Source organism: Zootoca vivipara, chromosome 6 (genome assembly GCF_965207765.1).
Source record: "Zootoca vivipara chromosome 6, rZooViv2.hap1.1, whole genome shotgun sequence".
In the NCBI taxonomy this organism is placed as follows: Eukaryota; Metazoa; Chordata; class Lepidosauria; order Squamata; family Lacertidae; genus Zootoca; species Zootoca vivipara.
In genome coordinates, this window is record NC_142589.1 from 75,747,896 (window position 1) to 75,996,171 (window position 248,276).

The 248,276-nt window shown below is 47.9% G+C and overlaps 10 protein-coding genes and 1 non-coding gene across 21 annotated transcripts; 8 read left to right on the forward strand and 3 right to left on the reverse strand.

Annotated features, from left to right (window-relative positions):
- The first annotated feature begins 21,865 nt into the window (after positions 1-21,865).
- On the forward strand, positions 21,866-105,972 carry NECTIN2 (nectin cell adhesion molecule 2). Of its 3 annotated transcripts, XM_035117521.3 has the most exons (9): positions 21,866-22,155; positions 66,882-67,235; positions 70,507-70,800; positions 72,029-72,146; positions 75,276-75,424; positions 98,241-98,385; positions 99,239-99,302; positions 100,901-101,005; positions 103,079-105,972. In XM_035117521.3, exons 1-9 carry the CDS (start codon positions 22,098-22,100, stop codon positions 103,271-103,273), a joined length of 1,482 nt encoding a protein of 493 aa, XP_034973412.3. In that variant the 5' UTR covers positions 21,866-22,097; the 3' UTR covers positions 103,274-105,972. The 3 variants fall into 3 exon arrangements, with proteins under 3 accessions (XP_034973412.3, XP_034973415.3, XP_034973414.3); XM_035117524.3 differs by lacking the exon at positions 100,901-101,005; XM_035117523.3 differs by lacking the exons at positions 98,241-98,385; positions 99,239-99,302; positions 100,901-101,005; positions 103,079-105,972 and adding an exon at positions 76,591-78,283.
- Positions 88,312-88,439, forward strand: LOC118088034 (U6atac minor spliceosomal RNA). The gene has a single exon (XR_004692899.1). It is a non-coding gene; the product is annotated as a U6atac minor spliceosomal RNA (small nuclear RNA).
- Positions 105,973-106,854: 882 nt separating the features above from the next.
- Positions 106,855-119,822, forward strand: TOMM40 (translocase of outer mitochondrial membrane 40). 2 transcript variants are annotated; one of them, XM_088672665.1, is made up of 10 exons: positions 106,855-107,023; positions 108,882-109,095; positions 111,991-112,058; positions 112,795-112,887; positions 113,857-113,958; positions 114,633-114,738; positions 114,875-114,997; positions 116,924-117,000; positions 117,118-117,220; positions 118,349-119,822. In XM_088672665.1, the coding sequence occupies exons 2-10, from the start codon at positions 108,891-108,893 to the stop codon at positions 118,486-118,488; spliced, it is 1,017 nt and encodes a 338-aa protein (XP_088528791.1). In that variant the 5' UTR covers positions 106,855-107,023; positions 108,882-108,890; the 3' UTR covers positions 118,489-119,822. The 2 variants fall into 2 exon arrangements, with proteins under 2 accessions (XP_088528791.1, XP_034976365.1); XM_035120474.3 differs by lacking the exon at positions 106,855-107,023 and adding an exon at positions 107,838-107,891.
- A 3,128-nt stretch (positions 119,823-122,950) lies between these two features.
- Positions 122,951-130,240, forward strand: LOC118087949 (uncharacterized). Its single transcript, XM_035121035.3, has 4 exons — positions 122,951-122,984; positions 124,539-124,604; positions 126,897-126,990; positions 129,577-130,240. The coding sequence occupies exons 2-4, from the start codon at positions 124,562-124,564 to the stop codon at positions 130,046-130,048; spliced, it is 609 nt and encodes a 202-aa protein (XP_034976926.2). The 5' UTR covers positions 122,951-122,984; positions 124,539-124,561; the 3' UTR covers positions 130,049-130,240.
- Positions 130,241-130,596: 356 nt separating this feature from the next.
- Positions 130,597-159,299, reverse strand: LOC118087708 (uncharacterized). Of its 5 annotated transcripts, none has more exons than XM_035120636.3 (3): positions 148,959-149,056; positions 135,590-135,737; positions 130,597-132,058 (listed from the first exon to the last, which is right to left on the reverse strand). In XM_035120636.3, the coding sequence occupies exons 1-3, from the start codon at positions 148,999-149,001 to the stop codon at positions 131,554-131,556; spliced, it is 696 nt and encodes a 231-aa protein (XP_034976527.3). In that variant the 5' UTR covers positions 149,002-149,056; the 3' UTR covers positions 130,597-131,553. The 5 variants fall into 5 exon arrangements, with proteins under 5 accessions (XP_034976527.3, XP_034976526.3, XP_060131573.2 ...); XM_035120635.3 differs by lacking the exon at positions 148,959-149,056 and adding an exon at positions 140,690-141,185 and having other exon boundaries at positions 130,607-132,058; XM_060275590.2 differs by lacking the exons at positions 130,597-132,058; positions 135,590-135,737; positions 148,959-149,056 and adding exons at positions 145,662-146,389; positions 146,664-146,811; positions 159,142-159,293.
- Positions 159,300-163,172: 3,873 nt separating this feature from the next.
- Positions 163,173-168,287, reverse strand: LOC118087276 (uncharacterized). Its single transcript, XM_035119786.3, has 3 exons — positions 167,864-168,287; positions 165,906-166,053; positions 163,173-164,080 (listed from the first exon to the last, which is right to left on the reverse strand). Exons 1-3 carry the CDS (start codon positions 167,904-167,906, stop codon positions 163,513-163,515), a joined length of 759 nt encoding a protein of 252 aa, XP_034975677.1. The 5' UTR covers positions 167,907-168,287; the 3' UTR covers positions 163,173-163,512.
- Positions 168,288-187,908: 19,621 nt separating this feature from the next.
- APOE (apolipoprotein E) lies at positions 187,909-194,600 on the forward strand. 3 transcript variants are annotated; one of them, XM_035120486.3, is made up of 4 exons: positions 187,909-188,002; positions 188,334-188,399; positions 190,531-190,681; positions 193,566-194,600. In XM_035120486.3, the coding sequence occupies exons 2-4, from the start codon at positions 188,357-188,359 to the stop codon at positions 194,179-194,181; spliced, it is 810 nt and encodes a 269-aa protein (XP_034976377.1). In that variant the 5' UTR covers positions 187,909-188,002; positions 188,334-188,356; the 3' UTR covers positions 194,182-194,600. The 3 variants fall into 3 exon arrangements, with proteins under 3 accessions (XP_034976377.1, XP_034976376.1, XP_088528792.1); XM_035120485.3 differs by having other exon boundaries at positions 187,909-187,947; XM_088672666.1 differs by having other exon boundaries at positions 187,909-187,937.
- A 13,388-nt stretch (positions 194,601-207,988) lies between these two features.
- APOC1 (apolipoprotein C1) lies at positions 207,989-214,557 on the forward strand. 2 transcript variants are annotated; one of them, XM_035120733.3, is made up of 4 exons: positions 207,989-208,021; positions 210,266-210,343; positions 213,154-213,304; positions 214,227-214,557. In XM_035120733.3, the coding sequence occupies exons 2-4, from the start codon at positions 210,289-210,291 to the stop codon at positions 214,300-214,302; spliced, it is 282 nt and encodes a 93-aa protein (XP_034976624.1). In that variant the 5' UTR covers positions 207,989-208,021; positions 210,266-210,288; the 3' UTR covers positions 214,303-214,557. The 2 variants fall into 2 exon arrangements, with proteins under 2 accessions (XP_034976624.1, XP_088528793.1); XM_088672667.1 differs by lacking the exon at positions 207,989-208,021 and adding an exon at positions 209,348-209,501.
- Positions 214,558-221,839: 7,282 nt separating this feature from the next.
- On the forward strand, positions 221,840-228,630 carry LOC118087923 (apolipoprotein C-II). The gene is made up of 5 exons (XM_035120998.3): positions 221,840-221,960; positions 222,474-222,527; positions 225,159-225,225; positions 227,629-227,785; positions 228,406-228,630. Exons 3-5 carry the CDS (start codon positions 225,174-225,176, stop codon positions 228,494-228,496), a joined length of 300 nt encoding a protein of 99 aa, XP_034976889.1. The 5' UTR covers positions 221,840-221,960; positions 222,474-222,527; positions 225,159-225,173; the 3' UTR covers positions 228,497-228,630.
- A 5,879-nt stretch (positions 228,631-234,509) lies between these two features.
- On the forward strand, positions 234,510-240,738 carry LOC118087306 (trypsin-like). The gene is made up of 5 exons (XM_035119846.2): positions 234,510-234,655; positions 235,919-236,102; positions 237,362-237,621; positions 237,787-237,923; positions 240,213-240,738. Exons 1-5 carry the CDS (start codon positions 234,586-234,588, stop codon positions 240,360-240,362), a joined length of 801 nt encoding a protein of 266 aa, XP_034975737.1. The 5' UTR covers positions 234,510-234,585; the 3' UTR covers positions 240,363-240,738.
- Positions 240,739-242,075: 1,337 nt separating this feature from the next.
- On the reverse strand, positions 242,076-245,131 carry LOC118087305 (C-X-C chemokine receptor type 3-2-like). Its single transcript, XM_035119845.3, has 2 exons — positions 244,956-245,131; positions 242,076-243,688 (listed from the first exon to the last, which is right to left on the reverse strand). The coding sequence occupies exons 1-2, from the start codon at positions 244,992-244,994 to the stop codon at positions 242,651-242,653; spliced, it is 1,077 nt and encodes a 358-aa protein (XP_034975736.1). The 5' UTR covers positions 244,995-245,131; the 3' UTR covers positions 242,076-242,650.
- Between the last annotated feature and the right edge of the window lie 3,145 nt (positions 245,132-248,276).

Sequence of the window (248,276 nt, forward strand, 5' to 3'; positions counted from 1 at the left end):
CCAGCCGGATGCTTGTGCATGAGACCCCCCCCCCCATCTCTGGTTTCTAGGGACACGGGTGGCACTGTGGTCTAAACCACTGAGCCTCTTGGGCTTGCTGATCGGAAAGTCGGCGGTTCGAATCCCCGCAACGGGATGAGCTCCCGTTGCTCTGTCCTAGCTCCTGCCAACCTAGCAGTTTGAAAGCACACCAGTGCAAATATATAAATAGGTACCGCGGCGGTGGGAAGGTAAACAGCGTTTCCGTGTGCTCTGGTTTCCATCACGGTGTCCCGTTGCGCCAGAAGCGGCCTAGTCCTGCTGGCCACATGACACGGAAAGCTGTCTGTGGACAAACTCCCTCGGCCTGAAAGCGAGATGAGCGCCACAACCCCATAGTTGCCTTTGACTGGACTTAACCGTCCAGGAGTCCTTTACCTTTACCTGCGGTTTCTAGTGTTGGGCATTCAGAAGCATTGCTGCCTCCAACTTAATCTCAGGGTTGTGGGTTCGAGTCCCACACTGGGCATAAAGATTCCTGCACTGCACGGGGTTGAACTAGATGACCCTCATGGTCCCTTCCAGCTCTATGATTCTATGATAAAGCCATCCTGGCTAGTAGCCATTAATAGCCGCCTCCTCCATGAATCTGTCCAGTCTTCTTTTGTAAGCATCCCCGCCTCCTGTGGCAGAGACTTCTGTAGTTTAACTTTGCACCACATGAAGATGTCCTGGGGGAGGGTGGTAGCTGTATTCTGGGTCAAATGAACTCATCCCCCAGCCTGCAAGGCATCCAAATTAGGGGGTTTGGGGTCTTTTACTCTTATTTGTAAACGCCTCTCCTGTCATAATACATTCTGCAGGAGAGGGCATCCTGCAGAGACTTTCCTGCTAGGAGGTCAGTTCCAAATGCTGTCAGAGTTGGGCTCATAGCATGGCGGCTCCCTGCCATTATATCTCAGACAGGCAACTTATCTGATTATTTTTCCTGGCACTTGCTAAAGACGTACCTCTTAAGCTTTCTAAATGGAGATCTTTATCTCGGTGTCTGGGTTGGGTCCGAATGGATTTATTTGTGCTCCTGCTGCTGCTTTTAAAGTGTGTGTGTGTGTGTGTGTATAATATATTTTTGTAGGTGCAATTTGTTTCAAATGTTTTTAATATGTAGTTGTTGTTTTTTATGTTGTAAAGCACCTCAGGGTGCCTTCTGGGAAACGAGTCACAAATCACCTAAACAAATGATTGACTGACTGATGATGATGATGATTGCATTGATCACCTGTCCTTCACCATAAGGTTCCAGGCTGAGTTACAGCATTAAAGGCAGCGTATGAATGAAACACAGCAGTAAAAACAACTTAAAAGCGAATTGCAGTTGCAACTGGAGTGGTTCCTAAAAATATCTCTCTCTAGGGTCAAAGGTCAGAGGGGAAAAAGAGAGAGGTCTATCTTCAGCATATGAAAGCAGGATAATGTTGTTGCCAGATGCACCTCTGTGAGGTGGGAGATGCACAATTTGGGGGCTGCCAGAGAAAATGCCTTCTCCTGGGCTGCCCCCACCCCCTACCCAAGCTTCTGAGAGCACTGAAACTACTCACAAATAGGGCCCCTCTTCTGATCTTAACACCTGAGAAGGTCTGTAGAGAAGGGGGCGGCCTCTCCGATACAGAAATAAATCCTCGTTGATTAATTGGCGGTGGCTAATTGAGAGTTAAGGTCACCCTTGTTTATTTTCTGAGGCTATTTTTGGGACTGTCGTGCATCCCCTCTGCAAATTGCAGCCAGAGAACTGGAGAGCAAGGACAGGAAAATTCCACGCATCCCGTTTCTATGACCAAACACCCCTGGAGGGGGCCTGAAGAGCTGAGGTGGGGGGGGGGGCGATCAGCAGCAGCCCTCATTCCTGGGATAGCTCAGTCGAAGCTGGGATAACTTACTCTGTAGAGCATGAGACTCTTAATCTCAGGGTTCGAGACCCACCTTGGGCAAAAGGTTCCTGTACAGTGGTACCTTGGGTTACAAACGCTTCAGGTTACAAACTCCACTAACCCAGAAATTAGTACCTCAGGTTAAGTACTTTGCTTCAGGATGAGAACAGAAATCGTGCTCCGGCGGCAAGGCGGCAGCAGGAGGCCCCATTAGTTAAAGTGGTGCTTCAGGTTAAGAACAGTTTCAGGTTAGGAACGGACCCATAGCTGCCAAGTTTTCACTTTTCTCGCGAGGAAGCCTATTCAGCATAAGGGAAAATCCCTGTAAAAAAGGGATAACTTGGCAGCTATGAACGGACCTCCGGAACGAATTAAGTTCTTAACTAGAGGTACCACTGTATTGCAGGGGGTTAGACTAGAATCTACAGTATAATTATATGATTCCCTGCGAGGGGCACTGAGACCTTTACTAAAACACAGAATGTAAAGAAAAAAGCACTTTTCGGATGAGGAAGCATACAGTTTAGTTTAGAATCAGTGGAGACAACGTACTTCGGTTTTTTTTCCTGCAGCCCCCCTCCCCAATTTGTATAACTCTCCCCCTATGGAAATGAGGTTGCCCCCCTCCCTGACAATGTTCAGACAAGAGCTTAAGACACATCTGTTCACACAACTATCTGGGGGACATCAGTGACTTAACAAGGCAATTTTGGATGCTGCTGCCGAATTGTTTTGAATTGCGCTTACCGGTTTAACGGGATTTTAATGACATTGAAAATGGAGAGTGTTATGGGTTTATTATTATTATTATTATATAGAGGGAAGTGAGGGGCAGATGGGGCTCATCCACCTGGGAAGATAGCCCATCTAGGAGAAGGAAAACTCTGATCCTAAACCTGCCTTGCAGGATATCTTCTGGAAAAGAAAAGGCTAAAAAATCCTTCCTTAAGACGGTTGGGTGGCTCCTTGTACGCCTCCTTCCGGCAACTCCTGCAGCCAAGCTGGCGCTAAATGCCTTGCTCTGCTTTTCTTTGGATCAGCAAGGCTAAAGGGGGGGGGGTCTTGTCGTCTGGGCAGCTCAGGACCTCCACACACTCTGCCCAGACTTGCACCCAGGGGAGGTCACTTCAGTGCTGCTAGTGCAGTGGTTTGCCTTCACCCCTGGAGGCGCACTCCATTGTCTCTCGAAATGCCAACCACCAACAACAAAATGTTCACTGCCTGGGATTGTGTGGGACGAGGGGCAGTTTATAAATGTAAATGATAATAAATAAATCTGCAAGTAAGTCCTACTGAACATATATCATATCACATATCATATTTAATCGTATTAAGTATACAGTACCTGCTTTCCTTGGCCAGATTTCAAAAAGCTTTAATTTTTACTCTTAAGAATTTGAGAAGAGTCTGTTGGATCCGGCAAATGGCCATCCCTGCCACTCCTGTGGCAGTGAGTTCCATAGTTTAACTATGCCCAAAACACACACACACACACACACAGAGAGAGAGAGAGAGAGAGAGAGAGAGAGAGAGAGAGAGAGAGAGAGAGAGAGAGAGAGAGCCCTTCATGGACTATTTTCAGATTCCTGAGACAGAAAATGCACAGAAGCTGCTGGCAACGAAACCTGCCGTTTCAAAACAAAACCTCGGGCCTGTGCCAAAATATTTGGAAAAGGCTGATAACTCCACATGGAAACAGAAGCTAACGTAGGACAAAAATGGGCTGCTTGAAAGAGAAGCAAAACAAGGGAAAACTCAGCCGCTGGAAAGGGGGAAAGCTACTGCAGGGAGAGAGCATGCTATCGTTTTCCTCTGATGCAACTTGAGTTTTGCAAGTTTGTGATCTATGCTCAAATGTATTTTGGAATCAAGAAAATTTGCAGCAGACTTCAGCTGATTAAAACCCACCCAAAGGATTTGTTTTCTGGGGCTGGCTTGTGTGTTGCTTTTGTTTTTTTGCCAGGAATGGGCAAAAAAAAATGAAGCTGCTGGATTCATTCAGGTGATATCAATTTTCTGTATACAAAGCAGCTTTCCCAAAGTGCTCCAGTGTCCCAGTCTGGGAGTTACCTGCTTAACAATGTCTGGAGTTCGCTGAGTGAAGGATTGTGGGGTTGGGGGTTGCAAAGTTAGACTCTTTTGCAAAAGGGGGTCCTCAAAAGAGCCCCTCAAAACTGGCACGAGACATCATTGCGCTATTTTGCAATTGCCACTCCAATGGCAGCTGTGCATTTTATGTTTTGCATACTTAAATGAATGGATGCCCGTGGAAATTGGGCAGCCATTACCTGAAACCCGATGCTCCCAAAAAGAGATTATTGGTGCTGGATGTGCTCGGAGTGGCTGCATGTGCAGTGCTGCCAGCTCCAGATTTCTGAATCTGAGGCGCAATTTGCTTTCTGATAATCTCTCCCCCCCCCCTTGCCACTTTTTATCACTCGGCTCCTTGTGCTTCTGACTGTAATATAAGCTTATATCATCAGATTGGATGTCATGTCTTCCGGGCGTTAAAACAGGCAATCTGTCAGATGTGCCCACTCAGCTACCGGTCCTCTGCATCTCAAATCCCTGCTGTGAACTCATGGCATGCTCAAAAGCACTCCAACTTCCGAGAAGGAAGGGCGCAGTTCACAGAATGGTGATCGAAACTATGAAGTTGCCTTATTATGAGATCTAGCTTAAAGGTAAAGGGACCCCTGACCGTTAGGTCCAGTCGCGGACGACTCTGGGGTTGCCACGCTCATCTCGCGTTATTGGCCGAGGGAGCCAGCGTACAGCTTCCAGGTCATGTGGGCAGCATGACTAAGCCGCTTCTGGTGAACTAGAGCAGCGCACGGAAACGCCGTTTACCTTCCCGCTGGAGTGGTACCTATTTATCTACTTGCACTTTGATGTGCTTTCGAACTGCTAGGTGGGCAGGAGCTGGGACCGAGCAACGAGAGCTCACCCCGTTGCAGGGATTCGAACCGCTGACCTTCTGATTAGCATGCCCTAAGCTCAGTGGTTTAATGAGCTTGGGCGGGATTCTTTCTCAGCTATATCCTGAGATGCCGGGGAACAAACCTGGGACCTGTTTGCAGAGCACGTGCTCTGCAGCTCTTCCCCAGACAAATCCAGTACAAATATTATCAAGAAGCCTAAAATGCACAGGGATGACTTCTTCCTCCCTCGTTTTTACCACTGATGTCCGAAATGGGAGACCAGGATCAAAAGGACGGCACAACCTCTTTCCTTATGCTCCGGAATCCGTGTCATGTGGCAAGCCATTTTTGAAACCAAGGCCAGCTTCCCAAAATAGTTTTGCGATGTGTCAGGGGAGGACCTGCTCTTCAAAGATACAGAACCCAAAAATGCAAGGGAATCCGACCTGCCACTTAAGTAGATACTTAGATTCCAGCCGACTCTTGTCTTCTTCATAGTTTGTCGTAAGAGGAACAGGAAGCTGAGGTGGTGGGGGAACCTGTCACGTAGCTTAGAACAGCCGCCCCCAACTGCGTGCCCTCCAGGTATGAATACCAGCTGCTGGAAGCCACAGGGGGGTGGGGAGGCCCTGCTTGTGGGTTTCCAAAAGGGGTCTGGTTGGTCGCTGTGATAAGAGGATGCTGGATTAGATGAGCCATTTGCCTGATCCAGCAGGCTGTTCAATTCTTTGTATGTTCGGCATATGGGGCCACATTTGTACCATACATTTAAAGCATGATGATGCCCCTTTAAGCAGTCGTGGCTTCTCCCAAAGAATCCTGGGAGCTTTACTTTGTTAAGGCCCTCTGGAATTTGTCATGCGATCCCTGTTCCAACTCCCCACACTACAATTTCTGGAGTGGTTTAACAATCAATCCCTTTTCACAGGCAACGCTGGGAATTGTAGCTTTGCGAGGGGAATGGGGGGGGGACCTCCTCGCAACTCTCAGGCCCCTTGACACACTGCAGCTCCCAGAATTCCTTGGGGCAAGCTGACAGTTTAAAGGGGCATCACAGACTTTAAAGGTATGGTGGGAATGTGGCCTATATTTAGAGACCCCCCCCCACTTCACCAGGTGCGCAGTATGGGTCCAGGCAGGAATAGGTATGCCTGCCGTTGCCTTGTGGATTTCTTTTGTTTTTACAGAGGAGGGGAAATGCAGCTTCCCACCAACGTACTGTGGTTGGCAGAGGAAGGTTTCAGCAGAAAGGACCATCTTGATAGGGTTGCTACACATCCTGTGTTCAAAGGGATGTCCTTTCTTATCAGGAGAACACGCCGGCCCCATCAACATTCCAGCTAGGGACAGAGAGTGCCAGTTATGCCCACCATACAGAACGGCGCAGGAGGGAACACAGCTTTCGTTCGGACATGTGTAGGCTTTCGAGTCACACAGAGCTCTTCCTCCGGCAGAACGAAAAGGGGAACTTGTTCTGACCTGCGTAGTTGGTCGCAACTGAAAAATTAGTGCAGCCCGGACCACATTCACGCGATACAGGAAATCACTCTCATGCCACTTTATTATTATTATTATTATTATTATTATTATTATTATTATTATTCATATTTTTAACATTACAACCATCCATTGAAACAAAATAACACTGATACAAACTTGGGGTTCTCTAAATCCCCGGGCTTCCCCCCACCCCCCACCCTGGTTTTCAAAATGTACCTTTTTTATTTTTACCGCATTTGATTACATTTATCTAACGTTAATTTAATCCTTTTTTGTCTTTTGGTTTTTGCAAATCACAAGTGTTATAAAAATCTTGCTAATGTCTTTAAGTGTTTACAATGCTCTTTAATACAGTCTATGTATTTTTTCCATCCTGTATTAAATTTGTTGTCCTCTTGGTGCCTGTTTCTCCCAGTCATCTTTGCCCTTTCAGCGTATCCCATCGTCTTCATCATCCACTCTCCTTTAGTTGGTGTTTCCTCTTCCTTCCATCCCTGGGCGTATTCTCCTGTTAACCTTTGGCTCTCCCAGTGTTAATCTGATATAAGGGATGTTCCCATTTTTTCACCCTCACAACAACCCAGCGAGGTAGGATGGGCTGACTGTTTACTATGCGCCCCAAATTCCCAAAAGAGCTTCGTAGCCACTTGGGGAAGGTGAAAGCAGGTCTCCCCAGCCCACAGCAGGCTCTCTAACTGTACTGAGGACTCTGTGGCTCTCTGAACATGAGCTGGCTTGATGACGGGTTATCTCCTCGCATCTGAATCACGGCCAGGCCTTTGGTTTGCCATCATGTCCAGTACCCGCTGTTTGTTGATGCTTTAGTGTAAAACAGGAAGTGGGAGTGGAGAGTAAGCTACAGGAAAAGGAGTATGACCTAATAACCAGAAGTTCCCACGCAAGAACTGCTTTTCTCCATGGACCGTGGCCGCCTGCAGCAGCTGCCCACCTGCCAACATCTGCCCCTGATCACAGCAAAAAAGCTCAGGAGGGGACACTGTCACAAGCTCTGCGGAGAAACACCCATGCACCTCTATGCGCAAGCTGGCTATGGGGTCAGTTATTTGTTAGCTATTTCTGCCCGAACTGCTGAACATCTGGGCAACTGCAGCTTGCGAATTAAAGGCGGCCAATAAAGTGCTTTATAAGTGCTTTTGGAGTCCAGCATAATTTGGAGGGCGCCGGGTTGGCGATCCCTGGTGGGAACAGAGGCGCTATAAATAGCCGCTGATTAGTGAGTCAAAGAACTCGTGGATTTCGCCCGTTCTCTCTCTCTCTCTCTCTCTCTCTCTCTCTCTCTCTCTCTCTCTCTCTCTCTCTCTCTCTCTCTCTCTCTCTCTCTCTCTCTCTGGAGCAGCAGTGACACCATGTGGCCAAAATACAGACTGCACCCTGAGAAATAAAATCCATTCAGGAAGCTATCCTTCTTTTAACTGTTGGGTGACAGGAAAGTATTCAACAGGTGTGGCTTCCTCCTTCCCCACCCTCAATGCATGACGATGAAGGAATGGGAGAGAAGCCGTTCCTGTGTAGTTGCCGCCTGTGGTGCGTTGCACAGGTGAGAACCAGATACAGTACTTTGATGTTTGTATAGTCTCCACGTTTGCAAAATATTCCGACTTGACTCCTGGATATTAATGGCCTGTAATCAGTTTTATATTACTTCCCCACCACTACCAAGAAACTGCTTGGGCAAATTTTAAAAAACCGTACTGTCGTCTTGCTTGAACTGAATCGATTCACGTGGGTAGCAGCGACGGCTGATGTAGATTCTTGCTATTGCCACTTAATCGTGGCTGGTTTTATGAATATTGCTAGGGCCCTGTGGGCATATGTGGGAATAAATGAAATTACTGTGGAAGCCACAAAATACTCATTTCACAGAAGAACTGGCAAGGCTTGGACACTCCGCCCTCCCTGCGCAGAAACCCCAGCAAAACACAGACACTCAAAAACACAAAACCTGGCAGCCAGTCCCCACCTCACCTTCCCCCAAAAAAACCTCAAATGAAAATGTAAAAACAAAAAAATGGGATGATTGGGAGGCTCAGATGATGTCCTAGGCCGGGAGTCCATAGGCACTGTGTTGAGGACCCTGGATGTATGCTTGATAATTTTTGCATGTTGTGTATGAATTGAGAAGTTGCAGAAGGCTTTGTCTTTGTGGCAGTAAAGCCATTGTGCTGCTCACCTTCGTATCATTTTTAAGTATTCAAAGCAGCTTAAAAACAGTTGGCATTATTAACAAACACACTCACGCTGCAGGTGGTGGGAATTGAGGCAGAGAGAGAGTAGCTGGAGGTCGGCCAGTGAGTTCACAACAGAGCTTTAAACAATCATGGCTTCACCAGAGAATTCTGGGAGCTGTAGTTTGTGAAGGGAGCTGAGAGCTGTTAAACTCCAAAACTTCCAGAGCTACAAAACCCATACTTCCCGGTGAAGGGGGATTGATTGATAAACCACTCTGCAAATTGTAGCTTGGGGGGGGGAGGAGCATCTTTCACAAACTACAGCTCCCATAATTCTTTGGGGGAAGCCGTGACTGTTGAAAGTGATACTGTATAGCACTTTAAATGTATCATGTCTGGCAGGAATGTGGCCGAGGCTTTTGAAGACTTCCTGGGCACTGCATTGCAACACTGAATTACAGTACATGATACAAATCCCACCTTGTGCATTATATGAATGCCATCTCACAGCTCAACAACCAGGAGAGATGAGATTCTCAAGGGGTTTGGGGGAGCTCATATTTCTGCAACTTTCACATTCTGTTCTTCAAATGGATGCTTTCAGCCTGACCTGTTTTCTCGCTCCTCCTCCTCTGCTTACCAACAGCGTTATCCCTAGCTGCAAATGAGTGGTTCCCAAACTTTCTGGGGCCACTGCTGCCTTGGTTTCATAAACCCATCCCCATCCCACTTATTTATTTATTTATTTATTTAGACCCCGCCCATCTGGCTGGGTTTCCCCAGCCACTCTGGGCGACTTCCAACAAAATATTAAAAACATGATAAAACATCAAACATTAAAAACTTCCCAAACAGGACAGCCTTCAGATGTCTTCTAAAAGTCAGATAGTTGTTTACTTCCTTGACATCTGATGGGAGGGCATTCCACAGGGCGGGTGCCACTACCGAGAAGGCCCTCTGCCTGGTTCCCTGTAATCTCACTTCTTGTAGTGAGGGAACCGCCAGAAGGCCCTTAGCACTGGACCTCAGTGTCCGGGCTGAACGATGAGGGTGGAGACGCTCCTTCCGGGGTACTGGGCCGAGGCCATTTAGGGCTTTTAAGGTCAGCACCAACACCTTGAATTGTGCTCGGAAACATACTGGGAGCCAATGTAGGTCTTTCAGGACCGATGTTATATGGTCTCGGAGGCCACTCCCAGTCACCAGTCTGGCTGCCGCATTCTGGATTAGTTGTAGTTTCCGGGTCACCTTCAAAGGTTGCCCCACGTAGAGTGCATTGCAGTAGTCCAAGCGGAAGATTACTAGAGCATGCACCACTCTGGCAAGACAGTCTGCGGGCAGGTAGGGTCTCAGCTTGCGTACCAGATGGAGCTGGTAGACAGCTGCCCTGGACACAGAATTGACCTGCGCCTCCATGGACAGCTGTGAATTCAAAATGACTCCCAGGCTGTGCACCTGGTCCTTCAGGGGCACAGTTGCCCAATTCAGGAACAGGAAGTCCTCCACATCTGCCCGTCCTATCCGCCCAAAACAGTTCCCTATAAAAAAAACCATTGTTCATAATAGCCATTTGCACAACCCACTAAGGAGGATAATAACACAAGAAAATTCAGTAACAATTAATTGCACAATCCCCCCCAATGCAATTAAAACGATTAGTTCAATTAGTCCAACAAAACTGATGGATTTTATCCAGTGATACCTACTTTTCAAAATCTGATTCAAAATCTCCAGCACCCCACTAGGCAATCTCACCTCCTGCTATGGAAATAACTGGATCAAAGATGATTGTTGTGTGTCCTGCCATATAATTAAAGGAAAGACGTGCAGTAATTTTTTTGTGGCATTTCATTGTAGCAGTTTGGATTGAAGCACAGATTTTGATAGCAAGCAAAACTCACCTCCTTCCCCTTTTCGGAGGTGGATACAGTTTCTGTGCCAGTTCCATCCCTTGGAATTCAACCGCAAGGCTACAAAGATCTTTAGACAGCCGTCCAGATCGAGTCTGCAAAGCACATCCAACACCTGAACTTTCTTACAAACAGTTCTGGGTACTGCAAAGCGTCACTGCAACTCCAGTGGTGTTCTAGGGAAATAAGGTCAGCTCTGGGGGTCCTTTGGGGGTGGCATATCTTGACCAAGCCCATACTGTGATTCATGTGATGGGTGGAAACGGTGAAAGCCAGAGAGTGCTGGCCTAGGTCAGGCATCCCCAAACTGCGGCCTTCCAGATGTTTTGGCCTACAACTCCCACGATCCCTAGCTAACAGGACCAGTGGTCGGGGAAGATGGGAAATGTAGTCCAAAACATCTGGAGGGCCGAAGTTTGGGGATGCCTGGCCTAGGTCCTAGGACCTTCATGCCTGTTCAGCCATGAAGCTCACTGGGCAACCTTGGTTCTCTTGCAGCCTCTCAGTCTGATCTACCTCACAAGGTCATTGTGAAGATAAAATGGGAAGACCCTTGGAGATGCTGTTTGACCCAGGAAGGGGCAGGGGGGGACTTCAGGCCCAGGGATCAAAATGCACCCCTCCAGCCCTCTCTGTCCAGCCCTCGGTACTCTCTGCAGGCCATGCCCCTTCTCTTCAAGCCACACCCCTCACTACCAGCTGCTCCCTGTCTAGGTGGAATGTGCCCTAGACATCGATAATGCCTCTCGGCTGGATGGATGGATGGAGGATGTTGTTGTTTAGTCGTGTCCGACTCTTCGTGACCCCATGGACCAGAGCACGCCAGGCACTCCTGTCTTCCACTGCATCCTGCAGTTTGGTCAGAATCATGTTGGTGGCTTCGAGAACACTGTCCAACCATCTCATCCTCTGTCGTCCCTTTCTCCTAGTGCCCTCAATCTTTCCCAACATCAGGGTCTTTTCCAGGGAGTCTTCTCATGAGGTGGCCAAAGTATTGGAGCCTCAGCTCCAGGATCTGTCCTTCCAGTGAGCACTCAGGGCCGATTTCCTTAAGAATGGATAGGTTTGATCTTCTTGCAGTCCATGGGACTCTCAAGAGTCTCCTCCAGCGCCATAATTCAAAAGCATCAATTCTTCGGCGATCAGCCTTCTTTATGGTCCAGCTCTCACTTCCATACATCACTACTGGGAAAACCTTAGCTTTAACTCTATGGACCTTTTTCAGCAAAGTGATGTCTCTGCTTTTTAAGATGCTGTCTAGGTTTGTCATTGCTTTTCTCTCAAGAAGCAGGCGTCTTTTAATTTTGTGACTGCTGTCACCATCTGCAGTGATCATGGAACCCAAGAAAGTAAAATCTCTCACTGCCTCCATTTCTTCCCCTACTATTTGCCAGGAGGTGATGGGACCAGTGGCCATGATCTTGGTTTTTTATGTTGAGCTTCAGACCATATTTTGGATGGAGGATAGAGGAGAGCAATGTGTGAGTGTATGCAGAATCTAGGTTACTTTAGAAAAGTAAATGTCTTATTCATTGCCCCGCCCACATTTGCCTCTGCCTCGCCCACTGTAGGCATGTGACTCTCAGAAATGTTGCCTGGAATTGATCATGGGCTCAAAAAGGTTCTTTCTCCCACTGCTATGGGAGGGAGTTATGGCCCAGGAGGCTTGAGCCTTGCTGCAGGACTCTGATTCCTGCAGTTTCTCCTTCCAGTTAAACCTACATTCCTTAAAAATAGTTTGCACATGGACCTACCGTCAAAGCAAAATGCTGGCTGAACTCACCAGCTGCCGACCATCTTAATTTCTCAACAGCCAGTGTGGCTCACTGGGTGCCCTTGAGCCAATCACACCTAGCCTACTTCGCAGGGTTGTTGTTTGGAATTAAATGAGAAGGGGGAGAAGCCTGTAGGCCACTTGGAGCTCTTTGAAGAAATGTTTGGCATACAAATGGAATAAAATAAATCAATGAGATAGGCATGCAAATCAGCCCTTGTAGATATTTGCGCCATGGCCCCCGTGCCTCAGTGCTTTTCAATGACCCTAAGTTTGGAAAGAAAGACTTTTGCAGCACTTCGAAAATAACTGCATAAATTTATTGTGGCACAAGCTTTTGTGACCCAGTGAAACCTGTCTGCTCTGCTTTTGTTAACAAAGCGCAGTTATGTATCAATAGCATATAAATAAACAGGCTGTCAACTGATTAAAGAGATGATTAATCATCTGCTCCACAGGTGGAAATGCAGGAATTTAACCCCCGCTGTGCCGCTCCTCTGGAAGGCACTTCTAACACTGCATTTCTCGGTCCAAAGGTCAGTTGGCTATATATACATGTCTATAAATATCCCTGCAGAATTTTTTTTTTAATGAGAGGAAATAAGATCCTTACACATAATTGGGCCTTTGGCCATTTTTATAAAAAATACAGTACTGGTGGTTATAGCTGGAGTGGAATAAAACAAAATTGCATGTTTGTATGTACTGTTTTTGAACAGGGTTTTTTTTTGTGGGGGCTGTGTTTTGGGGCAGGGAAGGTGAGAGGATTACAAAAAAGGGTATTTCCATGAAAGTAGCAACCTAAGACCCATTTTTTCAGTTTCATATATAGTTGACATGCTGTGTATATCATTCGAAAGACCATTTCCCAAAGTTTCGTGATCTGCAAACAGTTTTTCAAAATGGTATTTTAGCTGTGAGTAAAATAACCAGAAGCATAACATGCAAGACCTCTCTAAGAAAATAGGCAGTAGGTTAACGACCTTTTGTTATAGTTTTGCTTTCTCATTTGGTGAACTGACAATAGATTTTATGTTTGGAACAAAATCAGATGAGCCTAGGACAATAAAAGTTAATGATGCTTGAGCATGTTACGTTTGTCACAAAACACACACTTCCCCACCCTCACCATATGAAGATAAAAATCTATGCTTTAACTGTATTGTCTTCCTTTAGGTTCTTAGCGCTAAGACAATGTGGTGAGACGTTACCTTATGTGTGTTTCGTGCAACTTTCACAGCATGAATATCTTGTCATGTGTATCAATTAACACATGTGTCATGTGTATCAATTAACCCTCTTTTTAGGATCGTCGTAATTCTTTCCTGAGAATTTAATAATTAGCCAGCCTATTATTATTTGCACCAAACCAGCAATACAGGGCATCTTACAGAGTTTTGCAAAAAACAACAACAGCTGCTTGCCCTCCATGAAGTTTACAGTCTGAAAAACAAGTCACACAAAGGTGGCGATGGGCATATATTATTGCTCTTAGAATATAATTATATGTTGATCTATTTAGTAATTAGATGTCTTTTTTAGGTTAATTATAAGAATCTTCAGCCTTGGTATGGCTCAGAAAAGAGTAGGATTTATGTTCCTCTACCGCACTGCCCTTTCCTGAAGATGAACCTACAGAGATCTTGCTGACCCAGCTGATCACTCTTCTGAGCCTAGGGATCGGGTTACCTCTTCAGCTTCCGGACACCCCCTCTTCCCAGTCTTCTCCCTCTGATCACTCATCCCACCACCAATCCTGCTGGACTCTGAGACTTCTTCCCTTGGGGATTCCCCAGCTGGTTCCTCCCACCCTTCCTCTGCATCCAACCCCTCTGCGACACTTGGTGGCGCTGCCGCAACTATTAGTTTGCCTGGCACCTTTGTTATACAGTACACCTTTAGGTGCCAGGCAAAAATGTTCCTTTTCAACCAAGACATTTGGCTGTTTGGATTGACATCCTATGCCCTTTTAAAATGTGGTGATGGTATTTTTTTGGGGGGGGAGGTGTTATTGGGTTGCTGCTGCTTTTATTTTGATTATGTATTTTGTGGTTGTATATGTATATTGATTTTGGTAAAGGGATGCGGGTGGCATTGTGGTCTAAACCACTGAGCCTCTTGGGCTTGCCAATCGGAAGGTCAGCGGTTCAAATCCCCGCAACAGGGTGAGCTCCTGTTGCTCTGCCCCAGCTCCTGCCAACCTAGCAGTTTGAAAGCACGCCAGTACAAGTAGATAAGTAGGTTCCGCTGCGGTGGGAAGGTAACCATGTGCTCTGGTTTCTGTTACGGTGTTCCGCTGCGCCAGTAGCAGTTTCATCCTGCTGACCACATGACCCGGAAAGCTGTCTGTAGACAAACGCTGGCTCCCATGGCCTGAAAGCGAGATGAGCGCCGCAACCCAATTGTCGCCTTTGACTGAACTTAACCGCCCGGGGGTCATTTACCTTTTTACCTTTTTTTGATTTTATTTTGTGGCGATATATACATTTGATAAATATATTTGAATGACCTTAACAGATTAGACAATTGGGCCAAAGCAAACAAGATGAATTTTAACAAGGAGAAATGTAAAGTACTACATTTGGGCAAAAAAAATGAAAGGCACGAATAGAGGATGGGTGACACCTGGCTTGAGAGCAGTACGTGTGAAAAGGATCTAGGAGTCTTGATAGACCACAAACTTGACATGAGTCAGCAGTGTGATGCAGCAGCTAAAAAAGCCAATGCAATTCTGGGCTGCATCAATAGCATAGCTGCCAAGTTTTCCCTTTTCTCGCGAGGAAGCCTATTCAGCATAAGGGAAAATCCCTTAAAAAAAGGGATAACTTGGCAGCTATGCAATAGGAGTATAGCATCTAGATCAAGGGAAGCAATAGTACCACTGTATTCTGCTCTGGTCAGACCTCACCTGGAGTACTGTGTCCAGTTCTGGGCACCACAGTTCAAGAAGGATACTGACAAGCTGGAACGTGTCCAGAAGAGGGCAACCAAAATGGTCAAAGGCCTGGAAACGATGCCTTATGAGGAACGGCTTAGGGAGCTGGGTATGTTTAGCCTGGAGAAGAGAAGGTTAAGGGGTGATATGATAGCCATGTTCAAATATATAAAAGGATGTCATATAGAGGAGGGTGAAAGGTTGTTTTCTGCTGCTCCAGAGAAGCGGACATGGAGCAATGGATTCAAACTACAAGAAAGAAGATTCCACCTAAACATTAGGAAGAACTTCCTGACAGTAAGAGCTGTTTGACAGTGGAACTTGCTGCCAAGGAGTGTGGTGGAGTCTCCTTCTTTGGAGGTCTTTAAGCGGAGGCTTGACAGCCATATGTCAAGAATGCTTTGATGGTGTTTCCTGCTCGGCAGGGGGTTGGACTGGATGGCCCTTGCGGTCTCTTCCAACTCTACGATTCTATATTATTTAGAATGGAGCATGAGAGGCGGGTGCGTGCGCCAAATTTTGGTGTCGCGCAGGGTGCCACTGAAATTTGAGGCCCCAAGCTCCTCCACTGCTCTCCCCACCCCAGGACCAGGAACAAGTAAGAAGGGAGGCTAGTGGGGGCTGGATGAGGACACCAGTATCAGGCAGAGGACATTCCCAGCCCTCCTTGGAGATGCCAGGGATTGAAAACCTGTGTTCTGCACGCAAAGCAGATGCTGTCCCACTCAGTCACGCCCCCTTCCCACTTGAGGGTGGGGTGTACTTTCTGAGCAACTGCAGCTACCCGAAAATAAGACACTGTCTTATATTTATTTTTCCTCAAAACACACACACACACACTATGGCTTATTTTCAGGGAATGTCTTATTTTTTTCCTCCTCCTGCCGCGGCCGGCATTGCTGCTGCGCCTATCACTATGTCTTATTTTCGGGGTATGGCTTATATTCCTTGAATGCTTAAAAATCCTGCTATGGCTTATTTTATGGCTACGTCTTAAAATAGGGGGAACAGGGTAGACCCGTAATGCTTTGCAGTTTCCCTGCCTCACCCTGCAGCTGAATTTAGTCTTTATAACTTCCCTCTCTTTGGAGCGAAATATGAGTAAATAGTTTCTCTTCCTCCTGGTATTCTCCCCTGGTGCCCCATAGGAACAATGGTCAGCAAGCACTGATAAGAGGTGGGAGGGTTTGGGAGTTGGCCCCTTAAAGAATGGCAGCTTGTAAAGGATACAATAGACCACCCACAGCAACCTTCCATGGAGAAAATGCTATAAATCCATCTGGTCAAAGGAGCTTGGGGAGGTCTCATGGTTTCACCAATGCGTAACCTGAAACTCCAAAGGTCTCTGTTTGTGGCTCATGTCCGTGCTCCCTATAAATCTTGCCTTTTTAATTCTGCCTTCCTACCAGGACCTGGAGAAGGTTCAGGAAATACAGGGTAGCGTTTCAAGTTTTTCAGGTCTGATGAGAAATGACCAAGGGGTGCATGACTGAGGCTTAATATAATCTTGGAGAGAAAAGGCTTGGAGTAAAAATCAAACCCTGGATGTGCTAGTATGATTCTGCTAGTATGATATCAACTTCAGGTGTGATCACTCTAAAAAGCAACTAGTTCCTTTCCAGTTCAATTTATAATTCATTTCCCACCCATCCCAGTTTTCAGAATTTTACAACCCGCTCCTTTTAAGTATGAAATATACTTTAGGGAGACTGAGAAAACATCGGAACACACATGGTGTAATGTGAACAATTGTTTTTCTGCATTTCCGCCCCCCGCCCCCATGATTATTGTTATGCTTAAACAGCATCAATCACTTTTCAGATAGTTAAATATGATAAATGCAATAGACTAAAGTGCAATGACAGCCCCCCCCTCCAACATATATATGCCTACTCAGAAGTAAGTCCTATTGATTTCAGTTGGCCTTACTCCCAAGTAAGTGGGGATTGCAGTCTTCATTTTTTTAGATTCTGCAAGCCTCGATTTTTTAAGAGAGAAAAATTATTTGCTCTTCCTCAAGTCTATAGCAATGTTGATGCTTTTGTCAATCTGAAAACTTAGGCAATATTGGCCCATTTTTCTCCGTCTGAAAAATCATTTGCTCTTCCTCAACTCAATAGCAGTGTTGACGTCTTTTTGTCGATCTGAAAACTGACAGTGCTGATGACTGGGAGCTGGGGAATCCCCACTTAAAATTTCAATTCTGCCGCACACTCACTAGGCCAACTTAGCTGAGTCACTGTTCTTTTAGCCTTGGTATTCCCCTGTCACCAATCTGTAATATTGGAAAATTGTTCTGGCCTAATTTGCAGGCCTGTAATAAAAGTATAACTGCTATAATGTACATGGAACACTTTGAACACCTGAAATGTGCTACATTACTCTCAGCATTAAATCATAGGTTTGTGATAGATGAAAAGTAAAACCTCTTTCAGCAGCTGACAATTAATTTATATTAATTTCCACAGCATGGCTTGACAGACAAAAATATAATCTGGAGCTCTTTTTAAGATGAAGTACTATAAGAGATCCACATTATATTTTTGTCTGTCAAGCCATGCTGTGGAAATTAATATAAATTAATTATCAGATGCTGAATCCCCACAACGGGGTGAGCTCCCGTTGCTCAGTCCCAGCTCCTGCCAACCTAGCAGTTCGAAAGCAACTCAAAGTGCAAATAAATAAATAGGTACCGCTCCAGCGGGAAGGTAAACAGCGTTTCCGTGTGCTGCTCTGGTTCGCCAGAAGCGGCTTTGTCATGCTGGTCACATGACCCGGAAGCTCCCTCGGCCAATAACACAAGATGAGTGCCACAACCCCAGAGTCGGTCACGACTGGACCCAATGGTCAGTGGTCCCTTTACCCTTACTGTAAGATGCACAAATATGGAGATGAACCCCCAAGTTATTTGTGTCATCACAACAGCAACCACCAGGGGGTGAGCGATGCTCACAAAAAATTGTCAAGAGGAGGTGTGTCTGTTTATAGCAGTGGTCAGACAGAGACCAAGCAAGGTTCAGGTAGAGAGGCGACTGAGCTTTTGCACATTCAGCAATAGGAAATAGTTCTCCTGAGCCGACAGACAGGCGTTATATAAAAAAATTCCTTCCAGTAGCACCTTAGAGGCCAACTAAGTTTGTCATTCGTATGAGCTTTCGTGTGCATGCACACTTCTTCAGATACTGTACACTGAAACAGAAGTCACCAGACCCTTATATATAGTGAGAGGGTGGGGAGGGGTATTACTCAGAAGGGTGATAGGAATGGGTGATTGGCTGATAGGTGTGGTAAATAAACCTGTGGCCGACTGTTAACGACTGCAATTGGTCTTACAGGAAAAAGCAAGGGGTGAGATGGCTATCATGTATAATGAGTTAAGAATCCAATGTCTCTATTCAGACCAGGTCTCTCCATGGTTTTAAGTTTGGTAACAAGTTGCAATTCAGCACCTTTTCTTTCCAGTTATTTCTGAAATTCTTTTGTAATAAGACTGCTATTTTGAGATCTTGTATACCGGTAGAATGTCCTGGGAGATTGAAATGTTCTCCTACTGGTTTCTCTGTCTTGTGATTCCTGATGTCAGATTTATGTCCATTTATCCTTTGGCATAGGGTTTGGCCTGTCTGTCCAATATAGAAAACTGAAGGGCACTGTTGGCATTTGAAGGCATATACAATGTTAGAAGATGAGCAATTAAATAATCCTGAGATTGTATGTTTCATGTTGTTCGGGCCAGTAATGGTGTTGTCCGGGTGTATGTGGCAGCAAAGTTGGCATCTGGGTTTATTGCAGTAACTAGAATAGACGTTATCACTCCAGACTCCAGGTTGGCGGATGCTCCCCATGTAAGACAACAACATCCCTCCATGCAAGTATAAAACTAGCTCATCAGGGAGAAAGGCCACCTTCCTGCTGGGAGAGCTTTCTACTTGCAGGGTTTTCTTTAAAATACACACACAGGAAGCACACCGCATAAGCGGCACACACAGCCATCTCTGTTGACTTAATGCTGTTGAATGTGTAGCCGTTGCCTTTGGCAAAAACCCTTCAGTGTTAGGTTGGTGAGCATCCCACCTGATCTCACACCGTGAGAAAAGATGCCGTTTTCAGGCCTATCCAGGAGAACAGGAAGACAGATGCTGTAAGAACTGGGGACTTTTTAAAGTACCAGGAGCACGCTGGGATGTTCCTAACTGTCTTGAGATACCTCTAGAAATCCCCCGTGCTAACATTTCTGAGAAACCTCAACCATGGTCAACCTCATCCAGGAAATCAACAAGGGGTGAGATTATTTGGGGGTGGCGGTGGCTGTGAAGATTTGCAGGCCCAGGTTTTCCCCCCATAGCTTGTTGGTGTCCTGCCTCCACCACCCCCCCACCAGTCCCAAGGAGCTAAATGAGATTGCACAGGGAGCATCCAAAGGAAAGCCATTTGCTCTGCAACATCTCACAGATAAGGAAGTACAGTACACCCAGTGAGTGTGATTCCTCGAAATGATTGCTCACTTGTGCCATAAAGGAAGTCATTCAGAGAAAAGCAGTGCTTGATTTCTAAGGGGCAGGAATGGGGGGGGGGTAAGGTATCAGCACCAGGCTTTACTTGCAAGTAAACACCAGAGGATTGCCCTCTCTAAGGTATCATGGAGAGACAGGACAGGCAATGGTTATTATCAATCTTCAACATGGAGAGTTAAAAAACCAAAACACACTGGGGCAGGACAGGGATTTAGACTACAGCTCCACCTACTTTTATTAGTAAGCAAGGCCCATCACATTCACTTTGCATTCCAGAGAATGATATTAAGGTGGCAACGTTTCATTCATTGATCAGATTAAACACTGGAGGCTGCAATCAGATTCCCACTTTCCTCTGAGAAAGCTTCAGTGAATTCAGTAAAAAGAGATGTAAAGAACTGCATGGTTTATAAAAAAAAAATTTCCCAGTGGGCCAAAAACTTGCCCCACAAATAATAGGGCAGGAAATTTAAATGATTTTAATACAAGTGTTTAGAAAACTGCACCTGGTCTTAGGTGTTGTGTTTTGTCACACACAGGAGGCATTTTAAAAGGCTACCATCAGCTACAAATGCAGGTGGGTTAGTAACCTCCAACCCCAAAATAACCCAGATGCTTCTTGCTTCAAAAATATTATTCCCCCCCCCCCCGATATACATGGAAATGTAGAGTTGGAAGGGGCCACAAGATTCAACCCCCTGCAGTTACAGGAATCTTTTGTTCAAGGTGGGGCTGGAGCCCACCACCCTGTGAGATGAAGACTCTCATGCTGTGTACAGACTGAGATATCCTTTGATTAAAAACTCATACAATTTGCTTTCACAGAGCTGCTGATCTCAATAAAATATACATAAAAGTTAACAGAGCCACAGAAGAGTTCAGAGGAGGCATGGCTGCGATCAGCCTTTAAAGTTGTACAGATACTTTTATTCTTTTTGTAAACTGCTCACTGAGGTTTTTACTACAATCAAGCGGCATATAAATCTTGTTTGATGAAGAAATAAATTTGGACCAGGGGCTGAGCCCTGCTGTCGGACCCAACGGGACTGCCAAACCTGCACAGGATCAGTTCCTGTGGGTTGCGCGTTCATGTGAACGCAGGGCGCTCTCTGCATCAAGCAAATCCTACCCAAATGCATGAGTAGGGGACCAAACCTTCCTAAAAAAAATAATGACGACCAGCAAGACTTAAACCCTCCCGAAGAGGAAGCAAGCCGCGTGCCTGAATCTCCCCAAAATGTGAAATCGATGGGATGATCTTCCCTCCTCTTGCCCAGATGTGATTCCACACATACATACATAATTTTATTTGTATGCCGCCTTTCCACAGTTCAAACCAGGGGTAGGCAACCTAAGGCCCGTGGGCCGGATGCAGCCCAATCGTCTTCTCAATCCGGCTCACAGATGGTCCAGGAATCAGCGTGTTCTTACATGAGTAGAATGTGTGCTTTTATTTAAAATGCATCTCTGGGTTATTTGTGGGGCATAAGAATTCATTCAGGTTTCCCCCCCAAAATATAGTCTGTCCCACCACATGGTCTGAAGCAGGCATCCCCAAACTGCGGCCCTCCAGATGTTTTGGCCTACAACTCCCATGATCCCTAGCTAATAGGACCAGTGGTCAGGGATGATGGGAATTGTAGTCCAAAACATCTGGAGGGCCGAAGTTTGGGGATGCCTGGTCTGAAGGATGGTGGAACCATGCTCAAGGCAGCTTACAATATGAAAAAAAAAATTCAGAACTACGGTACAACTTAACAAAAGTAGCTACAAACAATACATGAAAAATTAAACAAATACTCAACCAAACTGAACAATTTCCACATCAATCACAATGAGATCTATGATAAAGATACAAAAAACCCCAACAATAAATACGGTACTTCTAAGGCACAAAACATGAGTTTGACCAAACTGCGGGAGGCAGTGCAAGACAGGAGTGCCTGGCGTGCTGTGGTCCATGGGGTCAAGAAGGGTCGGACACGACTAAACAACAAGGCACAGAGAGGCGAAGATTCTGCACACACCCTTCCTTAAAGGACCCATTCATCCCTATGAGGTTCCCCATAACGTGAGCTCCAAATAAGGGAAATCTCGGCAGTGCCAGCCAGACAGGTGCGCTTGCAACGGGTTGAGGTGGGACGGGAGAAAGGGGGGGTGCGGTAAACCCGGGGGCGAAGCCCCGACTGGGCGTGGCCACCCCTTCCCCCCTCCCCTCGAGGGGCGGCGCCAAAGGCGCACCGGGCGATTGCAGCAGTAGCAACGCGCAAGCTGGGGAGACGCAGCAGTTGTAGCCACGGAGCGCGAGGAGCCGCTTCTTCCCCCGAAAGAGACGGGATTGATTCTAAGGCTGAAGCCGATCCAGCGCCGGACGGACGGACGCCTCGACGAGCCAGAGCGGAGTCCCAGCCGGCGCTTGATCTGCTGCCCGGACCCTCCGCCGCCCCATGGGCGCGCCTCGGAGTTCGTGCGCCTTCGCGAGCCTCTTCTTCTGCCTGCTCTCCGGTAAGCCCGGCGCCGTCTCCAGCCGCCCAATGCCCACCCGCTTCCCTCGCTCTCCTGCCGGCTGGACTCTCCTTCGGCTCTCCTGGTTCCGGTGTGCCAGGATCTGGTGCTTCTTGGGGATTCCTCCTCCCCAGAAGCGCAGGTCTGCGCCTCCTCCAGCGCGGAGCGAACTCCCCGTTCCCCGGTTCCTTCCCACCGTCGTCGCACCCTTTCCAGCCTCTGCTTTTCCCCGATTCTGGCTGCTGGCGAGCCTCTTCTCTTCGAATTCGATTTCTCTCTCCCGCCTCCGCCCCATGGCTCTCCCAAACCGCTTTCCTCCGCAGCAGCCCAGTTGCCGGATAAAGTTTCTTTCTCCGCCCCCTCCCTCCCAAGATGGCGAGGCCCAGGGAACCTGTTTCTCTGGCTGGGCGCCCTGGGAAAGGCGGAGCGGGAGGAGACGCCCCGGAACACTTGCTCACCTGGCCGGAGCCGGCGGGGCGGGGCCGCAAGGTGGAGGTCTTGCTGCCTTGAGGATCCGCCAGCCCCACCACTCCCCCTTCCTCTGGGATCCTCCCTCGCCCCCTCCCCGCAGGAATCCGGAGAATTTCAGGGGCGGTGGGGAAACCGAGGACCAGGCTTCGTTCTGCGCCCCTGTAGCGCCCCGGAATGTTTAGTCTCCCAAGGAATCCATTGCGCTTAGTATTTGGTTGATTTAGCTCTGTTAACTTGTTTTCTTTTCATGTTTGGGGTGGGAATAGCGGGAACCTTTGCTGAGTTTCTGATGGATAGATCTGAATGAGCACACATAATGTAACTGGTTGCATGATCATCACTGCAACCTGTAGATCTCACCTCTGAAATGATTAGATCTCCACCCAACCCTGGACTGTAATGTGTTTCTGGTAGGATCTGCTTGTGGCTAGTGTGCTATTTGTCAAATACTGTACCTGTATACACACACACACACACACACACACACACACACACACCAGCATACAGTAGCTCTGTTGCTTATTATTTTGTATCCAGCAGTGATGCCTGGAAGGATTTTCTGTGCGCTCCCTGCTGTTCTCTGGTCGTGATGAAAGGCTGCCTTGCACAGCTTGGTGTAGCTGAGCTGAGCATCCGTGCAGGTAGTTGCTAGGGGGAGGGTCCCTTCTCACCTTCATAGGCTGCTTCTTGAAAGCAGCTTTGCCAAGGAACAGAGGGCTCCCATTTGCAAAGACAATTAAGAACTGCAGTGTCTAGATGCTAGATCACACTAAAAGGTGCCACCTTCCTAACTCAGAGCAGGGGGCCCTGGGATTCAGCCAAGGGGCTTGCCAGCGACAGGGCAAGATGGTGGGTTCCATCGCTTGTTGTTTGTCCTCGGCGCTTGGTAATTAGAGACATGTTGCTTCCGAAAGAGGTCGTAAGGAATAAGATGAGCCCCGATGGATCAGGCCAGAGGCCCATCTTGTCCGGTATCCTGTTCTCCCAGTAGCCAAGCAGATGCTGGTGGCAAACCCTCAAGCAGGACCTGAGCACAAAAGCACTGTTTTCATAGAATCATAGAGTTGGAAGAGACCACAAGGGCCATCCAGTCCAAACCCCTGCCAAGCAGGAAACACCTGCTTTCCTTTTATGGCTTCCGGCACCTGGCATTCAGAAGCCCCCTGTTCCTAGCTGCTGTGACCCGAGTCCCTTGATGAAGAAGACTGTACCTCAGGTCATGCCTTGGATGCAGCAGGCATTGGGTTCAAGGGCCAGTGATGGAGGGAGGCCCTTCTCTGGGGAGCTTCTGCCAATCCTGAGGAGACTGGAAAGCCTGAGCTGGCATAAGGCAGCTTCTGATGTTCCATTGGGTTTTTAAACCACATTTCGTTTGGGGAACCCTGTCGACTGCCGAGTCCTTGAGCATCGCAGAGGATTTTGAGGCATGTCCTCAGGTGCACAATTGGTTTGCAAAGGCAGAATACAAGCCCTCTTTTATCACCCCAGGACACAATCTGTTGCTTTTCTGTGGCTGGATGAGGAAGATGGGCACAAATCACTGTTAAGGGAATTTTGTCTGCCATGACGCATCTTCTCATTGAGGAGGAAGTTCCATGGAACGACCGCAGTTTGAAAAAATGTGAGAAAAAGACGATGGAGGAGCACTTCTGCATTTGTTTGTTAGGAGCTGCTGTCAGATGTTTAGGGCAGGAGGTGGCTACTGCCATCATGGTTCCCGTGGGTGCAATGGTACCCTTGAGACTTTCTCCTGGCACCCACAAAGCCTCCGAACCGTCCCTTCCTCTGCCACCTTGTGATGAGGTGCCAAGGTTGGTTACCGGTACCCATTTCTACCTTGAAGAAAAAGGAAGGCTTGGAAAATGCAAAGCATTCTGGAGCAGGAAGCTGGAAGATGGAATTTCTTCCCCACTTCCTCTTTCAGCTCTATGTGCTTTTTCAAGACTAGTTGGATTAGTTGCACTGAATCTAGCTTTTATCCTTATCCCTTGGAAAAGCAGAGAATGTGTATGTGAACATGCTCCTTCTGTCCCTCTTGGGGAGCAGCATCCAGAGGAGGAGAGAAGTGACCTACAGCACTTGCTCAAAAATCCGGACTTCCTCATGGGCCTAAAAAGCCCAGCTAAGCAAATATTTCAATGGCGTTAAAAGAGGACAGGACAAGTTCATGAGCAGAAGGCCATCAATGGCTACTAGCCAAGATCGCTATACTCTGCCTTCAAGGTTGGAGGCCGTAATGCATCTGAAGACCAGTTGCGGGAAAGTACAGAAGGATGCGGGTGGCGCTGTGGTCTAAACCACAGAGCCTAGGGCTTGCCGATCAGAAGGTCAGCGGTTCAAATCCCTGTTGCTTGGTGCCTGCTCCTGCCCACCTAGCAGTTCGAAAGCACACCAAAGTGCAAATAGATAAATAGGTACTGCTCCGGCGGGAAGGTAAACGGCGTTTCCTTGCATTGCTCTGGTTCACCAGAAGCGGTTTAGTCATGCTGGCCACATGACCCGGAAGCTGTATGCTGGCTCACTTGGCCAATAAAACGAGATGAGCGTCGCAACCCCAGAGTTGTCCGCAACTGGACCTAAGGCTCAGGGGTCCCTTTACAGAAGGGGAGAGGGCTCTTGTGCTCGGATCCTGCTTGCTGCTTTCCTGTTCTGGGTGTGAGAACAGGATGCTGGACTAGATGGGCCATTGGCCTGATCCAGTAGCCTCTTCTTATGTTCAAATGTTCTGAGTTCCTGGGCGACCTCAGTTTCCCTTTGTTACTCTGTGGCTGACCTATTACCAGTATGGCTGACCTATTGCCATTCTTTTTTGGGGATTTATACAGTAATCCATCTATCCACATTCCGTGGGTGGGTCAGAAAGAAATATTAGATGCAATAATGCAACCATGAGGGACCCAGGTGGCGCTGTGGTTAAACCACTGAGCCTAGGGCTTGCTGATCAGAAGGTCGGCGGTTCGAATCCCTGTGACGGGGTGAGCTCCCGTTGCTTGGCCCCAGCTCCTGCCAACCTAGCAGTTCGAAAGCACGTCAAAATGCAAGTAGATGAATAGGAACTGCTACAGCGGGAAGGTAAACGGCGTTTCCATGTGCTGCTCTGGTTTGCCAGAAGCGGCTTTGTCATGCTGGCCACATGACCTGGAAGCTGTACGCCGGCTCCCTCGGCCAATAATGCGAGATGAGCGCGCAACCCCAGAGTCAGTCACGACTGGACCTAATGGTCAGGGGTCCCTTTACCTTTACCTTTAATGCAACCATAATGCAAAAGTGACAACAATCCATAGAAAAGTGTTGTTTGAATAGAGGCAGCGTAAAACGGTTCACAATCCTGGTATAAAACAGTTTAAAAGTCTGGGTGATAGCTGGGTAATGTTAACCCTTTCAGTTGGTGCGTTATTGTAGGAATTGGGGTGTGTGTGTGTGTGAACTGTTGTTCGGCTGTTGTCCATGCCGGTGTTTCAAGCCTCTGGTTGTTTCTTTGAGGAATAATGCACTAACCATTGGGTATTGGGTATTGAATGTGTTTCTCTGCGAAAACCTTTTCCTTTGCACACGATTTCTGTTGTACCAATGTGTTAGGTAGAAATACCTCCTTGGGGGTTGGTTTTTAAAAATGAGGTAACTTAAATTGCCCAGAAAAAGGCCCAATTCAAAACCATTTATTTAAACTAGCTTTCTCATTTTCAAATTCAGACATATCCTGGGCAAACTTGCATATTAATTGGTTGCTATAACAAATAAAATGTATTTTTTTGTGCTGTGCACGTATATGCATTTGCTTAGAAGTGCAGTTGTGAATTAGCAGTATCTGCTTGGAGTTTTCTGTGCTCATATAAGGACACTAAGTGATATCGTTTCCTTGAAGATTGTGCTGCTTATCTTCCGGCCATGGAAATTAAATGTTCATTCATTTCTGGCTGGCAATCTGAAATCATAATTTGGACAAAAATAAACACAATATATCATCTCAGAGTAGGCTACATGCTTTCCCCACCGATTTGTTTCCCACAGAAAAGCAGGCTTTCCTCTCAGTATGTTGAGTCATGGTTTCAACTTGTAGATTGACTATGTAGTTCTGCTTGTAAACCCTATTGAGTTCAATGGGACTTACTCGCAGGAAAGTGTAAATAAGATGCACCCTATGTTGATATGGATGTTCCATGGGTTAACAGCCCAGGGTCATTTTATACCAGGGGCAGATCTTCTATCCGGGCAAATCACCTTCTCAGTCCGGCCCATGGACGGTCCAGGAATCAGCGTGTTTTTACATGAGTAGAATATGTCCTTTTATTAAAAATGCATCTCTGGCTTATTTGTGGGGCCTGCCTGGTGTTTTTACATGAGTAGTATGTGTGCTTTTATTTAAAATAGCTGGCCCGGCCATGCGTTGCTATGGGTTTTTGTGTTAAATGGACTTTTTAAATGAACTTTTTTCTGTTAAATGGACCTTCAGAGTCTCCCTTTAGAGTCCGCTCACCTGCCCAGTCCCAACCCTGACTCCCCTACTGTAAGTTTCAAAAATAAGACTCCCCCCCCCACGCGTGTTCCTGAAAATGTCCCCACCCCCCACTGCTTTGGCTGACTGAGGGTCCTACCTCTCCCCCATGGCTGTGTGTTTTCCCCCTCCCTTTTTGTGCCTCATCCCTGTGATTCCCTCACCCGTGAAAGGCCCATATTCTGTTTGTTTTTGCCTGTGGCCTACTGGGCAATGCTGTGTCCTACTCAGTTTTTCTTGTCCCAACCCACCCCCACTGCTTTGGCTGACTCAGGGTCCTCCCCCCCCCCCCGGCTATGTGTTTCCCTCTCCCTTTGCTGTGCCTCATCCCTGTGCCCCCCACCCTTTGGGAAAGGCCCTACCTATTCTGTTTGTTTTTCCCTGCTTGGCAATGCTGCGGCCTATTGAAAAAGATGGGCCTTGTTGCTGCAAAAGGACTGTTTTCAGTTGGTTGCGGCGCAGCTTTTAGATGCTGCTGGAGTCTTCAGAGCTTCTGGTGGTGACGTCTAATTTGGGCACCACTTTTTTGTGTCATTAAGGTGTGGGGTTTTTTTGGGAAAAATTATGCCAGATCCCTCCCTGATGGGCAAGGTACTTTGTGGCCAAATTTGTTGCATTACGGTTCAGCAGTTACGGTGAAAGGCTGTTACATCTGCGCACGCAATGCCTACATTTTTATATATATAGATGCATCTATGGGTTATTTGTGGGGCATAGGAATTCATTCATTTCCCTCCCCAAAATATAATCCAGCCCCCCACAAGGTCTGAGGGACAGTGGACTGGCCCCCTGCTGAAAAAGTTTGCTGACCCCTGTTCTATTTCTTTGGCGATCCCTCGTAAGAGTGTCTTCCATGAACGTGGTATTAACAGTGTGTCCATAAGTGACTGTGGAGGCCAATTCTGGATCCACACGTCCTTCCACAGTGGGGGACATAGGTTTCTGGGCAGAAGTTGATCACGATGAGAGGTTTGCCAAACGTGCCTTCCTTTTGGGTCGTTTCTCCCTGAGTTTGTGCTTCTTCAAAGTCTGTGATGCCTTTGGTAAAAGCTATTTTCCATTGGAGCGCTCGCAGGGACAGAGAGATATTAATGGAAACATAACCGATGTTCGGTTTTCCAGAAATCTGATTTGAAATTTTAAAACCCGGCTTCAATCAGTTTTAAGTAGGGATTTGAATCTGTGTTTCCCTGTTCTTCTAAGCTGACTTCTCTAAACCGCACCAGCTCTCCTACCTCTGAGGAAAGTAATAAATTTGCAGGCTGTGATGCAGACTTCCCTTTTCTCATCTCTCCCAAGTGCCCAAATACGTTGTTTTGTGAGACGGCGAGCATTTTCTGCTTGAGACAAACCACTTCCCGCTATCATGTGCATAGCTGCCAAGTTTTCCCTTTTCTCGCGAGGAAGCCTATTCAGCATAAGGGAAAATCCCTTTAAAAAAAGGGATAACTTGGCAGCTATGCATGTGGATGAGGTACTTTTGGGACTATGTGGGACCTACCCACAAACCAGCCTGTATCATATGAACGCAAACTTGGCTACTGTTTTTTTTTGGGGGGGGGTGTTTTATTTTTGGGAGGGTTGATGGAGCTTGAGGCTCTTTCTGCACATCAGGATGCACTTGGTTTGAGAGCACAGTTGTTATTTAGCTTTGCGTTTGTTGCGGGACATCCGGTGTGTCTGTACACGCCTTCCCTTGATGCTGTACTTGGGGTGGTAATCATGAGGTAATTGGTGAGGTAATCAAGAGGCATTATTTACCTTCCCTTTCCAAAGGCGAAGGAGTCTCCTCAGGTTCTTCTGGAACCTTCCAGGAGGAAGGCCCTTGGTGGGCACCCCCCCCCCCCGAAACAATACCCTATTTTTAGATTTATGGAGAAAACCCTCAGGTTGTTTTTAAGTTGGCAAAAGTGACAAAAGATCCTGATGCGGCTGCCCGTAAATAACAGCCTTCATTTCACCTGCCCAGCCCCTTGAGGAAACATTTACCTTTGCCTACGCCTTAGAAAGTGACGTGTCTGATAGTCATAGCTCTGTTTTACGTTTTAGTGCCAAACAGTGACCACCGCTCTGGATTCTTCTCTCTTTTTTTGACCCTGGACTAGGGGCATGTGCACTATACATTTAAAGCAGTATGATACCGCTTTAGCAGCCATGGTTTCCCCCAGAAGAATCCTGGGGTGCCGAGAGTTGTTGTGGGATACCTTATTCCCCTCTCAGAGCTACAATTCCCCGAGGTCCCTGGCGCGAGGGATTCAGACACTCTGGGAATTGTAGCTCAAGGTGAGGAATAGTGGTCTCCTAACAACTCTAAGCACCCTTAGCAAGCTACATTTCCCTGGGTTCTTTGAGGGAAGCCATGGCTGTTAAAGCAGTGTAATAGTGCTCTGAATGTGCAGTGCAGAGGCCTCATTTGCACATGCTTTTTATCTCCAGCTCACTTCAGCTGCCAGCCCTCCAAATCTGCTTCATTCAGCGTCTTCTGATGGAGGAGTGCCTTTCAGAGGGAGGACTGAGGCCTATCTCAAAGCTTTCCAAAAGGGGCCCTCTGCAAATACAGCGCTCTGTACTTTCCCATCAGTTCCTATCCCCCTCCAAAGAGCTTGATTTTTACTGGTATGGGGGACGCACTCTGCGCATGCTCAGAGGGTCAGAGTTAGCAGAAGCTGAAACAGTAAAATGATGGCAATCCTATTGACAAGTAAAAAAAGTAAACTGAGGGGGAAGGGCAGGCTTAAACTGGTGGGCTCCTTCTAATCCCAGGAGTTAAATTGTAGTAGTAACTTTTGTACAAAAATAGTACTTTTGTAGAGGTATTTCTATAGCATCTTCAAGAGCCCTTCTAATCCCAGGAGACTCCTCCACAACGAGGCAAGCTTATAAAACTGTAAGACCAAACAAGTGGAAATGCTTATTCCTTGAGCATTACCAGCTGGCTTCGTGTGTGTGTGTGTGTGTGTGTGTGTGTGTGTGTGTGAAAACTGTTGTGTGTGTACATAAAAACGTCACATATGTGCTTAGCTCACATACAGGGGTAATTCCAAATGCCCGTCATCTAACGGGTGTATAAAAAGATACACATGTTTCCTGTTCCTCAATTTCCCACCCAGCTACCCTGGCCCAGCAATAAAACAGTTTGTGGCAACTTTTTACAGGGTGTGTGCCCTTGAAAGTGTGCTGCGGACCCCTTTATGCAGTTTTGGATGAATTTTTAAAATATGCAGATAGGGCACCAGCAGATAGGGCACAATCCGTTCTAGTTTGGGTTTTGAACCTCTTATGTCCTGCAAAGCAGCAGCACACTCTTGCATCTGTCCAAGGCTGCTGGTACAGAAATTGGGGCTTCTTTGTCCGGCCCTGTTCACACCACAAAACCGTTTTCACCAGCGCCCTTACCTAGGGTGGCATGCATATATTGGTAGCTTGCAGTAGCCACCACCAGGCATCAAAGTAATGCACCTTCTGCTAATGTGTACAGAAGCCTAGCTCCCTGGGAAGGAACCTTATCTCATCATTCTGCACAATAAGGTCCTTATGTCCCACGAATTCGCAGCCTTCCATTTTGACTGCAGTCCTGTCTGCGCTCAGTATCTGAGTTTGCTGCCGGAGGGATGCAGACTTTTCAAATGGGGGTGGGGAGTGTCTCGATTACTACTTGGCTATGAACTTCTGTTGGGTGAACGACCGTTCTTTCAACCTGAAAGGGTTTGAGAGCAAAAGGAGACAGGTGGGACTTCCAACAGGTTATTATTTATTTATTATATTTGCATTAACAGCCCTTCAGCCACAGATCTCGGGGCAGTTCACAACATAAAAATGCGACATAAAAGCACAAAGTGCATGATTAGCAAGAACAACAAACGAACCCACAAACACATTTAAAAGGTGTGGGGGGGGGTATAAGATATTAGTCAGCCAAAGGCCCGGTTGAAGAGGAAGGATATATATAAAAAGGCACCGGGCAAGCCTCTCTGGGGAGAGCATTCTGCAAGCGGGAAGCCACTGCAGAAAAGTCCCCGTTCTTGTGTTGCCACCCTCTGGGCCTCTCGTGGAGGAGGCAAACAAGGAAGGGCCTCAGATGAACATCGCAGGGCCTGGGTTGGTTCATATGGGGAGAGGCACTCCTGGAGGTATTGTGGTAGGGCTTTAGAGGTCCAAACCAGCTCTTTGAATTGGGCCCGGAAACTAATGGGCAGCTGCTACAGCCAAAATCGGTGTCATATGCTCAAGCCATGAGCAACCTGTCCCCCCAAACAAGGTTGCTTCTGTGCCCTCACGTCATGCCTTCCTCTAGGGTGCTGAGCCGTAAGGAACTGAAGCTGGACATTCCTCTTCTTGTAACCATTTTCTGTTTTCTTTTCCTCATGGCCAACATGCCATAGCTACAGAGCATACTCCACCTTCAGTGGACTGTGTTATTTCCTCTGTATTTTCCTTTTTCTAAAGGTGTTTTTTTGGGGGGGGGAGGGGGGCTATTTCAAATCTCAGAGCTCTCCCGAGCAGTCTCCCATTTTGGCTAATTGTCTTTCAGACTAAATAGCTTCTAGTAGTTCCTGTTATTTGGCAGGGAGGGGTCAGCAGTAAAAGTATGTGCAAAATTCACCTGACGAAGAAGTAGATTTCCCAAACGGGATGTGGGTGGGTCTACGTGTGTGTGCGCGCACACACACACACACACACACACAAAATTTGCAAAGCACAGTGTTGCTCGGAGAAGCTTTGTGTGCAGTGATTTCCACTTTGTTCCGACATTTTTCCTCTTCTTGCTCTTGAAAACTGGCATGTGTGTGGGGGTGAGGTGACCTGGCTTTTGGACGTGAAATGTAGAAATGGTGTCCTGCACGTGCATACCAAACGTCCCTTCCTGTATTGCAGTATTCAGTGGAGATGCCATCCTTCTAACAGAGACATTTTAAGTCAAAGGCATCACTTTGGTTACATGGTAAAAATGGACCATAGGAGCTACTTTATACCAAGTCAGACCATTGGCCTATCTAGCTCAATAAAGTGGTACCTCGGTTAAGTACACAATTGGTTCCAGAAGTCTGTACTTAAACTGAAGTGTACTTAACCTGAAGCGAACTTTCCCATTGAAAGTAATGGAAAGTGGATTAATCCGTTCCAGACGGGTCCGCGGAGTACTCAAACCGAAGCGTACTTAAACCGAGGTATGACTGTACTGAGGCCCCAATACTTTGGCCACCTCATGAGAAGAGAAGACTCCCTGGAAAAGACCCTGATGTTGGGAAAGATGGAGGGCACAAGGAGAAGGGGACGACAGAGGACGAGATGGTTGGACAGTGTTCTCGAAGCTACCAACATGAGTCTGACCAAACTGCGGGAGGCAGTGGAAGACAGGAGTGCCTGGCGTGCTCTGGTCCATGGGGTCACGAAGAGTCGGACACAACTAAACAACTCAACAACAACAGCAGCAGCAGCAGCATGACTGTACTGTCTACTCCAGGGGTCAGCAACCTTTCTCAGCTGTGGGCTGGTCCACTGTCCCTCAGACCATGTGGTGGGCCAGACTATTTTTTGGGGGGGGGGGCGGAAATGAACGAATTCCTATGCCCCACAGATAACCCAGAGATGCATTTTAAATAAAAGGACACTTTCTACTCATGTAAAAACATGCTGATTACCGAACTATCTGCGGGCCAGATTGAGAAGGTGATTGGGCCGCATCCGGCCACCGGGCCTTAGGTTGCCTACCCCTGGTCTACTCTCTCTGGCAGCAGCTCTCCAGGGTTCCACGTGCAAGCTTTCCTCAGCCATAATTAGAGACTTTCTGCATGTAAGACAGGTGGATGCTCTTCCACTGTGCTAGCCCTTCTCCAGCTTCTCTGATGATGCCATGCAGAGGCCACATTCACACATTCTTTTAAAGCACTATGATGCCACTTGTGGCTTTCCCCCAGAGGATTCTGGGAGCTGTAGTTCATTAAAGGGTCTGAGAGTTGGTAGGAGACCACCCCTCCCACCCCTCTCTCAGAGCTACAGTTCCCAGAGTGGTTTAACTATCAGATCCCTCTTCACAAGGAGCTCTGGGAATTGTAGCTCTGGGAGGGGAACTGGGGCCTCCTGACACGTCTCAGCACCTTTAACAAACTATAGTTCCCAGAGTTCCTTGGAGGGATAGTATGGTGTGAATGTGGCCGTAGTGAGGCCCAAACAGACCAGTTCCTGATTAGTTTGTTCTAACCCAGGCATCCCCAAACTGCGGTCCTCCAGATGTTTTGGCCTACAACTCCCATGATCCCTAGCTAACAGGACCAGTGGTTGGGGAAGATGGGAATTGTAGTCCAAAACATCTGGAGGGCCGAAGTCTGGGGATGCCTGTTCTAACCCATCTTGTTCCTTCGCAACAATGGAGGGAAGATTGTGCATGATTAAACTAACACCTCTTTACTAGACTTGTGTGCCTCTTAAGCTGGGCAGAGACACTGCTTTCCTTGTAATTAAGTTAAAACTTTGAACCATGTGCATCATTCGCCTTCCTCCTCTCATGTTGCAGAGAAACAAGTCCTGTTGCAGATCTGGCATCTTTTAATCACATACATGCACCCTCCTATAAATACTTGAGACTATGACTGATGCTTTTTCCCCTCGCGGAATTCTCTTTGCTTCGCTGTCTCTCTTCCCCCGCAGCGCACAAACCCTCCCCGGCCCCAGATAGGTCTGAAAATAATATTTTCCCTCTTCTTTGCTCCCATCCCCCCACCCATTTCTTTCTCCCTCTTCTTCCCTCCCTTGCCTGCCCAAGAGCCAGAACTCATCATTAGCATGAGAAAAGCCGTCTGCAAGCCATGCCCCTGAGGAGGCAACTGCAGCAAGGACGGGGTTAACCCTCTCCTGCCCCTGCTGAGTTGAGGCTCGCTCACCCTGGGCAGAGTGCTGGGGGTGGGGGCTGGCTGGCTTTGGGGGAGGTGTTTATTTTAGAAGCCCAGTTGGCACCCACAGGGTGCTTCTGCCCCCTCTCTGCCCTTGCCCACACCTCAACATCCCCACACCCTTGTGTTTCTTGAATCTCCTCTCTCCTGCTTGTTGACTCATCCTTGCCCCCACGAGCTACGATATCTTGGCAGGCTTTCTTACGTATCTAACCCTCCTATGCACAAGAGTCTCGGTATGCCAGGACGTGGCTGGCGTGTTGGGCTGTGCAGCTTTGTGCACGAAATTTAATGAGAGAGCTTCATCTTCTGTGTCCCTGTTGCTACCCAGAGGTTTTTTGGATATGCAGCTGCCTTGGATAAACGTGCTGGGAACCTCCTTTAAAGCACATTCGGAGCACTAATTCAGCAGTCATGGCTCCCCCCCTCCCCACAAAGAATCCTGGGAACTGTAGTTCACCCCTCACACAGCATACTTAACAAACTACAGCTCCCAGGTTCCTTTTTTTGGCGGGAATACTTTGAATGTACAGTGGTACCTCTACTTACGAATAACTCTACTTATGAATATTTCTACTTACGAACAGAGCTCCATCCGCCATCTTGGATGCGGTGTAGATAGGATTTTTTCTACTTACGAATTTTTAGATAGGGTTCCTTCTACTTACGAATTTTTTCTCCCAATGCATTCCTATGGGATTCGACTTACATTTTTTTTCGACTTACAAATGTGCGTTCGGAACGCATTAAATTCATAAGTAGAGGTACCACTGTATTCTGTAGATGTGGCTTCAGTGGCTTTAACCTGCGCATAGGAATGCCGGCAGTGACTTTCCTGGATTTACGAACCTTACTTTGGGGGTGTGGCAGGGGGGGAACACACCTGGGACGCTTTGCAGGTGTATCTAAGGGCTGCCATATGTCTGGATTTTCCTCGGCATTACCGGGATTTCAAAGACAGAATTGACATCCAGGGGGGATTTCCGCTTTGTCAACCGAAAAAAATAGCTCAACAATTTTGGGGGTTTCCTAAAAAAAACCGCAGCGACTGTCAGGGTGTCCTGGTTTTTACTTCTTGAAATAGGGCAGCCCTAGGTAAAGCAGATCCTCCGCCACTGAACTGAACAGTCCCTGTTCAGGTATGGTGAGAGTCTTTACCTGTTGGTGTCCATTCTGCAGATGTTGCAGCTGCTGTTGTTGCAGAGGAGGCCACCGATTCACTCTGTACACGCCTGAGAGCACCCTCTCTATTTGTTCACATAGCCTCAATATGTCGGGACTTCCAGGACAGGTGCCTGCCGATGAGTTCGGGCTGGGATCCAACCCAGTCAGCCTTGTTCCAGCCCATCTCTTTGTTAGGCTGGGAGACAGACAAATGAGTTGTGTCAATTTTGTCCCAGGAGCCAAGCCGGCAGCGTCCGGCTCCCTATTGCTATGGCAACTGGAGGCTTTCTCGTTTGCCTTTTCCTTCCATACTTCTCTGTGAGGCAGACAGGCTCTTTTCTTCTTCTTCTTTTTCTTCTAGCAGACCTACAGGGGATCTGAACACCCTGTGAGGTTTTCAGGGGCGGACCCTGTTTTGGATGAAAGATATAAGATGCAAGTATTACTACTACTGATACTACTACTACTATTACAATTATACCCTACCTTTCATACAAGGAACTCAAGGTGGCATATATGCCCCCTCTTCATTTTAACTTCACAACAACCCTTCCAGGTAGGCCAGGCAATTTCAGAGCTATTACCCCCAGAATGTGTGTGTTTTTACATTCAAGGCATTAGTGAATGCTGAAGAAAGCCCCAAGCCAATTCTTGACACAGATATGATGCTGTTGATCGATTCACCTTGCTTCCTTCCTTCCTTCTTTTTTTTTTCTCTCTCTCTCTATTTCTGTCTCTCCCCCTTATTTTTACTTTTTGTGCTATGCTAAGTGATAGTGTAGCCTCCACAGAATTGGGCGAAGTACCAAGCTACACATAAATTTTGCTGCATATGAAGGAACCCCACAATTTCCAGGAAGTATTATTATCTCCAGGTAGTGTTTTTTGGGGGGAGGCCCAACTTCCATCAGCCCCAACCACCATGGTAAACGGTCAGGAATGGTGGGAGTTGCGGTGCACCATTTATCTGGAGGGGCAGCCCTGGTTGGCTTCTCCTTGATTTGCCCATCCCTGATCAAGGGTAGTTGTTGCAATCTTGGGAAGAAGTTGGGAAAGTGGGGTTCGGGGGTTGCTGTGCTTGCTGACCCATCTGTAAGCCAGGCAGTGTACAGACGTTTTCTGTTGTTCCAGGTTTCGTAATTCCCTGAACAGGCCCTTCTCCCACATGTGGAAAAATGTGTGAGCTCTCTGGGATGTGTTTGCTAAGGGGTCCTTAGCCAATCCATCCATTAATCCTCACATGCTTGAGATTTTGGGCCAATACACCTGACATCTTTGCTTGCTTGCCTTTGCTCTGTTCTTTGCTTATTTAACATGCTTTGGCCTTGCTAGGAACCAGACTGGCTTCCCCCTTTCTTCCAGCTGTGATCGGGGGGGGGGAATGTGGTGTCAAGTCTGGACTTGAATGTAAACTGGCATCCCAAGATGTGGGGGAGCCCCCCCTGACCTGTGTTGTCAGTTCTTTCTGGTGTAGAGGTTCCGATTATCTGTGCTCCACAGGGCCATCTTATCCATAGGCGCTAGGGGTGGAGGGCACCCGGGTGCCGGGCTCTCAGGGGCGCCAGGCCGAGAGTCTGGGGCCAAGATTTGGAGTCCGGGGATTGGGAAGAGCCAACAGCCGCTGCCAAATGGAGTAGAGCCCGTCAGAGCTCTTCGGCTGCGGGTGAGCGAGGTGCTGAGGCAGCTGGCTGGCTCCGCCTCCTGCAGGCTTGGGATTGGTGGGCCGAGAGAGGCCCGCCCAGTGCACGCTGCTCACACGAGGCGCCCGGCTACGTTCAGCTGCCGCCACCTTGGGCTTGACTGTTGTTGCACTGGGCTCTGCTTGCCCCCCCATTGCCAACTTTGGGGTTCCCCCCAAAGAAAAGTTGACAAATGTGGGCAACCTCGGGGGGGGGGGCGCCGGGCAGATCTTTGCACCCCGGCGCCACATATGCTTAAGACGGCCCTGGTGCTCTACCTGGAATGACCAGTTTGGCATGCCTGTATGTGTATTCTTCAGTTTAAACAAGACCAGAGGCATCTCTTTCCTCTACCCCAGGCATCCCCAAACTGTGGCTCTCCAGATGTTTTGGCCTACAACTCCCATGATCCCTAGCTAATAGGACCAGTGGTCAGGGATGATGGGGATTGTAGTCCAAAACATCTGGAGGGCCGAAGTTTGGGGATGCCTGCTCTACCCCATTACCAACAGACCTTAATGGAACTTGTGCTTATTCCTCCTTCACTGGCCTTTGCCTCAACTCTTTCCCTTTGCCACTGTTTTGCTTTTCCCACAAACCAAGCTTAATCCCAGCTCAGGCCATGGCTTTCTCTCAACTGCAGATAACATTCCTGAGCCAGTCTTCCATTTCTGTTTGATGGGCTCTGAGATATAAACAGAGATGCGGCTCCAGTGATCAGGTCTGACAAGAAGCAAGATGGGAGGCTTTGACTGAGACCTGGAATGACTGTGTTCTGGCTGTGACTACCAAAGCCAGGCTTTTCCAGTAGAGACAAGGAGTGGTTTTGAGACTTCTGGATAACCAGACCAGAGTGTCATCCTAATTTATGGGGAATTTGACTCTGCATTCCTTGCGGCAGTGCTGTTTTGAATTGGCCGGCTGTTGGGAAACACCAGGACTCGTGGCTGGTTAGACAAAATATGGGACGTGGCTTTATCTGAACATTTATAGCATTATCAGTACTGCATACTTAGAGGAATTGCTAAAACAGTCAACTGTGAAAGCATATGGGGGACTTTTCTGTTGACTATAACTTGGGATGGAATCCTGATATGTCCACTGACTCAGTTTTTTTATGGAGAGGTTGTATGCAGTCACTGCCCTTTTTAATTTTCCACTGAAATACTGCAAGGGCACAAATGACACAATTATTTTAATTATAAATCTCTTTATTGTGTGACACTGATATGTTGATTTTATGTAGCCCAAAGACTTGTTTAGTTAACATGTTTTCCCCGCCCTTAAACAAAAAACCATCTGCATCTGCCCTAGTTTAGGAATCAGGACTTGATTCTCACGCTCCTGCACAGCAAGCCGGCTTGCAAGGTCGAAAAAGTCCATAAAGCAGAGAGAGCTTGGGGGGTGGGTGGGCTCCAAATATCCACTTCCTCCTTTCACATGCACATTTGCAGATGCTTTATGCAGCAAAACAGCACCTTAAAAAGCATAAAACTGCAATTAGTGGGTCAGGTGCAAGTAATCTTTAAGATGGGAGAGCATGTTTTGAGCTGAGCAGGGGCCAAAAGCCAGGAGCATTGGCCCTCGCTGCTAGTTCAGGAGAGGCTCTTCTGACTCCCTTCTCCAGCGATGGGGGTCCTGTAAGAATCCTCCCTCCGTGTACCTGAGCTGCACATTTGTATGCATGAGCAAATGCAGATAGGGATGGAGGCCTCCGTTTCTGTTTATGCTGGAGAAGAGGGGCTTACAGAGCCCTGCGTGCTTGTGTAGGAGAAAGTTGCTATGGTGCATGAAAAGGAATGGGAAAGCCATCCAAGGGCCCATCTGCTCAGTTCCTGTGAACTGGATTGCCGGCTCTACCATTAGTCAGAGTGGAGTGGCTGCTTGACACTGCAGGGGATGGGGAGAAGAGCAGCAAGATGTGTAAGGACAGATTGGTTTGTGTCACATGGCCTGCCCTGTGCTCGCTAAGCCGGCCTGTTGCTTTCAGGTGCCATGGAAGATGCTATCCTATCACCAGTGTGGGAAGTAAGATTCAGTCTGAGCCCAAGTCCAGTTTGAGATGATGAGGCCATTGAGAGGTTAGTGGAAGAAGGTTCCTTGCTTGGAGGCCTTCATGCCTGGAACTGAACTCTCCCATCCTGAAAACGACCCTTTCATGCCATTGCCATTATCCTTTTGTACTGAGATGCTAAGGAATGGTTAAAAATGGACTTCTCCACACCCCTTCCCAGTTGTCTCTGTCTTTATGCAGCCAGTGGCTCCTCCCTGTGCAAAGAGTGTGGAGATAACAGGAGGTGAAATGACTGCTTTGCAATTTCTTGAGTCCCTACACAGCAGATGACTTGGCTGATGGGGCAACTGGGCTTCCTATTCCTGTATTCTATTCTCAGTAGAGGTTATTGTGTTCCAAGTTCCTTGCTGGAAAAGGTGGAAATGCTGCTGCTTCAGTCCTCCTAAGCTTTGCTTCTGCTTGCCCACAACTTTCAGACTTTGCCTGGTGGAAGAGGAGGGGAGGGGTTGTTGAAAGAGCAGAATACAAAGGACAGAGAAGGAGCTGGCTGCTCGATGAGCTGTGAAGCGCTGTCTCTGCTTGTCGAAATCTCCCCGTGGACTCTGCATTGCCTTGGGCCCAGTGGGATTAGGAGAAGAGTAATCTTAATGGACGTGGATGAGCTAAGCTCCCTTTCCATTCCACACACTCCCTGCACTGAACTAATGCTTGTTCCTCTTGGAGACTTGCTTGGGCTTCCATATTGGTGCCGAACCAACAGGCAATGGCACGAGCGAACGCAACTGGGGCCAGTTGTAGAGGCGACTGTGAATTGGCATGGTTCGATATTTGGCACTGACATAAGACCTGAACCCTGTTTACCTCAGGATGGTGGTTATTACCGTATTTATTATCTGCCCTTCACCCCTAAAGTTACCAGGGCAGCTTACAACAATTAAAGCAAGATGTTAAAAGCATCCAAAACCAACTCACAACCACAGAAGCTATGTGGGTCCCAGAAATATACACCTCAGTTCTTAAAAGTCAGGATGAAGAGGTGTGTCGTCAGCATTCAGCCGAAAGCTGTGTAAAGAAGGCGTCCGGTACACTTCAGTGAGGAAGGAAGGAGTTCCACAACTTAGGGGCTGCCACAGACAGTGCCCTGTCCTGGGCAACCATCACTCCGAATTTCTGAGTGTGGAGGAATGACTTGGCCAATCATGGCACCCAAGGGGGGTCTTTGGGGAGGGAGGCATTCTTTCAAGTATTTGGTCCCTGAGTCATTTAGGGCTTTAAACACCAGCGTGTTATTACGGCATGGTGATTATTAATTAAATTTATATTCCTCCCTTCCTCCTGAAAGGGCCCAGGGCAGCAAACAACTAGTAATGAAGCATCTTAAAAACCATTCCGGCGCAGTTGCAGACAGGGAAGGGCCTCAACTTAAAAGGCTTGTTGTTGAAAGGGGAAAGTCTTCGGGAGGCACCCAGAAGACAATAGAGGCGGCACTTGTTTTAATATTCAAGTTCATGAATGGGAGTCCGCTTAGGGGCTTGAAAAAGCAGAAATGATGAACCACTGCACAGCCCTTTGGCTGAACATAGGGAAGTATGGGAGGCCCTGCTACTGTGACCCTACTTTATTTTCTCCCTTTCACATGCTAAGTATACTCTGTTTGTGATCTGAACGCGGTATTACCAGTGGTTCAGGAGTATTGCTATACGTTTTCAAAAGCCTAAAGAAGGTGTTTCGGATTGTGTTCTCATAATGTTGCCCCACACAAAAACCTCACTCCTTAAAGCAGGGTCCCCCAAACTAAGGCCCAGTGGCCGGATGCGGCCCAATCGCCTTCTCAATCTGGCCCGCGGACAGTCCGGGAATCAGCGTGTTTTTACATAAGTAGAATGTGTCCTTTTATTTAAAATGCATCTCTGGGTTATTTGTGGGGCATAGGAATTCGTTCATATTTTCTTTCCAAAATATAGTCCGGCCCCCCACAAGGTCTGAGGGACAGTGGATCGGCCCCCTGTGGAAAAAGTTTGCTGACCCCTGCCTTAAAGTATGTGAAGTGTGGCTGAAGTTGCTAAGCAAACAAGGAAACTTATTCTCATTTTCTCTGTATTTGTAACTCCGTAAAGATGGGGCACACACCTAAAGGTTTGGGATGTTGGACCAGTGACCCTGCAGGTCCCACCCTCATTGGCCGAACAGATGCCTCTGTTCTCTTTGTAGCAGTACGCTGGCTTATCATCTTTTAAATCTGAAAAAAGGCATTTAATAAAACAAAACGGCCTCAGGTTTTGCAGAAACGCAGCTTGTTCGTGCCCCGTGCGATTTGAAGAAAGATTGACTTGGGCTTTCTGGAGGCGTGACCTTGCGAAGCCTCTTTTCTTCCTCTGATCTGATCGGTTTCCTCTGCTCTTTTCCAGGGGGGTCTGGGTGGATGGGTAGGAGGACTGGAAGTGCTGAGCGGGGCGGGGAGACAGAGAAGCACAAGCGTGGGAGCTCTGTGCATGTTCCTTCCCAAACCCTGAAGGACACCTGGCCCGTCAGCCTCTTTCTCTCACCTGCCTAGTTCTTTGGGTTGTCATTCAAGATCCGCCGTGGCTGCTCTTTGCTTGGGTTGTTTACCATTTTTCCCCTGGACGTGGGGGCTTGATAGCTGGGAGGTTGTTCCATGCTCCCGCCCTCTAAAATACCCTCCCTGCAGCGTGCTCCATTTAACCGCTTTGTTTGCATGCTGCTGAACATCAAACAGCACTTTAGGCTCTGCCCTTGGCTCCCTCCCTCCCTCCCTGCCCCCCCCCCCCCGACTCGAGATTTCTCTGCTCCTGTATATGTCTCCTGTTTGTACACACGTGCACACAAAGTCTTTCTTTATTTCAGCCTGGTGGTAGGGTGACCTAGTTAATTCTCCCAGATAATTTGCATGTATATTAAGATATGTAAAAATCCATCCCCTCAAGGGACGCTTGGTCTGTGGCTAAGCCGTATTGATCGTCTCTTGACGCCCGTGTTCTTCTAAACAGCAGCATCTCGCCTGGTTTCTTCTCCTGTAAGCAAAAGGCCTGGCGAGCTGCTTCTCCGGCGGAATGACCTTGCAAATTTCAGGGGCCCGAGCTTCGAGGACCGTGGTTGCTCTCCTACTCACTCCGACCTTTGGGGTGATAAACCTCCAGCTCTTGTGTGGATGCAAATTAATTAAACCTGTGGTCTGCGAGGCCTTCCGCGCGAAGGGGATTTGTGGCTGAAGAAATATTTCTTAATCCACAGACAAAAGCTGGAAGAGAGAAGGAAGATGGAGCTGGAGCAAGAATGAGATGGGGAGCAATCTGAAAAGGAAGGGGGGGAGGTGGAATTAGGCCTATGCCCTGAGGAGCTTACAGTATAAAGTTGGGGGTAGACAATGTCATTCCCTACAAATTTTGTTGTTGGACTCCATCTCCCATCATCCCTGACCATTGGCCGTGCTGACTGGGGCTGATGGGAGTTGGAGTCCAGCAACATCTGGAGGATGACAGGTTGGGAGGCTGGTGTAGAGAGGTAGGAAAGACACAGGTAACAGGATGAATGTGAGGAAATGTACCTTCATTTACAGTGGTACCTCACATTAAGAACATACTTGGTTCTGGAGGTCCGTTCTTAACCCGAAACAGTTCTTAACCTGAGGCACGCTTTTGCTAATGGTGCCTCCTGCCGTCGCCACGCGGTTTCCGTTCTCATCCTGGGGCAAAGTTCTCAACCTGAGGTACTACTTCCGGGTTAGTGGAGTTTGTAACCCGAAGTGTTTGTAACCCAAGGTACCACTGTACTGAAGTTTAGTGGTCACCAAGCTGGTTCCCATTGACATCTTGGCACCTATGAAGGCTTTCCTTGGTGCCCTAGACTCTTGAGATTCCCTTCCCCTCCCCAAAAAGTAAATCACTAGCCCTCCTAGAAAGAAATCTGGTTGGCCACCGTGAGAACAGGATTCTGGACTAGAGGGGCTATTGGCCTGATCCAGTAGGCTCTTTTTATTTGCTTTTGGTACTTAGCAAGCCTTGGGTTAAGCCTTGCCTTGAGAGTTTAGTACAACGTAGGCGAAACCCAAAGCCCCACGCTGTTCCTTAGCAATGAGAGGGCCAACACCGCTGCTTATGTTCGGAGCAGTAGGATTCTTGTCTTGGCAGCACCTGTCAAGTTTGGGGGTCCTTTTCTCCTTTCTGGCAGAGGTGACAGCTGCCTCTGTCTTGGCAGCTGGGCAGGCATGTGTTGAAGCTAAAGGGGCTGGCATATTTGCCCTTCATGTATCTGCAGAAGATGACTCTTTCAGATTCAGTAACTTGCTGGGTGATAACATTTGGCTTGGACACTTACTGCCACCAGGGGTAGAGGACCTTCTTACGCATGAAGGCCTTGAGGGAGATCAGGCTGAAATTAACATAAGACCTTTTCTGGCTTTGGTCAAGAGGCCATATATGCTCTACAACAGGGATGTTCAACAGGTCGTCCACAATCGACAGGTCGACCCCCGGTTGTTAGAAGTCGATTTCGGGTTCATTTTCGTCCGCAGGTGAAAAGGAGCATTCGGCCCCGCCCCTCCCTCTTTCCTTTATCCATGCACGATTTCAAGAGCGGAAGACAGAGTTTCTGCTGGTGGGATGACTTATTGTTTATCCATTTATGTCACTGCCCCCCCCCACAAAGAAAGGTAGTCAATGTTGACATCCGTCCCTAAAAAAGCTCAACAACTTTGAACTGAACTCCCCCAAAATTTGGTCAACAATTTAGACTTGCCTCCCTTAAAAAAGCTCAACTACTTTGACCTGCCCTCCCCCCCAAATGGGTAGATCACTGCTAGTTTTTGATTCTGTGAGTAGATCACATTCTCTTGGGAGTTGGACATCCCTGCTCTACAACGGTTTCCCTCTGCCTTCTCTCTCCCCTCCCCCCCCCAAACTTACAAGATTCATCACCTTGTCTTGAGAGAGACTGGAATATGGAAATCATGCATCCTACTCCAACATCCCCAAACCACAAGCAAAAACAAGTTTCTGTTTCCAGGTCTGGACTACATTGGATGTCAATTCCCTTCTCTCCCTTTTGGGATGTCTTGAGCAGGCCTGCAGACTGAGTTGCGACTACCTTTTCACCTTTCAGTGCAAGTCTTTGGTGCTTCAGCTAGCATGCCAGACTAGATCAAGTGTTGTCAGACGCTCTTCTTGGATAACTCAGAATTGTTATTCATTTGACTTGTAGCTTCACACCCTGCTCCTTTTTCCTTCCCCAGCTTCCAGGCAAAGAAATGCGTGGCAGTGAGGGAGAAGAGCTGGCTCCATTTTTTTTGTTTACATACCACATCCGCTTTCCTTAAAGCTGGGGAAACGGCTAGCATTGCTAAAAGTGTTATGTGTTCTAATCTGAATGGGATGGTGAGCTGGTAGTTTCATCAAACCTGTTCTCTTTTATTCCCATTTTGTAAAGCTAGATGATACCAAATAGAAATGGATAGGGGAGCCCATCTGTCAAAATCCCCTGTGTTGCTTTTCAAGTCTTACTCCCCTTTCCTCTGTTTCAAGTCCTCATTCTTGGGGATTTAAAAGGGGAGTGCAGGCTTTAAGAGAGCCCTCTAGAGGCCAAAATGGGAGTGCAGGGGATGCTTCAAAGCGCTTTGCAAAAGTGCAATTTGAAGCAGTTTGCTTTTCTCCTTTAAGTGAGTTGGCATGCCAGCTGCTGCCACTGCACACTTAAAGGAGAAGCATCAGCTGCTTCAAAAAGCACTTTTGCAAAGGGCTTAAATCCCTGCTCCTCCTACTGGGAACAGGGTGTGCAACCAATGCAGGATTAAACCCTGTGCTTCCACCACTGAAGTCAGCTGATGGGCAAGTAGACATGGTTTGGGGGAAATGGTCTTACAGGCTAAATTGGACTCTGTGACAAGCCAGAAATGGCTCAGGGAGCAGAGATCCCCCACTCCTGATTTACATCAATTGGAGACAAAATTGTTGAGAACATTTCCCACCTGGGATAAGTGGGTTTATAGTTTTCTATTGCCTTAAAGGAAACTGAAGCTTTGTGGTCATTCTGCAGAAAGAATGATTCACTACAGGAATTCCGGGCTGTTGCTGTTTAAAAAAATTATAAATTATTTAAAGCAATAATGATCTTGTGAGTTTGACGACCTTACAGTGTTTTGCACAGCCACTTCATGCGATACCCCACGTCTGTGCCGCGTGGCATGTAGAAAAATGCTGAATAATTTGGGTTCTTTAAAAAAACGACAGTACTTTCCTCCCTTGCCTTTTTGTCATGCTGAGGTATGGAGTCGAGAGACGGGGAGGAGGAGTTGTGTCCTGCTGTCAAGAGATGAATTGGCAAAGGATTTTTGGAGACTGGGTACAGAGCAGAACTAAAAGAAGTCTGGCAGCGCTTGGGTTTTGACAGCCTCCCACCGTTGTTGTTGTTGGTTTTTTTTGGTGTCCACCCATCTACTCTTTGTCTCTCTTGTTTCCAGTAGTTATGATCTTAACTTGTGCTAAAGCAGGTCTCCTGTTTCCTAGCTCAGCCCAGAGACTGAGCCTAGTCTGTCCCCAGCGTGCTTGAACTCTTGATCTTGAACCAAGTTGCAGCTCTGTTTCTGCACCGGCCGTTCCGTCTCCACCCTGCCCCAGGACAGGAAGCGTGCTGCTCGCTGTCCGCTTGCCCGACGCTTGCGACTCCGTCAGGCTGCTGCCCTCATTCGCCACCCTCTGCCGCGCTCCCGTGGCAGCTGCCGCATGCTGGCTTTGGGTGGGCGGTGGGGGCAGCACCAAGGCGGCTGACTGCTGCCTTGCCGAGGCGCTGCGGAACCCAGCTGGAAGTGGCTTGTTCACTTTGCAGCCATGGCTCCTGTCCTCTCCAGTCAGCTCAGGAAGATCTGACTCCTCTGGGGAGGGGGAGATGCAGGCTTGACGCTTCAGTCCTGGGCATCTCAGCGCAGTCTTGGATGTATCTGCCTGTCCTAGACTTATGGTTTTTTGGGGGGGGGGCAGCATTGTGCTTTGACTGGGCGCTATTGACCCACTATTTATTCATTTTCACTTGACTCATTGTTTTGCCGTAGGCCAACAAATCGATCAAAATCGTTAAGTTTAAATAGGTTTTCATTTTTAAAAAATGAATTTTATTAAGGTTTATAGAGAAAAACAAAAAAACTTAATAATTTTCCCTTTTTTAAACCAAAGGCTTTTATATGGATACCATAAAAACACAAAAGGTGGGGGAGAAAGAGAAGGAAAGAATAGAATAGAAGGGTGTTAAATTAGACTGGACAAAGTGAATATTGTTTTTACACAGTGGACAGAAGAAGAATTAGAAGTTCTTTACTTTCTGAATCGTATTTTTCCATCTTTCAAGTTTAGATGTGTTTGCACATCACCAAGATATTCGCCTTTTCTGGATACAATGAGGAAAAAATTGAGATAAAACCCTGCCGTTCGTTCTTGGAGAGATATAAGCTTTAACATTTTCTCAGTTCTCTTTATTGTTCCTTATTACAGTGGCATGACTTATGAAATGTCATCAAAAGATAAATGAATGTGCTCATTAGGAAAGATCATAGCTCAGTGGCAGAACATATACAGTGGTACCTTGGTTCTTGAACTTAATTCATTCCGGGATTCTGTTTGACTTCCAAAACTGTTTGAAAACCAAGGTGTGGCTTCCGATCAGCTGCAGGAGCTTCCTGCACTCAAGTAGAAGCCACATTAGACATTCGGCTTCCAAAAAACGTTCACAAACCGGAACACTTCCAGGTTTGCAGTGTTCAGGAACCAAAACATATGAGTACCAAGGCATTCGAGAACCAAGGTATGACTGTACTTAGCATGCAAAATGCCCCAGGTATAATCCCTGGGAAGGAATCCCCATGGGAAGGCTGGAGAGCTGCTGCCAGTCTGTGTTGACAGTACTGAGTTAGATGCACCAGTGACCTGACTTCCTCTGTTACACAAACCCGCCTGTTAAATTTGGCCCCTGCGCAAATTTTGTGCGGCCGATATATTGACATATTTTGCAGCTCCTAAGGACATGAGAAGTATGCAAGATCAGGCTAAACGTCCACATAGTCCAGCGGCCAACCAGATCCCTTTGGGAAGCCCATAATAAGCAGTTCATGAGTATGCTCCCTGCCTGTGATTCACAGCAACTGGCGTTTAGAGGAGCATGATTTCTGACAGTAGAGGTATTGGTCTCGAAATCACTGAACAGCCGGATTAAATCTTTGAGTAAGAGAACCAGGGTAGTCTGGTGGATGATGCTGAATTTGTATTTGGATTGAACACCGTGGGGACTTGGGTTTTGCCAAAGATGCTGTCTCAGTGGGCTCTCTGGGCTCTGATGAACAGGCAGCTGTTGACCAGAGGCAGAGGACATTTCATAGCACATTGCTGCTTCTGTGCAAGTGCAGAACACATCTCGAATTCCACACGCTGAGAATATGAGCTACGTTTGCAAGATACGCTTGGAAATGCTGTGTGCGTAGTGCCCTTTCCACACCCACCCCAATCGCTGGCAGTCTTATCTGGTTTCTGAGATTGCATCAGACGTTAGCTGCATACTTTCAAGCCCATCTTTTGTAGCCTTAAGGATTAAAACTGGATCCATTTCTAACACGAAGGTTTGGATTCTCTGGAAGACGTATTGTGTACCTAGCACTGTGTGTGTGTGTTGAATTGCATAATATGCATTGCCCAGTCTTGTAAGCAACTTTTGGGGAGCCCCTGCTACTACCAGGGTGGCATGCTGGGGCTTCACCCAACAGGGACAGATATTAGGTTAGTCTGCAAGATGGGAATGGGAAGACAGAATAATAACTCACCCCTCTTCCATACGCACGATAACATACTGTTGATCTGGATTCCTGAGATTGAGGGGAATGTAGTTTGGATAGCTCAGTTGGTTGGAACTTGGCGCTGATGATGCCAGGGTTGCAGATTCGATCCCTGTACAGGACAGCTGCATATTCCTGCATAGCAGGGGGTTGGATTACTGGTAGATGACCCTCAGGGTCCCTTCCACCTCTACAATTCTATGATTTGAAAAGCAAAACCGAGGAATATGGGCTGAGATGCCCGAGTATGTTATGTGGTTAATCCTGTCAAATCCATCAAATGGTTGGTCTCAAAGTAGTTGCAAAATAACGTTTGGCCAATTCAGGGTGTGTTGTAATAGGGGGTGGGCAGTGGGGCATGGGGAGAAGGGATGAGGATTGGAAAAACTTTGCACAACTTTCAATGTAGTACTTTTCCTGTAGTTGCGTGGCTTGGGCTAGGAGTACTTCGTACCTTTAAAATTGGTTTTGAAAGCCATATTGTGCGGCTTGGGTAAACACATGCAGATTTATGCACAGGCTTCTTCAACATCTGTCTATGAACAACTTATTCCGGTTTGATTCATCCAGCGAGGAGCAGCAGAAGGCTAGGCATAGTGCTGAACCCTGGCTTCGTCTTCGGAGAATCGCAGCACGTGTTGCCAACTCGCATAAGGCATGAGTTCGAGAAACTTGCAGGGTTCTCGTCGATGAAACTTGAACTCTGCGGCCAATATCCCCGTTCTCCGCTTCTGCAGAGTTGTGGGAGGTGCGCAGCCCTGCTCTCTGAACTGCACTGAAAGTATCTGTGGCTTAAAATGTAGGACTGTCTATTTATAGCCGCTCGCGAAAAGTGCGTTCTTCGATATACCCACATCCTTGAGGGTTCCTTGCTCCCACATCTACCCCTTTTGCCCTCTTTTTAAAAACCCTCTTTTTTGCCCATGCGAAAGCTGAATTTTTAATGCTCCTGCCTTACGCTCGATCTGTTTTCTTATTAAATTAAGGGGAGCTTCATTCACGCTCTCCGAATTGCCCTGACTGCGGCGTGGGGCTACGGACGGGAATGTCGCTTCCCATTAGGGGCACAGGCCTGTGCGCTTGGCTCCCTGGGATAATTGTCCTAGGGTGGGATGGGCTTCTTAAAACAAAACACAGTGGAAAAGAAAAGAAAAACCCCTTCAGAATGTGGAAGCTGCCAGCCGGGAGGAGAGCACAGAGAAGTGGGGGCTTTGTTACCCTGCGACTATTTTTATAGAAGCCGAACTGTGGCTTGTCTGTTTCCTTAGCAAAATCTTTCTTTCAGAGTGGAATTGTCTGGCGAAACCAGCCCGGAGCTTTCTTCTCTGGCTTTATACTGGAACACAGAGGAACATAATTATGGTCTATTTTTAAAACTATCCTTCGAGTAAGGACACAAGGGCTGCCACATTGTGGCAAAGCTTTGGTCCATCTCGTCTACCATTCTGCATCTGATTATGACTTTATCTATTTGCCAGCAGATGCACATAGCGTTGCATGGAATATTTGCCAGGTTTGGTTCATGTGTATCTGAAGAAGTGTGCATGCACACGAAAGCTCATACCAATGACAAACTTAGTTGGTCTCTAAGGTGCTGCTGGAAGGAATTTTTTTATTCTGTTTTGGTTCGTGTGTGTGTGTGTGTGTGTGTACGTACGGTCACCTAGTTCAGTATTGCTCAGGGCTGTTGTAGCTGCTGCTTTCTCCTTGAATCGGTTGTGTGGGCTATCGTCCTGCTTAATTGATGAGCGTGCCGCACGTTTCACAAACAAGCTAGCTCAAGTCAGTAGGGCATGGGTCAGGTTTAGAAGGCGATTGGGCCGGATCAAACCCCCTGGCCTTAGTTTGCTTACCCATGTTCAAAGATGTTGCTTTGCCACGTTTCACGTCACAGTTTGACCAGAATTCTTTTTTTTCTTTTTTTAATTGTGTGGTTCACCACATCCAGTAAGGTTTGGTTACAGGGGCAATTTAAAAATGAATAAGGAAACACTTTTGCAAGCGGTGCCGAAAAGGAGGTGTCCTTTTTTTCAGCACTGCAGAAAAATTCCCAAATAATGACAAGTTTAGGTTCAGCCTTAGTTGCATCCCACCCCCACCCCTTTCCCTCTCTAAGAAGCCTAAGAGGTCCACGTTGAACGTGAGTGCATTGTGTACCCACCTTGACAAATCAAAGCTGTCTCTTAAAGAAGTTTGTGTACAGCAGAGATTTTTTATGATTTGGCACAGCGTGTGACCTCTGGAAGATCGTTGCTTCCCTTCAGAAATCTAGCCAAGCTCTCTAGCTGTTGTGCTTGCAGAGATGTGAACTGATAGGCTAGGTGTGTATTTCAACATTTTGCAAAAATGCGGAATTTGGTTTCGAAAGGTATAATTTCAGTGGCCTTGGAAACGTGTTCCCTTTGGGGTATTTTTTGGTGTGTGTGTGTGTGTGTGTGGAGAGGAGGCCCAATATGCCGGCTTGTTAAACAGAGAGGCTTTGGTTTCATGTCACCCCAGCATTAGAAGTGCAGTTGTTGGTGGCACAGAACCAGGAGCGCATTGACAGTATGGCTTATGGCACCAATACCCAATTTCCAGGCCATGACCTCGCTTTAACCAAAAAATGCTTGGCAACCCATTTTAGAAACTCATAAGCTAGGTGCCAAATGGCTTCTTAAACCAAGGTTACAGTCGCCAAAACGAAATGTCTAGTTGCCATTTCGGGGCATGACAGCTCTAAAGTCTTATTTTTCAAATGGTGGATTGACTATGGTTGACTATCAGTTAAGCATCTGGCTATTTCAGATGACAACCTTGAGCTAGTTTAAGAACTTCGGCAACTTAAAGAAGAAAAGTCACTTGATCCAAGGACAGTCCACATATATATTGGCCTTTTCCGGCCTCCTTTTCTTTTCTGTTCCTGCTCAGGCTGCACAGGAAAGGCATTTTGGTTCCAGAAATTCATTCCGATTGTGCAGATGAAACATAACTGATAGAATTCTAGAGGATGTGGTATTAGTCTGTGAAAACAGGCCAGATCCAATGATCCTCCAAATGGTGGAGATGTCAGGCGCCATCCTGGTGCCCAGGTATCTTCACTTGGTTGCAAGTGGTCAAAAGCTAGGTGCAAAATGTGCTTGGCGCCTGGCTAATTTCAAACACTGCTCTCTACCCATATGTTTGCATGGCGGTAGTGCTACTGTCAATACCAGGTCTGGTTGAACACCAATGGCTTAGGCCAGAGATGTCCAACTTCCAAGAGACTGTGATCTACTCCCACTATAAAAACACTGGCAGTGATCTAGGATTGACCAAAGTTGTTGAGCTTTCTTCTTCTTCGGCGATCCATCAGGATCACACGATTGACCAGGAACGCCCAGCTATCGAACAGTAGATCACGATCGACTGGTTGGACATCCCTGGCTTAGGTGGTGGTGGTTGTTGTTGTTTTTTCCGCTGTGCGGTTACAATTACTGTATGTTATTCTGCCAGGCTTTTGGCTTTGACTTTTATTTGTTCCTGGCTCGCTCTCTTCATTTTCACTTGAGGTTTGCTTCGTGCCGTATTGTGCTCTCTAATTCATCCTGTTCTTTATTGTTTTGTGCTGCAGCGTATATATAAATTTAGCTACCTTGAAGGGCCGACAGGCAGAGGAGTGGTTCAGAAATACTCACGAAAGCTTTCCCGTTCTAAAGGTCTGCTTAAACAAGACCAGAAGGAGGGCTTAGGAGGATGTGAAGGAACCCAGTAGCACCTTGACACTGCCTGTGACTGGGGTGGGGGGAGTACTTATTTTGCATGAACCATCCCACTTCAATGCAAAGTTACTTATTTGAATATTTAACTCAAGGTTTTAGGATTCAGATTTGTGTGGCGCATATGCTGGACTTAATTAGGTGCATATGAGCACGGCCTGCTTAGGGACCAAGATGAGGTCAAGGTTTTGGGGTTGCCTGTAATTTTCCTGTTTGAAGCCAGAAATGTGTGTGTGTGTGTTTATTGCACAGCATTCTTAGTATTAGAATTGAACAAGTTGAACCATTGGAGCCGTTTTAAACCTGCACTGACAGAGGGCCTTTTCCAAAGTTACCTCAGCGGCGTAGAAGTTGCTGGTGTTTCTTTTAAACACGCCTCTGGTGTTTTAGGAACCCCCAAAGTACAAAATAAAAAAATTCCTTCAGTAGCACCTTAAAGACCAACTAAGTTTTTATTTTGGTGTGCATGCACACTTCGTCAGATACACTGAAACAGAATCCACCAGACCCTTATGTATTTTCAGAGATGTGGGGTGGGGTGGGGGTGTACATAAGGGTCTGGTGGATTCTGTTTCAGTGTATCTGACGAAGTGTGCATGCACACGAAAGCTCATACCAAAATAAAAACTTAGTTGGTCTTTAAGGTGCTACTGAAGGAATTTTTTTATTTTGTTTCGACTCAGACCAACACAGCTACCTACTTGTAACCCCAAAGTACAGTTAATGGTGCATGTCAGCACCGCTTCTCCCCGGAGCTGGTGGAACAAACTCTTCAGGTGGCAGAGCCCTTTTTTTGCAGGACAGCAACTACCTTGTTTTTCAGATTTTGGGTTCGGAAAGCCCCCTTGTGTCAATCTTTGCCACACCAGAGCACTGGGGTGTAGTGGTGGTAAGATTTGATTTATGTGTTGAATTTAAATCCCAACCTCCCTCTCCAAATGTGGCCCAGGGCAGCAAACAACAAGCGATAAAAGAGTAATGACATCTTTTTTAAAAAACAATTCCATTACAAGAATGCAGACTGGGGAAGACCTCAGCTTCCAAGGCTTGTTAAAAGAGGACAGTTTTGGCAGGTGCCAAAAAGACAACTGAGTCTGTCGAACATTCAAGGGGAAGGAATCCCAGAGGGTAGGAATTCATGCAATGTGCAAGAACAGACCTCCTGGTAAGATGGCCTTTGCAGGAGGCCCTCACCTGCAGAGAGACGTGATTGCCTGGGCACATAAAGGGAGAGGCAATCTTTCAGGTATCCTGGTCCCAAGCTGCATAGGTGTTATTTTATTTCATTTATTGAATTTATATCCCACCTTTTTTCTCCCAGGAGCCCAAAGTGATATGTACATGGTTCTCCTACTCATTTAATCCCCACTGCAACCCTGTGTGGTAGGTTAGACCGAGAGGCAGTGATTCGCCCACAGATTCTTAGATATATCAGATAATCACAATAAGATTAAAGGTTTCGGTCACCACAAGGGAATGTCTACGTGCCTCCCCCCCCCCCCCGGGCCTGCAATAACTATTATTGTTGATGTTGTTGTTGTTGTTGTTGTTGTTGTTGTTATTCAGGGGTCAGCAAACTTTTTCAGCAGGGGGCCGGTCCACCGTCCTTCAGACCTTGGGGGGGGGGGCGGACTATATTTTGAAAAGGAAAAAAAATGAACGAATTCCTATGCCCCACAAATAATCCAGAGATGCATTTTAAATAAAAGGACACATTCTACTCATGTAAAAACATGCTGATTCCTGGACCGTCTGCGGGCCGGATTGAGAAGGTGATTGGGCCACATCCGGCCCCTGGGCCTTAGTTTGGGGACCCTGTTGTTGATGTTGTTGTTGTTGTTGTTGTTGTTAATATACTGCTTTATATTTTAAATAAAAAAAGTCAAAGCAGTTTGCAACACGTTAAATCATCAAATAAAACAATCCATCTTGCTTTCCCTGTATATATTTACCTAGTTAACTTATATAGCTTCCCTATAGCAAAAGGACTCTAGGGAGCCAGTGTGAGGTGGTGGTTAGAGTGTCAAGCTCAGACCTGGGAGATCAGGGTTCAAATCCCCACTCAGTCCTGACTCTCACTATGTGACCTTGGAGTCAGTCACAGCCTCTAAAGCTCCTTCACAGAGTCGTTGTGGGGATTAACTGAAGAAGGGGGCCTGAATCCTGTACTTCTTGGAAATAAAGGTGGGATATAAATGAGCTCTTCTGCTGAAGAAAGCCGGAGGGGCAAGACAGATGGATATGTCCGTCGCCAACCCAGCACCCAGAGATCTCCACATTGTGGTCGCAATTGTGGACTAGTGCCAGTGCAAAATGCGCCGGGCTCATTTCTAACATAGCTCGCCTCATGAGCTTTGAAGCCAAGTGGGGATTTGAACCCTGGTCCCGCAGGTCAGCCAGTGCCCGGCGCTCTAACCACTGCACCGCCACAAATTTCCCCTTGGAGAAACTCCACCCACCCACCCTCAACGAGCGACTCTGCCCATCAAAACTGAGGCAGTAAAGAGGCTTTCTTGGCCAGCTTTTTGGGGGGGAGGGGGAATTGCAGCACAGGCGCCTCCAAATTGAGGTAAGGCTGGGTTTATCAGACAATGCTGTCCTGCGGGGATTCTGGGAATTGGAGGCCTGTTGTCGGGCAGCTGTGTGTGCTGCGTGTGACCTCTTGCCTCCTTTTTCTTTCTCTCGTTTGTCCTTCTTTCTCTTTTTAGAGCTTCCTTCCCTTCTGCTTAACTTGCTTGGCTAGGCAGGACAGTGTGGATGGAAAGATGAGAGAGAAAGAGCCAGGCAGATGGCAGTAGAGGTGGTGGTGACTAAGCTAAAATCCTGTTTTGATATATATTTATTTTTGACCCCTGCCTTTTCCGTATGGGAAAAGCCTTTAGTCATAGCCGGCATTTAGCGGTGGTGGCGGCCACCTGGAATCTCTCGCCCCACGTTTCCCACCACGAATGTGTGTGGCAGGTTAGGCTGAGAAATGGTGGCCGGCCAAAGGTCATGCAGCAGACTTGGTGGTTGAGTGGGGATTCGAACCCAGGACATCCTGTCTCATAGGGCGTGGCACTCTCATCCGCTATACCTCAGCGAGCTCTAGGTGTTCCCAACTCCTTCCTTCGCCGACTGCCTTTCCTTTCCTTACACGAAAAAGACTTGCAAAATTAATGATGGCTGCCCACCTCTCTCTCAGTGAGCCAGGAAAGACGACATGGTATACTGACAACCAGGGTTAGAAACTCAGATATATAATCTAATTGCCAAACCTAGGTTACGGTTGCCACAATGGAATGTCTAGGCACTGTTTTTCTCCCTGGTGGAATTTATTTTATTTTTTCATTTCATTTGTATACCGCTTTATATTTCAAAGAACAAATCTCAGCGCGGTTTACAACACATCAGAATATCAAATGAAGCAATCCAGAACAAAACAAATTTTAAAATTCAAGGAAAACTATTTCATTTCCTTCTTTTAAGTGACTTTTTGCTTTCCCCAGTCACCAACCCGGCATCCAGAGCTCTCCATGTGGTCGCGATTGGACCCCCGCGCCAGTCGGAAAACGCACCTGGCTAGTTTCTCACACCGCTGGCAACGTTGATTTCCTTGCAGGTCCCAGGTTCAGAAGGACCCATCTCTGCAGAACCTACCCCAGGCCGATTCTTCCAACCCTTCCTTTTTTCCGCTTTGCCGTCTGTGAGCTTCTGCAACCGCTTGTTAGTGCCTCAGCATCCTAAAGGCAGGTCAGGTTCGAGAGGAACTGGCACGCAATTACACAACCATCTCATTAATCCAAAAGGCCTTGGGAACATTTTTTTTTAATGCTGGGCAAACAACCTTTAAAGGAGCAAGAGTGAAACTGGGCGTTGGGTTGCATGGCCATGCGAGGCCGGGTAGGGAGTTCAGTAATTTGGGTTTTGTCTCTGTCTCCCTGCACATATGTTCAGGGAATATGGTCTAAGGAAGTCTGAGCAGTGTGAAATACTTCATTTTGCAACTCCCTCCCTCCCCCTTTATCTCAGTGCTGTGAGCAAAACTGGTCTCTTTCTTTCTCTCTCCTTGGTGCAATCTGCCACCGTGTTTCTGATGTGGATTTGTATAAAACTTTAAAAAGGTTATTTATTCTTAAGGCCAACTGTTAGCCGTGGGGGCATCTTTGACAAGGTTATGAGGTTATGAATCCATATTACCTTGCACGTGCCTGTTTTCCCCCCCTCTTTCACACACACACACACACACACACCACACTTCTTCCTGCAGCCACCTCTTTGTGATGTTATCTTGTCTTGCCCTAGTCTCTCTTAACTGCTTGGGCTGGGGGCTGAAACCTGCAAACTGTCAACCACACATCTGGGGTGCAGGGCGGCGGCAGATGCCCAAGAGCTGATACAGCTCTGCTTGCCATCTGGTTGGGTTGCCATGTCCTACAAGACTGGTGGACATGCTTAGCTCCCAAGGCTTCTGCATGTAAAACCCGAGTGGATTCGATTTCGTTCAGAAAGGCTTGCGTTGGCCATGGTACCACTTGCTCTCCCCCCCCATCTTTTTTTTTTAAGTGTTCAAAGTGCTTTACATGCACTATTCCGGTAATCCTTACAAATTCCTGCGTGCAAGACCAGCATTTGCATAATGCAGATGAGGCGATGGAAGTGAGAACACTGTGGCTTATCTCAATGGTCCGCAAGTAATGCAGTTTGTGGCAGAGGTGAGACTGGAACCAGGGATTTCTTTTGGTGGGATTTCTTTTTCTTTTTTAAAGGGTGCTGCAAAATGTATATCAGGCATGTCAAACAGGTAGATCGTGATCTACTGGTAGATCACTGGACGTCTGTGGTAGATCACTGGCTCCCCCCAAAGAAGCTCAGCAACTTTGGCTCCCCTAAAAAAGCTCTACATGTTTGCCCTGAATCCCCCAGAACAGGGCTTTCCTTCCTAAAAAAAAGCTCAACCTCAACCTGAACCCCCCAAAAGGGGGTAGATCACTGCCAGTTTTTAACTCTGAGTAGATCGCAGTCTCTTGGAAGTTGGCAACCCCTGATGTATATCTTCTGAATTTATTTATTTTAAGGACTTTCTCCTATGTAGGTATGCATAAAGAATGCTGTCCTCCCTCCGACTCACTCTTCCTGGATTGGGAGATGCAGCCAAAGCACTGAATATGCAAACTGATTTTTTTTTCCTGGACAGAACCCCACCCTCTGACCAGCAGGGTTTATGTGAATTATCTCAATAGGATACATCACAACACAGTTGGGAGGTCACATTGGCCTCCCTTTTTCGTTTGCACCCATCTTAAAATGTTGGAGGCTGGTGCTGCACCAGAGAAGATGTCCTTGACGTGTGTCTGATTTCTCTCTGCCTGCCCCCCTTTTTTGGTTAATAAAAAAAAAGCCTTTGCTTTTCACATTGTGTGCTCACTCCCTCTTCTCTTTCCTTCTGCTTTGAAAAGCATCTTCTAAGCCAAACAGGAAACCATCTGATATGGTTTGCGGGTAGCAGGGAGAAGAACAATAAATGTGTGTGTGTTTTTTTAAAAAAAAGAAAAAAGAAAGAAAAGAAGAAAGGACAGTCTGAATGGTGGGGGCAGACAGACTGTGGGAACCTCAGCAAGTTAACCTCTGAGCTTATCTGTTCTGTTGTACAGGTGTTTTCAGACCCCGAGTTCATTGTCTCTTGTCGCTGATTGATGGGGCTTCCTGAATTTCTGTGTCTGAATGTGCATGCAGGAAAGAGGAACTTCAAAACTGGGGGGTGGGGGGGTCTTGTGGTGCTTCTGTTTTTCTGCCACATCCCTCCCTCGTTCCATGAGGCCTTGAACTTGTGTATTTTGCTTCTATGCCTTCCCCTCTAAAAAGCCCCCCCCCCCAATACAAGCTGTTCTGGTGCAGATAATTGAGTGCACAAGTAACTATTGTATGTTCTGACTTGCCCCCAAATATCCTTTATCTTCCCCCAATCCCCATTGCTCTCCCATTTCCACATCTCCCCTTGCATTATATCCTGCATGGGCAGCCAGAGCCTGGTTTGCACATCATTTTTTAAACCACCATGAAACCAGATTATGGCTTAAATGTGAACGTTCAGCTTGCCAGGTGCTTGTTTGTGAAATCTCAGGTGCTGCTACACTGCTGGGAGCTAAGCTATGGCCTGCCTTTAGTATTATGCCCACAACCCCAAGCTCATGGTTTGTTTCCCACTGAACTAAACAACAAGGAGTAGCCAAGGTTAGTTCCCGGCTTGCTGCTCATGTTCGAAGGAAACCAAGCACAAGCCCAGGTTTGAATCATAGAATCATAGAGTTGGAAGAGACCACAAGGGCCATCCAGTCCAACCCCCTGCCAAGCAGGAAAAACCATCAAAGCCTTCCTGACAGATGGCTGCCAAGCCTCCGCTTAAAGACCTCCAAAGAAGGAGACTCCACCACACTCCTTGGCAGCAAGTTCCACTGTCAAACAGCTCTTACTGTCAGGAAGTTCTTCCTAATGTTTAGGTGGAATCTTCTTTCTTGTAGTTTGAATCCATTGCTCCCTCTCCGCTTCTCTGGAGCAGCAGAAAACAACCTTTCTCCCTCCACTATATGGCGTGCTTTAATATATTTGAACATGGCTATCATGTCACCCCTTAACCTTCTCTTCTCCAGGCTAAACATACCCAGCTCCCTAAGCCGTTCCTCATAAGGCATCGTTTCCAGGCCTTTTTGGTTGCCCTCCTCTGGACACGTTCCAGCTTGTCAGTATCCTTCTTAAACTGTGGTGCCGAGAACTGGATACAGTACCCCAGGTGAGGTCTGACCAGAGCAGAATGCGGTGGTACTATTACTTCCCTTGATCTAGATGCTATACTCCTATTGATGAAGCCCAGAATTGCATTGGCTTTTTTAGCTGCTACATCACACTGTTGACTCATGTGGTCTACCAAGACTCCTAAATCCTTTTCACATGTACTGCTCTCAGTACGTTGGAGGCAACGCTAAGCTAGGCTCGCAGCATGGCAGGACTGGGGGAGGAGCAAAAATCACCTGGGATCTCAGTGCTGCGTGCTCACATTTTAAACCATAGTTTTCCCTTTGAAGTGATGTGTGAATAAGCCACCTTGGTGGAGGTGGAGAGAAGGAACTGTTGCAGTTTTGTATGCTCGATGAAGGACTTTCAAAACTTTCTCTCTCTTTTAGCAGAGTAGCTGCTGTCATCTGTTTTTGAAACTCGGCGACTTTTTTCAAGTAGCTCCCTGGATCCCAGCCACTATCTTTCAGCTAAAATGGAAAAACCAGGTTCTCTTGCTTCGTCCTAATTTGTGCCTTATTTTTTTGCTGAGGCTCGGGTTCCGGCCGGCAGGTTCTGGTGCTGTAACCCGTCCCCTGCCCCAGTCGGTGTGGCTGTGAACTGTTCCATGTCCTGCTTTTCATCTTGCCTCTCCCTCCATCCAGGCTGCTTTGTAACAAAGCTCCATAATGTGAACCATTGTTCTAAACTGATAAAATATGACCCTGGCAAATGTACCGCGCCGGCAGCTTTTGTCAACAGGGGCTCTATGCGCCTCCTCATCCCTTGGCACAAAATGGAGCTGAAATCTTTTGGCTGGCAGCCTGTGGGGAGATGGATGGCTTTTGGACCCAGGACTGTGGGGTTCCGGTTGCAGCCTGCTTTTAGAAGAGAAGCAATGAGGGATTAATAACAGCCGCACGAGTGGGAAATAGCTTCCTTAACCTGTTTCTGCTGGGCTGTGAAGTGTGAAGAGCTTATTAGTTGAAATGTTCCATACCGAACTCCCTTTCTCCAACACATGCATCTCGTGCCGCCTCTGGGGCGAACACTTCCTTGTTGCTTGTCCTCCCCGCCCCACGGTCAAAAACGGGATGTGTGTTGCACATACCTGAGCCACGTGGGAAGTTGTAGTACAAGATGTAAGCAAAGTTCCCCAGGAGGCAGCCTCCGAGACGGGCAGAGTCCTGCACATGTGGAAGGCTTGGATTTCAAGGACACACAACACCGATTCTGAGAGGGAGGGGATGACTTTGTAATCCTTCTGGTACATGCTGCTCTATTAGGTATTGGGAGCAGTGTTAGAAATTAGCCAGGCGCATTTTGCGACTGGCACGGGTCCAATTGCGACCACGTGGAGACCTCTCGGTGTGCGGGGCTGGCCACGGATATCTCCATCTGGCTGGCCCCCTCCGGCTTTCTTAAGCAGCTCAGCAGAAGAGCTCATTTATTGCATTTGTATCCCACCTTTGTCTCCCAAGAAGCACATGATTCAGGCCCCCTTCCTCGGTTAATCCCCACAATGACCCTGGGAGGTAGGTTAAGAGGCTGTGACTGACTCCAAGGTCACCCCATGAGCGTCAGGACTGAGTGGGGATTTGAACCCTGATCTCCCAGGTCCGAGCCTGACACTCTAACCACTAGCCCACACTGCCTTCCTAGAGTCCTTTTGCTATGGGGCAGCTCTGTAAACTAAGTAGTTCAATAAATAGGGAGAAAGCAACATGTCACTTAAAGAAGGATCTGAAATATTTTCCTTGAAGCTTGAATTTGTTTTATTCTGGATTGTTTTATTTGATGTTTTAAGGTGTTGTGAGCTGCTTTGAGATTTTTCCCCCCCTTTAAAATGTTAAGCGGTATAGAAATGAAATTAATAAGAATAAACCTTGCTTTGGGGGGGGGGAATGTTGCGTAAGCACCATAACCTACGTTTAGGGTGCCATGTTCAGCAATGATGGTGCCCTTTAGCAATTACCTTATATATCTATGAGTTTCCAGGGCTTATTTTCAGCCGGAAGTCAACAGAACTCTGTTCCGGCACCTTTCAGGTGGGCATCCCTGCCTTTATATAAGAGAACAGGGAAGCCATTCCTAGTGATCTCCGGCCCCTCTTTTTCTAAATAATAATAATAGTGCTGTGAGTTTCTAACACTGGTTCGAACTATCCATCTGATACCCTTGCTTAATCCTGCCAGTGTGCGATAGCTTAAGACATTTTGACGTCTTGAGGCAGAAAACATAACACGCCAAACAGTTTGCTGCTCTGAAACGGTCCCTCCCAAAACTGTTGCCTGATGTGAATATGGCCATTATGTGGCACAGGCCCCACCCCTGTTTTAGATTGCCCTAAAACTGGGTCACCTTAACTCTTCCCACCCCCCTCCACCTTTATTCTGCAATGTGTGCCATGCTGTTGTGATGTAGCCAGACACTCTCCATCTGGCCCGTCGCTGCTTATGGTCTTTTGTGGGGGGCAGAGAAAGAAGTGGTGTCCACTGGCTGGGCATGTGGGGTGGGGGGCCAGTGGCCGTGGCAGCAGGTGAAGCTTATAAAAATGAGTATTTTAGCATTTGCGGGCAGCAGGTGCAAACTGTTGAGTTGCACTTCATCCCTGCCAGTATATTATTAAGGAAGCACATAAAGCATCCCAGCCAAATCCTTTCATAAACAATAACGCGAAGCACACCTAAGCTAAGCATTAGTTGGAGCCATAATGGTTATGAGCTGGAGGTCCCCGGTTGAAATCTCAGCCTGGCCATGAACACTCTCTGGGTAACCTTAGGGAAGCTGCCATTTCTGGTCCTTGGTGTCCTCCTCCCCCACTCCCTCCCAACTGCAATATGGGGATGATAGGTCAGTATTATCTACAGGCTTATTGTGAGGATTATGGAGATAATAATATATACAAAGTGCTTTGAGCAATGTAAATACTAAGTGCTTCTATTATTACTGCGAATGCAGCCTGGATCTCTTCTCCCAAGCCTCCCTGGAATAGCTCATCTCACTCTTTTGAGACAAAAGGTGCTGTTGCTGAGTAATTCAAGGGTAGCTAGTCTTATAGGATTTGTTTTAGGTTGGGAGAGCTGTGTGCCTAGAAAGGGAATAAGCAGGGCTGTGTTGATCCCATGTCACCTGCCAAAGCTGGGTTTTGGCACCTGATGAAGAACTTGGTATTCTTTAACTCTGCTTCATTATTATTTTTTAAAGTTTCTAGTCCCTGTGGCTGTGGGGGTGTGTGTGTGTGCACATGCTGCGTTTTGAAAGTGTGTGGACGCCTTCCGGGTGGAAGCTACTTGCCACTTAACAGATGTGTTGGGTAGGTCTGGGCGATGTATCAATAGGTTGTCCAAAAACCAGTTTCAAGTCCGTGCTGTATTGTAATATCAGTTTGCTAATTTTTCGACCTGGCAATATATCACAAATCATGATGTGTGTGCTATGCAAAAATCACAATTGGGGGGGGGGGGGAAACCGTGAAGTCAGCCAATGCTTCTACATAGCTCCATCTTTATTTCAGGCATTGTGATATATCGGTATATTGTGATGTTTAGCTGGTGATATGTCGCAGTGTTGAAAACCAAATATCGCCCAGTCTGACAGTTGGGACATTTCGTGAGGTGTGTGTGTGTTTCCAGGAATTCAAAGCCTTGTACAGTGGTACCATGGTACTCGAATGGCTTGACTCCCAAACAAAGCAGCTCCTGAACGCCGCAAACCTGGAAGTAAGTATTCTGGTTTGCAAATGTTTTTCAGAAGCCAAACGTCCGACGCAGCTTCTGCTTGAATGCAGGAAGCTCCTGCAGCTGATCAGAAGCCGTGCCTTGGTTTTTTTCGAACTGTTTCAGGAGTCGAACAGCCTCCCGGAACGGATTAAGTTCGAGAACCAAGGTACCACTGTATAGCTTTATCGCTCCAAAAGCAGAATCAAAACATGAACAGCAAGATGCAAACTTCATTTTGTTGTGCATGGCTTTTGGTGAGATCGCTGGAGTTGGTTCTTTTGCAACAGGTGCTCTTGATGCAGATGTTTAGCTTTTTTGGTGAATTAGTGCAAAGTTCACATTCATACACCTCTACGCAGCACTCCCGGGGTGCAGAGGGCCGAAGCACACATTGCTACCTTAAGGGTCTCTAAGTTTGCTTATATTTCTCTCTCTCTCTCTGGTGACTGCATCCTGGGGGAAGCATCCATTTTCGCCATTTAGCCAGTGAGTGCATTGAACAAAATGGGCGCAGGAGTGTGTGTTAAATGGAGCATGTCTCGATTTGCTATTGTAACCCAGGCAGCCCAAATGCTAGTGCTAAGAGTCCCCTCTCTGCATGCATCTTCATCTTGTTTGGCCTGTGTGTGTCTTGAGTGTGCTTCACCCTCCAGGGGCAGAGTGTGGCAGCACTTTGCAAACTGCACACTCTCCTCCTTTTACTTATTCATGGCCTGCCCGTCGGAAGAGATCCTCGTCTGCCGAGTGGTGCTTGGACAGCCTGTGATTCTCAAAAGGTTCCTGCTAACCTGAATCTGACAGTCAGTGATTCAGCAGCACCACTTCAGCGCTGAGAACAGAAGCAAGCCCCTTTTGCTAGTTTTGCAATGGCTTAGAGTTGCCCCTTCTTTCAGAAGCATCCTACTCGGCTACGATTGGAAGGAAGGAAGGAAAGAGTGGGGGTGGGGAACCACCAACTCTCATTGGTCAAGGATTGTGGAAGTTGGACTCCAACCATGTCCAGAAGGGATGCAGGTTGCCGAACCTTGGTCTGCAATGTTTCTGCTTTTTGAACCTGTATTGGAGCAGTGTGTTGTGGGAGGATCTCGTTTTGTCCAATCATGGGTGTGCATTGAGGCACTGGGTGCGGGTCTTGTCGTCTGGGCAGCCCAGGACCTCCATGCACACTGCCCAGGCTTTCGCCCCAGGGAGGTCACTCCAGTGCTACTAATGCAGCAATTTGTCTTCACCCTCGGAGGTGCACTCCATTGTCTGTTAAGACAGATGGATGCCAACTACAGTACAAATTGGGATTTTTATGAACATTCCTTGGAAATGTTCAATGGGGGGGGTGACAGATCTGTTGAAGGTTTTTTTAATCTTCCCAACCACATGCACCCCACCAGATGATGTTCCACAGGGGCGGGGATCATACTAACACTCCCCCCACATTTAAAAGCCCATGGATTGTTTAATGGCCATAGTTGTGGGCAAAGAGGAATGTTTTTGCCTGGTGCCTAAGGTTGTAGTGATGGCGCCAGGCGAGCCTCTCTGGGGAGAGCATTCCACAAATAGGGAGCCATCACAGATAAGGCCCTGTTCCCTTATATATGGCAGGATCTGTAGGGCCACAGGTTCACCATCCCTGACTTAAAGGTTGTATATAGCAGCAGGAATATTGCATTTGTTTAGATACTGTTGTCAAACTTGTTTTATCTGCTTATTTATTTATAACCTCCCCTGGCTGTGTTGGAGAAAGTTTGAGAGACTTTATTTTTTTTATAAAAAAAAGTATCTCTATCCTATCCTTCCTCTGCCAAGAGCCAGGCTGCTGCTTAATAAATTAGCCTCTTGGAGACTTGAGCAACCCCGTTCTAAAGGGAGGATGGGACAGGATTCTTGGCAAGGTTAGGATATTTCCATTCCTGGAAAGAACAATAGTGCTTTTAAGAGTGTTTGTTGCGATTACCTCTTCAGTGTCTAATGCTTGTAGTGATGTTATCAGCACAGTCTCATCCTCCCCCTCCTCTCTCTATAACATTAATTTTCAGGTAAAGGAATCTGTGTGTTTGGCATGCAAACCTAGATGGTTGTGAAATGAGCCTCTTTTTTTGACAAAATACTAATCATAAATAAATAAGAATGAATATGTGCACCCCACCACCGAGACCATCCCATTGTAACTACCCAACCTCCCAAAATTTCAACGCCTCTTGCGATGGTTTGACCCCTTTTCCGTTTTAACAGTTCAAATTCTACAAATACCTTCCATATCTCCTCAAAATAATTTCTCCTGCATATCCCCCATGTTACCTTAATGGCACATGTTAAATTATCGCTAATAGCTTATATCCCACATCTCTTTATATCATTCTTCCATTTTATATTCCATTTGCCGCTTCCACTTCCTAGCTATCATAATTTGTGCAGCTGTCGATAAATTTGTGAGCAAGTCTTTCGTAGCCTGCGAACCTTCCACCCCATCGTAGATTGATAATAATGCTACCTCAGGACTTGCGGCCAGGAAATGAGCCTTTTTGAGTGCGAAGAACTCTCAAGCTGGGAAAAATGTTGGCCCATTTCCTGCACATTACCCTAGGCAGGGAACTAGGGTAGTCCACCCGGCCTGGCTAGCTTTCCATTGCAACCCCATGATTAAGAAGTGGCTGTCAGATATTGCTCACCGATATTTTATGCAGCGTGCAAAGTGCTTTTGTGTTGCTTGGACGGATGTGGCAGCTATTTGGTGTGGGCCTCTTGTCACGTGGGCCTGAGATGATGAGCCACGCTGTGGCATGCCTTGCCCTAGCACTGAATGCGACCAGAGGCGATATAATGGCAATACCTTCAGGGATGAGCCGGGAACAAAAGCCTCCATGCCCTCTTGAGCATTTCACCTCCTCTGATGATGAGGACAAACCTGGAGTTATTGTCAAAAGTTGGAATCAGGTGTCAGTGAAGTTTAACTCTTTATTCAGAGAAACCAAAAGGCACAGGCCTAGAGCTCTTCTCCGGAGGTCTTGCCACAACTGCCTGAGTCTTCTCCTCCCCAGGGTTCCCCCCCCCCAACAATCTGAGACCGTGTCTGTGTGCCACCAATCTCTCCTCTGCTCTTTTCATTTCTCTGTGTGTTCTGGGAGACCAGAGGGAGGTGAGCTGGTCGCAGCAGGAGGGGGAGACTCCCTAGATTTTCCAGCACCCGGCCTCATCTCTGTCTCCTGCCTTTCTTCCTCTCCAGCTGGGGCTGGTGGGAGTTGTAGTCCAAAACGCAAGGAGGGCATCAGGTTGGGATAGGCTACTTGAGACAGCTTGCAGAATCCAGATTCTCTTGGAGCAGAATTTTTTTTGTTCTGTTTTGCTGTATCTTTTTAAAAAATAATAATTATACCCCGCTGGTGGGAGTTGCGGTCAAAAAAAACCAGGAGGGCACCACATTGGGGGAAGCTGGTTGAAAGTACACGAACCAGCCAAACTTGGAATTTCCCCCTTGCATAATTTTACTTTGTGGAAAGGGGAAAGGAGCTAAAATCCAATTCCTCTCCCCAAAAATTATGCTCACCCCCACCCCCTTCTGAGGCTTTTTCACAGGCACGACCCACATGCTCCCAAGCTCTGTCTTGCAGCCGTGAGGCCTCTTTTATCACTTCAAACGAAGGCTTGAAATCCTTGAAGCTGAATCCTGCACCTGATACCACATTTGGTCTTTTTCTCCATCTCTTTGCCACCGAGCTCTGCTTGTTACGCATGATGAGCAGTATTTCACTGTAGGCTGAACCACAAGCCGGTCTGCAGATGCCGCGGTTTCTCCTCCCATCTGTTTGCCGATCAGCTTGCTGCTCCCCCTTCCCGGGGACCGCCTGAAATCTGCATCACCACTTCTCCTTCCCCTCTAGATAATGGCAGGAAGACGTTGGGCTTCCTTTATTGCATTGTCAATTTTCGCATGCTTCCCAGATGGCGAGGAAACCCCCGGTTCGAATCTCGTGCCTCCGCTAGTCACTCACCAAGGAGGCGTTAGGCGAGGCTGCCTGCTCTCAGCCCAAGTGGCCACTCTCTGCAGCAGAGGGAATAACCGTGCAAAGACGGGGAAACCTGTGAGTCTACAGGAGTTGCTGGACTCCCAAGGCCAATCATCCCTCACCATGGGCCATGCTGGCGGGTGCTGATGGGAGTTGACTCCCAGCAATATCTGGTTCCCCATCCCTGCCTAACAAAGCTGTAACTAGACAGTGCATGTGAGCAGACACTTAAAACATTTGAAAGGTATGCAAGCCGGGTTATCTGTTTCCAGATAGGGTTGTAGCTGGGCAGCTAGATGGCGACTTGGGCTTCCAATGACAGAACTGGATGCAAGAGAAACTCCCCCTACCCCAAGCTGCAAGCTTGATACTTGTGGGGAGATTGCAGCTCCTTCCACAGCTGGCCGGACACTACTTGATCTGAGTTCAAGATCTGCTTACTAACAGAATTTCTGTCTCATATGCACACTGGGCTCCAGCGTCTTCAGTTCTCATTCGTTACCATGCTATTTTTATTTATTTGTTAATTTTATTTCTATACCGTCCTATACCCGAAGGTCTCATGGATTGGCAGGAGGCAAGAGAGTGGTGGGAGCCACCAGCTAGGGAACCCCCAAGGGAAAAAGGCTCAGAGCCTGGGGAGTGGTGGTGGGACGACGCTGAGTGGTCAGAGGGAGAAGACAGGGAAGAGGAGGTGTCAGAAGCTGAAGAGGTAACAGGGCTTAGTGAGCAGGAAGAGTCTGTGGCAGAGAGCAGTCCAGAATTAGAGGCTGAAGTGAAGGATGGAAAGGAGTGGGGGCCAAGAGGCATAGATGAGTCGTCCTGCTGCAACTAGCTCCTTTCCCCACTGGTCTCCCAGAACCCAAAGAGGTATGAAGAGGGAGGAGCAAAGAGACTATCAAGGCAAGGGGATGTTCGCCAGCCTGCTTTAAAACTGTGACTGGGCCCATTACTCAACTAGCTGTTTCCTTTCTTTCAGCCGCCATCGCCCAGAGGGTGAAAGTCCTGGATGAGGTCACGGGCTACCTGGGGCAGGAAGTCACCCTGCCGTGCACGTTTGTGTCGATGGGCACCGAGATCAAGGTCAGCCAGGTCACCTGGATGAAGGAAGCCGCGGGCAGGAAGCAGAATGTGGCTGTCTTCCACCCGGACCACAAGCCCAGCTACCCGTTGGAGACGGAGCGCGGGCGGATCCGCTTCAGGACCCAGACCCTGGAGGATGCTACGCTGATCATCGGCCCCCTGCGCATGGCCGATGAGGGCACCTATGCCTGCGAGTTCGCTGCGTACCCCTCGGGCAACGAAAACGGCATCACCAACCTGGTCGTACTGGGTAAGGGCAAATCCATCTGCAGAATGGCGAATGTGGGACCCCCTGTTACGAACCATGCTCGGTGAGGCTGCAGACCCCTGCAGCTGATCAGGCTACCCTGGGGTGAGAGAGAGAGCACCCCACCAAAGGAGCTTCCGTGCCTGTTTAAGCCAGAGGTGGAGAGCCTGTGGTCCTCGGGGTGCTGTTCGACTCCAACTCCCATCAGCCCCAGCCAACAGAGACAGTGGTGAGGGATGATGGAAGTTGCAGTCCGGCAACATCAGTGGGAAGATGGTATAAAAATGTCTTAAATGGTAGAAAGAACTTAACCTCATCTTACTTCGCATCTACAGTCATACCTTGGTTCGTGAATGACTTGCGAGTCGAACCTTTGGGCTCCCAAACGCCGCAAACCCGGAAATGAGTGTTCCGGTTTGCGAATGTTCTTTGGAACCTGAACGTCCAACGCGGCTTCTGATTGGCTGCAGGAGCTTCCTGCAGCCAATTGGAGCTTCCTGCAGCCAATCGGAAGCTGTGCCTTGGTTTCCAAATGTTTTGGAAGTCAAATGGACTTCCGGAACGGATTCCATTCGACTTCTGAGGTATGGCTGTATATGGGATGTTTGGGGAGTTGAGTTTGCAATGGGCTGCTTCTTTCTCCATGCCCTTTCCCCCATAAGGCAGGTTAGTCCTGGACAGGGGTCAACTAGTTAGTTTTGAGACTTAAGCAGGGATCTAGCCCAGAGCCTTCCCCTAAGTTAGGCTTCTGGGCCAACCCTCTAACCACCACACTGAAGAATATTCTGGGTGATGTCGTGCAAGGTGCTGGTTAGGCCTGTGGAGTTCTGCTGCCCCCCCCCCCCCCGGTCTTGATCTGTCCTTCACAGAACTGGGAAGTAGGACTCTGGCTCATTCCGCCTGTTATTTTTGGAGATGCAAATTGCCTGCATCTGGCAGTATTCTGACGGGAGGGGAATCTGCACATTTTTAAATTGCTTCCTCGGGGCCATTTCTGAACCAAGCCTCTTAAATGCTTTCCCCGGCTCGCGCATCCCTGCGTTGTGAGGTAGCGCCGTGTCCCGATTCCTCGAATTAATTATGGGCAATTCATTGTAATGTTCCGCAACCAGGGAGCGTAATAACAGCGGTAATAAGTCCCTACCTAATAGGCTGCTTTGCAGCAAGGGGGAAAAAACCAACAAACCCAAAAGGGCTTTGGGCAACTGAGACCCAACAGGGCTTCGTGCTCAAATTACTGCAGTTTTCTTGCATGGCTCAGCAATAAAGTCGCTGGACTGTCATTTAGGACTCTCTTCGCCTTTAATTTGAGCATGCAAGGACCTCCTGGGGGGTTGGGGGATTCCCACTCCCCCCATCTTTTCTACCTTGAGGTCTCATTAGATTGAGAGCTCCTTGGATGACCTATCTCTGAGGGGTTTCTCCTTTTAAAAAAGAAGGGCTGTGTGTTCTGTGATTTCTGCAGCAGCGCAGTGTGGAGCTGGGTGACAAATCCTGCTTACAAAAGCTCTTGGTTTGCATTTTTAAAAGACCGGGGTGGGGTGGGGGGCATGTTTTTGTAGATGCTTCGGCCTCAAAATCTATGTGAAGGCATAAAGCTGACTGTGGTTTGAGGTGGTAGAATAATGGGATATTTTTGGAGGTGGGGTTGTGGGGGATTTATTGCCTTGCCCCTCCTCGTGAGTAGCAAGACCAGAATAAGCTATGCCACATATGTATAGACATTGCTGAACTGTATATACAGTCGTACCTTGGAAGTTGAATGGAATCTGTTTCTGGAAGTACATTTCGACTTCCAAAATGTTCGGAAACCAAAGCATGGCAGGAAGCTCCTGCAGCCAACCGGAAGCTGTGGAAGCCCTGTTGGATGTTTGGCTTCCAAAAATAGTTCGCAAACCAGAGCACTCACTCCCAGGTTTGCGGCGTTCGGGAGCCAAAACGTTCGAGAGCTAAGCTGTTAGACTTCCAAGGTACGACTGCATAAAGGCTTCATAATTCTAATGCTCTAGTGCAGGAATCTGCACAGCTATAAACCAGACATGTGTGCTTTCTGCCTGGAGCACTCAAGAGTCCATTTTTTAAAAAAATCCTTTAAGATTACTGTACGGAGATTCTAGCCCCTATGATGATGGGGAAACCTTGGAAACTTGCACCAATCGGACCGTGGGAACATCTGCATAACTTTCGCCCCTCGCCCAGATTTCTCCTGCCAGCGTCATCTTTACCGGAAGGAGAGAAATCCAAACTAATTCAATTACTTTAGAGCCAGGAGTGGCATCATAACAGCTTGAAAGTGTTGCAGTGGAGTAGTGGAGGAAATGACCCTCAATTGCAGGGAATCTTACAGATAGCGGCAGTCCTTCCGATGCAATAGCTAAAGTTCGAAATGTCGCCAGAACGGAGGTCTCATGTTTACTCGATGCCAATAGGCCTTAACAGAGGGCACGCTTTTGAACTGAGGAAAGGGTGACGAGAGCCAGCAACAGCAGCTCCTCCCCTTGATCTGAGCCAATCAGGACGTGGGAAAAGACTCTTTTAAATCCCTTTCTCCAGTATGAATAGCAGAAGCCTTGACAGAGCCGTCCTATTATTAGGCAGTTCATTGCGTTTCCAGGCACAGGCAAAGGGCACTTCAATTCTGGCACCCAGATGGAGAACAATTAATTTCGGAGTCACTCCTTTTATCAACCCTGTTTACTGCACTACGCCAGTTCGTACAGTCAAATCAACTGGGAGAGTTTTTATTTTTATTATTTATCATTTTTATTGTATTACCTTTGTCTACCACCATTATCTCCCAAGGGTCTCAAGGGGTTGCATGTGGTTCCCTCCCCGCCCCCCCCCCCCCGGCCACCATTTCATCCTCAGGGTCCTGTGAGGTAGATTAGGCCGAGAGATGGTGACTGACTCCGAGGTCACCCAATGAGCTTCAGGGCTGAGTGGGGATTCGAACCCTGCTCTCCCAGGTCCTAGTCCAGCACTCTAACCATTACACCACCGTTTTCTTTGGCTGCGGGGGGGAGGAGTGCATGTTTCAACCTTCCTTGACTGAGGAGAACCCCCCCCACCCACCCCAAAAAATCAGTTGGTGGAGAAGATTTGATCCCTGACATGCTAGCTTTCTATGTGGAGGGAAGTTTTCCCCCCTCCCCCAGGACACCAGGGAGTTTCAAACACATGCACTCAGATTTCTTTCTCCCCGCAATTCAAAAGTAGCACAGTCCAGACCCCCCCCTCCACTCTGTTTCATCCCCAACCTCTGCCTCTCTTCCAGCCAAGCCCACAAACACTGCAGAAGCCCAGGAGGTCAAGGCTAGCAACCTCGAACTCCCTGTGGCTGTCTGCACCTCCGCCAGCGGGAAGCCGCCAGCCCGCATCACGTGGCAGTCGGGGCTGAACGGCAACGCCACCGTCTCGGAGGTGACCAACGCGGATGGCACGGTCACCGTCACCAGCTACTACCGCATGGTGCCCACCAAGGAAGCCAACGGGCAGCACATCACCTGCATTGTGGAGCACAAGACGCAACCACAGCCAGAAGCTCTTCCGGTGGTGCTTTCAATATTGTGTGAGTGGTGCGGCCTGGCTTTGGGGTTGGAGGTGGCTGGGGTCGCGAGGTGGGCCCCTGCAGAGGAAAACGCTGCTCAGAGAGCCCAGGAGATGTTGACTACACACACACACACACACACACACACACACACACACACACACACACACACACACACCCCTTTCATTTAAAGGCCGTTCTCCGTCCCCTTCCATCAATACCCCTGGGAACTGCAGTTTAAGGGGTTTGGGAATTGTAGCTCTTGTGAGGGGTAACCTATAGTTCCCAGGGGTTCTTTTTTCTGGAGGGGGTGCAGAATGTGCTTTAAATGTTTGGTTTGTACACAGCCTTTGCTTTTCTGCTCTTATTTCCTGACCCTGGAAAAACTTACAACCCTATACTTTTAGTGGCCTGGGATGTGGAGGAGAAGGGGAATGAGGATTGGTCTTTGAATGCTGGTTTGAACGATCTCGGAAATTATTTTTGTTATTACAGTGGTACCTCTACTTACGAATAACTCTACTTACGAATGGAGCTCCGTCCGCCATCTTGGATGCGGTTTAGATAGGATTTTTTCTACTTACAAATTTTTTCTCCCAATGCATTCCTATGGGATTCGACTTACAATTTTTTTCTACTTACAAATATGTGTTTGGAACGCATTAAATTCGTAAGTAGAGGTACCACTGTATTCGCTACCACCTGAGATGGGGTGGGGGGTGGGATGGGGGAGCAGTTGAAGTAAGGCATCGCTTTGCAAGCTGTGGGAAACTAGGATGCCTGGTTTCCATCTCTAGCTTTGGGTAGCGGAGTGGTGCCTAGTGGTTGGAGCACAAGTTTGGAGGCATGTTGAAGGCGGGAGGGGAATGATACCTGGAGGTTGTGTTTTATATCCCACCTTTTCTTCCCAAGCTGCCCAGAGCGGCAAACCCACAGGCGATGAAATCATTTAAAACACCCAAAGGCAATTCTGATGCAGAAGCAGAATGGGAAAGAACTATAGCTAATAAAAGGCTCTTTGGGAGGTGAAAAAACTGAGAAAAGGACCCGGGGAGATAGCAGATGCTGTTCCTGGCTGTAGGGGAGGGAAAGCAAAGAGGAAAGTGCTTGCGGGAAAATATGGAGTTTGTGGGATATTCGCAGGAAGGCAATTTTGGCTGGGGGAGAAAGAAGAAGCAGGGGGTTGTGCGTCTTCTCAGTGCCCGCCGCCAAGAAAGACGGGAGTATCCTATCTGGTTTCTCCTTGCAGATCCTCCTGAGGTCACCATAGAGGGATATGACGACAACTGGTATTTGAGCCGCAACGAGGCCATGCTCAAGTGCACCGCCAAGGGGAACCCTCTGCCCACCGAGTTCACCTGGAGCACGTGAGTCTGAAACCTCTTTCTTTCTCTCTCCCACCCACCGCCAGCCAGTACACATGTCCCGCCCCTCAAGTGTGCCCTTCCACGGACGCATTCACCTGAAGCTGGCTAATTAGGACTTCTGCACTTTGATGAGCTTTGAAGTGCATCCCTGCACATTCTCAGGAGTGGTGCTGATGCAAGGCTTTTCCATGTGCCGCAGTTCCTGATTTCAAGAGGGAGGACCTGCACTGAGTGACCTTATGTTCTCCCTGCACTATTTGGGACATCTGCCCGGGAGGGTCATCTCAGCTCCCCAGATGTTTTTAACCACATGTTTTGAGTCCCACCCAGCACAACCATCAGCAGGTTGGGGGACGAAGAGAGTTGTAATCCAATGCACCTGGCTGGAGAAGGCTTCTTTAGAAGATGCCCAGTGAGTATTGGCTTCCCGCCCTCCTCCCAGGCTTTACTTGTGTGTCCATGAGAACTAGAAACTTGCTGCTTTTGTTTTTCAATGCAAGATGCTCCTGGCAATTACATCTACAGTGGTAGCCTGGTTCTCAAGCTTAATCCGTTCTGGAATTCCGTTCCAAAACCAAAGTGTTCCAAAACGAAGGCACGCTTTCCCATAGAAAGTAATGCAAAATGGATTAATCCGTTCCTTTTAATCCTTTTGAAAACAACCCCTAAAACAGCAATTTAGCATGAATTTTACTCTCTAATGAGACCATCAATGCATACAATGAAAGCAATAAACAATGTACTGCAGTCACACTATCACTCAATCAGTAGCTGAACTGGGTTCCACACAGTCACAAAAACAAAAAGAGCCGCAAAAACAAAAACGCAAAATAAATTGCAAAAACAGACAGACCTCAGTGTAACACTCAAAACGGAAACGTGGCACTCAAAACGGAGCACGTTTGGTTTCCAAAATAAGTTCGCAAACTGGAACACTTACTTCTGGGTTTGCAGTGTTTGGATTCCAAGGTGTTTGAGTACCAAGGCGTTTGAGAACCAAGGTACCACTGTATTTTATGATAGGCCTCAAGGGCGTACCCACCACGGGGCAAGTTAGGGCAGCTGCCCTACTCTAGAAGCAGGGCTGGTGGGCAGAGGCGGAGCACAGCCCGGCGGAGCGCGAGTTCGCCATTCCCGCCGCGCCGCACCCTCCCTCCAGCTCCCCGGCGCGCCCTCAGGCAAGGCCAAGCGCGGCGGGGAACCAGGGAGCGCGGCGCGGTGGGCGGGAACGCCGAACTCGCGCTCCGCTGGGCTGGGCTCCGCCTCCGCCCACCAGCCCTGCTTCTAGGGGGGGGCACAGCCCAGCGGAGCGCGTGTTCGCCGTTCCCGCCCACTTTGTGGCCCCTCCCCTTCCGTGCCTTGGCCCCTCCCCTTGCCGCCCCCCCTAGTTTTGATCCTGGGTACGCCCATGATAGGCCTGAATAGCTTGTGACCCACTAAGCAAAACACAGCCATGAATGGAAGCCTGTTGTTGGCCTTGAGAGACAATGGAGTGCGCCTCTGGGGGTGAAGTCTTAACTGCTGCATTTGCAGCACCGACGTGACCTCCCTGGGGCACAAACCTGGGCAGTGTGTCTGGTGGTCCTGGGCTGCCTAGATGACAAGACCCCACTCTTGGCCTTTTTGATGTTGTCCAAAGGAAGGCAGAGCAATACATTTTGCACCGGCTTGGCTACAAGAGTTGCTGGAAGGAGGTGTGCAAGGCGCCATCCAACCGTCTTAGGGACTCCACTCCAGATTTGTGTAGGGTTTACTTCTCAGCCTTTTCTTCTCCCAAAGATATCCCACAAGGCAGCAGAGGTTTAGGATCAGAGTTTTCCTTCTTTTAGATGAGCTTACCTTCCCAGGTTGATAAGCCCCATCTGCCCCTAGGAAGATTATTATTATTATTACTATTATTATTATTAATTTGAAAAACCACCAGGGGTTTTCTGCCTGCCTCGGGCTGCAATAAGACAAAAACATTTTCAAAACGTGTGGGATTGGTGGCTTTCATTCAGCTCAGTGGGTTGAACGTTGCACAGTCTGCTGCAAAGAACTCGCAGGCTGTGTTAAGCCTCTTCCTCCAGCCTGTGGGAGACGGCTTCCCCTTTCGGCACAGAATGAGGCTGAGCCGGTTCTTCTGGCTCTCCAAAGGAAAAACATCCTCCTCAGATGACTCTGGCTATGGGCAGGGGAGGGCCAGGAAAACAGGGCTCCCAAGTTCTGCATGACCTTCTGTAGAGCACCTTGGGACGAGGGGATAAAAGCAGAGAAGCGTTGCAAAGAGGAGGGGGCATAAGTTTGTGGTTTAGTCCAAGGCCATACGCATGGCATGGCATGCATTGGAAAAAGGGTATCCTGTTTTGTACTGATAAGATAGTGTAAACAGTGAGTGCCAAATTAAGCTCAAAGTGGCACCAGGAAAAGTTTGCTCATGTGTTGCTACTCCATGTCTTCAGCTTACATGCAGTCCTAATATAAAACAATATAAACCTTTATAGCAGGGATGAGGAGCCTGTGGTATTATCCACATTTTTGTACTCCCACAAGCCCCAGGGCAGTGCAGGCATTGGTCAAGGCTGATGGGAGTTGTAGTCCAGCAATATCTGGAGCTCTGCAGGGTCTTCATCCATCTTCTCTGGGATGATTTCCTACGGTAGCTATCTAATAGGCCCTTTTTCTTCTTCCCTATACCATGCATTCAGATTGTCCTAGACTGGTTTCTCTGCCTTGGGTCTCCAGCTGCTTTTGGACTACAACTCCCATCATCCTCGACCACTGGTTCTGCTAGCTAGGGTTGATGGGAGTTGTAGTCCAACAACAGCTGGAGACCCAAGGTTAAGAAACACTTATGTATAGTATGAAATTCAAAGCATTCTCTTCTTTCTTTCTTTTTAAAAAAGAAAAGTTTCTGATTGTCGTGGCTTGTGGAGAAAAGCTCACACAGCAGCGGAATACATTTATTATCATTATCGCTATCACTATCATTTATTAAATTTGTATACTGCTGTATACCCACAGGTGTCTTGCATCCTTCAATGCAAAAGACACGGCATGTGTAATGGGTTCTTACAAGGGAGCCATTATTCTGTTTCCCAGATTCTGTTTCCTAGCTAAGTCTTCTCTCTCTCAATTGCTCCCATTCAGGGCCAATGGGCCACTCCCAAAGACTGTGGAGGTCCAGGGCGACAAACTCTTGGTGCGCAACGTGGATGCTTCAGTGAACACCACTTTTAGATGCCAGGCCACCAATCGCGTGGGACAGGTTTCGACAGACCAAGTCATCTTTGTCCGAGGTAAGAATTGTGGGGAGTCGATGCTCTTGGGTATGCATGGAGCTTTGGGGTGAAAAGACTTGGATCTGGTGGCCTGGTGTTTTGCGCACATGGGGAATCTTGCTGCCTTAAAAAAAAAAACTGCTTGGGGGACCAGCTGTTTGTATATAACATGTGCTTCCTTCTCTGGGCTGAGAGCTGAAACGCTTTAGAACTTGCACGTGATTACTGGGCTGCACCATTTTCAGTTCGAGATGGAGGATGCGATGTTTAGAGTGCTTCTGTTATCCTCTCTCCCCCCTCCCCCCCCAAAAAAATCCTTGTATACATGATACTAACATGTCAGGGAGAAATCTTTAGACTAGGGGTGGGGAACCTGAATCTCCCTCCAGAGATGCATTTAGGGGAGTGCAAGGGACAGGGGGACACCAAATTTGCTGAAATTTGAGATGTTGTTGGACTGCAGCTCCTATCATGGCCATGCTGGGTGGAGCTGAACAGAACTGGAAGTCCCAAATCGGGGCCTCCACACCATATGACGTCCTTCTCCTGGTATTGTAAATGGTTTGATACATGCTCACGTCTTGGGAATGCAGCAAGCCCGCAACTTAACGTGCATTTAAATCATGTGCATTCAGCCCAAAAACAGAGGATGGAAAGAGGAGTCTGGGTTCCAAGGAAAATGACTGGCAATCCCACCCAGGGTTGAGCCTACGCGATTTTGGCTTTAGGTGCGATCCGCGGAACTTTAACTCCTGTGTAAGTTGCGGGCTTACTGTGCATGTACCGAGAGCCGAATGCATTGTGGAAACGGGAAAGCAAGGACTGCCACGGGGCCTAATCAACTGGGTGCATTGCGGGTGTAAGTTGTGGCACAGGCTGTGCCCTCCGGCTGGGTGTGTTTTAGGTACAGAGGCGACATGCTGGGCCACGTCATGCTTGAGCAGGCCTGCATGGAAGAAGCACTCCCTGGACCCTCTAATGTCCCAATTCTCCCCGGACAGCAAGGGGGCTCCTTTGCAGGAAGACCCTTCCAAATGGATAGGGGAGGTGGGGGTCCCTGAGACCCCGCCCGTGTGCTCTTCCACGGCTCCACCTGCAGCTCTGCCCCTTCCCCAGCGCTGGCAAAGTCTAGTGATGCACTTTTCTCTGAGTGACCACCCCCCCGTCTTCCTTTCTTTACTCAGACCAGCCGGCGAAGAGGCAGAGCAGCAGCGCTGGAGCCTTGGCCGGGTCCATCGTGGGGGGGATCCTAGCCCTGGCTCTCCTGGGAGCCATAGTCTTCTTTGTTCTGCGTCGCCACCGCCACCAGGGCACCAAAGGCTCTTACGACCCCAAGACCCGGGTCTTTGGCAACGGGACAGCTCCTCCCCCAGCCCGGGACTTCACCGAACTTGACCGGCCCCTCAAATCTGCCCCAGGGAGGGGGCAGGAGGACGATGACGACTACGACGAGGAAGATGAACGCGAGGAGCGCCACCCGCCCTACGGCTACCCGTCCCACCGTCTGGAGGGCGACGAGGAGCAGTACGACCAGCTGGGCCCCATGTTGCGGCTCAGCTCTCCCCACCACGGCTACGACTTCGACGACATGGAGTCCCAGCACGACGGCTCCATCATATCCAAGACAGCTGTCTACGTGTGAGCCCGGCCTCGGCGGCGTCCCCAGGAGGATGCCGGGAAGAGAACGTTGGCCTTCCCAAAAGACATGCTTAAGAGAGACACTACAAAGTTTTGGTTTTTGTTTTAATTTATGGGCCCTGCGTGGCCAGACTCTGTTGGTGGGGCAGTGAAGCCTCCCTCCGAGAGGCGAGGCAGCCGCAAGACACGTCCCGGGGGGAGTTTTGTCGGAGCCCCATGAAGTTGGGGTTTGCCGAAAAGGGGAAACTTGTTTTTGCTTTCTTTTTTAACAAAGGGGGGGACGGGGACAGGACACTCTTTACCATGAAGATGTCTCTCTTCTTCGACCACCAGGAAACATTTTGCGTGCTGCTGCCTTAAGAGGATTCAACTTCTTCCTTTTTTTGTAGTACGTGTTCCAGGAGATACAGAGCTGACTGTAAAAACTGGGCGTGGGGCAGCTTGGGAAGGAAATGCAGCTAGCTTCTCCTGGCTCTGGCAAAAAGGACCTTTGGGCTCGGCATGCCCTAGGTTCTGGCAATCTTTAATCTCTCTCTCCCCCGAATGGCGCACTCTGGTTTCTTTTTGGTGCTCTTAACCGGGTGGTCTTGGCTGGTGCTGAATTCCCCCCCCCCCCGACTGGTGCTTGGGAGGAAAAGACCAGGCTCCTGTCTAAAAATTCTGTCTCCTCCTTGCCCTTCTCTGCACATCCTCCACCCTGCCTGTCTCAACAGGTATACAAGGCCTGCCTGCTCTTCGGATCTCACCCCCCTTCTTTGCATCAGGGAACAAGGCCAGGGTGGGGGGAAGGCGAGAGGGGGCACAGCACCACTTGCACTGCCAGCCCCTGGGCCTTGCTTTATTCCAAAAGACTGGCTTATCTGTTTGCCGGGGGTCTGTCCATCCCCCAGTTCGGCCTGCCCCATGTCGTCGTCCCCCTCAAACTCCCCTGGATCGTTCACCATCATTGTGCGCGTTGTTTTCGGTGGGGTGGGGGTTCCTGTGGAATTGTTTGGAGGCTCAGGGGATGGGTCCCTCTTCCCTTCTCTTCTGCACTACCCCCATGCTGTGCCTTAATGAGGACCAGCAGGTTTTCCCCTCCTTCATACATACCCACAAGTCTCTGTAAATACCCCCCCCCCCGCCTTTGTGAAAAAGGCACAGAGTTATTTTCGTACTTTGGTTTTTTTTCGTGTGTGTCCCCCCCAGTGGGCTCTGTCTCCGCTTTTGAGTGTAATTAAAAGATGTATCAAAACCTAACTCTCCTTGCCTTCCTGTTTTGGGGTTTATCTGACAAGGGGAGGTTTGGGGGTTGATGGCGGTGAGGAACCCCTTACGTTGCTGAAGCAGAAGGGATCCTTGCCACGGTGACACCAAATCCCTCGCCTTCTCGTGGCCGCATGAATATTTAAAGCCACCTTGCTTGGTATAAAATTAATTGCAAGCGAAATGTCCTAGAGACTCGGGCTGAGCGACTGGGCTCTCTCCTCTGAGAGGGAGAGGAAGTCCCCATTGGGGAAAGGAAGTTTCACGTAGCCGAATTTGATCCGCAGAAGAAAGAAAAATGTTGGCCTTCTCCGAAACCCCATCCCATGGATTCTTCTTTATTGTGAAGTGCTGTCTATTGCGTTTACTTTTTAAAATAAAAGGTAGCAGGAAGACAAGGTACTTCCTGATATATTTTCAAAGGAAGAGCAGAGTGGGAGGCACAAACTGTTTGTTGTACTGTGAGCAAACTTCCCAAATGCAGCCATATAAAAGTGGTTCAGGTCCGTAGCCTCTCTGGATGCTGTCGGACTCCAACTCCCATCATCCCTAGCGAGCACGGCCTTTGGTCAGGAATGATGGGAGTTGTAGTCTAGGTTGGAGGGAGGGGTGTCCCTGCTCTAAATGGTTCCCGCAGATGAATTTCTACATGTTTTCCTACTTACTGGATTTATATTCTGCCGTTTCACCAAGACGGTTTACAGTTTCTGAGTTCTCCCACCCAAATAACCCTGTCTCCCAGCCCCTCTTTTTTTACCACAGGGCAGAATGGTGTCTGTTGGCCCTACGGGATGGCACAGGCTTGACTGGAATAGGTCCTGGCGGTGTGTCTGTCTGCCTGTTGTTGTTATTATCAATAATAATACTCATTAATAATGTTGAATGTCAGTATGGTTGGCAAAGTTGCTGGCACCGGTGGCCTATTTCGGCCTTCCATTAATCGACACTTTCCCCCTCTTCCTCCCTGAATTCGGTCAAAGAATCTCACTGCCTAGGCCTCACGGCTCTGAGGAGAAAAGAGAATTGCATCAGGAGCTCTGCTTGTTGTTCTTTTGTAAGCAGCTATGCCCCTTCAGCTAGGAAAGGTACGTTACGGTGCTATAAATAAAAAAAATAGTTTCCTTAGTGTGCATGGGCTTTGCACCTCCTCACTCTTATTGCACTGTTAAAACCAGCCTCCCAAATACCTCCCCATTGTTTTGGACGGGGCGAGGGTGTTCCTTGGCAGCAGGTGCCTGCTGTTTAGAACCGGTCTGATCTGTCGCCCTTTTTTTGCACGTCTCCATGACCACCTGTCTGCCCCAGGAGGGAGATCGGGTTTCCTTCAAAGCAGGAACAGCAGGTATGGCCCAGGTGCTGTTTTGGAGAAACCGAGGGCAGTTTACGGTGCCTTGCACTGTATACAGGCATCTGTGACTGCAGGTGCAGGCAGTGAAAAGACTGCTTTGAATACAGGCCACAGCGATGGTAGCATTCACTTCTGGGGCAGGATTTCTACGTTAAAAAGAAAAAGAAAAAAAGACCCTGCCAATGTTTTCCCCACAGCAGCCTGGTGCATTGAAATATGAGCTGTGAATTTTTCTCGGTCACTTTATCCCCATGCCAGGAAAAAGCCTCACCAGCTAAACATCTGTGGCTGCCAATAAAGGAACAGGAGGCTGTGCCAATGAATAAAAAACAACAACAACACAACAACAACTTATTGATGTAATGATTTTCTACAGTTCTGTGGGGAAGTGAGCTAAAATTTTATCTTTGTAAGCAGCTTGGGTTATTTTTTCCCCTCACAAAGAGTTCAGTTTAATACAAGCGCCGCCACTGAAGTGATTTTCTTCCTTTTTTTTCAAAGGAACATACATGTGTTTTTCTCACGTGAAATATTTCAGTGGAAGCTAAAATGCCAGTAAAGACCAACACAGATTTCCAAACCCCCGCTTTAACTATCATTTCAGGGAGAAAATGAGTTGGAAGTCAGGTGAAAGCAGGAGTAAATCTTCTCCTGGACTGCTTGCAGGGTTTCTTTTTGTTGCCAGAGTTGGGCCTGATCTACCCCTTCCCGGCATTCTTCTGCCCAACTACAGAGAGAACAGCTTTCTCTGAACGGGCTGAGGAGAGTTTTGTGACACACCCACATTCCTTGGCACGATCTCAGACAGGAGGGGGGGGGCTGCTCCTGGTGTTATTGGGCTCCAGCTCCACAATCAGTCCCAGGCAGGGATGGCCAAGCCAGTGGTCCAGGATGAGGTGCAGCCATCAAGCAACATCTCTACTAAGAGGAAGCTCATTCTCACAAGTGTGGATCCTTTAAATAACAGTGGCAGGGTCTCTGCAAAAGAGAGGAGGAGTGGCAGGCTAAGGTAACCCCAAGGTTTGCAGAAGTACAAAAATGTTAAGGATGTGTGGAGGGAAACGCACTGAAACCACAGCTCGATTAGGAATGTGTTAAAATGGAGTGTCCTGAAAATAGGCATGGCCAGCCAGCCAAAAATCCATAACAGGAGTGCTCCCTGCTGCAACATTTTGTTGTGGTTGTCTACTCAGGTACATAAAGCATGGAAGGACAGCACGGGAATGAGGCATGGCCTTGTGGAGTGAATGCTTAACCCTACTTCCTTCTCCATGTGTACCGTACATTCACAGCGCCTATGATACAAGCAGGGCTGAGGGGTCCATGACACCCCAGGTTAATTCTCTTGGCAAGGGAGGTCTTAAGCTCAAAAGGAAGAGCTTTGCCGGACTGGATTTAAAGCCCCACCCAGCCTTAGAAGCCTGCTTCCCAACAGTGACCAGGCAGAGCTCACAAGCAAGGCATGAAAGCAACCAACACCCCTCTGTTGTCAAGACGCCAGCCCTCTTGTTGTCATCTGCCTCTGAACCACAGAGGTCCTGTTTATCTGGCAGGCCTAGCGGTGGTTGACAGGCCTGTCTTTCCTGATTTCGGGCCTGGTTTGCACTGCATGGCACACCGAACCTTGACTTAGCTCGGCTTGGCACATCAGTAAAGAAAAGCTTAAAGCAGCTGGAAGCTGCTCTCCTGGAGCTGCACAGTCTCGATAACCCTCAGTTTGGCTTAGGCCAGGGGTCCCCAAACTACGGCCCCCGGGCCGGATGCGGCCCAATCGGCCTTCCAATCCGGCCCGCGACGACCCCCGCCGCCCGCTGCCGCCGCCCGCTCTCACGGCGCGCGGCGCAGCGGCGATCTGAAAAATCGGCAAAAAATCGCCGAAAATCGCTTGTGCGCATGCGTACGGGCCTCTCCCGACCCGGAAGAGGTCATTTCTGGTGCACTTCCGGGTCGGGGGAGGCCCATACGCATGCGCACAAGCGATTTCCGCCGATTTTTTTTCCGCCCGTGTGCGTGTGCGCATGCGCACGGGCGCGCACTCCCCCGCCCTCCGGCCCGCTGCGCGTGCACTCCCCTGCAGTCCGGCCCACCGCGCGGTCGGCGCGGCGGGCACCGGCCCGCCGCTCGGTAAGTCTGGGGACCCCTGGCTTAGGCTGTCATGCAAACCGTTGTCGAACCTAGCCTTTATTGTTGGACTACAACTCCCATCAGTCCCCAGTCAGCAGGTGCTGGGCAGGGTGCTGATGGGACTTGAAGTCCAACCAAGTCTGGTTGGCAAAGGTTGGTCTACTGGTACCTTGAGTGTTTCCCAAACTTGGGCCTCCAGCTGTTTTTTTTGGGGGGGGGACGACTACAACTCCCATCTTCCCTAGCTAGCAAGACCACTGGTCGGGGATGATGGGAATTGTAGTCCAAAATCTGCTGGAAACACTGGCCTAAAAGATAGAGAATCTATGACTAGATATTGCTGGACTACAATTCCCATCATCCCTGACAACTGGGTCCTGCTGTCTGGGGCTGGTGGCAGTTGAACTCAAGAAACATCTGGAGGGCCATAGGTTCCCATCCTGGGGCCTAACCCTTTCTCAACCCCATTCTTAAAAAAAAGAACTGAGGTAGAAGGTGCCATCACATCACGTTCTGGCAGCAAATCTCATATTACGTGTTGTGCCTGACTTTTGTCTATCCAGAGCCAATGGGAGAGTCTCTCATATATAGCACAGTAGGAAATAGTGGCTTTTAGCAAGTTGGGCCCCTGAACTTGTTGTAGGTTTGACAGCCCAAATACTTGCACTTCCTAGGATTCTGGCAACTTTATTTCCCTCCAAGCCGCCTCCTTGAACTTGTAACTCTGCTCTCTCTCTCTCTTCTCTGGATACCTTGTTCAAAAGCAGCAGAGCTGTTCGCTGCTCTGCATTTGAAAAATAAATCAAAGCACTGGGCTTTTAATGTATGCATCCCGATAGATGCAAACTTTCTTACTTTGCGTGAATGCTCATATAGCATACTTCGTTCTCAATCTGATATTTGTGAGGGATGTCAGTGATTTATTTTTTTAAAAAATCTGCCAAGCAGAAACACTCACGGGGTGTGTGAATCACAGCCAGGGAGGGATGTTTCTTGGGGAGAAACTTGAGGGCCACATAGAGAAGACAAGAAGGTTGCATTTGACTCGGTTGCCTAGGATTCCCCACCCCTGGTGTGGCTCTGCCAATCTCGTAACACCAGGATGTGTATGATTGACACACCCAGGGAGAGCCCTGACACTTAGAAAAAGGAGAGGCTGGGGAAGTTTTCTGAAATTTCGCTTCCCCTGTCACTTCCCTATAAATCTTTATTTCACCCTTCAGCGGAGCGTGGCTGTTGGACACCTGCCATTGGCCTCGTTTTCACTCACCTGCAAGCCCGGCGCTTCATCTGCAAGCGGCTTGCACGGTGGTTACGAGCGTGAGCTATGAGCCCTTGGTTTCAAACAGATGAGTTTTGCCACACGTTCACAGGCCCAGCCTTTGTGAAGGCTCGAACTGTCTTCTTGGCCATGTCTGTAACACATTGCTGGAGCCACCATAAAGGCTCGTTGAAGCACTTGGAGGCAAATGCTAAATGTGCGATAGAAATGAAATGTTGGGGTTCGAACTTCATGGGAGGTGCTAGTCTAGGGGTGGGCAACCTCTGGCCCTCCAGAGGTTGGTGGATCCCCCACTCCCATTACCCTTGAATGTTGGCCAAGTTGACTGAAGTACTATAGGTTCTCTGCTGTGTAATCTTCATTGTTAGCCCATGTTGTGTGGGAAAGGGGGTCCCTAGCAGGTTACTCCACATGCAGTAATAATACTATTAATTTGCACTTGTTCAGAACCACCCTCAAACAGCTGTTTCAAAGCAAGCTGTGAAATGCAGCTTGAATGTTAGCAAACAGAACGTATTCATGTTTCCCAAGTGTCGGTAGCAGCGCTGAGGTAGCTGCCAAAAGTGTGGCCGAGGTCTTCTCCAGATTATGTTTTAATCTCTTGCCTGCTGGCAAGGCCCTGCTCTAGGTTTCCGCTTTCATCCCTCGCCCACTGGTTGCCCCAATCCACTTTCGGATCGCTGTGGGGCCTGATCCACTTAAAGCCTAGCGTGAATATCGGGTTAAGTCCTTCCACGCCGACAGGGCCTGCCACCGAAGCCCATGGCAGATTCTTCCGGTTCTTCGCCACCCAGGCTGCAGCCTGGGAAAGAAGGAGGTGGCAGCTGTTTTTGCTTAGGCAATGAAAAGTGCTCAAATGTCGGACTCTGTGGAGAAAGGTCAAAGGAAGGCCACTTGGAGACGGCTCCTGATCCCTGGCTGCTTTGGGGTGTGGACCCTACTGGGCACATGAAACCCCCAAAGCCCTTTAAAAAAATGAAAGAAATAGCGTAATTCAAGTCTTGGAACGGGTGTGCGCTGTCAGCAAGGCCCTGTTTATGAATTTGAGAGGTTTAAGCCGTATCAGGCACTGGCTTTCAGACTTCCTTGCTCTGCTGGTGAGGAACCTCTAGATCAGGATTTCCCAAACTTGGGTCTCCAGCTGTTTCTGGACTACAACTCCCACCATCCCTGGCTAGCACCACCAGTGGTCAGGGATGATGGGAATTGTAGTCTAAAAACAGCTGTTGACGACTGTTAAGGACTGCAATTGGTCTTACAGGAAAAAGCAAGGGGTGAGATGGCTAAAAACTTTTATACTTTATCATTATACTTTATCACTTTAACTTTTATACTTTATCATTATACTTTATCATGTATAATGAGATAAGAATCCAATGTCTCTATTCAGACCAGGTCTCTCCATGGTTTTAAGTTTGGTAATAAGTTGCAATTCAGCAACTTCTCGTTCCAGTCTATTTCTGAAATTATTTTGTAATAAGACAGCTACTTTGAGATCTTGTATTGAATGTCCTGGGAGTCATCAACAGGTTTACCACACCTATCAGCCAATTATCCATTCCCACCACCCTTCTGAGTAATACCCCTACCCTCCCTCTCACTCACTATATATAAGGGTATGGTGATTTCTGTTTCAATGTATCTGAAGAAGTGTGCATGCACATGAAAGCTTATACCAAGAACAAACTTAGTTGGTCTCTAAGGTGCTACCTACCTGTAACTTATTTTTATTTATTTAACCAAATGTATACACAACTTGTTTCTAAGAAAACCTCTACGCCTATTCACAAAACCAGTCAAATATTTTCTTTCCAAGGTGAAAAAAAGGAAAGGAAACAGCAAAGTGGTTTACAAAAATATGAAATAAAACATAAAAATGGTTGATTTAAAACAGGTAATTGCAACTTTTCAAAAGATGACTAAAATCAACCATACCTGAAAAGAAATAACACACACGTAACTTCTACATGTTTGGATGAGCTTACTGGTACCTAAGCAAATACTGTATGTTTTAAAAAGGTTTCAAAAAGAGCATGGTGATGGTGGCTGTCTGATGTCAATAGATCCAAATAGATCTATTATAGAATTATAGAATCGTAGAGTTGGAAGGGACCCCAAGGGGCATCTAGTCCAACCCCCTGCAATGCAGGAATCTCAACTACCTAGATCTACCATCTATGGGAAGTTTAAAAATATACAGGGGCGCAGGGCATTGTATCCAATGTTCTGTGTAGACCCATTGAAATTTGAGGACGTGCCTAACTTTGCACAGCTCTGATTCGCTGTTGATGCTCAGCCCTCTTACGAGAAATCAGGCAGTTTTCCTTATAGCTGTGTTTTGGGATATTAATAGACGACTCAAGATAGCAGGGTATAATTAACCTTGTGCGGTCACAGAACCTGGCAACTTATCAGATATTGTAGGAAAATTTCCACACAGGGAACTGACCCATGGTATGTCTGGGCTCCTTGTCCTTTCGTGGACTGAATACCCCACAACTGGGTGCAGATTTCACCTGCACGTTAAAACAAGCAAACAGGGCCAGCTCCCCTGCCATTAATTCCAGTCGGCGGCCCTAAACTTGGGCAGTAGCCATTGAGAGCCTTTTGCCCCCCACAGATTTGACAAACCCTTAAAAAAAACAAACCCATGTTATCAGGCCTCTTGTGGGAGTGAGTTCCACAGCCCAACTATGCAGTGTGTGAAAAAAGTACTTTGTCTCTTCTGAATATTACAACGTTCAGCTGCACTGGATGTTCCTGAATCCTGGCATGGAGAGATAAGTGACAGAACATTTGTGCAAGTGGCAGAAAGGACAGCTTGAAGTTAAAGTTTTACTTCTTTCACCTGAGAAGAATGTACAAACAAAGGGCTCAGTTGACGCAAGAGGAGATGGTGGCCGGGCTTTGGTTACGAAATGAAACATACTGGAACCAGTGTTCCATCTGTAAGAATGAGAGGTACCTAGAAGCCCAGAACCTAGCAGGTGGTTACTTGGTAGACAGGCTCTCTGCACATGCTCAGAGACACTCCCGTGAAGCAGGCTGTGAGTGCGGAGTTAAGATTTTTTAAAAAACGTGGTTAGGCCTATTATAGAATTGTAGAGTTGGAAGGGGTCATGAGGGCGAACCCCCTGCAATGCAGGAGCACGCAGTCTCCCATCCAATTTGAAACCAGATGAGACCCTGCTTAGCTTTGCAAATGTGCTATCGGTTTTATTGCTGCACAAGTCAGGTCTGAGGGGGCCATGCATCGGAATCTGGGACAAGTGTTCAAATAATAATAATAATAATAATAATAATAATAATAATAATAATAAGTAAATAGTAAATAGTAAATAGTAAATAGTGTTAAAGTTGGTGGTAGCCTCTTTCCACAGCCTCTAAAACAGGGGTTGGAAATCCGGTGGCTCTCTGGATGCTGTTGGGCTCCCATCAACACCCAGCCAGCAGTCAGGGATGATCAGCGACATGTTGCTCCTGCTGCCATTGCAATAAAACTCAGCTGGAGGATAGGTTAGGTTCCTTTGGGGTTGGGGTCTCCCAGTGTTGGCAGAGTTACTATTCCCAACCTTTTCCCCCTCCTGGCTGGGAACAGCAGTATCAAGAAGAGTCGCCAGCAGAGGAGGGAAGATGAACACCTAGCGTTGCCAACTTTCATAGCAGCCACTGCTGCTGTGCCTTTGATGGCAACTGTGCATGAAGCCATTAGCAGTGCCAACGCCTTTTCTCCTTATTCTAAAAAGCTTCACCTGTTTTCTGAGCACTCCACTGCTGTGGCCTAGGCAGTTATTACTTTCCCGGCCAGTCAGCATACCCTCCTATTCTGTATCTGCGGCAATATCCAGAAGGCCACAGGTTAGATATTTCGCGGAAAAGTTTCCATGGATGCCTTGGCTTCAGATCAAGACCTGTTGCAGCTTGTTCCATCGATAAATCCTGCTATGTATGATGTCAGTGTCGTCTCCTGCTCTGCATAGATATATTTCTGAGTACCAGAGGCTGGAAACAGCAGGAGAGGAGAGCCTTCTTGTGCCCCAGGTCCTGCTTCCAGGTTTCCTGCAGGCATCTGATGGAGAAAACGCTGGATAGCTCAGTTGGTTAGGGCATGATGCTGATAATGCCAAGGTTGCAGGTTTGATCCCCGCATGGGACAGCTGCATATTCCTGCATCGCCGGGGGTTGGACTAGATGATCCTCGGGGTCCCTTCCAACTCTACAATTCTATGATTCTATTATTCTTACCTTTGCCCCGTTCCTAGCTTGTGGCACAGCTATTACAGGCACAGGACTTCAGTCAAGGAGGAGGAGGAATGCAGGGATAATAATGATAATGAGAGAAACTGTTTGCATATATATTGTCTCAGTCCTCCTTACAGTAGCTCCTGGGGTATTATCATATTGCAAGTGAGCAGCCTGAGGCTTTCAAAAGCGCCTTTCCTGAGGCCAGGCAAAGGCTTTTAAACCTCACCTTCCCGGCTCTCAAAATTCAGGTTCCCGGCGAGCTATTATGCTACTCTGGCGCCCTTCAGCCAACCTGCTAGGGATGCGGGCATTGACTCTGGGGAAGTAAGATAAACTCGTTCCTCGGAGACTGAAAGTGCGGCTAAGTCTCCTCTTTTGTCTAGTTTCATGTAAACACCAGCGAAGAGATTCCCAAGGGTGGGGTTGATACTCAGGGAACCCTTCCCGTTAAGGAAATGCAGCTGAGAGGGATTTTATTTAAAGGGCAAAGTGTACTCAGAAAGGGTGCGGCTGTTGACCCAAACAAAAAGCCCAGTTTTTGGTTATATCAGTGGAAACGAGCTTGCGAAACATAATAAGGAGGGGGGGGGGAACAGAGGCAGGCCAGTGGGGCTGTTTACATAGAGCAGCGGTGGAATTTGCTCCCCCAGGTGGCAGTGACGGTCACCAACTCCGAGGCCTTTAAAAGGGTCTTAGACAAATTCACGAGGGTTAAGGCTGTCAGTGGCTACTAACCACTATAGCTGTGCTCTGCCCCTGTGGTGGTCGGAGTCAGTTTGCTCCTGTATGCCAGTTTCTGGAAACCACGGGAGCGGAGAGTTGCTCTTACGACCCAGGTCCTGTTGTGTGCTTCCCACGGGTATCTGGTTGGCCGCTGGGAGAACAGGATGCTGCACCAGATGGACCATTGGCCTGATCCTGCACCGCTCGTATTAGGCTCTAGGTCAGGGGTTTCTCAAACTTTTTTTCCTCGGGGCCACACTTTTGGAATGGAAATTTCCTCACTCCAAAAAATGCACTGGAAAACAAAAAGGAAAGAGCGAAGGTTAGCTCTCCCCTTGATAAGGATGGAAGATGTCCTTGTGACCTGTACGACATGCATATGGTTAAGGTGTTACCACTTACTTTGTGGCATCTAGCCAAGTTTATTTCCCCTCCCCACAAGGTGGATAGCTCAGTTGGTTGAGCAATGAGACGTTTCATCCCTGGGTTGTGGGTTTGAGCCCCACATTGGTTGAAAGATTCCAGTTCCTTGCGGTCCCTTCCAGCTCTACAATTCTATGATTCCAGTGCTTGAACTGTAACACAGAGCGCAACTTCTTCATAATATGATCATGGGGTGTGCAGAAAGTATAAAACAATGCAGCTGCGTAAGAACAGGAATCATTCGCAGAACCATTCCCTTGATTGCTCTGGAATTTTCCCGCCACACTTGCCATCCTCTCTGGCCCACCCCAGTGTGGTATGCCGCACCCTTTGAGAACCACTGCTCTAGCTTCTCCTCTTTTCTTGATACAATCCGCACTGGGAGACCTCTGCCACATCGCTTCCCCATGGTCCCTGCACTTTTCTCCTGAATAGGCCACCGCTAAGAGCAATGCCATGCGTTGGGCAGGTGGCCTTAACAGCCCCTCAACCGCTGGAAATCTATGGTGTGGGGGGGGGCACTCTCCTGCAGTGCTACACCTGTGGGGTTGCAAAAGCTTTCCCTGTTGAATTTCCGCTTGTGCAGCTGCCAACGACACAGGAATCCTACTGGGGCGGGGGCGGAGAAAGTAAAACAGACTGGCATGTAGATTCGAAAAGGTGGTGCTTATCCACCCTGCAATTTAATTAACCATGGTGGAACGGACTCGCGCCTGCGATTCCCTAAGGCTAAACTGTGGCCTTCAATCGGGATGGGTACATGGCACTAGGCTTTCTCTGCAGCAAGCAGGGGCGGGTGAGAGCGAAACTGGACTTTGCATGGGGGCGGGTGGAACAGAGATAAGATAAAACTTTTGTTCCCAGCTCTTTGGAGCATGAGAGAGCCTGGGAGAAAGTGGGGGAAGGGAGAGGGAGAGCGGGGAGGGTGACTATTCCAACAGGCTTTTGTGAGGTGTGGGCTGATGCCCGGGTCTTTGTGGGCGGCGGGGTGGTGGGGGCATGAGCGGGAACCGAGTGGCGCAGATGTGCCGTCATCCCTCTGGAATTTGAAACCTCCCGTGCTCGGCTAGAAAAATCGCCTGCGTTCTCCCTCCCACCTCGCTTCTTCTCAAAATCACTCTCCTTCCTTGAATGGCTAAGTTTCACTCTCATGCACGCCACCCTCCCTGACCCCCCCTCCTCGGTGACCATTTCAAAATCACAGCTCATCCCTGACTCACTCATCCCTTCCCTTGCCTCTGCCCTGCATCATCACATAATGAACAAGCTCCCCAGACAGGTCCTTCTGACGGTGCCTTTGGAACAATTTCAGCATCTGTTTCCTCAGTTCGTATATATCAATATCTGATAAGGGGGATGATCCTCCCCAGCGGTACCTGATTGGCTGGTAAAACTAGGGCCTTCTCTCCTGCTTTCGGCTCAGACGCAAGACTTTGTCTGAACCGCAGCTTACCGAGGTTCTGTCCTGGAAAGAACTGGCTGCCCAAAACATCGTCCTGCAATGCAATATGAGATATATATAATCCCTGAACCTCACTGCTCACTCCCAGGATGGTGAAAATGGTTGGCATCCGTGCCCAGCTGGTGTCCACAAACAGAGATAGCTACTTTAATTGCTAGGAAGATCTGGAGGTCTTTATCTCGTTCTGCAACCCTTCCACCGCATCAAAGATTCCCCAGAGTAGCTGACAAATACCATAGAGCAGTGTTTCCCAAACTTTGGCTCTCCAGCTGTTTTTGGACTACAACTCCCATCATCCCTAGCAAGCAAGGACCAGTGGCCGTGGATGATGGGACTCATAGTCCCAGAACAGCTGGAGACCCAAGTTTGGGAAACCCTGCTGTAGAGCAACTCCTGCATGAGGAAAGGGACTTTTTGGTTTAGAGAAAATACAAGTAAGAAGGGTAGGGTATAAATAATAAAAGAAGAAGAAGAAGAAGAGTTTGGATTTGATATTCCGCTTTATCACTACCCGAAGGAGTCTCAAAGCGGCTAGCAATCTCCTTTCCCTTCCTTCCCCACAACAAACACTTTGTGAGGTGAGTGGGGCTGAGAGACTTCAGAGAAGTGTGACTAGCCCAAGGTCACCCAGCAGCTGCATGTGGAGGAGCGGAAACACGAACCCGGTTCTCCAGATTACGAGTCTTCCGCTCTTAACCACTACACCAGGCTGGCTTGTTTGTTGTTGTTGTTGTTGTTGTTGTTGTTGTTGTTGTTGTTGTTAGGTGACAGGAGAGAAGGCTATAAAAGTATGCCAGGCATTGGGGGAAAGTTTTTCTCCCTCTCTCATAACGCTAGAACTCATGGACCTTCAGTGGAAGATACCAGACGGATAAAAGGAAGTCCTCCTTCATGCGGCGCATAGTGAAAACTGTGGAACTCTCTGCCACAGGAAGCAGTGATGACCATCAACTTGGGTAGCTTTAAAGGAGGCTTGGACAAATTTGTGTAGGATAAGACCATCAGTGGCTGCTAGCCATGCTCTGCCTCCACAGCTGGAAGCAGTTACTGGAAACCGCAGGGTGGGAAAAGTTGTCTTCTTCTTGGGTCCTGCTTGCAGGTCTCCCACAGGCATTGGATTCATAACTGACAGGTGCTCAGCATGACTTGGGCACGCCCAGTATCCCAGGTTTTTTTTTTCTGACCAAGCACTGTGACACAGTCCAATTTTTCAGACTGGGACACCAAGGGGAATCGCCCAGCAGAAAATGTTGGTGAAATAGTGTGCCATGCCTACCGCAAGAGCGACAGCTTGTGCAACCAATGCAGCTCTTCCTGTTTTAATAGTGCCTTGTGGTGCCAGTCAGATAGGTGCGGCACTCTCTGAAAAACAATGAGCAAAGATGAGGAGAAAGGGTTAAAAATGACTGCACAGTTGGTCACCAAAATTTCGCTCTTACACATTGGTGAGGGCAGGTGATAGTTTCACTTGTGGGCACCTACTGTGGACATACCATTTTTTAATTTTATTTTTGCAAGTCAATCCCCCCCTTAAACTTTAAAATCTTTACATATGAATTCCAGAATCCAAATTTGTTAGACATTTCTCTTTTTCTTCCTGCCTTTTCATGCTGTTCTTAATCCCATCCTGTTTATACACTGCTTTCTAATAAATTATAATTCTTCTAATTTCAAGTATTTTAAATATTACCAGTTTTCTACCGCTGCTCATATTCCAAGTTACTGTGAACATACGACTTGCAGGCTGCCTGTTCTTCCAATAACAGAAGACGGACCATCTCTGGCCTGGCTGGGCAGAGGCAGTGCAAGGCTCCTCTCCACCTGCCCTTCATTGATTGTCCCTCTGGACATACTTTAGGGGACCCCAGGCCAGGTTCCTCATGGTTCCTTGAAACCCTCAGCCCTGCTCTCTGTCTCCTTCCCCCATCGTTCAGTGAACCCCCATCATTCACTGAGATCAGCACCGAGGGCCTTCTGGCGGTTCCCCCACTGCGAGAAGTGAAGCTACAGGGAACCAGGCAGAGGGCCTTCTCGGTGGTGGTGCCCGCCCTCTGGAACACCCTCCCTTCAGATGTCAAGGAAATAAACAACTGTCTGACTTTTAGAAGACAACTGAAGGCAGCCCTGTTTAGGGAAGTTTTTAATGTCTGATGTTTTATTGTATTTTTAACATTTTGTTGGAAGCTGCCCAGAGAAACCCAGCCAGATGGACGGGGTGTAAATAATAAATTGTTGTTGTTGTTGTTATCACTGCACGGCCGGGCTGTGGCCAAGACGTCTGTGACAGATTCTTTCGGCTGGGCGGGAGTGGATGAGTGGGCTTGATCAAATTGCATCTTCTCTCTCTCTCTGCTTTTTGTGATCCTTTTTGTGATTTCATATTCCGGATGTGTGGCTGTCATATTCCCCCGCAGTCATAGGCATTTATAAGCTCGGAACAGTCTAATCCTTTAAGCCTCCCCGAGTAAGAGAAAACGTTTCCTCCTTTCACCATCTTCCCACGTCTTCTCTCTCCTTCCTTTTCTCGCTTCCTCCCCTCGCTCTTAAAACACAGCCTTGGCAAACCCAGTGTCCCCCCCAGATGTTTCGAAGCTGCCCTCCAAAAGATCGGGAGGGCGCCAGGTTGATCAAGCCTGCTCTAAGGGAGGGAGGGCAACCCAGATCTCGCAGGCTCGCTTCCTCCTCTTTGTACCCACGCCAGGAAGTTGCTCTCCCTCCCCTCCTGGATTTGGGCATCCTTGGCTGCGCCCAACTCCTTGGCAGCAGGGCCGGCGTCGAAAGGATTCCTTTGGAAATCTGCTCCTCGGCTTGAAAATAATAATTTCGAGTGCCGCGAAAGAAAGCCATGCGCCGGCACTTGCTCCAAGCTGGCCCATGCATAATGGATGGGGCTGTGGGTAATTATGGGTCCTCCCAGGAGAGCCAAGGAGGGGATCAGTTAGTGGATGAACACGGCAAGCTGGCAGCGAAAAGATGGCACGCGGAGGTCTGCGTTTCACCTCTCAATCTCGCACCTCCAGTGCTTTTGCCTCCCAACATGAAGGGAAGGCGACAGATGGCCTTTGCTGGGAAGGAAGGAGTTGGCCGCAGTTGCCCTGGATCTGGGACGGTGGGGCCAGAGAAGCCGGCGACTCTCCAGCTGTTGTGGAACTACAACTCCCATAAGCCTCAGCTGTTGGTTGGAGATGATGGGAGTTGGAGTCCAGCAGTGCCTGGAAGGTCAAAGGTTCCCCAGCACAGGTCTAGAAGGAATGAGATTTTTTATTTAAAAATCCGCATGCTGCCTTGTGTTCCTGGCAGGGAAAATGGCGCCGTACCAATAAATATATAATAACAATAATAATATATCAATGGTGGGGAAGCCTTTTCTGCCTGAGGGCCACATTCGCCTCCGGGGCCACATTCCAGAAGAGCAAAACTGGGTGGAGCAACAGATTATCATTGCTATTTCGTCTGTTTATATCCTACCCTTCCTTCTGAAGGAAGCCATAATACAAGAGTCTTGATCTGAAGACAAGAGGTTTCTACATGCAACCATGCATTCCTCTCTCCATCCAGGCAATGAAGAGTCTTTATCGCCATCCAAAGATACCTGGATAGCTCAGTTGGTTAGAGCATGGCACTTATAACGTTTTCAAACATGGCCAGATTTGATGAAGTGACCATGCATGAGGGCCGACCAAGATGGTTGAGCTTTTTTTAGGATTGAAGTTGCTGAGCTTTTTTTAGGATTTTAGCCCAGGACATATACTGCCACAGGGGTCGGATTAGGCCCCCCCAAATGGACTTTGGGCATGCCTGGCCTAGGGAGTATTTTGAGGTTTGCAGGGCCATATTTGACCTCTGGACCTGAGGTTCCTCACCCCTCCTTTAATTAGTGCTGAAGATTGCCAAATTCCCCCTTGTCTCTGCTCCTGTGCCTGTGTGTGCCACTTGATCAGCTGGCTTTCGAAGTGATTCTGCTGATCGTCCTGCCATGAAAAGCTTTGCTTTCAGGTTTCTGCACTTTGGGATGCTATTAAAGGCACAGCAGCAAGATGGGTCAGGGTTTTTTTTTAAAAAAAGTCTGCTGTCGACTCTAATTTCATTTAAAAGTGCTCCTCATGCGTTGTCTCATTATCCCCATGTACATTATTTTCACAGTTCTGTGAAGTAGTAGTTACTACCCCCATAATGCAGAAGGGAGCTGATGCCGATTTTGTGCAAGGCCACCCAGTGACAGAATGCATGAAGTCTGAACCAGAAAGAGAGAAACATACATAAAAATTGAGCCCCAGGTAGCCAGGACAAATGTTCTAGTCCTGATGAAGTTTCCACTGCAAGGGAGGGCACAGGAGCACACTTTCTCTGTGTGTTGAGGGTGCGTATGTGTGTTTTGCTACCTTTCCTTTCCTTTCCTGATGGGCCTTGTGCGAGCTTCTGGCATGTGATGGGCAGAGCCGGGGTGCCCTGTGCCATGAAAAGCCCCAGAGCGTCTGACGGCAGTGACGAACGACAGGGGTTGTCGCCTTCTTAAGCAGGCGGAAATTGAGCAGTGGGCACTTTGCCTGGCAAGGAAAAGAGATGCAAGCACACACAAACACACATGCCATCATTTCCTTCATTTCTCCCTGGTAGGCCAGTAAAAAAGTGCAGTCGCAGAGACCCAACACTTAAGAACATAACCTATGGTGAGTCAGGCCCACGTCCCATCTCAGACGCGGGTGGCACTGTGGTCTAAACCACTGAGCCTCTTGGACTTGCTGATCGGAAGGTCGGTGGTTCGAATCTCCAAGACGGGGTGAGCTCCTGTTGCTCTGTCCCAGTTCCTTCCAACCTAGCAGTCTGAAAGCATGCCAGTGCGGGTAGATAAATAGGTACCGCTGCGGCGGGAAGGTAAGAGTTGTTTGAACACTCTCTTGAAACCCTAAACGCGCCTACTGGCCAAAAAAGGTCAGTGACCTTAGCTTAACCGCTGGACCTCGTTCTTTTTTCCCCCTTTCAGAACAGGGGCCTGTAACCCGGAAACTTACCATGCACCTCTGTGCGCATGCATGCATGCGCGTGCACGCACACACACACTGAATCCACCAGGCCTCACTCTCTTCAAAGTGCTGAGGAGAGATGAAAGGCAAAATCCCAGCATTCATCCCCTCTCAGGGCTGCCTTCACCCTTATGCTTAAAACATCAATTGTGTGCCGAAGAAAAGCTGCGCATTACAGGCCATATGAATTATGCACGCTGAGCTCATTCGCCTCCATACATCTCTATTTTGCATAATTTATATCACTCCTTGCTAACCGCGGTGAAAGGAAGGCAACCTGGCTAGCGGAAATCCTGATCTGCGCCTTCCGAGATTTTGTCAGCGGTTCACCCCTACGCTTCCGAGTGTTGAGAGCTAGAAACCTGCAGCCATTTGTTGCGTCACAAACAATTCAGGACGGGAGTGGCAGATATATATACCAGTATTTGTTGAAAACTATGAGGGCTGAGATTCTCCTGGTGCCGATGTGCCTTATTTTGCACAGGGCAGCTGTGCGATGGATGACGTCACCCTGAACGTCTTTGCTTTAGTTTGTTGATGCTTTTACTTTGCATTTTATCTCATGAGCCGGCGCATAAATTTAATAAGTACTAGAATAATAAATAACAATGCAGCCCTCCCTAATCAGTAGATTGCCATCCCTAGAACTAGTCTTGGGTCTTGGGGGAGCCTCTTGGTGTTCCCTCCCTGCTCTTTTCCCATGGCCGGGAATTCCAACTTGGAAGAATGCTTTGCCCTCATCCTTTCCCAAAGGTCCAATCCCTGAAACTGCAGCGGGATGTGTGCGGTGGGGGCACCAGGGGAGAACAGAAACCGGACTGCTTGTGTTCCCTCTGTGGTGTGAATCACAGTCCATTCAACCTTCCTATCTGCCAGTAACTAGCACAACTCCCCTGCAATTGCTAATCTGCAGCGTAGAATTAAGGTGCCACCTAGTGGTTGAAGATTGGAGAGTAAGAGAAGTAATAATAATAAAAAACACGATCTAGAATCCCAGCCAGTTAAAGCCCTGCTCTGGGTTTACATGAAAACATAAGGAGAGCCTGCTGGATCAGGCCTGCAGCCCATATCATCCAGCATCCTATTCTCACATGGGATCACCCAGGTGGCCGTGGGAAAATCTGCAGGCTTGACCTGAGCCCAAGAGAGACCCTTCCCTCCTGCGATTTCCATAAACTGGTATTCGGAAGCTTTGCTTCCTCTGGCTGTGGAAGCAGAGCACAGCCGTTGTGGCTGGCAGCCACTGAGAGCCCTCTCCTCTATGAGATTCAGGGCTGTGTGTTTATAAGAGCCATGGGACTCTTAATCTCAGGGCTGCATGTTCAAGGCCCACGTAGGTCAGAAAGATCCCTGCATTGCAGAGGGTTGGACCAAATGACCCTCGTGGTTCCTTCCAACTCTACGATTCTATGATCACAATTCAGTAGAAGCAATAACGGGTCTTGTGACACCTTAAAGATTTAGACATGTATTGGGGGCATGGTGCTTTGCGGACTAGAATCCACATCATCTATTGCATGAATTGTTATCTTCGGATGGGAGGAATATATATATAGGCACATGGGCAGAGGTGGGGATCCTCTGGCTTTCCAGATGTTGCAGAGCTCCAGCTGCCTCGCAGGCCCAGTTTAGCGTAGCCAATGGCCAGGAATGATGAGAGGGCCGCAGGTTTCCCACCCCTGCCACAGAGAGGTTGTAAACACCGGCTTGAAAAGAGGTGAGCCCTACTTGGCTAGCTGAAATCTCAGAAGCAGCAGTTGCTGAAAGAGACTTCCAATAACCAGAGGCCTTGCCCCATCCCCATGTTTGTAGGAAATTGTGAAAAGGAAAGGAAATCACGCAAGCGCTCTCCCTCCCTCCCTCCCTCCTTTTTTTGCGTAAGTTACACAAGTCGCTGAATTCACCTTTTCCTGTTGCACAGTTTGGATTCCTTGGTTCAGGATTTATTGTTTTAAAGAATGATTTTCATCTGTGAAATCTACTTGGTGGAATTGGGTGACTCCAGGGACAGATGACAGTTGTGTGGCCATCACCCTTAGGCCTGCTTTTTAAAATGCGTTTTGGTGCCAGCTCCATGCAGACTTATCATTTGACCTGGGAAGGAGCCCAGAAGGGGGGAAGCTGCAGCCCTCTTGATGTTGTTGGACTACAACTCCCATCATTCCTAAGACCATAAGAAGATCTCTGCTGGATCAGACTAGTGGCTGGCAGAATCTGGAGAGCTACAGCTTCTCTGCTCCTGGGTGCCACAGTGGTGGATTTTCTGAATGTTTGAGGAAGGTTTTGATGTCTTGCGTATGTCAGAAATGGGAAACTTGTAGCCTGCCACATTTTACGGAACTACAGCTTCCTTCACCTGTCATGGCTGGGTGCAAAGGAGTGGTGGGAGGCACCAGCTGGGGAACCCCCAAGGGAAGAAGGCCCAGAGCCAGTTATTGACGGCGGGACAGCGTTGACTGGTCAAAGGGTGCAGACTGGGGGGAGGAGCTGCCCGAAGCTGAAGAGGCAACAGGGTTTCGTGAGCTGGAAGAGGCTGGGGCAGAGAGCAGTGCAGAATCAGAGGTGGGAGAGGAAGAGGGCCAGGAGACACAGATGAGGCCGGCTGCTGGAGAATGTAGGGAGTCCCTCCGTCCTGCTGCAACCAGCTCCCCTCCTGCCTGAACTCCCAGAACATGCAGAGAAAAGAAGAGGGCACAGTAAAGAGAGACAAGACGATGGAGCCTTATGCTGCTGGGGAAGGAACCAGGCAAATGAACCTTGGAGAGCAGTGAGAAGGCAGGGACCTTCTGTCCTCACAGCTGCCTCATTGGGGCAAGACCTACCGGGAAGAGTTGCTGGAATCATTCTTCTTCTTGTTCTTCTTCTTCTTTGGTGATCCCTCGTAACCGAGTAAGATGATGTGCCTTGAGAGAGTCTTTGAACCTCTTTTGTTGACCTCCAGCATTACGCTTTCCATTTTTAAGTTCAGAGTAGAGTAGTTGCTTTGGGAGACAATAATCAGGCATCCGCACAACATGACCCTGCACTGTTTTGGTTTCTTTGAATAAAGAGTTAACTTCAATGACACAGGGTGTTGTTTTTTTCTGATATATGCCTGACTCTGGCTCCAGACATCACCCCTGATCTTGGCCATGCCACCCAACAACAACTATAGGAACAAAGCTCCCCCAGCCCTAAAGCAGCCTGACGCACAACACATGTTCACATGGGCCTCCGATTCACAACATTTCTTTCTTTCTTTCTTTCTTTCTTTCTTTCTTTCTTTCTTTCTTTCTTTCTTTCTTTCTTTCTTTCTTTCTTTCTTTCTTTCATTTGTCCAGATAAGCCCAACCTGGAAGGGGCAGGCACCACAGGGGGGATCATTGGTGGCCTCATTGCGGCCATTGTGGCCGTGGCCGTGGTGGCTACCGGCATCCTGATCTGCCGCCAGCAGCAGAAGAACCGGATGGATCGCGAGGACGACGAGTGAGTGGCTCAGTTTGCTCGGGGCTGAGGGCCAGGATCCAGATAGAGCGCAGGGGGCCTGGGAGATGGGCAACAGGGCACAGCAAGAAAGGGATAACCTCTCCTCTTCCTCCTGCCATGGTTGGTCTGGGTTCAGATTAGGTGGGTGAAGTGTCGCTGGCGACAAACACCGCAGGCTCACACAACTCTAAACTGACCAAATGAAAACGGTTTAGTTCACAGATGCGATAGAAAATCAAGATGGTGGGTCTACAATGCAGGAACAGCGATCCAAATTTCTAGGGGATTGGCTCAGCCTTTGCCAACCTGGTGGCTTCCAGATGTTTTGAGGTCCAAAACATCTGGAAGCCACCAGGTTGGCGATGGATGTAATTATTTCTGCACTTTCCCATCTGCATTGTTTGCCTAGGTCCTTTGCTATTCCTTTATCATAGGCCTACCATTTTGATTCTCTATCGCAGAGGCTCTCTGGCCTGCCAGATGTTGTTGGACTGCAGCTGCCATCAGCCATTGACCGTTGTCCAGCGTTGGGTGGGCTTTTTTGGGAGATGCAGGTCAGCAACATCTGGAGGACCAGAGTGTTGGTGTCAACAAAGCCTTTCAATCTGGCCTACCATCTTGTGAGTAAGTGGCCCTTTTCGCTGGCATCTCTTTACCCATTGGGGTGCAAATCTAAACTCAGATTAACACCCACTACCCAGAGCAGTGATATTCAACCTTTCTGAGTCCATGGCTCCCTTGACCCACCTTAAGCACATTAAAGCACATTATCTCCAGCCAGCCAGCCCTGGTAGTCAGTGGTTTGGCAGCTTACATCCTCACCTGACTGTCTTCCTTCTTGCTTTCTTTGCAGCCAGGAAGGACCTCCTGCTTACAAGCCGCCCCCACCCTGCCAGCTGTCTGACGAAACAGAACCGGTAAGTATCTGTGGCTTGAAGTAGCCAGGATATGCTCCTGATACATGGGGTTATTTTTTTCAGTCTCTTAGACTGGTTTTGGGGGGACAAAATTATAACAGTATCCCCACGTGAATTGCAGATCCCAGGTGATAATTTCTAGGGTAGAGCTGGGGCCCGGGACGAAAGTGGGTAGGACCTGTATCAGAGGGAGATGGATTCAAATCCTTCCCGGCTCAGCCATAAAACTCACTGGGTATAATTGGGCAAGGGAGGCTCTGTCTATTCAACCCTGGTATTAATGATGGTTCCCATTTCCCTGTATCCACAAATGGTCCTTCTCCACCCCTGGCCCTACCTGCCAACTGCATGAGGTACGTTAGGCTAAGAGACACTGGTTGGCCCAACATAGACCCCCCTCCTGCCCCCAAAGAGCTTCTGGGCGAAGTGGGGCGTGCTGCCTGGGACTGATGAGAATTGCAGCTCAGAACCTCTGGAGGGTGCCAGGTTGGTGAAGACTGCCCAAAACGATGTCCTACCTACCTCAATGGCCTCTAGGCATCCTGAGCCATTGTAGCTGCCTTTGTAGCTGGTGTTGGCCAAGGTCCCTTCCAGGTGTGGTGGGAAATGGCGAGAGAATGCAGGGAGCAGACTTTGCAGGGCTCAGCAGCAGCTGCCTGGCAATGTCGTCCTTGGTGCTGGTCCTGCACAGCCAAGACCCACCCCTCGGATGCTTAGCAATCATCAGCCTACTAATTTCCAGGGCTGTTTGTACTCTGTGTTTGTACTCATCACCGTCATCATAATCATCATCATCATAATAATCCTTGAAGTGAGAAAAGCTGGATTTTAATGTACCTGTTCACTGTTGAAGATCAAGCAAGTGCATGCAATATCTGTTGCTTCTGGCTTATTCCCTTCTGTTTCTGCTGTTCCTGGGGCCAGGCGAAGAGTTCAGTGGGGCAATGCATGTTCTCTCTGTCGCTGGAAGCCTTATTTACTCCCTCTGGCTGCTGTTGTGCTCAGGTCCTGCTTCTGAGCTTCCCACCTGACTGGCCACGGTGGGAACAGGATGCTGGATTCAGTGGGCCTCCCACCTAACCCAGCAGGGCTTCTTAGGCTGTGATTTCAGCAGGCGTTGCCCACTCTCGGGCGAAGCTCTCTTTGCAAACCATAAGGCCTAGCAACTTGCTTTTAAAAAAAATAAAAACCAGAACGCTGGGAGTCTCCAATGAACATTGGCTCCCAGAGCAAAAACCCCGCATCTGTGCAGTGCTTGCATGAAACGGCAGGATACGCATGGCCCTGCCATGGCTGGCTGAAGACGAAGAGATGACAGAGGCTTTGGTGAAGCTTGCAGCAATTGTCTTCCTGCAGCCAATTAGGAGGTGGCTGGCTGAGTCTTAAGAAGCTCTTTAGGCAGGCAAAGGCGACCAGGGATGGATGGGGAGGGAACTACCTGCAATTCTGTGTGAGCTGACGGCTCTCTCCCTCTCTGGTTGAGAGTATCCTGGAATTTATTCTGACTCTGGGAAGGGAGGTCTTTCTCTCTCTTGGCTTTCTCTGGCAGTTCAGGCTGCCCCCTCCCGTCTTCATCCCACATCTCTGGTTTATTCCAGGTTCCCACTCCCAGTGAGGCTGAGAGTATCCCGCTCAAAGCACCCTTTTATGAACCCAGCATCACAGACGATCTCTTTGGTGGGGTCGCTGCCACCGCAATGGAGGTGAGGGGGAGCCCGAGCCAAGGAGTTTTCTCTAGGGAAGATCCCGTGTTGAGCACAAGGGGTGCAATCAAGGAGACCGAGCCCTCTGCAATGGTATCTGCTCTGACACCCTGAGGTTCAGCTTCTTGGGTTTGCCTTGGAGAGAAACCATAGCCCATGCTGACCCTGGGGCCCCATGAGGAAGATCAGTATAGCAAACATACACAACTCCCAGGATGTATCCTGCCCATCTGCAATCACGCCTCTCAGAGCGTGGGATTTGGTTGTCAAGTACACACCAGAGAATCCTGAGACTCATGGCTTCCTTTTTGTTTTTAAAGTCCTCAAGTTTCTAGTCCTTATGGCTGAAAAACGTAGCAATTAATTTGCAAACTTGTGGGCAAGGCTTGGTGCGTTTTCTACAATGTAGAAAGGGGGACCAAGCGGGATGAGTAGGGAGCAGAGGGCGGGGGGGGGGGGGCTGCTTCAGCATCCCCAAAGCATTACACTGCCTATAATCTGAGGTTGTGCTCCTGGATTCACAGCAGCATTGCTTAGGATCCTGGCATTTGCCTCTTAGATTGCATGGTGCTTCTTAGTGCTGGTCAAAACAGATCTGCCCTTCAAACTAGCTGCTCCCAGAAACGGTGACCTGTGTTTCCAACACAATTGGGCTGGCTGCAGATATGTTTGTTTGCCAGGTACTCTTCAGAATCTCTAGAGGGACATGGGTGGGTCTAAACCACAGAGCCTAGGGCTTGCCGATCAGAAGGTTGGCGGTTCGAATCCCCACGATGGGGTGTGCTCCTGTTGTTCGGTCCCAGCTCTTGCCAACCTAGCAGTTCAAAAGCATGTCAAAGTGCAAGTAGATGAATAGGTACCGCTCCGGCGAGAAGGTAAACGGCGTTTCCATGCGCTGCTCTGGTTTTGCCAGAAGTGCCTTAGTCATTCTGGCCACATGACCCGGAAGCTGTACGCCGGCTCCCTCGGCCTATAGAGCGAGATAGCGCCGCAACCCCAGAGTCGTCCGCGACTGGACCTAACGGTCAGGGGTCCCTTTACTTTACCTTCAGAATCAATATACTAATTCTGTGCACACGACCAGGCAACACCGCGAGGGCCTGCCCAACCATTGGACAGTGTCAAATGTCCATCTCAGACAGCTGAATTGTGGTGTTTTGACGGGACCATGAACTGTTATTTATTTTATTATTGTATTAAGTCCCAAAATATCTTGGTGAGCTTTGGAGGCCTTGACTTGTGAGGGAGGGGCAGCAGTTGTTGCTCTGCCTCAGGCAGCAAAATGTCTTGGGCCAGCCCCAATTACAAGAAAGAACAAGAAATAGGTGCCACATAGACTGTGACACAAGTCCCTTGTGGCACGCCTCCTTAGGGTTCATGTTTATCCAGCCCCCACAGCTTTAGCTAGGACCCTCCTAGTCTGGGGCTCGGGCCTGGCCAAGTTAGCTGAGCTCAGCACAGAGAGAGCATGCAATGTTGACCACTGTGACTGGCAGTCAGGATGATGCCTCTGAGTTGGCCTGGCCTGGCCACCATCGCACCATACATTTAAAGAGCTATGATACCACTTTAAACTGTCATGGCTTCCCCCAAAGAATTCTGGGAGCTGTAGTTTGTTAAGGGTGCCGAGAGTAGTTAGGAGACCCCTGTTCCCGTCACATATAGGCACTTCCCAGAGTTCCCTTTGCAGAGGGATTGATTGCCAAATCACCCTGGGAATTGCAGCTCTGGGAGGGGAATAGGGGGTCTCCTAGCAACGCTCAGCACCCTTAGCGAACTACAGCTCCCAGAATTCCATGGGGGAAGCCATGGCATGGTGTGAATGTGGCCACACTATAGGCCCTGGCTTGGTCATCAGAGCAGCATGGTCTCCACTTCAGTCCAGATTTGGCTGCTCCCGTCTCCAAGCCAAGCCTCCAGCTTTGGGAACCGAATTCAGGAACCCGCATCCACCATCACAGCCTCCCGCCCACCTCAGTGTAAACGGTGGGATGCAACAAGGGATGTGGGGGAGGGTGACAGCAGTTAAATAAATACCCCCCCCAACCACCAATCCATTCCTTCCCTCTGCAGGAGGCCCCGCGATACCACGAGCTGCCAACGCTGGAAGAGCGAGAGGCTGCGGCAGACGCTGGTCCCAGCATGGAGGACGAATATCTGGACCAGATCAACCCCATTTATGACGCGCTCTCCTTCGCAGCCACGGAGGAAGAGGCTGCCATGTCCACCGACAAGGCCTTTATCATGTCCAGGGCTATGTATGTCTGAGCCCTGAGGCTGGATTTCCACCCGAGGCCCAGAGATGAGGATGCTGTATCTTGCGCTGGTCCTGGAGAGATGCTGCTTCTTTTGACGGTATATCCCCTGTTAGATGCCCAGCGTGGTTCCCTTGAAAATTCTGGGTTTCTCATGTGCCTTAGATGGGCAGGAGCACATCCTGCTCAAAGCAGGTCTTCTCATTCCTTCTGTTCCTTCTCCAGCCAGGCCAGAGCTAGGGACTGTCCCCCAAACATACGTAGTGCCTTCATCTTTTGTCTTTTGAAATGGGCCTGATGGCGGCTTATACCCTCCCAGCCTCCCCCAAAGTCTAGTGGACCTTCCTGAGCCAAATTTCCCTGACCCTGAGCCATCTGGCTGTCGGACAAATGCTACGTTGACAATAGAATCCAGAGTCCTCAGAACTACTTCCCATGCGTGGATGCAGGGCCAAGTATCTCCCCCTGTGGACTCCCCCCTATTTGACTCCTGCCAAAGCCAGTTGGGGGTGGAAGGTGGATTTTATACCTCCTTAGGTTACCCCCCTTCTCATGATGCCCCTGTATTAACCTTTCCTGCCTGGAGGATGCCTGGTACCTGGTAAAACGACGACTCCTGGGCTGTGCCTCTTCGTATTGCAGATGGAGGTTGCCTGATTGCTCCTTGCCACCCCCAAAAGGGAAAAGAATCCTACACATAGAAAATGGGCATGTTGGAAAGAAGTCTTTTCTAGACTCCCCCAGCATCTAGTTTTCTCTGGGTGGAGAGTTTTCCATGTGTGTCGGGGTGGGGGAGATTCAGTCGCGCAGTTCCGTCTGCACTCTGGAACAGAACAATCCAGGAACACCACCAGATGAGAGCTTTTTCTCTCTAGACCAGACTCCGAGATACGATTGGAACTATCTTCACGTGACATGATCACGCCTTGGTGAATGTTTAGGCTCATTCCAGAAGGCACAAGAAATGCCTGCCAGGTGCCTGGCAACGACCACCACAGTGTTAGCCATCTTTTGGGTTTGACATGCTAGATTCCTCAGCCACGGGGTGGTCAACTTGTCGCGGGTACTCCGCTTCTCATTGTGTCCTCGAAACAATCTTGGCATGCGCTCCTGACTGCGCATGGCGTCCCCAACCAAGCACCCGAGAGTATTGCTCCCTCCTTGCCCAAATACACTGCCAGCCCCAGGGAGTTGGGGTTTCCCCATGTGAGTGAGTGCAAAAGATAGGGTCTCTTTTGCTGTTGAAAGCTGAGCTCTCCTCCCCAAGCAACCATATGCACACACCCCAGGAGGTTGCAGCTGCAACAGACTATGCCTCGTGGCCTTACTGTAGAGAGCCAAGGGCAAGTGGCATCTCCTCCTGCGGCGGTATTCAAGGGGTGGCTGGGCAGGTCCCTACAACGAGTGCTTTTTTAAAAGGGGGGGCTAGGACTTCCCTGCTTGGGCTACCTCCCAACTGCAGTGTTGAAGGTGCCAATTTAGCACTAGGCCAAGGATATGAGCTGTGACAGCCTTTTTAGCAAGGGGGTTGGAAACGGGATGGACTTGCACAGGTATCTGTGCATAACAATCCTCTCGTTGGGTCTGCGGCACGTCATCAGGACTCGACCCCATGCCAAATCCTGGAACCTGAAGGGTGGCAAGGCAGCTTGTGCTGCCTCACTTGGCTCTGGCCAAAGGAGGGAACTGCAGGGAGAACAGCAAGGAAGGATCTTCACATCAGTTGGGCAAAATATGTCGTGTGGCAGCTCCCTATAAAAGCTGCCAGGCGCAGGTTACTGTTGCTGTGTTGCTGGCAAGAGGCCACTTTCTTCCACAAGCCCAAGTTTGGAGTGCTATGCCTGATATCGCCTATTACCCCAACAAGGACCAGTTAGGCTGGTGGGGACTGTTGCAGTACGATGTCACTGTGAAGCCTTCAAGTGTCTGCAGCACATCTGGCAATCAGTCAGTCAATCAATCAATCAATCAATCAATCAATCAATCTCCCATCTAGATTTAGTCACTATCCAGAAGTTTGGATTAGATGAGGGGTGGGAAACTTATGGACCTTTAGTTGTTGTTGGCCTCCCAACAGCTTCTTCCAGCATTGCTAGCGCTAAGGGGTGGTGATGGGAGTTGTAGTCTGGCAATGCCTGGAGGTCCCTTGGTCTCCCAGCCCCACGTAAGAGGATACATGGAGATCTTTCTATGTTTCAGAATTTCCACTTTTGAGTGGGGAGGTTGGTGCCACAAACTCCCGCTGGCATGATTTCCCTATAGCTCAGGCTCCGGTTGCTACTTGAATTGTGAATCTGTTCCCCAAGAGCTCAGGAGCCGCCCGGGTTTCCAGGCTCCTGATCTGAAAATGTGAAGGGTTGTTTTGTAGGTTTGCTGTTTATAGTTGTTGCTTTTTTGCCACTGCTGCTGTTTCCCCTGGGCGCAGGTACAGATTGGCGCTGCAGGATTTTTTATTGTGATTACGATTGTTTTTTACTACCTGTTCCTCTTGTCTTCACTGATCTTAACACTAATGCCATGAATCTCAGGGTCTGAGGGAAGGAATGATTGAAACACAAGATGCCTTTTCCCCTTACCCTCAATGCCCTTTTCGTGCCTTTGCTTGACACTGAATGGACAGATCTCAGTGGGAACACAGATGGACTTTCTTCTTTTTTAAATAAACTTTTTATTGATGTTTCTTAAAAATAAATGTTTTTCAAACCCTCGTAATGACAGCATCATGCTTTGTGGGTTAGGAGGGCCTGAACAGTCCCTGATTTGTTATCTTGCCGTGGGCTAGGTGTCCTGGGGAGGGTTCGGAGACGTCCACCGATTTGACGCCTAGATAATTAGCCTTGGATCACACCCACAACATACGTAGAAAGCACGAGGCTTCCTCACAAAGACTTTTGGGAAGTACAGTTTGCTCAGGGTGCTGGGAATTGTAGCCCGGTGTAGGGTAAACTACAGTTCCCATGAATATATATTGAGAGGAAGAAGCAATTTCTATCTCCATATATATGTGTGTGTGTGTGTGTGTGTGTAGAGAGAGAGAGAGAGAGAGAGAGAGAGAGAGAGAGAGAGAGAATGAGAATATATCAACATTCTGGGCGTTGGCCTGACTTTGAGGAAAGACGAGGATCCTGCAAGCCTCCCATGTGGGTAACTATGGAAACCTTCGGCGCGCGGAACCCAACGACGCTCACAAAGATGGCGCCGCCCGTGGGGTTTTCTTCCCACCTATCAAACTCTATGGTTTTTTGCGGGCTACTCTGCCCCTTAAGCTCGGTGGCCACCTGACCTTGCTCCTGTTCTCCGCAGCTGACCTTGCTGCTTAGCGGGGGGCGTTCCGCCTCTCTATTAAGAAAAGCAGCCAGTGACAAGACAGCAGGGAACCCTATCCCCAGTGCCGTTCGAAAAACCACCAATGGGGACGCGGCGGCCCCGCGGAAAAATGGACCAATGACCGAGAGGAGCCCAGATTCATTCCCATAACTGGCCCAATCGGGGCGGACGGCACGGCGAGCCCAACCAATAGGGAGCCCTTCCTTGGAGCGGAAGCGGCGGGACACGGACATGTCTGCGAGCCATGGGGGGGGGTTGCCTGAGGGGCGAGGCTTCCGTGCGCAGTAGCCAGTCGCGCCGCGGCGGAGGGCGAGCACGGGTGGTGCTGGCCAATGGCGGCGCCGGGAGGGCGGGGCTTGTGGGCAGGCGGGTTCGGGTGTCCCCCGGCTCCGGCTCTCTCTGCTGCTGCTGCTCTTCCTGCCGCCGCCGCCACCGCGTGAGTTGGAAACGGGGCAGGAGAGTCCGGGACCGGCGGGCGGCGGGGCTCCGGCGGAGTGGGGAGGGAGGGGAGGCCGCGCAGGGCGGAGAAGCAGGGCAGGGCAGGGAGGGCAGCTAAGCAGGCAGGGAGGGAGACAGACACGCGAGGGTGGAAGGAGGGGAAACCAAAATGGACTCTGCAGTGAGGGGAGTGGGAGGGAGGAGCTATGGGAGAGGATGGGCCCAAGGGTGGGGGAGGGCCCAGGGGTGCTGGTGGGGGGTGGGAATCCCTCGCACCCCACTGCCTGCTTCGAGGATCTCCCTCGGCCTAAGCCACCGGTTCCCGCTTTCATGGGAATGGCCGCAGCTCGTCGGCAGAGCATGTGGTTTCCGCGTAGGAGGTCCCAGATTCAGGCTGCAGCAACCCCCCTCCCCCCAGGTATAAACCTCCTGCCTCAAACTCCAGAGCCCCTGGTGGTGCATCAGCCTGGAATATAAAAGAGAATTCTGAATTGGCCAAAGCCTCATCGCAGGACCACCTGGAAGTGCCCTCGAGCACCAGTAGTGATCTGGCGAGTGCTTACTAATAGAGTATCTGCTTTGGATGGCGAAGGGCACAGGTTCAGTCTCCCGGAAACTCTAGGTAGGACTGGGAGAGATTCCCACATCCCCTGGCTGAAAACTTGGAGATCTGTTGCCAGCTTTGTGGTGCATCAGCCTGGAATATGATAGAGGGTAGGACTCTGAATTTACGCACGTTTCATTGCATGGTTGCCTGGAAGTTCTCACCACCTCACCACAGGTGATCCGATGAGCGGATTACCCAGTGGTTAGAGTATCTGCTTTGGATGTGGAAGGGGACAAGTTCAGTCTCCTGGCAACTGCAGGTACGGCTGTGGGAAAACACACACACTTCTGAAACCCTGGAGAGCCACTGTCAGCCAGTATGAACTAATGAACTGGGTGGATCCCCATAGTCAGACTTGGTATAAGGCAGCTTCCTATGACTGCAGCCTGTCCTGGGAATGTCAGCTCAGACACTTGCACAGGACGGCAGTCTTGAGTATCGCAAACTTCCCCTTCTTTTGCTCTTACTGTACTGTAAAAGCATTTCAGGCCAGGTGGTTCTTGGCATGTATACCCTGCTACTTCAGAAGTGCTCCCTTTTAAAGAGAAGGGGGCTCAGTGGTAGGGCATATGTCCCAGTTTCGGTCCTCTGCATCTCCTGGTAGGGTTGTGAATGGCCCCTGGCAGAAACCCTGGAGAGCTTTTGTCAAACAGTGTACACAGTATTGAGCTAAATACTCTCAGGCTTTTAGGCCACTATTATAAGAGCTTTATACTGGGTTGTGCTGCTGATCTATCTCCACTCACTCCTAGACCACCCTTCCCCCAACTGTGGGTCCCTAGATGTTGTACTACAGGCCCATAGCCTGAAGTGGGGAATCATGGAGAAGCTTGTTTCTAGACTTGTTCTGAGTGTGATGTTGGTGTGTCTTTTAGAGTGGTCAGCAGCTACCGTACATGCACATCAGATCTGCCAGGGTTTCAGGGAGATGTTTCCCCCACCGCTTCCTGGAGATGTTGGGGACTCCTTGATGCGGAGCATGTAGCCTACCACTGAGCTACAACCCTGTCCTATATTAAGCCAGGATACCACTCTGTCTCTTCTATCTGAGTCCTGCCACTGGTCAGCAACCAGTGGAAGCAGATTGACCCAGGGCATCGGTCTGCTTCGTTGAAGCTGATACTAGGAATTGGTGGCCATATTCCAACTTTTGCTCATTGCAGAGCATAGGCTGTCACATTGAAGAATGGCTACTTCTGAAGGCCCTGAACGAAACCTTCCACTTGAGCAGTTCTTTCCTTCTCCCTAGCTCCTCGCCATGGGTAATGTCCTGGCTGCCAGCTCCCCAGCGCCCCCTGCTGCCGTGCCAGGGCCGGGTTCTGGCCTCGTATCGGTTCCACCGGGATTCTCCATGCCCCCTGTCAGCGGGCTGGTTCCCCCAGCAGCAGATCGTGCCACAGAAGACAAGTGTGACCAGCTTCCCAACCCAGGCACCTTCGAGGAGTGTCACCGCAAATGCAAAGGTAAAATGCTCCTGCAGCACATGGCAAAGGAAGGCAGCATCTACCTCACGGGACTCTTGTACTCCTAAAACAAAAGAAGCTCATGTTTCTCCGTGTTGTCGGATTTGCAGCTTATTGAGTTCATATTTTGCCATGCAAGTTGCCTGTTTAGAGCGTGTCTCTGGTGTGTCTGGTCTGTGCACTGGCATCCTCTCTTGAATTTTAATTACTATTTCATGCATGTTGCATGCTCCATCATGTAAAATGAAATCTGCATCCAGACGATGTTTCATCCAGGCACTGAGCAGACCCAGACCTGTTATGTGCCTTCGGATTGGATCTTGGGAGCATGGAAGTAAGACATGCTCTGAGAGTTCTCCCATCAAATTAGTGAGAACTCCTGTTTCTATTTTGAAAGCAAAAGCTGCATTGCTATGTTTTCATGATAACCCAGCAGCGATGTGTGCTAAAGACTTGGTTAGCCAGAAGGTGGGCAGAGACTCTGATCTGTTATCTCTTCTCAGTGGCTAAGAAGGAGCTGCCAAGGCAGACACCAGTTCAAATCTCCCCTTGGCCATGAACATGGGTAGGCAAACTAAGGCCCGAGGACCGGATCCAGCCCAATCACCTAAATCCAGCCCGCGGACGGTCCAGGAATCAGCGTGTTTTTACATGAGTAGAATGTGTCCTTTAATTTAAAATGCATCTCTGGGTTATTTGTGGGGCATAGGAATTCATTAATACCCCCCCCAAAAAAAAATATAGTCTGGCCCCCACAAGGTCTGAGGGACAGTGGACTGGCCCCCTGCTGAAAAAGTTTGCTGACCCCTGGCCATGAACTTACCACGTGACCTTAGCCATGCCTGCCTCATTTTGATGTGCAATATGGGGATAGCAGCGCTGGTATTATTTGTAAACTTCTTCTAAGAAGAACTGAAAATTCCTTGCTGGCTTTCAGTTTTACATCTGTGCAGTGGAGTGTTTAGTGTGTGAGACTGAGACCTGGGAGACCAGGGTTCAAATCCCCACTCAGCTGTGGGACTTGCTGGGTGATCTTGGGCTAGTTACAATGCCACCCTAATCTACCGTGTAGGGTCTCTGTGAGGATATAATGGCATGGGGAGAGAAACCCTCTGTGCTTGAGCAGCTTAAAGTGACATACGTATAAGTGCGAAGGTAATGATGACATGCCGTTTTCTTTCACTTTTTAACAATCCTTGATTTTGTGGTAAATGCTTGATTCTTTTTATTAGTCCTCCTGCATTCATTTCTTGCTTTTCTTTCATGATGGAGCATTGTGGAGGCTTTCTTTGCCTTTCCCATCTGATCTCCCATCCAGCCACTGACCAGGCCTAGGCTTGGCTTCAGCAAGGCTGCTATATGCTATGGTGTCACACCAGACACTGGAGCGTGGCTCTGTACAGGCAGTGGGTTCCGTTCCCGGACCCTGTGCGCATCAACGGAGCGTGCATAAGTATGCCCCGCCTCCCACCCCACCCCTGTTCTGCCCTCTTCCAGGTCAAAAAGATCAGTGTGTCAGCAGTTGCATGTCAATTGGACACGCCTAAATGGCTGCCACCTGTAATCTGTTATGTCTTTTGGCTGTGCAGAGTATTTATATAAATAGCTATCATGTAATTATTCCAAAAACCCTGCAGACACATTTTGAGAGGGTATCACTGTTCCAGGGGTCAGAAAGAGGCTGCATTTTGCCCCTTTGCCTTTGGGTTCCCCTTCCCTAGCATAGGATGTATATTGCTTGTTATATGGCCAAGGATAGCTTGGCCATAAAATTCCATTCCTTAGACAGAAAGTTTCAGAGAGGCTGCCACTTTCCCGAATCTGCTTCCCATCTTCGTACGCGCTTTTAAAAAAATGATTCTAATCCAGAGTTAAGGAGACCGTTTCCTTTTGACTTCTTGTTTCTTGTGGGAAAAAGGCTAACAGTAGGCACAATGTATCGGTACTCGTTTCATTCATTTATGTAGTGTGAATGTTGATGGGCCCCCTTGCTTCCTTCCATGCCGAGTGCCAACTCTTCATTTAAACAGTCTAAGGCCTGTGGAACAAGGTGGTTAGATCAATACGGATCGGGCTAGAGGGTGGGTGGGAATCACTTTTTGTATGTGTACCCCTGCAAGGAAAACTTGCAAGCGAAAAACGAGCACATCCGGGAGTGGGGCTAGCTTGGAACCTTTCTCCCTGCCATGATAATTTAGTTCAGGGACAGCCAATGTTGTATCCTCCAACTCCCATCAGGCCTAGCCAGTGTAGCCAGTTGTCAGGGATGATGGGAGTTGCAGTCCAATAACACCTGGAGGTCATCACATTGGCTACCCCAATTTTGTTATTCAATTTGCAGGAGGTCCCCCCCCCCTTATTGCAAGGAAAGCATCCAAAAATAGCAGTTCCGCAGAGACACACAGCCTGAAGTGGTGCAGCCTATTCTACCAATTCAGTCTGTTGCCTGTGTACACTAGACCAGTCTTCAGCTGCTGCAGATCAGACCTTCTGTTTTCCAAAAGCTGTTTGGTCTCTTAGGTTTCCTGCCAGAGGCCTGAAGGTTGGATCTCACGGCTCTGCCTGCTTACCCTTTTTTGTTTTTACCTGCTTGTTCGTGCCAACACCCAGTATGGAAAACACTTCCACACACTCTCCCGATTGCCTGTAGCATGTCCTGCCTTTCATTCAAGCAGCTCAAGATTGCAGGTGCTGGTTTCTCTCTCATTAGCCTTGCAATGAGAGGTAGGCTAGGACGAGACTGCGGCAAAGTGGGAATTTGAACACATTCCCTGTGATCAGACACTGGGCATCTCTGGGAGAGGCCCTAATTGCTTTTGTTTTGAGCAAGGGGAGCTTGAAAGGACAAAACATGACCACTTGATGATCTGACACCCTCTTTTCTCTCTGTTTCAGAATTATTCCCCATCCAGATGGAGGGCGTGAAATTGACAGTGAACAAAGGTCTCAGCAACCACTTCCAGGTAAGGGTGACTCCTTTGAATCTGCAGGCAGTTTGAGAGAGTCACTCTAGAGATTTTGGGTTGTATCTAACTAAGTCTTATCCCTTGATTTCAATGGGCTTACTCAGCGAATGAGGCGGATAAAAACTATTGTAACAGTAAACCATGGTTTGCAGCACCCAAGCGGGCACAAGCACTGGGCTTGCTTGTTTCCTACTTCACCCACATGGGATTCTCCCACCAGAGCTGGAGTTCCAGCAAAAGATGGAACCCCTGGGGCTGCATTAAATAAAAAGGGTCAGGAAGCCTGTTTTTTGCCCTTAGTCATTTTTGCAAGCAACAATTTTTGCAGTAACCTATGCAAATGTTGATTTAACTGCCCATCCAGTCCTGTCTGTTCTTGGTATTTGTGGTACATCAGCCTAAAATATGAGACAGAGAGAGAGAAAACACTCTGAATTGACAAAGGCTTCAATGTGTGGTTACCTGGAAGCAGTCATCGCTCACCACAGGCGATCTGGCAAGCGGTTGCCGAGGGCTGTAGCTCAGTGTTAGAGTATCTGCTTTGGATGCAGAAGGACACAGGTTCATTTCTTGGCATCTACAGATAGGACTAGGGAGAGACCCCTGTCTGAAATCCCTGCCAGTCCGTGTAGTCCGTGTTGGGCTAGATGGACTTACTTGGTACACATTGGCTTGCTGTATTCCTGCATCTTAGTTTCATGTTGGTGTTTCGCACATTTGTTGCCTTCTTTAGGTCAATCACACGGTGGCTCTCAGTACGGTTGGTGACTCCAATTACCACTTTGGGGTGACCTACGTAGGGACAAAGCAGCTGAGCCCCACAGAGGTACGTTTGCACACATTGTGGTGGGGAGAAACAATAGGTGCTGTTTTCTGCGCAACTTGGGCAGCTGAATAATTGGGTCATCCTGACTGGCAGTCCACTTTCATCTGTGTCAGTCCGCATCACATTCTCCGAGTTTATGTATTTAAAATACTACTTAATCACCCGCAGTAAAAGGTTCTGGGATGGTGCACAAAAGCATGAACAACTTTTACACGACCTAGAAACACAAATCTGAGATCCTTCTGGCCATAACTTTTGTTACTCAAGCTTCTAGTGACTGCTTGCGCTAACTTTTGCCATGGCCACTGATCACATTAAGATTATTTATTACTTTGTTTTTTAATCCATGCCTGATTTGCAGTTTGCTCTAATGAGCGGTGTGCCCTGTCTTGAAATCTTTGGTTAGAAAATGGGTTATAAGTATTTTAATAAATAAAATAGAGTTGAAACAAAATGAAATCAAGCGAAATGTATAACTCAAGTTAAAATAGTTGTATTTGGGTACTCATTGACTGGTAATTTGAGGGTTCTGATAGTAGAATCATAGAATTATTGGAGGGACCTTATGGGTCATCTAGTCCAACCCCCTGCAATTTGTGTCTGTTATTCTTATTCTTACTACTTTACTTTGTTCTCCGAGTTGTATTTCATGTAATTATGATAGCCTCCCTGTAGACTGTACCTTGGAAGAGAAGCCGAACAACTTAATTCCTGAACGTTTTGGCTCCCGAACACCGCAAACCCGGAAGTAAGTGTTCCGGTTTGCAAACTATTTTTGGAAGCCAAATGTTCAACAGCGTTGCCTGCAGCCAATCAGAAGCCGTGCTTTGGCTTTTGAATGTTTTGGAAGTCAAACGGACTTCCAAGGTATGACTGTACTGTGGAAAGACACAGCATAAAATGCTCTACCTAAACAAGTTACTTCTTGGTTACCCTTTGAATGTGCCTTTGTTCCTCTCTCTGCCTCAGGCCTTCCCCGTTCTGGTGGGAGACATGGACAACAGTGGCAGCCTCAATGCACAGATCATTCACCAACTCACAAACAAAGTTCGCTCCAAGGTGGCCTTCCAGGTACTGAGTTGTTGGTTGAGCTCCTCCTCCTCCTCCTCTTCTCCCTTCCCACAGGTCCTGCTGCTGCCGCCGCCATCTTCTTGCAGATCCAGGCCTTGCAGTATGCCCTGGGTCCTTTGGGTCATGGGGTATGTTGCTGGCCTGTAAATATCCCTCTTTTCTTGATCACCTATGGCGAGCCAGAATTGCCTTCAGGTGACCAGGGAGGAGGCCTGCATTGCAAAACTAGATTCTCATTTAATTTACGACTACCAACTGACTAGTGGACTAATAAATCTCTGTCCATTGCTTAGGATTGGTTGAGGAGACTTTCTTATTTTATTTTTATATTTTAATTGCAGCGTCTCCCCCTCTTAGTTTGCTCTCTCCACGTTCCCTCTTTGATTTGGGGATTCGCGAGGGTGGGGAAAGGCATCGGCCCAGGGATTCCCTGTTGTATGACTTGATAGCGATTCAGCCTGTCGGCGTCTCCCGCCTCAGTTCCTCGGAGAAGGTGTGTCTGCATGCAAGGCCAGGCTGTGTACTAGACATCTCCTAATGCCTTGACAGTGGCTACCGGCAACTGACTTCTTGCCCCATGTGTCTCCCAGCACGTGGTGGCTCAGTGTGGCCCTTGCGTGCCAAATTCCTTGTGCCAAATAAAACAAATGTTTCTCCTCCCCCCGGCAACCCAGACGCAGCAATCAAAATTCGTGAACTGGCAGGTGGATGGGGAATTCCGGGGCGCAGACTTCACTGCAGCCGTCACGCTAGGGAACCCCGATATCTTAGTGGGTTCAGGTGAGAAAGCTCCCATTCTCCTCTCCTCATTAGACTGGCCTTTGGCGTGGGTCCCTCTGTCCTGAGGGTATGATCCATGTGGCTGTATTTCTACCTGTCAGGTCCTGACCAATCCCTTCTCCTCTCTGCCCCGCAGGGATCCTGGTGGCGCATTACCTACAGAGCATCACACCGTGCCTGGCGCTGGGTGGGGAGCTGGTATACCATCGCCGCCCGGGAGAGGAGGGAACCGTCATGTCACTTGCTGGGAAGTATACAGGTACTGGCACAGCCTGCCAGATCCACCCGTGAAACAGTTCCCACAAAGTATCCCGAAGCAGTGAAAACAGTTTCATACGTAAAAACAGCACAGATGCGGAATGGTATGCAGAATTTAGGGCCGATTTGAACTGTGTTCTGCGTATCTCACTGCTTAGCCCTCCTTGGTACCAATGTACACAGAGATGATTAGGGTTGTCTCTCAAAGACAGAGGCAGGAAGGATTAGGTTGCAATTTTCAACTCTTTTAGAGAGAAAAAGATAACATGCCTGATTCTCAACATGCGGTGGAGGGACGGGATGACCAGTGCTAGCTTGAAGACCTTCACCTTTGCAGGTTTACTTAAGAAATAAGTCACATTTGATTTTTGTAGAGCTTTTTTTAATTTTTTTTATTCATTTATTGAATTTATATACCGCCCTATACCTGGAAATCTCATAGGACTTCAGCCTATGTCAATTCTGGGCACTGGAAGGAAAAAAATCAAACTATGTCCAACATGCTTTTCCTTGGAGCTACTACATGAATGATGCCGAGAGGTCAAATGCAGGAAAATGGTGCTCTCTGTGGCCTTGATGCAGTTGCTTATATATATCATGTATAGCAGGCATCCCCAAACTTCGGCCCTCCAGATGTTTTGGACTACAATTCCCATCTTCCCTGACCACTGCTCCTGTTAGCTAGGGATCATGGGAGTTGTAGGCCAAAACACCTGGAGGGCCGCAGTTTGGGGATGCCTGATGTATAGCATCATGTATTTGAAATGCTACCTTTCTGCTTTGTTGGGCCCCTAATGCTCAAAGCCTTTAATCTTGCTGTGGGTCAGGGCGGGGCCAGGACAGATGAACTGTGCTTGCCCACCAGGTCTAGTATCCTATTTCCAACAGTGGCAAACCAAACACTGCCAGGAAGCCCATAAGTAGGGCGCAAAGGCAAGAGGGTTCCTCATCATTTTCTGGTTAGAGCGTGGTGCTGATAATGCCAAGGTTTGCAGGTTCGATCCCCGCGTGGGACAGCTGCGTATTCCTGCGTTGCGTGGGGGGTTGGACTAGATCAGTGTTTCTCAGACTTGGGTCACCAGCTGTTTTCGGACTATAAATCCCATCATTCCTGACGACTGGTCCTGCTAGCTAGGGATGATGGGAGTTGTAGTCTGAAAACAGCCGGAGACTCAAGTTTGGGAAACAGTGGACTAGAAGATCCTCGGGGTCCCTTCCAACTCTACAATTTTATGGTGGCTCCCTGTAGCTCGGAGGTGGGGAACCTCTGGCCCTCCGGGTGTTGCTAGACCACAACTCCAATCCCCGTTCCTGACCATTGGCCGTGCTGCTGGGGGCAGATTGGTGTTGGGGTCCCAGCAGCACCTACAACAGGGGTCAGCAAACTTTTTCAGCAGGGGGCCAGTCCACTGTCCCTCAGAACTTGTGGGGAGCCGGACTATATTTTTTTGGGGGGGGGATTGATGCAAGAGCACTATGAGCTCCAGTGGCTGGGGTGGCGGGATGATGAGCGGCATGCAAAAGGGCTCCGGAGAGGGGCTGCTTAAAATGGCGGCCGCTCAAGCGCTGCTACTGCTGGCACCAACAAAGCCCAGCCCCCTTCCTCCTCTAGGCAGGACAGGGAGAAGCCAGGAGGGAGGGACGCGGCGCCGTCATGTGAGGGAGAGGGAAAGAACACGCACTGGCGATCCATGCAGCGATTCCCGGACCGTCCGCAGGCCGGATCCAGAAGACAATTGGGCCTGATCCAGTCTGCGGGCCTTAGTTTGCCGACCCATGACCTACGAGGTCACAGGCCTGCCACTCATGCTTTTTCAGCTGCTAAAGACCAGTGACAGATCCATGGAGGAACAGGCCTAATATTTTCCGAAGGAGAGACTTAGTTCCTGGGTTCTCAGCGATTCTTTCTCTATTCCCCCCCCCCCAGCACCTAACTGGATTGGGACTCTGACGGTAGGGCAGGCCGGAGCACACGCCACGTATTACCACAAAGCCAGTGATCAGGTTAGTGGCCGCTTGGAAATGGTTTGTGGGGCCAAGAATAAAGCAAAATACCTCTTGGTGCAAAGTGTTCCTTCCTTGGACCACCTCCTCATCCTTTTCCCTTTCTGTGTCCTTCAGCTGCAAGTGGGGGTGGAGTTTGAAGCCAGCACCCGCATGCAGGACACGAGCGTGACATTTGGCTACCAGCTGGACCTCCCCAAAGCCAACCTACTTTTCAGAGGTACGGCATCCATCTCCATCCCGGTTTAGACCGCAAACTAGGGGTGGTGGGGAGACCTGCCTTGAGAGTTTCCCTTTTTGCTTCAGTTTTGAATATGCTGGTCCCAGGTGTGATCTCTGTGGCATTTGTGGCATGTACATGCACACAGCCCGACCCAGTGGCAGATGGTAACCCCCAGAGCTGGCTAGTGAAGCGGGCAGGGCAGCTAATAAAAGCCAGAGCCTCGGATGGTCACTGGAAGCAGAGGTTTTCTTCCCATCCTCTGCTGTATCTTTACAACGGACCCTTAGGCGATCCTCTGACAGAGGCCTTGGAAGGATACTTAGAAATAGGTGTCGGCATCAAATACCCAGATACGCCTGTACTTTTTCAGTTCTGTTTCTAGCAAGAGAAATGGACAGAAACAGTGGTGTGCAGTGAAATTTTTCGTAGGCAAACGGTTGGGGCCAGTAGCGTCAGCTTTCGAGAGTGATTGGGGGGCCGACGTTGCCCACAGGAGCATCACACCTTCCTAAGCAAGGCAGAAGCCTCCCAGGCTCTGGGAAGGAGACGCCCAGCCTCTGACAGGGTGCTGGAGCCCTGCTGCTTCCTTCCCAAATCTGGCCGGGCTTTGGGAAGGTGGAGGGAGGGCCCTTGGACCCCGTCGTAGCATCATGCCTCCCTATGCTGCGCTGAAGCTTCCCGGGGTTTGGGAAGGGGCGTCTGGTCTCTGACTCCAGAGTGATGATCTCACGGTATAAAAATGAATGTATATGAACAAGTTGGAGTAAAAGGTGCACACTCTTAATTTAAGGGAGTAGCCTAGTCCACTGATGGCTGAAGGAGCGTCTCCACCCCTATCGTTCAGCCCGGACACTGAGGTCTAGCTCCGAGGGCCTTCTGGCAGTTCCCTCCCTGTGAGAAGTGAGGTTACAGGGAACCAGGCAGAGGGCCTAAAAAGATTATTATGGCACGCCTCTGGGCAGAAAGGACCCCAGGCAGCCTCTGAATGCAAATAAATGTATGAACATGATACGAGGGAGGGAGGGACACACGATTCCACGGAGACGAATTACAGTTTGGGCCCGCCTCATTCTGCTGGCCAGCCTCCACTGCTTTTGACCACGGCTTTCCCCCTTCTCCCTTTAGGCTCCGTCGACAGCAACTGGATCGTAGGAGCAGCCCTGGAGAAGAAGCTCCTCCCTCTGCCCCTCACGCTGGCGATGGGCGCCTTCCTCAACCACCGCAAGAACAAATTCCAGTGCGGTTTTGGCCTGACCATTGGCTAAGCCCGCCAGCCCTTCCTCCTCCTCCTCCTCTTCCTCCTCCAACCCCCACTGATTCAGTGCAGCTCGCACCCCCTTTGCCCCGCCACCTGCATCCTCCTTCGGCTAGCGGTCGCCTCCATGGGGTGGGCGTGGGGGTGCGGGACCCGGGGAGCGTGTGCGCAAGGGGACGGAGCAGGACGCGTCGGGGTGCCGAGAGCTTCCTCTCCTCCCTCCCGCAAGGAGCAGCTAGCTGGTTCTCAGGGAACTTGGGGGCAGGGGTCTGGGTGGGGGGGAGGGGCTTCTTCCCAGCTCCCCTTCTGGGCTTCTGCCCCCGAGGTACGGGGGGTTTTTTTGCAAGAGCCAAAGGCACCCATGGCCTAAGCAGCTGCAATCGCTGCTCTGCCTGTCTGCTGCCACTAGAGGGGGGTGCTGCTTCGGGGATGGGGGGAGCGCCTCTTCTTCTTTCTTAGGGGATCTGCGGCTACTGACGCAGCAAGGGGGGAGCACAACGGTTTGGGTTTGGCATGGGAGGACGCGGTCCCTGCACCCAGGGACGGGGTGCTTTGCAATGGGGCTGTGCCACGCTGTGGGTGCTTCTCCCCCCCCCTTGCCTTCCCTGTGTTTCCTTTCTATTCCGATAATTCTTCCTGGAACCCCCCCAGCCTGGAAGGGCAGAGGCAGGACTTTTGAAGGTTTTTTTACATATATATAAATATAAAATGTCAGTGTATCCTAGTCTTTAGCCTCCAGGGCTTTTAAAAGCTCACCCCCAGGACTCCCTCAAACCTTTCTGCAGTGTGTCCAGGGAGTGTTTGGGAACCCACAAGCTGCCCTCCTATATATATATATTTTACATTATTCAATCCACGCAGCCCCCAAATCGAGTCTTCTAAAAGTCCAGGATTTCATTTTTGTTCTGCTGCCTTCTGCTTTTCATTCAGTCTCCCCCCCCCTACACCTACACCTCTCCTTCCACCTGCCATCAAGGGTTTTGCAGGAAGTATGCCCTCTGTTGGCTTCTGCGTCTGCTGGATGTCACGGCGCTGCTCGCCCCTCGCCGTCCCAAACCTCGTCTCCTCTGCACGGAGATGCTCCACGGGACCATAGCAAGAGAGAGAGAAAGACGCCTGCCCCACGTGCCTCCCGCTGCCGCCCTCTGCGGAGGTGGCTGGGGAAATCTCTGCATGCCCTCCTCCCCTCCTGCTGCCAGAGACTGAGTGTAAATCATGTTTATAAGTTAATGGGAACGAGAGGATCTTTTACAGAAGAAGAAGAAGAATCCGCAAGGCAAAAGCTGCCTCCCTCCACTGCAAAGTTGGGAATATCTGGTTAATATTAAAACAAAACAAAAAACATCCGCCACTCTTTCTGCCTGTCTTCCTCTTCCTCCCCCCCCCCCCAAATCCCTTCGATCTCTCATAGAGGAGGGAGCTGTTGGAGATCCACGACCGAGGCTTTTCGGTGCTCACTTGGTGTCGTCCCAGGAGTATGATAAGTCTTGTGATAAGCCATTGGTGGAATCCAGTGAGCTGAGCTGGGCTCTAGAAAGTCTCCAGACAGTGTGCATCTCTGTCAGTTGGTGAGAGTTACTGCAGTAGACAGATAAATGAACTTTGTTCCGGGCGACCTGGGCTCACGTACCCACTCGGCCAACAAAGCTTGCTGCTTGCCCTTAAGCTGAGTGCCCCCATCCTACCTCGCAGGCTTGTGAGAATGAAAACTAAAGAGGTGGTGGGAACTCCGCAAGCTCCTTTCCGTGTCACTCTTTAACCATATAAAATAACTTGGTTTAAAAGTGAGTGTATACTTTGCTGCTCCTTCCTGCAGCACGCCAGAGAGGAGACAAACCAAAGGCTGGCTCCGTGATCCATGTGAACTTGCATTGGTGGGTTGTTTCCTCCAAACCAATGGAGCAAAGAAGAAACTTGTGGTTTGTTTTGAGAAAACAAGAGTATGTGTGCTGCTTCGCGAGTATTACTGAAGCCAGTCTCTGCTTTGTTTCCTTGCTGATGTGCTGTGCAGCAAAGTGTGCATTCATTTACCTGTAGTTCATTCTAAGTTTAACGCAGGTGTTGCCAACATAGTGCCCCCCCAAAACCTGCAGCTGTTGCTGGATATGCATGCCCCCAGGCCAGGCTGTGAGACGTGCTGTCTGGGGCTGATGCCAGTTGTTGCCCCCCCCAACATCTGCAGGGTCACAGGTCACCTCTTATTTAAAGTGATGTGAGACTCAGGCCAGTATTGGTCTTCTATTTGCACTGGCCTTGATTGTAACCAACTTCACAAGTAGCTCGTGAAAGGGCTGCTGAGATGAGCAGTGTGAACCAGTTCGGATTACTCAAAAGGCAAAACATGAAAATGGTGGTGGTTTATTGCAAGGCAAGTATATTGCAAGTATACCTTTGCGATCTGAAGCACAGAGGCTCCATCCCCAGGTGTTCTGGGACTCACCTGCGTGTGAAATGCAGCCATTTCACCCGAAAGCGATCAGGGCCATTCTATAACAAGTTTCAATTAATGCTTAGTGGCATTTCCAGTAGCTTCACAGTTTTCTTCTGCTCTTGGAAGTGGTGCTCAATCTGTAAAACGATGGCTTAAATGGCAGCTGGGAAAAGAGGACAGATTATTAAAAAGCTCTTTGCCTGGACAGAATATTCTGCAGGGACAGTAGAGAATTCAGCATTTTGATAATGCATATATCCCAATTTTTAATTAATAAGCAATTTTCCAGCTCCGGTGTCTAGCTGAATATGATTTACAATTCAGCAAGGCTGCTTCCCAATCAACAAAAAAAAAATGCATTGTGCAGAATTTGGGAGGGTCAAATGACTGCTGGGTTTTTCCATAATGATAATTTTATTTCTACCCCACCCATCTGACTGGGTTGCCCCAGCCACTCTGGACATTTGGGGCAACCTCAATGACCATTGGAGTACCCCTACACTCCCCAACTGTAAAATCTGTCAAATAATGGAGGTTTCGTTTGAACACTTGAGGTTCCTGCATGCTGCATGCAACTTGATTGGTATGGCTCACATGCAGATTCCCCAGCGGTTTGGTGGGGGACGAGATTTTAAAAAGGCACGCTCCTTTTCCAAAGTAATTGAGCTAGCAAGTCACTCGGGTGACCCAGATGCTGGTAGCTAAGAGAGCCTGACTTTTGCTCTCCTTGTACACAAAGACTGATTTGCTAGAGGAGTAGCTGTTGAAAAAGGGATGTAGCCAAACAGCTGATTGTGGAGACCCCTCTCTAGACTTTGTGACAGCCCTCCTGCCTTTCACCTCCTCACCTGAAAACATGGGCTGCTGGGGCCCCCCTCCTTTGCTCACTCTCCCCACTGGCTTGGCAGAGGTGCCCAAGCACTCCTTTCCCACCTGATGCAAGAATTGGTTCAAAGGTGGCCAACCATGGATGGTTAAAAGTGGGCGAGGCAGCTGACCTTGTGTGCTCCCTGCAGAGGCCACTCCAGGTGGAGAGTTTGGTAAGGGGGGTGCAGTCTGTAAATCTGGGCTGACAGCTGATCACATTTTTATATTAAAAAACACCCTGATGAGCCATGGGATGCAAGCCAAGTGCTAGAGCACATGATACTTTGAAGCCTCAGAGAAGGTGGCAGTGATAAAATGCTAAAGGAATAATCCTATTTTCTGGAATACCTTCCCAAAGGAAGGGCAACAGGGAGACTAGGGAGGAGGAAGGCAACGGGCTCTGGGCTGGTGCTTACGTAGGAAGGTAACCAGGTGAGGCCACACTCAGATTGATGGAGTGGTGCTCTATCCTAATGCTCTCTGCTTCCCTTGTGTCATCTTGCAAATTTGAAACCTGCAAGGCAGTGCACGAAGGTGGGAAGGCAAGGACCGCCAGAGAGTTTGGACTAGGCCTACTTCTGTTCTGGTAAAACTGCATGCTCATTCTGGTCACAACACGAACATAGCAAGCTGCCTTCTACCGATCCCATTCACCTAGTTTGTCATTTTCCAAACTGACTGCCAGCAGCTTTCCGGGGGTTCAGGCAAGGGACTCTCCCATCTCTGCCCAGAGATGCAGGAATCGAACCTGTGACCTGCACACAAAGCCAATGCTCTACCACAGAGTCATGGCTGTTGTGCCTTGAGGAATGAATCAAAATAGGCAGCCTGGTTGTGAAACTAAGAACCGTTCAGACCCCGTGCTGTCCTTAAGCTCCTGTTCATGGTTCCCAAGTCCACAAACCTTCATCCCCTCACCCTTGCACTGCAGGGGGTTGGGCTAGATGACCCTTGGGGTCCCTTCCAACTCCACCGTGCTTTGATTCTATGACCTCTACCCTTCCTAGCTCACTGAGCACCCCAGAGGTAATTCAGGGACAGTGCCCTGGCTCTGGGAGCGGCTGGTGGGGTGGCAGTCGTGCCACCAGGTCTGCAGATGCAATACGAGGAAATTCCCGAATCCTTATCTCCTGCTGATCCAACTATAAATACAGACGCAGGCAGGGAAGCTGGCCTACTCAAGAGGAGCCGATAGCCTGCAGAGCTAGGTAAGGAGAGCAGCCGCTTGGGTGGGGTTTGAGACCAGTGTGGAACTGGATACAAGCAGAGTTTGCTCAGATAGAATTCAAATTTCTTCTGGTTGCTGATTTCTCTGCCATCTGGGGTAAACGTGTGTGTGTTTGTGTAGGGAAAATATATCCATATAGAATAAGGTTACCAGATTTTTTTCAATGAATCCGGGGACACACTTCAACTTCCTACTAAATAGATGGATTTTGTCAGGGGACTGGTTTGTAAATCCGGGGACTTTCCCCGGAAAACAGGGAATGTCTGGCAACCTTGATATAGAATTGTTTCAGAAGTTTTAAGTCACTTGTAACCAAACTTCGTAAACAGTTTCTTAATAGCAATGCAATTGTTTGAAGAAGTGAGTTGATGACCCTGCCTTAAATCAGGTGGCGGATTTCAGACCAACACAAGCAGATTTCTAGAGCGGACGGCAGTTTTTTCCTAATCCTACACAGGCAAATAATGTACTGAAGCCACATGAACAGAGGACCCAGGGGCACACAGGAAGTATTAACGGGCTGTTAAATCACTGTTACAAGTAGGGCCTGGCACCCACTGAGGCATGTAGGGCAGGAGGCCAACAGCAGGTGGCGCCAGAGCCAATGACTGGCAGAGCCAATGTTTTCTCGTTTTGCCTCTGCCCTAATCCCTGCTTCAGGGGCAGCACTGAGACTAATAAGTAGGAAGCTGACTGGCAGCGCCACCCCCTGGTTGTAAGCGAGAAGGCAGGCAGGTGGGGGGTGGCTGGTGATAGGATCAAGCTGTAAAGTTTTGGACAGGGATGGGCAGCTCACTATCGACCATGCTGGCTGGAAGCTGATGGCTGTTGGATTCCCACAGAATTGGGAGGGCACCAGGTTAGGGATAGCTGCCCTATGCCTCTAGCAACAGCTGATCTGCAGAAATCAGCTTTTTAAAAAAATGCAAGTGAGGATCTGCATCATTATTGCCTGGCATCGCCTACGGATCAAGTTGAGGTGCAGGGGCAAAAGTTAGTGGAAAAGTGGGCAGCCCTGTAGGAACTTGCTGACCTTTTAACTTTGTGCAATGAATTCCAAAACTTAAGGCCCGAACCTCCCGGAGAATACCACTAGTATTCCCCCACCCACCTTTTGGTTCTGGAGTCAAATCCTTTTCTACAATGACATTCGCACCCTTCACCCAAAGGTCCCAGGGAAGCTTGCAACAACTGAAACAGATGGGGGTCCAAAGTTAAAGAGGTGCCTCCTTCTCCTCATTCGCAGAAAGCTGTCTGACGAAGGCACCAGGCGCACCCCTGTGGCAAGGGGGGGGGGGTTCCACGACTTAGGGGCTGCCCCAGAGAATACCTCTCCTGAGCCATTGCCCACCCCCTGAGTTTTTGAGGGCAGGGTGATGGGTAGGGAGAGGCCAGGGGGGCCTTCTCTTGCCAAACTGCTTTGGAGCCCCGAGTTAATGAGTGACAGGGTCAGTGTGGTCACCCTGCCCTGCCACCCCATAAATGGATGCCTTTTATCTCTTTTTTGACATTCCCAATTATTCTGCCTTTCCAGTGCCTCCCTGAGTCCGTTGCACCATGAAGCTTCTTGCTGTTCTCCTCAGCTTGGCCGCCGTCATAGGTAAGTGGGGGTCCCTCCAGTCAGGCTCTCACCTGCCCGCCTTCCCCTCTTACAGCATTGGCAAGCACAGTCAGGATCTAAAAAAACTTTTCAATGCAGTGAGTTGGAAGAAAGACCTACCTTGGCCCTACACAGGATCTGTGGTTTTTAACAGCTGCATTGGGAGCAGAAATTCCACAGGTGCCGATCTTCCAGGCACATAGAAAGTGGGTAAGATGTATCTGTTGTATTTTGACCCATTGTGTACTAATGAAAGATGCAACGCTTCAGCCAGGAGGTGAACAGTGGTAGGCTGGATTCAACTAACCCACCCCACTGGCAGAAGCCAGCGCAAAGACCCTGGGCTGGTACAATGGGCTTTCTCCCCCTATGGGCCCACATGTCTCCACCAAATCTCTGGAGGCTCAGGTGAACCCCCTGCGGACCAGCACCTGGGGAGAGGAGAGGGGAGGTTGTTCTGCAGGGCAAGCAGAAATCCTTGTGTTGACAGAATTATCTCCTTAGTGCTTCATTAAATTCCACCCAATAATAATCGCAACAGTCTTATTTGCAAGCATGTGTAAGGCTGGTGTCAGTTCGGGCAATTCCAAAGGCTGAAGGCAGGGCATGAGTGCGTCCAATCTGCCTGTAATAAAGGTATATCCCACCCTGTTCTGTTTCACAGAGACTGGAAACAAGTCTCTGGTGAAAATTATCCTCAGCATTTGTCTTCTGGAGCTCTTGATGTGAATCTTCACCAGATCACAGAGTTGGAAAGGGATCCTGAGGATCATCTAGCTCAACCTCCTGCAATGCAGGAATCCCGCCTGCAGTTGTCCCTGGCCGGTCCCACTTTCATGAAATTTGTCCCTGCGGTTCAACTAGAGCACCCAGGGCACCTAACAACAATACTATGAAATATTAAAAATTACAATAGACTAACAATAACTAAAAACAGCAAGCCTGTAAAAAGGGGAACGGGAGAGATCCCCAGCATTAATATATCTAAGAGCAAAGGTAAAAGGATGGAAAATGCGAACACGTAGAAAAATAAAAGACCCCTTGCCTGGCATGGAAATAATAAAGGACTTGACATTGGGCAAACCTCTCTGGGGTGAGGAGAGACTTGCAGTTCCATAGGCAGGACGGGAACCACTGAAAATACCTTATTCTGGCTGGCACCCTCTTTCCCTCAAAAGGCAGGAGCACTTGGAGAGATACCCCTGAAGATGATCGTGATAACCAGGCACAAAGGTCACTGATCCTAGCGATCCTTTGAGACCTGCCAAAATCAAAACACCACAGAGATGCCCAAACAGGCCACGTCAAATAATTGTGGCTTCCCCCAAAGAATTCTGGGAGCTATATGGTAAAACACTGCTCAGGAAAAAAAAAGCTGATATGTTTAGATTAAAATGTGAGGTATGAAACAGATTATAAAAATAGAGGGCTAAAGTCAAAATTTAAATATAAGAGAAAGAATTGAGAGTATAGAATGCAAAGAATAATGGATATATAGTTAAATAGAAGGAAATCTAGCAGGGGTGGAGGAAAGGGTGCTGGGTAGGGTGGAGGGGTGGTGGTGGGTTTAATAGTTTTGTGTTAAACTTGCTGTTTCAGAAATGTATTATTTATTATATGTTATGGATTTGTAATGTTATGGATTTGTAGCACTGCGAGGGGAATAGAGGTCTCCTAACAACTCTCTGCACCTTTAACAAACTACAGCTCCCAGAATCCTTTGGGAGAAGCCAAGGCCGTTTAAAGCGGTGCTGTAGAAATGTGCTGTGAATGTGGCCACACTCTGTTTTTCTGAGGTAAAAGAATTCACACTTGTGTCAAGGCAGGAGAGCCTCAAGTCCAATTCCATAGTGAGGATGCATTATTATAAGTTAGGGCTGCCATATGTCCGGGATCCATCCATCAAAAAATGGTGTCCCGGTGGAATCTTCAGAAATCGGTTATAATGGCTGGGGAAAGCCGGGCAGATGGCAGCCCATATGGGAAGTGTTTTATTTTAGGCTATCTTATTCCAATAAAATAAAAAAATCCTTCTAGTAGCACCTTAGAGACCAGCTAAGTTTGTCATAGGTATGAGCTTTCGTGTGCATGCAACACTTCTTCAGATACACTGTGTAAAATTCATGTCTGGATTTTCACTTTTTATGGCAACCCTATTATATGTTCCTTCCTTCCTTCCTTCCTTCCTTCCTTCCTTCCTTCCTTCCTTCCTTCCTTCCTTCCTTCCTTCCTTCCTTCCTTCCTTCCTTCCTTCCTTCCTTCCTTCCTTCCTTCCTTCCTTCCTTCCCACAGGTTCTTCTTCAAGTGATGAAGCCGCCAGCACCTCCCTGACTTGGAAGCAGATCCTCAGCCCCTTTGAGAGTTTCAAGCTGCCTGAGGAGATCAGGTGACATGAGATCTTTATATAAACACACACACACACACCACCTGCCCAAGCACAGGTTGTACTGACCCAGAGTAGGGCTGACATCATGGGATGCCACGTTGAATTTGATAAGAGAACCTCCATGGGTGATTTGAAATCTCTACCCTATGACTAGACTTAGGATGCAGCAGATACAAACGGGGGTCCTTCAACATCATCTAAGAAGCTGGAATTTAGAATGCATGCAGTCTAGGGCACCCTGGGACATAGGTACATCTCTTTCTTTGGAAGTGCAGGTTTAAAATATACTTAGGGTTCCTTTGGGGTGTGACGTTTATCTCCCAAAGGAGGCCAGAGACTGGTCTGGGAGGTTAGTGCTGGATTTCTGCTCCTGCCATTTATTGATCAATGTTTGTATGCTGCTTAACTGTCAATAAAGCCTCTAAGTGGTTTACAAATACACCCACACCCACCATATTTTTCCGTGTATAAGACGCCCCCCCCCAATTTTTCTTTAACCCAAATTTAAGAAATTAAGTTGTTTAGCTTTTGGGGTGGGGGAAGTCACTTCTGCCAATTGCTCACCCACCTGCCTGACACTGCCGATTGCTTGTCACAGCCACTGCCGATCACACACTTTGCTGCAGCCACCAACCGCCTGCCCAATTGCCGCAGCCGCAGCCAATCGCCACCAGGTCTTGTCACAGCCACCAATCACCTGCCCAATCGCCGCTGCCAATCTCCTGCTTGCTGCTGCCATTCATCGCACGTCCCCCCTCTGCATTCACTATAAGACATCACCCAATTTTTGCATATTTTGTTTTTAGCAAAAAGCATTGTCTAATACACGGAAAAATACGGCACATTACAACTGGCAGTAAATGCTCAGAACAAGTTTATAGCAAAAGTTAAAAATGAATGAAGCCAACAGGGACATTCTAAGCTAAAGCCACTGTTTAAAATGCACGTCAACTTTACACGCCTGAGGAGCCTCTAGTGCGGCATCTGTGGCCAGAAATTCCTTTGGGAATCCTACAAGGAAGACATGAGTGCAATAGCCCCCTTCTGCAGTCACGTTCCCTGGCGACTGGTATACAACGGAATTCCATCTCTGATCCTAGATGTAATCTATAGCCGTCATGATTAGAAGCAATTGAGAGCCGTTCCAGATTGGCCTGGCCATGGGACTGACTCACTCTCTGATGGATGACTTTCACAGAGAGCAGGGCAAGGGCAGTGCTTCTTGATCTTCCTTTGGTTTTTGATCCAATTGGCCATGATATCTTCCCGGATTGGCTCTGTGGAATGGGAACTGGGGGGAAGTGGCCCTGTGTTACAGCGATTCCGGTCCCACTGAGTCCAGAGAATATTCTGGTGACACTGGGCTCTCTTTCTCCGGAACATCTCAGTCAGGAGAGGCTGGGCAGGCCCTGGACCCATGCTTGGATGCAGCAGTGGGGCAGATTGCGAGAGAATAAGCCAGGCATCCCCCAACCTTCGGCCCTCCAAATGTTTTGGACTACAATTCCCATCATCCCTGACCACTGGTCCTGTTAGCTAGGGATCATGGGAGTTGTAGGCCAAAACATCTGGAGGGCCGTAGGTTGGGGATGCCTGGAATAAGCTGAGCTTGAACCATGGCAAGATGGAAGCACTGTGAGTGCCTCCCATGTCTGAGAAATTGCCCTGCATGGGGTTGTGTTTGCCCTGAAGGAGCAGGGATGCAGTCTAGGGGTGCTTCTGCATGTAGTTCTGTCCTTCGAGGCCCAGTTGACCTCAGTGGCCAGAAGCGCCTTTTACCAACTGCTCCTGGTACAACAGCTACAACTGCAGCTAAGGCAGGATGCTGTGGCCTGGTTGGCGGCAGGCTTGAGAGCAACACCGGCTGCCGATTTGTTACTGGACCAAGTTCAAAGTGTTGGTATATAAAGCCCTTAACAGCGTGGGAATACTTTACGTGTGGGGATTGGCTTACCCTACAAGTGCCCACTTGAACACTTTGATTTCTGGAACTGCGACTGTTATAGCTGCCACATAGCATTCATTTCCACATATAATTATTGTAACAGCACCCACACATTGGCACCCCTTGCCTATTGATGGCAGGCAGGCGTGTTCGCTGTATTTCTTTTTTGGCACCTGCTTAAAACATTTTTGTTTTTGCAAGCCTGTCCAGACATGTCAAATGTGTTTAAATGTTGTTAGTTTTTTTTTAGCTTACTGCTGATTTTAACTATATTTAAAAGGCTTTTGTTGCTTGTTCTCGGTTGCTTTTAACTGAGAATAGTTTTATTTTTGTAAACCACTTTGAGGTTTCATTACAATTAAACAGGGGATAAATGTTGTTAAGCAAATAAATAACTTACCCTCGTATTTGGGTATTTGAATTTGCCTAGTCCCTTTTAAAGCTATCTAAGTTGGTAGGCATCAGCACAGCTTGCAGTAGTTTTCACCTGTGTGTTGTGTTAAGAAGTGCTTGCTTTTGCCTTTTCCTCCTGAGAAGGAGAAAGAGAAGCCAGCTTGAATAACTTGCCTCAACACGACATACCCCTCGAAGGACAACTGGCCTGTAGGTTTCTCCCAGGCTAAACTGTTTCTCCTCTGCAGCACCCAGGCCGCCGACAGATTCAACAGAGTCCAAAGCCACCTGGTGGATCTGAAGGACCAGCTTCTGCCGGCCCTCCAAAAGGTGACGGAGGACCTGCAGGAGCTGAATCGGAAGGTGCAACCTTTCGCAGAAGCTGTGGACCAGAAGTTGCGGAGTGGCATCAGCAAAGTGCAGGAGCATGTGGCCCCTTACACCGAGAAGCTGCGGGAGCAGGCAGAGCAGCGGATGGAGACCTTGCAGCAGACCCTGGCCACCGGCAGGGAGAAGCTGACACAGAACGTGGAGGATATTCGAGCCCAGCTGGGGCCTCTTGTGGAGGACGTGAAGACCAAACTCCAACAGCAGACCCAGGAGTTGCGCCCCGCCATCCAGCGACTTCACGGCAATCTCAGGCAGACCTACGAAAGCTTGCAAGACTGCGCTGAAGACTTCCAAGCTTGTCTGGCCAAGATCATGCTGCAGCCCCAGTGAGAACCCGGTCTATCAACCCAGGGGTGGTGAGCAGCAGGATAAGGATGGAGCGAGTCTGGCCTTTGTGCTGGAAATTCTCAGACAGGCGCCTAGCAAAGGTTGAAGTTGCTGAAGAGCCACACTCTCCCTGACTCTCCTTATGCCTGTAAACATCCCCTGAATGGAGCAATAAAAGATTGAGCCTTTAATTACCCTTGTTGTCTTTGTGAATTTCATGGGGATTTGTGTGTGTGTGTGTGTGTGTGTTTGTTGGAGAGGGAGGGAAGGAATATGGACATTAAATTGGGGTAGGAATGAGAAAACTGAATTTCTGCACTACTTTATAAACAATGGACCAAATAGCATCATTTAGAGTTTTTCAAGGCCATCTTTCAAGGTGGCAAACAGAAATTCAGGATCATGGGAGGGGAGAAGATTTAAACCCCACTTGCCTTGCCATTCTTGGTTACTGATCTAATCAGCCGCCCCCCGCCCCCCCCCCCCCGCTTTTGCAATTTTGTGGAAATTAAAAGGCACAGCTAGGTAGCTAACAGAACGTGTAGTTCAACCATTGTCACATATCCTGCAACGCTCTGTGGAGTAAGCACCATTTTGATCTGCTTCTGCCAGAAAAAGAGAAAATGCTATTAAAATAATTTATCATGCCCTGCACCCTCCATAGAATAAAGCACATGCTGCCACCATTATGTTAAAAAAGATATTGTGGAGTGTGGAGTACTTTAGTCCATGTGTGGTGGTTGTGCCCAGATATTACATCATTGTGGGGGTGGGATGTCAGGTTTTCAAGAGATTTGTAAAATCGCTTCCCAGCCTTTAATCCTTGATCCACTACTCATCTTCTCACTTAATCTATGATGAACAACCAAGAAATGTATTACACAAATAGCCTGTGGCTTTTCTTCTTGTTGTGGCATGCCTTTGTGATTGCCAAAAATTGGAAATAGTCTTCAACTTACCCTTTTCAAGAGGTCTGGAACACAACACTAAAAGAAAAGTTAATGCATAAACTTGAGAATCCTGAGGAAATTGGACAAATTTCAAGATACACAGTACATCTTCATTACCTTTGCCTCTTAATAAGGAAATAGCCGTAGCCCACCAAGTCATACTTAGGGCTAAGTAGTCTGGATTAAGACCATTTTATTGAAATTTATATGCATCGCCTGATTAAATTATAATATGTAGTGATTTTATATTATAACAAGTAGCGCCATTTTCTCAATTTACATTTTTATATACAAATGCAATAAAATTATTTTCAGAAAACATTACTACATTAACACAGCCTCATTGGGGGCAGCTCCTTTATTACATGGTTTGGAGGAGGGAAGATATCACCAACAGCCTCTGCTCCCCACCCCCAAATTGCTGAAGCCACACAATTCAGTCGCTTCCCTTTTTTGACCCTTTCTGTTTCAAAGAGTTTGGCCAAGGTTCCATCCTCCATTGCTTATGAGAAGCTTCAGAGATCTGGGGGAAGCACTGGGGTATGTCAGCCCTGCTTCTTAAGAGTCTGTGGTGCGTTTTTTGATTGCCTCCAGAAGTGGGGTGACGTAGCGCTGCATGGTCTGGCTAAATGTCTCTATGCCCAGCTTGATCTTCTCCTGGGCCTGGTTGGCATAAGGCTCTAAGGACCTCTGGTATTCATGCAACTGGCGGTGAAGCTTCCGCGCGTAAGGGATCAGCTCAGGCCCCCTTTCTTCCACTTGCTGCTTCAGCTTCTCCTCCAGCTCCTGCACCCTGGGGACGACCATATTTCTCAGGGCCTGCGTGTGCGGTCCCAACTTCTCCGCGACTGGGCTGGTGTAGAAAGTCACTAGGGATTCCAGCCCCTCGTAGAGCTCTTCGGTGGCAGACCGTAATACGGCTAGGTTACAGCTGGCACCCACCAGAGCATGCCCAGACAACTGAACTGCCGCATGGTAGGCCTGTGTGATTTCGGGGGGCAGCTCAGCCTGCAGGTCCTGGAAGAATTTGCGCAGTTTTGCAACATCATCACGAAACAAGATTCTGTGGGGGTTCAGAAAGCATAGGGCTTTGTGAGCGGGATACAGAGCCAGTGTGGTAGTGTTTAGATTAGAATATTGGATGGGGAGGGGGGGTAGTGTTGGACAAATCTGTCCCAGGGGCCTTTCCCAGAGGGATTCAAATTTCCCTTTCAAAGGAGGAGTCTACACCACAATCAGGCATAAGCAGAATTATTGTTGGTCAACACATCACTGTGGGCAATGAACCCCCCCCCCAGCTCATGCTGTTAAGAGGGGATTGCGCATTCCAGTTCCCATCACAGACAATTTATACCCTAAAACCATTCGAATATCCCTATTGGTTAAGAAATTGCAGTTTACAATTTAAGGTCCACAAATAATAATATTCTGGAGATCCCGAGTCATAAGATGGCTAGATTGGCCTCTACTAGAGCCAGGGCCTTTTCAGTACTGGCCCCAACCTGGTGGAACGCTCTTTCCCAGGAGACCAGGGCCCTGCGGGATCTGTCATCTTTCCGCAGGGCCTGCAAGACAGAGCTGTTCCGCCTGGCCTTTGGGTTAGACTCAGCCTGACCCCGGTGTTTTCCTCCCTCATGGCTTGGATTTATGGCCTACTTGAAATGAGGCTGCACTTTAAATTTTAATACTGTATTTTAATCTGTATTTTAATTAATTGTTTTTATGTTTTATTGTAATTCTGTTGGTGTCAGCCGCCCTGAGCCCGGTTTTTGACTGGGGAGGGCGGGGTATAAATAAAAATTTATTATTATTACTAGTGTATTTCAGCCCGTTTAATAACGGGCGCTAGAACATCCTGGGGTTCGGAGAAGCGCTTGTGCAGCGCTTCTCCGAACCCTGGGACCTGTCCTTACTGTCGGCGGCAGGGGGACAGGAACGGAGGAGGAGAAAGCGCTGTGTTCTCCTCCTCCGTTCCTCTCCCGCAGCCGCCGACAGGAAGAAGACATCCCAGGGTTCGGAGAAGCGCTTGCGCAGCGCTTCTCCGAACCCTGGGACCTGTCCTTGCTGTCGGCGGCAGGGCTTTCTCCTCCTCCGTTCCTCTCCCCCAGCCGCCGACAGGAAGGACGCGCGCACTCTCCCCCCCGCCTCCTCCGACCGCCGCTCCTCACGGCCAGGGAGGGTTGTGAGGAGGCCTTCGCCGGCCTCCACCCTCGCTTCCCTGACGTGCCCTGCAGTGAGGTGGTGTCCGGCGGGAGCGGCGGTTGGAGGAGGCAGAGGGGGGGGGAGAGTGCGCGCGCGCGGTCTCTGCTGTCCAATCCCTGTATCTCTGGGGCGCATGCGCAGTGACCCAGGGACACACGGGACAGCTTGGACGCAGGGACAACTTGGACATTATTATATAGGATTATTATTATTATTATTATTATTATTATTATTATTATTATTACATGCTTCCCTAAACACCCATTTCATGCCTACTCCCTAATATCTCTCTAATATGTCCCCCCTCTTTTACATACATCCCATGTCCATTTAAATTAGCAGTTTCCTCAACAGGGGTGTGTTTTCAAGTCACCCAGCCCTCATAAATCAGGAGGCTCTCTGGATCAGCATAGGCCACGTATGTCCGTTATGGGGGCCTAATCCGGCCTGCCGGTTGGTTCAGTCCGGTTCATTTCCTGGGATAAAACCCTTAAAAAAAGCTTAACAACTTTGGTCGGCCCTCACACATGTTCACTTCATCAAGTCTGGCCCTCTTTGAAAAAAGCTTGGGCATCCCTGGCATAGGCTATCAATCTGCTTCTACTACATTCCTTACTTAATTGTACCTTCTAGCAGAAAAATCCTCTTAGGGAGGATTCTAGCTTGTCAAACATTTGCCTTGTTTCATTTGTAGTGTCTCCAGCAATGTGAAACATGCAGATAAACAGTTCTGCAAAGGGCCCCTTCCTTTGGGCTGTTTTCGAACCTCTTTGTTCACAGAATCGGACTTAAGGCAGGCATGGTCCTCCTCACCATTCCTTCTCTAAGAATAAAACTCATTTTCATTCTGTTGTAAAAATTTTGCAGAGCTACACGGCCCTAGAATTAAGTGGATCCTTGACCCAGGAAGAGTCCAGGTATCCTGGCAAGCAGACAAAGTTTAAGCGTCTCCTGCCCACCAAATAACAGAGACCAAACCAGGACGTGCGAAGCAAGGCACTTTTATTTTTGCTGTTGCAACAGGGTCCTTCCTCTCACACAGGAGAACAAGGAAGGAACCCCAAACAAAGATGTCTTGCCCTTAAAAAGAGATTTGAAATTGGTTTCAGCCCACCCCCCAGAAGCATCATCCATATGTCACAGAAGGGGTGTAGCCCAAGACCCCCCCTCCCTAGATTCATCATAGGTACATCATGAAAGGGGAGGTCTGGTGGCAGTAATCTGAGCACCCTGGACCCTGCCCCCTGCCCCCAGAACCTAATCAACAAAATTGAGAGATATTTACATTTCCCTGTTTCCCAGCCAAGTTAATCACACCCTTTTGTCTGGCAGTCAGGTATCAGGATGCCAGGGATTATCACTTTAATTCCTGAGACAATGAGAAGGTTCCCCCCACCCCCCTTCTTCCTTGCAGAGGAACACCTGGTCAGAGAGAGTCAAAATGGTGTCAGTCAGGCCTGTTTTCCTGTGCTGCTTCAGACATGTTTCTGTACATTCATGTACATGTTTTATGAACAATTATTATATATATATATATGACCTCAAAATTCTTATAACAATATATTTATTCCATAAGGAGTCAGAACCCCAGTCAGCCATGAAGCTCACTGGGTGACCTTCGGCCAGACAAGGACCTAATCTACCTCTCAAAGTTGTTGTAGGATTAAAGTTACACACATGAAGTTACACTTCAGAGGAAAGGTGGAATAACAAACAAACGAAGGAAGGAAGGAAGCAAGCAAGCAAAGGAGGCAAACCTCCCTCACTGGGTGAGATATTCCAGAATTGGGGAGCCAGCCTTCATGTGACACTTTTACGCACATTTCATAAATTCCTAGAATTAAAAAATTAACAAAGTAGAAGAGGAAGTAAGAGCGGGGTGGAGGTGGGGGGTAACCTTTTCAGCCCTGGACGCTATATGCTTCATTCTGGGCAAATTTTCTGGGACCACCTATCAGTGGTGGCCAGAGCCAGAGGCAAAAGTTTGTGCCAACCATGAATGTAAAATTTCACTTTTGTTCAGTAGGCTACACACACTCAGACTTAGCGGTCTATATCCCAGCAATGCAAGCAAGAGGCATTAGCAGAGTCAAGGACACTTATTCCAGCCATGCAAAAGCTCTCTGACCAGGAGGAAGCGACGCAAGGTTGGTGAAGGGTATGGCCTGTGAGGAAAGGGTGTAACTGGGGCAGACACGTGACCTAGAGAGTGCCTCAAGGGCCAGATAGAGAGGTATGGAGGGCCACAGTTAGCTCCCAGGCTTCACATCCTTGCAAAGGAAAATCTAGCAAAGAAGAAATCCTACCAGCGTTCTCAAAGCTTCAGTCTGTGAAGTTCCTAGTTAATATCCCCAATCCCCTAAAATGGGGGAAAGGAGGTGGATCTGCTTACCTCAGTTCTTGTCCGAGCCTCGATCTTCTGACAAAGTTCAATTTATCCCACGCTTTCTCGCTGACCTTTCCCAGGAATTTAGTGAGGTCGTGCTTTAACTGGTCCAACTTGGAGACCCGTTTATCTGTTTGGGCAAAAGTCGGATGGCCTGGGAAAAGAAGCAAAACATCTGCATCACATCTTGTTGCGCAGGAAGTAAGGTGGGGCGGCCTTGGCCCACGGTCCTGGTAAACTCTGGCGCGGTCTGGGCTATCCAAGATATCGGCCGTTTGGGTGATCGTGGCCCTCATGGTCCAAGGGGGTAGCCACCCGGACCCCTCTGTCCTGCCGCGGTCACCAAAATGTTGCAAGGCAAATCTGCTGTCTCACTAGCACCATTAACTACTAGTGAGTTGGGTTGAAGAAAGAATCCAGAAAGTTTATTTACTGCAGTAAAGAGTTTCAGCAGGATCGCTGTACAAAGGCTGAACCCCACCCAAACGCCCGGGGGGGGGGTCTTTATAGGTTTCTTACACAAAGCAATACAATTTCCTCCGATCATATGCATTCTCATTGCCTCATTCTAAGAAGCATACAAGCTATTGTTAGCCAGAACTCATATGGTGATATTATTTTAACACGGTACTATTGCAAATCAAATTCCGAGTCCCATTGCGGGGGGTGGGGGTGGGGGTGAAAATTGCCATGTATCTTGACTTTTGGCATAAGTAAAGGTAAATATACCCTTGACCATTACGTCCAGTCATGGACGACTCTGGGGTTGCGGCACTCTTCTTGCTCTACAGGCCGAGGGAGCCTGCGTTTGTCCGCAGACAGCTTCCAGGTCATGTGGCCAGCATGACTAAGCCGCTTCTGGTGAAAGCAGTGCAGCGCACAGAAACGCCATTTACTTTCCCTCCGGAGCGGTACCTATTGTTGTAAAATTTAAGCTGGTTCCTATGAACCCAGAGAAATGGATCTTGACCCAGGGAGAGCTCAAGGATCCAGGCAAGCAGACGAATTTAAGCGTCTCCTGCCCACCAAATAACAGAGACCAAACCAGGACGTACGAAGCAAGGCACTTTTATTTTTGCTGTTGCAACAGGGTCCTTCCTCTCACACAGGAGAACAAGGAAGGAACCCCAAACAAAGATGTCTTGCCCTTAAAAAGAGATTTGAAATTGGTTTCAGCCCACCCCCCAGAAGCATCATCCATATGTCACAGAAGGGGTGTAGCCCAAGACCCCCCCTCCCTAGATTCATCATAGGTACATCATGAAAGGGGAGGTCTGGTGGCAGTAATCTGAGCACCCTGGACCCTGCCCCCTGCCCCCAGAACCTAATCAACAAAATTGAGAGATATTTACATTTCCCTGTTTCCCAGCCAAGTTAATCACACCCTTTTGTCTGGCAGTCAGGTATCAGGATGCCAGGGATTATCACTTTAATTCCTGAGACAATGAGAAGGTTCCCCCCACCCCCCTTCTTCCTTGCAGAGGAACACCTGGTCAGAGAGAGAGTCAAAATGGTGTCAGAAAGGTCTGTCTTCCTGTGCTGCTTCAGACATGTGCCTGTACTGTACATTCATGTACATGTTTTATGAACAATTATTATATATATATATATGACCTCAAAATTCTTATAACAATATCCCCCATTTGGGGCTATAATTTTTCTTAAAAATTGTTGCCCCACAAAAGAATAACCAGATGTGTTGTTTTAGTACTTTGGGAGAAGCATTTCTCAAAAATGGTCTACGTATTTCATTTAACAGGATGGTCCACCAATATTGACTGGAAAGTGCAGTTTGTTTGTTTACCCTTTTGTGTGTTCTTCAGGTGTCAAAAGCTAGCTCTCCTCTGGTTGCACACCTCCAACGTGGCACAACAGCAACAATCCCTGGTGAATCCCCTTAGGGCTTTCATATTGACCATGTCGCCTGGCACTCACCATAGCTGCCACAGGTTTGGACATGTCATGAGAGAGATGCCTTTGCCTTGGGCTTTCTATGGGCCTTTATTATAGGCTCTGGCCTTGCACTGTAGGGAGTTGCCCAGTTGCTCTTAAAGGAAGAAAGCTACTTGCACCTTGGATACACTTGCCCAATTAGAACTGACCCAATTAGAATTTATACAGCCCCATAAAACATGTCCAAATTAGTCAAATTTAACTCTAAAAGGGATCATTCCTGTTAAATCAAGACATAAATACCTTCATTTATCTGGTGTTTCATGGATCTTGGAGCTTATTCTTGGTAAAATGAGTAAAAACAAATTTAAAAAATGTGTAGAGAAGGTTGGCACACTGCAGAGTGCCAGGTGGGACAAGAAAATGTGGTCATAAGTTGATCTAATCTAAATACTGAACTATGCAATATCCTGATCCTTTAAAAGGCATACAATGCATGGCAATAATACAAAAAAAAAACATTGGGACACTATACATTTTTTTTTTAAAAAAAAAAAACCCAACAATTAAACACAAAATTGGTTCACCTCCCCCTCCTTGTGGAAATAACATACTGTCAGACATAGTTCAATGTTTCTGTCGAATATCACGCAACATAAGACCTAATAATTATATATCAGTTGTATGTCTTGAGGCCATCATGATCTTGAGACAATTCCGGCTGCTTTTAAATCCTAGGGCACAGAGTCTTGAGGTCAAGGAGAGAGAATGTCCTTGCAATTCACTTTCCCCCTTTGTCCCAAAGTCATTTGACACATTTCAGTGTTCCTATATAACACATAATGCACAAAACCTTCAAATTATTAATTATACGCCACTTGTATATCTTGAGGCAATCAGGTGAACTTGAGATAATTCTTGCTGCTTTTGCATGTATCTCCAACAAGGGGGTTTTCTTGTCTGCCTTCGAGTCACTGGGAGGAAGTTAACAGTACTTCTATGCCAGCACTTCTAAACCTTGCTGAAACGTTATAGCTTTCTAGGTCCTCCTTCTTAGGTTGTGATCAAAGAGATAAAATGTCAATTTGGTTTCCTGTAAAACATCCTTTTGAAAATAGGCCTGCAGGGGGTTGGGGCCTGAAGATATAATTAGTTAAAAAATAATAATGATAAATAGTCAAGAAAGGGGAGAATATTCTAGAAATTTCTTCTTGGGGAGCTGCAAATAATATAAGATCATAGTTATTTAATTACTGCTGTTATTGTCTACTCAGTCAGTTTAATTTACTTCACCTAGTTTGGCTGTGGAGGAAACAAAGGACAAAAATTTTGTTAATTAGGACACAATCGATAAGTTATTAACATTTTCCTTATGTGGTTCTGAATTCTCTTTGAGGTTCATGTATCTTGTTTGAAAGGGATTATTATTATTATTATTTACAGGAAAGAATGACTTAGATGCTACATTTGTATGTACAGAAAGAAAAAGTAGAAATACCAAAAAAAAAAAAAGATACAAAAATAAAACAATAAAATTTAGATTACCACTCACACAACAATTTTTCAAATGAAATTGGACTTGACACAAAGATATCAGATTTTTTTAAAAAAAGAATTATCATTAAATAATACAAAGACATTATAAATTGGAGAGGAACCTTAAAGATCTGAAGGTGAAATATCCAATTAAGATGGAAAAATGGTAAAATAACGGAAAAAGCTTTGAAATTCATCATAATAAGAAATACTCAGGCAAGACTACCTGACAAAATACAGTCACAAAACAATACCTGGTTATTGTTAGAATAATTTCATAGACATAATGGAAAAACTGATTTAATAAATGGAAGCAGATTATTTATTTATCTACTTGCACTCTGACATGCTTTCAAACTGCTAGGTGGGCAGGAGCTGGGACCGAGCAACGGAAGCTCACCCTGTTGTGGGGATTCGAACCGCCGACCTTCTGATCGGCAAGCCCTAGGCTCAGTGGTTTAGACCACAGCGCCACCCGCGTCCCTGTGACTTTTGGCATAGGTCACATCAAAAAAAGGTTCCTGTGCTTTTTCTGAAGATTGTGCCTGCAGTTCCTGCTATGTGCTGCAGAATTCATACAGGAATCCAGGCAGCTGCCTGTGGGGATCTGCTCCTCTTAAGAGAAATTTAAGCTGAAAGGGTACTTTAGGCTACGAAGATAACTACTACCGAAGACGTCATGATTATTTCCCCACCAGCCATCCCCACACAGTTGTGCTGCCAATGCATCAAAGGAAGAGATTAGACCTACACAGGCCCAGGCTATTGACCCTAAAAAAACAACGTGATTTGCAGAATGGACTCTGCTTCAGCAAACCCAAATCTAGGATTTTTTGGAGCCTGGAAGGGGACAATCATGGCTTGATCATGAGGTGAGTTGGAGACCTAGCCTCAGGTGGTGAGTTTGGGGCCCAATTTATGCTCAGCTAATTTGAGAAAACATAATCTAAAATATTGTGCCTGCCTCTCCTCAGCCCCCCCCCTCCCGGCTAATACGTTAACCCCACCTTCTTTCCAGTGCCATGGCCCTGATCTAGTTCACCAAACCCCCCTCTCAGCTACCTTTTTGTCTTCTATAAAAAGTCAGGACTAATAGATCTCCTGCATTATTTGTTGCTTGATGCTGAGAAGTGGATCTTGGTGGACGTTTCAGATTTTGAACACACACCACATTCCTTTGTTTTTCAACTCTATATATGCAGACTTAGACCGGCGGCTTAAAGATTTGTTATGTGGTGCATTAGACAAAGCTGTTGACAACCGTAAATAGTATTTATTTTAATCAGCTTGTGGGTTCTGCTTCTGATGCAATGTTGTGGTGATACAAAGCTGACATTGTTTCCTCATTTTGTTATATTGGTGCTGCCTCTGCCTTCCTTCCAGGAACTCTGAGTTGCCTAAGTGAGTTGCTCTCAAGGCCAAACGACACATTACAAGGGATATGCTTGAAAATGGCATAACCTTATTCTGCACCTTGGTCCAGATCCGACTGGATCTGTATCTAAGATTTCAGCACATTTCATATGTTCATCTGAACACAGGTACATGAGGGAGTGAGATCATAATTCCAAATAACCATACCTCCATGTTCCAAGTCCGTGAGAAAGCAGGGAGCTCACCCACTCAAAAAAAGAGACTTCAGAGTTCCCCTCTAGACTGAGGTAACCACCCACTCACCTGTGAAGAGGTACAAGACCAGTGTGATGACAATTAACTTCATAGTGGCTCAGCGGAGGGTCCTGAGAATCCACTTGCTAGGGTGAAGGCAGGGGCTCTCTATCTGAGCAGGGGGTGCTCGGAGGGGAATAAATTATTGCTTCCATCCTCAGCTTCTGTAATTCATTAACACAGGGCGCTGGATGAGCTTCCTGCGCCAGCACCTCGAGTCATTGCCCCCACGTCCAACTGGCACAAAAAGGAAGAGCTTGAACATTTGAAAGAGCTTGAACTTCAGTTTGCCAAGGACAGCAGGTGGGTTGCTAAAACAAAATGAAGGAATTTAAAAACAACACGCAAACTTTGGAAGGGTTCTGTGAGATCAGACCAAAGACCCGTCTGATGTAGCATCCTGTATCTCATAGGGCCAACTGATGGGAATTGTAAAGAAGATACTGTACAGTGGAACCTTGGTTTATGAACACCTCGGTTTATGAATTTTCGGTTTACGAACTCCGCGGACCCATCTGAAACGGATTAATTCACTCTCCATTACTTTCAATGGGAAAGTTCGCTTCAGTTTATGAACGCTTCAGTTTATGAACAGACTTCCGGAACCAATTACACCCATGCTTCGGGTTAAGTACGCTTCAGGTTGAGTACTCCGCGGACCCATCTGGAATGGATTAATCCACTTTCCATTACTTTCAATGGGAAAGTTCGCTTCAGTTTATGAACGCTTCAGTTTAAGTACTCCGCGGACCGTCTGGAACAGATTAATCCACTTTCCATTACTTTCAATGGGAAAGTTCGCTTCAGTTTATGAATGCTTCAGTTTATGAACAGATTTCCGGAACCAATTGTGTTCATAAACCGAGGTACCACTGTATATTAATTACTAGCTAATCCCTGTGACTGCCACCACCCTGTCTAGGGTTGCCAGGTCTGCTTCCAAAAAATAGTGGACAAGCGGGGGGGGGGGTAAATTAAATTAAATTAAATATTTTCTTATTTGCTGCTGCTCCTGCGCGTCAGGAACAGGAAGAGGTGACTTTTTCTTTCGCGCCTCTCCCTTTTGTTCTCCCCACGAGTCAGGAACAGGCAGGGCAGAACTCCAGTAAGAGGCACCTCCCCCCCCCTTTTTTAAATGTCTTGTTAAACAATTGAGTATGAGTAATAATTTTTCAGGAGAAGCGAGTTCAATGGATATTCGATCTTTGTCTCATTCTTACTTATGAAAAAAAAGACAAAACGCGATTCTCCTATCCTCATTCTCTTAGACTGTACACAGCTTTAAATCACATACCATTTCATCATAAAGCTTTTGAATAAAAAAAAGTCCACTATTTTGTGGAAAAAAATAGTGAACATAATGTGAAAAAAGCGGACTGTCCGGTCAAATAGTGGACACCTGGCAACCTTAATCATAGCTGCCAAGTTATCCCTTTTTTTAAAAGGGATTTTCCCTTATGCTGAATAGGCTTCCTCGTGAGAAAAGGGAAAACTTGGCAGCTATGCCTTAATCACTGTCCCGTCCCATGACGTATCACGCCCCCTCTTCCCCCCACCCCCAGGTCATCCCTGTGACTGGCCTGACCTATCCCATCCCCCACCCCCCCACCCAGGTGAGTCAGTACCTCCATTTGGCCTAGTCTGTAAAGGCTTCGGCCTAGTATGTAAGCAGGAAAGGTTTTATACCGGTAGGTGTAGTCGTAGCCGCTGCTAGAGGGCGCTGGTTTGCAACCTGGTTCTTTTCCCAGCATGCATTTTCGTCTGAGTGGTGAGTTTTGAAACAGGGGGTTTGGTTTTTTTTACCTGGCACAGGTTTGACATCTGTCTTAGCAAACTTTCCTATAGCCTTTAGACATTCGCATGTGATGTTGTGTCAAAATTTCACCTCAATTGGTCAAGCGGTTTTGTTGAACATTGGAGAGGAAGGAACATACCCAGTTTACATTTTTATGTATACAGTCGTACCTCGGGTTACGACCACCTCGGTTTGCGAACAGTTCGGGTTACGAACTGCGCAAACCCGGAAGTGTTTTCGCCGTGTGCGCGTGCGCAGAAGCGGCGCGCGCGCGATCGCGCATGCGCAAAATGGCGGCGCCCATCGCGTTCGGGTTACGAACTATTCGGGTTACGAACTGCGATCCGGAACGGATCGCGTTCGTAACCCGAGGTATTACTGTATAGATAGTTTCTCCTATATAGGCCCATGTGTGTGGAATAATAAGCAAATGAATTACAGCTGCAAGCCTGTATTCAAAGCATGAAGCTTAGCAGACTCTCTGACTAGAGAGAGCCCCTAGCAGAATTTAATTCTCATCATTAGGCAGTTTTGTTAGGCATAGGAATAGGCTAGTAAACCCAGTGTCAAGTTTCCTTCTACCTCTTCTGCATGAATAGACCACACACTGAAGTATGTTTTAAAATGATTTACTTACAGATTTAAGGTCTCATAGAAATTTTTGAGTTTGAAGGTACCACGGGGGTCATCTACCGGTATTCCAGCCCCCTGCAATGCAGGAACCTCAATCATGCCTTGTCCTATCAGCAACACTAGAAAATGCAGTCAAAATATTATTGGGTAGAAATACAGCAGTGTAGTTTCTGACATGTGTCTGAAGCTGGGAGCTTGTAATGAGGAATGTCCTTGCTCCGTGGCTCACATTGCAAAGAGGAGAAGGAGGAGAAGGAATACATCACTTACTCCCTCACTGATGGTGGGCTGAGAGGGCTTGACCCAACTGAGCCTACTCCAGCAATTCAAACTCTGTGGTCCTTAACCCCTTCATATACCAACTAGCAAGCATGCAGTTGTGTTTTGACTGTAAAACTTTCCACACCAGGTAGGTGCATATTTACTTTATTTTTTATTACATTTATATTACACCTTTCCTGCATGGAGCTCAAGGTGGCACAACTGGTTTTCCTGCTAAACCCATTTTATTCTCACAGCAATGCCCCTGTGAGGTAGCCTATGCTAAGAGGCTGTGCCTGGTTCAGGGTCACCCAGTGAACTGCTGGAGTGTGGCTCAGAATCCTAGTCTCCCAGGTCCTAGTCCAACACACTAACCACTAGGCCACACCATCTCTCATTCAGTGTTGCATCTGGACTATCCACAGACAGCATCCCTGAACCTCTAGGCCAGGCATCCCCAAACTTCGGCCCTCCAGATGTTTTGGACTACAATTCCCATCTTCCCCGACCACTGGTCCTGTTAGCTTGGGATCATGGGAGTTGTAGGCCAAAACATCTGGAGGGCCGCAGTTTGGGGATGCCTGCTCTAGGCAATGTCCACAGGCCCCTGCTATATCCCTGCCTAGATATTGTTTAGAGGGTTTCTTTCTACCCTGCTTTTGGGGAAGTTTGGAATGACTTCTATGAGTCAGGACCCTGTAATGAAGAAAGTACGGACAGTATTGTTGTACTACATGGCATGGTTGGATACCAGGTAGTATCTATCCACCTTTTTGCATGTCATGCATAATTGTATAAACCTCTGTCATCTCATTTCTTTCTCGCCTTTCCTCTCAACTAAGTACAGTAGTCCCAAATGGGGCGCGGGTGGCGCTGTGGGTTAAACCACTGTGCCGCTTGGGCTTGCCAATCAAAAGGTCGGTGGTTCGAATCCTCACGACGGGGTGAGCTCCCATTGTTCGGTCCCAGCTCCTGCCAACCTAGCAGTTTGAAAGCACATCAAAGTGCAAGTAGATAAATAGGTACCGCTCCGGAGGGAAAGTAAATGGTGTTTCCGTGCGCTGCTCTGTTTTCACCAGAAGCGGCTTAGTCATGCTGGCCACATGAACTGGAAGCTGTTTGCGGACAAACAGCGGCTCCTCGGCCTGTAGAGCGAGGTGAGCGCCGCAACCCCATAGTCGTCCGCAACTGGACCTAATGGTCAGGGGTACCTTTACCTTTAAATGCGCTCATCTCGCATTATTGGCCAGGGGAGCCGGCTTATAGCTTCCAGGTCATGCACAGAGGTCCAGCACTGAGGGCCTTCTGGCGGTTCCCTCCCTGCAAGAAGTGAGGTTACAGGGAACCAGGCAGAGGGCCTTCTTGGTGGTGGTGCCCTCTCATCAGATGTCAAGGAAATAAACAACTATCTGACTTTTAGAAGACATCTGAAGGCAGCCTTGTTTAGGGAATTTTTTAATGGTTGATGTTTTATTCTGTTTTTAATCAGTTGGGAGCTGCCCAGAGTGGCTGGGAAAACCCAGCTGGATGGGTGAGGGTCTAAATAATAAATTATTATTATTATTCGCCTGGCATTCAGCCAAAAATTGCTGCCAGAGAAGGTTACCGATCAATAAAAACAAGACAGTCCTTGGACACGATTTTTTTTTAAAAAAAGACATAGCACAGAAATAAAATGGCTTGTGATGGAGGAGGAAATAAGTCAAAGGAGGTACTGGTTTTGGGGTGCAAGTTCTTCCAATGGCCAGCTGGACAGAAACTGTTCTGGGGAAGGAGGAGCTGAAAGCGACTGGACTCTCAGCTGCGTACATGGAGTGGCCCTGCATCCCTTCCTTCCTCTGCTACAGCAGGAAACAATTGGTGTTGCCCATTGTGTGTGTGTGTGTGTGTGTGTGTGTGTGTGTGTACTGTAAACCTGCACTGCCTCAAGAGAAAGGAGGGGAGGAGGAAAGGTGGACTCTCCCGCCCCTCCCTTGCCAGAGTCCCAAAGCCTCTCCAAAGGTGCTACCGTATTTCCAGGGAGCCCTCTAGTCACTTGGGCCAATGAAGGCTTCCCCTAAAACTCAAGGAGCAGCTTCAGGGTAGGGAAAGTGAAAGGGACTCCTCATTTCCACCCCGTGGGCCAAGGAAGTTGAGCTCCCCCTACGCAACTGTTATGTGCACAACATAACCCACGTGTTGGATCACAGGTGTATTGAGAGTGCTTCACTTTTGCTTGGCTGAAGAAGATATATTTGCAAAAGCCAACAGAAGGAGGTGGGTTAAAGGGAAACAGGCCACACATCCAGCAGAGGTTGTTAGGAACTCCTTTATTATACCATCTGGAGAAGATTTGCCCACCCAACCCACCTCCCAGCCAAGGTCTTGTAGACACAATTACCAATGTAAGCTTTTTCATTCTAATCTCTCTTTAGATGCTGCGTGAGATTCCATCCCCGTATACATGTGAGAGGAGAAATAATCATGGATTTGGGGAAAACACTGGGGCTCTAGCCCACGCCCTAAAGTCATCTCTGTACTTTTGGCGCAATTGCAGAATGGGACCAATGTACGGCTTCAGTAAGTGCTTGTGGATTGTCTCCACTCCTTTTCTGATCAACTCCTGGGTGTGGTCAAAATAGGGCTGAAGGTCTGCCTGCAATTCTTGCAGCTTCTTAAAGTGTGGATCCAACTGGGTTCTCAGAGCTTGCACTTGCTGCGGCAGCTTCTCATCTATCTTATGGTTGATATCCTGGGCATGGGCGACGACGACACCGCGTACGGTTGCTGCGTACGGTCCGACCCTCTCTAGGATGGGATCCGCGTAACCCGCCAGGGCAGATTGCAAAGCTTTGTTAAGCTCTTCTAATTTATACCTCCCATGTCTCCGCAGGTCAAACGGGGCACTATAAGCCTTCTCCACAACCAGTGCTGGCACCCCCACAAACACATCTAAAGCTTCCAAAAAATCCTCAGGTAACTCTTTGTTCAGGTTTTGCAAGCGCCTCCTAATATTCAAAAAGACATCCTCTAGAAGTTCCCTGTAGGGGGAAAAAAGAACAGAGGATTGGAAAGCTTTAAGAAGCCGCCCACAGTGGGAGGGGAAGGGGCTGGGAGAGGGGGCTGGCCGAGCCATCGGGTCAAGTGGTGGCAGTGGGGCTGGCTCAGAATTCAGTGGTTCAGCTCCCATACCTTCCCCAACCCCAGAATGTTATGCCGGCACCACTTCCACCCATCCATTCTCTAGAAATAACATCTCCTCTTTTCTACGTGGGAAGAGGGCAGTACAGAGTGGAACAAGTCTGTTTTGCTTACCGAATCCCCGAGCCCTCCTCTCTTCTTTCAATGATGGCGACTTTCCCAAGCAATGTTTTGAAGAAGCTTTCAGCATCTTCTCTCCCCTGTTGGGTTAGCTTCTCCAGCTTGGAATCCGGCTCATCTCGGAGGACAGAAGCCCAAGTCCCTAGAAGTCCCCAAAAATAAAAAATTCTGCATTGCACCGTCCACTGCAGGAAGTGCAAAGCCTGTTTGGTACACCAAGATGCAACTCCAAGCTTCACATATAGATTCCTTTCTTTAATGTTTGAGGGTCAAAATTAGAAGGTCTTTGTTAGGGCTGGTGCCTCACCCTCTCAAGAAAGGTAGAAACAAAATAGTTTATGTCAGTGTTTCCCAACCCCTTTTTGGCCATGGCCCATTTCTGACCTTGTTTTCTTCCTGTAGCACCCCCCATAGCCAAGGGGGGTAGCTGCCCCCAATAAGTAAAAATCCATACAAATCTGAGGCTCTGCCCCCCCCCCAAAATCCTGGCTATGCCCATGCCCCCACCCGTCTACCAGTAGAAAGGAGCTCTTTAAATGTTTTGCTTTTCAATACAACATGTTTCATTTATAATTTTAATAATTTATACAAAATTACTTAAATTGATAGGAACATAATAAAATATTGTTGAAGCTGAAAAACACAGAATCATGGAGCTGGAAAGGGACCCCAAGGGTATTCTGTCTATTGAAAACCCCTGCAATGTAGGAAACTCAGCTAAAGCATCCATGACAGATGACCATCCAACCTCTGCTTAGAAACCTCCAAGGAAGGAGAGTGCAGAACCTCCCGAGGGAGATTTCCATGTATTAAAAAAAAGTAAACAACATTTATGTGACAACACTTCTGTTCTGTCCCCAGTTATTACATGGGAGCAGAACAACAGTTATTTGACACAGAGGGGGAAACCTACAGATACAGGCCAAAAGGCACACAAGGAGTTCTGTATATATGGGAGAATTTTTAAAAGCAAGTGGCCCTGGCTGCCTAGATAAAACACTATAACGCCCCACACCCAGGACTGCCTTAAGCATATGCAGCGCTGGGGTGCAAAGATCCGCCGTGGCCCCCCCAGTTGCCCAGTCCCAGGTGTGCAGGAAGGCCGAGCCTGCCGGTCGCCTCAGCACCTCACTGGCTTGGTCGCCCCTGAATCATAGCTGCCAAGTTCCGGCAGTGGTGTAGCACCAGCAGTGGTGTGGCACCGGAAGTCGCTTCTACGCGACTTCCGGACATGTGTAGGAGCGACTTCTGGCGCCATGGCCATTTTGGAAATGGGCAGAGCGGCACCAGAAATATGGCCGCTGGCAGGAGCTGCTTTCCAGGGGATTTACAGGAGATAAATCCATTTGGGAGACCAGTGGGAAACAGTAAGAAAATATGGGCGTTTCCCGGGCAAAACGGGGTACTTGGCAGTTATGCCCTGAACAATGTGAGTACGGTAGGGTGAGTGTGTGTCCTCCTAACAGAGAATACCCGAATGGCTGTGTGGTCTAGGTTCAGTTGAAAGTACCCTGAGAAGGGAGAGAGCTTCAGGGCTCTTGGCATTGCCCATCAATACAGGGCTGTCTTAAGCAGGTCGGGCGCCCGGGCGCCGTGGTGCGCAGATCGCTCCGCCGCCCCCGCCCCGTTTCTTGCCGTGGCTGGTGGGCAGGCTGACCCGGCGCCCCGCACCACCCAGCCTACCCCTAGAGCCGGCTCTGCATCAATGCTTAGCAGCCAGACTGAGAAGACAACCACACAGCTCAGAGAAGACAACCACACAGCTCACCGGACTACAGACAGCTCCGGCAACCTCTTTTGTCCTCTTTGTCAAAGGGCACCCTTAGGTAGAGGCAGGTAGGCAGAGGGAGAGGAAGTCATAATAAGTCCTTAAGCCTTGGCTGACCAGACTAAAGACCCATTTTGCCCAGTCCATTCTTTGTCTCCCGAACACTGAACGTGGAGCTTCAGTTTAGCTAATATCTACGTTGCTAACTGCGAACCTAGCAGTTCGAAAGCACGTCAAAGTGCAAGTAGATAAATAGGTACTCCTACAGCAGGAAGGTAAACAGCGTTTCCATGTGCTGCTCTGGTTCGCCAGAAGCGGCTTTGTCAGGCTAGCCACATGACCCGGAAGCTGTACGCCGGCTCCCTTGGCCAATAACGCGAGATGAGCACCGCAACCCCAGCGTCGGTCACGACTAGACCTAAGGGTCAGGGGTCCCTTTACCTTTACCTATGTTGCTAAATTTACACCCCACAAGGTGGAATGCAAGGCAGCTGCTAGCCTGATGTTGACCTTCCACTCACCTGTCAGGACGGCCAAGGACAGTGTGAGGATGAAGAACTTCATGGTGGGTCCTGGGAACCTGCTGGGATGAAGGTAGGGGCTGCCTCTGAGTCCGTGGAGCCACGAGGGGAGGCTACTTATTCCTCCCAACCTCCTCCTCCTTTGCCTCCTGGGTCACTCATTAACATTTTGGGGCTATTGGAGGGCAGGTGCCTTCCTTTGGTATCTCCCATGGTCATTGCAAAACTACAGAGGGGACAAACTTTTAAAATTTCTGATTTAACCAAATAAATAGCTGAAGGCAACACAGGATATCCAAACAGATTAACCAACTGTCTCAAAACATTTAAAATGTGTATGCAACAGAGGCATATTGGGATATGCCCAATATGCCAGCAAGTTTGGAAAACTCAGGAATGGCCAGAGGATTGGAGAAGATCAGTCTACATCCCAATTCCAAAGAAGGGCAGTGCCAAAGAATGCTCCAACTACCGCACAATTGTGCTCATTTCACATGCTAGCAAGGTTATGCTTAAAATTCTACAAGGCAGGCTTAGGCAGTATGTGGACCGAGAACTCCCCGAAGTGCAAGCTGGATTTCGAAGGGGCAGAGGAACCAGAGACCAAATAGCAAACATGCGCTGGATTATGGAGAAAGCTAGAGAGTTCCAGAAAAATGTCTACTTCTGCTTCATTGACTATGCAAAAGCCTTTGACTGTGTCGACCACAGCAAACTATGGCAAGTTCTTAAAGAAATGGGAGTGCCTGATCACCTCATCTGTCTCCTGAGAAATCTCTATGTGGGACAAGAAGCTACAGTTAGAACTGGATATGGAAGAACTGATAGGTTCAAAATTGGGAAAGGAGTACAACAAGGTTGTATATTGTCTCCCTGCTTATTTAACTTATATGCAGAATTCATCATGCGAAAGGCTGGACTAGATGAATCCCAAGCCGGAATTAAGATTGCCGGAAGAAATATCAACAACCTCAGATATGCAGATGACACAACCTTGATGGCAGAAAGTGAGGAGGAATTAAAGAACCCTTTAATGAGGGTGAAAGAGGAGAGCGCAAAATATGGTCTGAAGCTCAACATCAAGAAAAACCAAGATCATGGCCACTGGTCCCATCACCTCCTGGCAAATAGAAGGGGAAGAAATGGAGGCAGTGAGAGATTTTACTTTCTTGGGCTCCTTGATCACTGCAGATGGTGACAGCAGTCACGAAATTAAAAGACGCCTGCTTCTTGGGAGAAAAGCAATGACAAACCTAGACAGCATCTTAAAAAGCAGAGACATCACCTTGCCTACAAAGGTCCGTATAGTTAAAGCTATGGTTTTCCCAGTAGTGATGTATGGAAGTGAGAGCTGGACTGTAGGGATCTGTACAGTGATAAAAAGGATACATGGAAGACCCTGGGATAAAGACTGATTGAGCAGGATATTCCTGGATTAAAGAATTCAGTGAGTAGGGTGTTCTCAGTCCAAACCAGGTTGCTGACACGTATCTGATACACAGATCTACAGGCCTTGCTACAAGTGGTAAACAAGCACATTGCAAGTTAGTGTAAATTGAGTTAGCCATTTGGCTGAAAACATTTGGCTCAAGCAGATCTGGGTGAAAGGGCATCTGTTAATCTTCTTCCTTCTGCTGGCCTTTGAAAAGCTGACAAACCTGTTTTCTGACAAGACACTGTTAATCTATGCAAGAATTCCTGGGCCCCTTTCCTTTCTTTAGTTGTAGTTTCTTTGAAGTCCAGGAAGTCTTTTTAGCATCTGGGTGTTAGTTCCAGATCTTCCCAACAGTATCAGATTCAAGGTGGGAGGAAACCTGGGAGGGGTTTTAGAACTTAGGATGAATTCTATTGGATGATTTGAATTTTTGTAACCTTTTGATATTGTAATAAAAAGATCTGGCGAGGGGAGAGCAGGACGCACTTTTCCTCCCAGAGATTTGCTGGTTGAATCTCTGTCCTTTGTCTTTTGTTTCCATGTGGTATTCCCACACTGGACCATAAAGAAGGCTGATCGCCGAAAAATTGATGCTTTTGAATTATGGTGCTGGAGGAGACTCTTGAGAGTCCCATAGACTGCAAGAAGATCAAACCTATCCATTCTTAAGGAAATCAGCCCTGAGTGCTCACTGGAAGGACAGATCGTGAAGCTGAGGTTCCAATACTTTGGCCACCTCATGAGAAGAGAAGAATCCTTGGAAAAGACCCAGATGTTGGGAAGGATTGAGGGCACACGGAGAAGGACAGAGGACAAGATGGTTGGACAGTGTTCTTGAAGCTACGAACATGAGTTTGACCAAACTGCGGGAGGCAGTGGAAGACAGGAGTGCCTGGCGTGCTATGGTCCATGGGGTCACGAAGAATCGGACATGACTAAACGACTAAACAATGCAACAAAGGGGAATCCTGGGCAGCTCGTAGCCTGATGTTGACCTTCCATTCACTTGTCAGGCCAGTGTGAGAAGAAGGAACTTCATGATGGTTCAGAAGGCAGGGGCTGTCTCTGAGCAAGGGAAGAACCATCTGTTCCATCCACGTCCACCCCTTATTCCATTGTCATTTATTAACACAGAAGGGCACTGATGATCACATGCCTCTCGGTGGTGCACAGCTTCTCTTGCCTTCTCCTGTGGTCTTGCCCCAGTGTCTAAATCCACTGGCACAAAGCAGAGACAATCAGGATGAGGCCAAGCTGTTTTGACACCCTATAGTGGAAATTGATTTTTGACACTCCTCCTCCCCAAAATGCCATAGCAACTTATTTATATCACACCTTTCCTCCAAGGAGCTCAAGGTGGCATGACTGGACCATTTTATAGTCATAATAATCCTGCAAGGTAGGCTAAGCTAAGAGACTGTGGGTTTTTTTAATGTCATTTCCAGAACCTTTTCCAACACTTCAAAATCATTTTTAAGGTGAGGCAACCAGAACTGTACACAGTATTCCAAATATGGTCACACCATAGATTTGTATGATGTCAGTATGGTATCATAAGTTTTCAATTCCTTTCCTAATGATCCCTAGCCCAGAATTGGCCTTTTTCACGGCTGCCATGAAGGAGCCAACAGAAGGAGGAGGGTTAAAGGGAAACAGGCCACACATCTAGCAGAGGTTGTTAGGAACTCCTTTATTATCCCATCTGGAGAGGATGTGCCCACCCAACCCACCTCCCAGCCAACGTCTTGTAGACACAATTACCAATGTAAGCTTTTTCATTCTGATCTCTCTTTAGATGCTGTGTGAGATTCCATCCCCGTATACATGTGAGAGGAGAAATAATCATGGATTTGGGGAAAACACTGGGGCTCTAGCCCACGCCCTGAAGTCATCTTTGTACTTTTGGCGCAATTGCACAATGGGACCAATGTACGGCTTAAGTAAGTGCTTGTGGATTGTCTCCACTCCTTTTCTGATCAGCTCCTGGGTGTGGTCAAAATAGGGCTGAAGGTCTGCCTGCAATTCTCGCAGCTTCTTAAAGTGCGGATCCAACTGGGTTCTCAGAGTTTGCACTTGCTGCGGCAGCTTCTCATCTATCTTATGGTTGATATCCTGGGCTTGGGCGACGACGGCACTGCGTACGGTTGCTGCGTACGGTCCCACCCTCTCTAGGATGGGATCCACGTAACCCGCCAGGGCAGATTGCAAAGCTTTGTCGAGCGCTTCTAAGTTATGCCTCCCATGTCTCCGCAGGTCATACAGGGCAGTGATAGCCTTTTCCACAACCAGTGCTGGCACCCCCACAAACACATCGAAAGCTTCCACGATCTCATCAGGTAACTCTTTGTTGAGGTTTTGCAAGCGCCTGCTAATATTAAAAAAGACATCCTCTAGAAGTTCCCTGTAGGGGGAAAAAAAAGAACAGAGGATTGGAAAGCTTTAAGAAGGAAAAGGGAGAGTTTGTCCCACTGCTGTTTACCCCTGAATTGGAACAAGTGTCAATAGTTTTTCTGCGGACTGATGTTTGTTCTGATTTAGTGGTAAGCAGGTAAGTTTTTCTAGGGAAAGCGATGTCACAAACGAAAACCTGCTTCGACCTGCTTAGTCACAGCAGGCAGACCTCTTTCATTGAGTGGGAGGATCTTGAATTTAAGGGGCAGCCTTCCTTGTCAGGTGGGCAGGGCCGGTGCGTCCATTTAGGCGAACTAGGCAATCGCCTAGAGCGCCAAAATGGAGGGGGCGCAGGCCAGCCTGCCCAGGGCTGTCCTAGCCCTGGGCAGCGCCACTCCGCCGCTTCAGCTGAGCCCTCCCCCCCAACTCCCCATCGCGCCCTCTGGCAAGGCCAAGCGCCGGCCAACCAGAGCGCGCGACGGGAAGCTGGGAGTTGCGGTGCTGTGGGCTGGAACGCTGAACTCGTGCTCCGCCGGGCTGTGCTGCCTCCGCCTGCTCAGCCCGCTGCTTTTGGGGCGAACCGTGAGGGAGGGCTTTGCTGCGAGGGAGGGAAACGGAGCCCTCCTTCAAGGCTTTGAAGCAGCAAAGCCTTAAAGCAGGGCTCCGTTTCTCTCCCAAACGGCTTGTTTTGGAGCAGCGAGGCTAGGCAGGAGCTAAGTGTCTCCTGCGCAGCCCCGCTGCCCCAAAACAAGCCGTGAGGGAGAGAAACAGAGCCCTCCTTCAAGGCTTTGAAGCAGCGAAGCTGGGCAGGACGGTCCCGAGGAGACGGTCCCGCTGCTTCAAAGCCGTTTCTCTCCCTCTCCCAGCTGCTTTGGGGCGAGCAGCGAGGGACGGCTCCATCTGGGCCGCTTTCCCTCCCCCCGCCCCACAGTGAGCCGGAGAGAAGGGATACGCAGCCGCCCCTCGAGAGGTGGCGACAGGATCAGCGCCCTGAAAGAGCTCCTTTCGGGGCACTCATCCCGCCGCCGCCTCTCACAAGAGCAGGCTTCCTCCCCCCCTCTTTCTTTCTTTCTTTTTTTCTTTTTTTCTCTCTCTCTCTTACACCCCTCCCTCCCTCCCTCCCTCCCTTCCCTCTCTCTTCCCTCCCTCCCCCTCTCTCGCTATTTCCCTCTTACCCCCTCCTCCCTTTCTCTCTCTCTCTCTTTCTTTCCTTCTCACCCCTCCCTCCCTTCTCTGTCTCTTCCCTCCCTCCCTCCCTCCCTCCCTCCTTTCCTCTCCCTCCCTCCCTCCCTCCCTCTCTTTCCTTCCTTCCTTCCTTCCTTCCTTCCTTCCTTCCTTCCTTCCTTCCTTCCTTCCTTCCTTCCTTCCTTCCTTCCTTCCTTCCTTCCTTCTCTCTTCCCCCTCCCTCCCCACCCTGCACTATTATTATTCTGTGGTAGCAGGACTGCCACTGCTTTGGAACATGTAGCAGAGATCATGGTTACAAGGAACAGGTTGGCTGTGAAATACATCTGTGCTTGAAATATGATTTGGGGGGTGGGGCGCCAGAAGGTGATCTCGCCTAGGGCGCAAAAAACCCTAGCACCGGCCCTGCAGGTGGGGCAGCCAAATATGGCTTTGCCTGCACCCGTTTCTCCTTGCTTTAAGTGGGGAGAGAGCCTTCCTGGCAGGGTTCACTTGATCTGCCCATCTGCCGAAGGGGAGGCACAGGGGAGACAGCACCACCCTGAGTCGATGTGGCTTGAGCTGTCGCTATCCAAGATTTCTGTTCAAACACCCAGGATTTTAAGACTCTGTTCTGAGGAGGATTCCAAGGTGGGCATCTGTGGTGGTCATGTAATTTTAATATGAACATTCATAACTGGACTAGACCAGCGTTTCTCAACCGGTGTTCCGCGGCACACTACTGTGCCGCGGGACGCTGGCTGGTGTTCCGTGACGAGAAGGGCGATTTGCATTCTCACGTCGCTGACCGCGTCGTGACCCGGCCGGCTTCCTTTCCGGCGGGTCAGCGTTGCCTATTGGCGGAGGAAGCCGGCCGGGTCACGACGCGGGCGCCAAACACTGGAATGGGGGAGCTTCTTCTGCACAGTCTCAGCGGGAGCTGCTGCCGCTGCCCGAGGGACAGGCAGAAGCGTGCAGGCGGCCCATCCCCGCGTTCCCGGGGCAGCGAGAAAGATTCGCTTGCCTGCTGCTGGTGCCAAACTCCAGAGCGCCGCTCTCCCCTTGCGCGCAGGCGTTCAGCGTTCCGCTCGCTAACAAGGAAACATGGCCGGGAAAGGAGGGAGGGAGGGAGGGAGCAGTGGGAGCGGAGAGCCTCCGCCAAACAGGTAACTCAGAATTTTTAAAATCTGTGACATACTCTTTGCAAATATTTAAATTAAATGTGCTAAGTACATTTTCTTTTCCTAAATTATCTTGCTGGGGAGGAGGAGGCAGGGGGGGAAGGCTGCGCAGGGCTTCCCTTTGCCGGGCCAGAGCGGCGGCGGCTGCCTGGGGCGGCTGGGAGGGAGGCGGCGGCAGCTGCGCGCCCGTGTCTGCCCGCCTGGGGTCTATGCGTGCCGTCTAACGTGTCCCCGCTTGCTCCGCAGGCTCTGCGCCTGGTGGGTCCGCTTCCAAACTAAACTAAATATAGGGCGGCACAGAGTTGGTGTGCCGCGGGATTTTTTTTCATAGAACAAGTGTGCCGTGGCCCCAAAAAGGTTGAGAAACACTGGACTAGACAGTTGTGCTGGTCGTAGCAATTGCATCCCCGAACCCAAACGTGGATCGGTCGAGTGAATGTGCTCCTAAGCTGGTCTAGTTTAGCAATGTTATTTTTCAGATAATATTACAGGCTCTGCATCTGGCTGTTTTCTATTTCTCCATTTCTCCTAAGCGAGCAAGTCACGTCTGCTCTGCGGTCTAGTAAAGCCAGATGCTGCCTTAGTTCACAATTGGCATTGACAATTGGCTGTTAAGTAGTTTCCTTTGATAGCTAGGTAGGAGATGTGTGGAGAGATGTGCTGGATGAATTTGATTGGTTCTTTTGAATTCTGTGATGTAATTCCTTTATGTAACAAAGGCAGCCTGGGCAGAGTGCAGGGAGGCTCCTCTCGCTTCTTCACTCTTTCCCACTTTCGCCCAGAGCGTTGCAGGTCAAAGTCTCTGTCTGTCTGTCTGTCTGTCTGTCTGTCTGTCTGCCTTTACCTGACTCCATTTGCCCTTGGACTCATGCACTCCTACAGGCATCTTCCTGTCTGCTGCCTGAGGGGCTTCATGTAGCAGTGTGTGTCACCTGTTATACCCTCAGCCCTGCCACACATGCCGCCTGCAGTGGGAGGGGAAGGTGCTGGGAGAGGGGGCTGGCTGAGCCATGGGGTCAAGTGGTGGCAATGGGGCTGGCTCAGAATTCAGTGGTTCAGCTCCCATACCTTCCCTAACCCCAGAATGTTATGCCGGCACCACTTCCATCCATCCATTCTCTAGAAATAACATCACTTTTCTACGTGGGAAGAGAGCAGTACACAGTGGAACAAGTCTGATTTGCTTACCAAATCCCCGGGCCCTCCTCTCTTCTTTCAATGATCATGAATTTATCAAGCAATGTTTTGATGAAGGTGTCAGCATCTTTTCTCCCCTGTTGGGTTAGCTTCTCCAGCTTGGAATCCGGCTCATCTCGGAGAACAGAAGCCCAAGTCCCTAGAAGTCCCCCAAAATAATAATTCTGCATTGCACCGTCCACTGCAGGAAGTGCAAAGCTTGTTTGGTACACCAAGATGCAACTCCAAGCTTCACATATAGATACCTTTCTTTAATGTTTGAGGGTCAAAATTAGAAGGTCCTTGTTAGGGCTGGTGCCTCACACCCACAAGTAAGGTAGAAACAAAATAGTTTATGTCAGTGTTTCCCAACCCTTTTTGGGCCATGGCCCATTTCTGACCTTGTTTTCTGGACACAGCCGGGGGGGGGAGCTGCCCCCCAATAAGTAAAAATCCATACAAATCTGAGGCTCCGCCTCCCCCCCCATTCTGGCTATGCCCATGCCCCCACCAGTCTACCAGTAGAAAAGTAGCTCTTTAAATGTTTTGCTTTTCAATACAACATGTTTCATTTATAAATCCCGGACCAGCAGTGGTGTAGCACCAGAAGTCGCTTCTACGCGACTTCCGGACATGTGTAGAAGCGACGCTGCTTTCCAGGGGATTTACAGGAGATAAATCCATTTGGGAGACCAGTGGGAAACGGTAAGAAAATACGGGGGTTTCCCGGGCAAAACGGGGTACTTGGCAGCTATGCCCTGAACTCATCGATGGGCGGGCTCTTCCCTGGACTCAACTTTTGGGCCCCGGACTCTTGGCCTGGCGCTCCTGACAGACCGGCGCCCGGGTGCCCCGCACCCCTAGTGGCTATGGGTAAAATGGACCTGCCTACACCCTTACCTGGAAGTAAGGCTCTACTGGTCAAAGTGAGAGCCAAAGCGATCGCCCACTCCTGCCAGAAGCAAACCAGAAGAAAACCCACATGGCAAAAAGCAGCGCCAGGCCCTGGTTGGTCACCCCAGACCTGCTTGTGATTGGCCAAGTGGATAGCCATCCAATCAGGAATGAAAATAAAAATAAAAATGATTCCCCCCTTCATTTCTCACTTCCCTCTGTGGCCTCCTAGCCTCATGCTGTGGACTCTCATTTACACAATTTTCACCTGTGCCACCCTAGGAATATCCTGGGGGGGGGTGTCAGGGGGCCACATGGTCCCCAGTTGGGAAACACTGGTTTATGTTATTTCTAACACAGGTCCCTTATTTTATGTGGGAAATGTTGTAATTTTTTCTACTGCAAATACTGTCTGTGCAGGAGCTGAGGCTGAAATATGGTCTAGTATTGTTACTAGGCAAAGAAGCAGACACTCCGGGCACAGGTGGTTGCAGGTGTGGCACAAAACACCTGGGGCTTGCGCCTCTGGGTCACTTGCTAAAAACACTGTTGCTGTATGTAGGTTTTATTTTAAAGTATTTGTTTTTTATCGTATATTTTGGAAATGTACTTCCAGGTTTTTTTTCCTTTAAATTTTTTTTGCCCCCCCAAAAAGAGTGGGGCCTTAGGCTATAGCTTGTTTAGCTTATACGTAAATCTGGCCCTGTTCCCACCACTGTATTATAACTCTCTCTCTAAAATGGGGACATGAGGTTTCAAAAACACAAGCCCTGTGGTTCCAGCCACATGTCAGAGAAGCCAAATAGGATCCCAGCCAGTTGTCACATAGTTTTGTTCTGGAAATGGTACAGACTGAAGGGGTATTTACAATTTCCCTATAGATCATCCCCCCCCCACCTCAGCTTGGCCTGCTGGCACCCCCCCCCCAACTAGATCTGCCAGCAGAGGAAAGAAATTAGCCCTCTACAGTCGTTGGCTATTGACCGTGCAACAGTGATTTGCAGAACAGACTTTGCTCCCTCAGAGCCACATCTAGGACTTTTGGAACGAGAAACTGGGTTTGATCAGATGAACTGAAGGACCTCCCTATATTGGGGCACAGCTGAGGGGCAGTAGAAGCAGGCCAAATGCCAACCAACATGTAGCCTTAACCTCTTGCAGTAGTTGTTTGCAGGGAAGAGCTTCCTTGTCATGACACTCTGCATGCAAGTTTCCCCAAAGTGATTCCTTTAAGGGGCAGCACCCTAGGGAATCTTTGGAGCTCTTCCTACACTGTGAGTATGGTAGGGTGAGCATGTGTCCTGCTTCACAGAGAATACCCGAATGGCTGTGTGGTCCAGGTTCAGTTGAAAGAACCCTGAGAAGGGATAGAGCTTCAGGGCTCTTGGCGTTGCCCATCAATGCTTAGCAGCCAGACTGAGAAGACAACCACACAGCTCACCGGACTGCAGACAGCTCCAGCAACTTCTTTTGTCCTCTTTGTGAAAGGGCACCCTTAGGTAGGGGCAGGCAGGCAGAGGGAGAGGAAGTCATAATAAGTACTTCAGCCTTGGCTGACCAGACGAAAGACCCATTTTGCCCAGTCCATTCTTTGTCTCCCTGCCACTGAACGTGGAGCTTCAGTTTAGCTAATATCTATGTTGCTAACTACTAACCTAGCAGTTCGAAAGCACGTCAAAGTGCAAGTAGATAAATAGGTACTCCTACAGCAGAAAGGTAAACGGCGTTTCCGTGCGCTGCTCTGGTTTGCCAGAAGCGGCTTTGTCATGCTGGCCACATAACCCGGAAGCTGTACGCCGGCTCCCTTGGCCAATAACGCGAGATGAGCACCGCAACCCCAGAGTCTGTCATGACTGGACCTAATTGTCAGGGGTCCCTAAATGTACATCCCACAAGGTGGAATGCAAGGCAGCTGCTAGCCTGATGTTGACCTTCCACTCACCTGTCAGGACGGCCAAGGACAGTGTGAGGATGAAGAACTTCATGGTGCTTTGGTGGAGGGTCCTGAGAACCTGCTGGGATGAAGGTAGGGGCTGCCTCTGAGTCCGTGGAGCCACAAGGGGAGACTACTTATTCCTCCCAACCTCCTCCTCCTTTGCCTCCTGGGTCACTCATTAACATTTTGGGGCTATTGGAGGGCAGGTGCCTTCCCTTGGTATCTCCCATGATCATTGCAAAACTACAGAGGGGACAAACTTTTAAAATTTCCGATTTAACAAAAATAAATAGCTGAAGGCAACACATGGTCATGTAATTTTAATATGAACATTCATAACTGGACTAGACAGTTGTGCTGGTCGTAGCAATTTCATTCCCAAACCCAAACGTCGATCAGTCGAGTGAATGTGCTCCTAAGCTGGTCTAGTTTAGCAATGTGATTTTTCATATAATATTACAGGCTCTGCATCTGGCTGTTTTCTATTTCTCCATTTCTCCTAAGTGATGCAAGTCACGTCTGCTCTGAGGTCTAGTAAAGCCAGATGCTGCCTTAGTTCACAATTGGCATTGACAATTGGCTGTAGTTTCCTTTGGTAGCTAGATAGGAGATTTTCTCTTTGAGATAATTATGCTGATGTGCTGAGTTCCTGGCTAACATCCTACTGCCTAACAGATAAGGTTGCTAACTTTCCTGACAAAAGGTTCTCATGCCAGGATGTGATTTCTACCTATCTTCCTAACCTACTACCTCTTTCATATGCATGACTTTGAAGGCACGAAGAAGCTGGACAGCTGTGCCAGGGTTTGATCAGATGAACTGAAGGCTCTCCCCATATTGGGGCACAACTGAGGGGCAGTAAAAATGGGGTAACTGGCATCTAAAATGTATGCCTCTTGCAGTGGTTATTTGCAGGCAGGCTCCTCCTTGTCATGCCATTCTGCATTCACCCTAAAGACCCATTTTTCCCAGCAAGCCTACTCAGATGTATCATTTAGCTTCTTCTCCCCCCCCAAAAAAGTACTTATTCCATTTGTGTTTTATTGATAATTGTTTGATTTGTTTCTAATCAGTTTTGTGGATTTTATCTGTGTGTGTCCCCCAATAATTTTTATTACATACCCCATCTGGAAAGTTTAGTGGTCTACAACTCTAAATGAAGAAAGTCAACAAACCTCGACACAATCTGTTATTTGCCTCTCGGCCACTGAATATGGCCGAGCTTCAGCTTAGCTAAGACAGCATCTATGTTACTAAATCTATATCCCACAAGGTGGAACGCAAAGCCGCTGGTAGCCTGATGTCGACCTTCACTCACCCGTCAGGATGGCCAAGGCCAGCGTGAGGATGAAGAACTTCATGGTGCTTTGGTGGAGGGTCCTGAGAACCTGCTGGGATGAAGGTAAGGGCTGTCTCTTGAGTCCGGGGAGCTGTGAGGGAGATAACCTGTCCCTTCCAACCTCCTCCATCCACACCTCCTGGGTCATTCATTAATGTTGCAGGGCTGTGGGGGGTATCAGATGCCTCTGGGGTGGTGGAGCTTCCCTTGCTATCTACTGTGGTCATTGGCCCAGTGTCCAAATCCACCAGCAGAAAAATGACAGGGAAGCGATGGGCAGAAACTGAGCTCCAATTTGCTAAGCAAAGGTAAAACGTACCAAAGGAAAACAAGCGAACAACAGAGAACCTATGCAAGCATCGCTGACAAGAAAAAACCCACCCCACCCCACCCACCCACCCTCCCTCCACCTCCTATCCTTCCCCTCCCCTCACCAATGTCTCAACAAACGAAACTGAGTTGTAAAAATCTTAAGAGAGACATTGCTCTTATCTTTGTAAACCAAGAAAACCCTTAATAAAAATGATTTTTTTAAAAAAAGCAAAGGTAAAATGTTGCAACAAATATGAAAAAAGACTCTGAGGCTTCAAGGAAGACAGTCTTCACTGATCCCTGCTAACCCCCATGAGCAGATTGGTGTGGGGTATCAGATTCCTTTTTTTATTCCTTTTTATTCCTTTTTATTTTTAGGTAGGGGTTTTTCATTAATTCAGTGAAAGCATTGGAGGCAAGCAGGTTGAAGACAGATTTTCTATTTTTATTATATTTTATCACTATTATGTTTATATTTTCCCCACCTTCCCACCAAAGAGCTCAAGGTGGCCCTCTTTGGTCTCCCTTCCCCTCTGTTTTCCTCACAAAAACCCTGTGAGGTAGTCGAAACAAAATAATAAAAAAATCCTTCTTAAGCAACTTCTCTTTCCAGTCTTTTTCTGAAATTCTTTTGTAATAAGACAGCTACTTTGAGATCTTGTATACCTGTAGAATGTCCTGGAAGATCTCCTACTGGTTTCTCTGTCTTGTGATTCCTGATGTCCGATTTATGTCCATTTATCCTTTGGCGTAGCGTTTGGCCTGTTTGTCCCACCACCCTTCTGAGTAATACCCCTCCCCACCCTCTCACTATATATAAGGGTCTGGTGACTTCTGTTGCAGTGTATCTGAAGAAGTGTGCATGCACACGAAAGCTCATACCAATGACAAACTTAGCTGGTCTCTAAGGTGCTACTGGAAGGAATTTTTTTTTTTCCGACTACGGCAGACCAACACGGCTACCTACCTGTACCTAGACCTGTGAGGTAGGTTAGGCAATGACAAAGGGACAATGACAGGCCCCAAACCACACTGTGAACTTCATGGCTAAGTTATCTTATCTCTGATCTCCCCAGTCCACTTAATAGCCACCTTATTACACATTCCAGAAGTGGGGTTGGGAGTCTGCATTGTCAGGAACCTGCCAGGGCCCGTACTCCCGCAGGGTTCCCACTGCCAACTTATTCAGCTTCTCGATTTTGTTGCTCCTCTGCCTTGCTGTCTCCTGTTTGCAGGCAGGTGAGGAGCGACAGAGGAACGAGAAGGAGCAAGAGCTTCACTCCCTTGCTTTCTCCCTCTCGCTTGCTGGACAACTTTGGCCCAAAGAGGTTGGCCATTTCCCCAGATTCCTGCTTCCAACCATGACCAGCCTGATGCCTCTGAAATGCCCATACTGTATGCAGAGCATAAAGGCAACAGGAACCCCCCCCCCAAAAAAAGAAAAAAACCCACATTTGTTGCTTGCTTTCCTGGAAGTGCCCCTGCTGCTGAATATGCGAGTCCAATTTCACCATTTTTTATTTGTACTTATTTTCAATCCCAGTGTGGGGAACAAAGTAATAACAATAAACAAAAGGGTGGAAAAACCAACGTAAAACAATTATGAAATCTTGGAAACTTGTCCAATAAACAACAATTCAATAATGTTGTCTGTCATAAGGCAAACCAGCAGAAGTACAAAGTGGACAAACATTTTAAATTTCCAATTTAACCAAGTGCCTAGCTGAAGGCAAACACAAGGCACAGATTAACGAACCAACAGTCTCAAAATGTTTAAAATGTGTAGCCAACAAAGGGGAACGCGAGGCAGCTTCTAGCCTGATGGTCATTGTCAGGATGATCAAGGCCAGTGTGAGAACAAGGAAACTCATCATCGTTCAGTGGAGGGTTTGAGATTCAGCTGGGATGAAGGCAGGGCCCGTCTCTGAGCAGGGGGAGGACAGATTCTTTCCATCCAAGTCCAACCCTGTTATTTTAGATAGTGCAACAATTGGGATGAGCTCAAGTTGTTTTGCTACCCTATGGAAGAAAGTGATTTTTACACTCCCCCCTCCCTCAATTTGCATAACCCCATTGCAACATTTGTAACATTGCAATTGTGGGGTTTTTTCCTTCAAAGGAAGGAAGTGAATGGACCCGTTTTTGTTCCCTTCATCTCTATGGAGAAAAGAGCCATCTGTTAATCATGAGCTAAAGGCAGCTTTTAGGACCCACCAGAACTCACCAAAGCCTCAAACCACTGCCAATACCAGGGTTACCTGAACCAAGCCTAAAGACACCTATATATGCCCACACAAAATATTTTGCATTCCCCCAAAGCAATGATCTTTATTAATGTTAATAAAAGCATTAGCATAGGTGGACAACACTGAGACAGAGGAGGCAATTAAAAGGTTAACTCTAGTTTATTTTAAGAGAATCAAAGTTTACAGACCACTAAGAGTGAACAAGAAGGAAAAGTTCAGAATATGGGCAAAAGAATAAAACAGAAATGCCCTTTACTTCGACTTAGGTGTGATGGCATGGACACCATTTTGTAACCAATCAGCAGAAGCTACCACTATGTCATGAGAAATTGGAACCACATATCCGGGACAATGTGTAGACATCAACAGGGACATCTGCTTTATTATGTGAGCTACAGAAGAGACCACCACATCTTTTGTCTGTCTTGGGGTTGGCCAAGGTTCCATCCTCCATCGTATGCAAAACAATCACCACCATCATCACTGACTTGGGGAAAACGCAGGGGCTTTCACCCACTCCTTAAACTCCTCGGCGCGTTCTTGGAGTGCCTTGAAGATACGGCTAAAGTAAGGCTGCAGAATCTGGCTGACTTTCTCCACTCCTTCCTCAAGCTTCTCCTGGGCCTGGTCTACGTAGGGGTCTAGGGATGACCGGAATTCTTCCAGTTCCTTCTGGAGAACATCGGTGTAAGGGGCCAGCTGAGCTTTCAGCTCTTCCAGCTGCTTCTTCAGCTTCTCGTTCAGCTTGGGGTTCAGCTCTTCGGCCCTGGCCACGAGGGAATGCTGCAGGGACTTTGCGTACGGAACCACCTTCTCTAGGACCGAATCTGCGTAAGGTGCCACAATGGTGTACAGAGCCTCCGCGAGCTCATCTGAAGCAGGTGATACCTTTCTATGCAAGGCACGGATGGTGTTGAGACTTTTGTCCACCACGCCCAGCGACGCCCCAACCACCAGGTCGTACCCTTGAACCACCTCAGCAGGTAACTTCTCCTTCAAGTTACGCAAGCGCTTGCTGATTTTTGTAAAGCTGTTATGGAGCTTGTCTCTGCAGGGGGGGGGGGGAATAAGAGAGAGTAACAAAAGGTAAACAGAACTCCCTTCTTTGAGTGAGAAGCTCCTGGACTGGAGAGATGGGATGAGGCCAGCTTCCCTTCCCCATCTCTGATGTTATCCCAACTGCAGGAGGGCATGTCATTGTGTGCCCCCCTCCCTTCACAGCATCACTTGCATCTTCCTCCTCCAATCTGCTACCCGCCAGGCTGACATAAGGTAAAAGAGACAGTGGATATGGGATTCCATGGAATGCAAATTGTACTATGTGACGGGAAAGTTTGTTTGCTGGGCAGTTTGGGTGACCAAGTGTTGCTTTGGCTGGCAACAGCGTCTGATTGGCCAGAGTTCCGGGGGAGGGATAGGATTGGTTTGGAAAGGTTGGACAGGTTTCAGATTGGGAGAGAGGGGGAAGGGGTTCTGAGGGGGAAAGGAGATACACACTGAGGAGACTATCCATAGGGAGAGGACTAAGCCTCACAGCTCAGATAGGGAGGCCAGGCTGAGGGTCTGGGGAAGGTGTCCAAACAGGAGTGTGCTGGGAAAGCTGAGTCTGAACCAGGAGAGACAGATCCTGTGGGAATTCAGGCTCCCTGGGTCACTGGCGGGGGGGGAGCGCACCACCCCTGGCACCATCGGGGAGGGGGTACCATTGCGGCCACCCCCTGGACATGTGCCACGCACCCCCCATGCCAGGCACCCACGCCTGCTCTCCACCCCCGGTGGCGGAGCGCAGCTTCACCACTGCCCTGGGTGTCAGCCTAGCCAGGGGGGAGAATTCTTCTAGGTACCGAAGACTCCCAACCCAGTGACAAGGGGAGAGGGGACCCCCTGGGTCTGTAATACCATTTATAATACCTTAGGTGTGGGATTGTTAAGAGAGGGGGTAACTGAGGGAAAATGCCCCTCCCTCATGAACCAAAGTACAGTGGTACCTCGGGTTACGTACCTGATTCGTTCCGGGGTGCGGTACGTAACCCGAAAAGTACGTAACCCGAACAACCGCGAAAGCACGCTTCTGCGCATGTGCCAAATGCGCAGAATGCTTCTGCGCATGCGGCGAACCCAGAAGTAAACGCTTCCAGGTCCGCCAAGTTTGTAACCCGAAAAGTACGCAACCCGAAGCGTACGTAACCCGAGGTACGGCTGTATTAAGCTGTGAAGGAGTCAGTATAGTGTTGAAAGTATTGTATTACCTAAGTGACGGACACTGATTTGAACATTTTACCATCTCTTCTGGAAACCTGAATATTTATCTACCCGAAGTGTGCCAACTGAGGTTAATAATGGAAGTTTAAGAAGAGTTGTACCTATAACATTGTGTTTAAGCCTGAGACATCTTCTAGTTAAAGTAACTTAAGTTGAATTCTACCTGAAAGAACAAGTTTTCTGACCTACTTTGTGTCATAAACTTCCTTTGTTTAATAAAACTTTTAATGTTTGTTTGATCAACTCCTGCCTGAGACTCAAAATCTTTAAGTTTTCCCTCACACAAGTCCCCCACTAGATAACCTGGGGTAGATTGTAGAAATTCGTGTAATTAGTGTGCCGTGAGGTGGTCACACTAAATTTAACTGAGGGCTGGCCCAACGGCGCCAGGGTGAGAAAGTGCAGTTGCGCCATTGCAGCTGCAATAAAACAGTCTGAGAAATAAAGGAAGCAATACAATACAATTAAAATCATATAGCACCTAGCACAAATGCTACACCAGGCAGGAAAAAAAATCATTAAGTGGTCCGTAAAGGCCATCAAGTGATTGGTGGGGGGCGAGATAAGTTTGGGAACCACTTGGTGTGAAAATATTGGCTCAAATCGCTTACATCACTGACTGTCCAAGCTCCGATCTTCTGATCACCTCTATTTTTTCATCAACTACCCTGGTGACGTTTCTCAGGTATTCCTGAAGCTCCTGGTTTAACCGGGCCAGGTGAGGATACGGCTCATCTCGGAGAACGTACGCCTGGGACCCTGGAAGACAAAAGCAAATTTGAACAGCTGCATCTGTGACAGGAGGTGGAGCTCAGAGGGAAGTGTTACACCGACATGAGAACCAAACCTTTGCTTTGTTTTGCAAAACAAATGTTTTAGGAAGCACGGTTTCGCCCCCAAGGGCTGGGGCAGATGCGAATTGTAGTCTCAAACCTCTGAAGGGCACCACGTTGGGAAAGGCTGAACTTGAAAGCAGGATGGACTAGGGAGGCCTGGGTTCAAATCCCTCCCTCGACCATGAAGCTCATTGACTGACCCTCACCTAGTCGCAATTTCTTGGCCTGTACTACCTTGCAAGAGTGTTGTGAGGATAAAAGGAAATAAACATGAAGGAATTGTCGCATGTATGGTGTCATGAGCTTCTTGGAGCAAGGGATTTGAGAGAACAAATGAGTGTTCTTCTCACCCCTTTCTAGGCCTGATTCCACCGAATGGTTCTTTAGCGTATTGTGGGAAGGGATGTTGGCAAAGTTCATAGCTGGATGGAATTCTTGAGGCAGGAAGAGTTCAGTGCAATGCAAAAGCTTGCTACATTGGCTGTGTACGCTACCTTTGAAGCACATTTGAAGCACAACCCCCCACACCAAAGGATTCTGGACATTGTAGTTTACCCTTCAAAGAGTTACAACTCCCAGCAACACTTAACAAACAAGAAAACAAGAAAATATAACCTCTGGATCAGAGAACTCCACCCCCACCCCCACCCCAAAAGCTTGGAAATTGCTGAGGATCGTGCCATACTACTTAATGATTTTCCTAGCTATATGGTTTTTTTATTGTATTCTAATTGCTTCTTTTACTTCTTATGTTTTATTTTATTAGATTAGGATTTGAAGTCTCATACTGTTTCTAGGTTTTCCATAGTCGTCTGGTTGACCACTGTGAGAACAGGCCTAGATGGGCCATTGGCCTGATCCTGCTGGCTTCTCTTATGTTCTTTCTTTCTTTCTTTCTTTCTTTCTTTCTTTCTTTCTTTCTTCTTATTTGTTTATTTATTACATTTATATCCCACCTTTCCTTCAAGGAGATCCAAGTGGCATACATGGTTCGCTTGCTTCCCATTTTATCCCCACAACAACCCTGTGAGGTGGGTCACACTGAGAGACAGTGACTGGTCACCCAAGGTCACCCAGCGAGCTTCACGGCTGAGTCTCAGTCCAACACTCTTAAACGCCACACCACACTAGATTTTGTGTAAGAAAAAGAAGGCGCAAAACAAATTCAAATAAAAATCAATATGACTATCTAAGGCAGGCATCCCCAAACTTCGGCCCTCCAGATATTTTGGACTACAATTCCCATCTTCCCTGACCACTGGTCCTTTGAGCTAGGGATCATGTGAGTTGTAGGCAAAAAACATCTGGAGGGCTGCAGTTTGGGGATGCCTGATCTAAGGCGTGGACCACCTGAATGAAGTCCACAGACCACCGATGGTCCATAGACTCCTGATGTGGACCATTTTGGGTCATACCTGAATTGAGAGCCGGTCAGGAGGTGTTGGGCCAATCAGATTAAAAAACAAAACAAATGATCGTAGAATCATTGCGTTGAAAGGGACCCTGGGGGTCATCTAGTCCAACCCCCTGCAATGCAGGAATCCTGCCCTGCGTTCGAATCCAACCAGCCATCCCTGGGTGGGCTCGAACAACGAACCTTATGGTAAACAATGTATCTTTTGACCATTGTGCCTCAGACCCCCAAGGATGGGGCAAACCAAAGAGGTCACCCACCCAGCCCCCTGAAAAGAATTCAGAAATTCCCTCCAGCCTGAGGCAAATCCTTCACTTACCTACAAATGTTAGCAAGGCCAGGGTGATGACAGGGAACTTCATGGTTGTTCAGTTGGAAGGTCCTCCTAAGAACCAGTGAAGTGAAGGCAGGGTCTCTCTCCGAGCAGGGGGAGCTCCGAGATATATATATGATCCTTTCCTTCCGGGTCCACCCCTGCCTTCTGTCATTTATTAACGCAGGGCGCTGACCTGACGTCTTCTCCATCCCCGAGTTATTGCCAAAGCATTGCAACCAAAAAAAGGGTGTGTGTCTGCACTGACTGGAATAGCCTAAACTCCGGCTTGATAAGCAAAGTGAGATGGCTGCAATGGACAAAAGATATCCCCCTCCATCAAGGAAGACATTCCTCTGTCAACCTTGGTTTTATCTCCAGGAATTGATTGACTCAGAGACGTCCCTCACTTCCCTGATTTGTGTGAGATGGCCTCTGTGGGCCAGGCCCCTTTGGGGAAGAGGAAGTCAGAGATTGGGGGCATCTATGAAATCATCGTCAGTGATGATGATCTTATGTTTGGCTCCTCTTAACTCCGGAGACGAGTATCCACTAATAAAAGGCAACAGAGGGTCTTCTCAGCATTGTTGGAGGTATCTGATGAAGCAGACTGTAGTCATGAGTGTGGCCAGGATTTATGGAGGGTGGGGCAGGACACCCAGCTGTCGCCATCCTCTGTCTGGCTCTCTCTATTGCTCAGCTGGGTTGCCAGCCATGTCACTAGAATGTGCCACAACACCATCCAAGTGACCTCGGAGAGCATTTCCATTTCAAAGATTCTAATTATTTCTACTTTTAGTCTACTTAATAAAAATACTTATTTACTTAGATAGATACATAATTTATTACGGTCGTAGACCAGCATATAAAACACACTTGGGGGTACAATCCCAAAAGGAACACATACATTTAAAACATTGGACAACAGTAAATTTAGAATTTATAAATGCGACAAGCGTATAGACACTAAAAACTTTGAGATAAGCTACCTCAGAGACATGACCCAGAATCACCCGAGGGACCGAGTTTGGGGATTTTCTTGACGAACTAGTTTGGATCGGGGGATGGTCTGCACCTACAGATCTGTACACAGAATCTGGCGACCATCCAGGTTGTCTTTTGATCTTTGCCTAACAGGAGAAGATAGAATTTTTTGCTTTTCCGGGAGGTCGGCGAGCCTCACCAGCAGGGGATCAATGGTCTCACTACGTGCCTCTTCATAAAGGGGACATCTAAAAAATAAGTGCTCTGGGCTTCCTATCTCCCCCAATGAACAGGCACAAATTCTCTGAGCATATGGGACTTTTTAAAAGAATCCTTTCAGGTCTGGCGAGGGCAAAGAGTGAGAGTAAAAGCCCTTCTTGCATTTTTGGATACAATATCCTTGTTTTTCCACAGGTTTGTGTTGTGTTGTATCCTTTCTTCTCCTTCCATATGTTGTTTTTGGTTTGGTTTTTTGGCAGAATTTAGGCCACAACTTTGTTGATTACAGCAGGTGAGTGGTTGCATAGGCTCTGGTTCGACTAGCTCCCTGCACCTTTGCAGGTAGTGCTGACCCAGGGCTCTTACCATAGGTCAGCCTAGGGTGAACACCCGGAAAGGCGGAAAGCTGGGGACATGCTATGTCCACCACCCAGATGTCCCCCTGGACTCAGGCATGGGTACAACCCCTCTCAGGGTTGACCAAACCATCGAGTCCCTGGATTCCTTTAACGGAATACCCCTTCACATAGGGATAGCAAGACCGTTCCCCTATCCCTATCACCTGAACCAGAGCCTATCCGGAACCTTACAAGTTGTGACGATTTGCTACGCGGCAGGTGAAACCCAAATGGCACCAGCCAATCAACCAAGTGGGGAAAATTCCTGCCATGCCCCTGTCCCAACAACAGATGACGGCATAGCAAGGTCAAGCGCACAAGCCCTAAATATAGGGAGAGGTGGGTGGGTGTTCCGATGCACTGACCAAGAGAGAAAGCTCAGGGTCACGTGCATTGGTATATATAGGTCTCTTGATCCATCTGGCTAGTGTCCCCATTGGTCAGATTCAACCTGGTATCAAGGGACTTACCAATCGGGTGTTGTGGCTATCCAATCGTACCCACCCACAACACAAGGGTTAGGTTGCTAGGCCTCACCGCAACACGTGCCCCTCTTTGAGGGAGGACACGATTTACCGTTTTAAAATGAAATGCAAAATGAGCAATCCACCGCTAGAGGGCGGTGAAGACTGGATTGGATGGTGTGGTGCAGTTTTCCTATATTTATCTAGCCTGCAGAACGATTGCTGCATTAAATCCCCTGGATCCCACTGACTCAAGGTACAGTATGAGGATCAAAATGGGACAGCGCAATCTAAGGACAAGGCACCCCACAAACAGGTGAGTCAGAGAGGATGAGTCCCTAGTGTGTGCCTTGCAGTTAAAGCAAGGAGGTTGCTTTTCTGGCTTTCTTCACATGATCTGTGAATCATAACCAAAGAGCTCAAGGTGGTGTGTGTTATCCTCCCTTCCCTTTTAGCATGCAACAGCCCTGCGAGGTAGGCCCAGGGTCACATACGCAGCATACATTTAAAGTGCTACGATACGACTTTAAACCAGTGGTTTTCAACCAATGTGCCGTGGAGCCCTAGGGTGCCGTGAATGATGGTCTGGGGTGCTGCGGGCAACCCTGGCCTCTGTCCCTCTTTCCTCCCCTCCCTCCTCTGATGCCCTCTTGTGTCTCCGCCTCCCAAAGGCTTGCACAGCTGTTTGTTGCAGCAGCCCTGGCTACAAGCTCCCCAGGCAAATGGTGGCTCTGGGGCTGGCCAGGGGGTGCTTCCCAGGCCCCTGTGGGGCAATGTGAGGAGTCGCCTCTCTTTGGGGCAGGGGGGCAGCTCAGAGACAAGGGGCGGCAGCTGTGGCTGCCCCTTGGAGGACTCCCAAGGAGAAGAGAGGAGGCTGAGGGAACACTCCACAAGGGAGGGTGTTCGAAAAGGGGAGAGGGGCTGCCAGCTTTGCAAGCAAGAGGTGACATAATTGGGCTCCTGAGTCCCACAGGGATTCCCACAGAAAAAATGTAGTTGCTCAAGGGAGCCATGGACTCAAGAAGGTTGAAAACCTCTGCTTTAAACAGTCACGGCTTTCCCCAAAGAATTCTGGAATCTGTAGTTTGTTAGGGGTGCTGAAAATCGTAAGGGAATGCTGATTCCCTGAGCTACAATTTCTAGAGTGGATTGAAAAATCAATCCTTCTCCCTAGAGAACTCTGGGAATTGTAGAAGGGCTGGGTGTGTGTGTGCTGGGTGTGTGTGTGCAATAATTCTGCTGCTGCTGGGTGCCCCTGGGTCAGCTCCTGGGTGGAAGGGGTCTCCAGGGACGGTGGAGGGTGTGTATGAATGTACCTATAGATTTTGCACGCACACAGTGGGGCATATTAGCCCCTGTCCACTGGAGGACAGTGATTTATTTGGGTGGGGGGCTGCTGCTACAGCACCTTGCCAAGGGCACAAGGGACCTTCTAGGTACACCTCTGCTGCTGAAAACTCTCAGCACCTTTAACCAACTACAGCTCCTAGAATTCTTTGGGGGAAGCCATGACTGTTTAAAGTGGTATCATAGTGCTTTCAGTGTATGTTGTGAATGTGGCCCAGGCGAAGTTAATAAATGTACATAAGCAGCAGATTGCAAGGGTGTGCACAGAGCCACATGCGATGCACCAAGCCAGTGAAATCCTGCTGGAATCCCTACCAGGGTGTAAAACCTGTTGTTGTGGAATTGCAGCAGCATCCCATCATCCAGAACCATTAGCCAACCACGTCTGAAAGAGCCTGTCTCTGTTTTTCTACTGCTGTTGCTGAGGTTTTAAAAAACAGGAGGGAGAACAGGCTCCTAATTGTTTTACGGTGGTGCAAGTCCTAGCGCAGGCATCCCCAGACTTCAGCCCTCCAGATGTTTTGGACTACAATCCCCATCTTCCCCGACCACTGGTCCTGTTAGCTAGGGATCATGGGAGTTGTAGGCCAAAACATCTGGAGGGCCGCAGTTTGGGGGTGCCTGTCCTAGTGTTTTCCCTTATCATAAAAGGAGGGTCTGATCAAATTAAACCCAGAAAAACCATTCCATACATGAGACGGAAATAGTAATACGTAAATATCTCTATTTATTTATTCCTTTAAGGAAAGGACCCTGAATTGCTCATGCGGCTGGAGTCACAAGGGCAAATGTTAATGACTGCGATTATAACTTTCAGCGATCTTTGCCCTAAATGTGAAAACCCAGGACATTTTTTAAAAATGTTCCAGTTCTGCTTTTAAATATACTCCCCCTCATCCACAGTTCACCCCTTTCAGCTGAGCCTCAGTATGAGGCAATAGGATTTTTCAACACTGCATGGGTGACAAACACACACACACCATTATGGTGGACTCAGGGCCAATCAGGGGGATCAGGAGGCCATTTCGGGGAACAGGGGGCTCAGGTTCAAAGGGGCCCCACATTTAGATACTTGTTGATTCTTTTTGGCAAGTCCTTAGGCAGACACATTCAGGCAGAAAAGCAGCTATAGAAACATTTGACTTGGTTATTATGTAAGTCAAATTCAAGTTACGTCTTGCTGTATTTTTGGTGCCCTGTTTTGTTTTGTTTTCATTCATAGTTTGACAACAGCTGGAAGCGCTCTTGGCTTCTCTGGATCTCTGAGAAGAATGTCTGGTTAGACTCGCATCACCAGGGTTGATGAGATTAGTTGTCCGGCAGGCTCCCCATGTCAGGACTGCTGTGTTGCAACCCAACTCCTTGGACAATGCAATTGGAATGTATCTGTTTCCAATTAGCCTCTTGTTGTCAGTTTGCAAAAACGTCCTTTTGTTTTTCCTGCTGCCCTATTCCTGGTGAGACAGGTCCCCCCTTAGGACAGCTCTCAGCTAGCCCCCCCTCATAAAGGCAGAACTCCCACCAGGAGCCCACTGTTGTCTCAAGTGACTCACTTTATTGACTAGCTTACCAGAAACCCTTATCTTGATTGGGATGGGTTTGACCCCTCCAAAAAAGTTTCTGGAACTGAAGCAACCAGGTAGAGATAAGCACAGGAAAAACGGTATCACATCATACATTCCAGCCTTCAAGGACCAGGGAAGGAATGCTGGGCCACAATCTCCTCTCTGGGAACCTCATGTTAGTGTGCTTCTCCCTAACTCGTGGTTTCATTTAGGGCAGGCATGTCAAACCTGCGGCCCTCCAGATGTTTTTGGCCTACAACTCCCATGATCCCTAGCTAGCAGGACCAGTGGTTGGGGAAGATGGGAATTGTAGTCCAAAACATCTGGAGGGCCGCAGGTTTGACATGCCTGATTTAGGGTTACATGCCACCCAGGTTAGTGGCTCACTGTGGTCTAAACCACTGGGCATCCTGGGCTTGCCGATCAGAAGGTCGGTGATTCGAGTCCCCGCAATGGGGTGAGCTCCCATTGCTCTGTCCCAGCTCCTGCCAACCTAGCAGTTCAAAAGCACACCAGTACAAGTAGATAAATAGGTACCACTGCAGTGGGAAGGTAAACGGTGTTTCCATGCGCTCTGGCTTCCATCATGATGTTCCATTGCACCAGAAGCAGCTTAGTCCTGCTGACCACATGACCCGGAAAAGCTGTCTGTGGACAAACGCCGACACCCTCAGCCTGAAAGCGAGATGAGCGCTGCAACGCCATAGTCGCCTTTGGCTGGACTTAACCGTCCAGGGGTGCCTTATCTTTTTTACCTTTACATGCCGCTCAGGTTAGTGGCTTACAACAGAAAGCAGAGCAGCTTCCCAACCTTTTCTTTTCTTTTGCACTGATACAATTTTATTTTATTACAAGTAGATAAACAACAATCAAAACAACAATCATTACAAAAACAAAAGTCCTCCTGCTTGCCACCCAAAATAGAGTTAACCAAAGAACATTTTGCAAAGGCAAAACCACTCAGACCTGTGCCTAGAAAGTGTGGGAGAAGGAGGTAAGCTCTCTCAAACCCACCATACTTTCTAGACACAGAACAAGCAGAAGTGTGGATGAGCGCTAAGTCTCTGTTCTCCGTGTCAAAAATGGCTAATAGAGCCAATTATGGGGTACAGGTTGTTGGGCAATTGTGCTAATCTACTGAAAGGTTGTCTTCCAAAATATAGAGAGGAAATATAAGCTCTGGGAGGAAGACCTTTCATTGCCTACAGACAGCCACCCAATCTTAAACAACTCCTCACCCACAATAATACAACCACCAGACTTAACATGGACACTGGTACCAGAGCCTGCAATAAACCCAAATGCCAACTGAAATATACTCGGAGTCAAGAGTGAATTTCATGCTCTTTATTCAGCTCATAGTCATCAAGGAGGAGAAGAGAAGACGAATGGCTCTTTTCCCCAAACCATCTGCTTATATACATTATTTACACAATGGGCCTTGCGTGATTGGCTACTTCAGGGCTACACCTGTGGGCCAATTATATTATGGATTGACTTCTGCCTGCAGCCTGATTGGCTGCTCCTACAGGCCAATCAGGTAGCAGATTCACTTCTGCCAGCCGCCTGATTGGCTGCTCCAGCAGGCCAATCAGGTTGCGGATTCACTTCCACCTGGAGTTGGATTGGGTAGCTCCCGCTGATTCTGAATCCTATTGTTCTAGGATTCAGCTCAGTACATAACACCCCTCCCCTCTAAGTTCCAGTCCTGCCCGGGAAGTTGCATTCGTAGTCCCCAAGGTCTGCTGGCCGCCTCCGTGTGCGTAGTGGCCTGGGGTGTTCCTTGGTCAGGGGTTCTGGTTCTGGCTCGTGTTCCGAGGCTGCTGGCTGTGCCAGGGCTGTCTCGTCTGGCGCCACTGAACCACTAGGTTGTAGCTCTGGTTCCGGTGTCCTTCCAGCCTCGGGGCGCCCCTCTGTGCCTACTGCTTCTGCTTCCCCTGCCCACCCCTCTCGCTCTACAGGCCTCCTCTCGTGGTTCTCCCCGCAGCTTGCACAGTTCCCTCCTTCTCGTCGAGGCTGCTGTGGTGTGTGTGCTGCTTGAGTGCGCCGCTGTACTCGGTGTACTTCCTCCCTGTCAGATTCGGATTCGTCGGTGAGGTCTTCGTGGTAGACCCTCGGTTGGGATGGCGGGGCCGGTCGTGCCTCTTGCGTTGACCTCTCGGCGGCTTCGGTTGCCAGGGCTTCCTCCAGAGCAATCTGGAACGTGAGGTCTTTTTTGGCGTAGAGGCGTCGTTGCAACATCTCGTCCCTCAGGCCACCGACGAGGCGGTCACGAAGCATGTTCTCCAACTCTGAGAAGTTGCATAACCGGGCGGCTTGGCGGAGGGAGGTCACAAACCCAGTTATGGTTTCCCCCGGGGCTTGCCGCTTTGCGTAGAAGGCATTTCGGCAAGCTACCACCGAGGGCTGTGGTGAGAAGTGCTCCTTCAGCCGTTCCATTATTGTTTTGTAAGAGACGGTAGCGACATCTCTAGGTGCAAGGAGAGCCCGGGCGATTTCAAACGTCTCCTCTCCACAGACGCTGAAGAATGTCGCCCTCTTCATGGCATCGTTGGTGACTTCTTTCGCTTGCAGGAGGAAGTTGAAACGGGCGGCGTACCCTTCCCAGTCTCCTGATGCTGGTTTGAATGGCGAGAAGCTGCTGTCGGTTGCCATTCTGGGTTCCTTGGGTCCTGGAGCTGAAGCCTGGATGCACGGTGCGATGCAGCGGTGCAGCAGGTGGCGGTGCTGTGGTGCAGTGCGTGGTGGCGGTCAGCTCAGCAGGATCCCATCCTCGTCGCCAGTGAAATATACTCGGAGTCAAGAGTGAATTTCATGCTCTTTATTCAGCTCATAGTCATCAAGGAGGAGAAGAGAAGACGAATGGCTCTTTTCCCCAAACCATCTGCTTATATACATTATTTACACAATGGGCCTTGCGTGATTGGCTACTTCAGGGCTACACCTGTGGGCCAATTATATTATGGACTGACTTCTGCCTGCAGCCTGATTGGCTGCTCCTACAGGCCAATCAGGTAGCAGATTCACTTCTGCCAGCCGCCTGATTGGCTGCTCCAGCAGGCCAATCAGGTTGCGGATTCACTTCCACCTGGAGTTGGATTGGGTAGCTCCCGCTGATTCTGAATCCTATTGTTCTAGGATTCAGCTCAGTACATAACACCAACTTTGCTGCCACATACACCCGGACAACATCATTACTGGCCCCAACAACATCCAACATACCATCTCAGGACTATTTAATTGCTCATCTTCTAACGTTGTGTATGCCATCAAATGCCAACAGTGCCCTTCAGCTCTCTATATTGGACAAACAGGCCAAACCCTACGCCAAAGGATAAATGGACATAAATCTGACATCAGGAATCACAAGACAGAGAAACCAGTAGGAGAACACTTCAATCTCCCAGGACATTCTATACAAGATCTCAAAGCAGCTGTTTTATTACAGAAAAAATTCAGAAACAGACTGGAAAGAGAAGTTGCTGAATTGCAACGCATTACCAAGCTTAAAACAATGGAGACACCTGGCATGAACAGAGACATAGGATTCTTATCTCATTATACATGATCCAGCTTTCCTTAGCACCTCAGCCCTTGCTCCCCCCCCCCGCAAGACCAATTGCAGTCATTAACAGTCGTTAACAGTCATCAACAGGTTTACCACTCCTATCAGCCCATCACCCATTCCCATCACCCCCCACCCACCCTCTGAATATACATAAGGGTCTGGCTACTTCTGTTTCAGTGTATCTGATGAAGTGTGCATGCACACAAAAGCTCATACCAAAAAAAAACTTAGTTGGTCTTTAAGGTGCTACTGAAGGAATTTTTTTATTTTGTTTCGACTTAGACCAACACGGCTACCTACCTGTTCCAAAATATAGTTAGAGCTTCACATAACCACTACAAGGTTCCAACTTGGCCACATTTCCTCCAACAGAATGGAATTTTTCTTGTGTTTCTTAAAAACTGCACATGCAATATTCCATAGAAGCACCCAAATATTTCTGCCTAAACTTATTTGTTCTACAAAACATAGCAACTGTTATAAACATTTAAAGTGACCGGCCCGATTTGGCCCACGGTCCTTGCTTTGGGCAGGGAGAAAGGAAAGAACTGTTTGACCTGAGTTGAAAATACTTCCTCCCCTAATGAAATCCATCCCCAAAATCTAAAGTGGCGTCCTGCTTTCAGCTGACAGGGATTACATGGAGAAATGTTTTATTCCAATTGGCACACCATGTCTTTGGAGTCATTACTGCTGTTGCTGCTGATTTCCCAATTCCTACATGCCAGGCTCCGACTGTTTTTCTAGCTGGATTTAACTTCTGCAGTGCTTGTTTCTTCTCTCCCCACAAGCCAACGTACAGGGTTTGCTGTTTCAGCTTATTGTGCCATCCCAGTAGAGCTAAAGGCCTCAGGGTACACTGCTGTCTCAGCATCTAAAGCAAGGCAGGCTGCGCCTTCTGTGGTTAAAGCAGCTGATCACAAGTCATAGGCTGAGGTTTTTTTTTAGAGAGAGAGAATTGTGCTTGGAGGTGCATGCAATCCTGGACTTCTAGATGCTAGAGCCTGAACCTCTTATGCACGGAGTAGGACATGGGTCTTTGCATGACTGCAATGGCAAGCACAACAGGAAACATTTGCGACACACAGTGCCCATTGCCGCCATCTTGGTAAGGCTGACCTGAGACATTTTGGTTGCCCAAGGCAAAAGAACCAAGCAGCCATTCCCTTGCCACTTAAAACAAGGCGCTGCCCATTCAGTGAAATGGATAGGAACAGCATGAGCAAAACCTGCCACCCTTAATAGGTTGGCACCTGTCTGTCTCAGGACACCCCTTTGGGGGTGAAGATGACAGCGCCTGCTGTGGCTGTAGAGACCGATATGGGAGACATGTTTCGTTGCAGCTGGGGCAGAAGAAGGCGTCCAGTTGTGCTGCTGCAGATGCACCACGGCGTTTCTTCTCTCTGTGCTCCTCCCAGCGGTCATCCCTCCTCTGGTCACTGCTGTGGATGCACAACCAGACTGTCTTCTTTGCCCTGCAGCTGCTGCCTTGGAGTCAGGTTCAAAAACAAACTGGGCGAAACCTTCCAGCTGTAATCACATCGCTCGCAAATCCGCTGTGCATCATGGCATGAATATCCATTTGATTTGTTTCTACTCACATCCACACCATAAAGCACATGGCTTCTCCCCAGAGAATCCTGGGGACTATAGTTTGTTAAGGGTGCTGGGAACTGTAGCTCCGAAAGCAGTAAATTGCAGCTCCCAGGATTCTCTGGAGGAAGGCATGTGCTTTAAATGTATAGCATAGATGGGACCCATTGCTTAAGTCTTGGGCGCATGGGGGAAGAGGCATAGATCCTGGGCACTTTGTTCCTGATTTCGCCAATGAGTTACTTTGTGTGGCTCTGGCTGAGTCATTCATTACACCCTCTGATTTCCCGTCACTAAATTGCCCAAAACAATGTTGCCTTGTTCTTCCAGTAGCCCTCCTAGATCTGTGAGTGGATCAGACTCCGCAAGATCAAAGTCAGAGGGAAGATGTAGAGATTCTTTTCTTTCTGATTATCTATTTTTTATATATATATTAAAACATTCTGTTGTTTGAGGGATTTGCAGCACTGCTGGGATAGAGGAAGAGGAGGAGAAGTTGGCGCCAGCGGAGCACGACATGGGGTGTGTGTGTGTGTGTGTGTGTGTGTGTGTGTGTGTGTGTGTGTAGGGGTTGGGGAAAACATCAGCAGGCCAGGACAGGCACTTTGGAATCAAATGCATCTCTAGGGATGAGGTTTCCAAAGGAATGGAATATATATTTAAAAAGTTTACTTTTGTTATCATGCAATGAAAAACACACAGAACGGAGTGCAGGATTCTGGGGGTGCTTGTGGCCCCCGAGAAACCGTTCCTTCCCACAGGTCCCATTGTGGTTGTTTCCTCAGAGACACAGTGCTACCGTTATGAAGGCAATGGGCTTCCAGTACTGACAGAAAGATCTGTCAAGTTAGGGTTAGCCCATTTCGTTGATTTTTCCAATCCTGAAATTCAGTTCTCCACATTTCTGTAGCAATTTGTGAATCACATCTTTTAAGAATACTCATGAAAATTCATCAGCGTTTCACTGATAATTTCTGCTAGTAAACAGTCTTTGTTTGCAATTTTAATTAACGTCCATAGTTTTGCAAGCAATTCCCCCTAATAGAATGCATTCTGTACGTTATCTTCACTAATATTATTAGTTCCGCCGGTACATGCATTTTTTGTTTTGTTGGAGAACCAACAAAACAAATTTCGAAGGATGTGCAAATTTCAAAGGATGCTTCTGTGTTTCGGTTCTCATTGGTTTTGGGGTTATTTTTTTCGAAAGTGCAAATTTGATACATTCTCCTTTCCATGTGAACTCAACTAAATTTGCCCCTTGCCCCCACCCCCTGAAGCATGCTGTAGTTGCAACTTCTGGCCCTGTCTTTTGACCCTCATTCACATAAAAAGATAAATCCAGCCTGTTTCAGCGGTACTTGAATGAGGCATATGGAGAAAATGTGCAACCCAGATGCACACTGGCAGGAAGTGGTGGGAAGACTTCTTATAACAACAGCCACAACAACAACATTTCATAAGCACTTAGAAAAGAACTAGGTACTGTGCCATGTGCACATTACATAAGACTAGCAATGACAAATCTAGCTCTCTTGTTCCCTGGATTTGTTGTTGTTGTTGTTTAGTCGTTTAGTCGTGTCCGACTCTTCGTGACCCCATGGACCATAGCACGCACGCCAGGCACTCCTGTCTTGCACTGCCTCCCGCAGTTTCCTCAAACTCATGTTCGTAGCTTCGAGAACACTGTCCAACCACCTCGTCCTCTGTCGTCCCCTTCTCCTAGTGCCCTCCATCTTTCCCAACATCAAGGTCTTTTCCAAGGATTCTTCTCTTCTCATGAGGTGGCCAAAGTATTGGAGCCTCAGCTTCACGATCTGTCCTTCCAGGGAGCACTCAGGGCTGATTTCCTTCAGAATGGATAGGTTTGATCTTCTTGCAGTCCATGGGACTCTCAAGAGTCTCCTCCAGCACCATAATTCAAAAGCATCAATTCTTCGGCGATCAGCCTTCTTTATGGTCCAGCTCTCACTTCCATACATCACTACTGGGAAAACCATAGCTTTAACTATACGGACCTTTGTCGGCAAGGTGATGTCTCTGCTTTTTAAGATGCTGTCTAGGTTTGTCATTGCTTTTCTCCCAAAAAGCAGGCGTCTTTTAATTTCGTGACTGCTGTCACCATCTGCAGTGATCAAGGAGCCCAAGAAAGTAAACTCCCTGGATTTGGGCAAGGTTAAATCTGATTAAAATACAGTTTTACCCCAACCAACTACATTAAATAAATTCACCAATGCAATCCTCTATACAGGTCTACTTGTATACATGTCTACTTCTAGCAGCACTTGCTAGACAATGTATAGATAGAAACTCTGCCTAAATTGCCTCTGTTGAAACACTTAGGAGTTTGCTGTTTTGCTATTGAGCATTTTGTACCTCAGGCCTGTACAGTACCTGACACTGAATGTCTTCCCTAGGGTTGCCAGCAAGTGTCACCTAAAACAACATTTTGAAGTGAATCTGGAGTCTCTTGCTGAGCAAACATTGCTGGAGGATACCAAGCGTGTGTTTTTTTAATTCTTGCAAAACTATTTGGGTAATGGTGTTGCTGACCCACACAAAGAGTGTTGTGGAAAGTTGCAGTTCTTTCCTCTGGAGTCAGGGCAGGCTGCACCTGAGCAGAAAAAAAATGGGTGGTGTGAGGCTCCTTTCCTCTCTGGTCATTTTTCAAATAAACCCTTCCCAAGCTTATTTTTCATGCACTGGTACCTTGGTTCTCAAACTTAATCCATTCCGGAAGTCCGTTCCAAAACCAAACCATTCCAAAACCAAGGCAAACTTTCCTATAGAAAGTAACGCAAAACAAATTAATCCGTTCCAGACTTTTAAAAACAACCTCTAAAATAGCAATTTAACATGAATTTTACTATCTAACGAGACCATTGATCCATAAAATGAAAGCAACAATCAATGTACTGTACTATAAAATAAACAAGACAGTATTGTAGATGATAATTTTTTTTAAAAAAAAATTCATATCTGCACTGATGGTAGTCATTGTTTGTATGGGGGGCTTTTATCTATTTCTGCAGTCACACAATCAATCAATCAATCAATCAATCAATAGCTGAATTAGGTTCCACACAGTCACAAAAACAAATCAATTGAAAAAGCCTCAAAAACAAAAACACAAAATAAATAGCAAAAACAAAAGCGCCAAACTTAATCAGTTCCAGAAGTCCATTTGACTTCTGAAATGTTCAAAAATGTTCGAAAACTGGAACCACTTCCAGGTTTTCGGAGTTTGTGAACCAAAGCGTTTGAGAACAATGGCTTTTGAGAACCAAGGTATCACTGTACTTAGAGGGAAAGCTTTTGGGGCCTTGTTATCTTTTCCTCCGAAGCCACTTGGTGAAGCGTGATCTGAAGCTGAAAAAGGACTGGAGGGGGTGAGGATGAAGCAGTCTTAACTATACATGTTCTTTTATTTTTTATTTTTTAAAAAAGCACAGTGGGGAGGTGGGGACAAAGAACTCCCTGCAATTTCGAGCCGGAGCCTGAACATGCATTGCTTGGGAGTAAATCTCGTTGAATTCAGCAGAGACATACTTTGCTGAAAGGGTCACCAGCCTCTGAACAGCCCTGGAGGAAAGTCAGAGGCTGGTGAATTAACTTTGCAGTGGGGAAAGTTGGGAAGACACCCCCCAACCCAAGAATTCTACACATCTCCGGCACATCTGAACACTGCAGAGCAAAGGTTTCTGCTGCTCTCATAGAGATGGGAGAGGAAATTTGATTCATTTTGCATTTAAAGGTGAACCTACCTCGCTGGCGCTTACTGAAACAATGCAGGAAAAACGAGAATGGACCGATTTGCTTGTCCCTAGTGGCTGAGATAGTGAAACCAGGGCAAGTGTGGAGAGGTCAGAAAGGAAGGTAGCTGATCTTTGACAACTTGCAGATCGAAGCTCGCTTACTGCTTTGTTCTCTGATAGCAGGGATGTGCCAGCGCTCTTGCACCTTCCCTTCCAACGTTGGCAGAATGAGGTATTATGAGCACTCTTGGACTCTGTTTCCCTCCCATACGACTGCATGCGAATGCCACGTTGGGGTGGCAAGGAGATAACACTTGATTTCTGACCCTTGGGCACATCACGCCAAGAAGGCTGGTGTGCCAGCAATGTCAGCACAAGAGTTTAAAATTAATGAGCCACATCTTTGAAGAAGAAGGGAAAAAAAGCTGGCAAGTTGATGAGAAAACAACAGCAAGTGTCAAGTCTTTCGTTTTCATTTCAAAAATGCGGTTTGATGCTTTGTATTTCTGAGCTGCAGCGTTGAAGACGCTCATTTCTTAGGGGGGGGGGAGGTCAAGATCTTGCCCTTTAAGGCTGTGGAAAAAACTCTCGTGCTGTTTGGTGCGCATTGGTGCTCCACAAACAAAAGAGTGGGACCCAGATGAATGGGAAGGGAACGCCTCTTGTTTGAATGTTAAAGTGTTCCCTTCCAACTCTACAATTCTATGATACTGTGAAAAATAGAGTGTAATATAAAAGGTAAAGGGACCCCTGACCATTAGGTCTAGTCGTGACCGACTCTGGGGTTGTGCACTCATCTCGCATTATTGGCCGAGGGAGCCAGCGTACAGCTTCCAGGTCATGTGGCCATCATGACAAAGCCGCTTCTGGCGAACCAGAGCAGCGCATGGAAACGCCGTTTACCTTCCCGCTGTAGCGGTTCCTATTTATCTACTTGCATTTTGACGTGCTTTCGAACTGCTAGGTTGGCAGGAGCTGGGACCAAGCAACGGGAGCTCACCCCGTCACAGGGATTCGAACCACCGACCTTCTGATCAGCAAGCCCTAGGCTCAGTGGTTTAACCACAGCGCCACCTGGGTCCCTCACTAGTGTAATATAAAGGCATGTTATTGCCCCCCCCCTAAAGCTGGACCCAAAAGCATTTCTACTTGCAAGGCAGCTTTTTAAAGCAGGCTTCCCCGACCTGTTTCTTCTCCAGATGTTTTGGACTGCCACTCAGACAGGGCTGGTGGGAACCAGAGCCCAAGAGATCTGGAGAAGAAGCAGGTTGAGGCAGGCTGTCCGAAAGGCATGCAGGGATCTCTGTCAGGAAGAAAATACTAGCCAGTTTCCACCACGTGGTGACGAAGCCCCAGCTGTTTGCTTATCTGCTAGAAAAATAAACCCCCAAGATGTTTTCTGCGTTTCTCCGTGAACCTCAGATGCAGTCACCCTGACCTCTGGTCTCAGCAGCGCTAAGGAGGGTTACTTTAGGTCAGACTTTAAATGAGAAGCACGCATTGCATTGCAGCCGCCCGAAAGGGTAGCTGCGTGCTAGTTCCTTTTCTGAGCGGATGTTCCCAGGATCCCATTAATTTATTCTGAATTAATTACCGCCAAATTGTGGAGTTAGAGGGGGCTTCCGATGAGCTGTCTAGCCCTGGGGTTGCCAGCTTTTAGAACCAGCCCTGCACCTGTGTCTTTTGATAAAGCCTAACGCAGATAAATCAAGCGGCCGAAGCTTTTCCTGGGGTAAAGATGAAGACCCAGAGGAAGAACTTCACCTCCTTATTTTTGACACTCCACCAACAGCAACAACAGGAGGGGTGCGGGAGAGGAGGTGGTAAACAGTAGCCAGGGTTGCCAACTTTCCAGCCAGCCACTGCAGCTGTGCCTTTAACAGCAGCCTGTTCTTAGCTACTTAGCAGATGACAGCGTTTAACCTCCAAGCCATGGAGGTAAAAACTACCCAGAGCTGCAGAAGAGCAGAGCGTGCTGTTCTGGTCAATTGGTAACATGGTACTAACCAGTAACTATATTAATAAGTCTTGCAAACACAGCCTATGAAGCTCAAGGCCCAATTGTTACAAGAAACAGTGGTGTGGTAAGTGGGAGAAATATTGTTTTCTAGGCAGCAGTTGCCCCAGCTGAAGACTTTGGCTTCCAGAAGCAAGTGGCTTCTTTAAGAGCTGCAATACAGGCAGACGTTCCAACAGGTGATCCCTTCCCCATCGCCATATCTCCAGACTGGGGGGGGGGGGGAGTGAGCCGTTGAATTTTTTGACCTATCGTGATTAAAGCAAGAAAGGGCTCTGCTGGAAAAATAAAACTCCCATTGTGCCTCAGCTTAATTCCTAACTAGAAGCTCGAGAAAGGCTCTTGTGTGTGTGCTTGTGCTTAGAAGGGTGTGTGAAGCGGCGTTGATCTTAAAAAACAACAACCCTGTTTCATAGAACTTCCTCCCCAGGTGTTTTTAGACACTGAGGTGTTTTTAGAGCACCTCAAAGATCCTACTTGTTGTATTCATCACAGCACCTCAGCCAAGCCTACAACCCAAAATACAGTCTGTGGTGGAAGAACGCCACCTCTCTTGTTGACTTCCTTCCTTGAAAACGGACAGGATGTGTAGTTTGAGCTATCCAGGGTGGGAGGAAATCTGGGGGCTTGGAGTCCTATTCCCGATACACCACAGGAGATTCACAGTGAAAGAGGTTTTAGGGCAATTAAACTCCTGCGGCTCAGGAGAAACAGTAAGGCCAAACAAGGACAGCAGCGACTGCACGGTGATGAAGGCCACATTCACACCACGTATTTAAAGATTTCTGGGAGCATCTTAAGGATGCTGAGACACCTACCCCCCCTCCCAGAGCTACAATTCCCAGACTTCCCTGGGGAGAAGGATTTAACGCCAAACCGCTCTGGGAATTGTAGCTCTGGGATGGGGAACCAGCATTTCCTTGCGACTTCTAGCACCCTCAACAAACTGCGGGTCCCAGAATTCTTGGGGGGAAGCCATGACCCATGACGGCTTAAAATTGTATTGTTGTGTTTTAAACATATGGTATGCATGTGGCCAACGTCAGTGGGCGGTGAGGGGGAAGTGGTAGGCCGTCCAGCACCAGAAAGGGTGTTGTTTATTTATTGTTATTTTAATGTATTTTTAATTTTTGTTGGAAGCCTCCCAGAGTGGCTGGGGAGACCCAACCAGATGGGCAGGGTTCAAATAAATTATTATTATTATTATTATTATTATTATTATTACTATTATTACTATTATTACTATTATTATTATTAAATTTGCCATCCTCTTTATCTCGCCCAGAGCAACCCAAAGCAACGTACAGCCAAAATGTTACCCTGAAAAGGCAAATCCCTGTGATGTCGTCCCCTTGCTGGTGGTTGTTATTCCATTTGCTCCCTTTCAATGGTGCCCTGAATTTGATGCCTGAAACAGCTGCCTTGCTTTACCTCAGATCCGTCCATGCAACTCCGCTGGATCGTGAGCTCCATTTGTCTTGGTGGGTCACGCAGGTTGTATGTATGCCAGTTTGCTCTACTGCTAAGGCAGCAAGAGGCCTGTTTGCACTTCTCTAGAAAACAGCTGATGGCACAAGGAAGAACCTCAGACTGTCACGGGTTGTGCATGTCTGCAAGAGTTTGCGCCTTGCATGTGCTCATTTTTGTTAGGCCTCGGTTTCTTGTTAATTTCAGCATGTGCCTGGCAGGTTGAATTACGTAGCCTCTTTGGCTCACAACCCTGCTAACCCTTCTCCCTCGAAGCACCCTTACGAAATCCCTCCTGTCAACAGAGTCACAAGAAGAGAAGTTTCCTTCGTCCCAGCGACCCAGACGTTTGTGATTTCCTGCTTCCTGCACCCTGGTAGCAAAGAATGACGTTTCCCCCAGTAAAACCCCACCTCACCTCTAAAAGTTCTGCCTAGAGTGGTGCACAAATGGCCTCTCAAAATTCTGTACTCTTCTTTGGGGGCAGAGAAACCGTGGGGAGAAACATTCACAGCCAGCCCTACTGTTGGGCAGATTGAGTTGGCTGCCTCAGACGGCAAATGCAGGGGGTTGGGAGCGGTGGCCAGATGATAGTGGACTGCATCATGTGGTCTGCAGCCTCCTACGCTCAGGTGCCCTGGAAGGCACTGTCCTGTTGACAATGGTGAAACAAGATTCAGGGCAACTGCATTGAATGAAAGGCTTCAATGAGCTAGACACTACCAAAGCAACCAAGGCGACATTTGCACCACACATCTAAAGATCTCTTATACATACAAGTTTAAATCTCATGGCTTCCCCCAAAGCATACTGGGAACTGTAGTTTGTTAAGGGTACTGAGAGTTGTTAGGCGACCCCTAACCTTGCCTGGGAGCTACAGTTCCCAAAGTGGCTTAACAAGCAATCCCTCTTCCCAAAGAACTCTGGGAATGGCAGCTCTGGGAGAAGAATAGCAGTCGTCTAGCAACTCTCAGCACCTTTAACAAACAACAGTTCCCAGGATGCTTTGGAGGATCCCAGGATTCCTGTTAAAGTGGCATAAGAGTGCATTAATTGATAAATTTCAACCCCTTTCTAGTTTAGTCAAGTGTGCAATAACATACCCTTTTCTGTTTCATATGGAATGAAGCCAGAGCAACAAACACCCCTTGTTTCCTTTCCCATAACATGAAATATTATTTCTGCTTTCCACTAATATGAATTAGGTAGTTTGGGGTTTGCACCCCAAATATGTCTCAATAAATGACGTGGGTAAACCATTTTGGTTTACAACCCTATGCGCACTTCTGGGAGTAAGCCCCATTGAACTCAATGAGACTTACGCCTGAGTAGACAAGCATTGGCAGAGTACCTGCACTGCATGCATGAGTTCCCAAGTTCAACACCTGGCGTCTCCAGGTACAGCTGAGAGCAACCTCTGCCTGAAATCTTGAGCAGCTGCTGCCAGTCAGTGTTGCCATTACTGAGCTAGCTGGACCAAGGGTCTAACGCAGCACGAGGCAGCTTATTCTGTTCCTATGAGTTGACTTGATATACCTTGGTATAACTCAAGGTGTCTGTCTACTGGCAGATCTGGCAATTGCTACCTGTCACGAAGGAGTGTGGACAATCCCAGATGAATTTTCCAAGGGTCCAAAAACTCACAAAAACACCGTGTACAGTTGACTGTGTCTCTTACTGTCAGGGTTCCCCCAGCCACTCTGGGCGGCTTCCAACAAATACTAAAATACAGAAATCCATTAACATTAAAAGCTTCCCTAAACAGGGCTGCCTTGAGATGCCTTCTAAAGGTCTGGTAAGCTCGGGGGTCGCATAACTAGGTGGTCGAAATGTGTATGTTTCTTTTCAGACACTCATAAGCTACAAATTCAGCAACAGACCTGAACCGATACGTCTCAACTGCAAAACAGTTGAAAGGCAGTAGAGGGGAGGATATAGTTTGGAGGAGAGAAGGGGCAAATGGAGAAGCAGGGGCTTCTGTCTCCCCCACCTTCTTCCCTATTACCTCTGCTGGGGTACTCCAATATGAGTTTGTCACCACTGAGAACAGAAGCGTAAGGGAGAAAAGATGGGTGGATAAGAGCTTTGCATGGCCTCCCTCTTCTGCTTCTCCCCTCTGAATCACCCTTTCCCCAACTCTGTCCTACTGTTTTATGTTAACTCAGTCTGACTTCGATCGCCCATTTCGGGCCTCACTGTAGCATAAACACATTTTAATTAATGCCATCTTCCCCACCCCCACCTAAGAACACAATTCATTTCATGCAAGAAAACAATTTTCAGAGAAGCTTGTGCAAATAGCTGCAAAAACGGGAGAAAGATGGCCATGGGAAATCCAGGCAGAGAGGAAAAAGAATTATTTAACAACTTCTGTTCTGCCTGATGGGGAGACTTGTGTCAGTCAAAAAGTTCACATACTCGATGCAATTAAAAAACCCATTGCTTTAACTACTGTATTTTGTTTTCCCCTCCCTCCTTCCCCTGAGTTCAGGGTTAAGACTTCCCCTAGCAGTGTGTGTGCAAAGTGTGGTGTGTGTTAAACTTTGTCCCCGATGCCACTTTGGCAAAACTTTGTGACTACTGCTGCCGCTGACTGCCAGTCCCGCCTCCCTCGCCCCCTCTCTTTCCTACCAGCTGAGCTGGGTATTTAAGTCTGCACAGAGGGTTTGGCTGAACACTTTTCAGACTCCAGAGGAAGAGAAGGTAAAGGAAGGTGAGAGCAAAGCAGGATAACTAGCAACCTTGCACGATCTTTTCTTGTTTTGAAGGTGTGTGGGGTTTGTGGGTTCTAATCTGCATTGTGGACTGGGATCAAGAAACCAAGGGGAAAGAGCTGTTTTCATTTTAAGGACATTTGGAGAAAAATCTGTTAATGTAGGGTTTGTTTTTGTGTTGTTGTTTTTTTAATGGTACGGCATTCAGTGGGGTCTCCCTTTCAGGACTGAGCAGATACAGTTTCATCATTGGCTGGGCTGCGATTAATCCTGTGTGTGTGTCTCTTAAAGATTCCTGCTGGTGGGGGGAAATACCCGCACCCACCCTTGAGGGTCACTCCATTATCTAATTGTGTCCCTTTTTTTTAATTTCTCCGTTTCTCAGAAAGGTCCAGAAAGTCAGTGATCATGAAATTCCTTGCCCTGTTTTTCACAGCGGTCCTGCTGGGAGGTGAGTGACGGAATTGGAAGAGGTGGTTTGTCTTAAATAAAACTGGAAACACAGAACGTGGTAAACACCCTTCACCCCCTCTATCCCAATGCTCCTTAAAGGCTAGTTCAAATGCAGCACAGACTTCTATCCTCTGTGGGTCTGGAACTTCCACAAACTGCGGCAGTATACCTCTGTGAGACAGATGCTGGGGACAGACCACAGAGGAATGACCATATGCTTGTGGGCTCCTCAGAAGCAACTGTCCATGACACTAGGACCAGAGGGACCTTTGGTCCGATCTAGCAAAGCAGCTCTTAGACTTATGCCGTGGTTTGTTTGGAGAATATCGCTCCTCCACAAGTTGTGTGTGGCGTGAGCTAATGTAAAGAGGGAAGGAGGGCTGAAGGTAGACTAGAAACGCCACAACATCAGGGTTGTGTTGTTGGGAGCAGCCAGAAATCTGAGCTGGCTTGACTTTTGTGCTTTAAAACTATGGGGATGCTGGCCACATGGGCTTTTAAACTCTGTCCTGCTCACTTGTGCAATGGATGCTGCTTTATAAAAAATTGGACACTTGTCCATCTAGCTCAGTGCTGTCTGCACTGGCTGGTAGCAGTGCCGGATTTACGTTTAAGCTAAACAAGCTGTAGCTTAGGGCCCCACTCTCTTGGCGGCCCCCCAAAAATTTAAAGGAAAAAACATAGGGATGTACATTTCCAAAATATAAGATAAAAAAACCAATAAAATAAAACCTACACACAGCAACAGTGTTTCGCATTGTGTAGGCTCCTATGATGTCAGTCATGGGCCCCGCCTGCTAGCCTGCTCCCTAGAATATCACTGGTTTGTTCATTTCCATATATAGGGTGCCTACATTCTGCATGGACTGGTTGCATGTGCAAATGGTTTTAGATACCTATTAAGTCCATAAATTACCATATAGTATATATTCAACACAAAAAACAGTGACAATTTGTTGTTGACAAAGGACAGCTGGACATGTAAAAGGACCCCATTACTGTACCTTCAGTAGCTTAGGGCCTCATCAAACCTAAATCCGGCCCTGGCTGTAGCATCTCTCAGGGACACAGAGTGCTTCACTTGTGCAACTGTGTAATGTGTAATATGAAATAAGGGAAGTGACCTATTGCTGATTGTGGAAGGCAGGAGCTGTAGAGTCCTTGTCCCCTCTCATAGCTTGCCAGCACGGTGTAGTGGTTGGAGCATGAGACTAGGATTGGGGGGAGAGACAGGTTTAAATTCCTGCTCGGACATGGTTGACTCTGAGTCAGCCGGCTTCACCTACCTCGCAGGATTGATTTGAGGATAAAGAGGGGAGTTTTCGGAGGACAGGGCAGGATAAACCTGCAAACAAATGGGAAGAAAATTCATCTTAAGGGGAAAGGTTGGGGTGGGCGGGCTGCCCTTTTACCAGAAGGGGAGGCTCTGTGCGGGGCTCGACTGACCACCCTAGGCTGAAGTATTTGAAGGTCGCTATTTGCCTATTCCGGCTTGCAGGTGCCTTGTCAAGATTAGTTTAGGACTTGTGTTTAACAGCCGCAACCTTTGGCCCCATAGATGGGTCACCCTATCTAGGAATGCTGAGTTGTGAAAGTAACATCGTCCCTAAAAGCCACTGGGATTAGATAAGGACGTGCATGGCACTTCCATCTGGGCTTGAAAAATGACCAGCATTTTGAACAAAAGCACTGGGCAGTCACAAACTACACACTCAAGCTGTCCCATCCCAGTCGCTGAGACACTAGCTAGCGATGGGAAGAGGCGACAAGATGGTGGCACTTTCCCCCTGCAGCAGGAAGTACCTTTTTAATTGGGGACATGTCTCCAAGAAAGTTATATTCAGAGGAGGCCCATTGAAATCAACAGACACATGCCTATTGTTTTTAGTGAGTCTCCTCTGAGCAGGACTATGCTGCATAAATCCCTCCATGTTTTGCCTCCTGTTTTCCCCTTGCCATGACTCGCAGGAGTGTGGCTTCACTGATTCCAAGGGCCTCACTTTGTAAGTGGCTTGCAACCTGGTGTGATGCCCCATATTGACAGGCATCCCTCATTCAGTTTGGTGGGACGTGAGTTCGGCCTGTTTCTAGATCCTTGAATGTTTCCCTCCTTTTCCTAATCCACGCAGGCTCCTTGGCCAACCCTGTCCCCGAAGAAGGGACAAAATCCAAATGGGAGGAGACGGTGGATGTCTTCAGGGACGTAGTGACCAGGATTGGGGATGCGGCTGATGATGCCACCGCTCAGATCAAGAGCTCGCAGCTCAGCAAGGAACTGGAGTGAGTGGTTTTGCTTCTTCCTTTTAAGTGGGTACAGGCGCTAGCTGAGGTTTTTTAATGACACATGCTCAACTGGAGTTTCCACAGCCCCAGTGCCTGCTTCAAAGAGTCCAAGCTCACATTGCTCTTAATTCTCATAGAATGACATAGATCTTAAGATGGGTGATATCTGACATGGCAGGAATCCCAATCGGAATTGTACAATTTCTGAAGTTAAAAAAAACACCCTGGATTTTATAATCTTCTGTTTTTGTTTGTTTGGACATCAGCCCTTAGAATTTTCAAATTTGTCAGGTCCTTTGCAAAATGTTGCTTCGGTTCTCGCATCCCTAATTTGTTCTGGAACCAACAGAGCTTTGAAATTTACTGGGGCCTAATGTTAGAGACTGGCGTTGTCAGATTGGCTCACACCCTGATAGGGCCACGATATCTTCCAGAGTGGTCCCTCATTATGGGCAGTCTCCTGCTGAAGGATGATTTAGGCTGTGCACACATTGCCAGCTTGAAATACACTTGGGTGTTCTTTTTGTCAATAATAATAATAATAATAATAATAATAATAATATATTATTTATACCCCGTCCACCTGGCTGCGTTTTCCCAGCCACTCTGAGCGGCTTCCAACAAAAGATTAAAAATACATTAAAACATCAGTCATTAAAAAATTCCCTAAACAGGGATGCCTTCAGGCGTCTTCTAAAAGTCAGATAGTTGTTTATTTCTTTGACGTCTGATGAGAGGGCACCACTACCAAGAAGGCCCTCTCCCTGGCTCCCTGTAACTTCACTTCTCGCAGGGAGGGAACCACCAGAAGGCCCTCGGTGCTGGACCTCAGTGTCCGGGCAGAACGATGGGGGTGGAGATGCTCCTTCAGGTATATAAACAGCCGAGGCCATTTAGGGCTTTAAAGGTCAGCACTAACACTTTGAATTGTGCTGGTTTGCAGGGGGGAAATGCACCAAGACACAGTATTCCATAAGAAACAACAGGATAGATATGGATTGTGGATAATCATTGTGTAAACACTGCTTTTTAAACCAGCACCAGGGGGTCACACTGGATGAAGAGTAAACAAGAGTGTGTACCCAGCGTTACTCAGCTTAATTTGGTGACCTTTAACCTGAGTAATAGTTGTTTGGAAGAAGAGCATCATAAATCCCAGAACATGTCCACTTTCTCTGTGGTGCTGACTGTGGAAGATGTAAGTCGCAAGCTGATGTGAGAGAGTGTAGCCAGGATAGACAGGGCTGGATTAACCGTTAAGCAAAATAAGCACACCCTTAGGGCATCAAGGGAAAGGGGGGGGCACCACAGAAATTTCCCGTTGCCAGATTTACCATATAGGCCATACGGTGCAGCTGAACAAAAAGAAACATTATTCATACAAATATAGGGAAATAAACATTATTTTCCATCTTACTGTAGGTTTCGTTTCATTTCAAAAAAATAAAATTTCATTTCACACTTCATTGCCGCTCATATTTTGAATTAGATATCTATGGGGATACCGAAATCTTTTAAGCGCTTAGGGTCTCCAAAGGTCTGAATTCAGCCCTGAGGATAGAGGAAGCGTCAGGCAGCCACCCTCACAGATGGGAGACATTAAAGGGGGAAGCAAATGGCTGGTGTTTAGGGAAGCTTTTAATGTTTAACAGACCGTTGTATTTTAATATTTTGTTGGAAGCCGCCCAGAGTGGTGAATTAATAATAATAATAATAATAATAATAATAATAATAATAATAATAATAATTAAATGTGTTGCTTTGCTGTTTCCTGGAAGCGCTAATAGCTAGATTTTCCAACCACAAACACTTGGTTGGCCCTTGTCAGTCATAAGGGCTGGAGCTGAGACTGGCTGAATGGCTGACAGCTTTTTGTTCATGGCTCAAACCGACTCTGGTGACAGGCGACCATTTTATCTCACATGTAAGTCAAATCTGACTTGGAGCCCCATCTATGACATCTATTTAAGGGTCTCTTATACCACTTGACCGAACAGCCACGGAGAATCCTGGGAACTGTAGTTTGTAAAAGTGCTAGGAATTGTAGGCCTGTGGCTTCAATGCACCCATAATAATTCCCTATTTATATGCCATCCACTCTGGCGGCTTCCAACAAATTAAAACACAAAACGACACCAAACATTAAAAACTTCCCTATACAGGGCTGCCTTCAGATGTCTTCTAAAAGTCCATTAGTCGTTAATTTCCTTGACATCTGACGGGAGGGCATTCCACAGGGAGGGTGCCATCACCGAGAAGGCCCTCTGCCTGGTTCCCTGTAACCTCACATCTTGTAGTGAGGGAACTGCCAGAAGGCCATTGGAGCTGGACCTCAGTGTCTGGGCTGAACGATGGGGGTGGAGACGCTCCTTCAGGTATACGTATTAGGTCAACAAGGCTGTTTAGGGCTTTAAAAGCCAGCACCAGCACTTTGAATTGAGCTTGGAAACGTACTGGGAGACGATGTAAATCCTCTTAAGACAGGTGTTATATGTTCCTAGCCGCCACTCCCAGTTACTAGTCTGGAAGCTGTGTTCTGGATTAGTTGGTAGTTTCCAAGTCACCTTCAAAGGTAGCCCTCTCCAAGCAGGAGATAACCAGATGATCTATAGTTTCCAGTGAGGTATACGAGGGATTTAAATGTATGGTGTGAATGTGGTGTCAGGGTGGCCAAATTCTCTTTGCCACTTAGCAGGGTGGTCCAGGCACCCATGTTCCTCCAAGGTGGGCAAGCTCACCTCAGGATAGTTTGGTTGTCTGTATGGCCTCCATCTGGAGAGATCTGAGGCCCGCAAGAATTATGGCGGCAGGGCCTAATGCTAGAGAATGACCAGGGTGACATGATTCTGACCCTTCCCTGCTACCTCCTCCTTCTCCACAGCGGCTTTATCACAGACACCATGGCAGAGTTGGACCTCTACACAGAAAACCTGCGCTCCAAGATAGGCCCCTACGCCCAGGATGTTCAGCAGCGCCTGACGACCGAAATGTCGGCCTTGTCCGGGAAGCTGCGGACTGACATGGAGGAGACCAAGGACAAGGTGGTCCAGTATACCAATGACGCACGCCTGATGCTCAACCACAACATGGAGGTGCTGCGGTCCCAGTTCAACCTCTACATGCGCAAGATGAAGAAGCGCCTCACGAAGGACGTTGATGAACTGCAGAGGAAGTTTGACACCTACAGGGTGGAGGTGCAAACCAGCGCAGACGAAAAGGTGGAAGCCGTGCGCCAGAGCCTGGAGCCCTATGTCTCCAAAATCCGTGAAAAGGGGCAGCAGCGTTTCCAGGCCCTGATGCAGGCTGTCGGGGAGCAAGGGAAGATGGTCCACGAGCAACTCAACAGCCGAGCTCAGGAGTTGAAGGACTCCTTTGACCAGACGGCCGAAAAGGTGCGCGAGTGGTTCGCCCCCTTGGTGGAGGACCTCACCGCCCGGATCCAGGCCCTTGTGGAGAAAGTCAAGGAGGCTCAGGTGCAGGTGCAGGCACAGGCCTAAGGCCTGGCCTGTGCTCCCAGGAAGAGCAACATGGCCAACCTCCGTTTCTATGGGAACCAAGATGGCTCTCTTTGGCTGGACAGGCATTGATGGTCCTTGCTGTATACTAACCTCACACCGCACGGCAGGTCCCCCTCCCTGTCCAGCTCTACTTGGCCAAAGTGCTGCCATTTTGGCCAATTAACATTCCACACACTTTTTTCTGGTGACCAGCACTTTCTAGGCCCTCCATTAGTAACCGCTGTTGCACCTGTGAACCACTGACAAGAAAGGGCGCTCTGCCCTGTTTCCCCGTTTTAACACCTCACACTCAAGACACTTGTGTCATTCCTTTCACCACAATTTCTTGGCTTTCCTGGTGTTTTTTTTTTTTTCTTTCCCATTTTGACCTGTTAGCTGAATAAAATGTACTTTGGATACAGGGGTCTCCCTTTCTTGTGATGGAGTTTCATGTCTCATTTTGCATTGCACGACAACTGATATACCATACCTGCCAAGTTCCTCTCTGAAAAATAAGGGACTGGACCGGAAGTAGCATACCGGAAGTAGCGCTGCAGCCATTTTGGAACTGGGCAGAGCAGCATCAAAAGTCACTTCTGAGCATGCTCCGCCCAGTTCCAAAATGGCCGCCACGCCAGAATAAACCGGGGAAAAACAAAAAAAATCGGTTTTTTGGCTGGGGACAGCCGGAAAAACAGGGGTTTCCCGGGGGAAACGGGAGACTTGGCAGCTATGCTGATATACACACAGAGCAGGAGGAATAGGCAAACAGTAATTGAAACGGCACCGGTTATCCCAAATCAGCAGCATACCTTTGCAGCTCCACAGAGAGCATGGAATCATAGAAGGGGCCCCTGAGGACCATCTAGTCCAACCCCCTGCAATGCAGGATGTTTCTGAACAACCAGGTGCAAAAACGTGGGGTTGTTTCTGCTTTGCCAGGTATATTCAAGTGGTTTCATTCTTTTTGCCTGTCCTGCCACACACAGGCCCAGGCAAAAACGAATGCTGTTAAAATGATGCACTTGGGAACTTTCTGGATTGTAGGCCCTGATGGAATTAGATAGGAGGGAGGTAAAAGAAGAAGTTAAGTCTATTGTTTTCTGGGCCTGGAAGAAGGGGCTATCTGAACTGGAGAAGGGGCATAGATCTGATTTGCAGGGAGAAGGTGCCAGTTTCAATCCTTGGTATCTTCAAATAGGGCTGGAAGAGACTCCCGCCTGAAACCGTGGAGAGCTGCTGCCGCCAGTCAGTGTAGACAGTATGCAGTTTGATTGACCAGTGGTTTGGCAGCTTCCCTTGTTCCTGTGTGATGGCCCATAGCTTTCTGTAAAGATGCCAACTTTGATCGCCTGATGGAGCCATGGGGCAGAGTCCAAGGCAGGTCACTACTCGGGTTGCATGGGAAGGCAGGTGTGATAACAATCCCCACAGCTGCCAATTCAGCAAGTTGCTCTGCCACTGCCCTCACCCGCCTGCCTGCCTGAGCTCAGCACAGCATGTGATGTGCAACTGTGAAGGTATCCTCCACATGTACCTTTGCATGTGCTGGTCAACCTATTTGAGGCTCTACAGTTGACCAGAGATGTTGTCTAATGTATTTCTTTTCTTTTTGAAAAGCCGAGCTTCAATTAAAAACATAATGGCCACTCAGAGTAAAAACAATCAGATGCTCTTATTTCTGGTCCATTGGCTGCCCTTTGGCTTTGAACTAGCTGTTCACAACAAGGATAGTACAGCAATCCCTTAACTACTTACAGTGTGGCAATACAAGATGGCTGCCCCCACGATCCCTTGGGGAATTGTCCTCCCCTTCACTCATTGCAGCATCAGAGGCTATGAGTGATGACATATTATACCAGCCATCCCCAAACTGCGGCCCTCCAGATGTTTTGGCCTACAACTCCCATGATCCCTAGCTAACAGGACCAGTGGTTGGGGGAGATGGGAATTGTAGTCCAAAACATCTGGAGGACCGAAGTTTGGGGATGCCTGTATTATACGTATGGGGTGTTAAGGGGAGTGGTAGCACCTCTGGTGGGGGACACATCATGCTCCTCCTGGGGTAGTTTGTCCCCCTTTGGTCCCCACCCTGCACCCAGCTCTCACCTGTGGCTCCTAGAAGCTGTCGGCAGGCGAGGAACGGATTTGACTGGCCTGCTAAACCAGGTGAGGGTCGCTGATGGGTCTCAAACCCTCAGTGTATCAGGGACTTCCCTGCATGCATGTGGAGCAGATGAGGCCAAGAGTGGACCCAATGGTCAAGAAGGCAGTTACTGCACGGGCTGTAGAAGGAAGTGAGGGGCAGATGGGGCTCAGATCCACCTGAGAAGGTCACTCATCCAGGAGAAGGAAAACTCAGATCCTAAATCTCCACTGTCTTCGAGAACATCTCTGGGAGAAGAAACGGCTAAGGAGTAAACCCTACACAAATCTGCAGTCCCTAAAATGATTGGATGGCGCCTTGTACGCCTCTTTACGGCAACTCCTGCAGCCAAGCTGGTGCCAGACGTCTTGCTCTGTTTTCCTTTGGACCACATCAGCGAGACTGGAAGGGGAGTCTTGTCATCTGGGCAGCCCCGGACCTCCATCCACACTACCCAGGAGGTCATTTTAGCACAGCAGTTTGACTTCACCCCCGGAGGCGCACTCCATTGTCTCTCGAGACAGACAGATGCCAACAGAAGCAGACATGCATGCATACACTCTGAACGATGAAAACTTTTCAAATTCACATCAACAGAGAGAGAGAGAGAGCAGGGGCAACGGTTTACTAGGAACAGGTACCAGAAACTGGGATTTCGCCCTGCGTGTCTCAGAGTGGCTGATATGCATGCCTATGATACAAAGAGATGGTAATAAGACTTTCAGAGTCAAGCAGAGACATGTCCTTCGAGAGCAGAGCTTGCTTTGGGGAGCGTCGTGGCACCAGATCAGCCAGTGGTATCCAGAGTACCATATTTTTCTGTGTATAAGACTAGATTCCACCCCTAAAAACATTGCCCAAAATTTGGGGGCATCTTATACATGGGGGCGTCTTATACATGGAAAAATACTGTATTTAGAAAGCACCCATGTTTTATTTTAATGAACATTTATTTGTGGACGGGGTGGAAAAACAAGTCCTTTTTAGGGAAGCTACCCATGCAGCTTGGCCCAAAGAAGAGAAACAAGTTGGGACAAGAAGCCGCCAAAGTATGACTGAGAACATAGAAGAATACGAATGCAGCCTGCATGACGTGAGAACATCTAGCCAGACACAAATGAGGTTCATTGGCCGCATGGTGTGTGACAACCTTATTTGCAGCCCTCGAGAGGCGCTGGGGAGGTATCAGGCCTGGCTGGTGACATGTGTTTGACTTTGTTACGTCCAAGAAAATGATCAAAGGGATCAAGCGACTCCCATGAGAAAAGGCATTTTTAGCTTAGGGAAAAGGCAAGTCAGAGGCAACATGCTAGAAGTTTACGAAAACGATGCATGCATGGCACAGAAAAAGAGTGCATAGAGGGAGGGTTTTTCTTGCTCTTTCATAAAACAAGAAAGAAAGAAAGAAAGAAAGAAAGAAAGAAAGAAAGAAGGAAGGAAGGAAGGAAGGAAGGAAGGAAGGAAGGAAGGAAGGAAGGAAGGAAGGAAGGAAGGAAGGAAGGAAAGAGAAAAAAGGAATTTAATAATAAATACCGGTAAATAATATCCCTGGAAATCCACATTTTGCAATGTAGTTCTCCAACCAAATAATGCAAAAAAGCGTGCATATTTGGGGGGCATAAAGCCGGCATAAAAACACACATTATTATTATTATTATTATTATTATTATTATTATTATTATTATTATTATTATTAAAAATAGCATACAGTGGTATCTCAGGTTACAGACGCTTCAGGTTACAGACTCCGCTAACCCAGGAATAGTACCTCGGGTTAAGAACTTTGCTTCAGGATGAGAACAGAAATCGTGTGGTGGTGGCGCGGCGGCAGCGGGAGTCTCCATTAGCTAAAGTGGTACCTCAGGTTAAGAACAGTTTCAGGTTAAGAACGGACCTCCGGAACAAATTAAGTTCTTTCTTTTTTTAACATACTTTTTATTAATTTTACAGAATACAAAAAAACAAAAAAAAACGGTACATACATAAACACCTTTTCCACCTCCTTCCTACCCACCCACATGGGTCCTCCCCTGCCACAGAAGTATCCCATGTATGTGAACAGTCAGAGATGGTCCATTTTATGCTTGGATTTCTGTCCTCCTCCCCCTCCCCTGACCCCAAAGCCCCCCCCTGCCACCAGGGAGCTCCAGCAAACCAGGGCAGTACGCAGGAGGCCATCCATCCAACCATCTATTGTCATACCAAAAAAAGAGAAAAATAGAAATAGGAAAAAAGAAAAAAAAGAAAGGGCAAAAAAAGAGAAAAAAACAATACAAAACAGAAAAATTTTTCTTACATTCATGATTGTAAAACCATATTTTGTGGGCTTCCCCTCCCCCCCCTTCCCCGGTTTTCATCCCTTTTTTATCATCTGCAACAGTTTCTTACTTTATAAAAATACACCTTTGTATCTTATACAACTTATAAATCAATTGTTAACATTTTCATCTAATATTCAAATCACTGAAAAATCAAACTCCCATTTTATCTTCCCGTGCCTAATTTTTTCTCCCTCTATAAGCCTCCATATTTTCACATTTTCCAAAATCCATTCACTTTTAAAACTATAACTATTCTCAATTTAACCTTACATCCCCGATTACCGGCTCCACCCCCCCAATCCAGCAAATTCCATAATCAGCAGACCAGTTATAAACCTGTTAATCCATCCATATAATCACAACATCACTTTCCCTTCACCCCACCCCCTGTTTACAGTCTTTTGCCATCCAGGCCACCATACAGGACCCCTGAATTTCTTCTCTTCTCTGCATATTTTTTCCTTCTTCCCTGTGGGCGTTCTGGAGATCCAATAATACCAATCGTGCCCCCCTCAAAAGCAGGGCACTCCATCCAACTTTTTGTAAAGTCATCATTTTTTTCGTGGTGTGCTTCATTTTGTGTTGAATCATCACAGTCCTCATCTTCATCTTTTCCTTCCAAATCACAGTCATCATCATTGTCATTCTCACATTCATCTTTTTCAGTGTCAAAAGCTTCATCTCCTAAAAAATCATATTCTGCCATCACCATCTGAAATTTTTGCTGTAACTCTTGCCGTCGTGTCTCCTCTTGACATAGCTCTATTCTTGTTTCCCACATTAAGGTCAAAACAGACCGCTGGAACTCAGGGGAACACTTTTTTGTTGACATAATTCAATCCTGCCAAGGTCAAAACTTGTCACGTGGGGTGGAATATGATCACAGTTTATTTTCTCGACTCCATTTTAACAAGCTGGCTGCATTCTTCAAGTCTTATTAACAATAAAGTTCGAACTCACATTTCACAAACATTTAAACCAAAAAAGAAATTCCACAAAGTCCAGAAATACAAAGTGAAATAAAAATTGACTCATAAATCCTGATCAACTCACTGGGTTGTCTGGGCTGCCGGCTCCCGAGGAAAAGAAAGATTTTTTCCAGTCTTTACCTCTTGCTGCAGGGCAGTCATAAACCACAGTCTCTCTCCCCTTCTCACCCTGCATCAAAGGGGAGATTCTCTTTGATGCCTTTGAGGGATCCTTTTGAATTGCAAATCTTCTGTTTATGGCTTCGGGTTTCTATTTACTGTCTCTTTTGTTGCTGTGGGGGGGGGTGGCTTCCTCTTTTCTCCCCTCTCTCCCAGATCCAAATTGTTTTATAATCCAAATCGTGAGGTTACTTACAGTCTTTTCCAATCGTTTTATTTTCGGAAGAATCCAGCGCTCTCCGCCTTCGGCTTGAAGCTTCTCCCTGCTAGAATAACGTTGCCGCTCAAAATGGCCCCCGCGACTTCTACCCTCCTCGCTCCGGAGCTCTTATTAGAGCTAACCGAAGAGTTGGGGAGTCCGGATTGGGGCTGTGCCGAGCAAATTGCCCCCGGGACGCCCTTCCCGAGGTTCTAAGGGGCGCAGCGTCGCTCTCGCTGCCCTCCCCACTCCTAGCAGGGACGGGCCGTCTCGGAGACGAGACGAAACCCCGCCGATCGGCGCTGGCGCTGAACCCGGAAGCCGAACAAATTAAGTTCTTAACCAAAGGTACCACTGTACAAGAAACCATTTTATCAGGCAAAGTTGCTTGCAGATAATGTGGATAACAGAAGAACCGTATACTAAAATCTTGGTTTTTTAAAAAAAATTGCAAACATTCCGAAATTTGGGGAACTGTATTTAAACTGGGGGGAGGGGGGAATAGAAACTCAGGGTCATATCCTGATCAGGCTGACAGGACATCTGGTTCAGCATCCTGTTCTCCTAGTGGCCTTTCAGGTGCCTATGCCTGTGAGAAACCTGCACCTCTCCTCTCCTCACCTCCTCTCTTAAGTTGGTGGCCAACACTGCCTCCTGTGGCAGTGAGTTCCACAGTTTAACTGTGTGCTGTGCAAGGACTCATTTCCTTCTATCTGTCCTGAATCTTCCAGCATTCAGCTTCACTGGGGCCCCAACAATTTCCCGTGTGATGAGAGAGTGAGAAAAGTTTTCCCCTAGCCACTTTCAGCAGGCCACGCATCATTTTATAATTATGAAACGGCGCATGGTGCTGTTAAACTTGCACAGACGTTTCTGCTTGTGCAGTGGAACCTCTCCTTCCACTCTTGAGCACCCTCGAAATCTGCTCCAGACAGTTGAGGATTTGGGGTGAAGGAGAAGAGGGGGAACTCTCACGGCGTGAGTGGGATTTTCCTTGCGCAGCTTTGAATCCCACTCCAAAACCGAGAGACTCGCCCACCTTTAAGCGCATTCTAGCAAGTAGCTTTATTCAACAAGCAGCTTTTCCCAGTAGTGATGTATGGAAGTGAGAGCTGGACCATAAAGAAGGCTGATCGCTGAAGAATTGATGCTTTTGAATTGTGGTGCTGGAGGAGACTCTTGAGAGTCCCATGGACTGCAAGAAGATAAAACCTAGTATCCATTCTGAAGGAAATCAGCCCTGAGTGCTCACTGGAAGGACAGATCCTGAAGCTGAGGCTCCAATACTTTGGCCACATCATGAAAAGAGAAGACTCCCTGGAAAAGACCCTGATGTTGGGAAAGATGGAGGGCACAAGGAGAAGGGGCGACAGAGGATGAGATGGTTGGACAGTGTTCTCGAAGCTACCAACATGAGTCTGACCAAACTGTGGGAGGCTGTGGAAGACAGGAGTGCCTGGCGTGCTCTGGTCCATGGGGTCACGAAGAGTCAGACACGACTAAATGACTAAACAACAACAAAGGGCACCTGTGCATGAGAACTGCCACAGGGCAATGTGACATCACGGTCCCATCCCATCCTGCTGAGGCATGCCCATGGGACTTGTTCCCTGAGCAAATCCAGACCTCTAAGGTTGTGGCAACTTTTCTTCCACGCTTTCTACAAACTGCGGGCTCCCGCCAGGCTGACTCTCTTGGAAAGCGATGAGGCTGCACTTTCGAAAAGAAACTTTGTGTTTTGCTTGGGGTTGGCTGGTTACCGATGCAGCTGGTGTTTCGGGGAGCTTGCGCAACACGGGCAGAAAACCTGAGCTAGGAATCGGGGGTGGAGGTGGGGGGTTTTAATGCTTTGTTTTTGTTCTGTTGTTGTTTTAATGGGCTTTGTGACTTTTTAATTTTGTAAACTACCTTGATAAATGCATTTATCATTAATGAATTGATTAAAATGAACGGAGAATCTCATGACCAGTTCTGGTATGTTATGCATTTTAGATTAGCAATCTGGCCCTCTGTATGTTTACTTGCAAACAATAACATACCCTCCAACATTTCCCTGATGAAAATAGGGACGTCTCATTCCATAATGATAATTTTACTACGGTATTTATACCCCCCCCCCCACACACACACATCTCACTGGGTTGCCCCAGCCACTCTGGGCAGCTTCCAACAGATATAAAAACATAATAAAACATTAAACATTTAAAAAAGCCTTCCCTATACAGGATTGCCTTCAGACAGCTCAGGGATTGGATATCTCTGTACTCCCCCTCAACATTTATCCAATGGAAATAGGGACGTCCTAAGGAAAAGTGGGACATTCTGGGATGAAATCAGAAACCGGGAATTCTTCTCTAAATCAGGGACGTCCCTGGAAAATAGGGACACTTGGAGGGTCTGCATTAAGGCTTGATTCCCAAATAATACAGTGATCCATCTATTGCGTGAGCTCCCTACCTTGATGAGAGGGTTCTGGTGGCTGCATACATGTGCGATACTAGTGAAAATAAATAAATAAATAAATAAGGTATATATATATATATATATATATATATATATATATATATATATATATATATATATATAAAATAACTGTTCGTCAATGTACCAAGCAGAGACGCACACAAGTGTATGGGCCACATGTGTGAAGCAAAGGGGAGAGTCCTGAAACCATTTTGACTCTCCCAGACTGACCCGGTGCTTCTCTGAAAGGAGGGAGGAAATGAAAAAACCTCCCCATTGTCTCTGCGCTCACAGATCCTGCCTTAAGGGCACATTGAAGGTGTGGATGGGGTGAGCCTGGGACCTGGGACCTGGATTCCAGAATTGAGTAGTTATAATAACAAAAGGACCCAGGTGGCGCTGTGGGTTATGATGTATCATGGGGGTGGTCTTGGGATACACCCCTTCTGTGATGTATGTATGATGCTTCTGGGGGTGGTCTCGGACTGCAGGGTGGGCAATTTTAAATGTCTATATAAGGGCAGGCACACCTTTGTTCTAGGTCTTCCTCCTTTCTCCTGCTTGTGAGGGGGCACCCTGTTGCAGTGTTGCAACAGTTCAATAATGATCAGGTTTACTAGCTGCTTTGGTTCTCAATATTCTCGGTTGGCCTCTCTTATTTTCTCCTACTGATGGAGAACCTACAAAGGACTCTATGGGGGCTCTTGTATACCCCATAAGGGAATAAGGGCAGATTTTGTTTATTGCACTAGCCAGCGTTTTACCACTAAGTGGTATGAACAGGAAAGAACCATATAATTTGTGGATAGCCCACATTTCCAAAATATTACAGCGTGCATAAGGCTCTGTACACACTAACTTGTTTGTAGCACAAAATGTAGTTTCCCCCTCAATCCCGAATTGTCCTTGCACATCTTCAGCATGCTGCTGTCAATCTAGATTGGTTCTAGATCTTGCCGCCCACCCAGATGGGTCTGGTTACTGGAAACGCATTTGAAAACCCTCCCTTTGGTTAAGTTATTCATGCCTCTTCCTCCCTGCACATGCCCCACCTGAAGGAAGAAGGAAGGGGTGACTGCGATCTTGGACATATGACTACACACAGGGTCACTGGGGTGGGCCAACGCCCCATTTCTGGGACCGCCCACTCAGTGCATAGTTAAACTATGGAACTCACTGCCACAGGAAGCAGTGATGACCACCAGCTTCATGGAGGAGAAAGCTACAGGTGGACACTAGATACAATGGCTGTGCTCTGCCCCCACTGTTGTAGGCAGTTGTGTTTCTGCATACCAGTTGCTGGAAATCCCAGGAGGGGAGAGGGCTCTTGTGCCTGATTCCTGCTTGAGGGCCTCCCCCCAGGCCTCTGGGTGGCTGCTTTGAGAACAGGATGCCCAGGCAGGAGGGGCCACTAGCTTTATCTAGCATGACTCTTCTGATACAGTGGTACCTTGGTTCTCAAATGCTTTGGTACTCAAACAATTTGGAACCCAAACACTGCAAACCCGGAAGTAAGTGTTTCGGTTTGCGAACTTTCTTCGGAAGTCAAACGTGCTCCATTTTGAGTGTTTTAATGTTTCCGATTTGAGTGCCACACTTCCGTTTTGAGTGTTACGCTCAGGTCTGTCTGTTTTTGCAATTTATTTTGTGGTTTTGCGGCTCTTTTTCTGTGACTGTGTGGAACCCAGTTCAGCTACTGATTGATGGATTGTGTGACTGCAGTACATTGCTTATTGCTTTCATTTTATGTATCAGTGGTCTCACTAGCTAATAAAATCTATGTTAAATTGCTGTTTTAGGGGTTGCTTTTAAAAGTCTGGAACAGATTAATCCATTTTGCATTACTTTTTATGGGAAAGCGCGCCTTGGTTTTGGAACGCTTTGGTTTTGGAATGGATTGCATTTGAGAACCAAGGCACCACTATACTCTTACATGTTTTAATCTCTTTTCGAATGGATATGCTGTGTGGTAATGCAGAATCAAGCTGCAATAAGCTTTTGTTTTCAGAATGAAACCAATTTCTACAGAATCACAGAACTGTAGAATTGGAAGGGACCCTCAGGTACCATCTAGGCCAACCCTATGCAACACAGGAATCACAGCTAAATAACCCCCCCCCCCCGTTATATATTGTTGTGATATTTTGACTGCGAGCGTTAGAGCTCCAAAATAGTCTGGAAATATTTTGCTGATCGCTTGGAAGGCTGTTCTGCTCTACAAAGTGGATCTTTTCCCCATGTCAACTTGCTCATCCCTTTTCTGAAGTTGCCTTAAAAACCTTTACAAATTTCTCTTTCTCCAGTGTTGTTTTCCTGTCTTGACCTCAGAAGTCTCCTTGCTGCCCCCCCCCCCCAAGGTCAGAATGTTATTTCTAGAGACAGGACCCTAGAAGCACTTTCCAGGGCAAAAATTAAGCAATAGATGTGTGTACAAATATGCAAGCATGCATCGATTCCAGAATAAAAGGTAGTGTGTGTGTGTGTAGACTAGACTGCAGTGCAAGAAAGGAAAAAAAAAATTCCACAAGAGAAAGGGTGTGGGAGAGTTGAGTTTCTCAACAAAAACAAACGATTTCTTAACCAGGGCTGTTTATCTAAAAATGTGGACCTCGAGATAAAATAAATCCTAAAAGATCCCAGGAGGGGGTTACTGTCGTTCAGCATTTTGTTACTGGGAAGGGGAAAGGAAGGAGGCTCGGATCTCCAAACAAACATTTTGCAATGAACGCAAATAACCCCTCCAGGCTCCTCCTCCTTTCCTCCCGGGCCGGATGAGTGGGGTTGCCAGGTCAAAAACTGGGGAGAAAAGAGACATTGTGGAACGGGACTGTTTGTTCCACAGAGCTGTATAGGTTGGAGACAAAGGGCTGTTAAAGAGAGATGCGTGCAAGGCACAAATAAGGGCCTGCTTTAAAATAATGGGAGACTTCTGGGGGTACATGCTAGAAGCTTCTACCACCACTGACATCTGTGGGGAATTCTTCCTCAGGCATTATAGCCTGTGTAAGACCCCCAATATCTGTATATCTGTTCTGGGGAAACAGATGGAGGCACAGGAGGGGGGGAGTTTTCAGAAAACATCTCAGGATTGCCCCACAGATTCTAGGAGCATTTGGTTCTCTCAGCTTCTCAACCTTCCAAATCTTTAATTCACAAATTAAAGATTCTCATCCCCCCCCCCAATTCTTTAATTCCACAGCTCTGCAGCAATCTGCAGGTTTTATTTTTGTTTTTAAAAAGTCTCGTGAAAATTTTAGTACGAATTTCGCCCAATCGACCCATATTTGCGTGCCGTTTTGACAAATACTGTAGAAACGCTTTTGGCAAGCAGTTTTCCCTAACACATGCATGTTTGCACGTCACTCTCATGATACATGTGTCCATATATGTGCTTAACCCAGATGGATGCATTGCTGTTGTCACTGCCTGGCTGGAGAGCAGCATGACAAAATTCAGAAAAGTCCGAATTTTGAGAGGCGGCTGTGTTCTAATTCACGTGTTGTTTCGGAAACTGCAAATTAGGCAAGTTCAACTTTAAAATGAATTGGGGTCATTGTTTCCCCCCCCCCATCCAGGGAAGGGGATGACGTCCTGTGTAGCCTACAAATTTGTTGCACCCCCCTGCCTCATGAGGACTAGGACGGTGGCTCTGAGTCTTGGAAGAATGGGACTAAGAACAGCTTTGCACCTTGACACCTGCCCTGTGATCTGCCAACTTCTGGAGCAGGCCAAGGAAGAAGAGCAAGAAGGGAGCTTCTGATTCAGCAAAATAGAATTAACATGCTGTATAAACCAATTTGTCATGAGTAGAGAAGCTTGAGGAAGATGGTGTTTGTGAATTCCTGTACAATATTTTCTGACCTGCACCTCTCAGACTAATGTGTGGCACATATTTTAGCAATCCACTGGACTTCACACTTCTCCTGTTCTGCAATGCAATTCTTGGCTGTTTAAAGGCATCAGAATTCCCATTTTTAAAAATGCATGTATTTAGCGGAAATACACATTTAAATGTGTTGTGAGATAGGGAGGGGGGAGAGGAGGGATGGGTAAAAACATGCAAAGCTCCCCAATGCCGTCCTTTCCCCAAATCCTGGATGGCCACTGCCAGTCAGAGTAGACAATATTGAGCAAGGTGGACCAATGGTCTGACTCAGTAGGAGACAGCTTTCTGTGTTGCACAATGGGAGACCATATGCCCCTGAAGTATAGAAACCAACTCTTTGTATTCTCACTTGCTGCATCTACCTATCTGCTCTCTGTCTTTAGGAAGGTCTTCAAGGCAGTTGTCAAATCTCAGTAGCACTTCAAAGACCATCGCTATCTATCTGATCATCTCTTTTAAAACTGAAGGTAGAAGGGATTAGACCCAGGACGTTCTGCTTGCAAAACATGAGCTCTCTGACTGAGCAAAGGTGCCTCCTTTTTAAGTCTCACCACTCACATCATATGCATGTTGCTGACCCAAAGAACATGAGAAGAGCCTGCAGGATCAGGCCAATGGATAGCACATCACAGTGGCCACTCAGATACCTGTGGGAAACTTGCAAGCAGGACCCGAGCACAAGAGCCCTCTCCCCTCCGGCAGTTTCCAGAAACATTACTGTCTCCGGCTGCGGAGGCAGAACATAGCAATTATGTCTAGTAGCCATTGAGTAGCCCTATCTTCCTCAAATTTGTCCAGTCCTCTCTTAAAGCCTTCTAAATTGGTGGCCTTGAGGCTACCTCAGAAGGTTTTGGTCTCTCTTGCCTTCCTTAGAGGTCAGACAGATGACAGCCTTTGAAAATGTAAAGGCTGACATTCCAAATCTGAGACCTTCAGGCAGCCCCACAGACTGAGCATTTTGAGAATTAGATGCAAGTGCTTCCACGTGTGAACTTAAAAACTGGGGGGGAATATGACTTGAGAGACCATAATCTCTTCATTCATAGAATCGTAGAGCTGGGAGGGACATTTTAGGACCATTTAGTCCAACCCACTGAAACGCAGGACTATGCAGCTACCCCATAGGGGATCGAACCTGCGACCTTGGTGTTACCAGCCCCGTGCTCTAACCAGCTGAGCTGTCCTTTTGCTGTGCCTCAGGGCTAATTATCCTTCCAGATCACGAAAGCATCTTAGAGGCAAAACCCTATTCGGGAAGCCTCAAGAAGGGAGGCTGGCCTCTTCTTTTCCCCAGCCTTTTTGCAAGGCAGCCCGAAAGTACAAGGAAACTGGGCTGCATGGAAGGTGGTTCGTTGCCCAACTTCCCAGTGACTTTAAAGTTTGAGGAAATGGGATTGTGCATACATATACATACACACACACACACACACACACACACACACACACACACACTTGCCTTTTTTTCTTACATTATCCCTGGCTGCGGTTTAAATTCCTGGAGGAGATGGAGCAACCTCCTCGTTGCAGAGGGGAGGAGAAAGAGCAGCAAGGCTCAGGTTGCTGCCCTCTGAGGGGCGGATGTTGGAGGCAGGGTGGTAGGTTTATAGGGAGCAGCTGCAGCAGCTGGGAAGGAATTCCGATTTCACATTGGATTCTCGTCTCCATTCCCAGCTGCAAGTAAGTGGAAATCTAGAAATGGATTCAGTTGGCATGTGGGGAAAGGGGAATTCAAACAGAGCGACTAAATTAGAGTCAAATTATTATCATTATCATTATTATTGCTGTTGTTGTTTAGTCGTTTAGTCGTGTCTGACTCTTCGTGACCCCATGGACCATAGCACGCCAGCACGCACGCTGCATGTTAATAATAATAATTATTATTTAATTTCAAAATCTAGACGTGGCAAGTTCATGCAGAGCCCCTGGCGATGGCATCTTAAATGAGAAGTGTGTGAAGGTGGAGCACTTTTCCTCTCTCTCTGAGAGGCCTCACTCCTGCGTCTTTAACAGCAGGAATTTACTGCACAGAAATTTAGCAGGGAAAGCTATTGCTTTCGCTGCATTCTCCATGCCAGGAAGAGTTTCACGTGTTAAATGACTGCCTGCTGCATTGCAGAACTTTACACTTAAAAAAAAAAATGAAGCAAACCTAAGAATATGAGACCGAGCAAAATACAGGATTGGGGAGTGGTGTGTGGGCAAACAGATGGGACTAGAAGCAAAATAAAAAAAATTCCTTCAGTAGCACCTTAAAGACCAACTAAGTTTTTATTTTGGTATGAGCTTTCGTGTGCATGCACACTTCTTCAGATACACTTGAAACAGAAGTGTCAGACCCTTATATATATACAGAGGGTGGTGGGGGTGGGTGGGAATGGGTGATGGGCTGATGGGAGTGGTAAACCTGTGGATGGCTGTTAACGGCTGCTGATGGCTGCAATTAGTCCTGGGGGGGGGGGGGAAGCAAGGGTTGAGGCGCTAAAGAAAGCTTGATCATGCATAATGAGATAAGAATCCGATGTCTTTATTCATCCCAGGTGGCTCCATGGTTTTAAGCTTGGTAATGAGTTCCAATTCAGCAACTTCTCTTTCCAGTCTGTTCCTGAAATTTCTCTGTAATAAAACAGCTGCTTTGAGATCTTGTATAGAATGTCCTGGGAGATTGAAGTGTTCTCCTACTGGTTTCTCTGTCTTATGGTTCCTGATGTCAGATTTATGTCCATTTATCCTTTGGCGTAGGGTTTAGCCTGTTTGTACGACCAAGTACGACCCTAAGAGAGCTTTTTGCCTCATTTCCCCAAGAGGTTGATTTAGCTTTTGCCACTAACAGAGGGTTGCAATTTCCTAGCCGTGGTAGAACACCTGATTTGCATGCATAACACCCCAGGTTCGATCCAGGGCCTCTCCAGGTGAGTCTGGGAAAGCAGCTGCTAGCCAGTGTATACAATAATGAACCACTGGTATAAAAGGATCTTCCTGTGTTTTTATGCCATTAACAGCTGCATGAAGCAGGTGAAGCTTTGACATACCCCCTCCCCAAAATCACTGTCGGAAGTTCTTCTAAACCAAGAGCAGACAGCCATGAAAGAGACTCACATTTATCATGAGCCATCTACCATGGCCTTTCCTCCTTCCTTAATGGAGACGTCATGCCATCGTGAGTTTCATACCAGGCAGAAATTCAGCCGGTGACAGATCCTTCCATAACTGCGTTGCTATGCTGGGGGGAAGCTTTGCCTGTCAGCTGGCAAGCTGTGAAACGCACAGGTGCCTTGTCAGGTGACAGGTGGCAATCGTCTGTCGCCGTCCTTCAAGAGAGGAGGCAGAACATCATTCCATTTCTGGGTGGAGGTGGGGAGTCAGAGGCAGGATGGGAGGGGGGGTGAGGAAGCACATGAGAAAGAAAAAGAAGCCATTTGAAGCGTTGTTGAGAATTTTACAATGTGTAAAGGTGCCGAAGATTTCTGCTGCGAGGTTTGCCAACTCTTCTTTTAAACCAGTCCCTGCCCCTACGCCTCTTACGGTGCTTCCAGACTGTTGCTAGTTCTGGGTGGGGTTTGATCACGTACCAGCAAACTCAGGCTGCACGATTGAAGTTAATCTTGTGCAACAAAACCCACTTCTCAAAACTGGACTTCTTGCTGGAAGGAAAGTAATGGGGAAAGCCCTGGGAAGCGTGAGGTGATATAGCTGGCTGGATGCAATGTCATTTGACCTCCCTGCACGCAAATCAGAATGAACGGCTGGGGGCATCGAAGCTCCACACAAATTTTGTGAGAACAGGTCAGGACTTAGTCATGTGGAGGCAACCTTAGGCGCAGTCATCAGGCAGCACATAAGCATTTCAACACCATTGTCACAGTTATTAACCAGCTCCATCTACATATGCCCTTGTTTTCTTCCTTCCTTTTTTCCCTCCAGGAACTCTAAGACCCTCCAACACCATGCAGCTTGCGGTTTCCATTGCAGTGGTCCTCGTGGCTTTGTTTGTTGTGACAGGTAGGAGCCGAAACCCTTTTTCTTAGCTCATTATGCAGCGCCACCAATGCAACTGGAACAGGCTAGACTGCATCTGCTCTTTTCTATGGCTAATTTGGAAACTCTAGTTATGCAGGTTTGGGAAATGATCCTGCTCCCAGACCCCTCCCAGGGCCCAAAATAAGCCCCTCCCTCTGACAGCTCTTCCTATTTGACATGTCTGTGCAGAAATTATCACTGCAGCAGTGGGTGTGAGGCTTGGAAGCAACAGAGGCTTAAAAATAAGAGGGGGAGGTGGGCTGAACGTGACCTGGAGAGTGTTAGCAAAGTCACTTATATAGTGAGAAAAGACTTGGTAAAACTTTCCTGAGGAAAACAGAACAAAACACTGTGTAATTTGAGGAGAAAGAACTAGAGGGGGGTTTCTTTTGGTGGTGGTGGGGGGTCTTTCTTAGTTCAGGCCTTGTGCAGGGCAGGAAGACATTCAGCTGAACATACAGAGGAAAGCTCCTTCAGAACTTCACAGCCAATCAAAGCATGTGCTATCTCAGCAAAGAGCATGCCCCTATGTTTAGTTGCTAAGCAACACCTCCACCAGTTCCTTTTTTTGGCTTGCTTGCTAACATCAGAATTAACCCTTAAGTTGCAAACTGAACGATCCCTGCTGTTGCACGTCTCTAACAGATGGCAGGAGGAACCTTAGAGGTCGCAGGTTTAAAGAAATCAAAATCAAAATCATTTCCCATTTTGGAGTTTTGTGGTGTGCGCTTTATGAGAGGAATCCTGTTTGTTTCATGAATCAAAACACATAGGCTGCAATCCAACCTCCCCCTTATGCTCGACTGTCATGGGTTTAGTTACAGGTAGGTAGCCGTGTTGGTCTGAGTCGAAGCAAAATAAAAAAATTCCTTCAGTAGCACCTTAAAGACCAACTAAGTTTATATTTTGGTATGAGCTTTCGTGTGCATGCACACTTCTTCAGATACCTGAAAGCTCATACCAAAATATAAACTTAGTTGGTCTTTAAGGTGCTACTGAAGGAATTTTTTTATTTTGTCATGGGTTTAGAAAGAGCAGAGGGGTCCCCAAACTCACTTTTCCATGTGTCTGGGGTACCACCCTGTCTTTGCTTTATCCCAGCTTCCACTCTGGCTGAGCACAGAACAGCAGCTCTTCCAGGCTCCTTTAGTTGGTACTTCTCGCCTCAAATCTAGAATGCAGAGCCATAACCAGGTAGACTGCCCCACTTCCTGGATGCTCTCTCTCTCTCTCTCTCTCTCTCTCTCTCTCTCTCTCTCTCTCTCTCTCTCTCTCTCTCTCTCTCTCTCTCTCCTCTCCCTCTCCCCCTCTCTCTCTCTCTCTCTCTCTCTCCCAGAGGAGAAAACTAGACCATAGAGGTAGCAGCCATAGCACACCACTTTGCTTCCCTTGTGGTACTGCAGCAGCCCCATGACCCAACACCAAAGGCTTAATGGTTGATACCTTAACCCTTAAGAGTTTGGGAGAGGTCAGGCTCCGCCTCTTGTCTCCTTCTCAGCACTTTGACATGAATGAGCCTCCCTTCCCTTGTCAGCCTGAACCATGGCTCAGCTTTACATCTGCGCTGACTGTAACCAAGGTTGGGGCTTCCTAGTGCTACGTGTTGTCTCAGTCGATTGCATGTTCTGTCTCTCCTCTCCTCCCTCCCTCCCCTCCTAGTGGTTATTTTCCATATTTGCCCACATCAAATGGGCAATCCCCCAATCTGTGCATCTTAAAAAGAAATAGAGGAGGCATCTCTCTTTAATGCTACGGTGGCTCAGAGCTGTAGGTGCACATGTGTGTTTTGCAGGTATAGAAGCAATTGCTTCGCCCCCACAGTGCTGGCTGCCTTTTTATTTCTGTTTCGTCCTTTACATTTCCCTCTCCCGTTGCTTATTGTTCCCAACGGTTGTGAATTTTAAAGTGGCTTTTGAACTAGGGCATGGAAATTATAAAGTGTGTTTTTTACTATGTGGGCAGGATACGTTCTTCCTTACTTTTTAATTTATGTATCTTTATGCATCCTTTTGTTGTGCTGGGTGTGTGTGTGTGTGGGGAGAAATCTGCCTTTCATTATCATGCAAAAAAGAGGAAATTTCCATTGGCTGTAATTTGTATTTTGCGTCAGACTTCTTCATAATAGGTTGGAGTCATATAATTGGAAATATATGAATATTTTGTCTGACAGCTGACTGTGTAAGTGGCACAAGAGAGTTCAATCTCTCCGTTATCACCTCTTCAGCCTTTAGGAAGGTTTGAGATACTATAGCACTGGCGAGAATCAAAATTTATATGGAAATTGTTGAAAGTTAAGAACATAAATACTAGCAATATATCACAGCTTCTATAGCCTACATATAGTAGGGGTATTAAAAATGGGAGTCGTCATGGCAATCCGTAGTTAAAAGTAGAATTTGGCAAATGTGTCCTCTTTTTTGCTCTTCAAAATATGGCAGCCCTAACTAACCGAGGTTAGTTTTCAGCTGTTTTGCATACTCTGGTTCAATTGAAACTTGGTTCAACCGTGCAAGGTTGAAACTGTGCAAGCTAATTATATGTAAGATGTGATTGCATCATACTAACCGAGGTTAGCTTTTGGCAGTTTTGCATAACCCTGATTCACTTGAATCATATATATTGATGAAGATGCAACACAAGGACGTGTTTAGGAAAGAAAGGAGATGGTTGAATCAGAGAACAGCAGAAGGAAGGAGGGCAGTCGGAGCATATTGCAAAACCAGATACGTTTAGTTTCCAAGCTGTGTAATCCATTTCTCACTGTCTTCGCTGTTCTCTTTCCTGTCTCCAAGACTCCACTGAGATTGGGCCAACAGAGCCCTCCCTGTCTCAAAGGTTCGAGAACTTCCAGAGTAATGTTAAGACTTTTATTGACAACGCTGGAGAGAAGACCAAAACAGCTCTCCAGGACCTCCACAACAGTGAGACACTCACCAAAGCCAGGTGAATCTCGGGTGGCTTCCTTGAGAGGCCTGAAACCCAGGGCTGTGTATGCACAGAATTCTCTCCCCCCCCCCAAAAAAAAGAATTCTGGGCACTGCCGTTTCTTAATGGTTGCTGGGAATTCTAACTCTGTGAGGGGTAAACTACAGTGCCCAGAATTCTCTGAGGGAAAGGGTGTGCATCAAATGTGCCTCAAAGCCATAGTGTGGGCAAAAATTCAGAGAGGGGAAGCCACCTAGCTGCTGAGATGCGTGGAGCAGACAGAAGGAACCCGAAAGCTCCTGTGGGTTGGAGCTTAGTGGCTCTGCATACAGAAGAGGAGAACCTCTGCTAGTCAGATGGACCAAGATTCAGGCTAAGTATAAGGCGGGTTCTTATATTTCCTCTCTCAAGAGTGCAAAGTTGGGCTCCAACTAGATTCTGGCTAGATTGGATAGAAGGCATCAGGCCCTGCATTTTTTGGGGGGGGGGCTACTGTGGAAGCAAGGATCTTCACAGAGAACAACACCTTCCCCCAATCTCAACAGGTATTCAAGATAAATAATAGTTCCTTTCAGCCACCAGTAGGTGGAGAAAGCAGAGCGGGACAGAATGCAGCAGGGGCGAAAAGGCACTCCCCCCAGTCCCATGGCAGCTAGAAATTCATTTTAGACACTCTTGGGGACTGGTGGCAATGCAGGCGCTCCCCACCGGGCCCCCTCGCCCCCAGAATGCCTCCCTCTGAAGAAAGAACCCCGCTCACCTCTGAGCAAGGTAGAGAAGGGGGCAAGGCAAATTTCAGGAGGCCGTCGCCGCCACTGCATTGGAGGCGGCAGAACTGTTTAACAGCAAATTGGGGAGAGGAGGAGGGGTAGCCGTGTCTTGCACAGACCCTGGCGAGGGTGGCAGGGCTCCTTCACTGTTGCCTTCTTCCCATTGGCAGGAACTGGCTCTCTGAAAGATTCCAGCAGGTGAAGGAAAAAGTCAAGGCGACATTTTCCAGCGAGGGATCTGACTGAATCCATCCCTTCCCCACCACCGCACACCTCTGATTGGAAGGAAGTTCTGCATATGACTCTCCACCACCACCAGGTTGCATGGGAAGAACACCTATTTCTCTCCAGGTGCAGGAAAATCTGGAAGGAGGAGGCAGGGCTGCATGGCCACACCTCTCATCAGCTCCTTCATTTTCTTTCTTTCTTTTTTGTTATGCGTTTATTGGAATCATTTATTACCCTTAAATAAACAGAAGATTCCTCGCTCCGTAATCTCAATTATTATTGCAATTGTTATCTGTTTATTGATTAGGTTTTCTTCCAAAGGTTTCATCATGAGATAGGAAGAATTGTGATTTGGGTTCCTTCCCCCTTCCAAGTTCTCAAGCACTTTCCTGAAGTTGCCCCACCAGCAAAACTATTTCTTCCTCTCTCCTCCCCTCCTGCAGGGCATTTTATGTGCGCTCAGATTTTCACACGGTCAGACTCCGAAGTTCTTTGAGCTTCCGAGGACTCACAAAACAACTTTGAAAGTCGCAGGAGTGAATTCTAAAAGAAAATTGCATCAAAGACCATGTGTCCATGTATGCTAGAGAAACAGAGCGAGGTTGGACTAACCGTTTTAAGTTGACAAAAGTACAAAATCCAGCCTTTTCCCCCAGATCACTGAAATACAGATGGGAGAGAAATTTGATTCAGTTTGCATTTAAAAGTGAACTTGCCCAATTCACACTTTGCAAAACAATACATAGAATCATAGAGTTGGCAGGGTCCCCGAGAGTCATCTAGCCAACCCCTGTAGATGCAGGAACGAACCGAAACACTGCCATCCCTCAAAATGCACATTTCTTTGAACTTTGTTGTGTGTTAGGAATTCCCCTGCTTATGTTGTGTGTTAGGAATTCCCCTGCTGTCTCCCTGCTTATTTAACTTATATGCAGAATTCATCATGCGAAAGGCTGGACTAGATGAATCCCAAGCCGGAATTAAGATTGCCGGAAGAAATATCAACAACCTCAGATATGCAGATGACACAACCTTGATGGCAGAAAGCGAGGAGGAATTAAAGAACCTTTTAATGAGGGTGAAAGAGGAGAGCGCAAAATATGGTCTGAAGCTCAACATCAAAAAAACCAAGATCATGGCCACTGGTCCCATCACCTCCTGGCAAATAGAAGGGGAAGAAATGGAGGCAGTGAGAGATTTTACTTTCTTGGGCTCCTTGATCACTGCAGATGGTGACAGCAGTCCCGAAATTAAAAGACGCCTGCTTCTTGGGAGAAAAGCAATGACAAACCTAGACAGCATCTTAAAAAGCAGAGACATTACCTTGCCGACAAAGGTCCGTATAGTTAAAGCTATGGTTTTCCCAGTAGTAGTGATGTATGGAAGTGAGAGCTGGACCATCAAGAAGGCTGATCGCCGAAGAATTGATGCTTTTGAATTATGGTGCTGGAGGAGACTCTTGAGAGTCCCATGGACTGCAAGAAGATCAAACCTATCCATTCTGAAGGAAACCAGCCCTGAGTGCTCCCTGGAAGGACAGATCGTGAAGCTGAGGCTCCAAGACTTTGGCCACCTCATGAGAAGAGAAGAATCCTTGGAAAAGACCCTGATGTTGGGAAAGATTGAGGGCACTAGGAGAAGGGGACGACAGAGGACGAGATGGTTGGACAGTGTTCTCGAGGCTACGAACATGAGTTTGACCAAACTGCGGGAGGCAGTACAAGACAGGAGTGCCTGGCGTGCTATGGTCCGTGGGGTCACGAAGAGTCGGACACGACTAAACGACTAAACAACAACAACAACAAAGGAATTCCCCAGTGCATCCAAGCAGAGTGGAGGAGACAGCTTTGGTTTCAATCTGCTTCCTCTGCAGAGGGAAAAATGCTCTGCTTTTAATTTTTCCTTCTACAGAGACTGCAAAGGGTTTCCCATTAATCGTGATCCTGATCAACAGCTAACCTCTTCTGAAGGTGCACTCCTAATGCCAAGCATCTTCAAAGAAGGTTGCTGCAACTGCCAATCAGTGACCGTCACTTAGAGCAACCTGCTCCTGAACTCAGGTCTATGTATATGCACTACGCCTTTAAAGCACATTTGCTGAGAATTGCAACCCTGTGAGGAGTAAACTACTGCACCCACAGTTCTTTGAGGCATAGAATGTACTTTCAATGTGTTTGAAGTCTAGTATGTACACAGCCTCAAATAAGTGTCAGTTGCCTGGTGTCGTTGTGACATCAGGTGATGGGCAGGTGAATGGTCCCGCCCACTTTTCCAAGTTGGACTTTGGAGGGTGGTGGGCTTAGATTGTTGGATCAATCCATCAACCTCTGATGGATGATTTAGAACAGGCGTCCCCAAACTCAGCCCTCCAGCTGTTTTGGGACTACAACTCCCATCATCCCTAGCTAACAGGACCAGTGGTCAGGAATGGTGGGAATTGTAGTCTCAAAACAGCTGGAGGGCCGAGTTTGGGGGTGCCTGATTTAGAAGGATTGGGTCTGGCATCACTTTTGCTGTGCGTATGTGCCAATATCCATACTTGGCAGTGTTACATCTCAACGCAGCTCCTTCCTTGGAAGCGTCTTCAGGGTTGAAGGTACACAACACAGTAGGCAATAAACACTCATGGCCACCATAAGGTTTTGGTTAAGTGTGGAGGTTTACTTGACAGGCATAAAATGCGTATCGGTAGCAAATATACTGTATACAGACATTCACCACTGCCGTGGTCAAGGCATGCTTAGACTTCAACAAGAGTCCAAGACTCTCTCTCTGCAAGACGCAAGTGAGAGACTCTCAACAAGTTACACAAAACCATTGTTATCAGTACTTCCTGTCACACTGTGCTTGTCCAAAGAGCAGTTCCCACAGAAAACGTCCTTGCATAGACAAGAAGCCGTCTGCTGCTTCTTGAATCCTCTTCTCTGTTCTTCTCTATTTCTGGAACAAATGATTCTCTCTCACACAGAGAGAATATCCTGCTGGACATATCGAGTTCCCTACCCCAGGCACAGACCTTTTTAAAGGTGGTGAGGCTTTTAAAGGTGGTGAGGGGTTCCATCTCAAGTTATTTTGTGCTGTCGCCACATTAGATATCCCAAACTATCTCCTCTCTGCTGTAGAAAGGAAGACATAATTTTTATCCCCATAGCAGGAGAGAGGGGAGGGCGTGTGAGGGGATTGGTGGGTGCAGAGTGTTTGTGTGTGTGTGTGTGTGTGTTGATGAGCACCGTCAGTATCAAACCAAACTGGTTTCTCGCTCTCCTTTGCGTTGCAAAGTTTATGGGGCTGTCACCTCGATGCTGGAATAAAAGTCTTTTCAACGCTCTTCAAGCCCGCGTCTGCTCCCCTTCTGGGTCGAAAGGCGAGATACAGAAAAGGGGAAACGAGTAAATAACACAGACAAGTGATTGCACACAATTGGAAGGTTGCCAACTTCTTCTTTTCTTTTCTTTTTCTGAAATGAAAAGCTGCAGCTACAGGAATCAGGGGAAGTTCATAGTTCCTTAACGCTGGGTGAAAAGCTACATTTGCTCATGTCTCGAGATCAAACTGCTGTCTAAAGCTGGAGGCTTAAATAGTTTTTTCCTTTTTCCTGGTCAGCTGGCAACCTTATAAATAATAATAGTAATAAAATCTGAGAACAGTTGTTAATATCTGGAAAAGAGATGTGTCTGGGCTGCCTGGAAGCCACATTGCTTGGAGGATAAAGTTTTGCCCCCTAATCCCTGAAACGTGTTGCTCCCGAGGAAAGCATATTATGGCCTTTGTCAACTTGGTGCCTTCTTCCAGATGTTTTGGACTACAACTCCCATCAGCCCCAGCTGATGGGAGTTGTAGTCCAAAACATCTGAAAGAAGGCACCAGGTTGGCAAAGCCTGACATACTACTGGGTGCTCTCAAGCAGCCCCTGTTGTTATACTCCCATCACATGTTCCAGGGTTCATTTATAGTGCTCAGAAAGGAGTCCTTATCCTGAGGCTCAAAGGAAGCCACACTGATGGATCTTAGCTATAAACCAGCAGTGTCTTCTCCTCCCCCCAACCAAGTCCAGAGATTTCCTCTGCTTATGAGAGGTGTGGGGTGGTGTGTGTGTGTGTGTGTGTGTGTGTGTGTGTGTGTGTGTGTGTGTATTTTTGAAGCTCCTCCAGAATAAAGTTGGTTGATCAGTGACCAGGGACAAATATTGCACAAGGCCTAAGCAAACTGTCCTTGTCTCCCCAAGCTCTGCCTGCTCATCACTTTGCATCCTTGAATAAACAGCCCTTTGGACTTGCAGCCTACCAGGCCTTGCCCATTGCTGGGGGAGGCGTTTCAAAGAAAGGTCCAGCCCGGGGCTGGGATGGAGACATCACCGAGCATAGGATGGCCGGGTGTGGCAGGTTAGGGGGAAAGGCCTTGTTCCACTGCTTCTGGTGCAGTCAGTGCGTTCACACGGTTACTTTCCACGCTGTGTATATATACACCATAGCTGCCAAGTTTTCCCTTTTCTCGCGAGGAAGCCTATTCAGCATAAGGGAAAATCCCTTAAAATAAGGGATAACTTGGCAGCTATGATATACACACAGAGAGAAAAGTTAGGCCCAAACTGCATCTTCGTGGAATTTCTCCAAGGAGGATCCTGTGCTGTATTCAAGGCATAGTCAACACTTTGCTGCTGCGGATAGAATCATGGAATCGTAGAGTTACAAGGGACCTCGAGCGTCAACTAGTTCAACCTCCTGTACTGTATTTGTCCAATGTGAGACTCAAACCCACAGCCCTGAGATTAAGCGCCTCATGCTCTACTGACTGAGATATCCACCAGGGCAAGATGGTAAAGGTAAAGGGGACCCCTGACCATCAGGTCCAGTCACGGACGACTCTGGGGTTGTGGTGCTCATCTCGCTTTACTGGCCGAGGGAGCCGGCGTACAGCTTCCGGGTCATGTAGCCAGCATGACTAAGCCGCTTCTTGCGAACCAGAGCAGCGCACGGCCGTTTACCTTCCCACAAGCGATATCTATTTATCTACTTGCACTTTGATATGCTTTCGAACTGCTAGGTTGGCAGGAGTAGGGACCGAGCAACGGGAGCTCACCCCATTGCAGGGATTCGAACTGCTGACCTTCTGATTGGCAAGCCGTAGGCTCAGTGGTTTAACCCACAGCGCCACCCACATCCCTAGGGCAAGAGCCCAATTCCTCATTCAGAATCATCCCACTGGACTTATGTATCATATCTCAACACCAAGGCAACCATGTTCAGTGAGGTCTCCTCCTCCTAGAAAAGTGTCCATCAGAGCCAATGACTTCGTTGTTCCATCTGAAATCACTACAAATTGTTGTGGACCAGCCCACAAGCGAGGTCCCAGTTAAAGAAGAACGGCAACTTAAACTGATGGAATATGTGCAGCTTGCCGACAAAAAATATAGAATAAGAGAACAAGAAAAACATACGTTTAAAGAAGATTGGGAAATGTTTATTCAATATATGAGGGGAAATTGTACGATTGAAAACATTGGCAGCATTAAGATAAATTCAACAGTTTAAATAAGTTTTGATGGATGTAATAATGGAAGACTGAATGGTTTAGTTTATGTAAAATATGCAGATATTTATGTTATGCAAAATGAACCATGGAAAGAGAAGAAGGGAAGTCATTGATATTTTAAGGTTATTTAAATGAATACTCTAAATTTATAAAACAGAAAACTTAAATACAGTATACACACTGTGGACTGAAGCTGTCCAGCTCTGCCCTGGGGGAGGAAGAAGGGAGGAAGGGAGGCATACAGGCAAGGGCAACCTCAGGGCCTGCTCTTGTGAGGCCATGTTCCCATCATCACTCACTACCACTGCTAGTTTTCGAAGGCACATTCACGCGACATTAGTCACGACGCATGGCAATCCTGTAGTTTCTTGACAAATCCTGTTGTTCGATTACAGGTAGGTAGCCGTGTTGGTCTGGGTCGAAGTAAAATAAAAAAATTCCTTCAGTAGCACCTTAAAGACCAACTAAGTTTTTATTTTGGTATGAGCTTTCGTGTGCATGCACACTTCTGTTGTTCGATGTGGGCTTTCCCCTCAGACCAGCTTCAATTCTATTAGAAAACTGGAAGCAGTAATGTGAACATACCAAATAAACCTCAACTGCCCTGGAAAAACCGTGGCATCCTGTGTATTTTTTCTCAGGAGGACATGGTGGCCATTTTGGGCACGCCACAATTCCGCCTTCCCTAGGGCCACAATCTCGGGGGGGATCCGAGGCACAAAATCACAAGAGATCACAGCGCCCCAAAAGGACCACTGTGTTCTCACGAGAAACAAATGGAAAGGTGGCATCCCCAAACACAGTGCCCCAGTTTTTCCCTTTGACATGTTTTCCCTCAAATGACGTGAGTTTTTCCCCTCTGGTAAAATTTTTCCTACCCAAAGAAGGGCGACTGCCACAACCACTTCACCAACGAGACACAGCACGCACGTTCTCCACCAGCCTTAGAAAAAACCCTTAATCCCGTTTTTATTTTAATTCATTCTTTGGCAGATTTATAAAAAGAGAAGCACACACCAATAAACAAATTGAAGAAAGGGGCAGTATTAGATCCAGACACACACACCAAGACTCCTTGTGCTCTGCTCCCCCTTTCTTCCCACCCAGGACAGCCCTGCCCTCTGCCTGCCCCTCAGAGCTTGTGCAACAAGACAGGGTTGGGCCTCAGGGAGGAGGCTGGCAGCGGCAACCATGGAGAGGCAACAGCATGCTACCTCACCGCCACTGGCGGCATCGTCATCACTTGGGACAAGCGCCGGCTCTTCCTGCTCCCGGACCTCAGCGCTGGCAGGGGAAATAGGGACCTCCCGGGATCAAATCAGAAGCTGGGACCGCTTTTGTAATTCCAGGACTGTCCCTGGAAAATCGGGGCCCTTGGAGGTCCTGTGTATCCGGTGAAGACATCCCTGCCTCCAGTGACCTCACTGCATTTTAAGCTGCTAATATGGAGGGCTGGTTCCATACAGATTAGGCCAGTGGCTGCCAGTAGCTAATAGCCTCTGTTGGAGGCAGTATGCCCCTAGGTACCACTTTTTGGGAATCCCAAGATGGGGAGAGCTCGGTCGCACTTCTAGAGGGGCCTCCAAAGGCATCTACCTGACCACAGTGAGAACAGAACGTTGGACTACACCAGTGTTTCTCAAACTTGGGTCTACAGAGGTTTTTGGACTACAACTCCCATCACCCCTAGCTAGCGGGGCCAGTGGTAAGGGATGATGGGAACTGTAGTTAAAAAAAACCCAGCTGGAGACCCAAGTTTGGGAAACACTGAGCTAGGTGGACCTTTGGCCTGGTGCAGAAGGGCTCTACTTCATGTCCTAAACTCTCGGGGCTCCAAAGTTGGTAATGGATGGGAGAACTTTATCACTGGGCAGTGTCCTTACTCTTCTTCAGCTGAGCCCACCAGCCTGCTGGCTCACAAAGGCGGATATTCCCTGGAAACTCTCGCCCAGCGGTGTTGCAGCTCAGACCTGTTTGCTTGAACTTTGGACATCTCAGGGGATGTGCCATTTGGCCAAGAGGATTGTGGGAGAAGGTGGGGAAGAGGGCTGTGGGTGCAAGAGCTCCGTCTCATATAAATGTGCGGTGGCTAATTCTGGGCCAGGGAAGGGTAACAAGGACGGCGGTGGCTGCTGCTGCAGAGAGTGAGTGTGCTTGTCTTCTCAGGGGCTTAACTCTGCGGCCATCTCCCTTGTACCTTTGGAAAGACCAACAGGAGCCAGGTTTAATGGGGGAGAAAAGTTGCCGGCGTTTTTGGCTCTTGTACCCATGCAACAGATGAGGAAGTTGAGGCCATGCCAGGACCCAAAGGGGAGATCCATCACAATAAGATGTGCTCCTTTGAGACCCAGGGACCAATGCCATGGGAGGGGGAGTGCTGCAGAATTTAGGAACTGGTGCTATAATTCCTCCACCTTTTTTTTTAAAAAAAAGTTGTCTGTTGCCCTTGCCCACAGTCCATTTACATTTTTGCATATTTGAGAGCAAGGTAGGAAATGTGACAGTGCGATGCAATGGCCTCTGAGAGGAAACCAAACAGGCTTTTTGGAATTCCTGTTCTAAGGAGGTCAAGGGCTGACCTCTGATTCCGAAATGGGAAGAACTGTTGTCCCTAAGGGGCTCTGTTTACTGTTTACCTGCATATCTTCTGTGCTTAGTTTTAGGTCTCCCTAACAGCGAAGAAGAAGGAACGCGGCAATCTAAACTGAGAGGTAAGTCTCAATTTCTACTAGCTGCTGTATTTCATAGAATCATAGAATTGTAGAGCTGGAAGGGACCCCTCCCCCCAAGGGTCATCTAGTCCAACTCCCTACGATGCAGGAATCTCACCTAGATCTTGTGGGAGTCTGTTCCACCAGACATGCTCTTGTGGCTTTAACGTATTTCCACGCAGAAACAAAGCAATTTTCCCACTAAATATCTAAATGCCAGGGAGAGCTTCACCTGCTTAATCCCTGCATCTTGGACAGATGTTAGAGATATGAGAGGCAGAGGCTATTGAAAAGTTTGCAGCCGTTCCTGCAGGGCTGGAGGATCTGTGGCCCATCAGATGATTTGTTGGACTCCAACTCCCATCAGCGCCAGCTGATGGTCAGGTCCACCACCACCCCACGCTTCTGGGTGGTCAGGTATGATGGGAGTAGTAGTAGTCCAGTAGCTTCTGAAGAGTCATATGTTCCCCACCCCTGCTTTACTGAATGAAAGCATTCAGCATTATACCTCGAAATGTGTACTGTGAATGTGATTTATGGTAGCTTCATTAAGCAAATAAGAATACACACACACACACACACACACACACACACACACACACACACACCCAGGTGGCACTGTGGGTTAAACCACAGAGTCTAGGGCTTGCTGATCAGAAGATCGGCGGTTTGATTCCCATCAAAGGGGTGAGCTCCCGTTGCTCGGTCCCAGCTCCTGCCCACCTAGCAGTTCGAAAGCACATCAAAGTGCAAGTAGATAAATAGGGACCGCTCCGGCGGGAAGGTAAACGGCGTTTCCGTGCGCTGCTCTGGTTTGCCAGAAGCAGCTTTGTCAGGGCCGTCTTAAGCGCCCCGGCGCCGTGGAGCGGCGGATCCCTCCGGCGCCCCCCACCCCGTTTCCCCTCCGGCGCCCCCCACCCCGTTTCCCCTCCGGCGCCCCCCTGCCCCGTTTCCCAGCGCGGTGGGCGGGTGGGTGGGCGCGGTGCGCAGCGGTGCTACCACAGGCGCTGCTGCGCGGAGGACCAGGCGGCCAGCGGGTGGGCGCAGCTCGCGGCACCCTCCTGGCGGGCCGACGCCATGGTGCCCTGCGCCACCCAGCCTGGCCGTAGGGCCGGCCCTGAGCTTTGTCATGCTGGCCACATGACCCGGAAGCTGTCTGCGGACAAACACCGTCTCCCTTGGCCTATAGAGCGAGATGAGCACCACAACCCCAGAGTTGGACACGACTGGACCTGATGGTCAGGGGCCCCTTTACCACACACACACACATGCAGTTTACAACCTCCGTTGAAATGTCAAATGAAACAATCCAGATTAGTAAGGAAATCTATGGCAGAAATGGATTCTTTTTTCAAAAAAATATAGAGAGAAAATTAAAGGAAGTGGTTGAAAAGAAAAAGATTGAAATTGGTCGCCACAGAAGGGTGGAGGGAAGTCAAAGCACTCAGGGAATCCTGAATGAAGGTGTTGATGTTTAATGTTTGAATTTGAATTTGTAATGTAAAAATCAATAAAAATGTTTTTTTAAAAACCCACCAATCCAGAATAAAGCATTGCAAAAGAAAATCAAATATAAAGTATACATTCAAGACAATGCAAATTGACAAGTAAGCTAAAATACCATCTGAAAGATTTCAAAATAAGACATTGCAAAGGAGGTCACTGCAGAATGCACATTGCCCTGCAAGCAGGACCAAAATGGAACAGCAGCTGTCCCCACTTGTCAATCAATCAATCAATAAATCAATAGTGCCTCTACAGGGTAGGAAAAAGCCATTTGTAGCTAGTGGTAGCCATTGATAGCCTTTGACCTGGCAATGATTTCCAGATGTCTCTCAGCCGTGTTGTTCCCTTATGCTGAATAGGCTTCCTCGCGAGAAAAGGGAAAACTTGACAGCTATGGCCAGAGTTGTTTGCCTTCCATCAATGAAAGCAAAATGGTGTTTGTGTCTCATTTGGCTGAATTCAACTTACAGTAAAAATAAAAACCCCAAACACTGCAACCCTCCCTCCTAGCACAGAGGGTGAGAAAGGACTATGTTTTATCTGGCAATGTTTTCTTTGTGAGATTCAAAATGTTTCAGCAAACGCATATCATGGCCGTTGGGTCGGCAATTCCAAGGACTCCGCAGTAAGAGGATAGGGATGAATGAGCTATCGATTGCCATCTTGTGCCCTGCCCTTCATCCAAGGCCACCCCCCCTTTATCCTCACAATGACCCTGTGATATGGGTTGCACCGAGTTACAGTGATTCGCCCCAGGTCATTCTGTGAACTTCATAGCAGAGTATTTGAAATGTATCTCCACAGTCTAGGTCCAGCTCTGGCTCTTTAAAAACAAAAAGTATAATAAAGATAATAGAATCATAGAATTGTAGAGTTGGAAGGGACCACGAGGGTCATCTAGTCCAACCCCCTGCAATGTAGGATTCTTTTGACCAACGTAGGGCTCGAACCCATGACCCTGAGATCAAGAGCCTCACACTTAACCGACTGAGCTGCGTGGGGTGGGTGGGGTGGATTTGTTTTGGCTGGGAAACAGCAAAACTAGCTATATCCCATGAGGGGCTCAGCTTTGCCTGTTTCCTAACCTGGTTTACCTAAGCGAATGTTTGTGTTTCAACATCCTAGGCAGCGGTTGTGAAAATGGATTTGAAACTTGTGGCCGTGTCGATCCTGCTAGTGCTTTTCTGCTCAGGCAAGTTTCCTCCAATTGCTGATTTGAGAAGGCATGTCTGTACATGGATGTCTGTATGTGCCATGCATTGAAAGAGCGCACGCCCAAATCGCTGGGATTTGTAGTTTGTTAAGGCTGCTGGGAACTGTAGCTCTGTAAGGGGTGAATCATAAGAACATACGAACTGACCAATGGCTTATCCGAGTGCAGCATCCTGTTCTCACAGTGGCCATCCAGAAGCCTGAGGGAATCACACAAGCAAGAGCTGAGTGCAAGAGCATTTCTCCTCCTGTGGCTCTCAGCAGCTGGCACTCAGAAGCATTGATTGCCTCCGACCATGGAGACAGAGCATAGCCATTTTGGCCAGTAGCTGCTGATAGCCTCTCACCTCCATGAATTGATCCAATCCTCATTTAAAGCCACCACTGCTTCCTGTGGGAGAGAGTTCCATAGTTTAACGATGTGCTGTTTCCAGGATGCTTTTGGGGCGGTGGCAAAAAACTGTGCGTTGAATGTTTGTGGTGTGTACAACAGTTGACGGCCGTGCTTCGGTTCTCCTCCAAAGTGGAAATCACAAATGGTTTTATGTTCCGATGTGTAAAATGCAGATAGGATCAGGTGAAAGGGCCCTTGAACAGGGTAAACCCCAAGTTGTTGCAATGAATCCAAATGTTTCCTGCACTTTTTACCATTTGTGTGCATTGCAAGTCACTAGGCAGAAGATGGAGATTTATGTGGAAGGTGGAATGTCGCCTTTTGGTTCTCTTTGCAAGATAAGCTTCACTTCTGAAATTTTTGCACAGTTAAGGTAGGGTTGCCATATTTCAAAAAGTAAAATCCAGGACACCCCAAAAGTTGTTGAGCTTCCCCCCCAAAAAAAACACCTCTAAAAAGGCGATTTTTCAATTCACTTGTCTAAAATCCTGGAAAATCTGGACATATGGCAACCCTAATTAAGGGTACAGGAGCCCCATTCTCAATTGCAGGTGGTCACCCAACTAGCATGTGCATGGCTTGAGATACCTATTAGGTCCATAAATTACCATATAGCATATATTCAACACAAAAACCAGCAAAATGTGTTGTTGACAAAGGACAGCTGGACATGTAAAGGGCCCCAATACCTTCAGTAGCTTAGGGCATCATCAAACCTAAATCCGGCCCAGGGAGGGGGGCGTGAAGTGGTGATGCATGCCCCCCCCACGGCAGCGGTCCCTGGGTCCCCCCCCACGGCTGCGGTCCCCCGTTAAAGGGACTGATTTGGAGGGGAGTCACTGGCCATACGCTGAAAGGTTGTCAGTGGACCCCCCAGCATTGCGGTGAAATGGGAGCAGGCACTCTGTGTAAACAAATGTCTTCCAGAGCCAGCCCACTTCCCAGACAGACCTGATTACCCTGATGTGCCTCAGATCAGGGAGCCAGCATGGTATAGTGGTTAAGACTGGTGGATTCTGAATCTGGTGAACCGGGTTCGCTTCCCCGCTCCTCCACATGCAGCTGCTGGGTGACCTTGGGCTAGTCACACTTCTCTGAAGTCTCTCAGCCTCACTCACCTCACAGAGTGTTTGTTGTGGGGGAGGAAGGGAAAAGGAGATTGTTAGCCGCTTTGAGACTCCTTAAGGGGAGTGAAAGGCGGGATATCAAGTCCAAACTCTCTTTCTCCTTCTCTTCTTCTTCTTCTTCTTCTTCTTCTTCTTCTTCTTCTTCTTCTTCTTCTTCTTCTTCTTCTTCTTCTTCTTCTTCTTCTTCTTCTTCTTCTTCTTCTTCTGATCCCCAGCTGGGGACTGGGAGGGATACATGCCCAATGCCTAAACCAAGGTCTTCCTACACCTGAAAGTTTAAATAAAGTTGTGGCCAATTTAATCCCTTAATACATTGTCATGAGTCATCCATTTCTTCCGGGTGGCTCTTGGGGTCGGCGGGTGGGCCTCCGCCTGGGCACACAATTAAAGGAGACATGACGAGTTCACAATCCAAGTTAAGCCAAGGTATTTCTGACAGGGTACCCCCTAAATTAGCGTACTGCCCTCAGGTGTGCTGGAAGATGTTATCATCATCATCATCATCATCATTTTTTATATTTTTTTATCCGCATGCCGGCTTTAAAGTAAGATTTCACAGCCAGCCCAGTCACCCTCTGTATACAGAATGGTGGGCGCGCCATCTTGTCCTCCGCCTCAGGCGACAAAATGCCAAACTGGCCCTGGTCATAAGAAAAGGCCCAAACTGAACACACTGTGGTTTCATTTCCCTTATTTCCCTTACTTCTCTCTTTGAACAGGAAGCTCTCAGGAGCTTACAATAACTTCAAAACAAAAGTCACCATTTCAATCACCCAAGAAACGCAAACAATAAATAAAACAATTTGCCCCAAATATCTTAACAGTTTACTTTTTTGTTCTTTTCTGTTCACCTTTTTTGCAGAAGTCTCCAGCTTTCGCTTGCAGAAACGAGAAGCCGAGGAGCCGGAAGTGTTCGCTCAAGTTAAGGAGAAAGTCACAGGGGTCTGGAGTCAAGTTTCCAGCACAGCCCAGGGCTGGCTAGAGAAAATCCAAAATCTGGAAGTCACAAAGCCAATCATGTGAGAATAAGGCAGGGGACAAGCAGAGAGGTGGTGGGCGGAGGGAGGTTTTCCAGTAATTTAGGGTTGTAGCCAGTGTTACTCATACTCAAGAGTAGACTCCATGAAATTGATGGACATGGTCCACCCTGAGTTCAAAACCTACAGTATATTTGCAGAACTATGAATCCACTTTAAACTGTTATGGCTTCCCCCAGAGAATCCTGGGAACTGTCATTTGTTAAGGGTGCTTAGAGTTGTTAGGAAGCCCGCTATTCCCCTTCCAGAGCTACAAGTCACAGTACGGTTTCACAAGTCAATCCCTCTTCCTAGGGAACACGGTAAATTATAACTCTGTGAGGCATAGCTGCCATGTTTTCCCTTTTCTCACGAGGAAGCCTATTCAGCATAAGGGAATTTCCCTTTAAAAAAGGGATAACTTGGCAGCTATGCTGTGAGGGGAAGAGGGGCAGGGTCTCCTATCAACTCCCAGCACCTTTAACAAACTACATCTCCCAGAATTCTTTGGAAAAGGGGACCCATGAGTGTTTCAAGTGGTGTCACTATGCTTTAAATATATATGGTGTGGATGTGGCTACCGACTACCCATCTTCAACCCTTCTTTCCTTTATCCTTTCCAGAACTATGTACGAAAACAGCATGTCAAAGATTAGGACCTACACGGACATACTCTCTGACCAAGTTTACCACCTGATGCAAAGTGAGAGTTAGTGTCGTCCACCTTTCTCCCTTCTGCAGAGACTAGTCGCTGAGGCTCAGGGAAGCCTTCGTTTTTTTCATACATTTTGCGTGTAAAGATGCTCCCATGCTTAGGAAATGAATAAAGCTTCTTTCCTGCTGAAGTGCTCATTTGTGAGTTGCATTCTTCCTTTGGGAGGGAGGAAAGTGTTGACATTTCAACGGATGACCTAAAAAATAAGGAGAGGCATTCCAGTTTTTCCCCTCAGCTCCTCATTTCTCTCCAGTCGCTAGCTGAGTTCTCCACATTTCCACATCAGTTTGCATTCTATTTATTTATGTTAAAAGGTCATCGTGGAAATTCACCTGCTTCTTGCTGTGAATGTATCCCGACAGACACATTCTCAACTCGAACGCAATTTTGTGTGATGGGCATGCAATAAATTGCAACGACAAAGCAATAATTACACCTCCTTTTTTTTGCAAAGCCATTTTGGCCTGCATTATTTTCCACCAGCGCATGAATTTTTATTTTATTTTTTACAAACATTAGCATGTGCATCCTTGTACACATTACCTGGCTCGAGGACTCGCTTGCAAAATTCGGAAAAGTGTGTAAAGGATGGTTGTGATTTGGATCAGAAAGCACAAATTAGGTAAGTTCTCCTTTAAATGCAAGCTGACTTTAATTTCTGCCACCCACCAACTTCCCCTACCTGCCACTCATTCTGTCACCTTAAGAACTTTGGGGAGATATCACGAGGTTAGAGGGAGCTAGAATTCCCAGCATTCTGACTATACATTTCAACAGGGACAAATGTAAGTTTCTACATTTGAAATAATCGAATGCACAAATTTAGGATGGGGTGGGGGGTGGGGGACATCTGGCTCACCTGCAGTGCATGTGAAAAGAATCTAGGGGTCTTAGTAGACCACAAGCTGAACATGAGTCAGCAGAGTGATGAAGCAGCAAAAAAAGGCAAATGCTATTCGAGGTTGCAGTCTAGTGTCCGGATCAAGGGAAGTAATAAAAGGTAAAGGTACCCCTGACCATTAGGTCCAGTTGCGGACGACTCTGGGGTTGCGGCGCAAATCTCGCTCTATAGGCCAAGGGAGCCGGTGTTTGTCCACAGACAGCTTCCAGGTCATGTGGCCAGCATGACTAAGCCGCTTCTGGCGAACCAGAGCAGCACACGGAAATGCCGTTTACCTTCCTGCCGGAGCAGTACCTATTTATCTACTTGCACTTTGATGTGCTTTTGAACTGCTACCGTGTTTCTCATATTATAAGGCACGTCTTATATTTATTTTTTCCTCAAAAAAACACACTATAGCTTATTTTCAAGGGATGTCTTATTTTTTTCCTCCTCCTCCTGCCGCGGCCGGCATTGCTGCTGCGCCTATCACTATGTCTTATTTTCGGGGTATGGCTTATATTCCTTGAATGCTTAAAAATCCTGCTATGGCTTATTTTATGGGTATGTCTTAAAATATGAGAAACAGGGTAGGTAGGCAGGAGCTGGGACCAAGCAACAGGAGCTCAGCCCGTTGCGGGCATTCAAACCACTGGCTTTCTGATCGGCAAGCCCTAGCTCAGTGGTTTAGAGACCATGGGTAGGCAAACTAAGGCCTGGGGGCCAGATCTGGCCCAATCGCCTTCTAAATCCGGCCCATTGACGGTCTGAGAATCAACATGTTTTTACATGAGTAGAATGTGTCCTTTTATTTAAAATGCATCTCTGGGTTATTTGTGGGGCCTGCCTGGTGTTTTTTTACATGAGTAGAATGTGTGCTTTTATTTAAAATGCATCTCTGCATTATTTGTGGGGCATAGGAATTCGTTCAGGTTTTTTTTTAGTTGTCCCCCCCCCCCAAATATCCCAAGAGCTGTCACATGGAAGACGGAGCAAGCTTGTTTCCTCCTGCTCTGGAGGGTAGGACCCGAACCCATGGCTTCAAGGTTACAAAAAATGAGATGCCGACTAAACATCAGGAAGAACATTCTGGTGGCAAGGGCTCCCACGAGAGGTGGTGGACTCTCCTTCACTGGAGGTTTTTAAGCAGAGCTTAGAGGGCCTTCTGTCATAGATCTTTAGTTGTGATTCCCGGGGGGGGGGGGGGGGGGTGGCGGCTTCCCAGATCCTGACACTGAGTTAAAACCACAGTAGGTATGTTTGCATCTTCACCAATGAGGCTTCTGTTGCTTCAGTTGAACATTTTCTGCTGCCTAGCGCCACCTCCAGAGCTTGGAGAAAACCGCACAAGTGAATTAATAAATGGTTAAAAACCTAAGAATTTGGAGAGCGTGGCGTCTTGGTTTTGACATTGTGGGGAGCTTTGAAACATCCTATGATGGTCCAGTAGCATGGCATACACTAATACATGTGCCTTTCTGTTTAATCTCCACCCTGTTTGCTTAGGAGACAAATTTGCAGTGGTGTAGTACAAGGAAACAGAACTCTGGGACTATTTTCACAGCAAGAGTGAGGATATCTTGCAGAGTACTGGGGTAATGGACAAACCCTCCTTGTCCTGGCAAACATATGAGATGACCTTGAAGCTTTCAAGTTTGTTTGTGATAAATTATCACGGGGGGGGGGGGAGCCAAGAGAGGCTGGGTACATCGTCCCTTTCCTTTACCGCTCTCCTGTTTCAGGATAGCAATTTAGATGGTGGACATTTCTCTGCGGGATTGTTTAATTAATAGCCAAAGGTGCTGCATTCCAGCTGGCTGAAGATATTTTGTTAAAGCTCAGTGTGTTTTGCAAGTTGAACTTATAATGTCGGAGAAATAAGCTTCACTGTGTTTCATGGAGCTTACTCCCAGGTAACTGCGTGTGCAGCTGCAGTCATGCCGAAGCCAATAATAAAATCTGCTGTGTTGTCTGAAGTCTAGCTAGGAACAGGTTTGATGGTTCTAGAGTGGGAGGGAGGAGCAGGATCTAGGCGGGCTGAATCCTGAGCTCCTCCACAGGCCACGCTGAGAGACGGGTGGAGTTGCCCTCTTGTCAATCACCAGGTGACGCCCTGAAAAATATATGAAGATTCCTGTCAGGCCTAATTTGGCCCAGGAGCTACTGGTTCCCCATAATCTGTTCTGAAGATTTCATGAAACAGTTCCTGCCCCTCAAAATTTACCCCCACGCCACTACCAATTATGAACAAGCTGCTAGTCTCTGGTGTCAGCGCTGCTTAAAATGGTTTTTATTATGGTTTGACCTCAGGTCACTCAGCCCTGCAAATAATACGGTAAGAACATCGTCTGGTGCATCCAAGACTTCTTTAATTATTTTCTTTTTAAAATAAATATATTTATAAACAACTATTTGTAAACAACAACAACAAAGACAAAGCAGATTGCAACAAATTTCACATAAACCATAATAATAATAATAATAATAATAATAATAATAATAATAATACACCAAGTTAAAACCAGAAATCAGCTAACTGTCGTGGAAAGATGCCATCTTTATTGACTGCATAAGCCTGAAAATTAGAATTTTTTTCAGGAAACAGAAGTTACCTGCTTTCTCTATCGCCAGAGAATTTCACAGCAATGAGCCAATTACAATAAAGGCTCTCTCTCTCTCTCTCTCTCTCTCTCTCTCTCTCTCTCTCTCTCTCTCTCTCTCTCTCTCTCTCTCTCGTCAAATGAGCCTTGCCAGCTCAGGGAACAACCAGTAGCACTCCTGCAGATGATCTCAATGACTGAGCTGGGATATAAAGCTTCAGCTTGTCCTTGAGGCAACCAGGATCTAAGGCCACATGCATCCCTTATCTTTAAAACCTCCTTAAGCAGTCGTTGCTTCCTTCACGGAATTCTGGGAATTGTAGTTTGTTAAGGATGCTGGGTGTTGTTGGCGGACCGCTATTTTCCCTTACAGAGCTACAGTTCCCAGAGTGGTTTAACAGTCCATCCCTCTTTCCAGGGAACTTGTGGACAGGGGTGCTGAGTGTGGGCGAGTGGGACCACATCATAAGAACACAAGAACAGAAGATCAGGTGTCCCCAGACTATGGCCCGGGAGCCACATACGGCCCCGGGGGCTCTTTTATGTGGCCCCTGGGGACCCCCGCTGCCGCCGCCTGCTCTTACCAGCGCAGTGTGGCACGGCTGCTGACTTCCGACCCGGAAAAGCGACAGAAATACCGTAGTTTGTGCGCACGCGCAAGTGTCATTTCCGGTGTACTTCCGGGTCGGAGGAGGCTTCTGCACATGCGCACAAGCTATTTCCGGCGCTTTCCAGGTCAGGAGTGTGCCTGAAATAGCGTTTGCGCATGCGCATGCGCACGCACAGCCGCATGCTCCCACGCCCCCACGCGCGCTCCCCCACCCCCCGGCTCACCACGCAATCGGCACGGCGGACATCCGGCCCAAAGCCGGGTAAGTTTGGGGACCCCTGCAGAAGATCATCCCTCCTGGATCAGGCCAATGGCCCATTTAGTCCAGCATCCTGTTCTCACAGCGGCCAACCCGACGCGCATGGGAAAACCACAAAAAGGATCTGAGCACAAGAGCATTTCTCCTCTCCTGTACTGGTATTCAGAAGCCATGGAAGCAGAGCAGAGCCATCACTGCTAGAAGCCATCAATAGCTTTCTCCCCCATGAATTTGTCCAACAATCCTTTTTTTTTAAGCCATCCATGTTGCTGCCCCTCACAGCCTCCTGCGGGTGTGAGTTCCCATAGTTATGCACTGTGTGAAGAAGCACACACTTTTGTAAGTAATACACAACCTTCACACCGGCACATATTTTAAAATTCTTACATATTATGGCACCACCATTCAAGAAATAATTTTAAACCAGCTTTCAAACATGGTGTGTGTGTGTGTGTGTGTGTGTGTGTGTGTGTGTGTGTGTGCGCGCGCGCGCGCGCTGTTAGGATATCTTACAGCTTGCAGCCAAATACTATTTGTTCCCTGACCCCCTCGTAAATTCGCCCCTGCTCTGAGGGTACATACTTTTTTCCAGACAGGTGCCTTTGAAGTGTGTTTAACTTGGCAAGGTGCAGAAACTTCACCTGCCAAGCACAGGCCGTCATCTGCTGGCAAACAAGCTTGTCCTTGTGTTTCCACGCCAGGGTTGCCAGTCAAGCTGTCCTTCGGCGAAATTAGCAACCCATTAAGAGCTAGTAATTTAATTGTGGTCAGAGTAAACTCGACCCCTTCCATTTCTTTGGCGCGGGGACAAAAACCTGTACTTATTAAAAGTCATGGCAGGGCAGCCCAACCCTCGGGGGAAGTGAGGTGTCTTGCCTGAGTGAGGCTCATTGATCATGGAGCAACATTCAAGGCCGGCAGCTGACTGCGAATAGCTTTGTTTGCTCACATCGGCCAGCCTGTTCACCATCACAATCGGAGTGAAGTGTTGTGTGTGGCATGAAAGATGACGTGGACTCCCAGAGCAGCTGAAAACAAGTTTGCTCCATCTCCCAGGTGCCAGCTCCCTGGGGCCCTGGGTGCTCGACCACCCGCAAAATTTTCCATGAAGCACCTACAGATTTTGGTGCCAAGGCCATGGTTGCGGGGCCAAGCTGGCACTCCTTAGTCCATCAACATATGGAGGGCCACAGTTTCCCAGCCCTCTTTCACAGGTTACTAGGTCCACACAGCTGAAGTGAGGGAGGTTTGGAATTGGTGCGAGTCCTCCTGGATGTCCCATTTGAGGGGTTTATGCCAGCTGAATTTACACCAGCACAGCCCCAGTTTAGCCAGGAGAACCCAACATCTCCTGGATCCGAAACTCCCTTTGCCTCAGTTGCCTATAATTTGGATTGCTCTGCCCAGCTGTGGCTGCCATGTTGCACCCTTAGGTCTCAAAAATCCAAATAGCAGCTTATGAGAGAGAAGGCAAAGAGTCCATGGAAGCCTGAATGCTGAGAACGGACTGCAGAAGGAGGAGGAAGAAACTACCCTTCGCTTTAAGGCCTACGTTACTTTGACCGCTTTTAGAACAGGGTGGTTATTTTCAAATTCCCATCCAGGGAATGTGTCAGGTGGAACTGACAACTATTTCCCTCAAAACGTAGATAGTGGGGGCTGTTCTTTCTATTTTTGGCCTGTCAACTGAGCAGCTGTGAGATAAGGGGAGGCGATGGCTAAAATATAAAGGATCCAGGATGACCACTGTTCTGTCTCGTTGTGACACAATGGCGATTTTCCTGTTGGCGGTTCTCCTGGGTGCAGCAGGTAAGATCTCTCTCTCTCTCTCTCTCTCTCTCTCTCTCTCTGTGTGTGTGTGTGTGTGTGTGTGTGTGACTCTCTCTCTCTCCTGAAGCTTAACATCGTAGAGTTAGAAGGGATCACAAGCATCATCTAGTCCAAGCCATTTCCTACCATCTGAGGCGATATTGCCAGATAGGGGCATTTCCTTCACCTATAGAGAGCATTGGGGATTGATCTCCTGTTTTGAAACAACAACAACAACAACAACAACAACAACAACAACAACAACAACAACAACAACGCTTTATAGAATAATGATGGAACTACACACTCATGGGTCTAACGTGGTCATGGGAACCCCCTCCATGACTCGGGCAGCTAAGTGGCCTGAGGCTGAGGGCTTTGCACATTTTGCTACAGAACCACAGCTAATGGTTGTGGTTTTGTTGGGGCCTCAAGCCGAAGCGGCGATGTGGTTCTTAAGAATATCTGAACATCTGTTGGATCAGCCAACTTACAGTTCCCATGGGGGCCAACCAGAAGCCCCAATGGGAATTTCTCGAGAGGGATCTGAGCACAAGACCACTCTTCTCACTTGTGATTCCTAGCAACCGGCAACTAGCCATCATTGCTAGCCTGGTAGTAGTCACTGAGTATGTGGGTCCTCTTCCTTACATCTCCATCCCTGATCAGTTTCAGTCTCCCAGCTTTGTATTTCTGCCCATCATGCATCTGTAGCCCCTCCATAGTTTCATACCCTCCAACACTTTGAAGGCAAAATCCAGGACGACATCTTCTGAGACAACATCTTCCTGTTTTTTTCATTACTGGAGCATGGCGGTCATTTTGGTCGCTGCAATCTCGCACAATTTCACACACACACACACACACACACAACAAAAGGTGGGTTTTTCCCCCAGGCACCGTGCTCATAAACGTGTGTGTTGGGACGCCATGCAAGAACACAGCCCTGAAAAAGCGCACACATGGTGGGGGAGGGAATTGTGACAATAAATCACACGAGATCACGGCAACCAAAATGACCACTGTTCTCTCGTGATAACAAACGGGACATCCAGGATTTTCCAGGACACTTGTGGGGCATGCGAAACATTGCACACTCCCCATGTTCTATGACCTGCCTGTTACTTGAGAAACTCATCTCAGACCCTGTTGGGCTGCACAAAGGCCTGCCATTTGTGTTAAGGCACAGGAGCCCCTGCCAGGGGGAGGAACTGGCAACCCCCAATCTGCACTGAGGGTGCACGCTTGTTTGTCTTCCTGCAGTAGCTACCCCGCTACAGCTACTGCACGGCTATGATGACGACGATAAGATCATCGCAGGGTACGAGTGTCCGGCTCACTCCCAGCCTTGGCAAGTCTTCTTAACCTACGGTGCTGGTTACCGGTGGTGTGGTGGCTCCCTCATTAATGACCGCTGGGTCATCTCGGCTGCGCATTGCTACAAAACGTGAGTTCAAAGTGTAGGATCAATGGGTTTATACGGATCATTCTTAAAGAACAAGCATGGCTGTATTGCAGGCTCCTTGGCGCAGAAAGGGCTTGGCAGGGGCGATGAGCTGCTGTTTGCGTGGCAAGGTCCCAAACCCTCCCGGGAAGTGGGATAAAGACACATGAAACAGTATTTTAGGTTAATTAATGGGCGAAAAAGGCCACAACTTTATTGGTTACAGAATGTGAGTGGTATTGGCTTAGGCATTGGAAACCACACGACTATATCTGACTCCTGCCCGTCTGCAGGAGTCTTGGAAGGGTTAACCACCAAAAGGGGGAGCCCTGCTGATGCACATCAACTAAGACTCCCCCAGGGTCACCGCTAGAGGTCGTGCCATGGCCCTAGCCCCCACCCCCACCCTGGTCTGGGGCTTCGGACAGGGACAACGCCCCTCGGATTCCTTTAACACAATACCCTTGAACTAGGAGGGGGAGGTGATGGCCACTTCCTCTCCTCCCCTTCAACCTAATACTCCAGTGCCTAACCGCCAAATCTTACAAAGTTGTTGCCAATTCTATCCATAAAAGAGCCATTACCTGAGTTCAAAGATACCTGGTCAGGCAAAAACACAGGGTGAGAAGCAGGGCGGTGGAGGGAGAGTTCTGAGGGCCAGATAGCGAGACCTGGAGGCTGTACCTGGCCCCTGGGCTTGAAGTTCCACACCCCTGGTGTAAAGACTTTGGGCGATCACAAAAAAAGGTTAGGGAACGCTTTGGAGCATATAAACAAACAATAAAAAATAGCCTCCTGTCATCTTTAGACCACATTTCAGTAGCATACCACCCAACATTTAGAGACTCAAAACTGGGGTGCCCGTCTTCCTGGATGAGTCCCATGACCCACACTTTTGGGGAGGCGAGACAGCACTAGATCGTGTGCCCCAAAATGGCTGTCGTGATCTTGCGCAAAAAAAAAGGATGTCCCGTTTTCCCCGGGGCACTTCACAGATATGAAGTAGTGTTCAGGAAAGGCAGGAAAGTGCAGGAAAGGCACTCTGTGCAGGCTCAGAGAGCCCCTCTTTGTTGTTTTTGCTTTCTTACATATTTTTGATGGAGCCATGATTTTAAAAAGATGGGTTCTGGATGGAGCACAGGTTGAGGCCGGGTTGAAACCACGACCTGCCTGCCTCTGGCTTTGTGCTTCTTTGTCTCGAGGTTTACTGTGAATCACTCGGAGTTCACACCAAGGTCTCTTTCCCTCCCCTCTCTCTCCAGCCCCCGAACTCTCATGGCCCACCTTGGGGAGCATGACACCAGCCAGGAGGAAGGTACTGAACAGCACATCCAGGTAGAGAAAGCTATCCGCTACCCTGGGTATGATGCGCGCACCACGGACAACGATTTCATGTTGATCAAACTCTCGCAGCCGGTCACTTTCAACGCCTTTGTCCAGCCCATCGACATTTCCTCAAGCTGCCCCAGCGCAGGAGAGGACTGCCTCGTCTCAGGCTGGGGGAACACTCGGACTTCAGGAGGTACGGCAATTGTCCCTCACGATATTGCCCCGAGACCCTTCTTTATAAAATAATAACCAGGGCAAACTGGCGTGGAATTGTGGAGAGCTGAACTTACGACCGGGGAGCCGAACAGGTCAGATTCACGCCATCCCTAACTGAGACGCACCTTTGTTCTTTCCGCAGTCAAATACCCAGACAAACTGCAATGCCTGAAGTTGCCGATTCTGTCCTCCTCTGCCTGCCGTACTTCCTATCCTGGCCGCATCACTAACAACATGTTTTGTGCTGGCTACATAGAGGGCGGCAAAGACTCTTGCCAGGTAAGAGGGAAACTGGGTTTCTTGAACTGGGCGAGTGGAAAGGGGGAAAAGGAGAAGCCCCGTCATCAGGGCCGGATTTAGGTTTGATGAGGCCTTCAGCTACTGAATCAGGTCATGGGGCCCTTTATATGTCCAGCTGTCCTTTGTCAACAACAAATTGCCGCTGTTTTTTTGTATTGAATATGTGCTACATGGTAATTTATGGACCCAACTGGTATCTAAAGCCATTTGCACATAACAAATAGGAGCCTATACAACGCTAAACGCTGTTCCTGTATGTAGGTTTTATTTCATTTCATTTCTATCTTATATTTTGGAAATGTACATCCAGGTCTTTTTTCCTTTAAATTTTTTTGGGGTCCCCAAGAGAGTGGGGCCCTAAGCTATAGCTTGTTTAGCTTCTACGTAAATCCGGCACTGCCCGTCAGACATGCTGCAAATACAAATGCAGCAGGGTAAGGTGGAAGTGATCGTAATGTGTTCTGTTAAAATAGGTGGGACCTGCACAGAGTGCTGCGGTAAACCCAGCCAGCCAGCCAGCCAGCCACCTAGCCTTGCCCTGAAGCATGATACTCCCTTCCACCCCCTTCCTGGCTGGGTTTCCACTTTCCTTTCAATAGCCAGTCAGCATTCTGTGGACTCTGAGCATGCTCTGTCCTCACTGGGCTTTTTGTGGGCTGTCCCCCTATTTCCACAAACCTCAGATTTCATTTTACCCACGGGTGGTGCTATTTTTGACTTCCTGAACAACAGCCCTTATGCTGGAACACTGGAAATATGAGGAACGATGCTCCTCCTTGCAATTTGAAAGGAAGCAGGTCGGGGTGGAATGTCCCAACTTAATTTGCTTACTGCAGTGCCAATCTTCTTGTTGCTGGGATTTGATACCTCTCTGTGGGTTAAAAATTCTGACCGTGCTCCTGTAGCATAGCTGCCAAGTTATCCCTTTTTCAAAGGGATTTTCCCTTATGCTGAATAGGCTTCCTCGCGAGAAAAGGGCAGCTATGTCCTGTAGCCAGAAGTGGCACAGCTCATTCTGCTACATCAAAAATGTATGTGAAGACCAGGCTGGAGATGCAAGCTGGGGTGACAGAATTTGGGTTCATATTACTTCGCAATTAAGGTGGAAAGAGTATGATTTTGGGGGGTGGGGGGAATCACTTCTTGATCCATTCCTTGAAAGTAGTAAATTAGCTCATCAGAGAGAATGGGTTAGTGTTGCTCTCCCATGTCAGCTTTCTACATGCAAGGAGAGGATCATTCCAAAAATATGACGATCCCCACTGCCATCTGAAGTGGTATATGGCCCACAAGCCTAGCCCTTTCAGGCGGCATAATGTGTAAAACAGCTCAGATAGGTCCTCAGTTCCTACTCGGGATGGGGGAGGAATTTGATTTTCATTGCGTTTTCATGAGAAACTACTTAATTTGTGCCTTTCAAAGCAATACGTGAACCATAACGCAATTATCCTTCTCTGAATTTTGTGCTGCTCTTGTCCAAACAAAAATACACACAAAGTGTCCATTAAACGGCATGCTTTGGTGAAAACAGCATTGAAAATAGCATTATATTAGGGGAAATTGCTTGCAAAAAGCGTGCATATTTGTCAGAACTGCAAACAAACGTACATTAGGAGAAATTTGCGCTAAATGCTCACCAATTTTCATAAGTATTTATTATTATTATTATTATTATTATTATTATTATTATTATTATTATTATTGCAAATTGTTTCCGAAACATGGAGAACTCAATCTAGGATTGGAAAAGTGAGAAAGTGAGAGAAACCAAAATCGACAGATTCATCTCTGCCTAATTCTTGTGGCAGCTTTTAATTCTTGTGGCAGCTTTTAATGTTTAATAGATTCTTGTATTTTGTTTTTCTGTTGGAAGTCACCCAGAGTGGCTGGGGAAAACCCAGCCAGATGGGGTATAAATAATAAATTATTATTTTATTATTATTATTTAGAGCGGTAATTTTAAGAACAAACGTTTGTACGGATGGCAAGTTAAATTCTTAGGGGAGCAAACTTTTAACTGACATAGTGTCCGGCTTCAATAATTATCTGAAGTGCGTAACGTATTTTATTCCACTTTATGTATTTTATTTTTTGTAATGGCTTCGGCTACACAAATAAGTAATATTTTGCGGGGAAATGTGCTTGATTCCTGTAGAGGGAAGGATTAAGGAGAGAGAGAGAGAGAGAGACGTGTTCTAGTGTGGCTCAGTTTCTCCCCTTATTCTAGTTCAGACAGTCAATGTTTTCTTTGTCTGCTCCTGGCTGCAGGGAGATTCTGGTGGGCCTCTGGTGTGTAATGGAAAACTGACCGGCGTTGTGTCCTGGGGTGCAGGATGCGCCCAGAAAGACAAACCTGGCGTGTACACTACAGTGTGCAACTACCATTCCTGGATCCAAGAGGTGCTTGCCAACGAATGAGATGCTTGAGGATTTTCTTCAGGGGAAAGGAGGTTCCTCATCTAGGAAAAAGGCCACATCTGATTATCTTCCCTGCAGCAAAACAAGCCACCTGCGTAAAAGTGCGAAAGCTGGTGCCCCCCAAAAACTGTGGCGCCCAATATTGGGAACTGTAGTTTTGTGGGTATGCTAAGAATCTCTAAAGTGTGCCTTCTTTGGAGCTGTAGTTCTGAGGGAAATCACAGAACTAAAGCTCCCAAGATTGAAAGCTGGGAGAAGTCTTCAACAGGTAGAAAACTGAAATGGACTTGGTGAGAGGATCAGAAAGCAGGAAAGACAAGGAGGAGCTTGCACTACATCGCTGTGTTTAAAAATAAAACCTAGTATGGGCACCCTACCTCATTGTCAGGTTTATTTATTACGGTACTCAAGTCTTGAACCCAGGGCAGCACGTCAATTCTAAGAAACAACAACACACAACTAACGATGCAGTTTTGAGAGTTTCGGGCTGCCGTCTTCTTTCAAAAGGGCATCTGGTTTTCTCCACACGTAGATGAAAACCTGCTCCTTGGTCTTGGGAATTTAAGAAGTTCCAGGTGTATCGGGAACAGGCAACAAACCACGTTTCAAAAATATTTACTGACATTTTGTCGGGGGCTGTACACTGAGGCTTGCTGTTTTGACCCCACACCAAAAGTACAGGCGGGTGGGGAAATAATGCCTTCTCTGCAGTGGCTCCCCGTCTGTGGAATGCTCTCCCCAGGGAAGTTCGCTTGGCACCTTCACTATACACCTTTAGGAGTCAGGCAAAAGCGTTCCTTTTTAACCAGGCCAGTGGCACCTTAGAGACCAACTAAGTTTGTTGTTGGTATGAGCTTTCGTGTGCATGCACACTTCCTTCAGATACCACCCACTAACAAGGCCCGAGTCTTATCTGGATTGAGCTTCAGTTTGTTGGCTCTCATCCAGTCCATTACCAAGGCAAGACACTGGTCCAACAGCAGCAGGTGGGCAATCTTTGTAGCTCAAGTTGTCACAGTAGGCACATGGCATTCGGTAGCTGAATGTCCTACAAGACAAGCCTGGTGGGGGAAGGCTTCTTCACCTGCGGCATCCCTGTGTTCCTGGGGTGGTGTTTAAAGGCACAGGAACAGGCCGATGAAAGAGGAGGAAGTGGGAATCAGCAGTTAAGGGTTCAGAGATATCTCCGCAAACCGAACACCTTGAAGGGTGATGACGAAACCTGCTTCTCAGGATGAGGAGGGTGTGCAAAATTGACTTCCTCTGACCAAGACAGGAGATGATCTTTACGGTAATTCCTGTGAGGGTGATGTCAGTTGTGTGCTTGGTGTTTTGTAACCACCTTCGAAGCTGTTGCAAGCCTGGAACCTTCCACTTTGGGGGAGGTTTCCCTTTCTTCACCCGGCCTCTGAGAAGACGCAGCAGGAGGGGAAGAGACAGACTGAAGAAATTAGACTGGAATCTATCTATCTATCTATCTATCTATCTATCTATCTATCTATCTATCATCTATCTATCTATCTATCATCTATCTATCTATCTATCATCTATCAATCATCTTTCTTTCTATATTATATATAAACCAACAAATGATGCAAAATATTGGTTTCCACCATAACCATGTTTAAGTAAGAGTAGCGAAATCACAGCTAAGAAGTTCAAATTGTGTATCTAATGGACAACCTTATTTGGAAATCAAACCAATGTCCAGACTTTAACATTCAAAAACTTTACTTGCAGAAACTTACAGTTATAGATGAATTAAAACATAATATTTACAGCCACATGCTTCTCCAAGCATGGGCTTACAGTCTCTTCTTCTAACTTCCAAACAACTGTATTTTCCTCCCTTCCCAGCACTTCCAGCCTTCAGTATCTCAGTTGGGCCATACTTCGCAGCTCCTATGAGAGTTTCCCACTTTTACTTTTTCCTGCAGCTTTGCTCTCTTTCTTTCAAACAGAAGCACCCCAGCACTCTGCTCCACTTAGCAGTGTTCACAGTGGATTCTAACACACAGTCCTCTTGCTTCACATAAAAGAGTCTCTCCTTCACTGGATACCTCCCATGTGACCAACATTAGCCAATCACACAAGAACCACCAGAATTCCGTTATGAACCAATCCAATTTAGACGCGTAGTAAATGTATACAACAAGCATTTGCAATTTCAGTGAATTAAATTGCTATACTTAACAAACCAGGATGTTTCTCTCTCCCTCTCCTGGGGTTCCAGTTCTTTGGGAAAGAGATCTGGTGCTCTGAATAAGGCTTCCTCTCACCCCTAATGCTCACATCATGATGGAATAGTCTATGGGTCGGGTGATGGTGTGTTCTGTGGCTTGGCTGAATTCCCCGTCGGAGATGCTGTGCTGGCATTCTACATCCCTGTCCCAACAACAGAACAACCTGGAGAGTTCTCTCCGGAACTTGACCCCCATGAGGGCATACACCAGGGGGTTGATGCAGCTGTGGACAAGGCCCATGCTCTCGGTGAAAAGCAACCCAAAATCCAGAATCTTCTCCCTGGCGCAGTCTCGGGCCACGTGGCCTAGGCGCTGCAGACTGTCTGCGAAGATGAATCCATGGAAGGGCGCCCAGCAAAGGACGAAGAGCACCAGAATCACCAGCAGGATACGCACGGCCTGGTGCCTGCAGAAGATCCTGGCTTGGCGCAGGCGGTGAAAGACGCGGAAATAGCAGACCGTCATTACCAGGAGAGGCAAGAAGAAGCCAAAGAGGAAGGAGACCAAGCGCAGCCCCAGCCGCCAAGAGTCGGCTTGCCGGGCGTCAAATCTCAGGTGGCAGATGACAGCCCCGGCCTGCGGCGCGTAGCCCGCAGAACGGAAATGCAGGTCCACCACGGACAGGCCAAAGCAGGTGATCCACACGAGGGCGGAGAGGAGGTAGGTGTGGGGAAGTTTCACGAGGTGATGAAGCTGCACGCCGTAGATGATGACCAGGTAGCGTTCCACGCTAAGGCATGTCAGGAGGAAGATGGTGCTGTAGCTGTTCACAGTCGAAATGGCTCCCACAAGCTTGCAGGGGACTTCGCCGAACACCCAGCCCTGGGTGAACTGGACGGCGCGGAAAGGGAGAGTGAAGGTTACCAGCAGATCCGCGACGGCCATCTGGAAGAGGTAGCAGTCTGCGAAGAGCCAAGGGCAAGGGCGCCGGCTCAAGATGGCCAGCACGAGACCATTGCCGACCAAGCCCACCACAAAAGCCACGGAGAGAACTGCCGGGCCAAAATAACGAGAGAAGGTGCCCACCTCATCTTGTGTGCAGGGTGCTGTGCCGGGGTCGATTTCGGGGTAGCCCGTGGGGTACTAGGAAGGAGAGAGGGAGACAGTGAGCTGGGGAATCTCTGGGGATTCAACTCGCCCGTCCACCTTCCAACACAAATTCACGGCATGTTTTTTGAATTCAGGGCAAAGCTACTGGGTTTCGTAATTTTTAATAAAACTGTCTGCTCCTGAGAGTCCCTACTATGGGGTCAAGATGCCGGAAGCTTTTTGGGTGCTTCGCCCAGCCCTCCATTGCATCATACATATATAACACAAACGAAATGTTAATTAAAATAACAATGACGACGATGTTTGCTCACCTAGACCAGTGATACTGTCATACCAAAAGGCCCCGTGCCATCAAAATGTATCCATTAAACATTTTCATTTTTTCACAGACAGTGAGTCCCTGTTCTTGTAATGTAAAAAGGTTGGGGGGGTGTCACCCTCCCAAATTTCAAACTTTGAATTTATTTATTTACCAGATTCAACTATGAATGAATTATAAAAATTCTGTGTCAGAATGTAAAGAAGAGGGGGCTTTTTTGTCACCCCCACCGCAAATGTCAACTTCAAGTTTATTTACCATATTTAACAATGAATGAATGAATGAATGAGGAAAAAAATTATGTCAAAGAAGAGTTTGGGTCGCCGGTGGGAGAACCTTTTGGTAGGCTGCCTTGAGGACTCCACATATTCTCACCAAGCTCCGCCCCCATTTAACGTGTGACACCGGGAACTAACCGTGGGCCGATGCGTCAGCCAACCCCGAAAAGGTTAGCCCCCCCCCCTGCAGCAAATAACCCTAAATAGCCATGCCTGAAGTCCCACTGATAAGGAAGGACTTTAAGCAGGCGCTGAACGAATGGGCTCCAGTCTATAATTCACTGGTGAGAGGCAGAAGAGCCCTGGATGAAAAAAAGTTGGCAACCCTTCACAATTTGGGAAACAGCTTTGTTATTCCAAGTCAACCCCAGGTCAATGGGCGTGTGCATGCGAGTGTGTGCATATGAACATTGCTAATGTTGTGTCTCAGCATGCTCTTAAAGGTGGCCAAGTGACAGGGGCTCCTGTGCTTTTAATTGGCATGTTGTAGAAGAGGTGGTTTTGACAGGGTGTGCCCTGAGCAACAAGCTATACCTGCCTCTTCTGCATCGCTATTAAAGCCACAGGATGCTTGCCCTTTTTTTCAACTCCCCACCAGCTCACCCTAGCTTAAAGGCAGAGGAGCGGGGCCAGTTTTTAAAACCCCAAACGTTGGCAGAGCAGGGAGCTATCCCTGTTGCTAGACAGAGGGAGAGTTACGTACCTCTACGTAATCGGAGTAATCTCCCCAGACGCCGGACATGTTTGCTTCTGCTACCAAACCATTGCTTTCAGCCCTCAAGTTATGGGGAAAGCCTGGCCCTGCTGCACCTTCCCCACATCTCCTCCCCCCCGCCTCCAAATGTGGAAGTGAGCCAAGTCATAATTCCGGAGGAGACACCGACATTTGCTGCAGTGACGGAAAGCAAGGTGAAACCCAAGAAACCCTCCCACGTTGCAAAACCGTCCCAGATGGGGAAGTCAAGAAGCAGTGGACCTGTTCTCCTGCCCCCGTGCATTTAATGGCAGCCTAAAGCAAGGGTATTCAACTTCCCCTCCATTGCTGAGTCTCCACAGAATCATAGAAATGTAGAGTCGGAATGCAAGAGTCTCAGCTGAAGCATCCATGACAGATGGCCTTCCAACATCTGCTTGAAAGCCTCCAAGGAAGGAGAGTCCACAGCCCCCCGAGGGAGACCGTTCCACTGTCGAACAGCTCTTAACTGCCAGAAAGTTCTTCCTGATATTTAGTCGGAATCTCCTGTCTTGTAACTTGAAGCCATTGTTTCAAGACCTACTCTCTGGAGAAGGAGAAAACAAGCTTGCTCCATCTTCCATATGGCAGCCCTTGAGAAATTTGAAAATGGCTATCATATCTCCTCTCAGCCTCCTCTTTCCCAGGCTGAACATACCCAGCTCCTTCAACCGTTCCTCATAAGGCCTGGTTTCCAGACCCTTCATCATATCGGCTGCCCTCCTCTGCCCACATTCCAGCTTGTCAATATCCTTCTTAAATTGTGGTGCCCAGAACTGAACACAGTACTCCAGGTCTGGTTTGACCAAGGCAGAATAGAGTGGTACTCTGACTTCTCTTGATCTGGGCACCATACTTCTGTTGATGCAGCCTAGAACAGCAAAAAAAAATATCTTCACAGAATCATAGAATCTTAGAGATGGAAGGACCCAAGGGTCATCTAGTCCAACCCCCTGCAATGCAATGTTTCATGGCTAAACATGTTCTATCAGGCACTGAGAGCCAGTGTGGTGTAGTGGTTAAGAGCAGTAGACCCATAATCTGGTGAACCAGGTTCGAGTCTCCGCTCCTCCACATGCAGCTGCTGGGTGACCTGGGTGGAGGAGGAAGGGAAAGGAGAATGTTAGCTGCTTTGAGACTCGTTAGGCTAGTGATAAAGCGGGATATCAAATCCAAACTTCTTCTTCATCATCATCATCATCATGGGAATGCTTCCACAGGTTACCCACACGCCCTCCCCTCAGGCCTGCTTTGCACCTTTTTTTTTGTCTGCCTGGAATGGTATAGTGGTTGGAGTATCGGACCAGGACCTGGGAGACCAGGGTTCAACTCCCCACTTGGCCATGAAGCTTGGCAGTTGACCTTGGGCCAGTCACTGCCTCTCAGCCTAACCTACCTCACAGGGTTGTTGTGGGGAATTAAATGAGGAGTGGGAGAACCATTTGTGCCACTCTGAGCTCCTTGGGGGAGTGGTGGTACATAAATGCAACGAACAAACAACAAATGCATCTTTGAAATGTGATTGCGCCATTTGCTTGTCGGGATAGAGAGGAGATGTTTGAGTGACAAGTGTCAAAACCAGCCTACTGTGTCCCTTCCATGTTCTGCCTGCTTTTGCCTCTGGACACACTGGTGGACTGCTGTGTGAGATCCTTTTCCCCACCTGCATATTCCGCCTGAGTGTAAATCTTCGTTGATGTTTTACTGAGCAAGTTTCACAGTGTCTATGTGGAAATAAGTCCTATTGAATTCGGTGGGGCTTACTCCCAGGTAAGTGGGGTGAGTATTGCAGCCTATGTCATCCAGAATAAACAAGCATGGAGCTTTCCAGAGGGAGGGTTCACACACCCCGATTTAAACATGTTTATTTGAATGTCTGAAGAGTGCATACAGGTATGTATATATGTTGTGTGATCAAACCTTATCTGGTACTTAGGTGTCTGTAGTTTTTGACATTGTCCACAAGGTGGTGCGCGGACCTTCATTCAGCTGGACTCCCTTTTAATTGGTGATCTACTGGGGCCACATTCACACATTTAAACAGTACAGGCATTTACCCATGACATATTTTCTTTGTGAGCAAAGCTGTGGCAGATGAGATGCTCAGGCGCTCATGGAATCAACGTAAAAACCTTAGAAGATTCCTGCTGTGTCAGACCAAGCGCTCATCTAGCCTAGCATCATGCTTCTGACAGTGGACAGCTGGAAGCTGATGACCAGGGTGTGAAGGCATCAGTCTTCCCCACATATTTGGCTCCAGCACCCGGTTCAACAGGCTGTCTTGGACATCCCATGGAAATATAACCCTGCTGGATCAAGCCAAAGGCCCCCAACATTTCTCTGATGAAAATAGGGACGTCTTATTCCATAATAATAATAATTTTATTAGTTATACCTTGCCCTTCCAACATATAAAAGAGCATAATAAAGCATTAAACATTTAAAAACTTCCCTATACAGGGCTTCCTTCAGACGTCTTCTTTACTTATCTCCTTGGCTTGGGGCGGTCGCATTACTCTGTGCCTTCCAGAAACCAATAATAAAATTTAAATTGTTAAAGGACATTAAAGAAAGAGGGGACTTCACCTTGCCAGGCTTGAAGTTATACTATGAAGCATCTCGCCTCTGTTGGCTGAAGGAATGGATGTTGTAACAAAATACAGATTTGTTGGATTTAGAAGGATTTGATAATAGATTCGGTTGGCACGCATATTTATATCAATATAATCTATATAAAATAATTTTTAAAATTAAAAAATAAAGAAAGAAAGAAAAACTCCGCGCCTTCCAACATTTCTCCGATGAAAATAGGGATGTCCTAGGGAAAAGTGGAACATTCTGGGATCAAATCAGAAACTGGGACGGCTTCTGTGAATTTGGGACTGTCCCTGGAAAACAGGGACACTTGGAGGGTCTTGCATGGAAGCATGGAAGCTGCCTTGCCCCCATGACTGAGTGGGCCCAGGTCACGTGACGTCAGCATGCCCGCCAGCATGTGTGGATGTCACGGGGCATTCTGACATCACTCACACACACTGCAGGGCATGCGGGTGTGTCACGGGGACATTTGGGGTGGCGGCCCCTGCCCCGCCCCCGCCCCCACTTGGCTCTCCTGTCTGGAAGGAATGTGCCCTTGACCTTTGATCCTGCCTTTGCTTGCCTACCAAAGCTGTGTGCATATCAGAATCCTTACCTTTCCACAGTAGGCTGCTTTCCCTCTCTCCCCCCTCCCCAATACAAAAGTAAAAAATGCAGACCTGTTCCTTCACCTGCTTTTGCCTCTAGTCCCAC

What these genes read in the sequence shown, in the direction of transcription:
- LOC118087949 (XM_035121035.3), top strand. Translation starts at nt 124,562, where the DNA reads ATGAAGCTTCTTGCTGTTCTCCTCAGCTTGGCCGCCGTCATAG. An exon ending in CAGCTTGGCCGCCGTCATAG is followed by an intron (nt 124,605 to 126,896) that starts GTAAGTGGGGGT and finishes TCCTTCCCACAG; the next exon opens with GTTCTTCTTCAAGTGATGAA. An exon ending in AAGCTGCCTGAGGAGATCAG is followed by an intron (nt 126,991 to 129,576) that starts GTGACATGAGAT and finishes TCTCCTCTGCAG; the next exon opens with CACCCAGGCCGCCGACAGAT.
- APOE (XM_035120486.3), top strand. Translation starts at nt 188,357, where the DNA reads ATGAAATTCCTTGCCCTGTTTTTCACAGCGGTCCTGCTGGGAG. An exon ending in CACAGCGGTCCTGCTGGGAG is followed by an intron (nt 188,400 to 190,530) that starts GTGAGTGACGGA and finishes TAATCCACGCAG; the next exon opens with GCTCCTTGGCCAACCCTGTC. An exon ending in CAGCTCAGCAAGGAACTGGA is followed by an intron (nt 190,682 to 193,565) that starts GTGAGTGGTTTT and finishes CCTTCTCCACAG; the next exon opens with CGGCTTTATCACAGACACCA.
- LOC118087305 (XM_035119845.3), bottom strand. Translation starts at nt 244,994, where the DNA reads ATGTCCGGCGTCTGGGGAGATTACTCCGATTACGTAGAG. An exon ending in ATTACTCCGATTACGTAGAG is followed by an intron (nt 243,689 to 244,955) that starts GTACGTAACTCT and finishes TCTCCTTCCTAG; the next exon opens with TACCCCACGGGCTACCCCGA.
- NECTIN2 (XM_035117521.3), top strand. Translation starts at nt 22,098, where the DNA reads ATGGGCGCGCCTCGGAGTTCGTGCGCCTTCGCGAGCCTCTTCTTCTGC. An exon ending in ACCGAGTTCACCTGGAGCAC is followed by an intron (nt 72,147 to 75,275) that starts GTGAGTCTGAAA and finishes GCTCCCATTCAG; the next exon opens with GGCCAATGGGCCACTCCCAA. An exon ending in ATGGATCGCGAGGACGACGA is followed by an intron (nt 98,386 to 99,238) that starts GTGAGTGGCTCA and finishes CTTTCTTTGCAG; the next exon opens with CCAGGAAGGACCTCCTGCTT.
- APOC1 (XM_088672667.1), top strand. Translation starts at nt 209,426, where the DNA reads ATGAAAGAGACTCACATTTATCATGAGCCATCTACCATGGCCTTTCCT. An exon ending in GGCTTTGTTTGTTGTGACAG is followed by an intron (nt 210,344 to 213,153) that starts GTAGGAGCCGAA and finishes CCTGTCTCCAAG; the next exon opens with ACTCCACTGAGATTGGGCCA. An exon ending in GAGACACTCACCAAAGCCAG is followed by an intron (nt 213,305 to 214,226) that starts GTGAATCTCGGG and finishes TCCCATTGGCAG; the next exon opens with GAACTGGCTCTCTGAAAGAT.
- LOC118087306 (XM_035119846.2), top strand. Translation starts at nt 234,586, where the DNA reads ATGACCACTGTTCTGTCTCGTTGTGACACAATGGCGATTTTCCTGTTG. An exon ending in GGTTCTCCTGGGTGCAGCAG is followed by an intron (nt 234,656 to 235,918) that starts GTAAGATCTCTC and finishes GTCTTCCTGCAG; the next exon opens with TAGCTACCCCGCTACAGCTA. An exon ending in GCGGCAAAGACTCTTGCCAG is followed by an intron (nt 237,924 to 240,212) that starts GTAAGAGGGAAA and finishes TCCTGGCTGCAG; the next exon opens with GGAGATTCTGGTGGGCCTCT.
- TOMM40 (XM_035120474.3), top strand. Translation starts at nt 107,853, where the DNA reads ATGTGGAAGGGGACAAGTTCAGTCTCCTGGCAACTGCAG. An exon ending in GCTCCAAGGTGGCCTTCCAG is followed by an intron (nt 113,959 to 114,632) that starts GTACTGAGTTGT and finishes CCGGCAACCCAG; the next exon opens with ACGCAGCAATCAAAATTCGT. An exon ending in AGCCAACCTACTTTTCAGAG is followed by an intron (nt 117,221 to 118,348) that starts GTACGGCATCCA and finishes TTCTCCCTTTAG; the next exon opens with GCTCCGTCGACAGCAACTGG.
- LOC118087708 (XM_060275590.2), bottom strand. Translation starts at nt 159,184, where the DNA reads ATGAAGTTCTTCATCCTCACACTGTCCTTGGCCGTCCTGACAG. An exon ending in GTCCTTGGCCGTCCTGACAG is followed by an intron (nt 146,812 to 159,141) that starts GTGAGTGGAAGG and finishes GGGGACTTCTAG; the next exon opens with GGACTTGGGCTTCTGTCCTC. An exon ending in GAGGAGGGCTCGGGGATTCG is followed by an intron (nt 146,390 to 146,663) that starts GTAAGCAAAACA and finishes TTCCCCCTACAG; the next exon opens with GGAACTTCTAGAGGATGTCT.
- LOC118087276 (XM_035119786.3), bottom strand. Translation starts at nt 167,906, where the DNA reads ATGAAGTTCCCTGTCATCACCCTGGCCTTGCTAACATTTGTAG. An exon ending in GGCCTTGCTAACATTTGTAG is followed by an intron (nt 166,054 to 167,863) that starts GTAAGTGAAGGA and finishes TTTGTCTTCCAG; the next exon opens with GGTCCCAGGCGTACGTTCTC. An exon ending in GAGCTTGGACAGTCAGTGAT is followed by an intron (nt 164,081 to 165,905) that starts GTAAGCGATTTG and finishes CCCCCCCTGCAG; the next exon opens with AGACAAGCTCCATAACAGCT.
- LOC118087923 (XM_035120998.3), top strand. Translation starts at nt 225,174, where the DNA reads ATGGATTTGAAACTTGTGGCCGTGTCGATCCTGCTAGTGCTTTTCTGC. An exon ending in GCTAGTGCTTTTCTGCTCAG is followed by an intron (nt 225,226 to 227,628) that starts GCAAGTTTCCTC and finishes CCTTTTTTGCAG; the next exon opens with AAGTCTCCAGCTTTCGCTTG. An exon ending in GAAGTCACAAAGCCAATCAT is followed by an intron (nt 227,786 to 228,405) that starts GTGAGAATAAGG and finishes TATCCTTTCCAG; the next exon opens with AACTATGTACGAAAACAGCA.